Source organism: Castor canadensis, chromosome 7 (assembly GCF_047511655.1).
Source record: "Castor canadensis chromosome 7, mCasCan1.hap1v2, whole genome shotgun sequence".
NCBI lineage: Eukaryota > Metazoa > Chordata > Mammalia > Rodentia > Castoridae > Castor > Castor canadensis.
Window position 1 is genome coordinate 145,732,192 of NC_133392.1, and position 284,537 is coordinate 146,016,728.

A 284,537-nucleotide genomic window follows, 5' to 3' on the forward strand; every position below is an offset into this window, starting at 1 on the left:
ACGCCTGCGCTTGTGGCCCTGGCTCCCAGGCCACAACAGAGCTCTGGCCTCATAGCTGTGATGTCAGAGGCCCTTCCTTCCTCAAGAATATGCTTGAAAAGGTCACCTATTTTAATCTCTTTCTCACCCCACCAACCTTACCCCAAAAGAGGGTGAGTTTTTGTAACATGTCAACAGTTCAGTTTAATATCTGAACAGCTTTCTCTTGGGTGGTCACCAACACCAGCCCCTTATCTTCCAGAAGCCTGAGACCTCAGATGGCCCAGGCTTCAGGCTCCCAGCCTAGCAGCTTTTAACTTAATAAACATTCTGAGTAACTGCTGCATGTTCCCCATTCACCTAGGGCCCTATGACTAGATTCCTGCCTTGGAGCTTACTTTATTTTATTTATTTATTTTGTGCCATCATGGGGATACAAACTCAAGGACTCACGTATGCTAGACAAGCACTGTACCACTGAGCTTCATCCTCAGCCCAGAGTTTACAAATTTTTTTTTTCTCAGTACTGGGGCTTGAACTCAGGGCCTACACCTTGAGCCACTCCACCAGCCCTTTTTCGTGATGGGTATTTTTGAGATAAGGTCTTGCAAACTATTTACCCAGGCTGGTTTCAAACCACTATCCTCCTGATCTCTGCCTCCTGGGTAGCTAGGATTACAGAAGTGAGCCATTGGCGCCTTGCCAGAGCTTACATTTTAACAGAAGTAAATGAGGTGGGGAGGTTGTAGCCTAGTGGTAGAGCATTTGTTTAGCAAGCATGAGGCCCTGGATTCAATCCCAGTGCTGCCAAATAAAAAAGAGACAACAAATACAGTATCAAGGGCAAAATGATTTCTAGTGATGACTCAAAGAATATAAAACAGGGCAGGAAGCTAGTGATTGAGTGCTACATTAGGGCGAGTGGTCAAGGACAACTTTTCCCCGGGGAATGGCAGAGTTAAGGAAGAGAATCCACAGAGAGGGAACAGCAGGAACAGAAGTCTTGAGGTGGGAATGAAAGGATGTGTTAGAGCAGTGGTTCTCCTAGTGTTCATCACTTAGATTTCATGTTATCTGGGGGAAGGAGAGATGCCTTAAAAATTAATTTTTAGGAGGCTCAGGTGTAGCTCAGGAGTAGAGCACTTGCCTAGCATGTATGAGGCCCTGGGTTTGATCCCCTGCACCACAAAACAAATATTTTTTTCTATTAAATTATACAGATAGTCAGAAATGGTGGTGCATGCCTGTAATCCCAGCACTCCAGAGGGTGAGGCATAGGATCAAGAGTTTAGGGCTAGCCTGGGCTGGATGAGGCCTTAAGTTCAATCCCCAATATTGCTAAAACAAAAACAAACAAAAATATGTGAACTTGCATTTATTAGGAAAACATACATAGTGAAAGACCTTTTCTTCTCATCCTTGTCCAACCTCATGCCCCTTTCCAAACACAACCGGTGGTGGTGGTTACATGTCTCTTATAGAAGTGTTAAATTCATTTCAGTTTTCTGGTTCTACATGTAAATGACGTCATATCGGTGAGCATTGTTCCAACACTTGTTCATTTGTGTTGTACTCATTGTCATGTAGGCCATTGGGGCCAGTCCAGGAAGACCTTCGTTACTATTTGTGACCCCTCTTGGTGCTCCAAGGTACAAGTGAGAGTACTGTTGTTTTCTAGTTGTTCTTGAGTGCAGTACTCATGTTTCTATTTTCAGCCTTTCAGGATGTTTTGACATCCTGGGTCCTTGCTAACCCTTGAAGACTGCCTCTCCCAGGACTAGCCAACTTCTAGGGATGTCCTCACATGGGACCAACGTTCCCTGTACCCGCCAATCCCAAGCCCTTTCTCTAACCACTGCCTTTATCTCTCACACCAAGCCAATACATCTGCCCTAAATCACCAGGGACCAGGTACTAGACAACTAGAGATTACCCATACAGCCCAGGCCTGCTTATGTTTTTCAAATTATCCAGTCCTAAACCTTCCTTCCTTCCTTCCTTCCTTCCTTCCTTCCTTCCTGCCTTCCTTCCTTCTTTCTTTTTTTTCTTTTCACAGTACTAGGGATTGAACCCAGGGCCTCTTACTCAACAGGCAAGTGTTCTATCATGTGAACCATACCCCTTAGCCCATCCAGTCCTAGAGTTGTTCAAACTTGCTGCCCTACCTGTCCATTTCCTTCCACAGGGTTCCATCCCCAGTACCACAAAACAAATAGCAACAATAAAACACTGATGGATATTTAGAGATTTTCAGCTTTTCACTGTTACAGGAAGGCTGTGCCAATCATCTTTGTACACAGGTGTGGGTATTTCTCTAGGAAGTAGCTGTCAGGTAGTAATTACTTAATTTCTCATTGATGTCTGTGGGGAGGATGCCCCCACCCAAGCTCAGCCTTTACTCCCCTCATCTTACAAGTTTCACAGCTACTGAACCACAGAGTGGATTGGAGTCATCCACAGCGTGGCTTCTGCCAAGATAAGCACAAAAGAGGCTCCATAGTGCAAAACACCTGCCCTGTCACCCTCAGCCCTGAATTTCCTCCCATGCAAGCCCTGGTCAAGAGACATTTCCCCTGGACAACAGAATGGATCAGAATAGTCAATGGGAGCTCTATCTAGGTGACAGGGTATGTAAAGAACATGGACGTGGGGGTTAGGACTGGCTGTGTGACCTAGACCAGGCGATTTCACTTCTCTCTCTGAGCCTTGGCTTCCTAATCTCCCAGAGCAACTGGAAGAATATAGTAGCTTATATCAATATAAAATGGGTGTTATGTGGTATATAGTAATGTAAAGGTGTTGGGTGTGGTGACTCTCGCCTGTAATCCTAGCTACTCAGGAGGCTGAGATCAGGAAGACAGTGGTTTAAAACCAGCCCTGAGTCTGTGAGACCCTATCTCAAAAATATCCAACATGAAACAGGATTGGAGGAGTGGCTCAAGCAAGTATGAGGCCCTGAATTCAAACTGCATGCCACAAAAAAATGATAATATAAAGATGTATGGAAGGGGGCACTCTCTCTTGGGACCCTCCCCCAACTCTGGGTGCTCTATTCTCCCACTTTATTCTTTTCTATCTCCATAAACTCTCCCGCTTAAGAAAAAAGAAAAGAAAAGAAAAGAAAGATGTATGGAAGATTCCTCACACATGGAAGTGCTCAAAATAAAAGCCAAAGCAAAGCATTTGTCCCTCCTCTCCTCCCCCAGACTGACCTTGACCTCCTTCTTCACTTGGAAAGCACCTGTACTTATCTGGCCTCTGGTTTCCACTTGGGTCTGGCAAAAGATCGGTGTCTCCAGTAAGAGATTTGGAGGGTATGTTGCCTGGTTCCTCCTCCCTGCCAGACTGGAGACCCTGTTATCCTCTACCTATGGCCACAGTCCTCTCTTGAGGTTCCAGCCCTCGCCTCCCCTTCCCTCCATCCTTCACTATGCCAACCCTAATAGAGGTCCCGTCTCCAGTTGTCGCTCTGGGGGAGTGCAAAGAATCTGTTTCCTTATTTCTGTCCAGGTATTATCTCTGCCTGTCCTACCTCACAGCTGGAGAAAGAAGGCCCCTGATCCCAGAATATAAAGCAGTTTTGGGGGCATCTGGAGAGCTGTGGAGTCAAGAGCCCAGCTGGGTGGAGAGGCCAGAAAGAGAAGTCCTTTTCTGGCCCTTTCTGCCAAAAAGTAGAGCTCCCACCCCAGCTGAGCCCAGACCTGTATGAGGCCCAGATAACCTCTTCTTCTCTTGAACTTGCTCCCTGTCTCCAGCGCAAATGTCCAGACGCTGAGACTGACTCACAGGTGTAAGTCCACCTACCACTTACCAACAAGCAAGAAGCCAGCATGCCCACTGATACTGAAAAAGAAAGAGCGAGAAGCTGAGTCGTAGGACTTCTAAGATGAGCTGCTCGGGAGGCTCCTTTCAGAAATCAGCTGTAATAACAACAATAGTGACCAGATCCTGATGACCTGTTATGTATCAGGCACTGTGCAGGCACTGTACTGGGACGCTTTTCCACTCATTCCACAATACTTAGTAGGGTTGGTTATGATTATAGGCCCTGGGATGCAGCAATGAACAGAACAGACAAGGATGCTATCCTCCAGGAGCTGATGCCCCATCCAGAGGCCCCAGAGCTGGGCATCTGTAGTCCTAGTTAGTTCTCTCTCTCTCTCTCTCTCTTTTTTGCACAGGATCTTGATATGTAGCTCAAACTCACAATCTTCCTGCCTCAGCTTTCTAAGAGCTGGGATTACAGGCATAAGCCACCACATCTGGCCCCAGTTGGTCCTTAAATAAGATGTTGAAATCTAGAAACTTGCCATGGGTACCAGCTGGTGAGTGCTGAGCCAGGACTTGAACCCAGACCTCAGCTGGAGCATCACCTCACGAAACTACTGAAGGGTCAGAAGGCAGCTTGGGAAGAGTCAAACCTAGTCCTCAAGAGAAAGCTCCTGTTGCTGGGTGCCAATGGCTCACGTCTATAATCCTGACTACTCAGGAGCAGAGATCAGGAGGATCATGTTTCAAAGCCAGCCCCAGGCAAATAGTTTGTGAGACCCTATCTTGCAAAAAACCCTTCACAAAAAAAGGCTGATGGAGTGACTCAAGGTATAGGCACTGAGTTCAAACCCCAGTACCACAAAAAAAAGAGAGAGAGAGAGAGAGAGGAAGCACCTTAGAGAAGGGTGTCTGGAGCTTTCAAGAAGGCACAAGTTTCCTGTCCGCATTCCAAATGCTTGAAGTGACTAACATAGAGGGTTAGGGGCTCCCATGACACAGCCAGGGAAGAACACCTCGTGAACCAATGTTCCCAGTTATTCCTTATTTGTAAGTTCCTTCTTGATGTAAAACCATGAGTCACAGTCTCAGCACTGGTCTAGATTTCACAACCCACATGGTTGATTGCAGTTGGAGCAGTGTCTCCTGCTAGCACACTTTCAGCAGTCACGGTCCCCTTCCTCCTCTACTATGTGCAGATAGTGGGTTTGGCGAAGTCAGGCCATGACTCTGTACCAGCCAAATTCATTGTCTAGCTCCTCAGCTGTCTGGCTGCATGACCTCAGGCAAGTCAATTCACCTCTCTGAGCTTCAATTCCCTTATTTGTAAAATGGTGTATAATGGTTAAAAAAAAACGTAAAATGGTTAGTGCCTGGTCACTGTGAGGATTAAGTGCGGCAACACATCTAAGTGTTTAGAAAAGGACACAGCACATGATGGGTGTGCAAAAAGCTTTACTGCGATCATCACTTTCAAGTGGAGGCCTGGGGGTGTAGCTCAATGGCAGAGCACTTGTGTAACATGTGTAAGGCACTGGATTCCATTCCCAGTACTTAAAAGTAATAAAAAATAAAAGCACACGTGTCTCACACACATTGCATATGTATACTTGTAATAATAACTCAATTGTAATACAAATGAATATTCATGTTTTGTCCTTCTCATGTCTGTTTAGCAACTGAAGCCCTCACTTAGTATTCATTTTCGAGGTGATCTCAGTTCAAATATTGCCTCTTTCCAGGACATACTCCAACTGCCTATTCTAATCAGAAACATACTATGTCTCATTGCCCCTTTTATTTTCATCATCAGAAACTGTTCTCTGACAAAGCTGGGCATAGTGGTGCACATTTGTAATCCCAGCTACTCTGGACGGGAGGTGAGGATAGTAGATCAAGGTTCAAGGCCAAGGGAGGGGGAAAAGGACAGAGGGAGGGAGTCTGAGATCCTGTCTAAAAAACAAACTAGAAGCAAACAGATGGGGATGTGGCTTACTTAAGTGGTAGAGTGCTTGCTTAGCAAGTATGAGGTCCTGAGTTCAATCCCCAGTACTGCCAAAAAAGTTATTCTGTGATATTTTCTCATAGTTTTACCTATTATTGGCTCCTCCCACAAAAATGTGGGTTTCCATGAAGGCAGAAGGCTGACATTTCAGTCCCCAAAGCTGAACACTTTGCATAACACAGTTCAGACACTTTCAGAAGAACAAGTAAGCTTGACCCTCCCCCTGGCCTCCATAGGTACCAGTCTCTCCCTTTCACAGAGGAAGGGAAATGAGGCTTAGAGAGGCTAGAAGACGGGGATGTGCCTTGGCTTACCTGTCCTAGGCACAGTGTTGGATCCACTTCGCCTCCGAGCCGCACACCACTATGGCAGTGACTGCCCAGAGCATAGAGCAGAGATATCCACCCCCCACCCCGCTCCTGGAACCACATGGTGTGAAAACAGAACTTGGCTAGGCTCCCAATTCTAACACTGATTTGCCGGGTGACCAGCTATGAGCCTCTTCCACTTGGCCTTAGTCTCCTATCTAGAAAAATGAAAGGCATAGGATAGATTGGAGGATTTTTTTTTTTTTAAAGATTGAAAATCACTGATTCTATTTATTTTTAATTGAAATCAGTTATACATGGTTGCTGGATACAGTGTAACAATATTGAATTATTACACCTCCTGTATACAATGTGTAATGATCAACTCAGGGTAATTAGTGTTTCCTTCTCCTTACACAGTTGCCATTTCTTTGCATTAGGAAGTTTAACACTCCTCTCTTCTAGATCTTGAGATGCTGGGGAAGGAACCCAGGGCCTGGAACATGCTAGGCAAGTGTTCTACTACTGCTTCAGCTCCAGCCCCTAGACTTCTCTTTTCTTTTCTTTTTTTTTGTGGTACTGGGGTTTGAACTCAAGGCCTCCACCTTAAGCTACTCCACCAGCCCTTTTTTGTGCTGGCTTTTTTTGAGATAGGGTCTTGTGAACTAGTTGTCTAGGCTGGCTTTGAACCTAGATCCTCCTGATCTCTGCCTCCTGAGTAGGTAGGATTACAGGTGTAAACCACTGGTGCCAGGCATAAATTTTATAATCTGTATTTTTTTTTTTTTTGTAGGACTGGGGTAAATGCTTAAAAAGTAGGTGCCCTACCACTTGAGCCACACCTCTAGTCCCCCGAGACTTTTTTTTAAACTGAGATTTAATTCATATATCATATAAGATCAGAGATCTAGAACTTTCATTTGTCACAAAATGTGTTATTTTTGAATTAAATTTGATATGAAGACCCAACACCTAGATGAGATGAAAGGGGACTGCTCTGAAGAGCAGAGGGAACAGCATCAGAGCTCAGCTGCTTAGAGGATCTGCTGCTGCACCCTCGGCAGCTTCCCTGGCTTGGTGACACATCACAGAACCCCAGAATATAGAGGAACCCAGGTTGAAAACCACTGGGTCCCTCCCAAGGTGCAGGAGCCCCAGGGAGCAGCGCGGGGCCCCTGCTCTCCCAGCTTGCAGAGGAGAGGAGTGTGTTGGTTGAGTCACAGTCCAGCTGCCTGCCGAGGTCATGAGAATGAAGGCGAGGGCAGACCCAGGGCACAGGAAGTGGAGACGGCCAGCTGGGAGGCAGCAGCAGGCGCTGGTACCGCAGCCTCCTGGATGAGCTGGTGACATCACAACCCCAGGAAACAGCTGCCCAAGAGGCCCTCTCTGTCCCTTGTTCCTCCTCTGGGAAAATGAGCCACCAGCTGTTGCAGTCCTTGTCCTCCTCACTTGCTTCCTGGACTGTCCCTTCTTGAGGCATCACCTCCAGCAATAGCAGCTACTTCCTCTCTTTGTAGACCTACTATGTGCAGAGCTGTGCTTCCCTTGTGTGCGTTCTCATATCATTCATCGAATCATCACATCAACATGAAGGTGGAACCCGTACTGTCCCCATTTTCCAGACCATCAGAGGCTCACAGGCCCAAGGCTAATTGAGCTTATCCAACTGGTAGATGCCAGGGTTAGGATTTGAACCTGGTCACTTTGCCTCCAATATCCTTGCTCTTTTCATGAATTACCATTCAATGCAGAGAAAGGCCGGGTGATTTCTTCCTACAAGGCAGTGTGGGTGGACTTGGGGTTGGAAATTACAAACACAGTTTCTTTTTTTTTGCAGTACTGGGTTTGAACTCAGGGCCTCACACTTGCTAGGCAAGCACTCTTATCGCTTAAGCCACTCCACCAGCCCCCTATTTTTCTTATCATCTGATTTCCCCACCTTGTCTCTGTTTTGTGGCTTGAGCCACACCTCCAGTCCTGTTTTGTGTTAGGTATTTTTGAGATAGTGTCTTGTAAACTATTTGCCCGGGCTGGTTTCAAACCACAATCTTCCTGATATCTGCTTTCTGAGTAGCTAGGATTATAGGTTGTGAGCCACCAGTGCCTGGTCCCAGTTTCTTTATTAATGGTATTCCTGGCCAACCATCCAGACTGTCTTAGGATACAGTAAAGGACTTAGCACACTGTCTGTCACTCTAAAAATGGTAGCTACTACTATGACCGTCCCCATTTACAAAGGAGAAAATGGAGGCTCAGGAGAGCAAAGTCAATTAAATTATTCAATGCCATGAAACAGGCAGGTGACAAAGCCAGGTTTGTCATATCCTGAAGCTGAATTTCTCAGCCATGATTCCCCTCTCGCTAGTGCTGTGGTAACAGGACACCACACACCTGGAGGCTTCTTACAACACAGTTCATCAGTCACAGCTCTGGAGGCCAGCAGTCCAAGATCAGGTGTTGGCAGCATGGTTCTCTCTGAAAGCTCTGCAGGACACTGTTGCATGCCTGTCCAAGCTTCTAGTGGCTCCAGCAAGCCCTGAAGTCCTTGGCCTGGGGCTTCATTACTCTTCCGAGCCTCTGTCTCCACTTGCACATCTTCTCCCTGTGTGCTCATTCTTATTCTACTTTCTCTTGTAAGGACACCATCCTTGAATTTAGAGCCCACCCTAAATACACCATGACCTTATTTCAAGGTCCATAATTACTTCTGTAAATAGCCTATTTTCAAATAATATCATATTCAAAAGTACATGGGGGTTAGAACTTGGGCAAATCTTTTTGGGGACATAATTCAACCCACTATATCACTAATGGCACCCTGATTCAGAAGGTCTTTGTTGCATGTGAACAGATGCCAGTTAGGGGCATGACACTTGTATTGCATTGATGCTATCCATGATCTCATGGGAGAGGTAGATAAACATTGAAAATGGTGGGGTTTTTTGTTGTTGTTTTATTTTCAGACTGGGTCTTGCTGTGTAGCTCAGACTGACCATGAACACTTTTTTATTTTTATTTTTTGGCATTGAACTCTTGATTGTTCTTTGCCAACCTCCCAAGTGCTGAAATTACAGGTGTGAGCCACCACACCAAGCTGAGGGGGGTATTTTTCAAACTAACTGTAGAAGTAAAACACACGAACTCACATAGGAGAGTAAGTAACAATGCCTGGAATGGGGGAGAGCAGGGAGCATGGTGTGTGTGACCTGTCAACTAATCAATACCTATTTATTACTTATGGAAAACACTTTAGGAGAAATACATATATATATGTATATATATATATACATATATATATATATATGTATATATATATATATACATACGTATATATATATATATATTGACACCACTGGGGTTTGGGGTTTGAACTCAGGGCCTCATGCTTGCTAGGCAGGGGCTCTACCACTTGAGCCACTCTGTCAGCACTTTTCTTGGGTATTTTTAAGATAGTGTCTCACGAACTATTTACCTCGGCTGGCTTTGAACCGTGATCCTCCTGATCTCTGCCTCCCGAGTAGCTATATGTCTATTTTTTAAAAGCAACACAGTAGAAGAAAAGCCTGAATGTTAGCTTTGGAGCCTGAAAGTCCTCACATACAGGCACATACAGTTTCCTCACCTGTAAAGTGGGACTGTGAATAGCATTTGCCTCACAGAGTTAGGAGTAAGCGAAGTCACCTAAGCACTGATTCAACAACTGTTTGCTGAAACTCTGTGCAGCAGGCATGTAATGTATAGCAAGGGGCTAGCAAGACACCTGATCCTAAAATGTACCAGTTCCCATCCTTCTTCCCCTGATTCATAAATTAGGTAAAAGTTCAGGGCAGATGTACAAGAGAGGTCACAGGCAGGACAGGCTAAATGCCAAGCACGGAGCACAAGATGCTTGTGCTCAAGAACAAAGAGAATGTGGCTAGATGGGTCTGTGAATGCTTCCTGAGGGAAATGGGCTTTGAATCAGACCCTGGAGAATCAATAAGAAGGAGAGGAGACCTGGGCCTACTGGTGCACACCTATAATCCCAGCACCCAGGAGGCTGAGGTAGGAGGGTGCCTAGTTTGAGGCCAGTCTGAGCTAAGTAGCAAGACTATCTGCAAGTAGAAAGAAAGAAAAAGAAAAAAAGAAAGAAAGAAAACCCTTCTAAAACCACAACGAGAGAGAGAGAGAGGAGATGGAGGGAGGGGAAGAGGGAGAAGGAGAGGAGAGGAAGAGGGAAAGAGAGAAACAAGTGATATGAACAAAAGAGAAAGGCAGGGTGGGGAAATCAGATGATAAGAAAAATAGGGAGCTGGCGGAGTGGCTCAAGTTGTTGAGTATATGCCTCGCCAGCATGAGGCCCTGAGTTCAATCCCCAGTGCCACCACAAAAAAAGAAACAAGAAAAAGAAAAGTAGGTTTGGGCCAGATGGTGACCTCTCTGAATGATTCAGGACTTCTGCAGGACAAATGGAGCATTGGTGAAAGTTAGAGTTTTTCTAAATCTAAACAACAACAACAACAACAACAAAAACCCCATAAGGGGGTAGGTACAGATGGGAATGTACTTAACCGTATCACAAATATTTGCATTTCTTTCAGTTTTGCTCCAACTTTGGTACCACCTTTTATGCGGGGAATTTCCTACAGGGAATAGTCCCATCCGTATATTTTTACTATATACAACTGTACTTTTCCTAATCAATGAGGCTCTAGGAAGTGAGGACTGTATCAGATCACCAGCACGTTCCTGGGGCTTAGCCCACAGCTTGGCACCTAGTGAGCACTTGATAAGCATTGCACTGATTGATTAATTTTTTTTTATGGTGCTGGTGATCAAAACGAGGGCCTCTGGCATGCTAGGCAAGAACCCTACCACTGAGCACCCCAGCCCATAAAGTACTTTTTTTTTTTGGCAGTACTAGGATTTGAACTCAGGGCCTACACCTTGAGCCATTCCATCAGCCCTTTTTTGTGATGGGATTTTCCAAGATAGGGTCTCAAGAACTATTTGCCTGGGCTGGCTTTAAACCTCGATCCCCCTGATCTCGCCTCCTGCATAGCTAGGATTATAGACGTGATCTACTGGTACCCGACTCACATATTACTTTTATACTTCTATTCTACATAGGAGCATGAAACCTTGAGGGGTGTGCTCTAATTTTTCTTTCCTGTCTGGGACAAATGTAATATGGGTATGCACGACCAATGCCAGGCAGGTGGGATTGGGTGTAGCTGGAGACAGCGACTAGAGTGACCAGTCCCAGGTCTAGTAGGACAGAGTCATACAGAGGTCTTGCTAGCCTGAATTTACCAGATCTCAGGCTGTGCCATGAACGCATTGGACTGTTGCTTTAAACTTGGGTCAGCCAACCAAAGGTGGATGCAAAAGATTGTAAAGGAGCCAGCAGCTTGAGCTTAACCCAAAACAGAAAGGGAATCCAGGGGTCTCAACCTTGTCTTCTGTTTGGAGCCTTGAGGCCTGAGCACACCAGGAAGGCTAAGTACACTGAGATAAGAAACCGGGTTTCTTGAAGGTTTATTTTGTTTCTGGAGCTGCCAGATCCAGTGGGCGGATCATGTCTTGAAATAGAAGCATCTCAAAAGGCCTGTGAATCATTTCTCAGTGCTGGCCTGCAAAGTTTCATATCCTGTTCTCAGAGTTACCTTGAGTGCTGCGTGTGTGTGTGTGTGTGTGTGTGTGTGTGTGTGTGTGTGTGTGTGTGTGTATTGTTTTCAATCTTAGGATTTGGTTTTGAAACTTTTACTTTCTTTTAATAGCTTTTTTTTTTTTAAACTGGGAGAATTTTTCAAATGTTTTTTGCGAGAAAGTTCAAACCCTGGAATGACTAAGTCTCTGGAAGAATTTGGACTTTGTGAGGGGAATTTCTTTGTATCTGGTATGAATCACCCAGTTGCTGACTTCTGTAGCAAGAACTTTTGGAAAGCTTCTAGATCAACCCCTCATTGAACATAAGGAGAAACCGAGGCTTGGGGAGAGAAAGGGATTCAACCAAGGTCCTGAGGCCTGACGGTGGAAGTGGCAAAACTGGAATCAGGGTTGACTCTCGGAAAAGCTTTGGCTTTACAGGACGTTCTTAAACACTGTGTCTCCATTTGGTGGTGGTGGTGGGGGGGTGCTTTTTCAAAAGTAATAGAGGAACAGGGAGAGTAAGAAGGTTCTGGAAGCATAGGTGTAGAAGGGATGGGGAAGTCAATACATGGGATGTTTTCCATGCATTAGCTCATTTAACCCTCCCCGGGATCCTGTTAGGCAGTGGTTTTCCAAACAGGGGTGATTTGGCCCCCCAGGGACATATGGCAAGATCTGGAGGTATTTTGGTTTTTCACAGCTCAGATGGGGGTTGCTACTGGCACCTCATGGGCAGAAGCAATTGTAAGATTGCCCTACAATGCACAGGGCAATCCCCACACGAAGAATTATCTGGCTTCAAATGCCAGGGCTGAGAAACCCTACACTCTGCATCTCAACTTAGCAGCCAAGAAAACAGTGTACCAACTTGCTAGCCAAGTGACCCAGGCAAATTAATATCTATAAAATGGAGATAATGGCACCTCTGTCATAGCTGTCATGATGATTCATGCCTGGCACATAGTAAGTGCTAAATAAATCTTTAAAAAAAAAAGCAAAACTGGGTATAATGGCTTATGCCTATAATTGCTGGGGTGGAGAGAGGGAAGAAGAGGGGGGAATTCATAATAATCCTATTCTCAACCAATAAATCTGGGTCTGGCGACATGCACCTGTGTTCCCAGTTACACAGGAGACATAAAAAGGAGGATCGAGGTCCTGGCTGGCCTGATCATAAATGAAAGACCCTAAATGAAGAATAGCTACAGCAAAAAGGACTGGGGGTGGGGGTGGTCCTAGAAAGCTCAAGGCCCTGAGTTGATACCCAGTACTGCCAAAAAGTAAAAAATTAAAATTAAAAATTAAAAAACCAAAGTACACAGAATATTTGCCCAGAATACACAGACTATAAGTGGAAAAATTATAACAAGATCCCAGCTTGAAAAAAAAATCTAAAGGCATCTTAAGGGCACAGTGGCTGCAAGACAGAAGACATTCTAAGGGCTTTGGGACCTGCCAGCCCGTGAGACATGGCTACATGGCACCCTGCTGCCCCTGGCCTCAGTCCCTGCCCCCTTAAATACACCTTCCTCTTATAATACTACAATGACAGGCCCTGTTACATGTGAGCCTCCTTGGCAAGTCTAACACAGTAAGCCCTATCTCTCATTAGTAACAACTCAGGATAAATTAGTTTTTCAGCTTTCAACAAACAGGTCAACTGCAGCTTACAATGGGAGTGGATGTGGAGCTCAGGCTGGCCGCTTGGCTGGGGTTCAGAGGCAGGTTTGGGACAGTGTAGACAGGTACATATACAATCTCAGATCATTAGTCATGCCCACGTCAGCCAACACCACCCAGAACAGGCCTCCAGTCTAGATCAACTGCTGTTCACATAGGGCCTGTCTGCATCTGACCCTCCCACAGTCAGCTCTGATGGGCTTTCATCAAACCTTGGCATATTCCCTGCCTTCCCCTTTGGCCCTCTGATGCCATCCTCAACCAGAAGTCAGATTGCTCCACAGGCCACTGAGAGGGGCCAGCTTTCTGAGTGATTGTGTGTACAGCCCTAAGGCCTAATATCTCAGCAAACCTCTCTGGTCAAGCACCTGGGCCTGGTGAAGGAAACAGAGGCTGTCAGGAGAGTGGGGAGGGGGATGAAAACCAAGGCAAGAGCCACCCATGCCTCTGCTGTGCCTGGGACCCACCTCACAAGCTTTCTTTAAAATATTAGATGCCATTTCTGGAGCACAGGGACTAAGTGTATCACAAACTTACAGCAGCTGTCCCAGCTGTGCCCCAGCCCTGGAGACTAAAAGGTCCCAAGTCTACTGTCTAAGTTTTCCCTTACTGCCACGTCAAATGAGCACAAACCCAACTGCTTACAACACAGATTTACTGTAGTACCTCTATGGGGGTTAGAAGTCCAGCTTCATCTCACTGGGCTAAAATCAAGGAGTCAGCAGAGCTGTGTTCTTTTGTGGGGACTCAAGTTAGGAACTATCTTCTGTTTTTCTGGCTTCTAGAGTCTGCCCACCTGCCTTGCTTTGTGGCCCCTTCCTCCATCTTCAAACCCGACAACATGGCAAGCCTCTGACAGTTTTCACTGTCACATCTCTCTCTCTCTCTCTCTCTCTCTCTCTCTGACCCTTCTGCTCCCTTTTCTACTTTTTTTTTTCTTTTTTTTGATGGTTCTGGGGTTTGAACTCAGGGTCAACACCTTGAGCCACTCCACCAGCCCTTTTTTGTGATGGGTTTTTTCAAGATAGGGTCTTGTGAACTGTTTGCCCGGGCTGGCTTCAAACCGCAATCCTCCTGATCTCTGCCTCCTCAGCAGTTGGCATTATATGTGTGAGCCACTGGCACCTGGTGCCTCTTCCACTTTTTAAGGACCTCTGTGATTATGTTGCATCCACTTGGGTAATCCCAGATAAACTTGATATTTTAAGGTAGGATGATTAGCAACCTTACTTCCCACTTGCCTTGCAGCATAACTGAGAGGTAGGTGCAGATACCTGGGGTGCATTATTATTCTGTCTGCTACATTAGCCAGCAGGGAGTGCCACGTCAAATGAGCACAAACCCAACTGCTTACAACACGGATTTACTGTAGTACCTCTATGGGGACCATGCCATCTCAGAGAGCACATGCTCCTTCTCAAAGAGGCAACTGCTCCTTAGCTCTGGCTGGTGTTGTCAAGCATGAATATGCAATCTCGGTGACTGGGTGGGGGTGCCAATATTTCAGGTGACTCTGGAAAATCTGATTTTCAGGTGGGGCTTTCTAATTTTGAAATCACTCTGCAGACAAAAAAAAAAAAAAGACTCACAGTCTAGATTTAGCCTGAAGCCACTCAGGTGTGCTTCTTGGGTCCACTTCTACCCTATCAGTTGAGGCCTGTGACATTCACAGACTCTGCAGGCCTGGAGGTAGGAGGGAATGGGGTACTGTAGGGGATCCCTCAGGGGAAAGTTCAGAGGGAGATGGGACCAACCATCTCCCAGTGGGACTAGCCATCACCTGCGGGGTGCAGCGGTGCATCAAAGGGTACAGGAAATCAGGCTGAGGCCAACCTGAATAAATCAACCAGAGTTAAGGTGGGCTTCATGCCTCGTGGCTTCAGAACAAATCAAGCAAGAGGACCAGGCTCTCCCCTCCCCCAGCCTAGCAACACTGGCTGCTGTGAGGCAGGCCTTGAAGCTGAGGGTAGCAGGGATAGGCATCAGAAGAGGGTTTTCACCTTAGGCCTTTTATGTTTTCTGTTTGAATTTTGAACCAGATGAAAAGTATTACTTATTTAACATGCAACTGAAATCCTTTTATTGACTTAAAAATATTTTAAAATACAATAGTTTACAACATCAGAGGTAAAAAAACACGGATGCAGTTGTCATGGTGACTACTACACTTCCATGAAGACAGTGTGTGTGGGGTCATTGCAGGAAGGTCCAGAAATGGTGAACTGTCCAGACATTTGGCCAGTTACTCTAGACCAGTCATCTGTCATCCAAACCAATGGCTGCTTTTCCTTGTCAGGACGTAGGTAAATCAGGCTCCTGTCTTCTTGAGTTCCATTCTGAGTGGCCCAACTACCACAGTGTGTGATGCTGAACAATATATTGAACCTCTCTGAGCCTCAGTTTCCTCATCTGTATAATGGAAGGGATAACACCCTCTTCATGGATTATGAAGATTAATGAGTTAATGTGCGTAAAGCACTTGACACACACCAAGATCAGTGCCTATGAATTCTGACTCATTATTAACTATGTGCTTTTTTTCTCTTGACCTTGTTTATTTTGAGTGGGAGAATTATTAAAACCCTGACAACCTAAGTCAAGTGTGGTCATGCATCTCTGTAATCCCAGCACTTGAGAGGCTGAGGCAGGAGGATCATGAGTTGGAGCCCAGCCTGGGCTATATAGTGAGACCCTCTCTGAAAAACAAAAACAAACAAGCAAACAAAAAATAAATAAAGTACCCCCAAGCCAGGTACCTCCTGGCTACCCAGGAGGCAGAGATCAGAAGGATCTCAGTTGGAAGTCAGCCAGGGAAAATAGTTCGTGAGACCCTATCTTGAAAAAAAAATTACAAAAAAAGGCTAGCTCAAGTGGTAGAATGCCTGCCTAGCAAGCATGAGGCCCTGAGTTCAAACTCCAGTAACATCCAAAAAAAATAGTCATAAGGTTCAGAGAGGCAGCTGGCTTTTGCTGGTTTGGTTTGGGGTCAGCTGCTCGCCCTTCATGGCCCCAGATCCAGAAGATTCCAGGGTGGGGATCAGGTCAGGGTTCTGGCTTATATTCGGGCCTCAGTTTGGGAGCCAAGTTCCTCCCTCCCTAGGGAGGGAGACAGTGCTAGAGAGGAGGTGTCAGGGCACAGAGTAGTGCTTGCAGCAGATGACTCCAGCCCAGCTGCTGCTGAGCTTTCTCACAAGGAGGCTTTCCCAGCATTCCAAGCTTATCCCAGGCCCTCTACGGCCTCCCCCACCATCTAAGAAATGGTTGATGTGACTTGTAAACATGGCTGGTACCAAACTTGTAGGCTTTTAGTCCCCAGAAAGACAGAGGGCATCGCCTGTAGAATTCCCAGGAAGTGGCAGAACCAGAAGTCAGGAGCACTGGCTTACAGGTATGGAGCAAGTGGCTCCACCTGTCTGAGATGTTCACAACTGTGAAATGGGATAATAATAATATCTGGCATGGGGCTTGGTAGCTCACACCTGTAATCCCAGCTATCAGGAGGATCTCCAGTAGAGGCCAGCCAGTATAAAAAGTTAGCAAGACTCCATCTCAACAAAACAAGATGTGGTGACACACATCTGTGGTCCCAGCTTTTTAGGAAGCCTGAGGTAGGAGGATTAAGGTCTGAGGCCCACACCAGGCAAAAATGGGAGATCCTACCTAAAAAATAACTAAAGCACAAAAGGGCTGGCGGTGTGGCTCAAGTAGTAGAGTGCCTGCCTAATAAAGTTATAGACTCTGAATTCAAACTTCAGTACTGCCAAAAGAGTTAAATAAACAAATAAATAAGTAATAGTACCTGCCAAAAGTAATCCTTGCCTTCTTCCTTTTCCTTTTTTTTCATTTTTTCCAGAGACAGGATCACACTGAGTTACCCAGGCTGGGTATGAACTCATGGGCTAAAGTGATCCTCCTCAGGGACTGTAAGCCCCTGTTATCGTGACTTTCTTTTGTTTTTTTTTAAAGGAGTTTTACTGAGTTATGATTTACATAGTATAAAATTCACCCACTTTAACCATACAATTCAATGATTTTTAGCATATTTTCAGAGTTGTGCAACCATCACCACATCAATTCGAGGGTATTTGCACCGTCCTCCCACAAACCCTTACCCTTTAGCAATACTCCACTTTCCCTCCCTGCCCAAGGCAACTACTAATCCAGTTCTCCTCTCTCTAGATTTGCCTTTTATGGCGATTTCACATAAATGGAGCCATACATTATGTAGTCCTTTGTGTCTTTCCCCTTTCACTTAGCATCATGCTTTGGAGGTTCTCCCAATGCTGCGACATGTCTCAGTAGTCCTTTATTTTTTAATGGCTGAATAGTATTCTGTTGTGTGACTATGCCATATTTTGTTGATTCAGTCATCCATGGATGAATATACAAGACCGTTCCACTTTTTGGCAATTCTGAGCAATGCTGCTATGGTCATTCTTGAACAAGTGTTTGAGTAGATGTGTTTTCATTTCTTTTGGGAGGAAGATTGCTGGGTTATACAGCAAACTGAGTTTTAACTTTTTAAAAACTGCCCAGTTACTTTCCAAAGATTTACATTCCCATTCGTAATGTCTGAGAGCTTGCTGAGAGAATTAAATGAGAAAATTAATATAAACTGCTTAGCATGTTGCTGCTCATAGTTAATCTTCAATAAATGGTGGCTAATTCTAACAGAGGTTTTTGATTTTCTTTTCTTTCTTCTTGAGGTGCTGAATCTACAGATTTCATTAGACTCAGGTACATCCAGAGTACTGCTACTGCCTCCTTCCTTGAATAAAGTGGATCGCCTACATTCTCATCTCTTGGATCATCTTCTCCCACCCCCACCCTAGAAGTGTGTTCACATTCATTATGCTCTTCAGATACCCCACCTCTAGTCCTGGCTATTGTTCATCATCTCCCTGGCTTCTGCCCAATTTCACTGATCAGTGGTTTCCCTCTGCCCTTTCCCTTCTGTCCACCTGCCTTCTTCTCATGTGTCAAAATCCCATCTGGCCTCAAGGTTCAGCCCTGCTCTTTCTAATGTCGACCTTGACTTCTTTTAGCTAACTAGATCAGCACAGTCCAATTAGTAGCCTCTGACCCTGTGTGGCTACTGGTACGTGAAAGGTGGCTGGCTGATCCACACTGGGATGTGCTGAATTTGAAAGGCATACTGATGTTTGATGACTTACTATGAGAAATAATGTAAAGAGTAGTTTTATGTTCTAATTACACATTGGGATAATAGTTTGGATATGTAGAGTTAAATAAAATATATTATTGAGCTGGGTGCCGGTGGCTCACGCCCGTAATCTTAGCAACTCAGGAGGCAGAGATCAGGAGGATCTCAGTTCAAAGCCAGCACAAGCAAATAGTTCACGAGTCCCTGTCTCGAAAAACCCTTCATAAAAATAGGGGGCTGGTGGAGTGGCTCAAGGTATAGGCCCTAAGTTCAAGCCCCAGTGCCACAACTAACCAACCAACCAACCAACCAACCAAATATATATATATATATATATATATATATATATATATATATATATAATTGTTCTTTTTTTTTCTTGTTCCTCTTTGCTGAGCTAGGGCTCAAACCTGGGGCTTTGTGCGTCCTAGGCAAGTGCTCTACCACTGACCTGTATCCCCAGCCCTCACTATCCTACTAGAAAATGATAAGTTCTACATAGCTAACACTTGTGGTGTGCATTAGAGCTCAGTTTATAGCATCAACATCCTAACAGACACACCTGTGTCTCACATTTTAATGTCTGTTGTCTTAGATATTTATATCTGATACAGAGCATACCACAGTCCTGTGGGATGGATATTGTGACTATCTCCTTCTTACAGATAGGAAACTAAAAGACTATCACCTGCCCAAGGACATAGCTGGGCACTAGGAGATTTAGGATTTGCACCCAAGTTCTCTGACTCCAAAGCCTGTGGTCTTCCAAGGGATCTTGCTGTCCAGACTACTAAAACACCAATGGCACTTTGGGGTGCCATTGGCAAGGGTTGGGATGTCTTTGGGGATCTGTCTGCGGTGTCTAGCTCAAGTGTCTTTGTTCTTTGAATGAGACTAGCCCTGCATGGTAACGATTCATGCAAATCGGAAACCCTGACTGAATGCTTGGCTTTCATGAAGACAAAATAAGAAAGCAGATTAATTAATATAAGCAATGCATTTGGACTAAGTTGGATCTTGGCATCTGTGGATGGAATAAAAGGCTGAGATCCATTGATCTAAACAAACATCTCACTTTACAGGTGAGGAAACTGATACCCAGGTAGGAGAAGGGATTTGCACAGGTTGTGCAGATGGCAGCGAATGGCAGAGCCAAGTGCAGAAGCTGGGTTTCCCACCTTTCAGATTGAGCTTCCCCCGAACCTCACTGTCTCTACATGGCCTCAGCCTCCTGGAAACTCTTTGTCTTGAACCAGCCCCCTTCCTCCCCTAAGCCTGTCCCAAGAACTAGAGAGGAGGGGGCCAACCCATTTCCCATCAGGGTCCCAAGGCCACCATCCAGTCCTGGGCCCGGAATTCCTTTCAGAGACTTGAACTGAGCCGAAAATAATTCTGAACCCCTGGAGGTCTCCAAGGGCCCCATTCCATTCTCTCTTGTCTAGCTGGCATGGCCTCTCCTACTGTCTTCCCTGGGGTCGTCCTGGGATCCCCTCGACCTCCCCTACTTGGTTCCCATCTGCTCTCACACATGGTAGAAGGATGTTTAAGCAAACCGCCCACATCCCAGGTTCCCTGTCCTCAGCTCTCTCTTAAACCCTAAGGAAAAAGGGGGACAGGGATCCTGCTAAATCTATCCTCCCTCTGAACGAGCCCAGGAAGCTACAGCTAGAGGCAGAGGAGCCACCAAGAAATAGAGACGCAGAAACAAAGGGGCACAGAGACAGTGAGAGACAAGAGAGAACAAGAGAGAAGAGAGAGAAAAGAGAGAAGAAAGGAGGGAAGAAGGGAGGGAGGAACGGGGGGAAAGACAGAGGAGAAAGAGAGAGAGACAGACAGACACGCATAGACAGAGAGACACAGACTGACAACAGATCCAGAAAAAGACCCCGGAGAGCAACGAAGGGAGCAGAAATGAGAGAAAGAGATGGAGGAGAAAGGGGGGCTGGCAAAAGGAGGAGAACTAGCCGCGATAGTAGGAAGAAGGCGTTGAAATCAGAATTTGAGAGAGCCGGCAGAGCGAGTCCGAGCCGAGGAGAGGGGGACCGAGCGGGGACCGAACGGGGACAGCGCGGGGGGCGCCGGCTTCGGGGTCCCTGGGGGCGGACCCTCCTCGCGGCGCCTGGCCCCGCTTGCGGCCGCCCGAGCAGCCACATTCCTTCGGGTTTCCCACACATTCGCCATCAAAGAGTCCCCAAAGCCCCAGCTTTTCCCGCGCCCCTCCCCCGCCAGTGGCTGGAGAAGCTATTTTTCACCCCCTCCTGGTCTTTAATCTGTTGTGGGAAAAGAAAGCGGCTTTTGTTGAACGAGGGGCTGCGCGGGGGGCGGGGAGGGGGCGCCGGCGATTGTGTGTCCCGCAGCTGCGCGCCGGGGACCGCCGGGGACCGCCGGGGTGGGGGGCGCCGGGCGCGGGCGGGGCGGGCCGGAGGGTCGCGCGGGGCCGAGGTGGGGCAGGCCGGGCTCGGGCAGAGAGGACCGGGCAGTTCGGGCAAGGCCACTGTGGGGGCAGCCAGGGCACGGGGTGCGGGCTGGGAGGGTCGCGGGGGGTTGGGAGTGCAGGAAAAGGCCACCCGGGCGCGCGAGCCCATTGTCCTCTTGGCCCTGTTCTGCACCTGGCCTGGAGACTCATACTGGAGCGGGCACTCGAGAGAAGGTCGCACACTAGGGAAGGGTCTAGGCACAGGCCGGGGTGGGGGGTGCCGTCCTAACCACACCCCTTAAGGACAGGCACACACACCCTCACCTGGGGCCAGACACAACACTAAGAGGGTCCCAGCCAGGCGCCGGTGGCTCACGTCTGTAATTCTGGCTGATCAGGAGGATCGCAGTTTGAAGCCATCCTGGGCAAATGTTTGCCAGCCCCTATCTCGAAAAAATCCCTTCACAAAAAAAGTAGTGGTGGAGTGGCTCAAGATGTAGGCCTTGAGTTCAAGCCTCGGTAAGGCAAAAAAAGAAGGGTACACACACACTGAGGGAGCAATACACACTGCCTGACACCATAAACTTCTGTGGAGCAAAATGAATTTCAATTTAGTTTCTTTCCCCTTCCATCCCCAATTTCTTGTTAAGACAGTTCCTCTTCCTCCCTCTGGTTAGTGGCCTGGCTCATGATTCAAAGTCTAAGCTCTGGTCTTTGGCAGCCCTGTTCTGCCTCCAACAGCTGTGTGACCTTGGACAAGTTACTTCACCTTTCTGAGTCTCAATCAATTTGAAGATTGAGGGAGATAATACATGTCTAAAATGCCTGGCTCATGGTTGGTCCTTATCAAGTTATCCTTCATAAGCCACTTGACACTTGGGCTTCTGTCATGATTACACTCAGTGAGAGAGCTCTGACCGGCAGGAGGCTCCCTGTGAACTATAGCCCCAGCCTCTGCTTCTGGTTGGCTTCTGCATTTCCAACTCACTGCAGAGCTCTGGCCAGGTTGAGGGTGGGAGCCCTTTCCTCTCTGTCAGGGTCAGCCCTGTCCCCAAGCCCATCCCTCCCCTCCCAACCTCCCGCCCCTTGAAGTCTTTGAACTGCTCCTGGGACTCAGGCCAAGGCAAGACAATGTCCAGGCAGGGTGACACACTGCTCTTCAAGGCGTCTGTTTGCCTTCATCTTTTCTTGCCCTGGACCCCAGACCCCATTATCTTTCAATGGCCTTTCCTGAACCCCCATTGGTGGGGGACTAAAACCAACTATCTGCCACAGAGGACATTATGCCTGGGAGTAACAGAATCAGAGCACCATCCAGAACAATTTGCATTTGAATTTTTTATTTTTATTTTGTTTGCAGTGCTGGGGATCAAACCTAGGGCCTTGGACATGCTGGGTAAGAGCTCTACCTCTGAACTACATCCTCAGCCCTGCATTTAAAATTTAAATCCCACGTCTAACTGTTGATCTCCCAAAAGTGATTACTAGGGTGTAACTTAATTCAGGACATCTTTGCTAAATGTTCAGTCTGTACCAGGCATTGCAAGGGACACAGAGACCAGGGAGCCACAGACTAGATCACAAAGCACTGAGCTGTGGGAGGTATTTGGTGACACAGTAAGTGAAAGCGCTTTGGGAGTAGTAAAACTCCTGCAGTGTATTGTTAATTTTCCCCTGTTTTCCTCATAGCCTACTGATGCTCTCCAAAGTCTAGAAGTTTCAAACTTTTCCCTAGCAGAGAAATGAAGCAACAGCTATCCCTGTCTGTACTCAATCTAGAAGTGCTAGGGTAAGGAGCTGGCCCTTTGGGGTCTGTCTTTGACTTTGCCCATATCAGTGTTTGAGCCATAGGCTTGGGTTCAAATCCTGATTGTTGGGGTTTTTCTCCCATGAGCTGTGTAGACAAATTTCTTTGAACTTCAGTGTCTTTTGATTGTTTGTAGAAAACAATGGTAATACTCATCACCTCCCAAACACTCCAGGGCAGATTATCAAGAAAGAATTTATAAAACACCCAGCACATGATAGGTCTTTGGAAAATAACTCACTTCTGGCTTGCCTATGGGTACTCCCCCCGCCAGCTTCAGATTCAAAGCCAACCCTGAGACATCCCATGGTCAGTGACTACCTGATGAACTAAGGGGTTAGTTAGCTTCAAGGTGGTGTGGCTGGACCAAGGTAGGCTGGTTTTGGGCTGGAAGATGAGGAGAAGGAGGGACTCAACTCTCAGTTGACTTCTAAATGCAAAAGTAGTCATTCAGAGCTGGGGGGGAGGGGCAGTATAGTGTCCTTGATTGGATCACCAGCACCAAAAAAAAAAAAAAAAAAAAAAAAAGAGAGAGAGAGAGAGAGAGAGAGAGAGGAGAAAACATCCTCTGAAGCATTGGCAGCTTAAAATTTCCAAGAAATTTCCAGTGCTTTCTGAGTCTCTTTGCACAGAAAACAGTATTTCCCTCTGACGTCCCCAGCAACTCAGTGTCTGTCCTCTAAGGGGTTTGCTTTTCTCTGTCTTGTGGAATAAAACCTTCTGAGGTCCAAGCTGCCTTCTCAGGAGGTCTTTTGGAAGGGCAGAAGGAAAAGCAGGTGCAGTACAGAAACTTTGGTAACACACAGAGCTGGGGAAAAATCTTGAATCTGCCAGTTACTACTTATGTGACCTTGGGCAAGCACATTCACACCTCTTTCTCTCTCTCTCTCTCTCTCTCTCTCTCTCTCTCTCTCACACACACACACACACACACACACACACACACACACACAGTATTGCTTTATAGCTCAGGCTACCCTTGAACTCCCTATGTGGCCTCCCATGGCCTTGAACTTGTAATTGATCAGCCTCCTGAGTGCTGGGAGTGCAGCACTACACCTGGCACATTCACCTCTCTGAGTCTCTCTCTTTTTGTTCATAAACTGTGCCAAAGTGCAAAATGCAGGGCTGGGGGTGGAGCTCAGTGATAGAGCACTTGGCTCGCACACATAAGGCCCTACTTCCATTCCCAGCACTGCAAAAATCATGACAAAGAAACTAGGAAAATCAACATGTGAAAAGGTAAATAGGTCTTGGCAAACAGGATTCAATGAAGAGTGATGATGATAGTTCTGAGTGCCTCTTAGCTGGAGGGTAACCAAGACCCCTAAAATATCCACCCCATAAGGACTTTCTTCTTAGGTCCTGATGCTCCCCAGGTTACCTTTCTCAGTATTGCCCATATTCCTGAGAACAGCCTCAGCAGGGATTGCTAACCAAGCCCGCAACCCATATCCCACCCCATCACATCATAGCACATAAAGAAAACTACTTGGGTAACCACAGCACATTCCATTCCTTGTCCCCTCTGATCCCTCCATCTGTGAGGTAGGTGTGTATTATTTTCCCCCTAATTTTATAGAGGAGACAACTGAGGCAGAGCGAGGGTGGAGGTCATCTGAGTAGATTTCAGCCTAGATTTGATTTGGAATCTTTTGTGCTGTCCTTGTATCACTTGAGTCTCAAGCTGTACTTTGGGGTCCAGACTGAGTGAGAGGAGAAAGAGAAGGGATATGTTTTCAGCTTATGGCTGGGAAGTCCTCAGCATGCCTCTACAGGTACCTATTAGAAAATGCAGCATCTGGGAATGCTGAAAGGCTGCAGACCACCTGAGTGCTAATGAGAGTTAGGGGGCAGAGTGGACAAGAAATCAAAGGAGTTCTGTATCCTGGATGTGGGTCAATCGCTGATATCCCAAGTAATCTTGGGCAAATCTATAAGGCCCCCTCATCCACAATGTAAGTAGGGGGAAAGATAGGTAGACTGAAACCCATTTAGGCAAATAGACATCTGCCATCCTCATCATCATTACTTTAGCTTTGAAATTAACAGCTCAAAGACCCCATTACCACCACGTTTTAAATTTTAAACAAATCAGGGCTGGTGGAGTGGCTCAAATGGTGGAGCGCCTGGCTAGCAAATGCGAGGCCCTGAGTTCAAACCCCAATACCACCAAAAATAAAAATAGAGACAAAACAGTATAACTTAGCTGTTCTACCAATTCCTGAAAAAAAAAAAAAAATCAGACAGCACAATACTGAGTTACTTAATTATTTTTCTATTCTTTCTCTTCTTAATTTTTTTTTTTTTTTTTAATTTTGGCAGAAGAGGATTCAGTTCCTGGAAATGCTTGCAAAATGATTCCTGACACTGGGAGGAGATAGTTAAAAAAAAAAGAAAGGAAGAAAAATTACATCCCTATGTAGATAAATGAAGAGGGGGAAATAAAGGGAGTAAAACAGAAGAATTAAAAGAAAAAGACAAAAAAAAGAAAGAAAAAGAAAAGTCTTTTAGGGCCCAATTCAGGGAACGTTATCAACTCCGCATCTGCAATTCACAAGGCGCTCGCGGGCGGGGCGGCTCAGGCCACGCCCCTTTCTCGGGTGTCGGGCGCTCATTGGTGGGGAAGGCAGTCGCCGGCCGGTGACTGCCCGAGGAAAGGTTGCCTGGGACACGCATCCCTGTGTGAACGCATGACGTCCCACCCTGGCGCCAGGCTGTCTGGGGCTGAGTCTTAGATCAACACAGCTGTGGGACCGGGACCCACAGCTGGGCAAAGGAGCGGATTCCTCAACAAAAAATAGGATTGTGAGAAAAGTTCTGAAACAAAAACAGCGCAGACAAAAGCCTTAATGACATCCTTTCATAAAAATAAAAAATGCAAGAGGGGGGAAAAAGCTGGTAAAAGGAGCAGAACTGGGAACAGAAAGTTCAGAGGCATTTGGAATAAGAGGCTGAGGCCCCGCCACCACTAAACAAGTTGCAGAAGGCCTGAGCTAGCAGGTCCAGTTTGCTGTTGGGGAAAAGAAGTCTTTTGGGTTTAAATTCTATTCAGCATTCTCAACCCGACCGTAGCCTGCTTCTTTCAGCATTAGCATCTTAGATTGGAGAAGACCCTTAAAGGTCATTTACTTCCCCCCATTTCTCCCCCTCTCTGAAAATAAGGCCCAGGAAGAAATCTGTCCGAGAGCATGCATGGGACAGGCTTCTGCCTGCTAACTGCATCCTTCTGCCTTCTGTCACACAGCCCATGACTATTTCAGCCTGGGAAACAATAAATGTGAAGGTGCTTTGCAAACCATAAACTCTTACCCAAGCCTGCGGCATTAGTGTAGTAAGGGGGGGCGGGGTGGGGAGAGAAACTGGGTGGGCTGAGCTTTTACCACACACCTGGCTCCATGCTGGGCCCCCAGGCCTTGGGAGACTTAAGAAAGAAGATGAAGAGGGCATGTTGAGGGCCTTGCAGAGAGGAGACATGTAAGAATTATTTGGTGAATAAATGAGGTTAGTCTGATTAGCCCCATTTTATAAATAGGAAAACTGAGGCAGAGAGGTGACATATTGACGTCCACAAAGTTAGTAAAAAGGAAAATGGAGATTTGAACAGAGATCTGCCTGACCCTGAAAACCATGATTTTTCTAGATCCTCCTGCCTTCACTACTTTACACAAACCAGAGAAGTCTTCGTGATAGAAGAAAGGATCCTCTGTTTGGTCATTCAGGAGTCTCTGTAACCATCGTATTCCCTTCCCGTGACCAAATAGCTGGCACTTGACTTCTGTAGCACATAGAGACTGTCTACTCACGGGTTATTTTCGCTGTTTCTTATACTGAAAAGGCTATCCTTGAAAACAATATTCCAAGAAAACTTTTGAAGCCCTCTTTCTTGGGACATGGAACTCTGTGGCATGATGGAAAAGAATGAGCTGAAAGACTGGCTCTACTATTACTTGTGCTCTCATATTGGGCATATTTTCTATCCCATTTCAGGGCCCTAAGCCATCCCACACCTGCCTGTCTAAATTTCACAAAAACTTTAGACTTCTAGAGTTGGAAAGGATTTAAAATAATCACTTAGCATCATCTCCTTATTTTACTCACAAGACAACTGAAGCTAGGGTACCCGGATTCAATCGAGATCACATGACCAATGCTTGCTTGGCAGAGCTGGTTCGGAATTCCTAGTCCTTTCCACTATAACTTGTCTTGAGACTGCCTCAGCTCTGAGTTCCCATTGTCCTTTTAATCACCGCCACACACTATTGAACTCTTGTCTCCCCAGGTTGTGAGATTCTTGGGAGTAGGAGCCACTGTTTCACGTGAAGCAATTCCATAAACATTTACTAACTGATTGATTAAGAAAGCAATCATTGGGGGAATCCCACTTGGTCATTTCCAAAGTAGAAATCAGTGTCTTGGAACTGCACATTCCCAAAAGTCCTGGGAAGTGACAAGAAGACAAGCAAACAATACTGAGTGCAGTGTCCTGTTGCAATACAGGACTTAGCTTGCCTGCCTGCTGGTTCCTCTCCCCATCTGTCAGATAGAGCTGGAGCTACTTCAGCAGGACTAAGAATAATCAAGTCCAGGTGGCTGCCCGCCCATAGCAGAAAGGGACACACAATAGAACGATGAAATTACCATTGTTTTCTGCACAGAAGTGAGTGGAAGTTGGGGGGGTGAAAATGGGGAAGCAAGAGTTAAAAGAGATTTGCTGACCCAGTGGGGAAGGGACTCCTAAAAAGGTTTATATAGAAATTGTTCCTTTTGGTCCTCCATATTTGAAGTCCTGTCCAAAATTCTAATCAAATTCATTTGCAAAGCACAACTGGGCATAATTTGGTTCCTTATGGAGTTCATGGGGCAAAAGGTCCGAGTTCTTGTCTCTCCCCACGCAGAAAGCATGGATTCAGGCTTTCTTCTTCTTCTTTTTTTCCTTTTCCCCTGTTGCTCAAATAAATAGTGTTCTTTGCTCAAACCCCCTTCCCCTCCTCCCTCTGCAATCTCAGCGCCTAGCCCAAATCTGTTTTCTTCATTGTAACCTCAGCTTCACCGCAATTAATTTTTTTCCCTCTGGTCACAAGATAATTCCTGACGCCAGTGAGTCTGGAGGTCAGACGAACAGCAAATTGGGGAACAAGGCGGCACTAATTCCTTACAAGTTTCCCTTGAAAAATCTTTTGCTTAAAAAAAGAAGAAAAAGAAGCAGAAGACCGAAAAAAAAAAAAGCTGCTTAGCTGTTCAGGGATTTATGACCTCGGAGAAGCTGTGGGTTCGAACCAGTGTTGGGTTAATGGTGGACTGGCAGGGGGTAGGAGAGCTTAAGGATCTGGGGCGCTGCCAGGAAAAGGCAAATTCTCAAAGTTAATGGTTTTAAGTGATTTTTTAAATCCTTGCTGGCAAGGAGGCCCGCCTCTCCCCAATATTAGCGCTTCCTCATTCTTTGAATCCGCGACTCCGCGGTCCTCGGCGTCAGACCAGGCGGAGGAAGCCTGTTAGCAATTTAAACGGGCTGTGCACGCCCAGCGCCAGGAGGCGGGGCTTAGGGCGGGAGGCGGGGCCTGGGCGGGGCGTTTTTGGATAAAGGGGCGTGCCTTGCACGCCAGCTCTATAAGGGCGGGCAGCTGCAGGCGTGCGTGCATTTCAAGCTGCTTTAGCGGGGTTGTGGTTGTCTTTACACTTAGGCACTTCCACCCGCACTTCAACATGAAGGCGCTGAGCCCAGTGCGTGGATGCTACGAGGCGGTGTGCTGTTTGTCGGAACGTAGTCTGGCCATCGCGCGGGGCCGCGGCAAGAGCCCAGCAGCCGAGGAGCCGCTGAGCCTTCTGGACGACATGAACCACTGCTACTCGCGCCTGAGGGAGCTGGTGCCCGGAGTCCCGCGGGGCACTCAGCTTAGCCAGGTGGAAATCCTGCAGCGCGTCATCGACTACATCCTCGACCTGCAGGTGGTCCTGGCGGAACCTGCCCCTGGACCCCCAGACGGACCGCATCTCCCCATTCAGGTGCGCATGGGAGCCTGAGCGGGGCGGGGCTGAGTGCCGAGGCTCAGATGCTATCTGTGTCCCAGAACTCCCTGACTGTCTTTCCTAACTCTTTTCTTATTGTCCTTTCTCAGACCGCTGAGCTTGCTCCGGAGCTTGTGATTTCCAGCGACAAGAGGAGCTTCTGCCACTGACCCGGCTGTCTTGGCACCTCCAGGTGAGTATCTTCCCCTCCCGCGGAGAGGCAAGTCCCGGAGTTGGCAGACCCTTTAGCGGATATTACCAGGGCCTCTCTTTAGGGAAACCGAGGCCAAAAGAGGGCACTTCTAATAAATGGCAGAACCGGCTTCCATCTAATGTGCATTTCGGCCTTAAACGCACGTTGTCCTGGTCCTGCCCCCAGTGGCCAAAGATCAGTCAAGGCGCGGATCAAAGTAAATAAAACAATTTGGATTCTCTCAGTCCCCTTCCAACTAGTGTCACTTCCAAGAGGGAGGGGTAGTCGTAGCTCCGCCTATGGTCCTTTGGCGCCAACTGGGTGGAGGCTGTGCGGCGCGGAGTTATCAGCTGGAGGTGGAGTCCGAGTTTCCTCCCTGGCGCCGGCCAGTCTGCGGACTGCCTCGGCCTGGGCGCGCTCGGCGGAAACTGACGGCTCCCTGGTCTTCTTCCCTCCCCCGCCCAGAACGCAGGTGCTGGCGCCCGTTCCGCCTGGGACCCTCTCCGGCCGGAAGCCCGAGGGCATGGATGAGCCCCAACCTCACCCTGCCCACTTTACTTCCCCAAACCTCTTGCCTCGAGGCTGGACCTGGCGCCCGGGAGCGAAGGACTGTGAACTTGGGTGGCCTGAAGAGCCAGAGCTAGCGCTGGTCACCAGCTGGGCAGCGTCACCCTTCCCCCACCCCCAAGTTTTTTAAAGACTGTCTTTTCAGAAAGAATGGGGGGGCTGGCGGCGGGGGAGTGGCTATTCTGCCATCTCTGCCAAGGCGGCGTTAGAGCTGGTCTTCTGGTCTCCTTGGAGAAAGGCTCTGTTGCCCTGATTTTATGAACTCTATAATAGAGTATATAGCTTTTGTACCTTTTTTACAGGAAGGTGACTTTCTGTAATCATGTGATGTATATTAAACTTTTTATAAAAGTTAACATTTTGCATAATAAACGATTTTTAAACACTTGGTATATGAGTTCATCAGTCGTCATCCCCCCCATGCCTTATGTACTATCGGACTTTCTCACATGGCTGACTTTAGGACCCTCTTGGAGCTTGGGAAGAGCAAACTTGCTTATTCCCTTAAAAGGCTCTGGAGATGAGAAAATTCCCAGCTGAAACTGAGGGAAAGGGTGAGGTTATTGGAAAGGGCTCAGACGGAATCCCTATATTTATAGAGGGTTGGGAGCAGAAAAGTGCATGGTCTGCCCCTAGAAGGCTTACAAGTTTAGCCAGCAAGTTGGAGGATCAGGTCCTTTGAGACCTAGCGTTAGATGTGTTCAGTGTCACTAGTTATTCGTGATGCCTTTCTAGCAGGGGATGTGGTGAGAGTGGAGCCTAGAGTTTGCCTCATCTGGTGCCTAGTCATGGGTGGTGGTTTCAGACCCATTTTAGAGATGAATAAACTGAACACCCGGGACTGGTTTCATTTCCCTCATGTTCTTTGGTCTGGCATCCTCCTGGGCTTCCGAAGTTGGAAAAAGAACAAGTTTTCTTCGAATCCCAGCTGCTCTGACAAAGATTTGCAGGCTAGCTGGGAAGGATGGGTCCTTTTCCATGCAGATTAATTCTGAGGTAGGAATTTGAGGAAGAAGCTCCACAGGCCTTATTCTTCCTGATACCCCTCCAACTTTAGCTACAGTGTCTAGGATTCTGGTGGACAGGCTTAGGGCCTGGTACTGGCCATTTCATGGGGCCAGACAGCAAGACCACAACCCATGCCATCCCTTCCTGCTCCCCACCTGGTGGCTCCCCAGGTGGGCTCCACCAGGCGCCTGGCCTCACTGGATTCCTGTTTATGATATGATCTCATCTGTGTGTTGGCTCCTGGCATATGTTACTTTAGTATTTCATAACAAACAGGTCCGTCATCATCCTCTGCCTTAACCCTGGTGAGCTTTCTGGGGTGAATAGGGGCAGGTCTGTGGGGGCAGTACAACCTCTGTCTTTGCTAATCATTGGTCCTGGTCTCTGATAATCTGATAGAAGGTTCGTTCACACAGCTTTGCAGCTACAGCAGACCTCCGACCTTCTGGAAGTCTTCAGCCTCCATTCGAGAAACCCTTGTCCCAAACAAAGTGCAAGATCCTAGTAAGTCTATCTTGAATTGTATGTTAGGTGTACTATGTTCTCTGGGGACAGCCACACAAAAGTGCAAATTCCTGCTCTGCCACGTACCAGCAGGCTAGAACTCTCTGGAGCCTCAGTTTCCCCATCTGTAAAAGGGAGCTGATCTTGAGGAAGCAGTTCAGAGGTGCACAGCCCCACATTGAGCCATGAAGGGCAACAAAGCCAGGCATCTGAGCACAGCATCCTCCCTTCTGCTGGCTCAGAAGTTGCAAGACTAGGGAAGGATTGAAAAGCCGCATCGCTGATCTGCCATGTGACCTAGCGCAAGCCTTGCTTCGTCCTAGACAGAAGGTAATGGTGGGAAAGTTCTTTGAAATGCATCACACACCTACGAGGTATTATTAAGCTAATTCCAAGGAAATTGCTTGTCAGGACTCCTAGAGCTGAGCTGTTCAGGTGGCCAGGACAAAAGCTAAAGACCCTCGAGCCAATCCAGTAGTCATTAAAATGAAAGCAATTCCTGAAACTCAGGATAGCGTCTTCTGTCATAATCACACTGGGTGACCAGGTGCCAGACTCCATTTTATCTTATTTTTTCCCCCTAATCATCACTACCACCCAGCGAGATAGGTATAGTTACTCCAGTCTTACAGAGAAAATGAACAGAAAGGCTGAATAGCTTGATCCACGTCACAGCAAGGAAGTGGCAGAGTGGAGTTTTAGGAATGCCATCTTCCTCTAGCTTCAAAGCCCATGTTCTCACCTTGATCTCAGACCGGTTCTTTTTCCTGCCATCCCCTGAACTGGGCATGTATTTGGTTACCCAACTGGAGCTTGTTGAAGGAAAGACCTAAGGCCACCCTAGATCTGCTTCTCTGAAAGGCATGGATGATGGATGGTACATCTCGTCCAGGTATGTGATTCATATAAAACACAAAAATTTACCAGGCTCCCTGAACTACAAGACTCACTGTTAACAGTGTATCGCGCTCATTTCGCACGCGATCTTCCATCAGCTCTGAAGCACAGACATTCGGGAGGTCTTTACTTTGTAAATAAACAAACAAAAAAACCAGAAGAAAAGAATAAGCCCAGCGCCGATGGTGGCCTTTAGAGGCTAGCTGTGGATGTGCGGGACATCCTTCAGTTAAAACGATCTTCAGGGCCTCATGGCCTATCCTGACCACCACTCTTCCCCAGGTTGTACCCTAAAAGCTACTATCGTTTTCTGCAGAGCTGCTTCCAGGGGCTCCCCCACACACACACTCGCAAGCCTAGGGGTAAAGAACCGCTCGCCATCCCCGGCGGCACCGCGCCGGTGCAGGGCGGAGCCTCGGCCCACGTGGCCCGGAGCCCGGGTGGGTGGAGCCGACCGGCCCCGCCCCTCGCCCCGCCCCCGGCTCAACGCCCGCGCTCCCCCCACCCCTCCCCGCGGGCCCTGGGGGCCGCTCGCAGGTGTTCGCTGGCGCCCGGATGTCTGAGCTCTGGCTCCGCTCTGGCTCCGGCTCCCTCCGCAGCCCGCGGGCGGGGCTCCCAGCTCATCCGGAGCCTAGCGGCGCCCCCGCCGCTCTGCCAGCAGCTCGGCCTCCCGTTCCCAGCCTCCCGGGCTGGGGCACCCCCACCCGGCGGAGTCGCTGACCCCACTGCTCTCCCGCTGCCCCCAGCTGCGCTCGGGCTGCTGCAGCCTCCGCGCGCCCCCACCCCGCTTCCTGCCCCGGCCCCGCTTTGCCGCGGCCGGGTGGCCGCCTGGATCGCACCCCGTTCCTTCCTTCCTTCATTCTTTCAGGCAGCTCGCATTCCTCGAGCGCCTGCGACGTGCCCCGCACAAGGCCTCTCCGACCTTCTCCGACAGTGGCCTCTGGCCATCAGGCTCCTCCGGGAAGCCTCTACCCTCCGCCCAGTATCTACCCTCCCTCTCATCCCTCTCCCCTTGTTTCTGACGTCCCATGGCACTCAGAATTTAGCATTTAATTGTTCTCCTTTACTTCTCCCGTTGGGGGTCAGTCAGCGGCAAGGTCAAGGGGTCGCTGTGTGACTGAGATCAGGGGTCAGCCGTAAGCAGTGAAGGGTCAAGGTGTGGCCAAAATTGGGGTTCCACCCGTCCTTGCCAGGGTCTGGGAATAAATGTGGGTAGAAGTTGATAGTTTGCGGCCTGGCTTAAATGGACAGGTCGTGAGAGTCAGTCTGGGGGCAGGGACAGGGGACAGTCAGGATCAGGGGAGTGCTCCCGTTGAGTGCTCCCGTTGAAACCAAGATGTGGGGGTCGCCTTTCAGAAGCCAGAGGAGAGCAGATCTCTGTAGCCCTGGAAGCTCATTCACATCCCGCCATGGTGGAGGTTCGCCATAGCCTTCCCAGTTCTCCACCCAAGTTAGGGACACTCTGTCCTCAACGCCACCCTGTCCCTACCAGATGCTGCAGGCAGAAACCCTTGTAGGGCCTGTTGTCAGAGAAAGCTGGCAGTAACTTTGCCTACTGTAGCAAGGGATCCTAACCTAGGGCCACCCATTTTTTGTTTGCAGGCAAGTTGATATTCTTTCCTATGCCTTTTGTCATGTGTTCATAAATGTAAAGTCTGTCAGGTTTTACATTTATGAAATCACACATGTGGCGCAGAGAGGGGCAGGAGCCTGCTTAGGGACACATAGCCAGTCAGTCAAGACAAGACTCTATACTGTGCATGGTGGCTCCTGCCTGTCCTAGCACTTGGGAAGCTGAGGCAGAAGGATCACGATTTGTTCAAGGATACATAGCAAATTTGAGACCAACCTGGGCACATTAAGAAAAGAAAAAAAAGACTCAAACTCAAGCCTCCTGGCTTTCAGGATCCCCTCCCTAACCTGAGTAAAGCTTATTATTCCCACTTTAGGGATGGGGTAACTGAGGCTTTGGGAGGCTACCGGCTTCACCCACAGCTCTCACAGAGGGACTGCCAAGGGCTACAGGCAGCATGGCCCCCTGCCCTGAGGCTGTGAAGAAGGGCAGTCAGGGATGGCACCTCCCCAAAACCTTGTCTCCTTGTTATTCTCCCCCTCCCCAACCAGGAGCAAAGGGGACAAAGGTGGCCAAGTGTGAGTTGAAAGCCTAGAGGGAGTGGAGACAAGAAGTGGTAAGAACTGGGGGGAAAGACTTAGCTGAGTTCTTATAGAAACACATGGAAGTCATTACCCTAAGTCAAGGTGGTCGCTGGCCAGCTGGCAGAGGATGGGTTTGGGGCTAAACATGTGCATTGTATGGCAGTGAGGGTACTGGAAGCCCTGCAGACTCCCCAGAATAGCCCAGCCACTCAGGGATCCTGGTCTTGCTGAACCTTGCTTTGTTTCCTGCCTAGCATCCAAAAAAGGGTTTCAAGACATGCCTGGGTACTGAGCCCCTGCAGACTATGCAGAAAAGGGAGGAGTTGGGGGCCATGAGGACAACACCACATTCTCCCCAACTTGCCTCCCTTCCCCATCAGGGCCCAAGGCTTGGTAGGTCTGTTAGCGTGTCCAGATGTGGGATGTTCGGGATCATGGCTTCCTGCTAGGGCGTATCCAGGTGAGCCCGAGGGACGGGATATGCCTGTTGGTCCCACATCCAGTCTATCCCCTTTCCACTTTCTCTCCATATTATACAAGGAGAGCAGAGAGACAGTGTCCAAAAGAGGCCGTTTACCAGTGTGGCATTTTACCGTCTGCGTGGTAGTGGTAGCAGGGTGGGGGGAACTTCCATTTTACTCTTATCAGGCTCAGAAAGATCACCCTGGAGTCAGTGTCACAGCTAAGGTCTCCAACACAGTGCAGCCTCCGTATCCAGTGCTTTTGCTGACTGCAGCATTTTTATAACTTGGTACAGGTTGGGAGTAGAGCTCAGTGGTAGAACAGTTTGCCTAGCTCGCACCAGATCCTGGGTTCCATCTCCAGCACTGCCAAAGAGAAAGAAAAGAAAAATGTACTTAAAACTTTGTACAAGCTGACACATCTTGCAGACTTGGCCTCTGCCAGTCCCAGCAGCTACCTCAGAACTTCCCCTTTGTTCATCTGTGCATCTGGGAGTCAGAAATCCCAGCATTATCATTCATTAACTGTGCCATCACAGGTAAGTTATTTATCCTCTCTGAGCCTCAGTTGATTGATGTGGTGCTTAAATTAGATGACATATGTAAAGTGCCTGGCACTTAGTTGGACCTGGATGACCACCCCATCAGGGAGTTAGCTGGGCTTGGTGTCCGATTCCTAACACGGTTCCTTCTCCTAGTTCCAGGATGGCAGGGCTATTGGCAGAATGCATCCCAGGGCTGCCTGTCTAGTGTTCAGATACCTCACAACTCTCTTCCCACCAGATGCACTGAGGAATAAACAGCACAGGTGCTAAAAGCAGGGCTGCAGCCCAGCACCTCCACTCTAGAGTTCTGCCACCTCGTGCCTATGGTTTCTCCCTGTAATGCTGGGAGAATCTGGAAACCTGTCCATGGAAGTATGGTGAGGATTCAGTGAGGAACTGAATTGAAAGCACCCAGAAGCCTGCCAGGACATGTAGCTAGTGTTACTATGACCGTTTCACAGATGGAGAAACTGCGTCTCAGAGTGAAGTGACTAAGACCAGGTCGAGTGGAAATACCTTCTAGACCTGGGGATAAAAAGCCAGATCTCCCTGCTTCCAGCCAGTGCCTGGCTACCACTTTCTCATTTGTGGGATCTGCAGTGATTTCCCAGCAGGTGTGATCTCAGCTGGTTGGAGGGACAGAACTTCAGACCCTGTGAGCCCAGCCAAATCGCCTCACTGGTAAAACCACCATCTGACCCTCGTCAAGAGAGCAGGAGTTGGGGAAGGGGACATGTGGCCCAGGGGACAGAGATGCTGGAGGCCAGCCAGAGGCATGTGATCCTGGGTGAGAGCAGCAGCTTTGTGATCAGACAGCCTCTCCCTGACACACACACACACACACACACACACACACACACACACACACACACACACACACACACACACTCACTTCAAAGCCTGCATCAGCTACTAAGCTGGGTGACCAGCTATATCTGAACCACCTCTCTGAGTCTCCCTTTTTCATTGATGGTAACTCTGTCTTGGCCCAGTTAAGCTGCTTGCAATTGACAGCTCTTATCATTTTTTCAGGAGAAAGCCCAGGGGAACCACCTTCTTCTTTCTTGTCACCTTCCTGTGTAAGTCTTACAAACTTTTGATTAGACAGGCAGTGTTCTTGTCTAATCAATACAGATGTACTGATATCTGGGTGTTGAAATGCCCCTGTGTTCCTATGCTCTTCTGCATCCTGGCTGTCTGAATATGGACACAGGGCTGAACTTGTTTTGTCTCAGTGTCTGCATCTGTGAAATGGGAACAACAGTAGTAGTCCCAGACTAATTAACACACAGAACTCTTAGATTACTGCTTGGACAGGAGAACTCCTCCAAAGCTCATCGTCATTCGTCATCTCAGCAGAGCAAGGGAAGTCTGCCTTCTCATGCATTCTGCAGCCATCTGCATCTCCATGTAAAATCCTGATGTCTCTTTTTTATTTATTTAATTAATTTATTTTTTGAGTAAAATTGACATTTCAGGACAATGTACCAGATTTTTATCACATGGCTTTGTGAGACCTGGCAGTAGGCCAACTTCACACAACCCCACATGTGCCTGCATGAGCACACAGGCCCAGGGACACACACGCTCTGAGAAGGCCAGGCCACGCTGTGTTGCTTCCCAAATGGGCTGGAACAAGTCCTCTGCCATGAAGAGCGCCTGGCTGCTCTCAGTCCTACTCAGCACGCTCTGTGGAGTGAGGCGAGGAGGGCGGCAGCCTTGGAGGAGGAGGAGGAGCAGCAGCAGGGATTCCTTGGCAAAACTGGCCTGGGAGGAAGAGGTCTTAGAAGACTGGCTTTGTTTTTTTTTCCTCTAGTACTGGGGTTTGAACTCAGGGTGTCATGCTTACTAGGCAGGTGTTCTGCCACTTGAGTCACTCCACCAGCCCAGTGTTGGTTATGTTTAAGATACAGTCTCCCTGTATGTCCAGGCTGACCTGGACCTTGATCCTCCTTTTTGTGCTTCCCGTGTAGCTGAGATAACAGGCATACACCACTGGGCCCAGCCATTGGTTGAGATGAGATCTCCTGAACTTTTTGCCCCAACTGGCTTTGAACATCCATCCTCCTGCACTCTGCCTCCCAAGTAGCTAGGATTATGGGTGTGAGCCACCACACTTGACCCCTGGCTTGTTTTTAATTCAGTAAAAGTCGTCTGTCATATATTCTTTTAAAAAATGGGCTTTGTTCTATGTGCCTTACATAATTAATACATTTTATTGCTTTTTAGCACCTCTGTTAAGCCAATTGGTGTTTTCTCTTTAACTTATTTTACAATGTCTGGGCAAGTCACTGAAGGTCATGGAACCTCAGTTTCCTTATCTCTAAAATGGGGAGGAAAAAACTTTCCTCCCAAGGTTATTTTGAGGGCTGGCAGAATGGCTCAAGTAGTCAAGCACCTGCCTACCAAGCATGAGGCCTGCCAAAAAAAAAGAATTCAGACTATTTTGAGAACTCTGTGAGGTTGTGTATGTAAAAGTGTTAAACAAAAGAACATTTTTTTCTATCCTTTCCCTGTCACTAGGTTGGATTTCTCGAAAACAGGAGGGAATTTTATTTACTTCTATATCCTTTGCATTGAATATGTAGTAATAAATTTAATGACAGCAGTGATGGTGACAGTGGCTCACACCTGTCACTCCAGCCTGTCATCCTGGCTTGTAATCAGGAGGATCACAGTTTGAGGCCAGCCCAGGCAAATAGTTTATTGACCCCTTCTATATTCGAGGCTCTGTGCTAAGTCAAAACAGAATGAGTAATAAACACTTAAAAGATTTTTTTTCTGCTGATTAATCTTGTTCTACTTTTCCCTTAGGCAAGTTCTATATTTCATACTGCAGAAAAAATAATTTTATTCTTGGGCTTTATGTATTTTAGGGACCAAATCAGTTGGATAATGATAGCAGTCCTGGGTTGGGGGTGCAGCTCAGGAGTAGAGTGCTTGTCTAGTATGCAAGAAGTCCTGCGTTCAGTCTCCGGCCCTGTCCCCCCAATCTCTCTCTCTATAGCAATCCTGATTTCCTTACCTATAAAATGTCACTAATGATCAACCTGCTTCATATAAAGGGGACCCACATGAGGCAGGCTAGTTAGGGATTGTCTGGGACTGCTCCCCTTATTGACTCAAGAGCTCCTCCCCCAGCCCACAGGGGAGAAGACCCAGGTGATGATACTGTCTTCCCACCTCCAAGGTAAAGGTGGTATGAAAATGACCTACCAAAAGACCCCGGAGCTGCTTCTCTTCCCTCACCTGGCAGAGTGGGTGACTCCCCTTTCCTCAGTGAAGCTTTTCTACCTCACCCCATCCACGTGTTCTGCTGGGATTCTTCCACACTGGAACGTAAGAACCAAGGCTTCTGGAAACACCGTTTGCTGATAACACATGAACTGGACATAAAAGACAATAGCTTTCCTACACCTTCCTTTCTTTCCTCCTCACACATCCTTCCTTGGAGAAGAAGCCAGTGACCAGGCAAAATTTTAAACTGGATGACAGAGATCTGAGTCCCTTTGCCCTTCTGGACTTCTGTTTTCCCTCGGCACAGCATGGCAGATCCTTCTGGAATAACTCCCTGATTCTGAGACCCTCCAAGGCTGGCTTAAGGGTCTACGCATACAAACATCATGTGCCCTTGTGATCACATGTTGCATATTCCAACTAAAGTAGGTCCTAGGAAGCAGGGCTGTGTATTAGTGGTCTGTTTTTCCAAGCACTTTCTTCTCATCCCTCATTTCATTCTTTATAAGCCTTTTTAGGTCCCCAAGTCATAGATAGGGCAGCTGAAGCCCAGAGAGCAGAAGGAACAGTAACACAGCAGCCCTATGTCCAAGACATGCCATGAACGCCCTGGACTCAGGTGTGCTCTGAGCATCTCTTGAACTAGACTTTGAGTCTGCAGCCTCTCCACAGCCATTTTATTTATTTATATTTTATTTTTTGGCGGTACTGGGGCTTGAACTAAGGGCCTACACCTTGAGGCACATCACCAGCTGTTTTTCTTGGGATGAAATTTTTTTGAGATAGGGTCTCACAAACTATTTGCCCTGGCTGGCTTTGAACCTTGATCCACCTGATCTCTGCCTCCTGAGTAGCTAGGATTACAAGCCTAAGCCACCAGTGCCTGGCTCCCAAGGCCATTTTATAAAATAGGTGTCCATTTACTAGATGAGGAAACAGACTGAAATAGGAAAAATAACTTGTCCAAATCACACAGCCAGTGAGGGACAGAAGCGTGAATTCATCAATGCTGGCCCACTCCCAAGTGCGTACTCCTTACTTAGTTCCTGGATCAGCAGCTTTGCTATTTGGGAGCCTTGGATTTGCTTTAGTGGGGACCCCAGGTGGCCTCTGAGTCCCTGTAGCACAGTGTGGTACCCCAGAGCAAGGAGTGATTACCAAGGCCGACTCTGTGCCTAACTCTTTCAGCCCCAGCAGCTGGGGTCAGGGGGTTCACAGAGCAGGGCACTCAAGGCCCCTAATGCAACAGTGATCTACTAGAGGTCCCCCCGACCCCCAAAGCCCATTGTCTCCCCAGGAGACAATACAGATAAAGGACCCAGTCTAGTGGGCTGCCTGCATCAATCTGTAACCATGGAAACCCTACGGAGACAATTCCAAAGCCCTCACTGCCACACACACCCCCCATCCTGCAGCTGTGGCAGCTCCGCGAACCCAGCCTCCAGCAGGAGAGGAATTGCTGATAATTGCCACCCCCACCACTACCACCACCAAATGGGACACAGCTGGGCCCCCCTCAACACACACCCCCCACTGCCCACATTGCAGCACTGATAGAGGTAAAGAAGCCTTTGGGTGGGTTTAAGACCTAAGTCTTATGGGTTAGCTCATTGAGGCTCCACTGACGGTGAGAGATATCCTTGATCTCAGGGTCCGACACAGGTTAAAAAGGGACCTGCAGAGTTCCTAACCATGGAAGGGCAACCAGGAGCTGGTGTGTTTAGGTCTTTGTTGTGTGATTGCCCTCTGGTGGCCAATTGCTGCAATTTTCAGCTGTGGTTCTGCAGAGAAAAACATTTTTTTCACATTTTTTTGTTAGAGCATATTAATTGTACATGTGGGGGGTTTTCATTGAGATTCACGATCTTTTGTCTTTCTCAGCTACAGTTGTCCCATCCATTTTCCTTAAAGTAACATGATTTCACTTTTCTTTATGGCTTAATAATACTCCATAGTGTATATACCTTTTTTTTTTTTTAATAGTACTGGGGTTTGAACTCAGGGCTTCACACTTGCTAGGCAGGTGCTCTATCTCTTGAGACACTCTGCCAGCCATTTTTAGTGTTGGGTATTTTCGAGATGGGCTCTCACAAATTTATTTCCCTGGGCTGGCTTTGAACTGTGATCCTCCTCATCTCTGTCTCCTGAGTAGCTAGGATTACAGGCATGAACAGCTGGCTTTGTTTGGGTATTGTGAATCTTAACTCTGCATCAAGCATGGGTGTGCAGGTATCTCTTCTGCATGCTGACTTGCATTCCTTCAGGTATATACCTAGGAGTGGTATAGCAGGATCATATTTGGTAGTTCTAGGTTTAGTTTGGTTTTGGGTTTTTTTTTTTTTTTGCAGTACTGGGGCTTGAACTCAGGGCCTACACTTTGAGCCACTTCATCAGCCCTTTTTTTGTGTTGGGTATTTTGGGGGGGTATTTTTGAAATAGGGGTTTGAGAACTGTTTGTCTGGGCTGCCTTTGAACTGAGGTCTTCTTAATCTTTGCCTCCTGAGTAGCTAGGATTACAGGTGTGAGCCACCAGCATCCAGCCTAGTTTTAGTTTTTTGAGGACCCTCCATACTGATTTCTATAGTGGCTAAAAAGAGAAAAGGATTTCTTCCTTTGTCCTGCAGAGGCCACGCATATTACATCTGTTCCTCCCATTCACCCTGTGAGGTGGGTGTTCTTATCCTCCTTACTGTGCTGCATCCAAGGCTTCCAGAGAACACCCAGAGGAAGGACCGCAGAGTGGCTGAGAGAGCGAGTCCAGACAGTCCGGGCTCAAAGCCTGCCTGTACTATTCCCTGCGGGAGGCTTTGGGCACATCACCCAAACTATCTGTGTCCTGGCTTCTTCATTCATGAAATGGGAGTGGTGACAATCCCTACCTCATAGGATGTCATGAGAATCACCTGCTTGAGGTTTCTGAGCCTTCAGAAAGGTGACCTGAGCATAGCTGTTTGATCTATGAATGGGCCTTGGTTTCTTCACCTGTAAAATAGGGGTAACTGTGGTGTATACATGGGGCTGCTGTGATAGTGAAAGTGGATCTGGGGTGTGAATGCACCTGCTCTGCTGCTACAGGTAGGGCATCCCTTATCCGAAATGCATAGGACTAGATGTGATTTGGATCTTCCTGTCTCAGCCTCCCAAGTCCTGGGATTACAGGCATGAACCACCATGCTCAACTGTGTTTTGGATTTCAGATTTGGGCATATTCGCATATTCATAATGAGCTATCTTGGGACAAAATCCAACTTTAAACACAAAACTCATTTGTGTTTCATACTTTATACACCTAGCCTGAAGGTAAGTTCATACAGTATTTTTAGTGCACCTTTTTGTTGTTGTTGTTCGTGGTGCTGGGGATGGAATCCAGGGCCTTCCATACACCCGGCAAGCACTCTATCCTAAGCTACACCCCCAAGCTCTTGCACCTGTGTTTTGACTGTGACCTGTCACAGGAAGTCAGGTGTGGATTTTTCTACTTGTGGCATTGTGTCAGCACTCAAAAAGTTTAGGATTTTGCCAGTGGTATTGCTTAGAGGCAGAGCATTTGCCCAGTATGCATGAGTCCCTGGGTTCAATCACCAGTACCACCCTACCATCCCCACATCCCCTAAAACGGTTTGGATATTGGAGCATTTTGGGTTTCAGATGCTCAGTGATTTAGCATCATCTCACAGAGGCGGGGAAGTAAAGGTGGGGGGAGGGCCAGAAAGTGAGCAGTTACACTTCTCTCCCGTGGGCTTCGAGGAGTACAGGAGAACTCCTGCCCCTGTGATGACCTCTTTGCCCTCCCAGAGCCCCACTCAGCATATCCCCCCATGCAAAGTCACAGAGACTGACAGTGACCAGAAACAGTCCTGGGAAGGGATCCTGAGTGATCTTTTAACTATTCCAAACTTCTTTCATGGACATTAGTTCCGCAGTCATCTCGGTGTGTCCACTCCCCGATGGCACTGGGCTGGACTGGGGGTATGAACATGAAGACAAGGAACGGCTTCGATCTGATGGGGAGGGCAGAACACAAAACAGCTGTAATGTCCCATGTGAACCGATGGCAGACTGAGCTTCCTCATGGGTCACAGCCAGCTTCCCATCCACCCTGTGGCCAATATCACCTGCATTCCAAAGCCTGGATGTCTTGTTTAGTTCCAAAGAGTTCTGAGTCTTATTTCCCAGTGTTAGCGATTGATCTGGATGTTTGTGTTGGAAAACTGAAGTTAGGGGATCCAAATACTAACAAGTGCTTATGCTAACAATCCTAACCTGGGTTCTTTTTTCTCTTTTCAGTTGTACTGGGGTTTGAACTCAGGGCCTCACACTTGGGAGGCAGGCGCTCTACCACTTGAGCCACTCCGCCAGCCCTTTTTGCTCTGGGTATTTTGGAGATAGGGTCTCAGGCCACTCTGGATCATGAACACTTCCCGCCATAGCTGGGATGACAGGCACGCACTACCACGCCCAGCATTTTTCCATTGAAATGGGATCTCACTAGCTTGGAACCTTGATCCTCCCAATTTCAGCCTCCTGTATGGCTTGGGATGACAGGTGTGCACCACTATGCTCAGCTATTAGTTAAGATGGAGTCTTGTGAACTGGTTGCTCAGGCTGACCTTGAACTATGATCCTCCCCATCTCAGCCTCCCAAACAGGATTTACAGGCATGAGTCACCAGTGCTGGACTTGTCTTAATCTGGATTCTTGATTCTTTATTCTTATCTTTTTTATTATTTATTTATTGATTATTGATTTTTGTCATGGGTTTCAATTGTTAGCCTGAAGAGTTAAAATGCACCCATTTTTATTGAGTGTTGTTTGAGATTGTGTGTGGATTTGGATACAGAACATTCTTAATGACTTGTTTATCTGGTTTTAAGAAAGGAAGAAAGGTTTGTGTCTGGGAGCAGGGCAGGTTTTTTTGGGGAGGAGGTGGACAGACATCTCGAGCACAAACATCATTGGAAAACAGGGAGCAGGGGGTCAGAGATGGACTGGGAAAAGTGTGTGAAGGTGCCGAGGAGTGGAGGAGACGGGAGGTGGAGGTAGCCAGGTCACGGTGGAGAGCTGCTTGATAGACCTTAAATTACAGAGTGACAAGGTCAGGTGTGCACTTTCAAGGTATCCCTCAGGAACAGGAGGGAATTAACTGATAATTCCATGGATTGGGAGGGGCGGGGAGGCTTCTCCAAATTGCTCTGGACACTTCTATTGGGACCTAAACCTGATGGCCTTCCTTTCATGTAGGCCACCTCCACAGGACCCAGCATCTGTGAAAACCATCTCCAAGGTCTGGAAACATCTGGAAAGAATCTGACCAGCAGGGCTGGATCCTTCACAGTCAAGCCACAGGGGGTCACCTTGGTGATGAGAAGAAAGACAGTTGCAGTGGCTTTGGCAGGGCCACCGTTAACCTCTAGAGGGCGGCCTTAACCTTAAACCCTGGCAGCCTCCATCCAAATGCTGGAGAAAAGGGAGAAGGGATTAAGGCAGGTACTGAAGGCTTCTCCTGGGCCAGGCCCGCTGCGGAAGCACATTCACTGAGCTGCACTGCTGCCCTCGGATGTTCATCGTTTTATAGTCAAGAAAAAGAAGGCTCAGAGAGGTGAAGTCACCAGTCCAAAGTCACACAGAGAAATAGGCGGACAGGGGCCGTTGGCTTCTCTGAGCCTCACTTTTCTCTGTGTAAAATGACACTGACCCAACCCTGGCAGCCACAAGTCTACTTCCTGTCCTATAGACTGGACGCTTCTATCTCTATAGACTTTCTGTCTTTATAGACTGCAGAGTCCTAGAATATGTGGTCCCTTGTGTCCAGTTTCTTTCATTTAGCATGCTTTCAAGGTTCATTCATGTTGTAGTACTATCAGTCATTTCCTCTTTTTTTTTTTTTGTGGGATTGGGGTTTGAACTCAAGTCTTTACATTTGCAAGGCAGGCACTCTACCACTTGAGCCAGTCTACAGTCCATTTTACTCTGGTTATTTTGGATATGGGGTCTTGTGAACTATTTGCTTGGGCTAGCCTGGAACCTTGATCTTCCTGATCTCAGCCTCTCAAGTAGCTAGGATTAATGACGTGAATCACCAGCATCCAGTTTAATCCTTTCCTTTTTAATGGCTGAATAGTGTTCCATTGTGTGGATATACTTCATTTTGTTTATTTATTCATTAGTTGTAGGGCATTTGGGTTATCTCTACTTCTGGTTAGTTGAGGATTTGTGTACACATTTTTGTGTGGATGCAACTTTTCAGTTCTCTTGAGTATACACCTAGGAGTGGAATTGCTGGGTCACACAGTGTCTCTGTGACTTTTTGAGAAGAGGACAAACTGTTTTCCAAAGCAGCTGACTGATATCCATCCCTGCCAGCAATGTGGAAGTTCCAATTTCTCTGCATCTTGATCAGCTCTTGTTATGTCTCTTTTATTACAACCATTACAGTGGGTATGAAGTGATAACTTTTTTTTTGTGGTATTTGGATTTGAACTCAGAGCCTCTCCACCAGCCCACCTTAATGTGGCTTTGTTGTTTCCCTAGGGATTAATAATGCAGTGTCCTTTCCTGTGCTTGTTCGCCTCTGTATATTTGCTTGGGAAAAGTGTCCATTCACATGGCCAGCTTTCTCAGTGAATGCTGATGCAATGCCACCCCATATTATATCCCATTCAAGAGCCACTCCAACACAGTGACGATGCACAGTCACAGTGGCCCCATTTCTCAGGTGCAGGAGCTGAGGCGCAGAGTGGTTAACAATACTCCCAAGAGCACACAGTTTAGGGACTGTCAGGACTTGGAGTTTTGTGTATTTAGCATTTATACAGACTTTACTACTTGCCGGCAACTGTTGGAAAGTCCATGACCCTACATTGCAGCAATTTTCCATCAAAAGCGTTATCATCATTATTTTTCCCTGAAGTAGCCCATCCTTTGTTCCTTCCTTCCTTCTTTCCTTCTTTCCTCCTTCCCTCCCTCCCTTCCTTCCTTACTTCAGTCCTTCCTTCCTTCTTTTTCTCTCCTCCTTCTCTTCCCTCCCTTTCTTTCCCTTCCCTTCCCTTTCCTTTCTTGTGCTGGGGCTTGACCCCAGCAAGTGCTCTACCACTGAGCCATCCTCCAGCCCATTCCTTTAAACAACCCCACACACACATGTGGAAACATTTGCCCCTCATTCCTTTGTGGGTGGGATGTGTCTATAGTATGCTACATTAAAAAGGACTTCTTAGGGCTGCCAACCTTTCAGTAGAGATTGAGTTGTAGTCTGTTTCTCCTACAATACAAAAACAAAAACAACACCTTTCCCCTCTCCAGTTATCAAAGTAATACGTGTTTAATGTGGACTAGGAGAAGCTGGGGAAGAGCCTTCCTCCCTTCTTTCCCACTTTGTGATTGGCTTCTCTGTGTTCTGGGGAGCCCAGAATAGGTCTGTGCCATTGGGAAGCCTAGATGAACTATTTTGAGTTCTAGTAAGCAGGGCTTTGGATGGAGGGACCGGAGACACACAGGGCTGAGGCACACCAGGGAAAATGGGAATTTGTGTTGGTTGGGGACTTTTCCAAGTCTCTCTGGGCCTGGCTGGGCTAGGGGCTTCGTGATTGACCAGCTCTGCCAGCTCTGTTGGTCGCTAATGTTGCATACCTCAAACTCCTCATCCAGAAAACAGTCCTGAGCATCCCTTGCTTGTCCAGTTGTGGGGTATATCCACAGTGCTGGCAGTCCTGTGGCCCCTGGCTCATCAGTAGGAAACAGCCTCCTTCCCAAAACATCTCAGTGCCTTGGAAGTCAGACATCTGAGACCAGATCCCGAGTTCATCTTCAACAAGCCTTTGGTCATGACCTTTACATTTCTCAGCTTCACTGTTCTTGTACCAGTGTTATAAGGTGGTTAGAAGTCTTAACAAAATAATGCACATAGTGGGGTGGAGGTGTGGCTCTGTGGTAGAGCACTTACCTAGCTTGCACAAGGCTATCCCCAGCACTAGAAAAAAAAAATGCATGTGAAGGGCACAGTTGGGTGTTTACACCAAGTACCTACTATGCATCTGGCACCCTTGTAAGAACTGGATATGCAACACCTTATTGAGTTCCCACCATGAAAGAAGAGGTCACTTTTGCCATCCTAATTTCGAAGATGAGGGAGCTGAGGCTTAGAGAGGTCCAGCGACCTGACTGAGATCACACTAGGAATGGATGGGGCAAGAATTCAAGCCCAAGGAGACAGGCTTCAGATCTGTGCCCACACCTCTTGCAGGAATTCGTCAGTTCCCAGGCAGTGAAACTCCAGAGCCAGCCCCAGCTGCCCGAAACTCAACCACAGAGAGCTGGCTCTCGGCCCCCTTGCTCTGGCTCCCTTCTTTCCTCTCAGCCCCACCCTGCCACCCCCATTTCCCTCCCTTGGCCTTGGGGCCCTGCTTCTCCTCCAAACCTGCTCTGCCACAATTCCTTCCAGGTTCCCTCATCTGTAAAATGGGGATAATAACAGTGGCAGTGTTAGAGGTGCATTGTGGGGATCAGAATGGAGGTTCAAGGTAAAATGCTTGGAGCTTGGCACATGGTAGGTTCTCAATAAATATTAGCCATCATCATCACCACCATCACCACTAATAATGTCTCTGATGTCCTTGGAAATAGGCCGGCTGATAGCTTTATCTGTGTCAGATGGCTGGAAACTGAGATTAAGTGAGGCAGAGCAAAAGCTGTCCAGGGCTGCTCAGCTAGGAAGTAGAAAGCAGGATTTAATGGAGGCTTCCTGACTTTCTGATTTCAGACAGATCTCATTAACTTCTGCTACTCTTTGCTGGGCAGATAAGTGAACCATAATCCATCAAAGGACAATGTAACCTAGACCTGGAAGGGCCTTACAACCTAAGTTATAATACATGAAAACAAAGCCTTGTTTGATGAGGCAGAACACAAGTGAGCAAGAGGCACTCTGGCTGAGGGGAAGCAGGCAGGGAAGGCTTCTTGGAGGAGGTGAGGTTTAAGCTGGCCTGGGAGGCCCAGGGAGATATGCAGACTAGGGTCTGTGTCCTGGAGATAAGTTCAGAGATGTAGCAACAGCTGCCAATTTGTGAGGCTTCTTAGGAACCAGGTTCCATACAGAAAGCTTTATATGCATTATCTCTTGAGATTTCCCCAGGATCCTATGAGGTAAGTGTTTTAAAGATGAGAAAACCAAGGTTCAGAGAATTAAAAAAAAAACTTGCCTGGGGTCAACAGTAAAGGGCCTGGGCCTGGGTTGGAATCCAGGAATGCTGGTGACCAAGTCTGGGCCACCTCATTCTCAAGGAGTGATGAGGTCTTTAGCTGAGGGCTGACTCCTTAGGGCTCAGACTTCCATAAAAATCACACAGCACCTGCAGGGATCCGCAGACCTGGAACAGATCAACTCCTTAGGGCAGCTCTGACACTCACTACCCAAGGTCACAGCAGTCTAGACTGGAGAGATGGGGAATGTAAATGGAAAATCCACAGTAAGTCTTTTGACTGAGGGAAGCAGGCTTTTGTGACAAAAGGGTTGTTTAGGAGAAACCTGGAGATGTTCACATATTTATTGAGTATTGGGTCCTGGTAATACAGCTGCACATGGCAGAACTCAGCACAGTGGATTTGCCTGCAAAGGGGAGGGCCAAGCTCAGGACCATCCAGGAGGAACCTTGGACTGGAAACAAACAAGGGCTCCAGAGCTGGAGTGTCCCAAAATCTGATTGTCAATTCTCAAATCAGCAAATCTGACCTTGGGCAATTTACCTCGCCTCTGACTCTCCAACTTTATCACGGGGATCATCATCCCATTTCCCAGGATTGTTGAAATAAATTAAACAAAACAACACATGTAATGATCTAATATGGTGCTTGGCATACAGTAGGCACTCAATAGATGTTAGGTTTTTTCCTACAAAGGGGTATAAATGTTAGGCTCTGCCCCTAGCCCACCTTCTAAGTAAAGGAACAGCTTCCTGGCTTTCATTTTAATGGGAAAAGGGATATAAATGCATATAATTTAGTTAAGCAACGCTATAGGCCCTGTGTCCTGGAAAATGCACTGCAGAGTCTAGGCTTGAGTCCCGACTCTGCCCCCAAAATGTCCCCCTCCCCCACCTCCAGGAAATCCGTGTCCATTTGCGTGTTGTGCGCTGCTCTGGCCATCTCTGCACTGCATCCCAGAATTACCCTAGTTCTCAGTTTCGCCGGCTGCTAGCGCTGGCTGACGCTGGGGGGCAGCAGGTGTTGCGGCCCCTTTAAGGCTTGAAGCTCCAGTTGCAATTGCCGTTCCAAGACCGGTTCTTTCCGGGGGTGGAGCCTTACATGTTGCAGCAGCCAATCAAAGCGCTCCATTTTCCGCGGGAGATCTGAATTTCGCGGCACGCAATTTCGCGCTAAAAAAAAAAAAAAAAAGAAGAAAAGAAAAAAGAGACCGAGAGAAGCTCAGGGACCAGAGACCGATCTGAGAGCGATCGGAGCCGTCAGGGTCCCCTCCCCCGTCCGAGCGCATCGCCTCTCTGCCGTTCCCGCAGCCACTCGGGACCCCTCCCCAAGCAGACCAGACCCCAGGCGCCCAGGTTTCCAGGGCGCCGGGCCGTCTGGCCTTGGCTGCCCCCGGGGCGGGACAGACCCTGGCAGTGCCACCCGTGCGGGGCGATCTCCAAGCGGTGATCTCCAAGCGCTGCCCGGCTCGGCCGCGGGCCAGGAGGGGAGGGTCCGGCCTTGCCCCGCAGGCGTCCATTGGCGGCTTTCCCCGGCCTCCGCGCCATGCCGCGGGCGGTGTGAGCCGCTGCAGGCTCCAGAGCCCGCAGGTGCCTTCGGGCGCACCAGGCCCGACTGGGTAGGGGGCGCCGGACTCACCATGCTGCGCGGGCCCCGAGCCCTGGCTCCTGCCACCGCGCAGCCCACAAAGGGGGTGCCCGCTTTGAGCCCCACGGAACTGTGGCCGTCTGACCTCAGCAGCCCCCAGCTCTGCCCGGCCACCACCACCACCTACTACACCTCGCTGTACCCGCAGACGGTGCCTACTGCTGTGGCGCCTGGTACCTGCCTCGACGCCACCCCCCACCGACCAGAGGCCCAGGTTGTGCGCTCCATGCCCCCAGGCCGGCTGCCGGTAATGCTGGGATCCCCCGCCGCTTCCCCTTTGCTTTTCCGGGTGGGGGAAAGGAGTGAGGGGCGCCTGAGGCTCATGAGTGTAGCAGCAGCTCGAGTTTTGGGGAGGAAGATGAGCTTTCAGGTTCCAGAACAATCCATTGCCCCCCGAATCAGATTTCAGATGAAGTAATCTTACTCAGTGGAGTGGAGTGAGCACTGGACTGGGAGTTTGGAGACACAACCCATTGTCCCTAGCGCACTGTGTGACCTTGGGCAAGACCACAAGGCATCTAGCATCACCCAACCTTTCATTTATCCCTTCATTGTTTGGCCCATGAACCAGCATGGCTATTGCCCAGGCACACAGCTTGGCCTGGGGTTATCTTGGGGACTTTAAGACAGGGGATTGTTTTTGTGGGTCTCTTGGGTCCAGTCTGGCTTGGACAGACTCCAAATTGTCCATCTAGCCACTCCTTCCCATGTGTCTGTCCCAGGTCCTCCCCCAAGCACAGTCTTTCCTCCCAGATAGCCAGTAGCAGATGCAAATGCAGGCGGCCCTCCGGGGTTACTGTTCTAATGAGCTGTTCCCTTATGTAGTCCCTGATCTGTTGTCAGGGAGGGCCCTAAGTGTGGTGGCACCAGGCTGCAGCTTAGGGTGTGTTTTGAGGGAGTGGAATTCCTGGAGCCCAGGTGAATGGAAACAATCTTAGGGTGGGGGTGGGGTGGGAAAGGGCCCTGGGGAGTTGGGGGAGTGGGGTGGAGGTTCGTGAGCCTGGTTTCGGGTCCTGACTACCAGGAATTCACTGTGTGTATTTGGATAGGCCTGGGCCTCAGTTTCCCCTTCTTTTGTGCATGGGGTAGCTGTGAATGGGACTAGCTCATCTTGGTCACTTCCAGCTCCAGGGCCTAGGTTTTGGAAGAAGGCTCCAGGAAGGGGAGATGGGGGTGTTATAGATTTGCCTATTTGTAGGTGTGATGAGTAAGTCTAGGAGTAGGGTTATGCACCCTCTACAGCCCCAGAGGCATCTATCAGGCCTGTGCCAGTCAGCAGGCATCCATCCTAGCCATCTGTCTGCAGGCAGAGCCCCAGCTCCTGTCATGAGAACCAGGCTTTGCTTTACCTTCTGGAGCCCCTTCCTGCACATTAATTCCAGCTCGGAGGGCAGCAGGCAGGTCTTGCTACTCCCATTTTATAGGTCAAGCAACTGACGATAACTATCATCTTGTTGTGTCTTGTGCTCAGCATTTTATGGTCTAGAACCTTTTTTGTGGCCTGTGAATTGTGGGTGGAATTAGTAGTTCCGTGTTACAGGGGGAAACTGAAGGTGAGAGGGGATGAGACCTGTCCAAGGTCATACAGGGAGATGGGGTGGAGTGACCTGACATACAAGGTACCCTTCTCTGTGCAGCCTTGACTTAGGAGCTAGGAGCCCTCAAGGAAGGAGGCTCAGTGGGGGCGCAGTCTCCTCTGGCCAGCTGCTTTCAGCCTGGAGTTTCAGTAACAGCTGTGGTTTTGAACTGTTTTGAACCTTTGCTGCAGAGGAAGCAGTGCATCTGTCTGTACCCTCTCCCAGAGGGGTTCCGAGAGTTTAGCAAGAATGGCTTTCCTTCATCAAATGCCTCTCCTGTGCCAGGTGCTGCTTGGCACTCCTCATGCTTGTTATCTTGGTCAAGATGCCTGGGTGAGGCACCTTGCTGATGAGGAAACTGAGCAGAGAAGTGAAGTCACCCACCCAAGTCACAAGCCAAGAAGTGGGGAAGTCTCCTTGGACCAGACCCCTTAAAGGCCTGCCAGCTCCAGAATCCCCCTCCTTTTGGTCCCCAGCTGCTGGGGCTCAGCCCTGTGGGCAGGGCTGCCCCCTGCTTACTCATTTACAAGGGTGTGACCTGGAGCAGCTCCAAACCCAACCCTGGGTGTGGCCACCTGCTTTGTGGCCAGACTGCAAAGTGCAGAGCGAGCAGGATTTATTGAGGGAGCTGTCCTTTAAAGGGATGAAAACCGAGTTGAATGGCAGAATGAAGGCCAAAACCAGGTCCCCTTGCTCCCTGTCCAGTGTTCTTGCCACCACCCTGAATCCCTCTTCTGGCCAGGCACATAGATTATTCTGTGTCAGTCCTAGGGACATTGAGGACACTGGGATTGTACAATGTCCCTTGTCCTTGACTTTTAATTTATCTATATTCCCAAATTTCCTCTGAGTAAAAGAATATTTATTTATTTATTTATGGACAAGGTCTCTATGTTAGCCAGGCTAGCCTTGACTGCCTGGGCTCAAGGGATTTTCCTACCTCAGCCTCCCGAGTAGCTGGGACTACATGTGTGCACCACTGGAGTAGGCTGAAAATGAACATTTTTTGGAACTCCACAAGGCAGATCAGAGGGGGCAGAAGAGGAAATGAAGACTCAGAGGGGCAGGATAGGGAATCCAAGGCTGTCTAGCTACCACAGGGCTAGGCTAGAGGCTGAAGGCTAGGCTTGAGCTCCTTACAGTTTGGCCTGGAGTTGAGTTAGAGACCTGGCTTCACTCTCTGTGTGACCTTGGGCAAGCCACTTCTCTTTCTCTTACGTGGTTTCCTTACCTTGCTGCCTGTAAGGGTTTTTTTTTTTTTTGGTGGTGGTACTAGGGCTTGAACTCAGGGCCTACACCTTGGGCCACTCCACCAGCCCTTTTATGTGATAGGTGTTTTCGAGATAGGGTCTTGCGAACTATTCACCTGGGCTGGCTTTGAACCACAATCCTCCTGATCTCTGCCTCCTGAGTAGCTAGGATTACAGGTGCCCAGTCTGTAAGGGGTTTGTACCTGGGGATCTCTGCTCTTCCGGGAAAGAAGTGCTCTTTTTCCAAGGGGCTAGCCAGGTCAAAGGGGCTGCCTAAGAGGATCCAGGTTACAGCCATGCTGGCCTCTGGGTGTGGGGCAGACCCTTGCTCTTCTGCTGTCTCTTTTCAGCTCATCCTTGAACTTTGCCCTTGCTGGCCACTTGCCAGCCTGGGCAGGATGCTTTGCTGTACTGTCTTTCTAAGTCCTCAACAGAGGTAGAGAGTAATCCCCACCAACTTTACAGTTGACGCAAGGTCACCTGCTTTCCCCACTCACCCAGCTAAGAAGGGGGATGCCTAGCTTCAAATCAGGCTGGTCTGACCCCAAGGCCTGGGCTCAGCCTTTCTTGGGGCTTACCCTCTGTCACCTGTGCTCTGCAGGCTCAGGCCAGCTACACACTGACTTTTCTCTAGGCAGTGCCCAAAGGTATCAGGGAGGTGTCCCTCAGGTGGGAGACACTTTGCTACTTAGGGACCCTGGGAGTACAAGAAAGGGGTGAGGGAGAAGAAAAGTGAGGTGGCCAGTGTGTGTGAAATGATGGGGGTGGTGGTGGGCGGGCATAACCAGGTCTTGGCCTGCATTCCAGCAAATCCTGAGGAATGTGTGTGGGATGAAGTTGAGGTAGCCAGGTACATAGCCTTGGAATTGGGTAGACCTGGGTTCAAACCCTGCCTCTTGTCTGTCTGTGTGACCTTGCCATGACCATGGCACCTTAATCTCAAGTCCACGTGCTTGCCAAGAGAGATTGTCAGTATTGTTGCAAGACATGGGAGCATGTGACAGGCCTGGCACCAGATTCTGGTCAACATCCCTCCCCATGCAGGTAATGAGGTTCTCGTGGGAGAGGTGGGCAGGGGCTGACTATCCCCTCCTCTCTGCCCTCCGTATTCCTTCTGAGGGATGGATGAGGCATCCTAGGGTGGACAGCTTTGATCAAGACTGACAAAGGTCCTGGGGCTCACAGCCTCCATGACTTCAGCTGTAAAATGGGTCCTGGTGGGGATGGGGAGGTTCACTGAGGGGGTGGGTGCTGGGGCTTGGTGCAGAGCATGTGGAAGGTTTCAGTGAGTGACTGGGCCTTTCTCTAGTGACAGGGTGGGGCCAGACCCTTGGAGTGTAGGATTTCGCAGGGGGAGAGATAGATAAGGAATATTCAGGAGAGACTTCAACAGAAATGAGCAAGAGATGTTTAGATTATGTCTGGGTCTGGATAGGGATGGAGGAGAGGAGAGTCATCCAGGCACTTGGAAGCAAGGGAGAGCTCCTCCACTCAGTCCAGGAAGCCTTCCTGGAGGAGGCAGGAGTGGGGAAGGGGGACTGAAACCAGGAGGGGCTGTCACCTTCCTCCACCTGTCAGCCCAGCTGTGCTCAGCAGCAGTTACAAGTCCCAGCCCTGCCGAGCATGACCTCATCACCAAAGTGTTAAAATAGGCCTTTCAGCCAAGGCGGGGGATCTGGGGGACTGGGGCACAGTAGAGGAAGGAAATGGCTTAGTGGCCCCCAGAGGGTGTGTCCAGGAAGATGTCAAGATCTGGTTTGGAGAAGGGACTGTACATTTCCTGAGTCCCCACTGTGCACCAAGCCATAGGCTAAGAACTTTCTAGAAGTTACTCCTGAGTAACCCTGGAGGTTGGGATTTTTCTGCTCCATTTTACAGAGCAGGTAACTGAGGCTCCTAGCTATGGAACATGTTCCCAGGACACACAGTGAGCCTGGGAGGGTACTGGAGAGTCCAGCTGACTCTGTCCCAGTGCTCCAGTGCCCTGGCCTTGCCCTCGCCCCGCCCCTGACCAGCCCTAACTAGCAGAGAGGCCCTTTCCGGGCAGTGCAGCTCTGGCCTCATGGGGCCACTACCAGGTGGTGTCAGTGGTGGCAGGGTGGAGAGGAGCAGATGGGTCTGTGGTTTGGTTTCCTCAGCAGGTGTTTCTCAAGCGTGGCGGGAATGTGGAGGGTGGGGGGGGTGGGAGGGGTAGGATGGGGGGAGGGTCTCAGCTGCTTGTCCTTAAGACACTGGGGAAGGAAGGACTCATTGTCTGTCCCTCATTGAAGAAAGACTGGCAAACAGTCTATTCAGGAGGCCCTGGGCTGGAGCCTGTACATGGGGGGTGGTGATGTTTGTAAGGCCTCCCAATGTGGGTACGTCCCTGGGGCATGGTACCCACACCAAGCCAGGAAGTCCCTTGGGTCTGGGTGGATGCTGAACCCCACCCTGATAAGGGCCAGCTGTGCGGCTGTGATGGGCACCCAGCCTGGCTGGGCCAGCTGCTTCTACGGAAGGGCCCCGTCCCCAGCCTGATGTGGTTTAGGTCACACCCACTTCTCCATGTATGGTTGGGGGGAGGGAGAACTGTGGTTAAGCAACCCTGAACCCTTGGCCACCCTGTGTTTGGTAGGGCTCTAGGGCTTGGGCCCCAGATATGGGAGTTTCATTTGCCCTTCAGAAAACAAGACTTCCCCGCTCTGAGCACTCACTTCTCAGGTCACTGCTATTTCCTTACCAAGTGCTGTCGTGCCTCACCAGGACTAGTGGCAAACAGACACAGGAGGTGGCTGCTGGTAGCCTCCATGCCTTGGCTCAGGTTGGGGAGAGACTAATGAGGGACTGATTCTCAAACTGCCTCTTCTTCTCCCTCTCTCCCAGGCCAAAAGGAAGCTGGACCTGGAGGGCATCGGCAGGCCTGCAGTTCATGAATTCCGGACTCCCAAGGGGAAGTGCATCCGAGTGGATGGCCTGCCCAGCCCCAAAAGTAAGAGCTTCCTATGGCGGAATCTGTGGTGGGGTGGGGCAGGGGCAGAGGGCAGCAGCCCTGCCCAGATAACCAGGACTAATATTTGTATCACACTTTCCTGTTTTCGAGGGTTTCTTGTGTGTTCTTGCTCCTGATCTGCCTAGTAGATAGGATTATGTTCCTTTTACTGAGGAGGCAACTTGAGACTCAGCTCAAGGGACTTGGCCTGGGACCACACAGCTAGTAAGTGGCATCAGGACTGAAACCGATGGATGTTGTACACTGTTTCTTCCACACCATGCACCAGTGTTGATTCAGGAGCCTACTATTTTTTAAGTTTCATATTTAGTTCAATCTGATCTTTTCTAAAAGAGAATTTAGCTCAGAGGGGAGCAGAGGCTAACCGGAGCCTTTCTCCCACATAAAGACAGAGAGCTAGATAATTCAAAGGGAAGAGAAGCTTGGGTTCATCTGGCCTGTACCAGCTCAGAGGTTTTTAGGATCCACAGGCTTCCCGACTAGAGCTTTCTTAAAGCTAAGCTGGAGGAGTTTCTGCCTTTGGATACTTTCAGTTAACATTCTGGTTAAAGTGGGAGTTTAAGGCCAGGCATGGTGGCTCAACCTGTAATCCTAGCTACTCAGGAGGTGGAGATGGGAAGGAGCCTGGTTTGAGGCCAGCCCCTGCAAAACATTCACAGGACTCTATTTCGACCAATGACTGAGCATGGAGGCGTATATCTCTGTCATCCCAGCTATGCAGGAAGTGCAAAGGAGGGTCGAGGTCCAGGCCAGCCCAGGCATAAAGGGAGATCCTATCTCAAAAGTAATCAATGCGAAAAGGGCTGGTACCATGGCTCAAATGGTAAAGGAACTGCTTAGTAAGCTCAAGGTCTTGAGTTCAGTCCCTAGTACTGGGGGAAAAAAAAAAAGGTGAGAGTTTAAGCTGGTGTGTTTGGGGAGAAATGCTAGTTTTCCCAGGTACCTAATGAAGGAAGGTATGACTTAAGACACTGGGGAAAGGAAGGGAATTTGGGGATCCAGGCAGGGCTCTGACCTGACTTGACTGATCTCTTCCCTTTTGTGAACCCCCTTGTCTCATCTGTAAAGTGAGGCATAGGCAGATCAGGAATGATCACCAGTTGATTGGTGGAGGCTGCCCAGAGCACTGTATTGAAGAATTCCAAAGCTTAGCAGACTAGGGGAAAAGAGTGCCCTGATTGATTAGTAATGTCTGCCATGAACACAAAACCTGGTGAAGCAGTCTGTGTGCCAATACCTTGCCATGTATGTGTTAAGGAATTCTGAAGCCCCCTTCCTGAGGAATCTGAGACTCTTCAACTCAGCTTCCAGAACTAGTTTGGCCACTAACTTGCTATGTGACTTGCAAGTCACTTGATTGCAAAAGTCCCCTTGTGATTTAAGATGCTGCAGCTGACATGTGGTCTTGTGACATCGGCCGCATTGAGAAAGGGACATTTTTTGTGAACCTGCCCCGTTTGATGTTATATGACTGTTTCTTCTCAGCTAATTATTGGGCTACATGTGGAAAGAAAAAGCATCTATAAAAACACTCTCAAATCCAGGCTTGTTTTTCCCTACCTACTGTAATTGCAAATTCCTGGCATAACTAGCTGGAGAGGGTAATGGTTAAGAAGGAAGACTGTGGAGTCAAACTACCTGGATTGAAATCTTAGCTTTGCCATACTCTAAGTGAACTAAGCAAGTTACATCACGCTGCTGTACCTCAGTGTTCTCATCTACAGAATAGGGATGTTGTTCACTAACCTTATAGGGTGTTGTAAGGATTAGATTTGTTTGCATATGGAAAGTGTGAAGAACAGTGAGCAGCTGTGACAGCTGTTAATACGGCTGTGCTGAGCTGTGATGGAACCAGGAGTCAGGGCACTTGGTTTCTGGTCCTGACAGTAGCCCCTGGCAAGTCTCTTTCCCCTTAGGTGATCAGGTTCCCTGTCTCTGGGACAGTGCTCTGTAGACTGGGAAGTGGTGGGGAGGGGAGAACTTAATGGATCCAGGTCCATGGAGAGTCCCTAGGTTGGGCCCCTCTGAGCTGTGAGTGTTCCTCTTTCCTCCTCAGCCCCCAAGTCCCCGGGGGAGAAGACTCGGTATGACACATCACTGGGGCTGCTCACCAAGAAGTTCATTTACCTCCTGAGTGAGTCTCAGGATGGGGTCCTGGATCTGAACTGGGCTGCGGAGGTGCTGGATGTGCAGAAGCGACGCATCTACGACATCACCAATGTGCTGGAGGGTATCCAGCTCATCCGCAAGAAGGCCAAGAACAACATCCAGTGGGTGTGAGTGCCGGCCATGCCGCCGTCCAATGGTGCACGCGCTGTGGGTGGGTCTAGGGACAATGGCCAATGGGTGTGAAATGTCAGGGGTGGGGCTGATAGCAACTTTCCAATGGGCACAGGTGCTGGCAGTGGACGGAGAGCAGCCAGTAAGGTTTGAGAGGCTGGGGGCAAGAAACTGAGCCAGGTGCCTGGCAGGTGTAAGTGCTGGAGTAATAACAGCAGGAGAGCTTGAGAAGAGTGGGGCAGAGTGGAGATGGAGATGTAGCGGGTGTAAAGATCTCAGAGGATCCCATATCTTTCCTGCGTGGCAGGGATAGTGAGATCCCCTGTCTTGGCTTGGAAAGCCCCCCGGGAACTGAGTAGGTGTAAACCATATTCCTGTCCCGAAGGCTACAAGGTCTTAAAGACTTTCAGCCCCTGACATGACCCTTAAGAAAACCCACACAGGGAGCCAGGATTGAGGTCCCTCTGCTTTCCTACCATTTGGGGGAGGCTGGGGCATAGAGATGGATAAAAATAGAGTTCACTTGTTTCTTCTCTCTAGCCCACCCCCAAACCTCAAGTTCCAATCCATGGGACTCCCTGGAACTAGGCACCACCCCTGGTTCGCACAACCCAGAGGGCACCATTGCAGACCTTGTGACTAGCCTTGTACTGGAGTTTCCCATGCTTCATCAGGGCAGCTATGGAGTGGGGCTCCTGGATCTGGACTAACTCTGATACTGGGGGCTGCTCTGTTCCAGAGGCAGGGGAATATTTGAAGACCCCACCCGGCCTGCAAAGCAGCAACAGCTGGGGCAGGAGCTGAAGGAGCTGATGAGCACAGAGCAGGCCTTGGACCAGCTCATCCAGAGCTGCACTCTGAACTTCAAGCACCTGACTGAGGATAAAGCCAACAAGAGATATCCTCCATGCATGGGAAGGGGTCAGGGACAAGGGCCTGACAGGAACCCAGAGTTGATTCAATACCTCCCAGCAGGCACTAAGTGCCCTTAAGGTTGAGCACATCTGTTTATCCTTCCTTGGTGGAGTGGCTTTTTGTCTCAAGCCTATTAGTTACTTTTCCATTATTAAAACAAGACAAGTACATTTCTTGTTTTTGTTGTTGTTTTTGTTTCCTGGGGAGGCAGTACTGGGCTTTGAACTCAGGGCCTACATCTTGAGCCACTCCACCAGCCCTTTTTTGTATTGGGTATTTTCAAGATAGGGTCTCTTGATTTTTTCCTGGGTCTGGTTTCAATCCTCCTCCTGATCTGTGCCTCCTGAGTAGCTAGGATTATAAACATGAGCAACTGGTGCCTGACTTTATTTTTTTTTTCCAGTACTAGGGTTTGAACTTAGGAGGCTGCACTTGGTATGCAGGTGCTCTAGCACTTGAGCCACATCCCCAGTCCTTTTTGCTTTGTTTCTTTTTGCAATAACATCCCATGTTCACGCCTGGCTGGCCTGGACTGCTTCCCACTTAGCTGGGATAACAGGACCTTGCCACCCATGCTTTTACTGTTTGAGATGGGTCCCCTAAACTTTTTTGCCTTGAGCATCGATCTTCCTGAACTCTACCTCCTGAGTATCTAAGATTACAGATTTGGGCCACCCTGCCTGGCTTAATTTTTTTCTTTCTTTTTTTTTTTTTAAAGACAGGGTCTAACTATGTAACTCAGGCTAGTCTTTTTTTTTTTTTTGCAGTATTGGAGCTTGAACTCCGCCTTCATCTTGAGCCATTCTACCAGATCTATTTTTGTGAAGGTTTTTTCGAGATAGGGTCTCAAAAACGATTTGCCTGGACTGACTTTGAACAGTGATTATCCTGATCTCTGCCTCCTGAGTAGCTAGGATTACAGACGTGAGCGACAGGCACCTGGCTTCAGGCTGGTTTTACACTATAGATCCTCTTATCTCAGCCTCCCAAGTGCTGGAATTACAGCTGTGTGACACCACTCCCAGTGGTACATTTCAATAAATCTGGAGAATGGAGGGGGAAAAAAGAGTGAGCTGCCACCTCAATTCAGCTATTGTTCCTTGATGACATGTCTGTATGATATTTAAATATAGTTCTGCACATTTCTGTAGACATTTTCTGTACAACATCTGTTTGTTTGACCCTCCTGACTATTGCTGATCTTTGACCACTTTTTTTTTTTTTTTTTTTTTTGGCGGTACTGGGGTTTGAACTCAGGGCCTCATGCTTGCTAGGCAGGTGCTCTTCTCTGCTAGCCCTTTTTTGTGCTGGGTATTTTTGAGATAGGGTCTCATAAACTTTGCCTAAGCTGGCTTTGAATCACTATCCTCCTGATCTGTGCCTCTTGACTGCTGGGATTACAGGTGGAAGCCACTAGGTGCAGCTTCCCATTTTCTTTCTAAAGAGATCTGAGTTAGCTTGAAATATTCAAGACAGTTAAAAGTTTTTGGGTTTTTCTGAGTTGTATAAGGAGTGAGAAAATAATGTTCAAAGTCTTAGGAGAAGTGGCGAAGAACTGCCTGGCAGGCTCGAGGTTTGCATTTTGACCAGGCAGTTACTTTTCTTGACTCTCCTGCCTGTACACTGGCCTATGTGACTTACCAGGACATCCGTGCTGTTGGCAACTTTAAGGAGCAGACAGTGATTGCGGTCAAGGCCCCTCCACAGACAAGACTGGAAGTGCCTGAGAAGCCAGAGGTGAGAGGGGAAGCATTTGATGGAGACCAGAGGTAAGGAGGTCCCAGGTAGCTCTGTAGACTCTGTCCCTGGCACTGCCCAGTCCCAAGCTCCACTGTCCATTCTGGTGCCTGCGGCAGTATTGGTAGCTTCCAAACCTGGGCAGATAGAGCAATGGAGACGGAGCTGGGCCTGAGGAAGTCTCTGTTCCTGCAGAGGGTCTCTGTTCTTTCTGCATCTCACCTGCCTGCTTTCCTGCACATATGCATGTGTGTGCCCATACATAACCATGTTAGTTCTCACAAGTCTTTTCCTGCTGCCTGAGCCCTCTAGGTTCATGGCCAAAATTCTTTTCTTTATGCTTTTTTTTTTTTTTTTTTTGGCAGTACTGGAGTTTGAACTCAGGACCTCACGATTGCTAGGCAAGTGGTCTTAACCTCTTGAGCCACTCTGCCAGCTTGTTTGTGGTTTTTTTTGTGGTGCTGGAACCAAACTCTCAAACTCAGGGCCTCGCACATGCTAAGCAATCACTTTGCCACTGAGCTACATCTCCAGCCCTGGATTTTTGAGATGGTCTTCTATGTGACCCATGTTAGCCTTAAACTCTCTCTCTCTCCTGCCTTTGACTTTTAAGTTCTGGGGTTCCAGGTGTGGGCCACTACGCCTGCCATAAGACCAAATTTCTTAATATTCCCGATGAAGTCTTTGGTGCTTGGCCCATTGATCTCGCCCACACCAACCTGTCTGTAGTCTCCCCGCCATTAGTGCAAGACCTTTACACATGCTGCTCCCTCCAGCTGAGATGCACTTCCCTCTGGTGGTTAACTGCTGTTCATCCTTGAGTTTCAACTCTAACCTGAGTCACTTCCTCAAGGAAGTCTTTCCTGATCACCTGAAGGCTTCACGTGCTTTTGCACCATACTACATCTTCATGGCCCGATTACGTGTTCATATTCTACTTCATCTGTTAAAAGTGTGAGCTTTAGGGCTGGATATGTGGCTCAAGTGGTAGGGCCTGATATGAAGCTCTGAGTTCAAATCCAAGTACTGTAGAAAAAAAAAAAGTATAAGCTTTACAAGAGAATGTTCTGCCTACCTTTTATCCTCAGCCCAGCGTGTGGCACATAAGGGCCCAAGAAATAATTTGTTTGAAGAAAGAACCAGGGCTACAGAGATAAGACCTGCCCCTCAAGACACTGTGGGGAGAAGACCCAGGCAGGTGGCAGTGCTGTCATTTCTAGGCTGAATATGTGCTTTGAGAGCATAAGAACAGAGGAACCATCGCTAGGGTGGGGGTGGGGATTACAGGTAAACTGGGTCTCAAAAACTGTAGGGTTTGGCCAGGTGAATCACTGCATGGAGAGCTGACTGTGTGCCTGAATGTCACATGTGCAGTCACGTGTGTAGTCACTGTGGCTTATGTTATGGGGAAGTGGTAGGAAGGAGGCAGGGATGGGAAGGCCAAGTCTCAGGGCTCTTGGTTACAACTAACAGGAAGCCAAGTCCAACTGGCCTAAGCTGGGGGTAAGGAAGGGGACCAAGTGACAAGTCCAAGGGGAGATTTGGAGCTTAGAGGCAAGGCTGGATGCAGGGGCTCAAACCATGATTTTTTTTTTTTTTTTTTTTTTTTTGTGGTATTGGGGTTTGAACTTAGGGCCTGTATCTTGAGCTACTCTACCAGCCCTTTTTTGTGATGGGTTTTTTTCAAGATAGGGTCTTGTGAACTATTTGCCTGGGTCTGGCTTCAAACCATGATCCTCCTGATCTCTGCCTCCTGAATAGCTAGGATTACAGGTGTGAGCCACCAGCACCTGGCTAAACCATGATCTCTTTTGTGCTCTCTGCCTCCACCTGCCTCTCTGCTGACTTCCCAGGTGGCAGAGATGGTTTGTGTGATGCCAGCTCAGTCACCCTGGTGGGAGGGGAGCTTCTGTTTCTTGCAAGTTCATCCAGAGTTCTGGACTGAATGCTAGTTGGGTCAACTTGGACCATGTGCCACCCTGAACCAATCATATCACTGATTCATCTAGCTTTGTCACAGCTTTGCACTGGGCACTGGGGAAGGGCTCTCCCCGCAAAACTGCATGACCGGAGAGAGGGGAGTGACTTCTCAAAGGAAATCAAAGAGTTCTCCCTGAAAGAAGGGGGCTTAAGCAGAACAGCCTAACAATGATGTGTACCCAGCCAGGTGGGACAGGCTTCAGTGTCCAACTCAGGGGTTGAACTTGCTCACATGGATGGTGGCAGCCACATGTGTCCGTCCATACACCCTGCTCTGTGGATTAGTGTCCAGTGTCCAGGGCCATGAGCTGGCTTCTCTTCCTCCTCCAGGAGAGCCTGCAGATGTATCTGAAGAGCACCCAAGGGCCCATCGAAGTCTACCTGTGCCCAGAAGAGGTGCAGGAACCCGACACTCCTACCAACGAACCCCTCCCGTCCACCTCCGCCTTTAGCCCCAACCCTGACTGTGCCCAGCCCAATGTCAGCACTGACCATGGGATCATGGAGCCCGAAGGATCCTCAGGTAGGCCCTCTGTCCGGAGGGACAGGAGGTGAGGAGAGTGTCTGGCCTTAGTTTCTCCTTCTACATCTGTGTTTATTGGATATTTACCGTCCTCTCATCCTGTCCAGCTAGGGGTACAGTCTGTAGGGGCCCTCTGTGCTTTATGACGCCTGTGTGTACCTGTCTCACTGTGGAGCCGATGCTGCTCCATGGGCAGAGGACTTGAATCCTACCTCAGCCACTTACCAGCTCTGTGTCCTTGGACAAGTTACTTGACTTCTCTTTGCTTCAATGTCTTCAACTGTAATGGGCAGAGTAATTAATAGCTAACTCTGGGGTTATTGTGAGGATCTGAGAGTTTCCATGAGAGCACTTGGCCTGGTGACAGCTGTTGACTATTGTCCTTCCTACTGCTACTAACAGTAGTACCACTATTGCTGTGGGGACTGGTCACAGCTAAGCCCCTGGCAGGTCCTCAGCAAGTGACAGAGAAACAGTTTCCTGAAGAGGGCCTGAAACTCGGGAGATAGAAACTAGGCTTTCTACACCATGACTCTCCCAGATACTCCATCACCACATTTCTCCTCATAGCCCTTCTTGAGGTAGATCTTATTAGAGATAAAGAAGCTGAGGCGGAGAAGTGATGTGACTTGCCCAAGGTCTCACAGCTGCGTCTTTACCTTGGTCTACACTCTCCAGGTGCTCTGTCTGCAACCTCAGAGCAAACAAGGAAGGGCTCCTGTTATGTTTTGTTTTTTCTGGTGGCACTGGAGTTTGAACTCAGGGCCTCACACTTGCTAGGCAGGTGCTTTTACCACTAGCCACTCTTACAGCCCCACTTTTTTTTTTTTTTGTGGCAGCAGAATTCCCTTAAGTAGAGCCCTAGGGTTCAAACACAGGCAGAGCTAGCAATGTTTGGGTGGTGGGGTCTGTAGAACATGGGTTGGATTCCATTTCTCTGACTCAAAGATTGACATGCTCTTGCCTGCTGGCCAAATCTGGACTGTTTTTATATGGCCCATAAACTAAGAATGGTTTTTGCTTTTTGGTTTTGTTTTTATTTAGTGGTGCTGGGGATAAACCCTGCATACACATGAAGTAAGCACTTTTCCACTGACCTATGCTTTTTAGTTTTTCTGTCCTTTCTCCTCTCCCCCCGGCTAGTTTTAGGGATTGAACCCAGAGCCTTGCACTTGCTAGGCAAGCACTCTACTACTTGAGCCATACCCGCAGCCCTTTCTGTTTGTATTTTTTTTTTTTTGGCATTTTTTTTATTGTTGTGTTGTGTGAGGGTACATTGTGGCATTTACGGAAGTTCTTACAACATAGCACAGTTGAATTCACCCTGTCCACCATTCTCCTTTATCCCCGCCTCCCCCCATTCCTGGAATAGTTTCAACATACTGTTTTTCCATTTACATACATGTGTACACAATATTTGCACCGTATTCACCCTCCTTTACCATTTTTCCACCTCCTCCCCCCTCCCACCGGTACCAACCTCCCCAAGCAGGACCTGTTCCACCCTCTTGTTCTCTGACTTTTTTTTTTTTTTTTGCAGTACTGGGGTTTGAACGCAGGGCCTACACTTTGAGCAACTCCACCAGCCCTTTTTTGTGATGGATTTTTTCGAGATAGGGTCTCACGATCCTCCTGATCTCTGCCTCCTGAGTAACTGGGATTACTGGCATGAGCCACCACTGCCTGGCCTGTTCTCCAATTTTGTATAAGAAAAAAAGAAGAAGCTATTTCTTTTGAAATAGGGTCTCACTAACTTTGCCTTGAAGCTGGCCTCAAAGTCGTTGTCCTCTTGCCTCCAACTCCCAAGTAGTTGGAATTACAGGTGCTGCTCATCACACCCGGCTGGCTTTTACGTTTTTAAGGAGTTAGGGAGGAGCAAGTCCCACAAAGCCTTAACTGCTGCCCAGCACTTTATAGAAGTTTGCTGACCTTGATCTAATTCAACCCTTCATTTCACATGTGAATAAAGTAATGCCCAGAGGGGGCAAGTGGCTTCCTTAAGGTCACACAGCCAGTTCATGGCAGAGCTCAGACAAGAGCACAACTTTCCAAGTCTTTTTTTTGGGAGGAGGTGCAAGGGCCTTGCACTTGGTAGGCAAACACTTTACCGCTTGATCTTTGTCCCTAGCCATTTTGTTTTTGTTTTGTTTTTAGACAGAGTCTGAAACAAGGCCTGGCTGGCCTTGAACTCTCGATCCTCCTGTCTTTGCCTCCTGAGTAGCTGAGATTACAGACATGCACCATCATGCCTGGCTTCCAGCTCTTCTCTATTATCTTCTCTGTATTTGTTGGCTTCTTCCAGGGATCAAGGCTCTTCTGTATGCTAGCCATCTGTCCCTCTGGGCACCTCCTTGGTGCCTATCTGCTACTGCAGGCCTGTGCCCCACCCTGTTGTTCCTCCCAATGCTGCTGTTTTTCCTCTCAGCTGTGAACATGTGCACAACTCTCCAAAGTTAGAGCCACCTTCACTTCACTTGTCCTCTGAAATCTCGGGTGGAGGTGATGGACCACATGGTGTAAACAAGAAAAAAGTTTGACCTCAGCTTTGCCGGTCAGGACCTGACCATCACGGGGTTGGAGCATAGCTCAGATGGACACTTACAGAGCATGAACAAGGCCCTGGGTTCCATCCCCAGCACCAAAAACAAAAACCAAAACCCCTGAGGCCCAGAGAGGAGTAGAGGCTCGCAGAACAGTCGTGTTTGCTGCTGTCATGCCACGCCTACCCTCCACCCTGCCAGGAGGAGGGTGTCCTGAAGATACACACACCACACACACACACACACCACACACACACACACACACACACACACACACACACGCGTGCGCGGTTCATATTCTGGCCTGAAGTGGAGTCATTTTGAGGCATGAGCTCCAGAGGCCAGGCTCAATGTGAAGGCCACTGCAGTCTTGGGACCTGGGAATTCACCAGGGGAATTGCTAACCTTTGTAGCCTCAGTTTCCCCATCTGTAATAGAAGGGGTATGATCAAGAGTTGCCTCTAACGCCTCTCCAGGCTCCAACATTCTGAGGAAAACCCAAATGTAGCTGATGTATAGGATTTGAAATTGGGGGCTTGGATTCAAGCCTGTATCTCATCTCTTAGTGACTTCTTGTTGACTGAGGGTGAGTCACTTTAACCGCTCTGAGCCTTGGTTTCTACATCTCTAAAGTGAGGACACTTAAGGTTCACTCGTAGCTGAGCAGGGTAGTGCACACCTGTAGTCCCAGCTGCTCAGGAGGCCAAGGATTGCTTGAGCCCAAGAGTTTGGGGCCAGCCTGAGTAACACAACCAGAACTGGTTTTAAAAAAAAAAAAAAGTCTCATGAGCATTGAACGGGTCATAGAAGCAAAGCCTGAGTGTGGTTTTGAAAACAGTTGATGTGAACTGAGCACCACCATGCAGAGACTGGTGTGGTTTGGGGGATAGAAAAACAGTAAGCCATTCAGAGTGTAGTGGGGACACAGATGTGACAAATGGCAATTCTGCTCTGGCCATGACCAGTGGCAGGAAAGAGGGCAGGGTCTGACCTGTGGTGGAGGTTTCTGCTGTATGACCTCAGTCACTACTTCCAGCAACTCGGGAGGTGGATCCTGCTTTTCTTGAGGAACTGAGGCACAAGCTGGTGAGAGGCAGGGCTGGGGTCTGAGCCTGCGTTCTTCTCGTTCCCAAGCCAGGCTTTTTGATGTAGCACCAGCAACATCGTTCTGGGCAAACATTAGATGTTGCGGTGCTGGGAATCGAACCCAAGGTCTTGTGCATACTAGGCAAATGCTGTCCCACTGAACTGAATGCTGTCCCTCAGCCCAAGACAGGCTCTTTTTGTAACCCAGCTTGGCCTTGAACTCACTATCCTCCTACCTTAGCCTCAAGTACTAGGATTATAGATGCCTTGCAACATTAGATTTTTTAAATTCAGATTTTTTTCTTTTGTGGTGGGACTGGGGTTGAAACTTAGGGCTTTGTGCTTGCAGAGCACGTGCTCACTTGAGCCATACCTCCAGTCCATTTTGTTCTGGTTATTTTGGAGATAGGGTCTCATGAACTATTTGCCCCAGCTGACATTGAACTGTGATCCTCCTGAACTCAGCCTCCCAAGTACCTAGGATTATAGGCAAGCCACCATCGCCTAGCTAAATTTAGATTTAATTGACTTTTTTGGGCCTCATTTCCCTCATCTGTGATTGAGGTGATCATTGCCTCCCTCTTGGCCACCTGAATGTATGAGGAGGCCAGCTGTACCTCGCCTTAGAGCAGAGCTGGCCCCTTAGCCCTAAGCTTAGGAATAAGGACAGCAACAGACCCCCAGCAGGGTTCCTGCAGACACACACTGATCATTCCTTCCTGTCAGCAGCCCTTTGAGGCAGACATCCCCTTCAGGGGTCAGGAAATGAAGGCTCAGAAACTTGAAGCCACTTGCCCATGGTTACCCATGCAGTGAGAGCTAGGCCAGACAGCCTGCCTGCCAGTGCTGTTGTATTTTCAAAGCATGGCTTGGTTGGGGCTTAAGAAATGATGCAACTGGTGGAATTCTGAATCTTAGAATCTTCTGTCAGGCAGTTGCCAGTGCCTTGTTCCTGTGCCTGGGTAGGAAATGACCTTCTTTCCTCTGAGTGGATGTGACCTTGGTGTGCTGAGGGTTATAGTGTGGCTAGAGGGTAGAGTGTGAACTGTGGAGAAAGGCAGGAAGGGGCAGAGAGACAGGCAGGGGCCAGGGCATGCAAGGTCATTGCAACCCTGAGTGGAAACTGGATTTTATTCCAAGCCAGTGGGAAGCCGGAAGGTTCTTAAGTTAGAATGAAGACTGCAAGGGGCAGGAATCAAGCAAGGTGGCGGGGAGAAACTCCTGCTATGACCCAGGTGCGGACAGGCTAGGACCTGCACATCAGCAGTGGCACAGAAGAGTGGCTTCAAGCTTGGAGAGTGCCTTTGACTGTGGAGATGGCCAGTCTTGCTCCTGGAGTGGTTGTCAGGTTGGATGCAGTGAAGTAGAATTCTGGATTAGGTACTGAGGATGGTGGTTCATTCATTTCTTCCCAGGAAAGGGAGGCAGGGGTTCAGGGAAGACTAGGAGTTTGGTTTGATAACAAGTTCTGATACATTGTAGCTGTTTACAAAGAGAGGTTGCAGGACAGTCATGTTGGAGTCTGTCTAGGGCTCAGAGCCAAGGGCCATGCTACAGGTGTCCCATTGGGAGCAGCAGGTCACCTCCAGGGGGATTTAAAGCCACAGGGCCAGCTGAGATCACCTGGGGAGGAGCAACAGAAGGAAAGTAAGAAGACAGAGGCAGGGACTATAGGGGCTGAGAAGAGAGAAGAGGAGGGGAATCTAGCTGTGGAGACCTAGGGGAAGTGGCAAAACAGGAAAGGAAAGCCAGGAGGGTCTGTGTATGTGGAACCAAATAAAGAAGGTGTTTGAGGAGAAAAGGCACAACAGCTGTGTCATGTGATTCTGAGAGGCCAGTGGAGGCCAGAGAGGGTATGGTTCAGTGTAGAGCACTTGCCTAGTGTTCATGAAACCCAGGGTCCATCACCAGCACCCAGGGAAGGCAGGGAGAGATGAGGCTGGAGAACTGACCGATTTAGCCACATGGATTGGCTCAGTGGGAACAGACCCTCAAAGTTTTAGGAAAGTATACAATGAAAATAAGCAGTAAAAACAGGCCAGTAATTAGAGAGGGCCATGAGATCAGGTATAGAGTGTGTGTGTGTGCGTGTGTGTACTAAAGTACACATAACAAAACTTACCATCTTAACTATATTAAGTGTACATTTATTTCAGTGTTACTAGATACATTCATAACTCTGTACAACCATCACCATCATCTCCATAACTCTCTCTCCTGTAAACTGGCTCTATATTCACAGACATAGCTCCCCATTCCTCCCTCCCCCAGCCACTCTTTTTTTTTTTTTTGCAGTACTGGGGTTTCAACTCAGGGTCTATACCTTGAGCTACTGAACCAGCCCTTTTTTGTGAAGGGTTTTTCAAGATAGGGTCTCACAAACTATTTCCCTGGGCTGGCCTCGAGCCTCAATCATCCTGATCTCTGTATCCTGAGTAGCTAGGATTACAGGCATGAGCTACCGGTGCCCAGCTGGCCATTCTTGTTTTATTTTTATTTTTAATTACTGTTATGCTGGGAGTACATTGTGACATTTACCAAAATTCTTACAATATATCATTCATCATTCTCCTTTATGTTCTAATCATTCTACATTTTGTCTTTTTGATTTTTTTTTCCCCCAGTGGTGGGGATCAAATCTAGGGCCTTATTCCTGCTAGACAAGCACTCTATTGCTGAGCTGCCCCCAGCCTGTCTCATGATTTTGGCCATTTCAAGTATTTCATATAAGTGGAATCATACAGTATTTGTCCTTTTCTGATTGACTTATTTCACTCAGTAATGTCCTCAAGATCCATCCATGTTGCTGGGTGCTGGTGGCTCACACCTGTAATCCTAGCTACTTAGGAGGCAGAGATCAGGGGGATCGAGGTTCAAAGCCAGCCCTGGAAAGCAGTTCATGAGATCCTATCTCGAAAAAACTCCATCACAAAAAGGGCTGGTGGAGTGCTCAAGTGGTAAGAGCACCTACCTAGCAAGCATGAGGCATGGAGTTCAAAATCCCAGTAATGCCGAAAAAAAAAAAAAAAGATTCATCCATGTCATATGTCAGAATATCTTTTTTCTAGGTTGAATAATATTCTATTACATTATTTCATATTTTGCTTATTCACTCATCTATCAGTGGTCACTTGTTGCTTCTGTGATGAATATGCTTCTAGGAACACGAATGTACAAATGTCTTCTTGAGACACTGCTTCCAGTTCTTTTGGGTGTACATCCAGAAGTAGAATTGCTGAATTCTACTTTTTTTTGGTGTGGTGTTGGGATCAAACCCAGGGGCTCATGCGTGCTAATCACATGCTCTAGCCTTGAACTATATCCCCAGCCCCTCTGTTTTTAATAGTGGAGGAATGGCCGTACTGTTTTTCACAGTGGCTGCACCATCTTGCATTCCTACCAACAGTGCCCATGGGCTCCAATTTCCGAATGTCGTTGCTGGCACTTGTTGGTTTTTGGTAGTAGCACCCTCATGGGTGTGCAGTGATTTGATTTGTGTTCCCCTAATTAGTGACGTCAAGCATCTTTTTATACGCTTATCAGCCATTCTGTATCTTTGGAGAAATGTCTGTTTAGGTCTGTTGCCCATTTTTGAATCAGGGTTTTTTATTATTGTTTCCGAGTTTGGGCAGTTCTCTATATATTCTGGATATGAATCCCTTATCAGACATATGATTTGTAAATATTTTCTCCGATTCTGTGGGTTGCCTTTTTATTCTGTTGATAATTGTTTTTGTGCCTAATTTTTAAATTTTCATTAAGTCCAGTTTGTCTATTTTTTTCTTGTGCCTTTGGTGTCATATCCAAGAAATCATGGTCAAATCCAATGCATGAACCTTTTTTTTTTTTTTTTCTGTTTTTTGAGATAGAGTCTCACTGTGTAGCCCACGCTGGGCTCAAACTTATGATCCTCCTGCTGAGCCTCCCACGTGCTGGGATTACAGGTGTGCCACCCTTACCTGACATGAAGTCTTTGTTCTGTTTTCCTGTAAGAGCTTCACAGTTTTAAATAGTCTTATATTTAGGTCTATGGTCCATTTTGAGTTAATTTTTGCATATGGTGTTAGATAAGGGTCCAACCCTTGGCATGGACATCTGTCAGAAGGACTGCCGCTTAGGAAACGGTATTTTTTTTTTTATCTCTGATCTTTTGTTTTATTAATATTATTTTATAAAACAATATTAAGAACAGAGAAAACAAGCTGGGCATAGTAGCATGCAGCTGGAATCCCAGCACTTGGGAAATAGAGCCCGGAAAATTGTGAGTTCATCAGTCTAGGCTACATAGTAAGATCAAGGCCATCTTGGGCTACATACCAAGACCCTGTCAGAGAGAGAAAGAGAGAGAGAAGAACGAGGCAATGACACTCATTTTTTCAATGTTTCTTACTTCTCAGCAATGAAAAAGTAAGTTTAAAGACAAAGGGGAAAATAAGGAAAAGCTAAATTCAGATAGCCTTTCCTTTTCTATGGCCTTAGAAGTTGCTTCTTTTTTTTTTAATTTTATTTTATTCATATGTGCATACAATGTTTGAGGAGATTTATTCATATGTGCTTACCATGTTTGAGGAGAGGGTATTTTTGAGAGACACAAGTTATGAGAGTGTCAATGTGCCGATGGCAGTGATCTGTACACTGAAGAAACTGATGACGCAGGAAGAGAGGAGGCAATGTCAGGAGCAAGGACCTTGAAGGTGGATGGGGCAGGCTTCTGTTTGGGAGCAGAACATGTGTCTACTGAAGGGAGAGAGTGGGGGAATGGGGAGGTTGCTGGGGTTGGTGCCAGAAAAGGGATATGTCCCCACCACATAGGGTCAGGCATGACCCTTGTCTGTTTGTCTCCAGTACCAGCGCTGACTCCCCCGCAGATCCCACCGCCACCAGCACCATCTCTTGTCCCCTTGGAGGCCACGGACAGCATGCTGGAGCTGCCACACTCACTTCTGCAGCAGACCGAGGACCAGTTCCTGTCCCCGAGCCTGGCCTGCAGCTCCCCTCTCATCAGCTTCTCCCCACCCTTGGACCAGGAGGACTACCTTTGGGGCCTGGATGGGGGTGAGGGCATCAGTGACCTCTTCGACTCCTATGACCTTGGGGACCTGTTGATTAATTGAGTAGCCCTGTCTACCCCAGCAGCCCCACCCCTGTCTCTACCTCCTCATGGACAGACTGACAGACCCTCTGCCCACACGGGGACATTGGACACAAGGTCCAATGTCTCCTCTCCTTTCCATGTTGGTAGATGTGGGTGAGGAGCATATCAGGGATGGGGTCCTGTTCTTCCACTTTTGGCCTCTGACCTCTTACATGAAGGACCACAGGTGTGCTGGGCACCAGTGGCTCATGCCTGTAATCCTAACTACTCAGGAGGCAGAGATCAGGAGGTTCGAGGTTCGAAGCCAGCCTGGAGAAATAGTTTATGAGACCCTATGTTGAAAAAAATCCTCACAAAAAGGGGGCTGGTGGATTGGCTCAAAGGGTAGGCCTTAAGTTCAAGCCCAGTATTGCAAAAAACAAAAAAAAAGAACCACAAGTGCAGGTGACCAGATTCGGGTTCAGGGACAGGCCCTGTTCCCTCCTTTTGAGGGGTAATTAGGACCCTCAATTTTTCAAGAAGCACTTAATTAACCCGTTGTATTTATTTCAGATTGAGTTTTGTTTATCCTCCCTGAGTTTTAGCAGGGAGATTGTTCTAGTCTCTAGTATGACTTCTCCTCAAGGCAGAAGGGCAGACCTGGCTTCCAGGGGCCAAAGTCAACTCCCCATCTTCCCCATGGCAGTAGGAGTTGGGTCTCTGAGGGGCTTCCAGTTTGCTAGAATGCTAATTGCACTTAGGTCTTATAATTCTAGTAGGTACCAGGCCCTTTGACCTCTCCTCCCACTCTCAGCCTGATGTTCCCTGCTGAGGTGTCAGCCTAGGCTCCTGGTCTCCTTCATCCCGGAGAAGGTTCTATCAGCCATCCTGGGGCAGATGGCAGTTTAGGAGACCCCCTTCCAATGGAGTTCCTTACCTCTCTTGCCTTAGAATGGGCAGTCCTCCAGGGTATCAGCAGAGAAGAGCTTGTGAGGAAGACAGAAATGTGGAGGTAGCTGTCATGGCTGCCGCAGGGACCTTTCCTCAGAGTTTCTGCCTTGTCCTAGTTCCAAGACCTGGGAGGCAGAGACAGAGGTCCTCCACCACAGACAAACTTGAGGTGAAAACATGAAGCACCCCCAGGAGCTGCCTCTGTTTCCCTATTTGCCATGGTTGTTGAAGGGGCTGATTCTTTAAGGACCCCCTGCTACCCCCACACACACACCTCTCATAGACCCCTAAGGACAGAGGTGATTTAAGTTTAGTGACGGATTTGCTTCTTTTGTTACTAGAATGCTGATGGAGTGACAGGTCTAAACTGCAGACCAGACCCTAACAGCTAAGGAGGAGATGAGCTGGTGTTACCTCCTCAGGTATAAGAGCCTGGGAAGTTCCTTTGGTGTTTACCCCATTCCCCCAGAGGCTGACTATCCACAGTGTCCCTGTAGCCCAACTGGGGCAGGAAGTCAGCTCTTTTCTGCCCCACCTGGGGAGTGCTCTGGGCTGAACCAAGGGCATGCCTTCTGGAGAGGGGTACCCCAGGAGGAAGGTCTGAGAGGCCTTCCACCCACCCTCAGGGAGCTAGGGTCCTGAAGGGCTCAACTAGGCAGCACTTTTTTTTTAAGTTTGTAGCATTAAGTTGATTTAAAATATGAAGTAGGCTTGGTTGGTTGAATGACTCCTAAGTTGACTGACTGGCATTTTTGAAGTTTGAGATGTGGGTTTGTTTTGGGATGGGGCCTGATATGAGTTAATGCCCAACTGGGAACCGTCATGTCTTGTCATTGATTCAGCTTCCTGGACCCCCAAGTTAGCGTCCTGCTAGGAGTGGTCAGCAGCTCATAGATATCCCCACTTTAATTTTGTATGCTTTATAGGAATGTCTTTGGTCTCCCTTTCCCAAACACTCTTAAGGGGTCTCATCAAAAGTCCGCCTTGAAGTCCACCATGCCCTTGGCCCTTGGGTGGGTGGGGTGGTGTTACTGTGTGGGATCTGGTTTGGGGCCAGTGGGGCATTGCTGTTTCAGGGTCTCTGCTGGGTTGCTATTTAGCCTAGTACCAACTCTGAGGACAGAGACGCTTGACCTCCATGCCTCGGGCTCTTTCTGGAGATTTTTCCCAGATTTAGATCGGAGAAAAGGGAGAAGTGACCTGCAGGACCCATCTGGAATGAATTTAATGCTAAATCTGGCTGGAATTCAAGCTTTTCCCCACCAGCTGCAGGACAGGACAGGACCTTGCTGAGCAGCTGCCTCTCACCCTTCCTAGCCTGTCCCTCCAAACCTTGCCTGTCTGAGGGGCTAGACCTCCCAGGCTAATGGGAGACAAGCATGTGCCTCTTTCTTGCCAGTGACACTTGAGACCTCCCAGGTTCTGTAGAATGCTTTAAGAACACCATTGTGAGTGGTATTTCCTTTAGGGAACCACATGAACTTTTAAACTAGAGCAGGAGAGAAGCCAGTTTCTTTTGAGGATAAATTATTTCTGCCAGGAAATTTCTCAGCCCCACTAACAGGCACCACCACCGCCGGCAGCCCCCCCCCCCCCCCCCCCCCCCCCCCCCGCGTCACTTATGTCCCTAGGGACATCGTAGGCTTGGGGACTCCAGGAAACTGAGTAACATTAAATTATTAGTAAAGTTGGACATGTCCTTTCTCCACAGCAACACAGTCAACGAGCATGGATGGAGGGATGAGGGAGACAGGGAAACTTGGGCGTTTGCTTTAGGGTGGGTTGACTTTGTTTTCCCTTCCAAGTGTCTCTGCCTTCTTCCTGTAGTGTTTAGCATTGTAGTGAGAGTTTGGGTGCGCCAGCAGTGGGGTGTTGTGTGTCTTAGAACATATGAAGTGAAAGCCTGTGGGATTGACTGGAAACAGCTTTCTGGCTTTTGTCATATTTGGTGGTCCCACCTCATCAGGTACTTTGTTCTTGCGCGAGGCCCTTCAGGTGACTACAAGCCCAGCCAGCCTGCTGGCTCCTGAATGGGATGAAGAAGGCTTGCAGGCTCCTGGTCCCTGTGCTGGGACTTCATGAGGGTCACTTACTTCCATCCTAAGTCCTGCCTGGGTGAGCACCGGCTGAGCCTCCTCGTGTTGTGATGATGGGCATTAAACGATGGCAACTCAGGGAGGCTTGTCCTTGTTGTACCTTCTTTTTTTAGTGTGTGGTGTTGAGGATCAAACCCAGGACCTCAAGCATGCTACACATGTACCCCACTACTGAGCTGCACCCCAGACTTGTGCATTCTGAATGATACTCATGTAATGACTGTAGGTCTGGACCGCCTCTGCCCCGCTCCCCCCAGGAGTAAGGGGCTGGCAGCAGGAATGCCTTGGCCCAGCTGGTTCCCTCCCCTCCCCCTCCTTTTCCCTCATTGGCTTGCTACCACGCCTGAAGGTTAACCATGCCACATTGGAAGGGTGGCCTGCCCTGCTCCACCACCCCTCCCTGATTCCACTCTTCTCCATCTCATCCTCTGCATGAGTGCTTCTCAAAGCGGGGTCCCCAGACCAGCAGTATCGACATCACCTGGGAACTTATGGGAAATGCTGAGTGAGAAACTTGGGGCTGGGATCCAGAATTCTAAGTCCTAGTGATGCTAGGGTAGCTGAAATTCCAGAGCATATGCCTTCCAGAACCTAGATCTTTCTAAAGTTCTGTCTGCCAGATGCCCATCTGTGACTGTCATCAGGACGAAGTTTAACCCCTTTGCTTGGCTGTTTGCAACCTTCAGACTTCTTCCCCGCCACTCATTCCCATTCCCCATAGCCACACAGCTCCTGAACGCACGTTTCGCCTCTTCTGGGCCTGTACGCCTACGATGCCCTGTGCTCCATTTCCACTGAGCAGGTGCCTACTTCTTTAAGGCCTTGTTCAAGAACCTTTTTATGGGTTTTCTTGACACCAATGTGTCCTCAGTGCTTTGCATGTAGATATGGTGACCTGTGGGTTATAGAATACACCTAGTATGTGCTAGGCCCTGAGGAGATGGAGACAAATAAGACCCAGTCCTCATCCTCAGGAGACTCACTAGACAGACAAAATTACTAATCATGTGACAGTTGTAACTGCATCATAGGAGTGAGGGGAGGTCATTGGTGAAGGCTTCCTGGAGGAAGTGATGTCCAAGCTATGTCTTTTTTTTTTTTTTTTGGTGGGACTGAGGTTTGAACTCGGTTTTGTGCTCATAAAGCAGGGGCTCTACTGCTTGAGCCACACCTCCAGTCCATTTTTCTCTGGATATTTTGGAGATGAGGGTCTTGCCAAGTATTTTCCCAGGCTGGTCTTGAACCTCAATCCTCCTGATCTCAGCTTCTGAAGTAGCTAGGATTACAGGCATGAGCCATCAGCTCCCAGCTCTTTAAAATATGACACCAGAAGCAACAAAAGAGATAAATTGGACCTTATAAAAATTTTTTTTAGGGCTGCTGGAGTCGCTCAAGTGGTAGAGCACCTGCCTAGCAAGCGTGAGGCCCTGAGTTCAAACCCTAGTACCCCAAAATAAATAATACTTTTATTAACGTTTTTGTTGCAAAGGACTTCATCAAAAAAGACAACCTACAGAATATAAAATTAACGCATAGAACTCAAAAAGATATGAATAGAGAATCTGAGCAAACTTTTTCCCAAAGAATATCAACAAATGACCAGTAAGCACACCAAAGGATTCTTATTGTCATTAGCCATCAGGGAAATGCAAATCAAAACTACAAAATACCACAATGCACCCTAAAGTAATCAAAAAGACATAGAGAAGGGAGGAGTAGAGAATTGTGAACTACATACACTGCCGGTGGGACTGTAAAACAGTGAGCCACTTTGGGAAGAAGTTTGGTAGTTTCTCAAAAAGCTACAGGTAGAATCACTACACAGCCCAGTCATTCCACTGCTAGGAATTTAACTAGGGGAATTAGAAACACATGAAAACACATACCACACAAACGGTTGTAGCAACATCACTTGACATAGTACAAAAGTAAAACAGCTCAAATATTATTGATTGATGAAAAGGATAAATAAAATACACCCACACAATGCACTATCATTCAGCAATTAAAAGACATACTGATACATACTACAGCATAGATGAATCTGAAACATCAGCTAAGTGAAAGAATCCAGACACAAATTATATAAACTCATTCACATGAAATGTCCAGGATGGGCAAATCTTCAGAGACAGAAAGCAGATTAGTGGTTGTTTAAGTCTGTGGGGAAAGGAGCAAGGGGGTAACTGCAAGTGGGTACAGGGTCTTATGGAGATGATAAACCTATTCTAATATTGCTGATGGTTGCACAACTAGACATATCTTAAAACATTGAATTCTGTACTTTAGGTGTGTAGTACAGCCGTACAATTAGTCAAGGACAATGCAAAAAAAGAAAATTACTAATTAATTATTTTAAGCAGAGAAGCACAAATCCTAAACAAAAATTAACAAACAAAATATAGCCTTACAAACTAAGGGAAAAAAATATGTATGTCTGCCGAAAGCCTATCCAATCAACTACTTTGCTCTTTTGAACAAGGGTCATTTTTTTTTCAAATCAGGCCTTTATTGAGCATATGTCCTGTGTCAGGATGGAGTCATAACCACTGATCCTCATCATGGTTGTACGGGTGTGCACCTGCTTTGAGTTTGCTTCCTCCTCTCATAGGTGACCAAGGCCTGACAGGTATCCCATCTGGAACAGAAATCCCCAGATGCCACAAGCTCTGGGTTTAGAGCAGGGCTAGAAGACCAGGCCTCCCTGGGGCTCTAAATAAGAGTTTCTGCCAGGGCCCAGCAGTGGGACCAAGCTTTTCTGCTATGTGTGTTCCGAACTTCAGTTTGCCTCATAACCCTTCCTTCAATCCTGGGAGTGAGAATACCTATTCTCACTGAATAGGTACATCAAACTGAATCGTGGAACTTTTAAGATATGAGAACCCAGCAAGATCTTCATGCATTTGTTCCACAGTCATTTTTTGAGCACTTACTCTAGCCTGCATTGGCTAGCAGCTAGAAGAACTGTGACTCCTGACTTCATGGAGATTACAGCCAATTCTAATGCAAACCACAGTTTACAGACCTGCATGTTCATTTAAACAAACACCTTTGAGCCTGGAGGGCTCCTTGAAGTACAGGTTGCTGGGCTCCATCCCCAGATTCCTCTTTATTCTATTTCTTCCTCCCTTCCTTCCTTTCTTTTTTTCTTGTGTTGGAGTCCTCTGGCCCTATCTCCTGAGTTTCTGATTCAATAGATCAGGGATAGACCTGAAAATGGGCATTTCTTTTTTGGTGCTTACTGGGGTGTGGACCCGGGGCCTCACATTTTCTAGGCAGGTGCTCTACCACTTGAGCCATGCCTACAGCTCCAAAAATATGCATTTCTAAGGAACTCCAAGCTGATGGCTCAGGGTGCTGGTTAGGAGCACCCCACTTTGAGAGCCACTGCCCTAGACAACCATGCCCCCACTAAGCCTCAGATATTACACCAGGTAAAAAAGAAAGCACCTTGCTCCTGAGGAGCTTAAGCCAGTGGGTTTGGGAGGCGTTTGCTCCTGCCCTCACTCATTTCTTCAACACACCAGGCCTTACATCATGTCATAACTATGACAGCACTAATTTCCAGGAAAACTTTACAAAGCGGGATTTTGTGGATTTGGGTATTGGTCCTATCTTCACCAGGAGGAAAAGACTCAGAAAGGTTAGGGAGTGTGCACAAGGTCACCTGGACTCCACGCTGCAGATCTATAAAGACTTTCTACTCTTTTTTTTTTTTTTGGCAGTACTGGGATTTGAACTCACAGCTTCGTGCTTGTTAGGCAGGTGCTATACTGCTTCAGTCATGTCTCCAGTCCTTTTTCCACTAGTTATTTTGGAGATAAGGTCTCGAGTTTTACCTAGGATGGCCCAAACCACAGTCCTCCTATTTTAGACTTCCCCCCATCACTGGTATGACCTTTTTTTCTGTTGAGATAGGATCTCCCAAACTTTTTTGCCTGGGTTGACCTGGAACCACAGTCCTGATCTCAGCCTCCCAAGTAGTTAGGATTATAGGCGTGAGCCACTGGTGCTGGCTAAGACTCACTATCCTTAACCTCTCGTCAAACCTTATATAGAAGCTGGGTGTGGTGATGCATGGCTGTAGTCCCAGCACTCAGGAGGCCAAGGAAGGAGGATTGTGAATTTGAGGACAGCTCGGGCTACATAGCAAGACTCTGTCTCAAAAAACAAACTCCAATGTAGACTAGCGTGTGCCAGTAAATCTTATTCATTGGTTCCCAGACTTGTGCCTGTCCTCAAGTGACCACAGCAGAGATGACCAGCAGATGTCCAGGCTGTCTGTTGCCCAATGGATATGTAAATGAGTCACATATATGGTTCCTCCATCAAAGATATCCCTGGCAACCCTGCGAGTATCTGCCCAGTCAACTCTTTGTGTGCCCCTGAGGAGGCAGGTTATTCTCCCAGTGTGAACAATACTGTCCTCTGGTGGCCATTCTGCCAAGTACAGAAATTGGGGAAAAAGCTACCCTTTGGGAAGACTTCATTAAGGACCAGGATCTATGTAATCCTTTCAAAAACCTTATAGGATAGGTATTATTATCCTCAGTGAGGCTCAGAGAGGTGAATATACTTGTCTGAAGTCCCACAGCTAGGGGCAGGACCAAGTTAAGTGAGGGAGGCCCCTCATCCCTCACCCTAGTCCTAGACCTGGTGATGGGATGTAGCTGGAATTGGGTCATCTAAACTCAGGGCCCATGCACTGGACCACCATGTGGCCCTGCCTCCTCACAGGTATTACGGGGCACTCCACTCTGATCTCAGACACTTTCTGTGTGTGTGCAATGCTAGATGATGAGGAGCAAGACACCTGCCATTGCCCTCAAGATTGTGACTTCAAACAGAAGTTGTGAGAAGACGTGACTTCAGGAGCAAGGGAAGCATGGTGTGTGTGTGTGTGTGTGTGTGTAGTGAACTCAGGGAACCCTGCAAGTGGTGTCCAAATACACAGGGTTCCCAAGTGATGTGTTCCCCAAAGCCAGTAAGCAATGCCTCCAAACCCCCACCAAGAGCTGTACTCTCAGCCCCTAGGCTGAGCTGATCCCATTATTTCTCTGGTCTTTCAGCACCAGCGCCTTCCCTCAGCTCTGTGGCCCTGGCAGTTAGCAATAGGTGATCTCCTCGGAGAGGCTAGGGAAGTTTTTGTTGGATAAGGAATGTAACTGATCTGCTGTCCCTTGTGATGGACAGAAGGAAAATGCTCACCAGTGTGAAGCTGAGCCACATCCCTCTGACCCAGATGTACCCAGCTTGACTATCTTAGCTCTTCTTATTTCACCAGCATTTTTCTCCAGGGTCCAGGTCAACAGTTTCTCCTAAAGCCAATTCACAAGTGTTTTTTGAGCACCTGCTGGAAGGCAACATTCAGGGAGAGGAGAATTATTGAGGCAGAGCTTCATGCCTTTTACTAAGAGGTTTGCTTCCCTCCCCAAAGATGGGTACATCCTAATCCCCAGAATTTGTGAATATAGTATGTTACATGGCAAGAGAAAATTAAGATTATGACTGGAATTAAGGTTGCTAATCAGTGGACCTTGTCATGTGAAAGAAACAGAAGAATCAGTATCAGAGTCAGAAAAAGAATTGAGCCGGGCATGGTGGTTCACTCCTTTAATCTCAGCACTCAGGAGGCAAAAGCAGGAAGATCATGAGTTTGGAGCCAGCCTGGGTTACATGGGAGACCCTATCTCAGAGAGAGAAGGGGAGAGGAGAGGAGAAGAGAGGGAGGTTTGAAGATGCTATGCTGCTGGCTTTGAACATGGAGGAAGAGGTCATAAGCCAAAAGATGCAGGCAGCTTCTAGAAGCTGGAAAAGGAAAGGAGCGCTTTCCTAGAGCCTTCAGAGGGAGTATCTTGATTTTAGTTCAGTAAGACCCATTTCAGACTTCTGACTTCCAGAACTATGAGATAGGTCTCCAGAAATCTGTAATGATCCGAGCTACTCAGGAGGCTGAGGCAGGAGGACCTCTTAAACCCAGGAGTTTGAAGCCAGTCTGGACAACACAGCAAGACCTTGTTTCAAACAAACAAAACCCCAATCTGTAATGAATTTTCTTTTCTTCACCTGAAGGCAAATAGTAACACAGTCCCCATTCTCCGTGGGCTTACAGTATTGTGTACTTAATGAACACTCTCCTTTCATCCTCATAGCATCCCCCAAGACAGGCATTATTACTTCCACTTTCCAAATGGAGAAACGGAGGCTTGCTCAAGCTAACAAGGAGCATGAATAGGATTGAAGCCCAGGTCCATATTTACAAGACTCAAGAAAAGACTTTAAACTGGGAGAGCCTCCATTTGAGCTTGCCTGGGTGGGCTTCAGACATAGGTCTTTCCTGGCTGTTACAGGGGCAGTGGTTGGTTGACCTCCCTTTCTCTCTAGTGAGGAAGACCTGAGGAAGACAGACTTGTCTGTTCTACCTTGGCTAGTGTCCATTTGAATCGAGGCCCTAGTAGCTCAAAGCACAGACGTCAGGCACTGGTTCACAACCAGCCTGCCTGCATTTGTCTCCTGGTTCCTTGGTTGTTCATTGGTGATCTTGGGCAAGTTTTTGGGCAAGGGCTCTACCATTGAGCTATATCAAGTTCTCTCCTGTTTCCTGGCTTAGTTTCCTAATCTATGAAGCAGATTAGGAATAATAACAATATAATAATAACAGTAGTAACTACCTCTGAGAAGATTCTGTGAGTTATTTATGTAATGAGTTTAGAAAACAAACTACACAGAGTAAGTCTTTGATAACTGTTACCATTTTCATTATTATTTCATGTCTTGGAACACCCACCCCACTTCAAGCCCACTTCTTAGGAACTATAGTACACCCAGGTGTGCAGAATGATTTTCATACCTACTCATTTAACATGGATTTTTTTTTTTTGGGTGGGACTGGACTTTGAACTCAGGGCTTCACACTTGCAAAGCAGGTGCTCTACCCCTAGAGCCACTCCTCCAGTCCATTTTGCTCTGGTTATTGTGGAGATGGGGATCTTGAGAACTTCCTAATCTCAGCCTCCCCAGTAGCTAGGATTATAGGTGTGAGCTGCTGGCATCTGGCTTAACATGGGTATTTTTACATGTTCACCAAATATCTCTTTAGAAGGTTCCAGCCTTTCATGAGTGCACAGACCCACTGGGAATCTGATGACAACTTCAGGCTTTTGTAGTATCTAATCAGTCCACACACTCTTTTGAAAATTGAATTGGGTACACGAGGGTAGGTCTCCATAGCTGTGCTCTGTGGGTGTGGGTGTGAGTGGACCCTCCATAGATCACAGGAGGCATGGCCCATCCTAGTGGACACTCAGGGCTACTTCACCTACCCTTCCAGTTGTGCAGTCTGCGCATTGCCTAACACGAGGGGACTCCATGTATAGACTACAATTCACAGCTCTGAAATTGTGCTTCATGGTGGCCTGTGAGCACTTGATCCAACCTGGGACTATCCAGCTCTCACTGTAGGGAATTTAAGAGCTGAGATTCTAAGACTGGTGGTGGGTTGAACAGAGAATATGCAAACAAAGACCAATGGGCCCTGGAGAGTGGCTGAGTTTAGCTCTTATGGGATTGTTGGGTAGAAAATATTTTGCAGAATTTGAGGCCAGAGGATCATGGAACCCAGGGTCTAGCAGAAGGGTGGGGATGGCAGCCACACGGAGGGAAAGGAAATGTCAGGGAGGCAGCTGGATACAGGAGTCTAGAGTTCAAGGGAGAGGGTCTACACTGGAGTTCTGAGTTTGGGGATAGTATTTAAAGCTGGAATGACCACTTGACTAACGTTCATGAGGCCCTGGGTTTGATCCCCAACACCAAGGAAGAAAAAAAGGAAGGAAGAAAGGACTAGGGGGAGGGGAGGGAAGGGAGTGGAAGGGAGGAAGCCATGGGGCTGAGAGAGGTCATCAGGCTCAAAGAGCGGAACAGAGAGGGCCAGGGACTAAAGTCTTCAGGATTAAGAAATCAGAATGAAGCAGGATGTGGTAGTATGCACCTATAATCCCAGTTACTTGGAAAGTTGAGGCAATATATGGCTTGAGCCCAGGAGTTCAAGGCCAGAGTGGGAAATATAACTAGATCCTGCCTCAAGACAAAACAAAAATAATAAACAAACAAGAAAGACATCAGAAAGAAGAGGAAGAACCAACAAAAAAAGACCAGGAATAAAATAAAAACTGTGGCATCCTGAAGGTCAAGTGAAAGGCATACAGCCTGGAGGAGCATGAGGAAGCAGGAGGAGGACTGAACCCTGACTATGGGGCTCAGCAACATGGAGGTCACTGGTGACCTTGACAGAGTAATTTCACTGGCTAGTGGAACAAGAGCCTGATCGTAAGGAGTTTATGAAAATACCAGAGCGCAAGCATCAGCCTCGACTCCTTGACCACTTCTTTCTAGGCCTCTACCACTACTCCCTTCTGTGGTTCTTCCAGCCTCTCTTGCTTGCTTCCTGCTTATTTCTAGATTATATTGTTACTTTTCTTAAAGCCCCCAATGACTTTGATTTTGCCAAGAACCTCCTGAACTCTTGCCTTATCCCCAGTGGCCACACACAGCACAGGTGCCTCCCCAGGGCCCCTCTGACCTCATTTCTCACCTCCCCACTGCTCCATCCCAGCAATACCCTGGACTGTCCTGACACATGGCAGTTTGCCAATGACCCAAACCAACCACAGGAATCCAATGACACTAGTGGATGATGGTCTAAGCAGTCACTACTGGCTCTGTATTTAGTGATTGCAGAAATGAAGAGGTAGGGACTGGGGGTGTAGCTTGGAGGTAGAACACAAGGCGTGAGGTCCTGGGTTCAATCTCCAGCAGAGAGAAAGGGGAGAAGGGAGAAAGAGAACAAAGTAAGTTTCTCTTTAAAAAGTTTTGACTCGGAGTATTCACATTAGGTACATCAAAACTGGTATTCTAGCCGGGCATGGGTGGCTCCTGCCTGTAATCCTAGTTACTTGGGAGGCTGAGATCTAAAGGATTCAAAGCTAGCCAGGGCAAATAGCTCTTGAGACCCCATCTCGAAAATATAACCAGAGCAAAATGGACTGGAGGTGTGGCTCAAGTGGAAGAGGACCTGCTTTACAAACTCAGAGCCCTGTGTTCAAACCTCAGTCCCACCAAAAATGAAAAAAAAAAAAAAAAAGAAAACCTGGGATGCTTATGTACCTCCCCCTGGGGTCTATTTTGATATCCTGTAGTCTTGGACATGACATGATACTGGCCACCTATAGATCACTTGAAAATCAGAGCAGTTTATTCAACTGCACATCTGGGCAACAACAGAATCAAGCCTAAGATTTCAGTCTGTCTGACTCCAAAGCCAATGTTCTTCACCCCAGGGTCTTCCCTGATTTTTGGAAGAACTTTTTCCAAAGGTCCTCAGGCTCCAGATGTAAACGTAAAGAGGTTTCTGTCCTGAACCTCATCCTTCATCCATCCAAGGGAATGGTAAGGTGGTTGAGGGGTGAAAGGCATCAGTGGAACACAGGAAAAGTGAAGGTGTGGGTGGGAGAGGAGGGCAGAGCAAGGGGAGTGAGTTACAGGGCACCTATGGTGTCCGTGAACATATCAGGTTCTTTTCTGAAGCATCACAACCACGTGGGTTTCAAGCTTCCCATTTTGCAGATGAGAAACAGGTCCGGTAAGAAGTAAACTTTCCACTGGGTGTGGTGATGCACACCTGTAGAATTTCAGCACTCAGGAGTCCGAGACAAGAGGATTGTGAGTTCTAGGCCAGCAGCCTCGTCTTCTACAGAGACCCTGTCTCAAAATGAGAGAGAGGAGAGAGGAAAAAAAGAAAAGAAAGAAAAAAATAGAAAAAGAACAACAAGAAGAAGTAATTTTCCCAAAGTAGCCCGTAGTGCCGAGTCACAGACCCGGAGACGGCCCGCGGTAGCAGGTGGAACTGAGAGCTGGGCGCGTGTAGCCTGGGAGGCGTGGCGACTGAGGCTGGGGGAGGAGATCCGGTGGGAGGGTTTGAGACAGAGGCGCGAGTCTCGGAGCCCTGGACACGAATCAACAGAGGGAGAGACATCCCAGAGACACTGAGGAGGAGCACAGGGGTGGGACAACCAGAGTGGGAGACAGGGAGGCTCACGAGGCTGCGGAACCGGAGGAAAAGTGGAGTGAGCGGCGGCAGCTCCGGGAGGGAGGCAGGCGGAGCTTCCACGGAGGCCGGGGCGGGGCGGCGAGCCAGGGGCGGGGCTGGAGGCCGTACGGCCTTGGGGGCGGGGCCGGGATTTACGTCAGGGGTGGGAGATGGGAAGGAGCCCTCACAGGCTGGGAGGACTTGTGGGCTGAGTCTAAGGGGGTTTCTAAGGGAGGGGTACTTGGGTGGGGCTGTCCGGGGCTTGGAGTCCTTGAGGGCGGGGCCAAAGAGGGAGGTTGGCGAGGGGGTCGGGGGCGGAGCTCTTCGGGGGTTTGGAACTCTTGGGGACGGGGCTTAGGGGGCCCGGCGAGGGAGTCGGGGGGCGGAGCTCTCCGGAGTTTGGCACTCTTGGAGGTGGAGCTTAGGAGGGGGGCCCAGCTAGGAAGTTGGGGGCGGAGCTCTTCGGAGTTTGGCCTTTTGAGGGCGGGGTTTAGGGGGACCTGGAGAGGGAGTCTGGGGCGGAGCTCTCCGGGATTTGGAACTCTTGGGGGCGGGGCTTGGTGGGGGCTTGTCGAGGGAGTCGGGGCGGAGCTCTCCGGAGTTTGGAACTCTTGGGGGCGGGGCTTAGGGGGGCCTGGTGAGGGAGTCTGGGGCTGAGCTCTCCGGGATTTGGAACTCTTGGGGGCGGGGCTTGGTGGGGGCTCGTCAAGGGAGTCGGGGCGGAGCTCTCCGGAGTTTGGAACTCTTGGGGGTGGGGCTTAGGGGGCCTGGTGAGGGAGTCTGGGGCGGAGCTCTCCGGGATTTGGAACTCTTGGGGGTGGGGCTTAGGGGGCCTGGTGAGGGAGTCTGGGGCGGAGCTCTCCGGGATTTGGAACTCTTGGAGGTGGGGCTTAGGAGGGGGCCCTGGAAACAGGGGCCAGGGCTGGTCTCTCCCCGCTAAGGTGCAGCATGAGGCTTAAGGTCGGGGCGGGGCGAGGCGGGCCCGGGGGCGGGGCGTGCGGAGGCCCTGACTGGACCCACTGCGGGTGGTGAGGCCGGCCCAGCGCGTTGCAGCGCAGTGCCCGCAGCGACCCCCGCGCCCCGCTCCTCAAGCCCCGAACCCTAGTCCTGCTCCAGCCATGCCCGAGCAGCTCAGTGTCGCCGAGTTCCTGGCCGTCACCGCGGAGGACCTCAACTCCCCGGCCGGGGCCGCCGCCTTCGCCGCCAAGATGCCTCGGTGCCGGGGCGCGGCGCTGGCCCGGGAGGAGGTGAGGGGACCAAGGCGGGAGGGAGTCCAGGTTTGCATGGGGCCTGGTTTTGACCTTCGCAGGCGCGACGGGAGCTACGATGACCCTTCGTTGCTCCCCAGACATTCGCCCCCTACCTACATCTGTGGGAACCGAGCGCATCTCAAACATCTGCGACTTTACGGTCAAGGCGAGGGAGGGCCCCCAGGCACTATTTGTGGGGGGCCTCGAGGTCACCCCGGTGACAGACTCCACATGTCGGGGCACATCCCCCAAATGCTCTGGGCGACCTGCCCTGTCACATGTGTGTTTGTTCAACGACTTAAAGCTCTGTTTGTGTTTTCGTCTTCGGAACCCCACAAGTGTGCCCCCTCCCTCACGTCACCCCCCTCCTGAGAAGCAGGCTCAGTCGTGAAGTCACTTCTCCCGGGCTGCAGGGAGGCCCCCTCCCCCTTGCCGCTGGTTCTGAGACTTGGCTCGCCTGGTGGAATGAATGCGAATGGGAAGGCGCCAGGAGCCGGGGTTCACCTTGGCCAGGCTGTTGGCAAGTTTATAGGCTCCTCTCCCCTCCCCTCTCCTCTTTGTCTTTCCCGGCAAAGCGTCCCAGGCCTTTTCTTTCGCCCTTGCAGGCTGCCCCACCCCATTCCCATGTTCACTGGCGTTCATTCCTCTTCTCTGAACTCGCTGCGGCTTTCCCCAGCTCCTCTTGCAGGGAATATTCTGGGGCAGACACCCTGTGGCTTTGGGCCAGCAGAGGATGCCCTGAGTTGGGGTGGTGTTTTGAACCTCAGCAGCCTTCTAGCCTTCCGCCCTTCAAAATAAGTGTGTCCAGCACCTACTGTGTGGTAGATACAACGCCCTGTTGTTACAATTCTTGGAGCCAGTGTCTTAGAAAGTTTCTCCCTGGCTCCCCTGCCAGGCAGCCCTCCATCTTTGAGTGGGGAATGGGCTCCCTTTTGTAAGGATGATAGAGAATTTTGAAAAGAGACTGTTGGGGAGGGAGACCTGTGTTCAGAGCCTGGCTCTGCGATTGCCAGCTGGGTGAGCTTAGTCAGGTGACCTGGTATGTCATCTTTAAAATTGGGATGATGTTTATCTCACAGAGTTATGGTATACATGAAGCAATGCGTGTAAAGCATGTGTCTTAATAAACGGAGGGATTGCCATCAGGTTATTTGACAGACCTCGTTAGACAGCGATTGAGTCTCTGGGAGCTTCATTCCTTTTGCACATAGTAGGGATACCTATTTTAGTGAGGCAGGGTTGCTTCCTCGGAAGCAACCCTGAACCCTGCCTCACCATGAATGTGGGTGTTTACTGGGTGGCCTGTGGGGAAACCCTGCTGCATAGCCTCGTCCTCAGGAGACCTTCCTGAGGGTTGTCTTGGTGACCCGGAAGAGTTCAGCGCCATCGGCATCCTTAGAGTTCAGTGCCATCTGCGTCTTTAGGGCCTTTACTGTTCACCCTCCTCTCCAGGCGGTTCGTTAGAACCTTAAATCAGAGCACTGTAAACACTTCATCGTGGGTAGAAAGGTGTGTTTATGGTGTACATGGACCATCATGGCTTTGTGTGTGTAGGCACTTTGTGTTGGGGAGGGCCCTAAGATGGGGGCCCTGCAGGATTCCTGGAAGGCCTCAGGTTTGCCCCAGTTCAGAACAGACAAAACCCAGCCTCCATCACCTTCAGATCTGTGGTTGGGGCACATGCAAGGGTTCATTTTTTGCAACAGAAAGACTTGTGGCATACCTCTTGTCTTTGGCATTTCAGTGCCCCAGAAGTTAAGATGAGATTAGATTTTTTTTACTGAGGTTTCCTGTTCGGTTTTGCATTTGCATTTATATGTTGTTATTATGTTTGATGTTTTGATTTCCCCTAGTTCTGGGCATTGGTAACTCCTTGGTTTTAGTTCCATGTGGCTGAACCAAAATGCAACTGATTCTTAAATCAAGTCTTCTGGTTCAGGCTGCTTTCTTGGAAGTAACTTGGGACCCTGTCTTAGAACTTGCAGCCCCTTTGGCAGCTGTGCTAGGGAGGACCCTGGGCAGATCACAGGAAAATAGACTGGCCAGCCTGAGGGGCCCGTTGAGAGAAAAATCCCATTTAAGATGAGGAAACTGATGTGTCCAGAGAGGGCAAGAGGCTCTTCAAGCTCCCAAAGCTGGGGAAGGGAGGACTACCATTTCTGCCCATGTGCTCTAACCCCTGGTTCTGTTCTCTTTCTCCCGAAGTCCATCTGCCTGTCCTCCATACGTAACTTCTCTAAGCCTCAGTGATTTCATCCTGCTTACCTCACTGGGTCGTTAAAGTGTTCATTTTTAATTATGAATCACTGCAAAGTGAGGGATACTAAGGTAATCATTCCTCATCCACCTTTTTCCTATCCTGGGCCCCTTTACTGCCATCATCCCATGCATATTCCTAATAGCATGGGTGAGAATGGACCCAGGTTGGTTAAGGTAGTTGCCCTGTGTCACATGGCAGGTCTGTCCCACTCCTGTGGTCTGTGCAGTTCTCCATGCCATCTCGGTGCTATGCACCAAGGAAAAAAGTCCTGCTTTGGTTTGCTGATTGGTTGGGAGCGTGCAGCCCACCTTAGGGAGATGGGTAGGAATGTGAGGAGTCTGCCCTGAGCGCCCAGAGAAAGATATAGTCAGTGCCATAAGAAGGTAACAGAGCAGGCAAGATGTGAGTCAGTGAGGACCAGTGCAATCAAGGAGGGCTTCCTGGAGGAGGTAGTGCTTCCAGGTGTGAGGATGGATGAACTTTACTTGGTGGAGAACCCAAGTGAGTGAATTTACAGACTGGTGGGAAAAAAGCATACCAGTAAGTCATTTTTTTGTGTGTGTGGGAGGTTTGAGCATGGAAGTTGAACTCAGGGCCTGCATTTGCAAAGCAGGCACTCTACTGCTTGAGCCACATCTCCAGTTCATTTTGCTCTGGTTATTTTAAAGATGTGGTCTCCTGAACTATTTCTCCAAGCTGGCCTCAAACCTCAGTCCTCCTGATCTGAGCCCCCAAGCAGCTAGAATTACAGATGTGAGCCACACCAGTGCCCAGCTCCAGTAAGCCATTTTGACCTGAATTCTCCCAGAGGTAATTGCTGTGGACAGACACATGCTTGTAACCTGTACGTCCTCTGAGAAGGGGAGGGGCAATGTTTACCTACATCAGTATCATGTCTTTAAAGTTTGATAGAGTTGAGTTTAGCTTTTCCTTTGTGATTTTAGAAAAGATTTCATTCTTCAATTTTAATATTCCTGTGAATTTTACAGTTTGCTTCAGAACATGTTTATATTTGTTTTAGTGGAAAAATTATGCAATCATAGAGATTTTGCAAGAAATTTATACCCTCTCAAGCTTGTTCCATTGAAGGGAAGTTTATTTTGAAGAACTTAGAGTTGCCTTGTAGAATTGAAGTTCAGTGGGTACAGGTTGACCTCACGGGGACTGGAGGGCTGCAGGAGACCAGGAGGTCACTCACTGCTCCCTCGCCTGCCTCTTTCTCTCTCCATGTCTGCTAAGTGCTTTGCTTCTTCATCATTGCACAGGCCCCAAAGCGCAGACTGGGCCCCCATGGTCATGTGACCTACTGGTCCAGTGTCCAAAGGTAACCAAGCCAGTCTCGTGTCCCACTTCCAAGTTCCTGGCAGAGGTTGACAGTCCAGCCCAGCCTCTGGATTGGTTCCAGAAGGCAGGTCTCCACCCCTGGTTTCATCAGCAGAGGTCAGGGAGAAATGGACTCAAGCAGGGTAAACATAGTCACGACCCCTAGCTTATGGAAGGAGGGGCTTCTCACACCTTTCTGTGGGCACAGTCTCAGCTCCAGGGAGCGGCACTGTGCCCACCCATCGTCCACCTCCCTGTTTAGATTGTGTACACATATGTGAGATGTAGGTGAACCCCAGTTTGGAAAGTTCAGGTGGAGATGGGTTGGAATGCTAAGAGGGTGTGACAAGATTTAGAGGGCCTTGAATGCCAGTCTAGCATTTGAACTTTTTTCTGGGCAGTGGAAGCCCACAAAGCCAATCATGTCGCCTAAGCAATGGAAGAGGCAGCCCTGCTGTGGGCACAGAGTCTGTGTGTCAGACTCTCTGGTAGGCACATCGCTCAGTAAAGAGAGGCAGTCCCTGTCCTTGGAGCTTCCAGGCTCTTCTGGAGCCATCAGACAGGAAACAGGTCAAGAAATACAGCAGGAGCAGGAACTGCACATGGAAGCAAGTGGTAAGGCAGGCTCTTTGTCCTCAGCAAGGCCTTCTTGAGGCCTGGCCCTGGGTCCTCATCTCTTCACACACTGACCTGCCTCTCCAGGGGATCTCATCTGTCCCCTCAGTTTTCTCTCTAGGTGACTCACACAGCCCAGCTACTCACTTAGACCATGCTCATGACTCCCCCAGCCCCCCACCCCCCTCCTGGCTAATCTCCAGGTTCCCTTCTCAGCAATGGTCCCTTCCTCCATTCTGTTGCACCAGACAGAGCCTCACACCTCCATGCACACCCTTCCTCTCCAGGGGCCATCAGTTTTACCTCTGGGCATCACTGCAGTCTGCTACTTCTCTAAATCCCCCCTAGTCCACACCCTGTCACCTCTCGGGACAGGGACCTCACGGGAGACCATGGTCTGCCGTGGCCTGTCTACTTTTACTACAGCTTGCTTTCCCCTAAAACACCATCTCTCCCTCCTTTGCAGCACAAATCATAAACTTTATATCTACTTTTATTAAAATACGATTCCTTGATAGGTTTTTACTTCCATGAGACTAGAATCTAATCTCACTGTGGTATCCTGTGTGTGTGTGTTTGTGTATATGGTGTGGCTGGGGATTGAACCCAAGGCCTTGACATGCTAAGTACACACTCTACCTTGAGCCACAGCCCCAGGCCCCTAGTATTTACCATAGCACCATAGTAGCAGTATATTGGTTGAATAACAATTATAAGAAAAAAACTGAAAAGGAGCGTTCCATTCATAGAGAATAATGGTGTGGGAATGCACCAGGTGGAGGGAGCAGCTAATGCAAAGGCCCTGAGGCCCTGAAATATGTGTGGTGCTGAAAGGAGATCAAAGGGGCAGAAGATAGTGATGGGCAAATGGAAGAGTGGCATCAGATGAGTTTGGGGAGGTGGACAGGAATAGGACAGATATAAGCTTTCAGGCCTTGCTCATAAGTTTGGATTTTATTATACAGGCAAGTAACATAATCCAATTTATATTTTAGAAAGGTCATATCAGCCAATGTGTGGAGATTAGATTGGAGGGGACAAGAGAAGACCCATGGAGACTGGCACTTGTTTAGGAGGAGATGATGGTGGTATGGATGGGGATATGGTTGATGGAGGAGAAGTAGCAGATTGCAGAAAGATTTTATAAGTGGTAAATCTTTCTTTGGTGGGGTACATGTGGGGAGTGGTTAAGAGTGTTTCCCAAATGTCTTTCTTTTTCCTTCTTTGGAGCTGGGGATGGAGCCCAGGACGTAGTGCATGCTAGGTGAGCACTCTACCCCAGGACGTAGTGCATGCTAGGTGAGCACTCTACCCCAGGACGTAGTGCATGCTAGGTGAGCACTCTACCACTGGCTACAGCCCCAGCCCAGTACTTATGGAAGGTGCCATGTACTGAGAAGGGAAACTCTGGGAGGTGACAGCCTTGGGGAAGATCAGGGATTCCATTTGTACGTCCATAGGTCCTGAGACAACCAAGTGGACAGGTCAAAAGGCAGCTGGATGCGTGAGTCTGGGTCTCAGAAGAGTGGGCTAGAAGTGCCCAGGTGAGAGTTGCCTGTGCTGAGATGGTTCTGAACGGACATCTGTATGAGAACCACCTGGCCCGCTCCCAGAGAGTGGCACCCGTAGATGTGTTAGTCCCTTACTGAAAGCCCTAGCAACCACCTGGGCTGCTTTAAACAGAAGAACTCACCGAAAGGGAAATTCCTAGATGTTCACAGGAGCTGAAGAACTGGGATTGAGCAACAGGCAGGATCTCAGAAAAGTCATGCCACCAAGCCAGTGTGGCAGGACACTTGCTGCTGCATGCTAATAGTGTCACTGTCCTGGGCACTGGGCACAATCACTGCTGTTGCCACTAGCACTAAAATGGATCTTCTACTGTCTCTGCTTCTGGTTTAGAGTCTGCAGCGAGGGCTTCTGATTGGTTGAGCAAGTAGTCTGGGAAAGCAGGAATTTGGTCTTTTCAGCTTTTACACATGGCATGGTCAGCTAGGACTTGTGCAGCACATAATTCTTCAGACCCAGGAAGGAGGTTCAGACTGAGAGCTTGTTTGGAGATTCTAGCAGGGGAGCGCAGCTACTCATATACCCTTGACTGAAGAATGGTCCTCCTCAATTGGGGGTGGTTGTCCTCTTCGACTGAGCGTGCAGCTTTGGGAGGGACGCACACGGGGCGGTGAGGGAGGAAGGGGACACCCGCCTAGCCAGCCAGATCAGCTGAATCAACCCTGGCAATCAATGGGGTGACATATGTCGTAGCCAGATCGCCCTCACATCTGACAAATGTCCTTGACAGTAGGTTCAACAGCCTGTGGGGTATCTGGGAATCTGTGTTTTATCAGCGTGTGAGGCGGTAAAGGATCTGCAAGTCACATTTGCATCCGTCCCAGCAGTGGAATGGACAAGACCCCTGGGGAGAGGAATGAGGAGGGCCCAAGCTCCAGGGAGCCCCAGTCTGGGCAGTGTTTGGAGGATGGAGTGATACCCATCTGCGGGGCTCCCATGACAAAATGAGAAAATGACAGAGACATGAGCCCAGGCTTTGGCAACAGGGAGGTCGGTGGTGACCTTAAGAACAGACTAGTGCCCTTTTCTCCTGCATGTCAGCCTGGGCTGATTTGAGGAGAGGCAGATGAGTAGCTCTGCGGAGAAGGGATACAGAGGTGTGGGTGGTGACTCAGGGTCTGGTCTCTGTGGAGCCCAACCCTTCCTGTTTCAGCTGCTGCTGCACAGTGCTGGGAGTCTTCTCAGGGTTGTCCCCTTGGCTCCCTTCATCCACAGCTTTCAGTCCTCAGTACTCACTTTCTGCCTGATGGTCACCTATTTCTGGCCACTGTGGTGACACAGGTAAAACTGGTGACAGAATTTTAGGTAGGAGGAAAAAGCTGTCCTCGGAGGCAATTTGATCATATAGTTCTTAGGCAGATGTTGCTAGAAAGACCTTTCCATGGGACAGTGAGGCACAGTGAGGGGCTCCTCGGACTCCAGGGCAGGCCTGGGGAACATTCGGAGTCAGCCTTCCTGCATGGGGTCACTGGTGGCACTTTGGTTTGGGACTTAGCTGGGAACAGCTGTTGAAAGTTTGCTAACTTGGCTGGTTTTAGACCTTGACCAAGCTTTGAAGAATCTCACATGCCTCAGGCTCTACTCTGACCCTACAATGTCAGAATCTCCCAGGAGTGAGGACAGGTGTACTGCTCAGAAATTCCCTAGGTGACTGAGCAGGCAAGGTGAAAGCAAAGTGTGAGTGGTTGCCTGCCCACTGAGGGTTAATCCCAGCTGTAATCCCAGCTACTTGGGAGGTGGAGGTAGGAGGATCATGGTCTGAGGCTGGCCCCGGGCAAAAGCAAGAGACCCTATCTGAAAAACAAACTAAAACAGAAAGGGCCAGACATGACTCAAGTGGTAGAAGACTTGTCTGGCAAGTGTGAGCCCTGAGCTCAAACACTAGTAACTACCCCTAAAAGTGTGTGTGTGTCAGGAGGCACACAGAGAAAAGGGAAGATCACTGCAATAGAGATGAGACAGTTACTGCGAGTGAGGACGCTACAGTGCAATCCTGGCACCAAAGCAGAGTTCTCTGTACTTGGAGGTGTTGGGAATGAGGAGAGGACTGAACGAGGCACGGTCTTCCCTCAGCCTTGCCTCTCCTGTCTACTTGCTTCTTCATCAAATATTTGCTGAGAGCACGTACATTATGATCCTGTGTTACTTTTAGGAAGATTTGTTTTAAAAATCGAGATCAAATTCACCATCTTAAACCATATGAAGTGACCTCTGGTGTATTCACTGTGTTGTGCAGTCATCAGCACTGCCTAATTCCAGAACACATTCATCACCCCAGTCTGGAATGCTATACTCAGTATAGGCTTCCCCTCTTCCCACCCCACCCTGACTTTCTGCCTCTGGATTTGCTTCTTCTGGATATTTTGCATAAATGGATTCCTACTATATGTGGCCTCTGTGTCTGGTTTCTTTCAGTTAGTATAATGTTTTCAAAGTTCATCCATGTTGTCTGGGTTGCTTTAAAAGTGATTACCATGAGAGTAGCAAAACATCAGGCAGTATCAAAAGCATTTTCTATATATTAACTCAAGTGATTCCCATATCAGGAAACTTCTTAGTCATTCACAGATGAAGTAACCTAATAGCAGGGTTGCCATGTAACACATATGGGGTACACTCCCAGTGTCTGGGGCACACTTAACCTAAAAAGTTATTCACTGATTGTCTGAAACTCAAATCTGACTGCATGTTCTCCATTTACTTTTACTAAATCTGGCAACTCTACTAGCAGTAATTGAGAGCTAGAATTTGGATTTGGGTAATTTGCCCCAGAGCCTTGCTTCACTGTTGATGCCTGCCCTCCCCAGGGGCCAACTTCACAGGTCTCAAGTGAGATTTTGGCATCCTTTTTTTAAGTACTCCAGGCGATTTCCCTGAGCAACCTGGGAATACAGAGAAGGCACCTGCTGCCCAGGAATAGCTACAATGGAGTCCTTCCTGTGAGCTGTGCATGGGACAGGCTCTTAAATGACAGATCGAGTTCAGGTCTGTGAGATCAGTGCTGTTATTATGTCATTTAGCAGAGGGGCAAATGGAGGCTCAGAAAAGCTAAGTCACTTGCTTCAGGTCACACCGCTCAAAGTACTGGAACCCGAATGTGGAACTCAGATCAGTGTGACCAGAAAGCTGGAGTTCCTACCCTGCACTGCCTTTCCTGTGTGTGATAGTCACTAATTTATTTAACCACTCGTTTGTTTCACACATTTGTGGACACCTCTGGGCTGAGCCCTAGGCTGGGTGCTGCGGAACCAGGACAAATGAGGCAGTACCTGCCCATCGAGGTCAGATGGGTGTGGCACACAGGGCTACGAACACAGGTCCACGGTAGCATAAAGGCAGGTGGGATTTCTGTGGTGGTGGGGAGGGGGTGACTATAAGCTGAAAGAGGAAGTTCTTATAGACAGAAGGCAGAATGTGAGCACTACGTGAGCACTACATGAGCCGAGGCCTGGCACTGGACAGAACTTGGCATAGTCACAAGATTGCCAAATGCTCTAGTGGCTGGTGTCAAAGGGGTTATCAATGGAGGACAAGCCTAGGAGGTGTGTGTGTTGGGGGGGTGTCTGTCCTGGCCACCAGAGGAGCACAGAGGGCAGGAGGCACCAGACCCTTGGCTGCTCTGTCCAGCAGGCAGGCGGGGCTCTTCCCCAGGGCTGGGTAGGAATTCAGGGCTGGTGGCCAAGGGTCGGGTGGGAATCTTCGGGAATCTTCAGCCATCGGTCCAGTGAAGTTCTTGCTCTCTTAGCTCATCACTGCCGAATAGTCTCCTGAGGAAAATCCCAGCCAGGAAACTTGGGGTTTGCAAGGCCTCTGTGTAGCTGAGGGCGCGGCTGGCTTCCTGCAGCCCCTCTTCCTCTCTGCCTCCCACCACCTTGCAAGAGGCAGTGGTGGGGCTGAGCTGGGGATGCTGGACAGGTGCCCAGGCTGTCTCCAGAGACCCCCCACCAAGGGCACACAGCAGACACGGGCTCCAACAGTGCAGGAAGGAAAACAGCCAGAGGCTGAGGGATCCTGAAATAATAAATGACAAAGCCAGCAGGAGCCTCCTCTGTCTCTGCTGAGCCTCCTCATTCCACACAGAATAGGAGGCCCAGGGAGGGGAGGAGACTAGATGAGGTCATCCCTCCAGGGCCAGGGTAGAGCTGGGCCCCCCATCCTGGCCCCAGTCCTGGCTCCCAGGCCTGACAGTGTGGCCACACCGGAGCTGTGGCAGGCAGACAGGCAGGGCCTCCTCTGCATGGAGAGACAGAGGGCAGGTAGAAGAACCCTGTTCTTTCTAGTGTCCCGCAACTCTCCCCATCTGGCAGCTCAGGTGCTGGACATGGGGGCTTCCCCAGATGAGGGTACCTGTGGACTCCTGTGCCTGCTGCTGGCCAAGGCTGGAGCAACTGCATGGCATCAAAAACCCCCAACTCTGAATCCCAGAGTGTAAGTTGGAGTGGGATGTAGATCTGAAATTGTCCAGATGGGGAAACTGAGGTGCAGAGGGGGCAGGTGCTTTGTCAGATGCACACAGAGGGGGGCCATAGCCAAGACAGGTTGAAATTTCAGCTCCCTACCCACTCCAGCTCCCAGTCTGGGGCTTGTGGTCGCACAACTGGGCACTCAGTGGGCACCATTCATTCCCTCAACAGTCGTTCATCTTCTTGGAAGACTTGCCAGTAGAAAGGTCATCTTCTTTCAGAAAGATGACCCTGGCTTCCAGAGTGGAGCATGGTAGTCAGGGAGGGCTCTGCACTTTCTCCAGCTTCCTCCATGACCTTGAGCGAATTGCCAGCTTGCCCCAGCCTGGCCTTCCTTTCTCCCTGTAAGGTACAGAGGACAGAGGGCTGTTGGGAGGGAGTGCCAGCCCCAAAATGAGTGCTCAGTAAGTGGGGCAATGGGTGGACTCAGGTTAGTAACAGGCGCATTCTGGGAGCTAGCTTAGAATTTGAGTCCTTCCTATTGAGTGATCTGCTCCTGGCCAGGGGCAGGGCCAGCTGTGTTCCTGTCACCCTGTAGTAGTGGCCCCAGGACAAGGCTGTACTCACTATCTCTTGCCTGGATGTGGGGCTACAGCTGAGCCCCAGAATAGTACTAACTTTCTTTCCTTCCTTCCTTCCTTCCTTCCTCCCTCCCTCCCTCCCTCCCTCCCTTCCTTCCTTCCTCCATCCTTCCCTGGCTCCCCCCGCTTCTCTTCTTCCCTTTCTCCCTCTCTCCTCCCTCCCTCCCTTCTTTGCTTTCTTCCCTCTGTCTCTGTCTCTGTCTCTCTTTCTTTTTTGGCAGTACTGGGATTTGTGCTAAGTAGGCAGGCACTCTACCACCTGAGCCATGCTCCCCACACCTTGTCCTTTTTGCTTTACTTATTTTTTCAGTTGGGAGTCTCACACTTTTGCCCAGATCAGTCTTTGACCACAATCTTCTACCTCCACCTCCCCAGTAGCTGGGATTACAGGCACACACCACCACCACACCTCGCTCGTTCTTTGACAGAGGGCCTTGAACCATGATCCTTTCATCTCCACTTTCTGAGTAGCTGAAATTACAGTCATGTTCCACTTCATCTGACTTGCAGAGTGCAATTTTCTGCATAAGAATTTGTCTAGCCACTCCTCTTGTTCAGAACCTCAGAAGCACCATCACTTGTAGGATAGCTAAAGCCTTGAAGTTTGGCTAAAAGTATAGTCCTAGGGCTGGCAGAGTGGCTCAAGCAGTAGAGCAAGAACACCTGCCTAGCGAGTTCAAAGCCCTGAGTTCAAACCCCATTACCAATACACACACACACGCAAATAGGTGTGTGTCCTGGAACAGACTGGGCTAGACTTTAGGTTCTACCACTTACAAGTTGTGTGAGCTTGGCCACATGCCATAACTTCCTGGGCTCCAGTTTCCTCATTTGCAAAACCTCCCAGAGTTGCTGACAGGATCACATGGAAGAATACAAAATGGGTCTGGCACAGTGGTGGGCAGGCACTCCTGTTCACTTTCATTAGCAGTGTGTTCTCCCACTGGGCATCTTGGGTGCTGCCCCTGGGAACCTTGCAGGGTGCCTCTGTTCTGGGGTCATCTTCCCCTTCCCTGCTTGCTCCACCCTGTCCCCTCATCATTTCACCCCATGGGTTGGGTGCTGCCCTCCTGCCCCCAGTTTTCCTCGGCCTCCTCGGCATCAGCCAGGATGTCCTCGTCTGTGTTCCATCTCCACCCCAGGCTGTGGGCATTTGAGGCAGGGGCTGAGCCTGCATGCTCTATCCCCAGCACTTGCATGGAGCCAAGAGGACACCCAGGCATTAGGCATGTGTGCCCCTGCTGTGCCAGGGCCACTGTTACAGACTTTACCCTGTGCCCTTCTCTACCCACAGAGGAGCTAGGGGTTGGTTTGCCGATTTGAGGTTCCCCAGTGGACAGCTCTTCACCGGCCCTTGATCACCTCTTGGTAGTGGAACTGGGATTGCTCCCCAGGGTTTCTGTCTTACCCTTTCCCCTCTTTGCTGGTCACCCAGGAAGGGCCCCAGGGTGTTCCCTGTCTTTCTTGGGATCCGGTGGTTGGGCTGGTGGGTGAGAAGAAGCAGAATTAGAGCATGACATGAACAGGGCAGCTCACATGTGCACAGGCCACACACTCCCAATCTTAATATCATTCTATTTTCAGGGAGTTGGGGTGGGAGGAAGGTATTACTGCCATTCCCACTTCTCAGGTGCCAGCAGGTCACGGTGCTGAGAGGGGCTGAGCCAGGAAAGAACCTGGTCTCCACACTCCACATCCTGGGCTCTTCTTGCATGTTCAGTGGACATGCTATGAGTCCAGTGGACAGATGCTACCTCAGCCCCTTCCTGCCTCCCACTTGGTCCTTGTCCTTGGTCCTGGGCCCCTGGCTCTCTGGCCTCCCTTAGGCCAAATTCTCTCAGACCCCACTTTCTGTCCCATTGCTTAAAAGCTGTGCCTTTCACTTATTGAAAAGGGTTTATTGTACAGCACTAAAGTGGCAAGATGAGTTTCACTTTTGTGAATATAAGAACCTTCATCTTCTTTTATTAATTTGCATTGCAGAAGTTTTCAAGCATTCATAAAAGTGGAATCCCTCAGCTTCAATAATTACCATATTTTGCCAATCTTATTGTTTCACCCACCAGCCCCACTTTTTTCTTCTTATGGAGCATTTGGAAAAATTCAGAGAAGCAACACAGGATGGTGAACCCCATTTATTCCTCATCCAGCCCTGCCTGGTCCACACCCCTCTGCTTCTCCAACTCTCAGTTTGTTTTGAAAAAAATCCCAAAGATCACAGCATTTCGTGCTCCAGTAGGTCAATATGTGTCTCTAAGGGGAAAGCACTGCTTTTGTTTACACATCTGTGATGCCATCATTGTCCCCAAAGCATTCACAATAATCCCTAAATCATCAGTTAGCCAGTTTTCAGATTTCCAGTTGTCTTATATTTGTGCTAACTTCTTTTACAGTTATTTTTTAAAAACCAGGACTCAAGTAAAGTTCACACACTGTCATGTGTTGATGCATCTGTTGAGTTTCCAGGGCTGGGTGGCTCAGTGGCTCAGTGTTGGGGTGCTTATCTTGTACACGTGAGGCCCTGGGTTCATCCTTAGCACTTGCAAAAAAAAAAGAAAGAGAGAGGGAGGGAAGGAAGAAAGGAGGAAGGAAGGAAAGAGGGAAAGAGGGAGGAAGAAATTTACTTGGGCGGCAGATGGGAGGATTGCAGTGAAGGCCAGCCCTGGGTTGGGGGAGGGGGAGAGGTAGGAGGATCTTGGTCCCAGGCCTGGCCACTAGCAAAAGCAAAAGACCTTACCTGAAAAATAGCTAAAGCAAAAAGAGCTGGTGGGTATGGCTCAAGTGGTGAAGCGTCTATGCAGCAAGCGGGGCTCCCTCTATAAAGAAACTGAGTGGCTCCTTGTGTGGTGTCACAATTTGGTTTGTGCTCCATTGTTGCATTCTCCAGGTATGGTTTAACAAGTTTCTCCATCTTCTGTAAATTAATAATTGGGTCTAGAAATGAGAAGCCCCCCTTTTTTCAGTTTATATATCATTTATTTAATGTTTTAAGTGTGACTTGGTTTGCTCATTAAAATACCATGTTTTAATGATCACCTTTAGTATGTAGTACATATAATTTAATCTTCCTGTGCACACCAGTCAAAGATCAAAGGAACCAGGATTTGCCGCCTCACAAAACTCCCTTCCAATGTCAAGTTTTCTCTGACATTCCCACAACAGTCTACTGTTAATATTGATTGAGAAATATGGAGAAGGACACAAAGCTGCCATAAATTCAAGAATGCTTTCAACGCAGTCTGTGTCTTGTTGATCATAACAGCTGCACACATTTTTGGAAGGCGGTCCAATGAATTGGCAAGACATTTTTTTCTTTTTCTTTCTAGATCTTTGCTAGCTGAATGTGAGAACTATTTTGATTGGTCTGTAGTGCTCTTGAATGTGGCTTCCAAGGGCCCTGGTGGGAACTCCATGGACATCCCTGGTATGGGCCCTGGAATGGGCCCACAGGCTGGGTGGGAAGGAACAAAGTTTTGGCCCCAGAAGGCTCACCTTCTGGCTGTGTGAGCTCAGGCAGCTCTCTTCACCTCTCTGAGCCTCACTGACTCATCCATCAGCTTTGTGGGAACAAAATGGCCACCTCATTGTGATGTTGAGTCTTACATGGTCAGGGTCAAACTTCCTTACAAACTGTAAAGCCCTGTGCAGTTTGGGTTGGATCCTTTCCTTAGTTTGCATTTCCAGTGAGACCTGGAACAATAAGTTCACCTGAGCCTTTGTTTTGCAGTCTGCAAAAATCCCTGTCAGAAGGAGATAATGTTGGATTGTTTCTAATATTTTGTAACTTAATCTCCCAAGGAGCGTCATCATGGTCCAAAGCAAAGATAGAAAATGGTTTTATTTTTTCCTTTTATTTTGATGGTACTCGGCCATGTGCTTGCTGAGGCTGGCACTCTACTGCTTGAGCTGTGGCCCCAGCCTTTTTTGCTTTAGTTTATTTTTCAGATAGGGTCTTTCGATTCTGTCTGGGCCAGCTTGGGATAGATATCCTCCCATCTCCCCCTCCCAATTAACTAGGATCATAGGTATGCACCACCATGCCTGGCCCGGAAAACGGCTTTAGTCTGCGATACCCACTCTATTTTACAGCAAGTGTTTACAGGTAGAGGCTACCTGGGGAGCTATTTTAGCAGAATAATGAACCAAATCCAGGGTCAGTGGGAAAAATACTATGATTTTTTTCTTTTTTCTTTTTTTGGCAGTACCGGGGTTTGAATTCAGGGCTTCACACTTGCTAGGCAGGCACTGTACCACTTGAGCCACTCTGTCAACCTTTTTTGGTTGGGTATTTTCTTTTTTTTTCCCCCCCGGCAGCACTGGGGTTTGAACTCAGGACCTCATGCCTCATGCTTGCTAGTCAGGCATTCTACCACTTGAGCCACTTTGCCAGCCCGGTTGGGTAATTTCAAGAGAGGGTTTTGGGAATTATTTGCCCAGGTTGGCTTTGAACTTCAGCAGAGAACTATTGATCTCTGCTTCCTGAGTAGCTAGGATTACAGGCATGAGCCACTGGTGCCCAGCTTAACTTTTTTTTTTTTTGTGGCCCAGCTGGGGTTTGAACTCAGGACCTCACATTTGCTAGGCAGGAGCCACTCCACCAGCCCGTGATTGATTTTTAATGGCTGTAACGGTCATGGGAAATACAAAAGTGGTGCCTATGCCCTACATTGTAATGATCCAAAGAACTGAATATCTCATGGTGAAATTTAATCTGCAGATCCCAGCTTTAGTACCAGTAGCTCTGCCCCCTTGGCTGAGTTGCTATAGCAACTACAGCTGGCTCTAAGAAACCACAGGAATGAAGAATGGGTCCCATTGATGCATCCTGACCCAGGAGGGGGGCAAGCAGAAGGCCCTTCAGGCAGGACAGCTGGGCATGGTTTAGTGCTGCCATCTGTGCTGTTTTGCCCACAGAGAGCACAGACTGGAGAGCCAGGGTGTGTGTGTGTGTGTGTGTGTGTGTGTGTGTGTGTGTTGTTGGGGTGAGGGTGAGTAGCACACAGGGCAGGGCCGCAGCTGGAATTCAGGCTTTGTCTTGGGCCAGCCAAGCTAGGCTGTCAGAAGGACTCCATGGGGTTTCCCAAGTTCAGACATGTCCCATACACACTGTGTTTCACCCATCTTTGCCTAGGGCCTGTGCAGGCTTTGAAGAGCACTGACTCTGAATATTGAAAGAAATCATGGATTGGGGATGTAGTTCAGTGGCAGAGTGCTTGCCTAGCATGTGCAAAGCCCTGGTTCCATCCCCAGCAGGAAGAAAGGAAGGAAAGAAACAAAGAAGGAAGGAAGGAAGGAGAGAGGGAGGCAGGGAGGGAGGAAGGGAAGGAAGGAAGGGATCTAGATGGCCATCAATTCTAATTGAGACTAATGTCTGGGTCACTCTCAGCACCTGAAGTCCTTGAATAGTTCAAGTGGCAGGGTGCTCACTCCCTTCAGTAGTAGTTTTTTCTTCCTTGGGACAGTCCCCTGTTTAAGCTGGTCTGTGTCTGTCTCCCTAACTCCCACCTGTCAGTCCTGGAATCCTGTCCAAGATGTGCCAACTGAACACACCTGTTTTCTTAGTAGGCCAGTCTTCGGAGTGAGGCTCACCACTGCTCCAACCCCATTTTCTTCAATGGGTCATCCTCTGTTCTCCCTCCTGTAAGTTCAAGGGGACAGTGAAAGGATATGGGAGGAGTGGAGCTGGAATTGAGGTTCAGAAGTGGACCTGGTCCAAGCATCAAAGAAGCCACACTCTACCCCTTAGGGGCAGCGCCATGCGGACAGAACACTAGTCCAGTGTCTAAGCTAGGACCCACCACTGCTCATTATTGTGTGACATGAACATCTTCCTTCTTCTGGCAGTTTCCTCTATAAAATGGGCATGGTGATGCCACCTCAAAAGTATGACCAGGTGCATGACAAGCCTGGCATGGAGCAAGCACTTGGGGCCTGTGACATCTATACTCAGTGACTGCTGGGCGACAGAGGTTCCACTGTGGCCCCTCTGTGCCTCGGGTTCCCACATCTTACTGAAGAGGCATACTAAGGCCAGGTGGGGAGTGCGTCTAATTAGTTCAAGAAAGGTTGAGCAATTCCTAACCCAAATTCAGTTTTGAAATAGATGGCATTTTTAGCTTTCAAAAAACAGATAGTTTTCTAAGCACTTTACCACTGTGAATTCATTTAATCTGCCCACCACCCTTACGTGGCAGGTACTGTAGGGAGTCACACAGCAAGTGCCTGATGGGACTGGGATTGCGGCCCAGGCTGTTGGGCATCAGCCCCGCCCCTTTCACAGTGAAGATGCACTGTGGCTCTGTACAGCAGAGTTAGACCAGAGATGTCCTAGCTCAGCAGGCATTACAAAACCCAAGGGGCCCCAGACTTTCAGATTCAGCTGGAAACTACACGGCTGACAAGTTCTCAGGTGATGCTGAGGTGGCTGCTCAGAGAACCTGCTTAGAGAGCCACTGACTGACTGTCTGTTGGGGATAAATGGGTCTGGGGGTTAGAGGCCTGGCCTACCCCGTCTCAGGCATGGGGAATGAGAGCTGCTCTTGCAGGGGCAAGAAGCCAGCCAGTGAGGGTACTACTGTTTTCCAGCGGCCTTGCCAGTCTCTGAGAAGCCTTGCCAGTCTCTGAGAAGTCTCTCGGGGATTCTGTGAGAGAGCAGAGCATGGACACCCCATTATTTTATTCTTAAACCACTTTAAAGAAAGGGAGTTTTGGAAAACTGTCTGGGCCAGTATCACCAAGGGAGATAGTTTTTTTGTGTGTGTGGGAGGGGTCATGGCTAGAATCTCAGCTTCTGATTCCTCCTGCTGTGGGAGCATCACTGCAGAACCTGGAAAACCTGTCTCCCCAAAAATCTTTCCTTCCCCAGATCCGGTCAGAATTTCTCCCTTAAAACTCTTTCTTTAACTTAAATCTTTGAGGGTCACTTACCTGTACCCAAGTGTGAATGGTTTTCCAGAATTTTCTGGAAAAAGAAGTAGATTCCTCCTGTCTTTATTATGCACTTGTACCTTTATGTTTGAGGACCTCCTGAAGGAAGGGGCCATGTCTTAGGTATCCTCAGTGTCTGACACCAGGCCTGGCTGAAATCAGCCCCAGAAAATGCTCATTGGAATGAGTAAGTGCATGAATGAACTGCCCCTTTCCCTCCTGGAGGCCACTTTTGACACCTGTGTCCCCCCACCTGCTCATACTGCAGTAGCTCATCCAGTGCCCTTAGTCAAACTTAGGGAAGGCCTGTTGCTCCCAGGCAAACATAGCTCTACTTCCCTGGGCTCCCAGGGGCCTCACTCAACTTCCGTCATGGCCCTCATCACACTGACCTCTGAGCATCTGGTTACTTGGCTCTTTCTTAGATAGTGACAACCCCTGACCAATGACCTTGTGTCTTTTTATTTTACCCAGGGTGAACACAGAGTAGGCACTCAGAACTAGTTTAATGAATGAACAGCTGTGTGAACTTGGTTGCTAAGAGCAGTAGGGACAGGAACAGTGCCAAGCTGGGAGCCGTCTCCTGATATATCTGACAAGGACATCAAGGACCAGTTTGCAGGTCACTAGGGTGCCTGTACCAGTTAGAGCTAGGTTTAGCCACAAGTAATACAATAGCTGGTGGATATAACAGTGGCTTAAATAAGATAGACATTTATTTCTTTTTCATGTAAAAGAAGTCTTCAATCACCAGAAAAAAACTTGTATTTTGTTGCTCCACCATCCACAACAAATGGCTTCTACTTCATGGTCCAAGATGGCTACTTGAGTTCCAGACATTCCAAATGCATTTGAGTCAGAAGAAAGGGGTGACAGGGTACCTCTCCATCTCTCCATTCTTCTGCTTTTCTTTACTTAAAAAAAACCAAAACAACAATAACAAAAAACCTAAAAAAAATTGAGGTGGGTACATGGCTTCAAGATAGAACTCCTGCCTTGCAAACTAAAAAAAAAAATCTTTATTTTTTAGAGTAGTTTTAGGCTCACAGCAAAATCAAGAAGAAAAAATACAGAGTTCCCATAGCTACCCAGCTCCCCTGCTGCGGACACTCACTTTGCAAACTGTTGTTTACTTAGGTAAGCATCTACTGAGCACCTCCTGCAGGTGAGGCATGTGGGTTCAGATCTCCAACCTGCACTTTCATTTACAGCGAAGCCATGGAGTCTTAAGTTAGTCCCCTTCTAACTTTCCAAATTCAAGGTGGAGATCAAGGGATTTGGCAAACACATTTCCTTGTCTGGGTCTTTGGGACTTCCAGAGAATTATGTTCTTTCTTGTCCATTAAGAAGCATCTAAGTTATTTACTTATTTACTTTTTGTGCTGGGGATGGAACCCAAAGCCTGTGCTTGCTTAACCCACTGAGCCACATCCCCAGCTCAACTCAAATACTGCACCCTTAAGCCAGGTGCTGGTGGCTCATGCCAATTAGAATCCTAGTTGCTTGGGAGGATGAGATCAGGAGGATTGAGGTTAGAGGCTAACCTTAGGCAAATAGTTCTCAAGACTCCATCTCCAAAATAACCAGAGCAAAGTGGACCAGAGGGGTGGCTCATATGGTGCCCTGATCTTGATCCGCCTAATACCTGACTTGGTGTCTCCTCCCCTGGGATGGGCCTCCCTGGCCCCAGTTCTGGAAGTCTCTCAAGTTCACATGCAGGCAGAAGGATGTCAGGCCTCTCTAGCTGCAGCAGGCACTAATGATAACACTCCTAGGTGCTCCCACTGAGGACACAGCTTGTGTCCACCCCCACCCAAGCCCTCATGGAACCATCTTACAGAGTCCTTGTAATGACCAAGAGGTTGGTGTTGTTTCCCCATTGCACAGATGGCTAAGAAGGAGGCCCAGTGAGAACAGACAGCCCACTCACAGCCACACAACATGGCTTCAAAGCCAACCTCCCCTCACCACCGCCTCCCTCCAGAGACCGCCAGGAAGTAACTCTTTTTTGTTGTTGTGTTGCAGTACTAGAGATTGAGCCTAGGGCGTCATGCTTCCTAGGCAAATGCTCTACTTGAGCCACATCACCAGTACTTGTGTTTGCATCTTGTTTTTGAGACAGTCTTACTACCTTTGCCAGGGCTGGCCTTCAACTCTTGATTCTCATGCCTCTGCCTCCCCAGTAGCTGGGATTACAGGTATGTGCCATCATGCCTGACTTGAAGGAACTCTTCTAAAATCAAACTCTGATCCCATTTCAGCCACTGAACAAAACAGCTGGGACTGGGGTCAGTGTGGAGCCATGGTGTGTAGACGGGCACTCTGCCGAGATGCCCTGGAAGCCCAGCTCTACTGCTATTCCACCATGTGACTCTGGGCAAGGCCGTCCCCTCACTTGGCCTCAGTTCCTTATCTGTGGCTCTGTGGGCCTCTTCCAGCTCTTAACATTCTTCACTTTGCAAGTGAACTGTGCAGTTCAAAGGGTTTCATGAGGTCACCAGAGCTGTGCCCACTGAAGGAGAAAGGGAGGAGTCCAAGGAAGCTTCCCATATGGGCTCAGCCCATCTTGGGGCGTGGGTCCTGTCCTTCCCTTCCCCTTCCCTCCACAATGTCCCTGTCTGTGTCTTTTGGGGATACAAAGATGTTCCCTCCTCTAGCTTTTTTCTAAGCATCTTATACATTTTGCAGATAAGGCACTTGAGGCTCAGACAGGCTAACATATCGGTCCAGAGTGAGCCAAGGCCTGGCGTACCCCACTGGGCTGCACAGCTTTGAATGGAGGTGTTTACATGACTTGGGTTGGGATAAAAGTGAAAGAGAGGTCTCCCTGGAGAGGTATCTTTGCCCTGTGGCTTCTCTGTGGTCCAGAGGAAAAGTGTGGTCTGCTTATGTTTGGTGGAGGGCACAGAGAGGCCCCTAGGGAAGAGTCTGGAGGATGGCGAGACTGTGTGTTTGGAGGGTGGGATTGTGGAGTCGGACATCATCCTAGTTTAGCAGGCTGAACCTCTGCCCACGTTTGCTTCCAGATTCTGGAAGGAGACCAGGCCATTCTGCAGAGGATCAAGAAGGCTGTGCGGGTGATCCACAGCTCTGGCCTAGGTGAGTGAGCCTTCTTGATGCCCCGGGGCCCCTTGCCTGCCTAGAGCCAAGCTTGAGTCTCCTTCTCCACCTTCGCAGGCCACGTGGACAATGAGGAGCAGTACCGAGAGGCTGTGGAGTCCTTGGGCAACAGCCACCTGTCCCAGAACAGCCATGAGCTGTCCACAGGCTTCCTGAACTTGGCTGTGTTCACCCGTGAGGTGGCTGCACTCTTCAAGAACCTGGTGAGGCCCCAGCTCCTTCCCTGCCCAGCCCTTAGCCCAGGCTCAGGGTAATCCACCTCTTCTGGTTTGCCTTTGACCTCTAATCCCTCATCTGAGGTCCCTGTCCAGCGCTGACCCACTTTTTGCATTTCTACCCCACCCCCCGACTTCTTCCTCAACTCTTTTCTCTCTCTGTTGTCCTTTCCTCTTTCCCCAGAGCAGAGGGGGTCTTGTGGGTGCGGTGGGGGGGGTGGGGGGAATAGCCCCATGCACTTGGGCAGGCAGGTTCTCTGGAGCAGCTTTGGGGGAGGGAAGGACAGGCTCTGGGGTTCCTGCCCTCATACACCCACCACCACCACCTCTCCTCACACCTCTGTTGCTCTTCCTCTCCTTTCTCAGTTGCATTTGCTTGTGTTCAAATCCAATAACTTTCCCTCAGCTCCACAAGCCCTTCTGCCCCTGCACTGGCCCAGCAGTCCCTGTTCCTTCCTGATGGCCTCCTGAAGGATCCTGATTGGAGGCTTGGGTTGCATGTTTGTGTCTGAGCCAGTCAAGCTAATAGGGTGCCCGGATCAGATGAGACTCCTGTCTGACTACAAGGAAAGAGTTCCCCGCAAGAAAGGTTCTCTTACCATTAGGAGAGATGCAAGCCAGGTGTGGTGGCACAAGCCTGTAATGTCAGCCAAGTCAGGGATAGAGAGGTGACAGTGACTAGGGGATACTCCTGAAGCAGTGAGGCAATGAGGCCGGAGCAGTTAGGGGAGGGCGCTGACTCCAACATCCTCAGATCCCCTTTCTGCCTTCCCATCTCTGTCTCAGTTTCCTGTACCCCATGGCTCTCTTTTGCTTCTTGGTGCTTCGCTGTACCTTGAGCCCCTTGGGGCTGGACAGATGGTCACCCACAGAGGGGGTGGGGGTCTCTGCTTCTTCCAGGTTCAGAACCTGAACAACATTGTCTCTTTCCCCCTGGACAGTCTGATGAAGGCGCAACTGAGAGATGGGCGGCAGGTGAGTTTCTATGTAGGGGAGCTGGTGGATACAGTGAGAGAGGGCTGACCATAGGGAAGGCAGGGCTGGGCCGAGAACCAGGCCGAGTGAGGGGCAGCCCTTAGGCCAACAGCAGGCTCTGATACCCATTGTTTGCCAGGTCCTGATGGGAGTACCCCTGTGTCATTAGGTGGGTTCTTAGGTGCCTCACCCTTGCTTGTAGGCATAGGGGGAGAGGTGAACTGCACATGGTTTACATAGTTAGTCCATGGCAGGGCCAGGGTGGGGACCTGCTCTTCCTGTGCCTGGGTCAAAGCACTGCTCAGGGAAGGTGACAAACTAATTCCCCTGGGCAGTCTGCTCCAGAAGGCCCAGGGGAGAACTCTCCTCGCCCCCCCCAACCCTAGGGGGTTTCCTCCATGCCAGGGCTGCTCACTGCCTGGGACCCACCTAAACCTGACAGGTGGCTTTTCCCTGGGCTGTTCAGAGGGTGTGAGCAGTACAGCTGGATGTGGCCCAGCCCAGAAGAGCCAGGCCAGAGGTTGGCCAGGTCACACTGGCTTGCTGTGTGGCCATGAGGAGACTTTTCAACCTCTCTGTGCATGTGTACCCTTCCTGGAAAGAGAATGATGTCCTACCAGGCAGGAGAAAATGGTGGGATAAAGTTAGGGGAGGAGTTTGTTCTTCATCTCCCCATCCTCATCATCATACCCCATTTCTAGCTTCTGAGCAACAAGATCCAGGGCAGAGACCTCCTGCACCCCAGGCCAGGGCCCACCATACCCAACTGACTCTTGGCAGCTCTGGGAAGAGAAGTTGGGGTGGAAGAAGGGGCAGAGCCCTGGGAAGTGGGGTCGGTTGCTCTGTTTGGGGAGGTGGGGTGGCAGGGGGTGGTTGGAGAACAGCTCTGAGCAGCATGGGGGGAGCAGGGAGGCAGGGTCCCCCAAAGGCAGCAGAGTGTTCTGTTTATGTCAGAGTTCAAGCTTCCCTTTGGGCAAATCATTCTTCTTTTAAACCACAGGATTCCAGAAAGCAACTGGAGAAGGCGTGGAAGGACTATGAAGCCAAAGTGTAAGTGGCAGGGCAGTGGTTTGGCCAGGAGGGTAGTGCCTGAGTTGCCGCAGGAGCAGGTGCTAAGTGTGGCCAGGACATGTCCCACAGAAGAGCACAGCATCTGGCTCTCTGGAGCCACCTACAGGCCTGGCTGGGTTCTGGGGATGGAACTGAGGCACCACGAAAAGAGCTGTTGTTGGACCGGACCTTGGGGTGCTGTCCTCAGTGGCCCTCTGCTCCGGGGTGCCCACATGTGTGGGGTGGAGAGGAGCTGCCAGCCCTGTGACAGAGTTGTTAGTGTCCCAATTACCAGAGGAGGTGTTGGAGGTCCGGAGACAAATGTCACTGGCCAAGGGCCACACAGCTAGTCAGCAGCAGAGCAGGGGTTCCTCCTTCCAGGAGTGTCTGTATCTGTAAATGTATCTGTAAATATTCAGTTAGACACAGGAAAAAGGAAGGTGTGTTCTACCCAGTTTCCTGTGTGCCCCACACCACACTTCAGCTCTCCCACAGGCTACTGGAATGTGAAGAGGACGGAAGGAGCCTCAGGCACTTCCCCAGCAGAGATTCCTTGGCTCTGTGGTTCTGAGGATTCTGGTCAGGGCCCAGTTAGGCCCGTACTTCAGAACATTGTTTATTCTTCTTTCTAAAATGTTGTTTTCTCTTGAATTTTTACCAAAACACTACATGTTTGTTATGTGCAATTTGGAAAACGGAGAAATAAAAGATGCATGCCTGTAGTCCCAATTACTCAGGAGGCCAAGGCAGGAGGATTGCTTGAACCCAGGAGTTGAGACCAGCCTGGGAAACAGAGAGAGACCCTGTACCTCCTTCTAAAAAAAGAAGAAAAAATATTAATCATTTTTGGAAGGAATTATGGTTGTGTGGTGGGTATTTTGAGTATTTTTTGGTGATACTGGGGTTTGAACTCAGGGCTTCACGATTATGAGGCAGGCACTCTACCACTGAGCCACGCCTCCAGCCCTTTTTGCTTTTTCCCCAGGCTGGCCTGGAACTCCATCCTCCTATTTTAAGCTTCCCGCAATTACTAGAATGACAGGCTCATGCCATTCTGCCCATCTTTTTTCCATTGAGAGTGGGTAAAGCAAACTTTTTTGCCCAAGCTGGTCTTGAACCTCAGTCCTCCCAATCTCAGCCTCCCAGGTATCTGGGATTATAGGTGTGAGCCACTGGCACACACAAAAAATGGATAACACTGTAATTTATCATTTAAAAAACAAGGCGAGGTAAGGAGAACCTACCAAAAAATAGAAAAATCCTTAATTTCCAAGCCTAAGATATTATCCTTTTCCATTTATTTTTCTATATACAACAAAATATATTCCTAAAACTGAGATGAAAATGATTATACTGCTTTGTAATCTGCTGTTTTCATTCAAAAATTCATCGTGAAGCTGGATATAGTGGCATATACTAGTAATCCCAGCACTCAGGAGGCTGAGGCAGGAGGATCAAAAGTTCCAGTACATCCTGGGCTACCTAGAAATACCCTGTCTCAAAAAACAAACAACAAAAATATATTGTGGCTACCTTTCAGCATTGTTACATGGGTAATTACATGGGTGCACAGTGTGCCAACATTGTGCATATGTGTAGTGTTTAATCCATCCTTCTCATTGAGGAGATATCCTTGGAACTAAATATTTGCTCCTACCCTTAATAACTTCTGTAGGATCAATTCCAAAAAGTAGATTCTGGAGCTTTGATTGTTCCGTTAGCTCCCAGAGCCATGGGCACCTCCCCAAATCTGAAGGAAGGCCATACCTCCTCTTTCTACCCACCTCCAACCACAGCTGTGGGTGTGATACTGTGATGGATGTCTGCTGGTGGGACATTACTGCCTGTGATGGGGTGTGGCCATCTGCTTTCTTTGGAGGTCCAGGGACAGGTGATAGGGACTCAGACTATCCTTATCTTTATAATTTGCTGTGATCTTGTGGCTCTCCCCTTTCTGAGTTACCTTGACCAAGCCCTTAACCTCTTAGTGCCTCATCTTCCAAATGCATGTTTCATATTATGAAACAGACCTGCCCCAAGCAGGCCTGCTTTTATTAGCTTTCTGTATTGAGCTTTCCTATAAGATTTCATTTAAAGATGGGCTGGTGGAGTGGCTAAAAGAAGACTCCATGATGGGAGAAGGGCTTGGCTATGGTGATTCAGTAAACTATGGACAGGGCCTTGGCCAGGACCCAAGGCTACCTGGCCCCTTGGCTTCTACCATATAACTACATAATTTGAGTGACATACGCTGGCAGAGGTGACTGTCTGTTCCTTTTCACCAGGCATGTAGCCAGATGTTAGTGAGTTGTAGGTGCTAAGTAATTCCACCACATTCTCACCAAGCCAGTCTGTACAGCCACTGACAGGGCCCAAGGCGCTGGCAGCATCCACACGTTCAGCACCTCCCTCTGGCCAGTGAGATAGGAGGAGGAGTGCCTGTCCACCTGGGGCTGCTGAGAAAACTGTCTGGACACTGTACAGGGGCCTGGTTATCTTGACTTGTCTATGTCAGGTGCATTTCCTCGTCTGTGAAGTAGGGCTGGTGATGGCTTGCAGTGTAGAAAGAAATAAGCAGTGTGTATAGAGCTTAGTTCAACAAGCACTCATCTCTCTAGGCTGGAACCAGGGCCCAACAACAGTGAGGGCACAGGAGGCAGAAGCCTGACATCTGCCCCTAGCCTCTCTCAGGACCAACTTGCAATTTTGAGCAAGTCATTTTCCTGACTGTTGGAATTTGTAGAGTGAATCTCTGTGAATTTTCATAGTTGAGGCTGAGGGACAGAGTTATGGTAATTGACAAAGCCATGGAAGGTACTTCACAGCTTATCTTCATCCTGAGCTACTTTTAGCTCCATCTATCACTTCAGGCATGCCTCCAGCCCATAGCTCCATCTTTTAATCTCTACTAGTATAAAAATGAGAGAGAGAGAGAGAGAGAGAGAGAGAGAAATTGGAGGAAGGAAAGAAGGAAGAAAGGAAGAAAAGGAGGGAGGGAAGAGAGTCATATGCTGAAAAACTATGTAAAAGGGGAGTGGAGCTCATCTAGCTTGTGAGAGCCACTGGGCTTCATCCATCCCCAATGGGACACACTCTCACACATACATACACCCCACCCCACACACACAAATTTTAAAAATCACCAGTATAACATCATCACCACCCTTGTTAGCAATGTCATAATCCTGCCATTTATTGAAGACCTGGGATCTACGGGGATCTGTGCTCAGTGTTTTCCACACATTATGTCCAAGGACTAGTTATGTGCCACAGTTTTGTTTGCAAAATGAAGAAGCTGAAGCTTAGAAGATTTATAAAGGTTGAGTGGATGTAGGAGCTACCATTTGCACCCAGAGCCCATATGGCTGACGCTGCTGTGCTGGGCCTTGTTTTCTGCCCTCTTTCTCTGAAATAGATCCTTTCTGAGTCAGGTTATGCAGGTCTTGAACCCCACCCCTTTTGTTTGGTGGTACTGGAGACTGAACTAGGGCCCTATGCTTGGAAGGCAAGCTCTCTACCACTTGAACCACAACCCTCAGTGTTTTTGCCTTTAGTTTGTTTTAGAGTCTCCCACTTTGCCCAGACAGGTCTTAGACCTTGATCTTCCTGTCTCCACCTCCCACTGGGATTACAGGCATGAACCACCATGCCCAGCAATCTTTAGCATTTTTAACAGGTGTTCCCATATATGGACAAACCATGATTTGTCTAACCACTTCTATTGATCAACATCAGGTCATGTTTCCTTTTTCATTATTGAAAGACATAGAAACAGTGTGCACCAGATGGCCCTGCTCCTGGGATGGGAGCACTTTCTGACTCCACTTAAAAAAAAAAGAAGGATGGTGTCCTTTCCTATTGCCTTTGGGCTAAAAGATCAAGAAGCTTTACGTGATCTGCATAGGCCCCTCATTGCTGTGGCCCCAACTGCATTACATCATTTTCTAAAGATCCCCAATGAGGCCAGGTCCTCCATTTAAGTCTCCCGTCACTCTCTGCTGTGGTTTCATTCATGGCTTTTCTTCCCCACATCCTCTGAACTCCCCAAGTCTGTCTGCCTTGGCCTCTGTCATTGTGAGCCCCAGCACCCAGCTGGCACAGGGAAGGGCTTCATCCCCCACATCTGTGTGTCCCTTGCAGGGATGGTGGACAGAAGAAGAGTTGGCCAGCGTTGTTCAGGCCTCTTTTCTTTTGGCCTAGGGGCAGGCTGGAGAAGGAGCGGGATCGAGCCAGGGTGACAGGAGGGATCCCTGGGGAAGTAGCCCAGGACACTCAGCGGGAACGGCGTGTCTTCCAGTTGCACATGTGTGAGGTAAGAGGTGTCACAGGTTTGTCTTCCCGTCTACCTCTCTGAATCCCCAGGGGCCTAGTCACAGCCCACTAGGCTCAGCCAAATAGACTATAGAATATCACCAAGTCTCAACCATGGCCAAGAAGATTAGTCCGGGGTTGGGGATCTCAGCCCTCGTCCCCAGGATCCATTTTCGGCTCACATCACACGTCTTGCCCTGCTCTTCCCCCAGTACTTGCTCAAAGCTGGGGAGAGTCAGATGAAGCAAGGTCCCGACTTCCTTCAGAGCCTCATCAAGTTCTTCCATGCGCAGCACAAGTAGGTGTCTCCCCACCCCCACCACCTACACTCTGGGCAACAGAACAAGGCACCTCTCTGTGGCCTAGCAGACCCCAAAGTCTCTGGACATCTGGCAGTATTTTCACAGCTCCTTGTCATCAAGTGCCCATCAGGATCAGGTGCTAAGAATTTTACACATAGGATCTCAGTCTGTCCCCCAGCCCTCCTGTGAGCAGGTGTAGTTATTATCCCCACTTTACAGAAAACTGAGGCCCATTTAACCAACAGCTAGTAAGTGGGATCTGAACCCAAAGAGTATTGCCTCTTCTTGCCTGCTCTTGACCATCAAGCTATACATCTATGGGCCTTAGAGGACCTTCTCCCATACCTCTGAGTTCACCTTCATTTTATCTATCCCTGGATGCTTTTTTGCCTCTGGTAGCTTTTTCCAAGATGGCTGGAAGGCAGCTCAGAGTCTGTCCCCCTTCATCGAGAAGCTGGCAGCTTCAGTCCATACAGTAAGTGGCCTCACCCTTGGGCATGCTTCCAAGCCCCCTATCCTTTGGGGGCACTGCGGGTGGGATAGCGAGGCACTGCCCTGCTGCTCTGGGTCTGGGCTCTGCCCTGGCACTTCTGCTGGCTGGCCAGGGGGTCTTGTCCTGTGTTCCATAGCTGCGTCAGACGCAGGAGGAGGAGCTACAGAAGTTGACCCAGCTCCGGGACAACCTCCGAAGGATGCTGCAGCTGGAGAGCAGAGAGGTCAGGCCCTGAGTCATCCCCAAAAGAAGTGCTCCCCCCCGAACCACTGTGGGGGGAGGGAGAGAAGGAAGCTCCCATGGGCCCCTTGAGGAGGCTCCCAGAGTGCACCCCACTGCGCAGGGCTCTTCTCTCCCAGATACTTGAAGTCTCCTTTTCATGTCTGAGGGGCAGGAGCACCCCAGCCGAAAGAACTCAGGAGGCGGTTACAGCATCCACCAGCACCAAGGCAACAAGCAGTTTGGGACAGAGAAGGTGGGCTTCCTGTACAAGAAAAGTGACGGGTAAGTAAATTTGGAGAACTCAGGCCACTCCCAAAGACACAGCCGGGAGATGACAGGGCTGAGGAAGCTGCCCGAGGGACTGTTCTTATCATTTCTGCAGACCTTGAGGGTTCCATGTCCTTCCACTCTGGTTGTGCAAAATCTCAAAGGACCCCTGAGCATGTGACCTTCTGCTAAAGGTCACTGGTTGTTCTTTGAAGGTACTGGAGGTAGTCAGTGCCTCACACTTGCTAGGCAGGTGCTCTACCACTTGAGCCACTCCATCAGCCCTTTTTAGTGTTGGGTATTTTCAAGATAGGGTCTCTGGAACTATATGACCATGGCTGGTTTTGAACCATGATCCTCCTGCCTTCTGAGCAGGTAGGATTACAGAGGTGAGCCAACGGCACCTGGCTTACTGGTTGTTCTTAACTTTAAGACTAGCAGCAGCTAAGAGTTACTGAGCACCAACTATACCCTCACCCTTACCCTCTACAGCACACTGAATATGACTAGAAATGAAAGTACTGACTGTGTTCTGCTGTCTGGTGTTTAAAAAAGTTTGAAGTGCAGAGGTTTTTATGGGACACACTCATGTTTGTGCTTACTGATCAGCTTTTATGAGAGAATAGCTTATGTTAAATGAACATGTAACTCTTGCAGAAGTGCTAAGTAGATTTGGATCATGTATTTGCTAACACTACATAATCTAGGAGCCCCCTAAAGTTGCAAGCTGTGTCTCCTCCAGCAGGCTAGAGGCTCTCAGGGGACCAAAGTCACATTGTTCTCTTTATACTAAGGATTCCCAGAAAGGGGGCTGTTGGTGTATCACACTGGGAGCTTCCTGAGGGGAGGACTGTCTCTTCCATTGGCAGGGGACTCCAGAGCGAGGGGTGTCAGATCTGGGGAGGGAAGAGGTGAAGAGATGTGGCTAGCGGTCACAGAGGCAGGGCCAGAACTCTTGTCTGATGCAGTGGAATTAGGCATGAGCAATGAGTCACTGTCTTTCTGTCTTTCTGGGCCTTAGGATCCGAAGAGTCTGGCAGAAAAGGAAATGCGGAGTCAAGTATGGCTTTCTGACTATCTCTCACAGCACGGTGAGTCCTCTCCTGGTGTTTTGAGCAGACAAGCCCTCACTCCATGACAGGGCCCAGACCTGGGTCCAGGGTGCTGGAGACCTCTTGTGGGAGGAAGGATGGGACCAGCATAACTCCAAACCTTGAGGTGCTAGGGAGGGGTGATGTAAACTGCAATGGGGTTTTTATGCCCATTTGATAGACTGGGAAACTGAGGCCTCAAGAATTCAGAGACCCAACCGGGCGCCTGTGGCTCATGCCTGTAATCCTAGCTATTCAGGAGGCAGCGATCAGGATTGCAGTTCAAAGCCAGCAGGACAGATAGTTCACGAGACCCTATCTCAAAAAACCCTATCACAAAAAAATGGGCTGATGGAGTAGCTTAAGGTTAAGGCCCTGAGTTCAAGCCTCAGTACTGCAAAAAAAAAAGAAAAAAAATTCAGAGACTCAGAGAGTAACACGACCTTCTTCTTCCCCCAAATTCCCACAGATAAACCGGCCACCAGTGAAACTGACCCTGCTGACATGCCAAGTAAGGCCAAACCCCGAAGAGAAAAAGTGCTTCGACCTGGTAACCCGTGAGTGGCCCCTGCCCTGTCCTCACACTGTCCAGGGCTTCTCTTAAGAGCCCTATCTACTCCCGGGAGGCTGCAGCCAGGAGTCTGTCCTGTTGCACCCAGAATCGAAGAGCAGGCTCTGGACTCGAGACTTGGCTCCAGTCACACTGAACTCTGTAAGGTAGCACTGCCATGTGCTGACTGCATAAAGCAGGTTTCAATGGCTTTTGAAACTATTTTAAAAAATATTTGCTAGAATAAATTAATTGTACAAAGGGGTTTCATTATGATATTGACATACCTGCATAGAATGTGCTTTGATCTAATTCACCCCTTTTTTTCTTTTTGATTTTTCACTCATCCTGTGGAGTCTTTGTGCCAGGTTTTAGGGGAAGTGTGCTAGGTTTTAGTGCAGGCTGAGAAAGATTTGGACAATCTCATCCTCGGGAAGTCCTCTCCAGCAGGGGTGTGCAAGAGGACCTAGGACTAAAAGATGAGAGGGAGTAGAAAAGAGTGATACTCTGTGGAAGGCCTGCCTGCTGTGGGGAATCAGGAAGGGCTGCTTGGAGGAAAGCATTTGAGATTAGCCTCAGAGGACATCAAGAATGCCTGGAGTGGGGAGCCAGGGTTTCAGGAGGCAGGATTTGCATGGAAGCAGGTGGGTGTCCAGTGTGACCAGAGTGGAGAGTTCATCCAGGAGTAGAGGGAGGCAAGGCTTGGGAATACCTTTTAAGTTTGGACCTCAGTCCTTGCCAATAAGGAGCCATGGCGACCTTGGGGCAAGGGAGTAGTGTGATTAGGTCTTAGGCACAATGGCCTGGGAGCTGGGACAAGCAGGGTGAAGGGAGAGAGGTGGGAAGCAGGGAGCCCATATAGGAGGCTGAGGGATGAGTGCGGACCCCTGAACCAGGGGTGCCTACAAAGGAAGCCCTGTTGGAGTTCTACTTGGGAGGTAACTGCTGAGAAGCCACCTTTGCTATTGGTCCTGTTGTCACCCAGTCTTGGGAGAGCCCGGCCTTTTAGGGACAAAAGCTGCACTTGGACTCAACAGTTTAGGTGGGGACTCCCTGGGCAAGGGAAGCCCTGCAGGACCTGTGGGTCTGATGCCCTCTTCTTTTTTGACAGACAACAGGACATACCACTTCCAAGCAGAGGATGAGCACGAGTGTGAAGCGTGAGTGCCCCCTTGGCCCACTGTGCTGTGCATGGGGCAGAGAGCCTGGACCATGCCTAGCCTGCCATCCCCACCTCCCCGCTCCATCTGCGCAGGTGGGTGTCAGTGCTGCAGAACAGCAAGGATGAGGCCTTGAGCAGCGCCTTCCTCGGGGAGCCCAGCGTTGGCCCAGGGTCCTGGGTTGGTGCTGGGCTGGACGGGGAACCCCAGGACCTCACTAAGCTGCTCATCGCGGAGGTGAAGAGCAGGCCCGGGAATGGCCACTGCTGCGACTGTGGGGCTGCAGGTCAGTAGTGGGGCGGGGCTGTAGGAGAGGCTGGAGGGGAGAGTAACTGATGCCCCCAGGCTCGAGCTGTGCTTCTCCTCCCCCACAGACCCCACATGGCTTAGCACCAACCTGGGTGTGCTCACCTGCATCCAGTGCTCGGGCGTCCACCGTGAGTTGGGCGTGCGCTTCTCTCGAATGCAGTCCCTTACCTTGGACTTGCTCAGCCCCTCCGAGTTGCTGGTGAGGGAGGGCGGAGGGGGAGGCCTGGGCGGGGCCAGAGGGAGGGCTGGGGGTGCGGCGTGATCCAGGGGCGGGGCTTGGGCGACTGGCTCCGCTACAGTTCCTTGGGTCCGGGCCTACGGAGGTGGGCGGGGCCTGGATAGGCCGGGTCCTAACACCTGATTATACCCAAAAAACACTCTTTCCCATGACCCCAGCTGGCCTTAAACATCGGAAACACGAGATTCAATGAGGTCATGGAGGCCCAGCTGCCCTCCCATGGCGGTCCAAAGCCCTCAACTGAGAGTGACATGTAAGGAGATTCTGCCTCCCCAGCATGCAGGCACTCAGAGGGCTCCTGGATCAGAAGTGTGGGGAGAGGAGCATGGGATCCGGTCCTGGGCAGTGGATGGCCCCGCTGAGATCCTGTGGTTGTCTTGGTAGGAATGCCCGCAGGAGCTACATTGTAGTCAAGTATGTGGAACGCAGGTTTGCCCGTCGGTCCACGCCTGAGCCCCACAGACTCTGGACAGCCATCTGCAGTAGGGACCTTTTGTCCGTACTGGAGGCCTTTGCCAGTGGGCAGGACTTTGGACAGTTGCTGCGGGGACCTGATGGGCAGGTGAGAAGCCCCTCCCAGGTCCACCTATAACTCACCTGCACTCTCAGATTCCCCAGGCCTCCTCCAGGGCCAGTTATCACTCTGTGCCCCACCTCTGTTGTGTGTTCAGGTCTCACCCACAAAAGGGACAAATGGGAAGGAGAACAACTTTGGCCAAGTAGACCTGGACCAGAATCCTGGCCATCTTTTCCTAGCTGTGTGATCCAGGACAGTTACCTAATTTCTCTGAGTCCTATTCCTCATCTGTAAAATGGGTTAATAATAGCCTTAGAAATGGGGAAGAGTAGATCCAATTAGAGCCAAGAAAGCCACTGTATTGGTTGTTCCAGTGATAAACACCATGTAAGCAGGAAGAAAGGACAGCAGAGACATTGAAAGGTCCAATGAACATGAATTGGACATTAAAATTTGGATGTCTCAAGTTAGGGGTACGGCTCTGTGGTAGAGCAGTGTGCTTACCGTGTGAGGCCTTGGGTTTGATCCCCAGCACTGAACAAAAAGAAGCAGCTGGCTGTCTTTGAGCTGTGTCTGGAATCTTGGGAGGGCTGCTAGTGCACAGTGTACTTGGATTGACCTGTGTGTGAGGCTGTGGAGGCTACAACTGGGGAGTGGGAACACAGGGGAGCCAGGACCAGAACTAGGTTTGAGATGTCCTTCCAATGATGCGAAGGAACCTTGAAGGAAACAAGGAGTAGTGGGTCCTTCCTTCCTTCTCTTCCCCAGCACGTGGTTCCTTCCATTCTCTCTGGGGCTCTGGCAGCTTTGGATCCAGAGGTGCTAGGGCAGCAAAGAGTCAGGGTGACAGGGTGAGGGGATCTCAGGTGTGGATGTGTTTTCAGGCACCTGGAGAGCTCGCTCTGCACTTGGCTATCAGAGTCGCCAACCAGTCCTCCCTACCCTTGGTAGACTTCATCATCCAGAATGGGTGAGAGCTTGCCTGCCCTCTGTCCCTCTACTGCTATCACCCGCTTCCCTCCTTTTCCCTTCCTTCCTCTCCCTCTTTCCCCCTGACTTTGGCTCTCTCACTTGTCTCTTCCCCTTCCTTGTTCCCTGAATCCCTCACACTAGTGGACACCTGGATGCCAAGGCTGTGGATGGGAATACCGCCCTGCACTATGCCGCACTCCACGCCCAGCCTGATTGCCTCAAGCTGCTGCTGAAAGGGAGAGCTCCGGTCAGCACAGGTGCACCCCAAACACCTGCTCCAGACCCCATTCTGACTGCCCTGAGTGCAACTTCCTGCCTTCTCAGATGAAGAACACCAATAGCAAGTGTGGACTTTTGCTGGCAGACTTGGGTTCTAATCCTAGCTTGCATCTGACCCCCTCTGTGACCTAGGGGATTTATTATTCATTTCTGGAACCTCAGCTTCTTTATCTATAGAATGGCAATAATGCCACAGCTCTAGTAGAACTGCTAAAAGAATAAAATAAGCTCACGCTTCTGAAGGCAAGCAAAGTAAAATATTAACTGAATCTGGACAACAGTGATTGTAATAGTGCTGGCGCTATTTAACATGTGCCTGGTACTGTGCCAAGTGATCTGCACTTGTTAATTAATTTAATCCTCATGACAACCTGGTCAGATAGTTTCAAGTATCATAGTCATTTTATAAATGAGAAAACTGAGGAAAGGCTAAATAACTTGCTCAAGATCTTACTGCCAGGAAGTGACAGAGGCAGAATTCAAACAGACTTTCTGATTCAGGGTCCCACTAAATTTCTAATCTATTATATCTCCTTGACCCTGACCCCTGAATTTACCCCCATAGTGAACGATGCAGGAGAGACAGCTCTGGACATTGCCAGGAAGAAGCAGCACAAGGAGTGTGAGGAGCTGGTGAGTCTGAAGGTAAAGGCTGCCCTTGATCTTCTTCTTCTCTGCTGACCCTCTGAACTGGTAAGCCTTTGTTTTTGGCAGTTGGAGCAGGCACAGGCGGGGACCCTTGCCTTCCCTCTGCATGTGGACTACCTGTGGGGACTTTCCATGGAGCCTGGCTCTGACAGCGAGGAGGACGAGGAAGAGAAGGTGGGGCCCAACCCTTGCCCCTGTAGATGGCAGAAGGAAAGAGCCAGGTTTGGTCTGGTGCGGGGAGGGGCAGGCCAAGCTGGGAAAACTAGACTGTTCTCACCCTATAGCGCTGCCCTCTGAAGCCCTCAGCCCAAGCCTGCAGGGCCACTGGGAGGCTGGACATCAGCAACAAGACCTATGAGCCCATCACCGGCCTAGGACCAGCTGCTCCTCAGAGCCAGAGTGAAGACTGCCCCCCACCCTTGCCGGTCAAAAACTCTTCTAGGACCACAGTTCCAGGGCGTGTGGGACATGCTAGTGGAGGTAGAGTTGACTGCTCAGAAAACTGCTCACTGTGATGATGACTGAGGGCCTACCATGCTGGGCACTGAGCTAACAGTGTACTTCAGTGAGTTCATACCCCATCCTGTCAGTCCCATCAGGAAGGGTTGTCATCCTCTCTTGCAGGTGAAGGCACAGAGAGATTAAGTAACATACTTAAGATGCCACAGCTAATAAGCCTCTGAAGTGGGATTTGTTTTACTCCAAATTCTTAAGCACTTCACTGAAACAAAAAGACAAGAGTTTTTGGAGTATCCACTGTGTCTTGGGTCCTTTGGCAGCTGAAACAAGAATTCAGTTATTATGACCATAAGGCTTGGATTTGACTGTTGGCTGCTGTCTCTCCAGCACCGGGTTCAGAGATCACCTGCACTCAGGAACTATTTGTGGATGAAAGGAACAGGCTTATTCTGAGGGGGACAGGGGAGGGAGAGTCAGGTCCTATTGGAGTTGGGAGAGTGGGTTAGGAGGGCTGCCTAGGGGAGGGATAAACAGGAGGGGGCAGATGGAGAAATGTGAGCCAGTGTGGCACAGCTGTCATGACTGCATACTGCCATTGGAGGAGCATGCTGGAGGGGCAGAGAAGTGGGGGTGGGGGGGTGGAAGAAAACTATGATAGGTCCTAGAGGCCAAAGATGCTTTGACATTGAGCACAGAGGAGAGTGCTCACAGGGGAGTGATGAAAACAGGCTTTATCTTCTGGTTCTAGATCGGTCTGATATCCCCAGCCTGAGTTCGGAGCCTCCCGAGGCCTCTGAGAGGCTGGGCAGTCCAGTCTCCTCCCTTTCCAGCCTTACAAGCCCAGTGGAACCTGGGGGGCCCAGTCAAGCCATGCCCAGCCCTGAAGAAGGCCTTCAGGAGCCCCCAGGCACCTCTAGACCTGGCCTGGCATCTGGGACCACCCCTGCCGAGGTGTATCTCCCCGTCAGGTTCAGGTTGGTGAGGGCCCAGCTGTGCAACCTGGTCAAGTCTCCTGCCCTCTCTTGGGTCTCCATTTGTTTCCTCACCTCCAAACAGTACCTGCCTCAATCTGGGCCATATTCCAGCTCTTGAACCCATGCCACAAGCATGGGGAAGGTGGCTGGACCTCTTCACCCTCCAGCCACCTGTTCCCAAGTCTGGCCAGGAGAGTGGGGAGGAGCCTGGCCCCTGACTGCGGAAGTTGGAGAGAGGAGAAACAGTTTAGTCCCACCTGTGAGGTTTGTTCTAAGGGCTTTCAGTGGGATCTTTACTGCGTCCCCAACTCCAATGCAGGATCCAGCTCTCCCCCTTCCTTGCAAACCCTTTTTGCCTAGATTTGGGAGAATTGGACTTGGGGATATCCCCAGAGCCCTCTGTGGGTCAGTTACAGGCCTCTGGGGCCCATGATGGATCCAGATAAGGGGCTTTGAGAACTCACCTCCCTCTTCCTAAGCCCCTAACCTTGTTCTCTACCTGAGCCCTTTCTCCCCACTCTGAGGGCCTGAGGGCACCAGGGTGACATTGGCTTTTTTCTGCCTTCCAGCTCGGAGAGCACTCGCTCCTACCGGCGGGGAGGCCGGAACCTGGAAGACTATCCCTCTGCCCGGCAGCCTCTGTCCAGAAAGAACATTCCGGTAGGAACTCTAGGACTGTGGTTTGAGGGGTGGTGGCAGGTGCCTGGGGCAGAGTTCATCAAGAGCAGGCGTGGAGGGGTGGGAGACCTTTCCCCACAGCTGAGGCACATATGGGCTCAGGTGACTGCCACTGGGCCAGTTCTTGCCCTGGTACCCCTTCCTACTCCAGCCCAAGGCTGCATAAAGCTAAGAGAGCCTAGGCTTTGAGGGATGGAAGAGGGATCAGGACCAAGCTGTGGCTGCACCCCAGGAGAGGATGAGCAAAACTGTGTCTGCCAGGCCAGTCGCTGAGAGAAGGAGCCACCTCCCTGCAGAAGACCAGGATTAGGTGGCTCTGTACTAGGCCTTCATCAACATCACTCTCCCCTTGTACATAGGGACTTCCAGATCGCAGGCATAGAGGGTGTGACAGGGACCCAGCAAGAATCATCCTCAGTCCTACTTCTCCCTGTTGACTCAGTCTCCAGTAACTACATGTGTTTAGTTGCGCTGTGGGTGGGAACAGATCAGAGCCTGTGAGGAGTGTGGTCTCCTCTGTTCGTTATCTCCCTGGGAATTCTTCAGGGTGCCATTGGTTGTCTGTGCTGGGAGGTAGGGTTGCAGGAGCAGGTTCTTGGTCTCTCTGGGGAGTCATAAGTCTTTCAGAGGGCTAGGTATGTAGAGCTACGTAGTACAGCACTTGCCTAGCATACTCAAGGTCCTGGGGTCCCTCCCTAGCTAGCAAGAAACAAAAGCCAAAAAGCTTCTTGTCTGATCAGCCTATCAGAATTAAGCACCAGACACAAATCTCTGCCCACACCCTGGTTTCACTACTGCCCTAAAGATCAAGATCCATCACTCAGCATTGAGGTGACACCACTTGTGGCACATATGATAGTAAAAGCTCAGACTGTAGAGTAGGGGACCCTGGGCAAGTGGCTTCACTTCTGTAAGCCTCGGTTTCCTCATCTGGAAAGTGGAGTAAGTTAATCTACTCACAATAGGACCATCATGAGACTGAATGAGACACACACCAGGTACGTCATAGGTATTTAGAAAATGTCAGTTTCATCCTTCTCTCCCCAGGTCAGCATCATGGAAGGAGATGGCTCCAAGACTGGGGTTCTCCCTGCAAGTTCTGTGCAACTTTTGCCAGACTAGCTTCTTGGTGACTCCTGTATGGCTCATGGTGGACCCCAATGTTCAGAGCTGGGACTCGAGCCTGCAGAACAGGAGAGCTGAGTCATCTATTCCCTAGTGTCTCATGCCTCTGTGGCTGGCCTTCCTCCTGGAGTGGACCATGCCCCTGCCAAGGACATGGTCTTTCCATGTTGGGGAAGACAGTGGTTCTTTCCCTGTATCCTGTTCCCTCCAGGGCCAGGTGGCCCTGCAGCTGGATCTGAGAACTCCTGAATTGGGTTCAACTGTAGCCTCCTCAGTCCCTCATCAGACAGGACTATGTTTTTCCCTATAAGGGAAGGGCCCCCCTCCATTCGAGGCAGACCAGGGACTGCCTTAAGGGCCATTTATTAGTGTATTGTTCCTTTACTGAGTTCCAACTTTCTGTTCAGACCTGTGCTAGGCACTATGGATGCCATGAATAAGACAAGGGTCCTTGCTGGTCACAAGGACTAGCTTGAGAATGGACAAAGCTAGATTCCAGAGTTGAGTCTGGGCTCGGACAGGACATGCAATCAGCTGCTTTCTCTCTAGTCATTACAGTTGTCTACGGCCCATTTTCATTCTAGTTGGCAAATGTCTTTATGATACTGGCCAGTCAGTGAATGTTCCGAATGCCATTCCTTTTGAGGGACAGCCCAGCCTTCCTGGACCTGTACTGCGTCCCCAGCCAGGAAGTAGAACATAACTCACCCACATTTGCCTAGCTTCTTGATTTAGCAGGAGGGAAGGCATGGTCTGTGTTGGTTGATCCCACTTCTAGCCTCTTTCTGTTGGCCATCTCAATCTGGGGATGTGAGGGACTGAGACAGGAGAGTGGTAGGGCAGAGACTTGAAGGTGTTGCTTCCCAGGGCCGGAAACCCCACCACTGCTCCGTCCCATTTACAAAGCAGATGCTCCAGAGGCATCACCAACCACCAGCCTCTCATGTTTACAGTGAGGGTCACTGGGCCCTGGAGGAATGGGCCTGGCCAAGCAGGGGAGACCAGAAGACACTGGATGCCAGTGCATGGTCTGGCCAGGAGCTGAGCTGTTCACCCTGGAGGCCTGGTTCTCTGAGGTCCCACAGAAACAGGACTGGCTCCTGAGCCCCCCACCTCCCATGTCTGCCTTCGTTCATCTCAGACCTGTCATTTTACTCATCTCTAATAAAGGATTTGGGGAGTAAATTCCATTGGTTTCATTCATGTGATCTAAACAGAAATAAGGAAGGGGAATAAATCTGGGGGCTTGGATTTCTTTCCTTAGTTCTGGTGAGGGAGACAGCCTGGTGTTGTACAGTGGTTACAGTTTTGACCAGGGGACATTGGGCACAACAGAACTTTTTATTGTCCCCAACTAGAGAGTGCTGCTGGCATCTAGTGGACAAAAGTCAGGGATGCTACTAAATACTCTTCAGTACACAGTGTCTTACAGACTGTTTTGTTGCTGAAACAAAATACTGGAGGCTGAGTATCTTTTAAAGCAAAGAGGTTTGTTTGTCTCAAGATTCTAGTGGCTGGAAGTCCAAACCGCATGGTGCCAGCTTCCTGGCAAAGTCTTCCTGGTTGTGCAACAGCATGACCCCAAAATGGAAAGCAGACCAGCCACACATGGCAGGGGCCAAATACATGGGGTAACATGGTATAAAGATACCAAGCCACTCTCACTAGAACTAACTCACTCTGGGATACCAACATTAATCCCTCCCAAGGCTGTGCCTCCATGACCTAACACTAGACCCCACCTCTTAAAGCCTTCAGCACAGGCTAGGGTTGTGGCTCAAGTGGTAGAGCACCTGCTTTGCAAGTGCGAGGCCTTGAGTTCAAACCCAGGTCCCACCAAAAAAAAAAAAAAAAAAAAAAAAATTAAAGGCTTCAGCACTTCTCAATATCACTGCACCAGGGACCAAGCTTCTACACATGAACCTTTAGGGAATGCACTCAGACCACCTCTATAAAGCAACAGGTCACCCCCTACAACGGTAGTTATCTAGTCTAAACTGTTAACGGTGCTGAGACTGAGAAGCACTGTTACAGAGAAATGAGCGCTGGAAGGGGATTCTGAACTTTTCACATGGTTTCTGCCCCAGTTCCTGTTAACTGCCAGGAGACAAGGATTTGGGAACAAGTAGTTTATTTGTGAAGTGATCCCAGGAAGCTTAAGGAGGGAGTAGAGAAGTGAAATGGAAGGTCAACAGCAAGAAAGGGAGCAAGTAATCCCAGCACTTGGGAGGCTTAGATAGGAAGATCTTGAGTTCAAGGCCAGCTGGGACTACTGACTTGAAAAACCAAAACCAACCAAACAAAAAGCAATAGAGGATGTGTCAGTGAGGAGTGACCACTGTGGACAATAAGGGCTTAATCTTGTTGGGAGCCTTTGAGAGATGTTATTGTTTAGAACATGCCTTTAGTTGTTCCATTGAGAGTTAAAGAAACGGGATAAACGGGGTGTTTACCACCAACTCTGGTCCTTCTTGGAGCATCAATTCTGTTTGCCCAAAGCTCATAGAAATATGAGCTTTATCATCTGTGTGTCAAGAATTGTATGCAGGATGACTGTCAGTGGCTCCCACCTGTAATCCTAACTACTTCGGAGGCTGAGATACTTGCAAGGCTGAGATCGGGAGGATTTCAGTTTGAGGCCAGCCCAAGAAAATAGTTCGAGAGACCCCCCCATCTCCAAAATAACCAAAGCAAAATGGACTGGAAGTGTGACTTAAGTGATAGAGCACCTGCTTTGCAAGCATGAAGCTCTGAGTTCAAATCCCAGTATCACAAAAAAATTGTATGGAAGTAACCTCAAGGTGAACAGGTAGGCAGAGAGGATACAGTGGGTACCAACAGTGTGGGATACAGGCCAGAACTGCATCCCTGCGGGGTCACACCCTTTCTAGGGTTTAGTCTTCCCGTGTGTACAATGAAAGGGTTGGATTTGATGTATTCTTGGAGTCCTTTGAGCTCTGATGATGTAGGTGAGGAAAGGGTGGAAATTGGAGGAAAACTGATCCAGGTTCTGTTTTTGTTGTTTTTTTTTAACCATACCAGGGCTTTTGTGCATGCTGGGCAGATATTTTACCCTGAGCCATATCCCAGGCCCCTGGTTGATTTATTTATTTATGTATTTATTTTGCAATACTGGGGATTGAACACAGAGCCTCCTACTTGCCACACCTTCCCTCCCAGTCTTTTTGCTTTTAGTTTTTCATATAGGGTCTGAACCTTTGCTGAATAGCTGGAATTGCTTGCATGCATGCAACCACACCCAGCTTTTTTTTTTTTTTTTCAAAGAGGGCAATCCTAAGTAAATGTCAGCAGCTGTCCCTTCAATCCAGAGGGGCTTCCTAGGGGGTTGACCAAGATGCCTCCAAAAATCTCACATCAAGAAAGTCTAGCCTAAGCAACTGTGTGTCCAGGACCCATCCTCCCCTGGTCCTTCTCTCTACACCTCTGTGCTGGGGCCACCCTAACTTTTCTGTTCCTCCAACACTGTGAGGCCAAACACCTCTCCTCCCTGAGTTTTGCATACTCAAGCTTTGTTCCTCTCAGGATGCCCAGGGCTAGAGCTGCCTGCCTGGTACACAGTACGTGTACAATAAATATCGATGGATGAATGAATGCTGCTTCTTATGTGAACACTCCCTCCTCCAGCTCACATTCCTTCAGAGGAACTGACACCCCAACAGTTGCAGGTCCCCTCAAATTATCTTTAAAGTGCCTTCCATCTCTTCCTAACCCACCCCAGCTGTGATAAATACAGTCCTTGATCATATCCCTGTTCGTTTAAGGTTTCTCTTGCCCAGCTTGCTGAGATGAGGCTCTGTCTTACTCATACTTGGTCATATTGAGATCGGAATATGGTGAACCACTGAAAAAACTCAGCTTGTCCCACCTTGACCCCAATTGCAGCAACAGTTGGAAGACAAGTGTTCCCACCAGGCTGTCTCTGACCTAAACTGGGACATGATTCTCTGAGGTTCTCTTAGAAAGTCTGGAGAGTTCACTGGATACCCCAAGCCAGAGTTCCCCAACCACATACCCTGGGACCTCTTCCATCTCCCCTCCTCACAGGAAGACTTTTCTGTCCACTGAACTTGCTTATTTAGGAAAGAACCAGGTCTACTGGAGGACACTGGAAGGGTTTCCACAGGTAGGCAGGTGTGTACACAGCTGGGGAAAGTGGGCACAGTTGTTCCCTCTCCTTCACCCAAGATTACCCTTCAATCCCAACCCCACTGGGAGGCACCGGCCCGACCCCGAGTAAACACGGGCACCCATGCGCACCTGATAAGTGCTGGGTGCCGGTAAGAACCTCCCAAGCCCCATCTCTGGGCCCTAGAGCCAGCAGCACCCCAGCATCTGGGACCTTGTTACAAACGCAAAACCTCCCTGCAACGAACTAGACGCGAGCAAGCCGTGGGCCCTGGGGTACTGATCCAAACAGCCAGTCCACGCGCATACAGGCCCCGCGCACTAAGTTAGCGCTGAGCTGGGTGTGCACCGGATGGGACTGGAGCGCATCAAGTTGCCCCTTGGGCGCAGGCACCCAGCTGGGTCCTCCCGCTCGGAGCGAGACGATGCAGAGACGCGGGAACCCAGAATCTGCCTCTTGTGGCCCAGGATGGCGAACTCCGCGCTCGCCCAAAAATCCTTCTCCCGAAATCTCCCTCCAGTCCCCTGCACCCCTGGGAGGGCCAGAGGTGAGGGTCTCCCTCTCGCAGCCTCGTTCCTCCGCAGGGACGCGGCGGGCCAGCGCCAGCAATCTTTGCCCCAGCGAGTCCTTGAAGTCTATATTTAGTGCACGCCACCCCTCCCCCCCAGGTTGGGAGGCGGGCGGGGGCGGGGAGCCCCGCTCCCCGCCCAGGCCAGGCGTGTGTGTGTCGTGTGTGTTTGGGGCCCGCGCGAGTTGCGCGCCCTCCGCCTTGGCTCTCGCTGCCCCGAGGTCCGGCTGCCGCCCTGCGCCCCGAGACCCGCTGTGCGTCGCGGGCCAACATGGGCCAGGAAGAGGAGCTGCTGAGGATTGCCAAAAAACTGGAGAAGATGGTGACCAGGAAGAACACGGTGAGGCTGCAGAGTTTGGGCCGCAGCCCCCGTCCTCGGAGGCGCGGCGCTGGCAGCCACGGGCCCTGGGCGCACGCGGCTCGGGTGCCCCATGGGTGCCGCCTGCGGGACAGGGCACCCGAGGGAGACCGGCTGGTACTGGGCCACCCCCTCCCCGGGGACACTTACTGGGCACCTGGGGTGGGCGTGTGCAGGCCCGGGAAGTGCAACTTGTGCACGTCCCTCAGGACGTGCAGGGGTCGGCTCTAGGCAGCCGGTGCGGGGCCCGGGAAGAGGGCGGAGAGAGTTGACTGGGCAACAGTTTTCGGGTTCCCAGGACTCACGACGTGCTCCAAGCTAGGGAGCGTCGGGAACGGCGGGGGCTGGAGGGGCAAATTCTGGGTGGCCCGAGAAGGAGCAGAGAAACTTAGGCTGAGAAGGGGTGTGGAGCGGCGTTTCCGCCCGCTGCGGAGTGAACCTGCTGGAGGAGAGCAAAGGGCCGCGGATACCGCGACCTCACAGTTGGGTGCAAGGAATGATTCTGTTTGCACTTTTCTCTTGGCCGCCGGGAGTGGCACAGGCGGGAGGAGACAGGTGCGGGGCGGGGGAAGTGGCCTTGGAGGCCAGGGCCGCGGGGGTGGAGGAGGCACCCGGCAGGCCGGGGAGATGGGGTTGGACCAGGGCCCAGCGCCCTCCCTGAGGGTCCCTGGCCTTGCAGGTCAGAGGGAAAGTTAATGTTTGATCTTCCCCGTGATCTTTGCCTTAGGCAGGAGCGCTGCGGGTAGCCTGGCCACAGCAAGCTTGGCCATGGATCCTGGAGGCATGGTTTCACCTGGGAGGGAAGAGAAGGAGAGGACCCGGGTGAACATGCCCCTCCACCCTGCCCTGAGCCAGGGTCCTCTTCCTCCCATCACCTGTAGTCACACTGCATCAGGTCCTGCATTCCCAATTCATTCTAGAGCTCTAGAGAAAGACTGGGACCCTAAGAGAGGTTTTAGAGCTAGGAAGAGTGACCAAGGCCAGAGTCACTGAACCATGGGGTGTCTGGGGCCCTGGACAGTAATGAGATCGCCTCCATACAAATATGGGAGCCTCGGTTTCTTCATCCTAAGGAGATAAGAGTCCCTGCCTCTGGGGCTGGGTGGTCCTGCAGGTAGAGGGCAGGGTTGCGGGCAGGAGGTAGGTGTGTGGTAAGAGGTGGTGAATGAGACAGACTTTAGGTCAGCCAGGTGACAGGCAGGAAGGTGCAAGGAAGCTGCAGAGTGCTGGTTTCTCCCCTGTGCTCCCAGCCCCCACTGCCCTGTTCTAGGCTTTCCCAAAGTCTTCAGTAAAGCTGGGCCTTCAGTCACAGGGACCCTTTCTCAGCTGCAGATATCAGAGCCCAGCCAGGTGTCCCCAGCTGAATTCTACTTCAGGTACGTAGATTGTCCCTGTCCAGCCCCTTGCTGGTGCCTGGTTTGGGCCAGGAAAGGATTTCTGAGGAAGAAGAACTGGGAGTGGGGGAAACTCAGGAAGTTTGGGGAAAGGCAGCAGGGGGTCCGATGGCGCTCTGGCCAAGAAGGAAGGCCCTGCTCTGGCCTCTCCTCACTCTTTTCATGGCCCTAGGCAGGCCACTTTACTTTCCTTCTTTGGGCCTTCTTTCCCTCTTCTGTGAAATGGGAAGAAGAAGTAGTGTCCCTTGGGGTTGGGTCCTATTGGAAGTGCCCAGAGCCATCTCCAGGAAGGCTGCAAGTCTGGCTGAAGGGGCCTTGCAGAGCCAGCCCATGGCCACGTCTGCGCCTGGGCTCTGGCAGCCTCTGGGTGGGCACAGAGCTCTGGGCTTCTGGCCCAGAAAGGTGGGGCCTGCTCTGGAGTGAAAGTGGGCCCGCCCAGTGGTGGTTAGGCCAGGAGGACACACTTCCTGTAATAAGACAGATCCTCCACGTTGCAGCTAAGGCCTGGAGTTTATTGCCAATCCTGAAGTCCTAGTGACTTAGGACTTTGTCAGATGCTGTGAGTGTCTACCAATGAAATAGCTCCCAACAGGCAACCAAGCACCAGCAGTCACACTACATAAACACATGATGACACATTGACTTACCCATGTTGATATTCCATGACTGTGAACATCTAGGAAGATCTATGTCCGCCTCTACATGGTTCAGATAGTGGTTAGAGCCTGAAGAAGCCTAAGTTTGATTCCCAGCCACACACATGCAACCACAGCTAAAAAGCAGCTCTGACCCTCGCTGCTCATGAGGCACGGCTCCTGACACTGATATGACGGGCATAATCCACATGACACACTGATCATTAGAGTTATAGAAAGATCCACAGAGATAGCCACACTCATGTGCACATACAACCCAGCTACACCCAGACATGCAAAACAAACAGCACACTTACACATGCAGACATCATCCCACAAAGACAGACACAGTTTGGCTGCATACGCACAGCTCCACACCTGGGCCAGAGGTACTGCTGGCTGCACACCCAGGGAGACACAGCCAGCAACATCGGCACCTGACTTTATGAACCCAGCTTCGACTTAGGCTCATGGTTGTTACTCTCAGCTATGACCCAGTTATTCATGGCTGCCCACCCAGTAGTGGGTTGGAACTGGCTCAACACTGTTGAGTTTTCAGGAATTTCGCAAACTGTTAAAACGCAGCCATTACAAAGCAAATAAATAAATTGTCTGGGACAGGATAGGAGGAGGCGGAGGATTAGGACTGCAAAAAAAATCTGCTTATAATTTAAAATATCTCTTTCAGTTCAGTGACAGCGTGCTGGTTGCTTGAAATTGACCTTGGGAAGAGTATTTACAGCACAGAAATTGGCAAACACTCCAAATCACACTTTTCTGCTTGAGAACTGGCTGACTACACTTACCCATGTTGATATTCCATGACTGTGAACATCTAGGAAGATGTATGTCCGCCTCTACATGGTTCAGATAGTGGTTAGAGCCTGAAGAAGCCTGAGTTTGATTCCCAGTTAGCTCCTTACAAAGTGTGAACTTTGGAGTAAAAATTCTGTAAAAATACGGACGGTAAATAAGCCCTGTTTCCTAGGGTCGTTGTGAGTACGCAGTGAAGGTCAAATACTTCAAGGAGTGCCTAATACACAGTAGCCCTTAATTCCCTATGTGACATGAGGAGTTGTATGCCTGTAAGTTCATACATCCAGGTCACACCTCTGAAACCACACTGAACCCAGGTTCTAAGGGAGGCTAAGGACTGACAGAGGGCAGGCCACGGGATAGGGTCCAGGTCCCCAGGGTTGGCAGCTAGAGCCGTGCAAGGGGCATACAGGAGAACATAGTCAGCTGGCACTCCCTAGGAAACTGATCACAGGACGAGAGGCCAGGGCTGGCTTCTATACACTGCACTTGATCTCAGCTAGAAGGCCGAGAAGCTATAGGACTGACTTTTAGACACTATATTTAATATTAGCCAAAAGACTGAGATGCTATAGGGCTGACTTCTAGGAAGGGGGTGGGAAGAAGGAGAACAGTAGAATGGGCTTGGGGGTGTTCAGGTCTGGCAAATCTGAACTTTCTTCTTTCCCCTCCCAACTCTGCTTTATTTATTCACGCATTCACTTACGCTGGGTAGAACCCTAAGGTCTTAGAGATGAGAACACTTCTCTAGACCCAAGAGGGATGAAAGTATTTGTTCACAGAAAGACTTGAAAGTGTTTAGTCTCAAAGATTGGTGGGGAGAGCAGGGAAGAAAAACTTGAAAGTGAGGGCCAGGTGACACTCTATCTCAAAAAACAAACCAAAAGAAGCCAGGTGTGGCTGATCCTGTCTATAATCCCAGCTCTGTGGGAGGCCATAAGTAGAATGATTACAGTCTGAGGTTGGCCTTGGGGCTAGATTGTAACCCAGAGCTAGAGCGCTTGTCTGGTCTGCACAAGCCCCTGAGTTCCATCCCCAGCAAGAAAAAAAATGAAGCTGACCCTGTCCAAAACCATGAGACCCTATCTGAAAAATAAGGGCAGGGGATGTGGTTCAAGTGGTAGCAAGCACTAGGCATCTCCCAAAAAATTAAAATAAATATGTGGTCAACTGTAGTGCCTGGGGTTGAGAACGGAGGGAGAGATGAATGATAAAGGGTCCCGAGGAAACCTCTGGAGTTGATGGCTGAGTTCTTGCATTCTTATCATGGTTTCATGGGTTTATACGTATGTCAGAACTCATCAAAGTATGCATTCCAGTGTGTGCAGTTTATTGTATGTCTATTATACCTCAATAAAGCTGTTAAGCCCACAAGATCTGGGTGTAGTGGAGCACACCTGTAGTCCTAGCTAGCTATTCAGGAGGTTAAGGCCAGAGGACCTTTTGAGCCCAGGAGCTGGAGGCCAGCCTGGGCACCATAGCAAGAGCCCATCTCAAAAAAAAAAAAAAAAAGCCCTCAGTCCTCACCTTGGGAGGGAGGGAGAGAGAGAAGGAGAGCTGCAGACATACACATAACAACAGTAAGCTGGGAAGTAACTCAGTTCGGAGGGGGGTGCGGGCATGCCTGTAGAAGGCACAGCAGAAGCTAAAGCTGGGAGTCAGGATGAGGAGTTGGGCTGTACCCTAGCTCAACTGCCCTGCATCTGTCCTTCAACTGCATGTCTGTCTGGATTCTCTGCCCCCTCCCAAGCCCGCACAGAAGTCAGAGAGGGGTATGGGGCAGAGTCCATGCCTCAGTGGTCACCTTGTGGCCTCCCACAGGAAGGAGCTCTCCACCTTCTGAAGAAGCTGAACAGCTGTCAGATGTCCATCCAGCTGCTACAGGTGTGTATGTGGGGGCCCCTGAGACAGTGTCCATGCAGGGGGGAAAGGCCCTGGGGGGCTGCAAGCCTGTGTCTAGGGAGGAATTTCTGAGGGGAATCCTGGGGAGGGGCATCTTGAGGTGTAGATAGTTGACGAAGACATGAAGGCATCTGGAGGGGGTAGCATCTGGTCGGGAGTCCTTGAGTCTGGGAAGACCCGGTTTGCTTTCCTTGGGTGCCATCCAATTTCCAAGGCCCCAGGCCTGTAGGATCCAAGAGGCCAGGGAGAGGTTCGTAGCCATATAGTCCCCAAACTTTACAGAAGCTCCTGACCTTGAAAGAGCCAGCACAGACCCATCAAATTGTACACAACACTGGGTGCAGTTTATTGTATGTCAGTTATACCACAAGAACACAGTAGCCAGAGGTGCCTCTAAGTTGAGACTTGAGCTCAAAGATGCTAGAGGTTGGGCACTGGCCTCACACATGGTAGCAGGTTAGGCTTAGTTATAGGACAGCTGTGGGAATGGGGTGATTCCCTTGGCTGAGGGTCAGGGCAAGAGTGTTGGAGGGGTCTAGGTTGGGGGAAGTGGTGGTTGAATCAGGGCAGGACACCAGTCAGTCCTGGTGTCCATTCTCAGACCAACCTGGAACCTTCTGTTTTGTAGACAACCAGGATTGGCGTTGCCGTTAATGGGGTTCGAAAGCACTGCTCAGACAAGGAGGTGGTGTCCTTGGCCAAAGTCCTCATCAAAAACTGGAAGAGGCTGCTGGGTGAGGGGGGCAAGGCTGATGCGGTTTTTCACCAGCGCCTGGCTCATATCAGGTGCTCAGTGTATGTCTGTGAGTGACTTAATTCAGGCAGATGGCTCTGGATCAGGTACTTAGTGTAGGAACTCCAGTGTTGTGTGACAAACACAAGATTTGAAGTCCTGTGAGCTTTCATGCACCTGTGCCACGTATGTGTTTCTGTTCTCATGCGTTTGTATGTGTAGTACATGTCTACACGTACACACTTACGTGACTGCATAAGGGTGTGCATGGTGTGTTGATTTCCCCATTTGAGAATGTATATTTGCACACATGTGAGATGTATGTGGGAGTGAGTGCATGTGACCATTCCTGCCTTTTCTTCCCCCCTCCAAAATCAGGTGGGGTTCTGCTGAGAAGGAGGAGAATGGAGAGACAATGCTGCCCTTTTGTTTTCAGAATCCCCCAGAACCCCCAAAGGAGAAAAAGGAGAAGAAAGAGAAAAAGTGAAAAAGAAGAAGGAAAAAGGGTTTGACTGCTCTGATTGGAAGCCAGAAGCAGGCCTTTCCCCACCAAGGAAGAAACGAGGGGAAGAGCCCAAAAGCAGGTATGCTTTTCTGGCTGGAGAGAAGGGGCTGGTACTTGTTACATTCACTGCCAGCAGCTGCTCTGTCTGTTATTCCACTGGAGCCTCTCAGACTGGGGAGGTGGGTGTCACTGTCTTCTGCAGCGCTCCCACTTGGGGGTCTTTGGCTCCAGCTGACATTCTCACAAGACCCATGTACTGTACACCGAACATATCAGACTTCTTTCTTGTCAGTATTCCCTAAACAATACTGTATAAATAAACTGTACGTGGCTCTAGTAGGAGTTCCAGCAGGGTGACCCCAGACATTGCCTTAGAGAGCCACCAGAGACCCCATAGGCATCCAGGGCTGTTCTCTGGTCCACCCAGGTCACAGCCCAGGTACAGGGAAACAAGACCACAATTGGCAGGAAAATGCTGATTTAGAAACTCCATGTCCCAAATATTGACAGCCTCTAGACACAGCTTCCAGGTCCAGCAAGGGAAATTCCCACTGACGACATCCAGTCCTCTCAAGGCAGCCCGCAAGGTGTGGTAGTCCACTGACAATCTGTAGTTCATTCATGGCCTTTCCTGTCTAGACACTCCTTACCAATCTGGTCACTTGTGCTAGAAGCAATGTTGCCTGGTAACTCAGCCCACATTCCACTTTTGCCAGGCCTGCAGGGCCAGTGGGACTAGGAACTTACTTGTCCATTGAGAAGGAAGAGTGGTTAAGTGTTTACTCAGCATTTCCATTTGACTACTAGGAAGCTGAAGGTCAGGGGAGCAGGGACTTTTCCAGGATCACACAGCTATTTTAAGTGATCAAGTAGGATTCAAATCTTTATCTGTCCAGCCTCCATCCACTTCGGAGAGGGCAGAACATTTTGTTTCAACTCCATGGTTTTTTCCCTTGGCCTGCCCTAGCCAAACTGTGAGTCTTGGATAGAGCTCAAATGCCATATCCATCACAGATTAAAGCCTTCATTGATGTAGAAGTAGAATTTGGGAGGTTGAAGCAGGAATTAGAGGCCAGCCTGGGCAACAAAAAATAAAACAAGCCAGGTATGGTGGCATGCCTGTAATCCCAGCCACTCAAGTGGTGGAGGTAGGAGGATTTGAGGTCCAAGGCCAGCCTGGTCAAAAAAGTTTGTGAGATGCCATCTCAGTCAATAAAAGCTGGGCGTGGTGGTGTACACCTGTTATCCCAGCTGTTCAGGGAGCTTAAGTTGGAGGATCAAGGTCCGGGCATAAATGCAAGACCCTACTCAAAAAATAGCTAAAGCAAAAAGGGCTAGAGGCATGGCTCAAGTGGTAGAGCACTTGCCTAGCAAGCACAAGGCCCTGAGTTCAAATCCCAGTACCACCTCACCCCAAAATGAATCAGATTAAAGCATAAGGATTGCCTTTTCTAGGTGTTACACTTTTTGCTGGTGTTTCTAAAACATTTTGACCTCTGAATCCTGATTGTATGTGTGTGTGTGTGTGTGTGTGTGTGTGTGTCTGTATGTGTGTATGTTGTGGGGGATGTACCCCAGGACTTCAAGCATGCTAGGCAAGTACTCTATCACTGAGCTATACCCCCAACCTCTGTGAACCCATTTTTAATAAGTTTTTTTAATGAGTTATCATTGTATAAAACAAAAATGTTTTGTGCAGAAAGGAAATGAGGCCATGAGGGGACTGCTCACCAGGAGGGTGATACTCCTCAACCACCCCTCCCATTTTGGGGTATAAAAGAAAGAACTGGGAGGCAGTGATGATCCCCTGCATTGCACAGAAGGTCCCCACCTTGAGGAACTACAGTTGACCTCCCTGTCCTTGAGTTTTGCATCCATAGGTGGCATATTTATGAATTTAGTCAACTGCAGGTCAGAAGTTTTTTGGGAAAAAATATGTCCTAAATATGTACAGACTTCCATCTTGTTGATCCTGGAGAGTTGTTCCAGAGTTCGAGTCCTGGCATAGTTGATGATTGAAGACGCTGGACCAGGAGTTAAGAGTTAAAGCAAGCACAGAGCTTATTGGAAGGATAGCAAAGCACCCTGACAGGTGGGACTTAGTGAAAAAGTTAAGCCGAAGTATAGCTGAAGTTTAGGAGTGATACAAGGTACTAATCCGACCACCTGTCCATCCCTCTCCTTACTGAACTGGACGTTCCAGGAGGGGCTGGTCAGCTCAGCCTGGCCTTGGGGCCCACTCCCCACATTGTGCAGCTGCATCTTGTTACTTTGGTGAGAGGCGTGTTATTTCTCTGAGAAGCCTGTTGTTTCCCACGCCTCTTTAGATGTCTGTCTCTAAAGATGCTTCTCTATGTCAGGTAGGAGAAAGACCGCTGTACTTCATTATGTGGGTGAGAAGCCTGAGCTTCTGTCTCCTTGGATGTTTGCTTTTAAGGATGCCTTCCTGTCTCCTTTATCTAAGACAAAGTCACTTCTACCGTCTGTTCCCCTCACATTCCCAGAGCCATTTCCGCCGTTTACTCCCCTCACATTTGTTCCCCGCATTGTCATTATTCCAACAATATAGTATAAAAGCTATTTACACAGCATTTTCATTATATGGAGTTTTATAAGTAATTTAGTGATGATTTAAAGTATACAAGAGGACGTGCCTAGGCTATATGCAAACACAACAGCATTTAAAAAATTATTGTTTTGGCAATACTGGGGTTGCCAAACTCAGGGTCTCAAACTTGCTAGACAGGTGCTCTGCCACTTGAGCAGTCCACCAGCCCTTTTTTGTGTTGGGTATTTTCAAGATAGGGGCTCATGAATTATTTTCTTGGGCTGACCTTGAACTTTGATCTTCCTGATCTCTGCCTCCTGAGTAAGAAGGATTATAGATGTGAGCCACTGGTGCCCTGCTAATAGCTTTTTTTTTTTTTTTTATGAGACTTGAGCACGTACAGAGTTTAGTATCTGCAGGAGTTTCTGGAATCATCCTCCATGAATACTGACTGCATTTATTAAGTCTAAAATGCTGATGAGGCCATCAGGGAGAAATACTGTAGGACTAAGAGTATTTAGTGATGTGGGAAAATGTTTGCCAAGTATTAAAAGAAGTTGTGTATTGTATAGTGTATAGTATGAGCCTATTTTTATAAAAATGGAAGTGAATTTATGAATATGCATAAGGAAGAAGTCTAGGATGGTCTTGTCTAATGTATGCAAGGCCCTGGCTTTGATCCCCAGTACCATGGGGGGTGAGAGGGGTGGAATAAATCTAAAACAGTAATGGAGATCATTTCTGGGTGGTGGCATTGAGATGTTTATTTTTTTGCTTCATTTTGCAAATGTATGTCTATTTTTTCTAAGAAATATATACTACTTTTGAAAAAACAGAAAATGAACTTCTTTAAAACAAAGATTCATCTATATTGTAATTAAGAGGATCTGTATAGTCTATATTATCCAATAAAAATTTAAAATTTGGCTAGGCATGATGGTTCATTCCTGTAATCCTAGCTACTTGGGAGGCTGAGATTGGGAGGATCATGGTTCAAGGTCAGCCTGGGCAAATAGTTTGCTAGACCCCATATTCAAAATAACCTGAGCAAAATGGACTGGAGGAGTGGCTCAAGCAATAGAGCACCTACTTTACAAGCATGAAGCTCTGAGTTCAAACCACAGTCCCACCAAAAAAAAAAAATATATTAGTTATATCATTGTGTAACATAGTCTATGTTCTAGTCCTTTCCTTTTGCTCATTTTGCAGTTGTATCTCACTTGGAGAACTCTAATTGGCACTGGACTTTCCACATGGGTGTGTTGGTTTCTCGAAGAGGTTGAAAGAGCGACTGGTCAGGAGGCCCTGGCCCTCCCCACAGTGCCCAGCACAGAGTGACATGTACTGAGCACTGCTATGTGTGCTAGTGTTGCTAGTTGGGCCAGTGCAGGCCCCCAGGGACCACCTACCACTCACGCTCTGGGTGGTCTAGTCCCATCAGATCACCTGTTTGGTTCTGAGCACTTGTGCAGGTGAAAGACAGTGATGGAGTGGGGTCTTTGTGAGGTGACTTGGAAGAAGAGGAGATCAAGTAGATGGCAGCAGTCAGTGGGGCACATAGGATGTGTACCTATGATTTATACTGTGTCCTTCTAGACTTTTTCCTATGTATCACTACTCATAAAATACTTGTTTTGATAAAGTGGAACTAGATCCGGGAATGTCGCTCGTGCTAGAGCACCTGCCTAGCATATGCAAGATTCTGGGTTCCATCCCCAGCACCTCAAAAAGCAAAACAAGCAACCAAAAACAACAATAAAGCAGGCTTATACTTCTTTATATATTTTGCAACCTTTTCACATTCCTTTCAACAGTAAGTCAAGTTGCATGTAAGTTTATGAAATCAAACATAAGAAGAAAACAGAAGGCTGGGCACTAGTGGCTCGCCCCTATAATCCTAGCTACTCAGGAGGCAGAGATCATGGTTCAAAGCCAGCCCAGGCAAATAGTGAGACCCTATCTCCAAAAAACCTACAAAAAGAGGACTGTTGAAGTGAGTCAAGGTGGAGGCCCTGAGTTCAAATCCCAGTACCGCAAAAAAAAAAAAGTAGAAAACAAATAGTTGTGGCTGGTACGTTGTTCTTGGCTTCCTGGCATTCTAGAACACATTTTGGCCACTCACCTTTCTTAATAAGGTTTGTGGAGCACTGCACGCTCTCCTGCACTGTTGGCTTGTTCTCCGGCTCACTTTTTGTAGTCATGGAGCTCTGAAATGTCATTGAACAGCAGAGACGGGAGGTACCTCCCCATTCTTCTGGGAGAAGCCAGTTGGAAGAATCCCTTTTTTTTTTTTTTTTGCGGTATTGGGGCTTGAACTTAGGGCCTATACCTTGAGCCATTCCAACAGCCCTTTTTGTTTATGGGGTTTTTTTTTTTTTGAGATAACATCTCTTGAACTGTTTGCCCGACCTGGTTTTGAACCGTGATCCTCCTTATCTCTCTGCCTCCTAAGTAGCTAGGATGATAGACGTGAGCCACCACTGCGCCTGAGCTCTTTGGTTTTCTTAATGATAATTGGTTACTGTTATTTATTATACAAACACTGTGGCCACATAGTGAAATTTCAAACAATGAGAAACATGTGCCCACAGTGTACCAACGCAGGCCAGTAAGCTACCTACATACGTAACTACTTCACTCCTACAGGAAGAGTGCAAACTTTTCTCCTTTTTATTAACCTTATTGCTCTCTGAGCGTTTTTTCATGCTTCTGAAGAGCTTCATAATGCGCGTTTGTAGTAACTGCAGAGTAGTTCTGGTTTGTTTTAAAAAGGAAAAATAGTGAGTCAGGGCCAGAAAGTGGTGGGGCTCTGGACTGGAGCCTCAGGCATCCCTCCTCCCTTCCCCAGCAGTGTGCACCTGTTATCCTCAAGTGCACCTGGGAGCAGGGGACCTACAAAGCACTCCCAGGGCCAGGTGAGAGAGCGGGACATGTGAGTGAGCTGTCTTGTCCCATCACCATCTCTTCTGCCTCCCCCTCCCCACGTCATGTTGAAGTGGGGGTCTGAGCCACAGGAGAAGCAGGGTCAGTCATTGAGGCTATTTCATCCTGTCTCCCAGAGCACCTGGAGGATGAGGCGGGAGCTGGAACCCTGCAGACCCTGCTGTCTGGGACAGAACCATGTGGCTGAGCTGCCTAGGATGGTGGAGTTAGACGATCTCTTTGTACCAGGAGCCACTCTAGGGACATAAGGACCTCATGTCTGCTTCCCAGACAGCCCCTAGACCTAAGTTCTTTTCTCCCCATTTAATGGGTAAGGGAACAGATGCTCAGAGAGGGTGATGTGCCCAGGTACAGGGCTGGAATGATAACTCAGGTCCTCCATTTTTAGAATTACGATGCCATATGTAGATGTTTGTAAATATGTAGAAAAAGTTCTGGAAGGCCAGGTGCTGGTGGCTCATGCCTGTAATTCTAGCTACTCAACAGGCAGCAATCAGGAGGCTCATGGTTCGAGGCCAACTTGAGCAAATAGTTTGTGAGACCCTATCTTGTTTTTTTTTTTGTTTTTGGCGGTACTGGGATTTGAACTAAGGGCTTCACGCTTGCTAGGCAGGCGCTCTACCACTTGAGCCACTCCACCAGCCCGTGAGACCCTATCTTGAAAATACCCAACACACACACAAAAACGACTGGTGGAGTGGCTGAAGTGGTGGAACACCCTTAGCAAGTGTGACCCCTGAGTTCAAACCCTAATACCTCCCCCCACAAAAAAAAATTAGAAGGAGAATTGGTGAGATGGGAGAGGAATTGCAGTTTATAACATTAATTTTGTAAGACCAGTGAAAGTAAAGAAGGCAATGTAGCTAAATGCATTTTGGAAAACAGAAACATTTTTCCGCCTCAGATTTCTTCCCACTGACAGCAGGGGTTCCAGGGGTTCTTCCCATCTTTTCTCCTCCCAGGCACTGGTTTCCTTCCAAGGCTTCAGGCACAGTCATGCAGTTTTGTCCCTTGCTTTGTCATGCCATTTCAACTCAGCTCTCCTGACTCCAAAGCTGACCCTATTCTTCTTCCCTCCTCCTCAGGCCTCCTGCAGGGGAGACTGAGGCCCATCTCTCAGTTGCTCTGATTCCAGGTGATTATGGGTGACCCCAGGAATCCAGCCTGCATGGCCTCCATGGCTAAGGCCAGCCTGACAGCAGGGAAGATGGGCCTGCTAAAAATTATGAGTGATCAGATACACATGACGTAACGCGTGCATCTGTGGGTACTGGCTTCCTCCCCTCATGGTGCTTCCTTGGAGGGAGCAGGCACTGGTGACCAGCAACACCGCCTGGACCTCCCTGTCCAGGTAGCTGGGTTCCCTCCTCCTCCACCCAGCAAGCCTTGCTCCAGGCACTTTCTCCCATCCTGGGGGACCCGTTCTGCTACGCCCCACCAGTCTCATCTCCAGTTTCTCTTCTTTCAGGAGAGACTCTGTGGACTCCAAGTCCTCTGCCACCCCCTCTCCAAAAAGGCCATCAATGGAAAGGTAAGGGAAGTCACAGACTTCTCCATCACAAAGGTCCTATCCAGCAAGCACCCTCTCTCTGCCTAATGGTGGCAGCTGGGGGTAAGGGAGAGGGGAAACCTCCAGCAGTATGTTGTGTGACTTCTCCAATGGAACAGCTGACCAGTGGCTTTTGCTGCATCACTGTCTGGGTAACATTTTCAAGTTCAAGTGGAACCCAGTAAGGACAGAGGCTTTGAAAGCCTGTACCTGGAGTAGCATCTCTCGATTTGGGCTGGACTGCTTTGGATATCTACCCAAAGATAGACTAAATCACCAAATCAATTATTCATCAGCCATTTATTGAGAGCCCACTATGTGCCAGGAACTGCTCTAGGTGTCGGGGATATAAAAATGTACAAAAGAGAAAAATCTCTGTGGCCTCTATTCTAGTGAGGGATGGCAGGCAGTGCACGCAGGAAGTAAATTGTACAATGTTTGAGAAGTGGAAAATGCTCTGGAAAGCAGTGCAGGGGAAGAAGGGGGTTGTCAGATGTCATTAGAACAGTGAGAAAGGCCACTTCCAGGGGATGACCTTGCAGCCAAAGCTTGGGAGAGGTGGGAGTCAGCTGAGCAGATGTTGGGGTCTTTTCTAGCCAAGGGTCCTGGGTCCCGGTGAGCCTGGGAGGGTTCAGAAACAGTGAGGCAGTGGGAGCTGACTAGACGGGGCAGTTGGAGGAGTCATTTTGGGGTTATTTAGAAACGGGAGCCACAAGGGCATTGACCTAGGGATCAGATCACTGATTGATCAGACTGACTCTGGCTAGATTGGAGAGCCTGGGTAGAAGCAGCAACACAAACCATGAGGGCTGTTGGGGTAATTCAGGCAATCTGTGTTGGTGGCTGGGATCGGGATAGTGGTGGCAGATGTGGGAAAGAGGTAAGGGGTGACAGGATTTCCTGATGGATCAGATGTGGGGTATGAGAAAACAAAGGGTGTCAAGCATGATCCCAAGATTTCTCATCGAATGTCTGCAACTGGTACGGGGAAGACAGCATGGAAGTCATGTGTGGGGTGGGCTATCAAGAGAGTTCACATGTAGCTGGTCATGGTAGCTCACACCTATAGTCCCAGTTACTTGGGAGGTGGAGATTGGGAGAATCTCAGTTAGCAAGACCCAAGTTCAACAAACAAGTTGGATGTGGTGGTACACTTCTGTAATCCTAACTACTTAGAATGAATAGATAGAAGAATCGAGGTCCTGGTCCAGCCCAGGAGAAAAGTGCAAAATCCTATATGAAAAATAACTAAAGAAAATAATGAGGGTGGGCATGTGGTTCAAGGGGTGGAGCACCTGCCTAGCAAGCTTGAGGTTCTGAGTTCAAACCCCAGTATTGCCAAAAACAAACAAATAAAAGTCCATGTCTGAAGCAGATGTGGTAGAGCACACCTGCAATCTCAACACTTGGGGACCTAAGGCAGTAGGATCTTGGTTTGGAGGCCAACCTGGGATACAAAGGGAGACTCTGTCTCAGAAAAATAAGGGCAAAAAAAAAAAATATTGGCGGGGATGTGGCTCAGTGGAAGAGCACTTGCCTAGCATTGTGCAAGGCCCTGGGTTCAAGCCCCACTACCATTAAAAAAAAAAACCAGAGAGTTCAAGTTCAGGTCTGAACCTGTTGGATTTGAGGGGTGTCTTAACTCATTCAGGTGGAGAAGCTAAATAAACAGTTACATGAGGCTGCAATTCAGGAAGAACGTCTAGGCTAGAAATAGAAATTTCAGCCATTAGGGTATAGCTGGCATTTAAAGCCATAAACCTGGACGAGATCACCCAGGAGAGGTTGTGGATAGAGGAGTACATTGAATTGGGGTCTAGGAGGGAGGTCAGAGGTCAGAGCAGTAGGGGAAGCTTGGCTAAGGAGAACAGGGTAGTCCAAGAAGTGGCTTAGAGGAGGATCAAGGCAAATGGAGGGGACCCAGGGGCCATATTGAATTCTGAGGTGTCCTGGTAGGACACTAAGGATGTTGGCTTCTAGAAGGGTATGTGGGAGAGCAGCAGTTATTTTAAGCTTAATGTGCCAGTACCACTGCCACTGGGAAAAAAGGAAGGGCACCAGGTTAGGTCACCATGAGGCTTTATAAAGATTGAGCAGGACTGGGTTTTGGACACAGCTTCAACATGGCAGGGAGTGCAGGCTCCATTTGGTGAGCGGAGGCTCTCAGAGTGCTCCTTGGAGAAGGGCTTCTCAGGCTAGAGACCAGAAAGCAAAGTTCTGCACAGGGTGAGGCCTGGGAATGGAAGGTGTCTTCCTGTTCCTGCACCACTGGTTCTCAACAGGGCTTCTTGAGACAATTTGTAGAGGCATTTTTGGCTGTCACTAGGACAGGAGCAGGGCTGAAGGCCAAAGGACAGGAGGCACTGAAAAGTGAGCATTGTCCTTCCCCAAAATAAAGCACCGACTATGAATCCAGTTCTGGGTTTCATGCTGGAATAAAACATTCCACACTGACATATGGATTTATATCTCCCCACTCCTCTCCTGACTTTGCTTCCTGGCCTTAAAGCCTCCTGGCCCCCTCTCATGATGCATTTTTTTCCCTGAAGGTCAGTCAGGGATGTATTTGTCCTTCTAGCAGCTGTGCCATTTCCTGTTGGTTCAGTATTAAGAGTGGGCAGCTGCCAGGCGCCCACTGGCTCCCGCCTATAATCCTAGCTACTCAGGAGGCAGAGATCAGGAGGATTGCCATTCAAAGCCAGCCCTGGGCAAACAGTGTGTGAAAACTTGAAAAATCCCATCACAAAAAAAGGGCTGGCAGACTGGCTCAAGTGGTAGAGCACCTGCCTAGAAAATGTGAGGCCCTGAGTTGAAACCCCAGTGCCACCAAAGGGAAAAAAAACTGTGGGTAGCTAAAAGAGACACAATCAGGTCTTGTAAATTCACTTCTCTTCTGCCCTGTTTCCTGAACACTCTGCCTCTGTATTTCATCTTTCTTTTCCATTCATTCTTCAGCAAGCACATCTGTTGAGCATATATCACGCTTCCAGAGGTGTAACATCTTCCAGGGTGACCAGTGGAGACCATAGCAAAGTAGACTCTGTGTCTGTCTGAGGGGGACAGCCACCACCCAGCCCCAGCTGCTCATTGCCTTATGGATGCGGCGCAAGGTGCTGTGTCTTCCAGGATTTGGGTTTTTTTTTTTTTTTCAAACAGGATCTTGATACATTTTCCAGTCTGACCTTGAACTCCTAGGCTCAAGTGATCCTTTTGCCTCGCCTTCCAAGTAGCTGGGATTATAGACACATACCCCCACACCAGGCTGTCTTCTAGTTTAAGGAAAGCTGGACACCTAGGTTTTCATATGAAATTCCCAGTGTTAAATATTGGTGACATATTCATATTTTTCTAAGATGTAGCACGGCATAGAACATATTTGTAGCTCACCCCTTTGTGACCTCTAAGGTCAGGCAAAGACTGAAACTCATAGATCTAACCCTAGTGCAGAGGCACAGGCTTCTAGAAGGGAGTGGATATGCCACACAGTGGGCACACGAGAAGACTGCCTCAACGTGACTTGAGTAGGGACAGGAGACTTCATGGGAGTCTTGTGTATTTGTTCTGGGAATGGAAAAATAAATAGTTTGCCTGGTAGACGTCCAGGAGGAGCCTCTCGAGCAGTGGGGATGGCAGTGCAAAGTGTGACTGTAGTAAATAGTTAGCAGAGGGATTTGGCAACTGTAGTTGGAATACCACAAAGGTCACCAAGGTGACAGGAAAGAGACTTGCAGTTGTGACAATCACCCTTGACCTGGTTGTCCAAATTGTTGGACGGGCGTAGCAATTAGGGCACACTTGGCAGTGCAGTACCTGAAATGCCCTCGAGGTGGCACACGGGAGCAGTGAGTGAGGCCTCCAGGGGCCTCTGCCCAGACTTGGGGCAGGATCTCCTAAGCGCTGATGCTGGCACGTGGAGAGCAGAAGGAAGCTGTTGATAAACCAGCCTCCACCCTACCTTCTCTGCAAACTGGCATGGTTCCCAGTCATGTGCATTGAAAGCAAAATGAGCGTGGCTGCCTGAAATGCCACCCGGATGCAAAATCCAGCCAGCCAGCCAGCTCCTAGCCAAGGAGCATGCTTTGCCAGCAAGGTGGGGGGGAAAATGTTCCAAGCAGCCTCACCTTGCTCAGGCAAGACTCTGGAAAATTCTTTTAGAGACACAGTGAGATGTGTTGAACAGAATTGGGAAGACAGACAGACTTTTTTGGTGCAATTCTATCTATCATTTTTGTAGTTGGATGGATAAGCTGCTCTGAGACTCAGTCTGTTGATCTATAAAATGGAAACGATTATGACTCCCTACCTCTCAAAGTCACTGCAAGGATCAGATGAAGTAACAAAATGCCTAGCCTTGTTCCCAGCCCATAGAAGAACTCAATAAATACATAGCGTGTAGTGATCGTAACCATATGTGATGTGGTTATCTTTGTACGTTGCCTGATAGTTTTTTCTTTTTTTTGGCAGCACTGGGGTTTGAACTCAGGGCCTCACACTTGCTAGGCAGGTGCTCTGAAGTCACTCCACCCACCCCTAATAGTTTTTTGCTGCAATGTTCTTAGGTTCTTCAATCATTTCAACAACCCCAGAAGATGGGTACTATTGATCCCATTTTACATGCGAGAAAACCAAGGCATCTAGAGGTTAAGGAACTCACCCAAGGTTGCATAGCTACAAAGCAGGTGTACCAGGCTTTGAACCTAGACGCTTGGCTGTGGAGCTGAGAGTCTTAGCAAGCATCCCACCTCACTGTATGCCTAGCCATGAAACTTTGTCATTGTTGGTTGCTGTCCTGCCTCCTTCAAAGCATTGTACTGAGGCTCCCCTCGAGGCTTTCCTCTGGTGAGCCTGGACATTCATGATGTGTGCTGGGGCAGTAGGACTTCCTTCCAGCTGTAGGAAAGAGGAAAGTGATATCTGTCTGTCTGTCTGTCTCTCTCTCTCTTTCTCTGGGCAGTGCTGGGGCTTGGACTTAGGGCCTTGAGCTTGGGGAAGTGGTCTACTACTTGAACCACGCCCCCAGTCCTTTTGCTTTTAGTTTGTTTTTCAGATAGGGACTCATGCTTTTGCCCAGCCTGACCTCAGACCTTGATCCTGTCCCTCCTAAGTAGCTGCAATTACAGGCCGAGTCACTATGCCCGGCCCAGAGTGAGCTCTTCCCTTAAGCCCAGGAAGTGGGTCACTGACCTTCCAAGGAGGACCTGCCCCTCACCCCTAATTCAGCTCTACTTGAACCCCCTGGATGTGCCTTTAACTCTTTACAGTCAATGCCCTCGGCTTATCAATCACTCAGCGGAGACTTGCTGAGTGCCACGTGAGCTCTGTTACAGGTCGGGAATACAGCGAAAAACAGTGGGTCACTATGCCCTGGAACCTGCAATCTGGAGATGCAGACAGACAATGTTTATAAACCATAAACAAGTTAATTATAGACTTGGATAGGTGCTATGGAGTCAGCCTTGGCTGAGGTGTCCAGGAAGGGCCTCCTTGAGGATGTGACATTTGAGCTGAGCCCTGACTGGCAGGGAGGCAGCAGTCAGTCAGAGGTGGGAGTCGGCCGGGGGAAGGGGTGGGTCTCAGGGAGTGAGAGAATCAAGGCTGTGCTACTGGGCGTGCTGTGGTGAGCCCGGGCGATTAGATGAGAAAGGGGACAGCACTGAATGAGAGTTGCTGGGGGCCATGGGAGTGGCTCAGCTTCATGCCTTGGTAACTAGAAGGCCTGCAAGGCTCAGAAGCAGCTGTGGAGTTTTGAAAAGTGCTCTGGCTACTGTGTGACAAATGGATTGTAGGGAGGTCAAGAGGACCAGGGAAACCAACGTGGGAGCTGAGCCCAAAGGGTAGGGGTGGGAGAGCCATGCGGTGACGGCAGCACCTACTTGCAGCCTCCACACCATCCCTCTCCCGCTGAAATCCCACTGCTGGTAGAGTTGGTTAGACTCCAGGGAAAGCTAGTCCACAGTAGTAAGTTTTAAAGTGCATTAAAAATGCGCAAATAAGGCTGAGCATGGTGGCATACACCTATTATCCAAGTACTTGGGAGCCAGAGGCAGAAAGATCATGAGTTCAGGACTAGCCAGGGCTACAAAGTGAGTTTAAGGTTAGCCTAGGCTCCGAAGTAAATTTAAGGCTAGCCTGGGCTTCAAAGTGAGACTCTGTTTCAAACAAAACAAAAGGGCTGGTGGAGTGGCTCAAGTGGTAGAGCACCTGCCTAGCAAGCATGAGGCCCTAAGTTCAAACCCCAGTACCGTAAAAAATAAATAATGGAAGCAAGTTAAAAAATAAATAATGGAAACAAGTTAGGGAATCCTTTTGAACAAAATTTTTGAGAATTTACAACATATGCCTTATAAGAGCAGAATCTATGCTCCCACCCACCTCACCAGTGTGGCCACAGAGACACCTTTGGAGAACCTCAGGTCTCCAGAGATCATAAAAATCCCAGTGGTCCAGTGCTGTCAGTGGCGACAGAGGAGATCCAAAACCAGGCCAAACAGCAAGGGCTGGGGGACAAGGAGGCCACTGGCAAAGGCCAGAGCACAAGAGGAGCGCTCTTGGGATGTTGCTGGGATTCTCTTGTAAGTCAGGTTTTAATATTGGGTAGCCACAGCTTCTCCCTCAGCCTCACTCGCAGACCCAACTCCTGGGGCCTGAAGACTTTCTCAGACTCCCAGCATCCCCTTCCTGAGTGGAAGAAGGTCCACAAGCTGAAAGTGATCATGACATGTGCTTGCAGATTCAGACCCCAGGGTTGCTTGGTATGGCTGCCCAGACTGTGCACTGGACAACTACTGGAGATACCCAGCAAATAATGAGTGGCGGTCCTTGAAGTTAGGAAAGCCAGTAGCCTTTGGGGCCCTTCCGCAGGGCCCAGTGTGGATAGACACTGGAGTGGAGGAGGGGACCCTAATTTCTTTGACTCTGATAAGTCAGTTTTTTCTGAGCAGAGATAGAGGAGTGAATTGGCAGAATCTGGTGGGTTACTGAAAGACAAGATGGGAAGGGCGGAGGCATGGAGGCAGTGGAGACTGCTGGTTGCCTGACTCTGGCCCAAGTACAGAAAAGGCCCTGAAATTGAGGGAATTATGCAACTCCCAGCAACTCTCGCTTCTCCAAGCTTCATGCTCTCATTTATAAAATGGGGCCAGTAATTCACGACTCCCAGGTTGCCAGGAAGAATAAATAGCAAACACTTGGTCAATGGCAGCTTTCATTACCTCCTCCATCCTTAACAAGTCCTTTCTCGCTTGCTCCCTCACCCTCCCACTCCAGCCCACAGAGTCACCTCAGCATCGCAAACTTGGGGACCCCATGCTCCCATGAGTTCCTGCCAAGAATGTGTCAGCCTGTCCCATCTCTGAGTGGCCAACTCCTTCCTCTCCATCCCTCGATGATCTTTTGGACCAAATTGCACTGTAGTGTGACTCATTTCCCCTTTCTTATTTTATTATTTTTTGTCGGTACTCGGGCTTGAACTCAGGGCCTCATGCTTGCTAGGCAGGAGCTCTACATTTGAGCCACTCCACCAGCCTTTTTATGTTGGCTATTTTTGAGATAGGGTCTCATGAACTGTTTGCTTAGGCTGGCCTCCAACCTCGATCCTCCTTATCTCTGGCTCTTTTATTGTGTTAAAATATATATAACGGAAGTTACCATTTAACCTTCTTTTTTCAGAATGAGATAGTTTGTCATTTCAAATGGATTAAGACCTACAAAATAACAGTGATTGCTTAGCATGGGCAAGGCCCTGGCCCTGGCTTCAGTCCCCAGCACTGCAAAAAAAAAAAGGAGTAGTTATAAAATCTGAAATCTACAATGATAACTAATTTATAATTTGCTCTAGATACTTGGTAAGTCTCTCTCTCTCTCTCTCTCTCTCTCTCTCTCTCTCTCTCTCTCTCTTTTGTGCTGGAAGTGGAACCCAAGGCCTCACAAATGCAAGGCAAGTGTTCCTCCACTGCACCACACCCCAGTCCAGTGTCCTGGCTGCTCAACTGACTATATGGATTTTTTTTTTATTTTCAAAAACTAGATGAAAATAAAATGGCATTTTTGTCATTTTTTTTAATGTTTTGCACTTTATCATTTCATTTCTTTTTTTTTAAATAAGGCTGGGGTTTGAACTCAGAGTTTCTCATTTGCAAAGTAGACTCTTCCACTATCATTTTTTTTTTTTGATGATACTGGGGTTTGAACTCAGGGCCTTGCACTTGCTAGGCAGGCACTCTACCACTTGAGCCAAACCCTCAGCCCACAAAGTAGACTCTTTACCACTTGAGCCACACCTCAGACTGCACTTTACCATTTTAAGTGTGAAGTTATGTGGCGTTGAGCACATTTACAGTTTGTGCCATTTTTACCACCATCAGTCACCAGAACTGCTTTCATCTTCTCAGTCTGAAACTCCTTCCCCACTCTGTCCAGCCCCAGAAGCCACCTTTCTCCTTCCTGTGTCTGTGAGCCTGAGCACTGCGGACCACTCACATAGATGGACTTATGGTGTTTATCCTTTTGGGACTGGTGTGCTTCACGTACAATGCATTCACAGTTCATCTACATTGTAGCATGTGTCAGAATTCCATTCCTTTTTAATGGCTGAGTAATACTCCCTTGTGCATATGCATCATATTTTGCTTATCCATTCAGATGTCTATGGACACTTGGGTTGCTTCCACATTTTGCTGGCAGCTCTTTGTGAACAGAAGACAGGAAGCCTCTCTGAGCCTCCAGTACAGAGTGACCACTCATAATGGTCAAATTAAAAAGAAAATTGGCTGGGGGTATGACTCAAGTGGTAAAGCACCTGCCTAGTAAGCACAAGACAAACCCTGGTACTGCCAAAAAAAAAAAAAAAAACAGAATCTCTTACAAAAGTAATTCTTTTATTTTTGTGTTTGAGACAGGCTCTGGCTGTGTAGCATAGTCTGACTAACAACTCATGACCCTCCTACCTCTGCTTCTTGAGTGCTGGATTACACGTGTGTACCACCAATCCAGCTTAAAAAGAGATATATTCTTTGAAGAAGATTTAGAAATGTGCAGAAGCAGAAGAAAATGAAAATCTTTTATAGGCTGGATGCCAGTGGCTCACGCCTGTAATCCTGGCTACTCAGGAGGCAGAGATCAAGCAGGTCGTAGTTCGAAGTCAGCCTGGGGAAATAGTTCATGAGACCCTATCTTGAAAATAGCCAACACATAAAAGGGTTGGCAGAATGACTCAAGTGGTAGAGTACCTGCCTAGCAAGTGTGAGGCCTTGAGTTCAAACCACAGTACAGACCCCCCAAAACCCCCCCAAAACACAGCTCTTCTAATCTAATCTCAGAAAGATAATTGCCATTGAACGGTGTTATGAACTGAATGTTTGTAAACCTCCCCCCGTTCATATGTTGAAGCGCCAAATCCCAATGTAACTGTATTTGGAGATGGGACCTTTATGGAGGCCTTCAGGCTATGTGGTGTCATAAGGGTAGAGCCCTCATCCAACAGGATTAGTGTCCTTATAAGAAGCGACACCAGAGAGCTCACTTGCTTTCTGTCCTACATGGAGACAGTGAAGAGAGCCCTCACTAGAAACTAAGTTGTCCAGCACCTTGATCTTGGACTTCCAGCTTTCAGAACTGTAAGAAAATTAATTCTGTTGTTGAAATCATTGTGTGTGTGGCATTTTGTGATGTCACCCTGAGCTGACTAAGTCACATAGTTAGCTTGCCAATTATTTGTGCATACATGCATATGTATTTCTGTTTTTTGAATCCCAAACCTAAATGGAATCATTCGTAGACAGTATATCATGGAGTTAAGAGTGAAGGCATCTGAATCGGGCAGCCCCAGGTTCACATCTCTATAGTGCGTCATTCCAGGCACGTCAGTGGTGAAACTCTCTGGGTTGTTTCCTTGTGTATAAATGGGGATGGCAAGTGCTGACCTCCAGGGGCTGCTCAGAGCATGAAATTAGAAAATGCTCCTAGAGAATCTGGTACAGCTCTGGCACCCTCCTAATCGGTGGTAAGTAGGCACTGCACTAGGTTGTGAGCTCCTGGTGGGAGGAAGGTGTCCTGTTGGCTGCTTTACCCCATGATTGACTGAATGGGTGGTTTATATACTGCTGGAGAAAGAGCCTGGACAATTGTGATGGTGTCTCCTGTTTCAGGATGAGTAGAGCACAGTGAGAGGTTAGGAGCCTAGTTACCCGGGAGCTCATCTTCCTGGGTTCGAGTCCCACTCCTTACCTGGCTCCCAGATGTGTAACCAGAGTCAAGTCCATCTTTAAATGCATCTGTCTGTAAGACACACCTCTGAAATGGGGATGAGAATAGCACTGGCCTCACGGAGTTGTTATGAGGATGAAATGAGATGAATGATCCCTGTTGAGTGCCTAAAATAATCCTGCCTCATGGGGTTTATATGAGGACTAAAAGCATCTATGAAAACCTCTAGAGCAATGCTCAATGTCAAAATGGCTGTTACTGATTGTCATCCTCAGATCAAACAGCAGCAAATCGAAAGTGGAGACCCCCAAAACACCCAGCAGCCCCTTGACTCCCACGTTTGCCCCCTCTGCCTGCCTCCTGGCCTCCTGCTATCTCACAGGGGACTCTGTCCGGGACAAGTGTGTGGAGATGTTGTCAGCAGCCCTGAAGGCAGAAGGTGAGAGGGTTCTGGGCCAGGGATGGGTGGAGGGAAAGCCGCTCCCCAGGTAGGATGGCCTCTTTCCAGAGCTTGGGAGTGGTCAGGACCGCTGTCATCCCTGTGTAAGCAGGCACTGCTGGCAAGGTCACGTCTGGCTGATGTCTGTATTTCCCAATCTCTTTTAGATGATTACAAGGACTGTGGAGTCAACTGTGACAAGTTGGCCTCAGAAATCGAAGATCATATCCTTGAGCTGCACTGGGGCTGTGGGAACCTGGAGTATCTAGTGGGGGTGCGGAAGGGCTCTGGGGACAGTCTTCTGCTCTGCCCTGAGTCAGAGCTCTTGAGATCAGTGAGGCTTTTAAGTTTCACCACAGCCTCTGTTGTGCTGTTACTCACAGTCCCTCGTCAGCCCCACCAGGTAGGTTCCTGGATTCACCTGGTTGAAGGTGAGGCTCAGGGAGGTTAAGCCACTGTCCAAAGCTCACACAGCTGAGAGCAGTTGCAGAGTTGGGATTTGAACCCAGAAAGTGTGACTTCAGAGCATGAGGGTTCCACCACTGTGTGGGATAGGCCATGTCATCCATGCCTCAGTTGGTCAAGCGTTACCCACTGGATCTGGGTAGACAGAGGACAGAGTGCCTCATGCTCAGCCTTCCTGCTCTTCCTTCCTCTGATGGTCTAAGTTCCTGTGTTTGACAGCCTGACCTGTTTCAGGCAGGTGCTATGCTGGGCAACTGAGACTTCCTATCCGTGTTAACGCTCCCAACCACCCCTGTGAGGCAGGACCCGTTGTTCTCATTAGGTAGATGAGGAAACAAGGCTTGAGAAATTTTGGGTGCCAGAGCTGACTGAAAACTTTCGTCTTTGGTTCCATGCCCTGAACTCTTAACATTCTCTCCTCTCCCGCTTCCCATCTGAGAGGGCCAGGTGGAGATGGGGAGGTGACCACCACTGTGATACCGGCCCCCTACTCCAAAAGACCTGGGGAACACAGCCGTCGCCCCATGCCCCACTGACAGATGCATGGAGTTTCTCTTACTGGAGACAATGGTTTGCTTATCAAAGATGGGGGAGAGGGCAGGACCCCCAGCAGAGAGGGAGTCCAAGTGTCACATGGGGGTGTGAGTGACCCTTTGCAGGCCTCCTGGGTTCTAACTGGAGAGCTCAGATGAGTCTCTGGGGAGGCCCAGGGACCAGTCTGCAGACAACAAACTTCTGCTTCCATGTCCTCCCAAGACCAACCCTAACATCCCCCAACATGTTTCCTGGTTTTCCTTCTACCAGTTATTAGCCAGCAATACCTGGACAAGTTTTGAACCCCCAACCTCTCAGCAAATATATTTCTGCCATTTCCTATTAATTCAGCAATGCCAGAGCTGGAGCTTTCAGGACTTCATCTTCATTTTCTCCCAAACAGTCACCCCTCCAAGCAGGTCCCTTCCGCCTCCAAGTCCGGTTGGAAGCAAAAGATGGTCTGGTACCTAATTCCTCTACTGGCCTTTCCTTGTTGGCTTCATCCACTGGATGTCCCTCTTCTAAAGGGAGAAAGTGAAAGCTACAGTAAAGCCCCTTAACTCTTTAACCACAGTTAGGGGGAGGATAAATGTGGGGGCTTGAACGTTCTGTGTCCCAAACAAGGTCTGTTCTCTTTGGAGCCATGGCACATGCGGGGCATGGGTACACCCCCCTGAGGGGTCAGGGACCCTCTGGGCTCCTCTCCACTTCATCCTCCTCTGTAGTCTTGGGAAATGCAGAAGTCAGATGAAAATGTCACCAGCCCCACTGTCTGCACTATCACCAGACTCACGCTTCAGAAATCCTGAATGGCAGAGTTTTAAATGCACATTTCGGCTCTCAGATGCATTGTGGCTTCTTCTTGTCTTTTCATGTTTTTACTGTACAGACAACAGTAACCCAACAACAGAGAAAAGGAGGAATGCCACCTTCCCTCCCAGCACTTCTTGCAAGTCAGCTGTTTCTATTTTGCACATTGCCCACAGTCTCTTTCTTGTATATGGTTTTTCCCAGCAATGGCCTTGTCTTCCTGACTCTGCTTGGCTTGGGAGACCAAGAAAATGAGGCTGTGTTCCCTGAGCCCCTCCCCAGGAGGAAGGGATGGGAGGCCTGTCTGGGGTGTAGGGTTTGGACAGAAACACACTGTGGTCAATGGCCAGGGGTAACTTCCTGCAGGGTGAGTAGAGAGAGCATTGCTGTTGGGGGCGGGGGTGGTCTTGGCTTCTAGCCCTGTCTTTGCCGGGAATCTGCCCTGCGACCTTGAGCGAGGACCTGCCCCCTCAGCTTCCTCATCTGTTTGTGGGAGAAGAAGTAACTGAGCAGCCAGTCTCAAAGTGGGCTCCATGGGATGGTCGTGGGTATGACTAAGGAGAGGGGGAAGAGGACCAATGATCCAATACGTCGGGAATGCTAGACTACCCAATGCTCAGTGACTTCTCTTAGCAGTCACTTCTTAGAGCCCTAAACACATGGCTCTTTACTTTTTTCTCTGATGGCCTGTCGCCCCCAGGACATTTGCAAATTACAGGTTCCCTATTGGCATCATCATAACAGCACGTAAATATGGGACATTTGAGGTTCTAGACACCACACTGGTACCTCATGTGGCTTGGCTCATTGACCCCTGCAGCTCTGTACTTTATAAGTAAAGCAACTGAGGCACAGAGAAGTCACATGCCTCATCTGAGGTCACACAGCCTGTTCCTGGGGTCTCAGACACCATGATGCTTGCTACAAGCTAATCTCCCCTGGGAGGCTGATTCCTGTCTCTGATAGTTGGCTGACCCCAAATGCACAAGTGAGTCCCCCACTGGGCAGTCAGAGGCTACAGAGGTGCCGTAGGACCCCTATAGAAATCCACGGGAGAGGAGGAGATGGCCCCAGGGCTCCCATCCTCTGTGCCCGTCCACACGTGGCTCTCTGGCCCTTGACCCTGTCACATATCTACCAGGAGCTCAAGAGCACTGACATGAAGTACCGGAACCGTGTGCGCAGCCGCATCAGCAACCTGAAGGACCCCAGGAACCCGGGGCTGCGGCGGAACGTGCTCAGCGGGGCCATTTCTGCTGGGCTTATTGCCAGGATGACCGCAGAGGTGAGAGCCGCTGCGCCTCAAGGGGGGCAGGGGGCCAGGCCCCTCAGCTCTGCCCAGCTCTGAGAGGCAGTGGCTGCAACTTAGTGGAGACAGGCAGGGCTTTTACAGCAGAACTGCCTGAGCCTCCCTACAGGGCTTCTGCACCAGCAGGGTGGTGAACGCAGATAGACGTGCTAAGTGCTGGGCCAAGTACTGTAAGCACATAGGTCAATTCTGTATCTTCACAGCGACTGAGCTGGAAATGCTTATTGTCCCCATTTCACAGGTAAAGATGCTGAGGCCCAGAGGAGTAACCTGATTTGCCCTTGCACAGCTAGGAAGTGTTGAAGCCGGGAAGCAGCTGTCTGGCCCTGGGGCATCTGCTCTTCCCTGCTTTCTTATCTGCCTCCCTCTTGTCTTAGACAGATAGGAGTCCCAGGTAAAGAGGCAAACAGGCTTGCAAATAGGGCTACCACAGAGAGGTAAACGCCATTGAGAGCCACCAGGAACTTAACAGGAGGGAAGAAAGGGTTAGGTCAGCTTAGAGGGGTGGATGGGGAAGGACAGGGAACAAACCTATTCACAGGAGCAATATAGAAGTTAGAAGCCTGGGATCTGGGCCAGCCTGCCTGAGATTGAATCACACTTCTGCCACTTAGTCGTGTGATTGTGGACAAGCTACTTACCCTCGCTGGGTCTCCATTTTTCCCTCTGTAAAGTGAGGATTTAATGAGTTCATATATGTGAAGTATTTAGAAGGTGAATACACATAAAGCTGTCCCCAAAATTTCACCAACCATGTCGTGTAACTCTCATGATAAAGCCATAGAAGAGGAAACACGAGGCTGAAAGTATGTCTAGCTCAGTGGGGGAGCACTTGCTTAGCATGAGCAAGGCCTTGCAGTCTATCCTCAGCATGGAAAAGGAAAGGGGAGTGCCCGCATTCTGTGGATAAGAAAACCAAGGCCACACACAACTAGCGAAGCTGAGTCCTTGGGCCGTTTGTGTCAGAGCCCACATGCTGGAAAGACCTGTCTCGTACCCAGTCCTGACGGCTCTTCACTGCCAGTGTTAAGGGACAGCCCCACCAGCGCAGATAGGAGGATGTGGCAGGCAGCTGGGAGCACTTGAAACTGTTGGCAAGGTGTCCTCTGTGACTGGGGTGTGTGGCATGGGTGTGGATGTATTGTGTATGGTGTGGGGAGTATATGCTGTGTGTGTGATATGTGAGTGGGAATGGAGTTTAGGATGTATGTGAGATACATGGCAGATGTGTGTGGAGTATATGATGTGTAAGTGTGTGTTGTGTGTATGATATGTGGGTGTGTGGTCAGTGTGTGCTGTGTAGTTAGCATATGTGTGGTGTATGACTAATGCATGTGTGGCGTGTGATGTGTGGTTAGTGTGTATTTGCTATGTGGAGAGGGTGTATATGCTATGTGTGACTAGTACGTGTGTCATATGTGGTTATCTTGTGTGTTTAGTGTAGGCGTGGTGTGTGGAGGGGTGTGTGTGTAGTGTGACTAGAGTGTAGTGTGTGGTTAGGTGTGGTAGTTAGGTATGGTTAGTGTGTGGTGTGGTTAGTGTGATGGTGAGTGTGTGTGATGTGTGATATGTTTGTATGGTGTGTGGTTAGTGTGGTGTGTGATGAGTGTGTGTGGAGTGGTTATTTTGTGGCATGTGGTTAGTATGTGGTGTGGTTAGGTGTGGTGGTTAGATATGGTTAGTGTGTGGTTAGTGTGTGGTTAGGTGTGGTTAGGTGTGGTTAGTGTGTGGTGTGGTTGGTGTGCAGTGGTGGTTTGTGGTTGGTGTGGTGTGGTTAGTATATGGAGTGGTTAGTGTGTGGTGTGGTTAGTGTGTGGTGTGGTTAGGTGTGGTGGTTAGATATGGTTAGTGTGTGGTTAGTGTGTGGTGTGGTTAGTGTGGCGTGTGGTTAGGTGTGGTTAGTGTGTGGTGATGGTTACTGTAACGTGGTGTGTTTGTGTGTGTGTTACAGTACATGTACACACATTTTCCTGAGGAGAGGGCTCACTGTTTTCCTCAAATTCCCAGAACAACAAAGAGCCCCCCTTTCTGTAAGCTCTGATCTTTTTGGGCAAACAGCAACCTGTGCCAGACATAAACTGCCGTGGGCTTTACGGTGTCTGAGTCAGCCCAGGCTGTCACAAAAACACCGCAGCCAGGTGGCTGATAGCAGCAGACATTTACCCTCACGGTTCTGGAGGCTGATGGTCCAAGATCAAGGTAGCAGTAGAGTCAGCGTCTGGCATAGACAGCCATGTTCTCACGCGCCTCATGTGGCAGAGCAGCGAGGGGTCTCTCGGGCATCTTTTGTAAGGATAGTGATCCCGTTCATGAAACCTCTGTCCTTACAACCTAATAGCCTTCAAAGGCCACCTCGAAACACCCGTGACCTTGGCGATAGGATTTCCACATGCGCACACTAAGGAGACCTTCATCTTGCCGTCGTCTTTTGCCCCAGGCAGGAAGTTTCGGTCAGAAATATGTGACAATTTTGGTTCCAGTAAGAATCATAGTGGCTTCCAGTTGGGCACCCTCTGAGTGGGGACTCAGAAGTCGGGAGCCCCGTGAGGGAGCATGGACAGTGGATGTCCTGGGGTTGTGGGGGGGCGGTATTTCTGCACTGTCCTCACCTCTCTTTGTATGTCTCTCTTTGCTCACCTGACTTCCTCTCTCTTCCTCCTCCTGTCTTTTCCTCCTCACCCAGACATATCAAAGAATGGCACAGGTTCAGCTATGTGTTAGAGCTGTGGAGGGTCACACTGTCCTGTCAGCCCATGAAGAGAGGGTTTTGTCTGTCCACTGTTCACCCAGCATGGGTGCTCAAAAATATTTACTGAATCTGGAAGCCAGGTGTGGTGGTACATGCTTGTAATCTGAGCTCTGGGGAGTCCGAGGCAGGAAAATCATTAGTTCAAGGCCAGCCTTGGCAACATAGTGAGTGAGACCCTTTCTCAAAAAACAAAACAACAAAAAACTATTTGTTCAATTCACATTTGGGGCCCTTTTCTGACAGCACATACCACAAGGGGCCACTGTCATCTACTTTTTCTCCTTTTGACCTTTTCTTCTTCCTCTTCTTTTTTTTTTTTTTTTTTTTTGCCTGGGGCCAGCCTGGACTGAGATTATCCTATTTACAACTCCTGAGTAACTGGGATGACAGGTGTGCACCATGTGCACCATCATGTCCAGTTTATTATCAGTTGAGATTAGGTCTTGCTAACCAAATCTCAATTCTCCCAATCTCATCCTCCAGAGTAGCTGGGTTTATAGGCGTGAGCCATCATGCCTGGCCTGGTCATTAGTGTACTTGCTCTGATTGTCTCTTTTGTGGGGGTGGAGAGGGAGGATTAGCCCAGGACCTTGCCCATGCTAGCCAACTCCTCTACTTACTGAGTCACATCTTCAGTGACTCTGTGCGTCTTTGATACTGCTTCATGCTAAATGAGGTAGGGCAGAGATAGGTGAACAGATTTGTGAGTGGATATATGGAATTTCCCAGTTTTTTCTTTCTTTCTTTTTTTTTTTTTTTTCATTTTCTTTTCTGTGCTGGGGCTTCAACTCAGGTTCTTGCACTAGCTAGGCAGCACTCTACTGCTTGAGCCACTCCATCAGCTCTTTTTCTTTCTTCAGCAGTACTAGGGTGTGAACTCAGGGTCTCGTGATGGCTGGGCAGGTACTCTACCACTTAAGCTGCACCCCCAGCCCTTTCTTGCTTTAGCTGTCTTTTGAGTAGGGTCTCACTTTATGTCTGGGCTGGGCTGGACTTTGGTCCTCCTGTTTACCTTCTGAAGGAGCGGCTGAGATGACAGACACACTCGGCTACACCCAGCTGTTTTATTGATTGAGATGGAATCTTGCTAATTTTTTGCCTGGATTGGCCTTGACCCTCCCTCCTCCCAATCTCTTTCTCCTGAATTGCTAGGATTATAGGCATGAGCCACCACGCCTGACTCCGTTTTCTACTCTTAGGTGGCACTCAACACTCTTCCTTCCACAGACCTGTCTCAAACCACTTCTCTCACACTCCTCAACTTCACCCCACCCCAGACACCCTGCCCCAAATGTGCCATTCTTGTCTGCTGATCTTTTGTGTCTGCTCTTTGTCTGGAATGTGTCACCCTCTTCAGAATGCCTATCTCTGAAGTCTGGCAGAAGTACCCAAGTCTTTTTGGTTTGATTCATTTTGTTATTTTTGAGACAGGGTCTCTCTCTCTCTCTGTCTGTGGCCCATGCTGGCCTGGAACTCTCAATCCTCCTGCCTCAGCCTCCCAAGTTCTGGGATTACAGATGTGCACCACCATGCTCAGCTAAATATCAGGTTCTCTATGACCCAGCCTGACTGGGAAGCAGGTAGCCATCATCCACTGTGCTGCCCTCACCTTGCATACCTTGCTTGGGTACCTCCTTCCCTCTCTTGCAGTCTCATAAAATGCCTGGCTACCCTACCAGATAAGCCATTTGTGGGGACAAGAGCCAAGTCTTGCAGTCTAAAGTCATGGGACCCAGAGGCAGTGGTGTCACTGCCAGCTCAAGAGAGAGGATTAGGTGCAGCTTTTTCCTGCCCTGCATCCAGTTATGTCACCTTAGTAGCTTGAAACTGACTACGGTGGGAATATTTGTGGCACGTAAGCTGACTAATGCTGTATGAATCAGGTCTCCTATAGCACAGCCAGTTTACTGGCACAGCAGTGCAGCTAAAGGCATTCCGTCAACCGGCATACTCCAGATTGAGAAGGCAACACTGCAGTATCCCCCATGAAATCCCCTAAATTAAAGTCAGCTGCTTCTTACTCACATAGCTTTAGGTGGACTTCTTTTTCTGTACACACTGCTATTGGTTAGGCGCCAGCTCCTGTATGTAACACAACAGAATTTAAACATTAGTGTACCCCAGAATTACTTGGGGACATTGGTAAAAATGCACATTCCTGGGCCTGCCAGGATTTCAGATTTGCAGGAATCTGCTTTTTTTTTCCCCCAAGAAGTCTGATGAGTTATAGGACACTAAACTCATTTGGATTTCTGTCGCCTCTGTGCTCCAAGGTTTAAGGAGCCAGGACGGACAGCAGAAATGAAACTGGTTAGCCAGTACCAGGTCCTTGCCTTCACATGGCCCTCAGCCATCCTCCTTCCCCCACACCAACTCTCCATTGGCACTGTGTCCAGTCTAAGTGTCTCCTCTCTGCCCTCCTAGGGCAGAGGCTTCACAGGAGTCCAAGGGACAGATTGGGGGCAGGGAAGGGCCTGGATGGTGCAGACATTGCTACAATGGGAGATGGGAGGCTGGGTTCTGTGGGAATGACCAGAAAAAGCCATCTACAGCGCATAACCACAGGGAGTCCAGGAGCCACAGGGGCCTGTGGTTGGGGGTGGCCAGCAAGTCATGGATACCTAAGTCAAGGTGCCCATGAGGCAGAGCAGGCTGGGCAGTGATCACAACTGGAATAGCCCCTGGGTCAAGTCCAGACTAGAAGGATGGGGATGTATAGAGACCAGATGGGTGGTGGTCACATCAGTTACCATGGGAAGGTTCTGTTCAGGTCAAGGTCCTGGCAGGCAGGGCAAGTGCCAGGTCTGAAGGAATGACACCCCAGTGCTAATCTGGGAGCTCAGCTGTTTGCCTGACTCTCTCCTGAACACACCCAGCTGACCTTGGCCCAACCAGAGTCTCCAGGTTTGACCTTCCAACCAGGGAAGTGGGGACTGTTCGGGTACAACCTTTTCCCAGCTGGGGCCAGACCAAGGCTCCTTCTCCACTCAGCATGTTCCCTCCTTTGTGTAGGTTCTAGACATGGGGCATGGGACTGAGACCCTAGGCTCCCCAGTCCTAAGGGCAAGACTCATTTCTCTCCAGGAAATGGCCAGTGACGAACTGAGGGAGTTGAGGAATGCCATGACCCAGGAGGCCATCCGTGAGCACCAGATGGCCAAGACCAGCGGCACCACCACTGACCTCTTCCAGTGCAGCAAGTGCAAGAAGAAGAACTGTACCTATAACCAGGTAGGGGCAACGCAGAGGGCCTGTGCTGGAGGTGGCTGCAGGGCCACAGAGGCAGAAAGCCAGAGAAGGGATTCGGGAGGAGCCTGAGGAGAAAGGATGAAACTGTTCCAGGCTGCAGAGGGAAGGGCAGGTCTTGGCACACCACCATGGTGTGGTGCCTCTTGGCTTCTAGAAAACGTTCTCAGCATGCAAGCAGCCAGTAGTGTGTTCATGAGGCTGGGCCAGTGTGTCCAGTCTGCCTTGAAGTGAGACTCAGAGCCACACTCAAGGCTGTGCCGCGCTGTGTCCTCCTGAAAGACTGCAAGGCACAGAACCTCTGGGGAATCATAAATGGTTGAAAGGAACTTAGCAATGTGAAGTCCAGCTCCCTCATATATACACAGGGAAACTGAGGCCTAGAGGGGACAGGTGAGCTTTGCTCAAGGTGGCAGAGCAGGCCAGTAGCAGGGAGAGTAATTAAACTCAGATCCTAGCTTTTCTGCTTTAATCCAGCCAGCTTGATAAATGAGGCTGAGGTAGGCTCAGAGACCTAGGGGTGAAGGCTGTGGTGACTCTGGCCGGGGAGCCACCAAAGGGGGAGCCACCAAAGGCTGCAGAGGGCCCTGTTAAAACGAGAGTGGCCTTCTGCTACTCTCTTCCCCTGGAGCACCAATATTCTTGGGTTCTAACTGGTGCCTAGGCATTCTAGACTCTCTTCTTTCCACTGTTTGCTCAGCAAGCAAGATTTATCAAGAGCACTGGCTGGCGGAGTGGCTCAAGTGGTAGAGGGCCTGCCTAGCAAGTGTAAGGTCCTGAGTTCAAACCCCAGTACCACCAAAAAAAAAAAAAAAAAGCACCTTGCCCTCAGTGTCCTTTGGCTATAGTAGAAATGCTGTCATCCTCGCTGTTCTAGAGGAATCTGGATTGAGTTTGTGTGACTCCTGTGCTCTCCCAGGCACACTTCCGTGTGGAGTGATATGCTTTATGAGCGACTCTTCTCTCTCTCAGGTGCAGACACGCAGTGCTGATGAGCCTATGACCACCTTTGTCTTATGTAATGAATGTGGGAATCGCTGGAAGGTCTGTATGTCTCTATCTTTCTCCCTCCCCATCATCCACAGACCCTCTCATAGACACACACATGAGAAGTAATATCCACAGCCTGGAAGGCAGGGCTGGGGGGTTATCACCAGCCTGTACACATTAGGCCTGCAGAGCCAAGTCAGTGTCCGGTGGTTTCTGGGGAGGCGAGGGGAGGGCATCACCTGGGGTGGGGCTGCAGCCGCAGTTTATCACAGGATGGGCAGCGCTGTCAGCTACACACGGATGGAATCGGCTTCCTGAGCTCTAGGGGGGAGGAAAAACAACTGTGTCTTTGGGCCACATCTCTTTGCAAAGTGCTTCTGCAGATGGCATTTCCCTTGAACCTAGCCCTAGCAGGGGTGAGAGACTGAGCCCAGTTGGAAGGGAGTGTCCCCTAATGATATGAGGCACCCTCCCCTCCTCAGGCAGCACTGGAGAAGCCTGCTACCCAAGGCTGCTAGGTAGTTACCCTGGCTCCTGTGGAGGTGGAGGTTTGGTTTTCAGCCATGGGAGCTAAGCAGAGACCCCTCCCAGAATGCCCCTGCCTGCCAGACCATCTTCTGTGTCACATAGTTAATGTAGTACCCAGTGCCATCTGACTTGCACGTGCATAGGTGATGTCTAGGACCAAGCAGACTTCAGGAATGCCACAGTTGTAAGATACTTAGTGAGGAGCCCAAGACTGGGCCTGACACTGGACCCCTGGCTTTGTCTCCCATCCTGTCCTATCGCTGTGCAATCTTGAGCTTGTCACTCACCTCCCTGAACCTCCATGTCTCTCCCTCGGGATCCGTGTGAGGACTGTCTCTATATCTAGCTACAGAGCCATTCTGAGGACTGGAGAAAGTAACACACACAAAGCATTTATGCCTCTGATACCTCTTACCATATCTCCATCAAATTAGAAAAAGGTGTCCCTTCCGCTAGGCAGACATGGCCTTGTCCCAGGGCAGAGCAAGAACAACATAGACTGAGTTTCAGCCTCAGCTTGCTCCTTGGCCCAAAGAAACTTCTCAAATTCTGTTGCCTCTTTGATTTTTAGTTTTGTTGATGGAAGCACGCACCAAGACAGCAATGAACAAGGTGAAGAAGAACAAAGAAGAAGTGCTAAACCACCTGAACTGAAGGAAAAATAAAAGTTAAAATGAAGAAAAATACTGAACTCTGGATGAAGCGGTAGGGAACAGAGAATTCTTTTGCAAATTAGTGATCAATCATTAATTATGACTGGCTTATAGGTGGAGCCTAATTGGGGTGCAGAGCTAACAATCTGTGTTGACAAGCCTTGTAGAATGAGTGCCAGAGCAGAGGTGTCCCATCTTTGACAATTGGGCTGGAAGACCTTTGCTTTGAGTTCTTTCTTTCTCATCGGAATCTCTGTCTTTTCTGGATTGAAAAATACTAGATCAGAGCTGGGGCTGTAGCTCACTGGTAGAGGATGTGCTTAACAGGCACGAGGTCCTGGGTTCCATCCCCAGGACAAAAAAAAAGAAAAGAAAAAGAAGAAGGAAAATACCAAGTCAGGCACAGTGAAAACCACATGGACACAAATCTTCCCTGACCCCCGAGTTGCACTTGCAGAATTGCAGATCCAGGGTTTGGCTTACAAGACTTCCACACCAGGTAGAAATATCTTCTCTCATCTTTTCCCAAGTGCTCTGCTTTTCCCTGTTCATGGCTGGCAGCAGGATCGTTGAGGACTCTGGACTGGGTCCCTCTGGACAGGGAACAGAGCCTCTAGAGCACAGGCCTTTTGCGTGAAGACTACAGCAGTGCCCCTGACTTACTTACTTCCCGTTGGAGGCCCTGCCTGGGTCTGAGCAGCATGTTCCTCACAGCTCCATTTGTACCTGAGCTTAAGAGGAAGTTTGCAAGAGTTCTATCTCCTACACCCTTCCTCAGGGCAGAGCTTCACATGGTGGGCTGAGACAGAAAGTGCTCAGTCCCTAAATGAAAAGAAGAAATTTAGGACTGGAGTTAGGAATGGAGTGAAGGGAAGAAGAAAGAAAAAGGTTATACTAGACATAAAAAAAAAAAAAAAAAAGAGGAAGTTTGCAGAGCACAGGGGCCTTGTCATGTCTCTCCTGTGATGACATCAGCTTCCTTTTCTATGTTAATAAGGACTTTAGGCAAAGCTGGAAGCTTCTGGAAAAGCCTTGGGAACTGGTCTGGTGGGCCTGCTGTGATTCAGTCTGTGATTGTCCCTGGTCTTCCAGCAGCCCCAAGCTCAGCCTCCTGGACTGTTTCCTCCAATGGCTGCAGCTCAGGAGCGTGTGAACTCCTGGAGTTTGGGCAAGTCACTTAATCTCTGTCATCTATAAAAATGGGAGCAGTACTCCCCCTACCTCCTAAAGTAGCTACAGAGGCTGGTGGATTTCCGTCTGCCTTGGTTTACCCTCAGGATGAACTGTTGGGGTAGTGACAGCCCAAGCTGCTGATCTCCCCTGGTTGTGATCCCCTTTGGAATTGTTCATGTCATCATCTTCCTTCCATCCTTCACATACCTCCACCTGAAGCCTGTAAATAGACCAGGTACCAAAATCTGCCTCCACCTTCAGCTTTTAAACAGTTGGCGTTGGAAGGGGTCCCATGGGAAGACTGGAGGTTCTCACAGAAGGTACAATACCTACACTCTTAAAGGCAGTATAGGACCGAGACCCTGGTCTTCTGCTTCCCTTCACTGTGCTGAACACCTACAAAAGGTCCAGAGTTGGACATAAGCTCAGCCCCCACCATCCAGGAGTCCTTGGCCTAGCTGGGAAAGAAACCATAGGCACAGACTTGCACTCCAGAAAGATGTGCCCTGTGCCGCATCTGACATACGAGTATCACCCACACAGGTGCAGAGGGATGCTACTTAGAAACCCAGGTGCTTCTTAGACCCCACTTTGGGTAAACTCTGGGAATCATGCTAAAGTCCAAAAGCTGATTCAGTGGGGCTGGGGGTGAGGCTAAGATTTTTCATTCTCTCTTTTTTTTTAATTAAAAAAATTTTATTAGCTTGTTATTGTACTGGGGATATATTGTGACATTTACAAAAGTTCTTACAATATATTTTAGATTGACCCCCTCCATTATTCTCCTTTACCCCCCCCCACTTAGAATAATTTCAACAGCTCTCATTTTTCTATTTTCATACGTGAGTACTTAATATTTCCACCATATTCACCTCCCACTCTTTCTTACCAACTCCCAGACAGGAGCTGTTTTACCTTCCTGTCCTTCATTTTTGAAAAATAACTATACAGGGAGTTTCATTATGACATTTCCAAGTGTATATGTATTATATTCCAAACTGATTCATCTCCTCCACTTTTCTCCTTTCTGCCTTAGTCCCCTTCTTATGGTGATTTCAGCAAGTTTAAATATTCTATTTTCATTCTTGTATGTAAAGTACATCAACCATATTCACCTCCTTACTTCCATCTTTTACCCTCCCCCTCCCACTAGATTTTTCATTCTTAACAATGCTTCTGGTCCGTGGACCACACTCTGAGAAGGAAGGGCTTAGAGATCTAGATTTTTCTTGGCACTAGCTAATCCTTCAGTCAAGTGTTTAGAAACCAAAGGCAGAGCAAAGTAGTAACTGCTATTGATCTAATTGCGTTAGTAAAGGGTACTGTGGGGTGAGTTTGAAACGTGGCACCCTGGGGCAATTTTCAGTAGTCACCTTCTACATATCCCTTGTGTTTCCACTCTCGTAGGGATTTGGCGCACAGGGGAGAACCGAGCTCCCTCCTCAACCCTGCTGTTTACAAAGGCGATGAGTCAGATGAAACAGCAAAAGGACAAGTTGGCCCAAGTCCAGATGTCTATAGTGCACATCTACATTCACAAAAAGGCACAGAGAAGTGTACATAGGTCACAGGCAGTGTCATCAGTCGGCAGTAACACCCTCCCAATGGGGCTTCCTGTGTCCACCCTAAATCTGCTGCCATTCATGCCCTTCACGGGGAGGGACCGGAATTGCCTTTTCCAACTTGCAAATCTGATGATGTTACAGTCCCCCTCTCTCCCACCCCCACTTAGAAGCTTCCATTTTTCCCACTACTCCCGGCAGGCCTTGGAGGGCCTGCAGGGCTGATCTCTGCCTGACCCCCACACTTGCTGCAGCCACATTGGGCCCTCAGTTCTTCATAGCAGGCTGTGTGCCTCCTTTCCAAATGCTGTTGGCTGGAATATGTGGCCTAACCCCATCGTCTCCGAGATGAACAGGGAGAATGTTACCATTAACTTCTGCCACCAGGAAGGCTTCCTTTGGAGGGAGGTTGTTCCACTGCAGGAGGGAAAGGATAAGCATAGGTAAGGTGAAACAGAGGAGTGACGTGCTTTGGGGAGGAGGAGGGAAGGTCTCACAGGGATGTTCTGGCCAAAAGACCTTGCAAACAAAACTCCATGCAAGATCCCAGGATTAAGAAGGTATTTTCAAAAGGTTCCAGGAACCCAGAATAGTACATAGAAGAATTTTTCTCTTAATAATCCCATCAAGACTACCAGATCTTGACTGTTAGCCATCCTTTTTCTTTGCCTTAAGACTTAGCTTACCAATTGCTTATTTGGATAGAGCATAGGCTTTTGTTTTGTTCGAGGTCTTGCAACATAGCCCAGGCAGGCCTCAGACTCTCAATCCTCCTGCCTCAGCTGGGATCATCACATCTGGCAAGATTAATATTACCTATTCCTTTTTATCTTTTATTTTTGTTTTTGGCAGTGCTGGGGACGGAACCCAGGGCCTTGCACATGCTAGGGAAGTATTCTGCCACTGAGCTACATCCCCAGCCTTTGACTAGAGTCTAGTCTCTCCCTCATCCAGCCCTTCTCACTGCCATCACCATCAATCTGGACTTTCAGGTTTCTTTTTGCTAGGTCTGGTGCAAAGCCCTGCTACTGGGCTCCCACATTTCAAGCATCCCTCCCGGTCCCATCCGCATCCATCCTGCTTGGGTCTGAGCTTCACCACTACCCCCGCCTCCCTGCCCCCAAGTTGTCCTCAGCACATACCTACTAGCTAGCAAATAAAATTCAAACTCCTTGATTTAATTTCAAAGCTGCCCTCTGCCTATGTTTTGCTTTTGAAGGACCCAGAGGCTTTTATTTCTTTGGTACAGGGCTCCCTCACCCTCTGCCTGTCTTTGGTGGCCCATCTGCCACCAGCCTAGGGAGATATTCGCCCTGTTCTTGCATGCAGGATGACCTTCCCACCTATGGCTGTCTGCTCTGCTTTCTCCACCTACTCAGATCTCACCCATTCTTCAAGGCTCATCTCAGATGCACATCTGCCATCAAGTCTCCAATCCGCACACCTCTGTCTCCCATGATTCTAGCTCACCCTCCCATTGCATTGTACCCTCATGATGGGGATTCCGTTAATATTTCTTTATATCTGCTCATCATTGAGCATTTATTAGGTGGGTATTCGGGGCATACTATGTAATTTATCCATGCTTTTGTTTTTTTAATCTAAAACAGTGGTAATACTGACTCCTAACTGAAAGGGCTGTTGTATTAAGTTCATATAAGGAAAGAATGAGAATCTTGCCTCACACACAGATTGATTGGTAATTACTCCTGCGAGGATTTACGGTGATAATCTCAAATAGCCCTGTGGCCCTTGAGCTAAATCTCTTAGATTCTTTTAAAAATTGTAGTAGCTGGGTATGGCAGTGCATGGATGTAGTCCCAGCTATGCAGGAGGCTGAGGCAGAAGGATCATTTGGTCCCAGGAGCAACATAGCAAGACCCCATCTCAAAAAATAAAATTGTAGTAAAATAGACACAATAAACCGTCTTAACCATTTTAAGTGTACAGTTCAGAAGACTTAAGTACCTCTACATTACTGTGCAACCAATCTCCCAAAAGCTTTCAAACTTGCAAAACTGAACCTCTATTAAGCAGTTCCTAGTTTCCCCTTCCCCCCACTCCCAGCAACCACTGTTGTACTTTATGCCTGTATGAGTTGGTATATATAGTTTTTACAGACTGAGGAACCCAGGGTTCAGAGAGTGATACATTCCTGGGAAGACAGAGGCTGGATTTTAACTAAGGTCCCAGTCTTGCTCTGAGCCACTTTGAAATATGGCTTCACTTCACAGAGCATCTGTGACATGTTTTACCTCCCCTATAATAACAATGGCCACCATGTGCCAAGGCCTTCCTCTGTGTCACTGCCACTTTTAATCCTCACAACATCTCTACAGTCAGGGTGAGGGGTGGTGACTGATTTCCCAGCTTAGTGTTTGCTGTATGGTAGGGCTCAATAATATGGACCCATATGATGTCTTTAAATAGGTTAGCCAATACTAAGTAAGTTTGTGGTACATTTTTAATGTGACTGTCTACAATTTTTGAACATATTCTCTTTGGAGAAAATCAGCAGAGTAGCATGAGGTAAGCCTTCCCAGTCCTCTGTCCTCTGCCCTCCTCCTGCAGAGCCCATCTGCTGTGCTCACCCCAGGCCAGCCCTCGGGCCACCTTGCATCTGAGTCTCATGTCAGCTTTACTCATCCACTGCCAAAGGCAGAGACACACAGGCAGGCAAGCCAGGGATGTGAGACACTGTCCCTGCTTTGCTCCCTCCTCATGCTGCCTCCCAGCATCCTCTTCCCTCCAGACACAACCAATCCTGGCCATCTTGGAACAAGCTCTGTCCTTTCATGCCTCTGTGCCTTCGCACATGCTGTTCTTGGACACTGGAATGCTTTGTTTCCCACCTTCTCCACTTCCAAAACACCTCCAGGCTTTGCAAGTCTGCTCAGATGTCACCTCCTCTGGGAAGCCACCTCCTTCCCCCCAGCTAGGAGTCCGCTCCCTCCTGGGTACAAACTAGCTCACCCTCCACTTGGCACTGCAAGTCAGTGTGTCCCCCATGACCTCAACTCATCACAGCTCCTGGAAGGGTCAAGGGAAGCCCAGGTCACTTCATTTGAAACTGGAAGATGACAAAGCAGGATTACAAATGTGGAGGCATATTTTTTAATGTTTAGCAAATGAATGCTTCGCAGACCAAAAAGTTACAACCCAATTGGGCTGCTCCCAAGATAGTGATAAGATTTATGAAAATACAATAATCTACAGTGCTCCACAGGCGTAGTGGTCTGGCCGTAGGGCACAAGTTTAAGGATATATGAGACTCTTAGATCAAATTGTCTGGTGGATCTGACATAATGTAGATAAAGTCAGAAGCCTGAATTAGACATCCTGGCAAATGGCTTTCCTGACCCCTTTCCCCACTGACAGACTATACAGCTGCCTCTGCACACAGTAGGTGCTCATCATTTGCTGATAGGGCTTTCTGAGTTGTTATTACAAAACTACATACAGTAAGTATTCTTGAGAAATGCTGAAGCCCTGAACAATGGGGCAGGAAGCCACCACCTCCCCCAGTGACCCCAACCCTAGGAGTCCAGCTGACAGCTGGACAGGAAGCCCTTTAGCCACTGTCTTTCCTCCCCTTCTCCCCACTCCACCAGGGATCCCAAGTGCAGTCAGCTTTTCATGGCTCATGGCCTCTCTTCTCCACCCTCCCGAGGACCCCAGGTGAAGAGAGAAGAAAGCACACTTACTCACAAGGAGGCCAGCAGCCAAGCTGGCTCCAGTCATCCTGCCCTGTGGTGGGATGAGGAGTGAAAGGTGCCTGGAGCAGACAAACAAGAACTTAAAGCACTGGAGCAAGGGGGAAGATCTAAGAAAAGTTTTCAAAGTAATCTGCTAGGAAAAGCTTGAAAAAGGAGCCCCTGGGCTGAGGGAATGGGCCCTTGTCTCACCTTAGGCCCAGTCAGAAAACTGCAACTACTCGGCCAGTCTTCACCAACCCCCCTCCTCCTTGCTTCTTGGTTTGGTTATTGTCCTCTGACCCAGAGGTTTCCCTGGGTATGAGGCCTCAACTTGCTGCTCTCTGGTGGCAGCTGGCAGCCCCAAATACCTCTGCTCTACTGGGCTCAACACAGTGTTCACTTGAACCCACCAAACTGGCTGAACTTCCAGTTCTGTCTCCAGCAGAAATACAATGTGAGGGGAAGGTCAACACCAGATCCTTGTAGTGACTGAGCCACTCTGATCTCCAGGGCCATTGAATATACTCATGGGCCTTTCTGAAGTGTCCCCTGCTTCCAAAGGCAAGACTCAACAACTGTCACTTGAGTACTTACTCTCCATGGAGTGCTTGAAGTCTCACATAGTCCTAACATCCTGAGGTATGACAGTGCCAGTTTTATGGAGAAGGAAATGGGCCAGGAGCGATTAAATGACTTTCTGAAGGATACAGAGTCTGGATTTCAACCAAGGTCTGCCTGACCTTGATAACCAACTCCTTCCGCTGGGAGACTCCCTCTTGGGGACCCTGCAAAATTCTATCTTATGTGGTGCCCAGATCAATTTTAGATGAGGTCAGATGTCACCTAAAGAATTTCTAGCCCCACCTCTGGGTGTGGGAAGAGAAAAGGGGTGGGAGGAGCTATGTTATGGCTGGGTAGGGTCCTACTAGTTCTTTTTAGCCACTTTAATAATTTAACCATAAATAGCTGGGCACTAGGAACAGAACACTCACTAATAAAAGCATGGCCGGGAGTCATGTTTGGAGGGAAAAAAAATCAAGACTTTCTGTGGGTGGATGTCTCTGCAAAACAAAAGAAAAGCCCCTTTTCTCAGCCCAGGCAGAGAAGTCTCCTGTACAGCTAGAGACAACAGGCTTCCGGGCACATAGCCAAGGTTCTGGGGATATTTATAACTTGAAGAGGGTGGGAGTCCCTAATAAGCTATATTCTTTTTCCATCACTTCCCTCTCCAAGGCTACAGCGAGCTGGGAGCTCTTCCCCACGCAGAATGCTTGCTCTGCCTGGGACTTCCATTGTCTAACTCTCCCAGCCTGGCTGGGGAAGGCGAAGGCTGTAAGTCCTGCCATTCCTGCTGAATGCAGCTTAGCGGCTGTGGCCTCCGGGATCTGTCCACGAGCCTGTGGTTTCTCCGAACTGCCGGCAAGTCTGAGGTCTCTGGAATCTGAGTGTCTGGGATCAGCCTACGATCTCGGTTTTGCCTGCAAGCCCACTGAGTCGAGATTGCCCTGCGGGTCTGAGATCCCCGGGATGTACTGGTGATCTCTACCATCTTTCGGAACGCCAGCGGTCTGACAGTTCTATCTGCTGCTTCGCGGTCTGAGATCGCTGGGATCTTAGAGGCGGTGATCTAGATATTTTTTGCAGGCCAGGAGGTAAGTCTGTTCGTCCCTAATTCGAGTTTTCGGCTTCCTACCTCCAGCCAGACAGGGACTACTAACATCCCCAGGACTCGCCAGGCTTAGGCCCGCAGAGGTCCAGGGTCCCGACGGTGCAGGAGGCCCCCAGGAGCCCTTTTCTGCAGACGGGAGCTCAGGGATGCTACGGACTGCCCGTCTCCACCCTGGGGCCTATCTCTTTACACACCTTCCACCCTCTCCCACTTCTAATTTCCCTCAGGGTTTTCGCTTTTCGGACGGGCGCAACTCAGCCCTCTCCCGGGGCGCTCTCTTTACAAGGACGCAGTCCGACGCTCTTACAGGGTTAACCGAGACTGAACCCGTACACCTTGGGCCGGGCGGCGGACGGTACTCATACGCTGGGAGGGAGGTACAAAACCTTTTGGGAGTTGTAGTCCGGGGCCGGCAGCTGGTGCCGCAGGCACTGCTGGGAGGTGTAGTGCGTGGGCGGGGCCCAAAGTTCCAGTGCGGCCTCCGAGTCTTCCCCTTGGAGAGTGGGTGGCTGCAGTTTTCCTCTCTAGCTTGGGCTGTCAAATGAACACTAATCCGAGCGGAGCTCAGCACGGGCTAACACTAAAGTTGAACATCGCGCATAAGATCTGACTCAAAAGAAGGTTCTAGGGATGTGAGGAAAAGCAGGGCAACCTCTCTAGCTTAATCGGGCTGTGGTCTATCTCCTAGCGAAGAAAGCGGGAGCTACTCCGCCCTGGCTTGGAGGACACGCTTCCTTCTCCACCCTTTTGTTCTTTTCCCTCCTCGGCTCTTGGCCTCAGGCTGGCCTTTGTACGCTAGAGTGGAACTCCAACTCCCGGCTGGCCGCGGGGCGGGCGCAGGCGTGATAGAGGTGCTAAGACACTCTGTAGGAGGCGGGCCAAGTTTGCGGCATCTGATTGGTAGAGTGTTTTGTGGCTTCCTTCGTTGATTGGCTGAAGCAGCTGCCGGAAAGGCCCCAACCCCGAGATGGAAGAGCAGAGGCGTTCTGTGGGCTGGACTGAGAGCCACCTCCCTGAGACAGCGTCTGCCTGACCCCGGGTCCTGGAGAGACCCAGCCAGGGGGCTGTCCTAGAGGATTCTGGCTTTGCCTCCGCCCCGTGGTGTCGGAGACACAGAAGGCGGGTCACGCTTGGGGGCCAGGGAGGAGAGTGACCCAGCCCCAGTCCAGGGCCCTCCCCGCCCGCCTTGCGGCCAGAACTCCAGCCTTGGGGAGTGGGCAGGGCCTGTTCTCCGTGCCTCACGCCCTGCTTTTCGCCTCCTTCAGCGCTGTCTTCTAGCTGCTTCTCCTGCTCTTTCACCTGGGAGGCGAAGCCTTGCGCCCGAGATGGCAGCCACCCTGCTCATGGCTGGGTCCCAGGTAAGCCGGGGGTGGCTTCTCGGACCTTGCCTCTGCTTCCCCACCTCGCTTGGCATTTCTCCACTCTGCAAACCCCTTTGGGAAATGCTCTTGCTTCGATTTCCAAGGGCTTAGTACCAGGCAGCATAACCACAGACAAGCATCTATGGAACACCTGCTGTATGCCTTTAAATAGTGGGGAGAAAAAAGATGGACAAGTCGGACGGTACCCGCCTTTTCACAGTCTGTAGGGAGAAAGATGCATCCGGTTAGCTGAGCTACAACGTGATAAGTGCTCTATCTGCCTTAGCAACCACAGCAAATGCTGTGGGGTGGGAACTAAAAAGTGGGAGTGATTAATTCTATCTGGGACATCAGAAGGAGGAGTGGAGCGGAGCAGAGAGGTGGGGGGCACCAAACAGTTGGCATTCGAGCCGACCCATAAAGAATAGTAGAATTTCACTAGTCTGAGAAAAATATTCCAAGAAAAAAGGAACATTTTTGTGTAAAGGTATGAACAATGTTAGATGTGTTCAGAAAAAGGCATGGCTAGAGCATGCAGTTCCCCGAGTGGGGTAGGGATACCTGGCCATGAGCCCAGGCAGTAAGCTCATAAATTGCTCCCTCCACTCTTTCACTTCTTTTTTTATCACGTCTTTTTTTTTTTTTACTTGTTTATTTCTTCTTTGGACTCTACAGATCAGACTTAATGCCTTTGCCTCCTCAACATTTCTAACCATGTCTCTAATTTCAAGAAGAAAAACTGGTACTAACCTCCTAGATACCAAGTAGTGAAGAAGCATTGTGTGATTTCAGGCACCTGTGACATTTGAAGATATGGCCATGTACCTCACCCGGGAAGAATGGAGACCTCTGGATCCTACACAAAGGGACCTTTACAGGGATGTTATGCAGGAGAATTATGGAAATGTTGTCTCACTGGGTAAGTAAGGAGTCTTTATCCCTGCGTTTTTGAAATTGTGTCAGAATGGCTTGGACTCTTTCAACACAGCCTAGTTGTTTAATTTTTAAAGCACTTAATTGGATATTGGCTTGTGTTGCATGCTCAGGCAAATCTGTGAATGTGGTACCATCCAGGTCATATTGTCTAAAAAAAAAAATATTTCTGCACATTTTGGAAACATTCGGGTTTCTCGTGCTCTGAGTCATTTGCCATTCTCCAGCCTGTTTGTACAGATCACTGACCAAACAGGTCTGACATACTGGTGCTTGCCAAGATATAAATGCCCTATAAATGGTACTTTTTCTCTAGGGCACTAGAAGATGAGGGGTTCTGACCTAGGGTCATGGGAGGGCAGAAGCTACCCTTTTGTGTTTGTTTTGGCTCCAGAGCTCCATCCTTGCCTCAAGTTCTTTATCTGAGTGGGTTCTTGTTGAGAGCTGTTTCAGAGTTGATCATAGATTGCAAGTGTGTTGAATGTTGTTCCAGAAGGATCCTGAAGAAGTGAGATCACAAATTCTAGAGAGGGCAACTCATTTTTTTTTTTTTTCATGGTCTGTAGACTTGTCTTCTTTCCTAGCTATTCTTTGGTCTGGGTATAACTATAATAAATAATGTATTCTTGAGTTGAATAGTCTTTTGACTCACTTTGTCTCCTGTTAGGACTTGACAGAAGTAAGCAAGTGTGTATGGTTCATGGACTGATCCCCATAGCTCTTTCCAAGGTGACTTGAGAGGTTTCCTTCTGAACTTAAGATTTTTTTCTGATGTCTCAACTTTCTTAGATCCTTCCTTTAGGAAAGCAGTTATAAGTACTGTCATCTACTCTGATCTATTATGGTCTGTAATCTAAATGTATCACTCAATTCAACAAAAACAATGAGAATTCTTAAAAAAAAAAAGTACTAATTTGCATTTCTGTTGTCTAGCCCAAGGAGCAATTGTTAAAGGGATAGAAGTATCAAAAAGCTGCTCTCTTGCCCACATAAGTTTGGGAAGGGATTAAGAATGTTTGCAAGTTTTCTTTACCTCAGCACTCCTTGCAACCTTTGTGTGAAGCATTGTGGATTTACTATTATTATTAATTTTGGGGGGTACTGGGGTTTGAACTCAGGCCTCATGCTCACTAGGCAGATGTTCTACCATTTGAGCCATGCCCCCTAGCCCCTTTTGCTTTTGTTATTCTTTGAATAGGGTGTCATGTTTTTGCCAGGCTTGCTTGAACCATGATCCTTCTATTTACACTTCTCACATAACTTGGATGACAGGTGTGTACCACCACTTCTATCTTCATTGGTCAAGATGGGGTCTTGCTAATAACTTTTTTGCCTGGGCTGACCTCGAACAACAATCTTCCCAATCTCTGCCTCTCAAGTAGGTGGTTTTACAGGCCTGAGCCACCATGCCCAGTGGCCCTGTGGGTTTCTAATGAGAGGCTATCATAGGTAGCACTTACCAGACTAATGTATCTATGAGCCCTTTTCTCCAAACACACCTACTTCTCTTTCTGGAGAAGATGCTAAGAAACCCAGTTGAAAAATGCAATGTGCGGTAAAAAGTTCTTTGGAGATAATGGTTGTATATATTGATTTTAATTTGAAAGCTATATATGCAGTATACTTAGTGCAGTGTCAAAAATGGTCTTAGCCAGGGCTGAGGTGTGGCTCAGTGATAGAGTGCATGGTTAGCGTGCATGAGGCCCTCAGTTCATTCCCAAGCACACACACAAAAAAAGAAAATTCACATTCAAGTCAAATACCATTTTTGCCTTCTCTAACTTTCCCTCACCTGTGTCCATTACAAGTCCACTGGAAACTATAGTAAGTGACAGTCAACAATGACCTCTCTATCAACTAAGACATGATGAAAACTTCATTTTCTCCATACCAGCCTGGTATGTTCTTAGTAAATATTATATGGTGGTAACTATGAAGGCTTGACCAATTTAAAAAAAATATACACACATAAAATTTCTAGGCCCTTGACCTTTAGAAATTCTAATTTAAGGTCTTTTCTAGTTTTCCATTTCTAATTCTTTTTTTTTTCTTTCAAAACACCAGGAATATATAGTTTTCATTGAAAAAAACTGTTAACTGTAGTAATACAGAGCTTGAGCTTTTCAGCAGTCAACTTGAGTTTGATGGTTCTATCATTTACTGCTGTGACCTTGGGCAGGTCACTTCACTTGTCTGGTGGACTTCTTGTTCCTAAGTAAATATCATCATAACGCCTGCCTCAAGATGGCTGTGATCGTGGATGAAATAATTCATATAAAAAACTTAGTGTTGGGTTAGGCGCTGGTGACTCATGCCCATAATCCTAACTGCTTGGGGAGGCTAGATCAGGAGGATTGCAGTTTGAAGCCAGGCCAGGCAAATAGTTTGGGAGACCCCATTTCCAAAAATAACCAGAGCAAAATGAACTGGAGTACCACCTGCTTTACAAGAATGAAGCTCTGAGTTTAAAACCCCAGTACCACCAGAAAAAAAAAAAACAACAACTTGGTGTCAAGGCTGAGGATATAGCTCAGTGGTAAAGCATTTGCTCATGTGTGCAAGGCCCTGGGTTTGATCCTCAGCACCACAAAACAAACAAAAACTTAGCATAGTGTCTGGCACACAGTAGATAATATGTGCATTCATCACTCTCATTATTTACCCTTTATTACAGATTTTGAGATAAGGAGTGAGAATGAAGTGAATCCAAAGCAAGAGATTAGTGAAGACGTAGAATTTGGGACCACATCTGAAAGACCTGTTGGGAATGGTGAGGAAAATCCTGAAGGTGAAGAAGCCTTTGAAAGTGGGGACAGGTCAGAAAGACAGTGGGGAGATTTGACAGCAGAAGAGTGGGTAAGCTATCCTCTCCAACAAGTGACTGATCTGCTCGTCCACAAAGAAGTTCACACAGGTATCCGATATCACATATGTTCTCATTGTGGGAAGGCCTTCAGTCAGATCTCAGACCTTAATCGACACCAGAAAACCCACACAGGAGACAGACCCTATAAGTGTTATGAATGTGGAAAGGGCTTCAGTCGTAGCTCCCACCTAATTCAGCATCAGAGAACACACACTGGGGAGAGGCCATATGACTGCAATGAGTGTGGGAAAAGTTTTGGAAGGAGCTCTCACCTCATTCAGCATCAGACAATCCACACTGGTGAGAAGCCTCACAAATGTAACGAATGTGGGAAAAGTTTCTGCCGGCTGTCTCACCTCATCCAGCACCAAAGGACTCACAGCGGGGAGAAACCATATGAGTGTGAGGAGTGTGGGAAAAGCTTCAGCCGGAGCTCTCACCTGGCCCAGCACCAGAGGACCCACACAGGTGAGAAGCCATATGAGTGTAATGAGTGTGGACGAGGCTTCAGTGAGAGATCTGATCTCATCAAACACTATCGAGTTCACACAGGTGAGAGGCCCTACAAGTGTGATGAGTGTGGAAAGAATTTCAGTCAGAACTCTGACCTTGTCAGGCACCGCAGGGCCCACACAGGGGAAAAGCCATATCACTGTAATGAATGTGGGGAGAACTTTAGCCGCATCTCACACTTGGTTCAGCACCAGAGGACCCACACTGGAGAGAAGCCATATGAATGCAATGCTTGTGGGAAAAGCTTCAGCCGGAGCTCTCATCTCATCACACACCAGAAAATTCACACTGGGGAGAAGCCCTACGAGTGTAACGAGTGTTGGCGAAGCTTTGGTGAAAGGTCAGATCTAATTAAGCACCAGAGAACCCATACAGGAGAGAAGCCGTACGAGTGTGTGCAGTGTGGGAAAGGATTTACCCAGAGCTCCAACCTCATCACACATCAAAGAGTTCACACAGGAGAGAAGCCTTATGAATGTACCGAGTGTGAGAAGAGTTTCAGCCGGAGCTCAGCTCTTATTAAACACAAGAGAGTTCATACTGACTAAGTTCTGTATTAGTACTGAGAAATGATTCCTTTGAAGATACAGCTGTGTTTGGTATTAGCGAACTCCCTTAAGGCAGAACTTCTTTTACCTATTGACTTTCCTAGTTGTGGGCCACAATTTAAAACATGAAAGAAGACAGCCCCTTTGAAATTCTGACCTCCAGCTTTAGGAACATTATCCTCTCTTCTAAAATAGTGATTTTTACTCACTCAATATAATGGGTTACTTTATCAAAATCAGCTCCTCAAATAGCTAGAAACCTGAAGACCAGATGCCAAATGCTGGTGAATGCCTGGAGATGGAGTAAATCTTTAAAAGGTTTTTTCTTCCATCTTTGGCCCAAAAAACTCTGTTAAGGAGAAATGTGGGGCTGTAATAGGGTGGTCACAGCTGCTTTGGCAAAAGGCAAGCAGACTTGGCCTGGATTGCCACACCTATTCAAACACTAGTCATGGGGCACACACATTTCCCCTCTAAAGGGCTTTTTCATGAGTTGCTCACACATTTGTATCTTTCTGTCTTCTTTAGAGCAGGATTCTGCATGATGAAGGCAATGATCATAACTTTTCTCCTTACTGTTTCTAATTAACTTGTGTAAAGCTTGCATCTTTGTGAAAGCTAACTGAAGATACAGGGTGAAAGGAAAAATGAGACACAGGCTTGAGGACCAAGTACCTATTGATGGTGGTGACTTTAGCAAAAGATGCCCACTTTTGATATTGCCACTAATCAGGTTTATGAATTTTCTTTGAGAATCCCCGTAGGAAACATTGCAGGGACAATATCTTCAAGGAAAGATAGGACCCTAAATGATGGTGGACTGAAAGAAGCAGGAAGGGAGCACAGAGTCCCTTCCCAAGGAAAGTAGGTCATTTCTGTGTTCTCTCCCTTCGAACCTCTAAGATCAGTTCTCCCTGTACTGCTGAATCTAGGATTTGATAGGGCCACATCCCAGTGTTTATCTTAGCTTATATAAGGGCATGTGTATGTACAGTGAAATGTGTGTTTCTTTGTTTTTTTTAATAGCAGAAACTGAATTCACAAGAATTAGCATGTTCTTGGGTGGTGTGGATCACGTGACAGAACTACAGATATAACTCCAAGTGAGAAATATCCTTTTTTTTTCATTTATTATGGAAAAACTATTTAAACACTAGTGCTTGAGTGTGCACTCTCCTGTAAGGCTTGTCTTTGTACAGAATTTAGCACTTGTTTGTATGTGTCCATCAACTGTGAGAGAGAATAAGCGGATTGTCCTGTTCTCACGTGGAATGATTTCTGGAATGATTTCAACTATGGCAGTGAAGAACTCTGTTCTAATCAGAAGGAATTAACAAACCTAGGTAGGAATGTACTTCCATCCTCCCAGGCTACACATCAAAGTGGTAAAAGTAAGAGCTGAACCAATTTAGCCCAGTGGTATTGGTTCTCCTGATCTCAGCCCAAGAAAGAATTAAGAAATATCCCAAATGTTGATTTTTATCCAAGCCTGTGGGCATGAGAGAAAATTGGTGCCCTGGAGCTGGGACTGGAGTAAGGAATATATCGTCTTTTGGAAGTGCCCCAGTGTATTTCAACTGTGTTTTCTTGTGAATGTTGTAACTTTTAAAAATGTTTTTGCCATAGCTCTTTGTGATTTAGTGTTCAAGGAGCAGTGGTTTCATTATAGTGAGTTATTGTGACCCACAGCTGAGTGGGACTGCATCACTTGCAAATGACACAACCTCAACAGAATGAGAAACCACTCCAAGGGGGTTTCTTTCCATTGCCACCCTATTTACAAACTTGGGGCAGGAAGTATGTTTTTTTGTTCTATACAAAATCTAGGGTATTCATATTTTAATTGTTGGGCGACTTACATGTTCTTGGTAGCTAAACTCAAATATGTCTTCTCCTATATCAGTGTTGCTGACAGTTTTAATGAATTTCAATGTTCCGTTGCTTCTTTGAGCCACTATAAGTGACAGCTTGTAGTGGCCATGGAAGACAGCATCTCTGTGACCTGTTTTTCACCCTGTTTTTCTCCCCTGCTCTTCCTTTGAAGGCATGCTGGTGTTTCTGTTGCTGCTTTTAGCTTCTTAGAGATCAAGGGCTCAACAAGGGGCTCCGAGTGCCTGCTGTCTCTCCATACATGTACACTCCAGCTGGGAAGTTAAAAGGCAAGGGGCACACCAGCTCTGTCTCCTCTCTTTCTGCTAGCGACTGCTCATTTGCTGTGCTGAACTCTGTGTAGAAGTCACACATCAGACACTGTTCACTAATGCTTTTTGCATGCCTTCTGCTCTCAAGTCCCTAGCTGCTTCTGCACACGTCCAGCACTCTGTGCTTGTTTCCTATGGTTGTGGAGAGTGGATGAACAAGTAAGTCTCTAGAGCAGTTTTCCGTATGATGTTGGTCAGTTATCCTAGTATCTGTCTACATCTGTATTATCCTAACTATATTCTATAATTAAAGATATAATTTTAAAATCAATATAGCTGAGAATTATTTTAGTAATCCAGCACTGGTTCATATAGGGCTTTCTGTCAGATGTGGGCACAATCATCTTTATATTGATGTTCTTTGTACAGATGTACAGATATTTTGCAGATGTTCTTGTGGGAATTGGGAAGTACAGAGTCTTGAGCCCTCTGGAGATTGCCATTATCTTGTGAAAGTGCAAAAAACTGAGCAGTTTCCTAGGAAGGTTATGCTAGTGGCAAAAGTAACATGGAAATATTTGGTGTGGGTGACTCAGTAGTTTTGGAGGTAAAAGAAAATAAAACATCCGAAAGGAAAAATGCGAGGTCCTTATTGCTTTAAGGAGATATTTTTGGGTATCCATTAAGAATACTAAAACAGGGCTGGTAAAGCGGCTCAAGTGGTAGAGTGCCTGCCTAGCAAGCATGAGGCCCTGAGTTCAAACTCAAGTACCACCAAAAAAAAAAAAAAGAATATTTAAACAATTTCTACTGAGCTAGGGTAGGGCTCTCAAAACTAAGATGGCCCCTAGAAATAGCTGAAGGCTCTGGACTCATGGCAGAGAAGCACAGTCTGTCTAAGGCAGTGATTATGTGCAGCCAGGGTGTGGGCACAACTTTCAAATTACTTGCAAGTAATTTTCTCTTAGGAAATCTTTTTTTTTTTTTTTAATGAAGGAACAACCCAGGCAGTGGTAGGGGGTAAAAGTGCTATATATCTATGTATTGGGAAAAGTAAAAATATGAAAGAAAAAAGTAACCCTACAGCAAAGACTTAGAAAAGAGATTTTTATCAAAAAAAAATTAAAACTGTATTTTTATGCTGGGTGTGGCCACGTGAGCCTGTAGTCTCAGCTACTTGGGAGGTTGCAGCTGGTGAATCACTTGAACCCAAGAGTTCAAGGCCAGCCTAGGCAACACAGCAATACCGTCTCTATTTTTTTTTTTAAGGAGGGGGCTGGGAGTGGTGCCCAGTGGTAGAGTGTACTAACTTAGCATACGTGAGGCCCTGAGTTCAGTCCTCAGCACTAAAACAATTTATACATGTTCAGCATATCTGATGGCTAGGAAGGAAAATGCTAATTTACCTCAAGAGCTTCCTCTTGCTGGGCATGGTGGCCTAGGTCTATTATCCCAGCTACTTGGGTGGGAGGCAGAGATCAGAAGATCAAGGTTCAAGGCCATCCCTGGCAAAAAGTTTGTACAACTTCATCTCAACCAATGGTTGGGTGAGGTGGCAAAAACCTTTCATCCCAGCTATGAGGGGAAGCACGAATAAGTATGTGGATTGCAATCCTGATGGCCAGGGCATAAAGTGAAACCCTGTCTCAAAAATAATCAACACATATAGCTATCCTTATGTCAACTAGCAAAAACATTTTGTCTTTCTTATTATTGCTTATACTTGCTCTTCAACAAAATTAAGAGATAAAGGCAGAACAGATTCTGCCTGAAAGCGAGGGGGGCTGGGGGAGGAGAGGGCGGTGGGGAAGGAGAGGGAGGGGATGGGGGCGGGGTATGGGGGAGAAATAACCCAAACAATGTATGCACATATGAATAAATGAATAAAAAAAATCAACACAAAAAGGGCTGGTGGAGTGGCTCAAGTGGTAGAGCACCTCCTTAGCAAGCTAGAGGCCCTGAGTTCAACTCCCTATACCACCAAAAAAAAAAAAAAAAACTCCCTTTAAAGAAAGACATTTGATATGTTAATATTGCACCTTCTGTGTCAACCATCCTCTAGGAGGAGAGTGGCAGAGGTAGGTTTGGACTGTGTTTCCAGGCTGTTAGGACCCCAGGGAGTGCCTTGAAATTCTAATTTGCTAAGTGGTTCCCTAGTGGTTCCCTAGTGTTTTAAAGGTTAGTATTGTTCCAGAGGAGAGAGATAGGCAGGGGAAGCATTTGTTAGATACCCGGTTCTACCACAGATAACAGATAGGCCCCGCTTTATCTACAGAAGGCTTCAAGATAGGAAAAGCTAAGTGGGGCACCTGTGGCTCACATCTGTAATCCTAAACTACTTAGGAGGCAAAGATCAGGAGGATCCCAGTTTGAGCCCACCCTAGACAAATAGTTTGCAAAACCCTATCTCGAAAAATACCCAACACTAAAAAGGACTGGTGGGATGGCTCAAGTGGTAGAGCGCCTGCCTAGCAAGGATGAGGCCCTGAGTTCAAAACCCCAGTACCACAAAAAATTGCATCAAAAAAAGAAGAAAAGCCAAGTGCCCATGGCTCATGCCTGTAATCCTAGGTACTCAGGAGGTAGAGATCAGGAGGATCACAGCTTGAAGCTAGTTTGGGCAAATGGTTCAAGAGACCCTATCTCAAAAACCCCAGCATACACACACACACACACACACACACACACACACAAAAAGAAGAAGAGGGAAGAGGAGGAGTTCACAACATTTTTCAGCTCCTTTGAAGGTAGTTTTGCTTGATTTTTTTTTTTTTTCCCTTCTGGCTAAGATTGAGACAGAAGACACATCTCTCTTTGAACTTCACCCTACCCCCGGCATCTGCCTTCTGGACTGCTCCAGATGGGAATTATCAAGACACCTTAAAATCCAACCCCACACCCAACTTGCCCCTGTCACCCACTACTTCCACCAGCTTCTCCTGTATTTCTTAACTCGACTGAGTTAGGTATCCAAGCTAGAAATGTCCGGATGGTCCTTAACTCCTGCTCCTTTTAGCCTCCCTCTCCAAATCAGTAATGAATATCAGTTGCATAATCAGTCATCCAGTCTTGTCCACACCAACTCCTAAATGCTTCACCAACCTGTCTGCCTCCCTTTCTTCACTGCAACTACTAATCACATGACTATGGACACTCACTTGACTTCCTCTGTTCTTAGATTTCTCATCCATGTGTGGACAGTTACGTCTATTATATCTACCTCATCGAGTTGCAAAGAACACATTTGCTTACTGAAACAACTTTTCAATGAGTCTCCTCTGTCTTGATCCCCTTCAGTCTCTTCTCCTTTGCTGTAGCTCTAATGATCTACAAGTCCCTTCCTGCCACTCATCTGTGTAAAACCCTCTCAAGGCCCTAAGTTCGATCCCCAGCACCGCAAAAACAAAATTACAAGTAAGCTGGAGTGTGGTTCATTGGCAAAGCACTTGCCAAGCAATCGTGAGGCTCTGGGTTCAGGTCCCCAGCACCAGAAATATGTAAATAAAAATAAAACAATAAAGTCCTCCCATGCTTCCCATTGCTTGCCTTACTGACGCTCCTCTTATGTAAGAGGTCATCCATGATCTGCTCCCACCTCCAGTTCTCCTCACTTTCCTACCACTTATACTCCAGCTGCAACTCGGTTCACTCTCCTGACCAGCTCCTACTCATTTGTCAGATTCCAACAAATCTTTCCTGATCCCACAAGACTGGATTGAGTATCCCTTTTCTGTTTTTCCTGGGTTTATCTCTGTTTTGTTCTCACCGCTTTACTTTTCTGTTACTTCCATTAAACTTTGAAAACCTTGAGGAAGTCACTATGTCTTTTTTTTGAGACTGGTTTTGCTATGTAGCCCAGGCAGGCCTCAAACTCCTGATCTTTCTGTTTCAGCCTCTTTCTCAGTGCTGGGATTACCACCATGACTTACCCTTGTGTCTGCAGGCCCTAGCTAATGTTTGAGGTAGAGTTGTCAGGCAACAAGTATTTCTTCAATTAATAAAAGGAGAATAAATATGTATATATACTTCATTCCTTTCTGATTCATCACCATAGCTATTCACAAAAGAACTGTAGAAGTTCTGCCCATTGGCACATCTAGTAGGGTCTTACACAAAAGGAAGAAGGCTCCCACAGACAATGTAACCCATGTAAGATCTTCTAGGGAAAGATGGGATAAAGATATATCTACCCCTAGCGGCTCTAGGATTAGTATTAATATGATGGATTATTGCTATCTTTTGAGGGTTAACTAGGAATAGATTCTTTCTATGGCAACTCTGAAAACTGTGGCAAGGCAAACTCTAAGGAGCTTGGGGAGGATTCTAAGCTCCCTGCTCTCAGCCTGGTGTTTGGTCAGTCTTTGAATTCTCCAAGCCAAGAACATAATCCAATGGGTATTATTATTTGGTGTACATCCCAGATTCCTTTATGAATCTACTGAAAGCTTTAGATCATTGTTATTTTTAATTGAGTTTTGAGGGTTCTTTACATATTGTGGATACAAGTCCTTTAACAGTTATATGATTTGCAAAATATTTCTCCCAGTCTTTGGCTAAATAGTGCCTTCCAAAGAGCCAGAGTTCTAAATTTTTGATCAAACCCAGTGTTCTAAGAAGATTTTTTTTTTGAGACAGGGTCTCATTATGTAGACCAGGCTTCTAACTTAAGATCATCCTAACTCAACCTCCTGAGTGCTGGGATTACAGGTGTATACCACTATGCCCAGCTTTGAGAGAATTTTTATCTAATACTTCCATTTCTAAATCTCTACATTGGTAGCTCTTAAGGCAAAAACTTTAATCTTGTGTTTTAAGCAGGGAAGGGAAGAATCATGCTTTCTGGACTTCACTCTATTTTGGATACACTACCTTTCATTGGAGTTTGACTTTATCCCAGGTAGTACTGCCTTTAGACCAGGGCAACAGAGCTGCCTCCTTGGCCCAGCTCTTTAGAAGGCCCTGGTTTGGCTTTCCTGCAGCTGGATTTTTCCCCAGGGCCAAGGGTACCAGCCCATGCATAGCTCACCATCCCCACTCTTTGTAGATCACAAATTCCAAGTGTCTAGGACTTTAGATTTTTTTTTGCTCAAAAAGCCTACTTCCAAGCCTTATCCCCATGTTCATTTTTTAAAAATTAGGATATATGTGTTGTACGGGGTGGGGGGGACATCCATTGTAACAATTCCAAATATGCTTATATTATACATTGGTTAGTCACCTCCAACATCTCTCACCCTTGATCCCCTTCCCACCCCACTTAAAGCAATTGCAAGAGGTTTCTTTGCTCTATTTCATATATGAAGTCCATCAACCATATTCCCTCACTTTAATCCCCTTCATTCAGTTCCCCTTCCCACAAGTACTCCAACACCACACTGTACCTATTTTACAATCCAGTCTTTCGTTATTAATATCTAAGTTGATGTTCAAAGGAGTTTCCTAGTGTATCCCTGCTGTGAATATACTTTGCTTTGGTCTATTGAACCACTTCCATTACTCTCCCTTACCCCTTCCTTCCCACCGGCCATGTTCATTTTTTTGAGGGCAGATCAAGCTATCTCTGTGTACACAGAGGGCTTTGGGGGAGGGTGGACAAAGCTTTGAGCTACAGATTGCCATGTCACACATATGCATGTGAGGGCCCTCCTAGAACAGTGCAGAGCTGAATAGGAAAAGAAGCAGGCAGGTTTACTTCAGTCCTAGTTCCAGGTTTACTACCAAACATTTCCATGAGTGACTTAGGATAAAGAGCAGAAACTATGAAATCCAGATTTCTGAGGTAAGTGATTTGTTGGATAGCTGAGCATGCTGCTAATAGAACCAAAACACACAAAGGAGTGTGGGATGGGGATGAAGACTGTAAGTTAGGGCTGATGGAGTGGCTCAAGCAGTAAGAGTGCCTGCCTAGGAAGGATGAGGCCCTGAGTTCAAACCCCAGTGCCATCTTAAAAAGTTTTTTAAAAGCTGTAAGTTAATTAAGTCACTTAAAAATCTGTTGAACACGAATTTATGTGCCCAGCATAAGACGGAATGAGACAAATGATTCTGTACTTATTGAGCTTTTATTTTGGTTGGAGAAATGGACAATAAAGACATGTATCACATCAGGTGGTAATAAGTGGTGTGAAAAAAATTAAAATAAGGGGCATGAACAGGGGCTGCTTTTACAGAGGATGGTCATGGAAAGCCCCTCTAACAAGGTACTATATATTTGGGCTGGGCTGGGGAGGTAGCTCGATAGTAGAGTGCTTGCATAGCATGCACGAGGCCCTGGGTTCAATCCCCGACACTGAAAGAAAAGGTGCTGTCTGAACAGAGCTCAGCATGAGTGGTCAGGGTATCTGGGGCAAAGTTTTCCAAGTCGCAAATGAAGGGGCTGAGGCAGCCGATGACGCACTCCAGGAATGACCGCCTGGTTGTCGCATGGTGGAGCTCAGTGGGAAAAGGGTCGAGTGGTGGGAGACAAAAATCATCTTTAGGAACTAACTGTTCAGTCTGAGGACCCTGTTACATCTAATCGTAGACTCATAGGCCCTGCAGGCATTTCAAAATATGAGTCCAGACCTCAAGACCAGAGGTGGTGCTGCAAATAAATAATGGGGGGCTGGCAGAGTGGCTCAAGTGGTAGAGCACCTGAGTAGCAAGTGTGAGGTCTCGAATTCAAACCCCAGTACCATTAAAAGAAAGAAAGAAAGAAAGAATGGAATAGTGTAGGTGTGGGAATGGTATTGGTTAGGAAAACCATGCCAGGGAATGAGATGCCTCTGATAGAGTGAGAGGAGTGTGGAAGGATGGAATCCCAAAACACAAAGAGAGAACGCTGGGCAGAGGAGAGGGCCCAGAAGGAAGTACTAACAGCATCCAGAGAAGAACCAAGACAGGAAGGTCACAGGGCAAAGCATGTGCCTCATTTCAAGACGCACAAGTGTGATTCAGCATGTGAAACTCAATGGAAAACTCTATATGGTTGTTATTAATAGTAATTAGAAAGAACAGCCCCCTCCCCTTCTTCCAATGGGTATTTTAACTTAAGGTAACGAGAGAATTTAGTTATGCATACACTCTGCTTATAACCATTTCTTAGTGCTTTATTGAATTTCCAAAACATATGCAAGTTATACTGAATGCTATAACTACTCCAAGGCACCACGCTGATGTGGGGAACAGGACTGTCAATCTGATTTGTGGAAGTGTATACTTAGCTTATATATTTGAATATGGATACTACTACTTAGACCTCTACAAGATTTTCGTTAAAAGCCTATAGTAACACCTCCATAAAAGATTTGTGGCACATGGCTCTTCTGCCTGCCTATAGGGAAGGCTTAAAATAATATGAATCCAAAGGAACTACATAGACAGTCTCCTAGACCATGATTTCTGGAATGTAGACTTCGTCCACTACTGCCGCCTGTGCCTGTAGCTTTAAAGTGACTGTGGAATTCAGTGTCAGTGCGTGGGTGGGCTGACGTCCTGGTGGTGAGTCGCCAGGGAATTCTGCTGCTGCAGAATGAAGAATGCTGTCACATGTTCAGTACTCTGTAATTGTATTCTATAATCATAACTGGACTTAAAAGTTGATTCTTGCTTTCTTGAATTTGGGGAAGTGGAAGGTTGTAAAGGAGGGCTCACTTTGTAATATTTTTCTGCTTTTTCCATTATCCCTGAACAGAACCCCAGAAGAGAACTCATAAAAACAACTGAGGACAAAAAGAATTTTGAAATCAGATTACCAGTATAGGACTGGAAATAGGAAGGTTTCAAAAGGTGAAGGTTTAGACATCCTGGTTTTGATTAATCTCTTCTGGTAGTGTAGCATCATGGTTAAGAGAAGGGAGTTTGGAATTACACCAGAGTTTGAATGTCAGCTTTGACTTCAGCCTTAGATTCCTCCATCTGCAAAAGGAAGAAGACACCTTTTGATACTTGCCTCATGTGTTGTGAGTGTTCAAGTGAGATAACATGACCTGTGCATAATCAACATTAATGAGTATCATCGCGTCCATATAGGTATCATTTGTATAAGACATGTTCTTGGGCTGGGGCATGATTGAAATAGTGGAGCACCTGCCTAATAAGTGCAAGACCCTGAGCTCAAACCCCAGTGCCACTAAAAAAAGAAACATAATCTTAGAGATATAAATGAAAGACAAATAGCCTCTGGTCAGTCTTGGCTGGTACGTCACCATTTTGGAAAGTGCTTTGAAATGATAAAAATTATTAAAGTTAGGTGAAGAAAATAAATAGTTCTCTTTGACAATGGGAAAATTCAAGGTAGAACTGAAGTTTTTAAGTACAGTTGGGTGGTGGACTCTTGGCACCTAAATTTTAGCAAAGGTTGGTATTTCTTAATTTTATATTTCTTCATTTTTCTCTCTCTCTTCTTCATCTCCTTTCTTCCTTACCCTTTCCTGTACCTTTGTGCCTTGTTCGTGGTGCTGGGGGTTAAACCCAGGCCCTTACATGTGCTGTCACTGAGCTGCCTTTGAACTGTGTCTCTGATGGGTTAGCACTGTGAGTGGTGGCAAGTGAAGGCATTTTGGAGGCTAAACTGACATCATCAGTTTGGAGTCTGAGGAATAGACTGAATGTCTCTTTTAGCATCATGAGAGGGACAAGCAAGACAAAGATTAATTTAAGGATCCTGGAGGAAGATTTGATTTTTTTTTTTTTTGGTGTGACTGGGGTTTGAATTTAGGGCTTCATACTTGCAAAGCAGGTGCTCTACCTGGAGGAAGACTTGATAATTTAAAAAATTCTGTTACTTCAGTTTGTAAGTAGTAAGTGTCAAAGTTTCAATTTGAGTGTTGTGGTGCCCTGTAATTGTTCAAAAAACAAAATAATAATATTCACTGATATTCCAAATCAAACCACATATTTGATCTTTGACAGGGAAGAGTTGAGGAAGAGCCTGACTGTACTATTTCTAGTTTTAAAAGAATGGGAATGGACTGGGGGCATGGCTCAAGTCTTAGAGTGCTTACCCAATGCTGGGGCTCCATCTAAGCCATTTTTATGTTTGTACTTGTCCTACTTTGTCAGCTAGAATGTAAGTGCTTAGAGGACCTGGGTTATATTTTATTTACCCTACTCTATATACAATGATTTGTATATAGAGGGCATGCAATGAATATTTAGAGAATATTCATGGATGTCTTTTTTGTTTGTTAGATTTTGCAGACCATACTTTCCACACACAAAAAAAAATCAAGATATATGGTCTGGTCAGTCACTGATGTGTAGCTTCTTGGGAGGCTGAGATTTGGAGGATCAAGATTAGAGGCCAGCCTGGGCAAATAGTTCATGAGACTCCGTCTCCAAAATAATCAGAGCAAAATGAGTCACTGGACATGTGACTCAAGTGGTAGAGTGCCTGCTTTGCATATATGAAGCACTGAGTTCAAACCCTAGTTCCACAAAAAAGAGAGAGAGAGAGAGAGAGAGAGAGAGAGAGAGAGAGAGAGAGAGATGGTCTGAAAGATGGAATATACCTATAAGGACTATATGGTAGATTACTAAGAAATAGTATCTCAGAAAATATTGGGTGATAGCATTGTTTTAATCACAGTATCTAGCACAAGGGTTCTTTAATCCCATGGTCAATTGACTACAAAGAAGTCTGAATGGAATTCAGGGGCCCTTAACTTAGAATGGGAAAAAAAAATAGCATCTTTTTGTCTTTGCCCATCTGATACCTTGTCCAACTCTGCCGCATTGCGAACATAGTCAACAAACTACAGATGATTTAACAATTCCTTTCACTTTCTCTCCAATAGAAACTCAGAATTTTCATACTACATTATAGTCATTATGCAACTCTTGAAGTATCTTCTCATCTTTTTTTTTTTTAAGTGTTGGGGTCCCAATTCAGGGCCTGTTACACCCTAGCAAGTTTCTACCATGAGCTACACCTCCAGTCCTATCACCACTTTAAAATTTTAAGAGTTATTAGACTTGCTGCAAGATCTTGATATTTGATGTGTTAATAAAAAGATTGGACTGGAGGCATGACTCAAGCAATAGAGCATCTGCCTCACAAGTGCAAAGCTGTGAGTTCAAACCTCAGTACTGCCAAAAAAAAAAAAAAAAGATTACATCACAAATGTTTTTCAAATGTATTTCTTAGTTGTATTGCAATATAAACGATTTCTTTTGTAGTGCTATGTATTTCTTTTTGGTGGCACTGGGGTTTGTGCTATGTATTTTATTTAATGTTCTTGAAAACTGAGATCAGAAATTTTTTACCAGAATTTTAAGTTGCACAAAATAGGTCAGGAACCCTTGAGCCAATAAAGTTTAGGCTGCAGGATCCCTCGCTTTTACTATGCCCTTTAGGAAGGGCTCTGTTCCTAAATTTGTATTCATCCTTACATTTCTTTTTCTTTTCTGTACTGGGGACTGAACTCAGGGCCTCATGCATGCTAAGTACATGCTCTAATTGCCAGTATTTCTCTAAGTTTCACACCCCATAATTGAAAACTTGGATCTCCTCAGAGACTTAGTTTGGTACTGAACACTTAGGGGGTGTCAGTTATAGCCTCTTTTGTATTTCTATAATAGAATTATAGAAATTCTATTACTATATAATTATATATTATATGTGTATTATATTATATATTATATATTATTATATTATATAAATTCTATTATACCTGAAACTGGGAATCTATATTCTGGAGGCTGGGAAGTCCAAAACTGAGGGGCAAGAATCTGATAGGGCCTTCTTGTTGTGTTGTCCCATAGTGAAAGGGTAAAGAGCCAGAAAGAGATCAAACTCACGGAGAGCCTCAAGCCCTTCTATAAAAAGCATTGGTCCATTTATGGGGGTGGAGTCCTAGAGACCTAAACATCTCCCATAGGCCCTCCCTCCCAACACTGCTACATTGGAGACAAGCTTTGGGGGAACACACAAACCCATAGCAGCAGGTTAACAATGACTAAATTTTGGTTTATAGCTTGAGAAACTTAATCTTCAAGTGCATCTGGAAATCCTGCAGACCACTTGACCTCCTCCACTCCCTAAGAGGTTGGGGTTAAGAGGGAAGGACAGGGCTAATTCTACAAAAGTGAGTTGGGTTTCTTTGGGATGAGCTAGGTTTGGACTAAGAAGAGGTCAGGGGACAAGTCAATAGGAGTGGAGGGTGAGAAACAGGTTTAGGAATAGCAGGAATTAGTCATTTTGGGGGAATGAATCCGGTTCCCTGCATGGGTCTCTTCGCTTCTTGTGTGCATCTGTGAACCCTATGTACTTCGTAAATATCAATCTGCTCCAAACCTTGTGGGGAAAAGGTCCCTGGGTTTACTTGTGCTGCACATTGCTTTTTGTGACATTCCCAATTTAGCCATTTCCCTCGCAGTCTGAGCTGCCACCCAACGATGTGTGGAAAGGAGCCAGAGAGGGAAAGACGTCGTTTTTCCGATTTTATATACATATAAATTCTCCAGCAAAACGACGAGCCATATCACCTTTAATCGTGTACTAACCAGAGCTAAAAGGATGATCTAGAGAGCGGACCCGCACGCGTGGAGATGGGCGTGTCTTGGGGCAAACGCCGGCCGGGAGAAAAGGAGGTCTGGGTAGAGACGGTCCCGGTTCGGGGGAGCACCATGGCGGAGTCGGGCCGCCGCGGACCCTAGGGGGCGGGGCTCGGGAGGCGGCCACGCGGCGCGAGGTCTGGGTTTTCGTCTTCGCATCCGAGGTAGACGAGGAGGGAGGAGCCTCGGCCACCCAGGGCCTGGTGCCCCGCAGCCTCAACCACTACCAGGTACTCCCACCACGGACCCCTTTGTGTGTCTGCCCCCGCCCCGAAGATGCCCCAGCCAGTAGCGCTGAGTACTCTCATTGGCTCAGCCGATAACTGCACCGATTGGTTCTCCAGTCGACCGAAGTGCGCCGCTTTGCCTCACGACTATTGGTCGTCTGAGCTGCCTGTCAGGTCGCTTCGAGAGGTGATTGCCCGGCGGCTCGGAGTCCCTGGAAGCAGTTCCGGGAAACCCCGCGTGCTGCCGGGATCGCGTCTCTGTCCATGACGGGGGGAGGGGGTGGCGCGCGCGCCATTTCTAGTCGTTTTCAAAGCGCCTCGCGCTGATTCTCACGGGCCCGGCCACCGGCCCCTGCTCTGCCCTGGTGAGTCTCGCGTCGGCCCGTGGGGGGAGGGGCCGGGAGCCCCGATCCGTCCCGACTTAGTCCGACCCAGGCTCGGCACCTTGTCCCCAGTTTGATTTTCGCTCAGAGGCCCGGGGGTGGGGGTGGGGATGGGCTGGGGGCAGCTTTGGCCTCGTCCGGCCGCCTAGCTGTGAGCCTAACCTTGCCGCGGCCCCTCCTTGCCCTCGCCCATCCTCTCCCGCCCCTCCAGTCTCTCCCTCGGTCCCGCCCGCCTGGCGTCCTCCGCGAGGCCTGCCGGGCCGGCAGTGCTTTTCCCGCCTCCTCCCGCCGCTCTTTGCGGCCCGGCCCTGTCCAGCGCGGCCCAGAGCCTGAGACGTCCCCGGACCCTGAGCGTCTCCCCGCCGGGGCTGCCCGGCTCCTGTGTGTTTCGTCCTGGCCGCGACTGGGATGTGTTGATAACGGGGTCGGACCCGAGGGGGTGGGGTGGGCAGAGGGCGGGGTGCACATCCCAGGGTTACCTGAGCCGGGAGGAAACTTTTGTGCGAGCGGAGCCCGAGGAAGGCCGACGTACGTGGGAAGCCTGCCTCACTTCTCCCATGCTGCATGCTTCGGGTCGAGCCTAGATTTGAAGGAAAAAATGACTAAAGAGGCCGTGACACTTAGGCTTCCAGTGGCGCCCGACATAGTTAATTCCGAGACTGTCAGAGGCGCTCCGAATTGGAAACGCGATTCTTTTCTCTTACACGATAGTGACCGTATTGCCAAAAATCAGAAACGGAAGCCCAGGGGGTTCTCGAAGGGCTGAAGCCTTTCACGCCCCCTGTTTGAGATTTTTTGCTATCCTCGAGAGGCTGGAGGATTTATGTCTCATGAGTCAGTCGTAGGATGAGGGCTTGACGCTCCTGAGCCATGAGATAACCGTTAGCTTTCATTTCGTTGGTTCTTTGCAAAGCCCGTCTCTTAATAACGTGAAGAATTTGCACGGAGATGTTCAGAATAAAAGCCAGGGAGGAGCTAGTATCTGCTGACTTCCCCAGTCTCCCAGCGGCCTCTTTAAATCTTATTTAAATGTCTGCTTTTTTTGCAAAAATGTCTTAGGTCAGATTATTTCAGTCACCTTAGTATATTTGCTGCATCCAGAAATATGGTTTGGCTGTGTGGCATTGTGTTGAATTGACATGTTTTAAATGGTCTCATATGACATAAAAATCTTAAATGAACATTTTGTATTCGGCTTGGAGAGAGGTTCCTCCACCCCCACCCCACCCCCTTGATCTGAAGATTTTATTTTCTGGAATCTAATTGTTTTACTTCTTTTTGTAAAAGTTTACGAACTTTTGGAAAAAATTAACCAATTTCAATATCAACTTGCAGAGCCTTTGCAATGAATTGTTAGTTACAAGTATTTCTATCTTGTGCTTAATACACAACTTGTCTTTTTGCTTTACGCATACTTTTAAAAAATCACCTTAACAGATGTTCATTGAACTTTTCTGTTAATTTGCCTGTTTTCACCCTGTAACTAATAGTATCCACAGGTGCAGTGTTGTGAGGGTCTTGCGATACTGAGAACTTAATGAGTTCTGACTGTCTTATAGTATTTGGGGGTGGGAGGGCAAGGGAAAATAGAACTATACGTTCATAAAGACATTTTGAATTATAGGATGCATCTTTATTGAGCCAGGTTGTATTAATCAGTAAATATATTCATCTTATATGATAGTATTTTCTTGATCAAAAGTGTGCTAGTTTCCGATGTTTCCGTTTTCGCTAGTTCATCAGAATTTGAAGCTTGCCTTGAGAAAGATTTATCCAACCAGAATTTAACCAGTCTGCGTCTATATAGACATTAGAGGGCTGTCAAATCTTAATAATGTTTTGTGATCATGAGAAGTCATGCTATATTGTATATCTCATTTTCAGAGTAACACTTTCTACAATTTCCTTGCTTCTTCCTACTCTCTTCACCTCCTTCTCTTGTCTTCTTTCATTAACATCAGCTAAATATCCATGGGCTTTCAAGTGAAAGGTTGTTTTAAGCCAGAAAACTGCACCTAGTGCATTTGCACAGTGTTTGATAAGCAATCTGGAAGTGTGGTTATCTTATGTTGTCTTAGTGCTTTTTAGGTGACTTGTATTTTCTTTATAGCTGACTTGAGTTTCTTCAAGAATAGTAGACATTTTCTTGAGATCCACCTTCATGTCTTATTTCAGTATGTGTTGCAATGTCTTTATTCTGCTATTATCTTCATCACATTATAATTTTACCACAGACATAATGCACTTTAATTCCTTGACTTTTGAGGCAGTATGGAGACTGGCCTTGTATGGTTTTATTGTTTACTCTCCAGGGAATTGGTCCATTTCAGCATTACATACAAGCTGAACATACAAAACAATTTTTGATAGGTTAATCTGAGAAATCTGACTGAGGTTTATCCTAATTAGGTAGTGTTCGTTGAAATTATCAGGAAGAAGTTAGTTGTCCATTCTTCAGTATGATTTTGCATATTTATTTTACTGATATCAAAATTCAATACATACTCATGATTTTTTTTAAAGAAGCAACCTCAACTATAGCTCATTTTTGTGTGGGCTTAAAACAATTGTTTAGCTTTTAAACTTGGTCATTTTTTCTTTTAAATCTGTAAATGGGAAAGCAAATTAATCTTAGAGCAAAAATTAATGTGAAAGTTATGTTTTTTTATTGTTTAAGTGAGGTGGAGAAAAACCCAAGCTGCCAGCAAGAATGTTGAACTAGATACAGCAGGGATTTATTTTATAACTATGTTGTATTTGAAGCAGAGCTAGGAAAATTTCAGAGTTCTTAAAAATTGATTAAGTGATCTGTGGGTGTTCATTCTGTTTTTAAACCAAATTTTAAAAAACTGTATATAAGAATTGAGAGCTGAGGGGCTTTTAGGATTTTGTGGTGATTTGTCTGTTTGTTTGTTTTTTCTGCTCACCAGGCACAACAGCTGCTTTTGTTAATCAGTAATTCTACCTTCAGTAAATTCAAGCCTTTATTTAATTTAGTGTACATGAAGTTCCTTAAAAATCGAATACTTCCATGTACATTTCCCATAGTTTTACAGGGTTTTTATTGCAAATTCAGGTTAGATCCATCACAAAAGGCATAAAGTATATTGGATATTAGCAGCATGTGTACAAATTAGTTTAGATAAATCATGCATTGTCCTACAAACTAGTTATTTCTGGCTTAATGTAATATAGCTCCTGAATTTTTTCCAGCAGCATAATAAAATGGCTAATCAGGTGAATGGTAATGCGGTACAGTTAAAAGAAGAGGAAGAACCAATGGATACTTCCAGTGTAACTCACACAGAACACTACAAGACACTGATAGAGGCAGGCCTCCCACAGAAGGTGGCAGAAAGACTTGATGAAATATTTCAGACAGGTATAATATGCATTTCTTGTTTCTGACTGGTTATGAAAGTGAGGGCAAACCACTTTAAATTTTATAGATTTTTAAGGTTAAATAATGCTTACTGTTTCTGATCTGTGTAGAGCTGAATATTTGTTACTTTCCTTCATTGAGGGCATATTGGGTTTGACTTTGATATTCCTATTTCATTATTGAAGCCTTCTTAGTGTTGAATATGTAGTCTTAGTTGTTTCAGAATGGTACATCAATTCGTCTTAGATTTACTACCAACTAAAATGTATGTTTCAGCATACCAAATTTTGCATTTTTTTCCTTAATCTAAATCAGTCATCATTTTGCTTTTACTTTTCTACTTTTAGCTTCTTAAAAGTGATTGCTAAGTCAGCTTAGGTCTGATTAGGTGGCGTAATAAGAGCACTAGTTAGACTGTATTGTCTGAAATGATAGCATGTCAGACTCCTTGAGAGTTTGTGGCCTGTCCAGTTTCTAATAGAAATCCACATCTCTCCATAATTTGCAAGTGTTTGGTTTGTAACTCCTGCTTTTTTTTTTTTTTTTTGAATCCAGAAGTTCCATGGTTAAGTGCTTAAGCAAATTTGAACATCTTAATATGGTTGGCTGTAAGTGGTTTGAACTTTTAAAGAGGGAGAGAAATATTTACCCTTAGGGAGCGTTGTTCGTAAATAAACCTGTCCTCCTCCTTTGGGACCATAGATGGAAACTTTTCTTCCTCTGTGTTTTGTGTGCCTATCCAGATTCGGAGAGAAAGAGAGAGAGAGAATTGTCTCACTTAGAAATGTGTCTTAAGTACAGTAGACAAGTAGCTGCGTTTTTTTTGTTTTTTTGACCTTAAAAATATTTTAAATCTGGGCAGCTGAGGGTAATTTTAGACACTAAAATGACTTAAAAAAATGACTCCTGGGCGATGGTCCTATTTGAAAATCAGTCCTCAGGAACTTCCTTTGACATTGGCCATGGAGAACTGGCAGTGATCTGCTTAGAGATGCTCTCCTGTAGAGTGTTTTGTTACTGCTAAGAGGCTGATGGTGTGGGGTAGGATTGGATTGGCAGAAAGGATGTTGAGTGTCCTGAGTTGTGGCTTTGGGTGGTGGTGTGGAACATTCAATTAAGGAAACTCCACTTAGGCATGCTCATTTGAGCTTCTAAAATAAATAATGGCAACTTTTTTTTTTTATAAAGTAACTTTGCCAGTGATACTACATTTATTTGGAATTTATTTACTGTATGGAATAAAATCCCTTTTGTCTTTACCAAAATGGAGTCACTTTTGATGTTAGTTCATATGGACTTGGGGGTTTTAATCTGTCAAACATTTCCATTTTACATTGGATCAGTTCTGAAATAGATTCCTTATATATGGAGAGAGAAATACAACATAAGCTTAACAGAATTAAGAAGTTTTATTTTAAGCATAGTAGCTGTTCTGTGTGCAGTTAAATATGCTACATGTGTATTTACATGTGGGATGCAGTGCATATATTTCTTATGTAGTTTCTTTGTAAGTCCATGAATTTCTTACTGCCATTTGAAAAAGATTGTCATTATTGTCAGTGTTGTGAATGTCACAGCTTCTTTAAAATCTAAATTTTCCCTTCAAAAGAACAAAGATGCCTTAAAATATGACTTTCAGAATTGATTAATCAAGCTGCAGTTGTATCTGTAGAAGAGTTTAAAATTACGCCTTTCCACATTCTGATTGCAGCAAAGTAGATGCCCAGATAAATGATTTCAGTCTTATCTTTGGTGCTAAGGAGGGAAAGTCTCTGACACTTTTTGAAGAGTGGAAAGAAGTAAAATTGGTTCTCATATTCTTCCCCACCTCTTACATAGTAAATAACCATAGCAATCCATAATTTGAAGGTTTATCCTTGGGAAATACAATGTGTTTTTACCACTCTTTAACATAAACCAGAATTGTTATGTGAATACTTAATCTGGAGTCCAGTGTGTGTATCAGATTGAACTTTCAAGATTAGTTTGGGGAGTTGGAAGTGAGTTGTAGGATTTTTTTTTTTTTTTGTAGATTGAAATTCATGTTTACAGTTGTTGACAGTTTATCTTATTTTATATTTGTACTCGACCTTTCTATATAGTATCTGTATAGCTGCATGTATGCATATCATTAAATGGAAATATATAGTTTGTTACTGCATATATCAGTTCTTCATATACTTGAATAGGACAGTTTAGCCTACCCTTTTTTATTGCTATAATGTTACCCCTCTTCAATTTAATTTTTAGGATTGGTAGCTTATGTCGATCTTGATGAAAGAGCAATTGATGCTCTCAGGGAATTTAATGAAGAAGGAGCTCTGTCTGTGCTACAACAGTTCAAGGAAAGTGACTTATCACATGTTCAGGTAAGATCATTACTTAAAAATGCCTTTGAACAGTTAGCTATCTGAAATTATTTTACTATCCCAGTATTTTTTCCCCTTGTGGAGAAGTGGTCTTTTTTTGTTTGTATCTCTTTTCTCTTTTTGTAAAGTTAAAGGGATAAGAAATCTTCTGTGGCAGTTTCAGAAGCACAAGTATAAAGCAGTAGTGTGCTCCACACACACTCTGTTTTCTGCAGTACGTTACTTTAAAAATTAAAATCAAAGCCACCGTTTGATGATTGTCATTATTAGATTTTTACATGTTCGAGTTGATTTTTAACATTTTGGGGTTATCTGTTCCTGTTTTGTTATCTCGGAGGGAAATGATGTAGGTGGGAGGAATAGTTTCAACCATCTAGCAAGGGTAGTCCAGATTCAATTCAGTATCAAAAACGGAAGACTGTTTTCCCAATGTAGAGGTAAGCTTCCTGAGGTCTATTCTCTCTTAATACTGTCTACCCCACTCTATGGTGTATAGTGTTCATCTAGCAAATACATGTTGAATGAGTGGATGAAAAAATGATTTTGTTAAAATCTTGGTGTTCTGAAATTTAAACTTAATCATGTATTTAAATTTGACTCTTCAAAGATTCCTGGTGATTCTTTTTATTGAATTACTCATCTATTTTAGAACAAAAGTGCATTTTTATGTGGAGTTATGAAGACCTACAGGCAAAGAGAGAAACAGGGCAGCAAGGTACAAGAGTCAACAAAGGGGCCTGATGAAGCAAAGATCAAGGTAAAACTTGACTTGGATAGTTGAAGTATTTGATGAAAAGCTTTAATTCAGATTCTCTTCTCAATCCTTGTTGATGCCTCTGAGAGTAGCTTCTTGGATAGATACAGTAAGGTCCCTTGGTTTACTTTTTCTTTGTGGGGGAGAGGCAGTTGTGGGGGTTAAACTCAGGGTTTCTGGCTTGGTAGGCAGATGCTCTACCACTTGAGCCACTGAGTCAACTGTTTGTTTTTTACCAAGCACTTTCTTTTCTCTTGGTAAAGAGATGTTGTTATAACTGCTTTTCTCCTTGGCTTATTTATAAAAGGGAAATGGTAGTTGTGCTTACCTCCTAGAGTCCTTAGGATTAAATGAATTAACATATATAAAGCACTTAGAGTAGTGCCTAAAATTAGGGAGAACTATATAACTGAGTCATTAGCATTATTATTACGTAGACAAACTACTCTGAAAGGTAAATGTGTCTTCCTGAAAGACTAGTGAACCTAATTCCTAGTTAAATGGATATTGATGTCTTGTTGCTGTGATGAACCTTTTTTTTTTTTTTTTTCCAGTTCTGGGGATCAAACTCCTCCCACATGCTAGGAAAGTACTTTACCACAGAGTTAGTTCCCACTACAGACTTTTAATTTGAAATGTTCTACAGGTAGTTTTACTGTTTTAGACAGGAACTATAAATTGTATATAACTAACTTATGTAGAACTCCTTTATGCTTTTTTTCCTTATCTGTAAAATGTCATAACCCCAATATGTGAAAATTCTATTTGAGTTAATAGTTTAAAAAAAATAACTTATTAACATTCATTGAATAGGCCTATATTATTTCCCTAAAGCTGGCTGTTTGCTCTTAGTAAGGTGTATATTGTAGATGTAATATGTATCTATTGTATATTTACACATTTATTTGTATTTTAAATATAGAAATATCTGTAAATATAATTCTGTATCTAAAAGCAGAGAGCTTTGAGTCAAAGGTAGAAGAATAAAGAGCCTAAGCCATGTGTCTCTGTGAAATTCCTTGTTCACTCAACTTGATGATATCTGAAATCTGTTGTTGCTTTGACACTGATTACCTAAGGAGTAAATTTCTCCCCCTTTCTAGTTAGATTGCATTTCTTTGCTTGCCATGGTCTTTGTTCTGTAGGCTTTCGTATAAATGTTACCTTAATTGTGACATGAGCTCTTTGAGGGCAAGAGCATTATCATCTTTTCCATTATTTCTCTTAATACATAATGTTATTAGGAAGATTTGTGCTTATTCTCTGAAGCCTCAGTATATTTATTTGTTAGCTGCCAAATTTTGTATCTATACTGTGTGAGAAACTGTCCAGTTCTTATGGAGCTTATGGTATAGTAGGAGTATGAAACAAACAAAAGAATCAAACTAAAGATTAAATTGTGGAACTTGTACTATGGTACATTAGGAAGTAGGAAGGATGGGTGTGTGGTAATAAGTGAAAGAAGCTGCGTGAATGGGACTTAAGGACAAGAGAACATTTTATTTCAAAAGAATTACTGATAGAGATCAGTGTGGTATAAGAATGAGGGAGTCAAATGCTCTAATAGAATTATAGAAGGTGAAAGCTAAGGGATACTAAGTATAAGTATGAATGAGTAGCATGTGGTCAATTTATGTACAATTTTCATTTTTTGCCCCATTTTTCTGTTGCCTTTTTTTGTGATATTGGGGTTTGAACTTATTCTGTTGCCATTTATGACAAAAAAGTGTGTGCTTAGAAACTGAATTTGCTTACTTCATTTTCCATTAAACATGGAGAGGAGCAGTAAAATGAAGCAGGGCCACATGTATGGGGGGCAGGGGTTGCATTTTGATTTTTTTTTAACCCTGACTATAAAATACACATTCTAAGATGTTGGAATACCTTTTGGGAAAGATTAATCCACTCATTTGTGTATGTGTGATTATGTTTTGAAGTGTAAACAGATGTATAATTATCTCTAGGCCTTGCTTGAGAGGACTGGTTATACTCTGGATGTAACCACAGGACAGAGGAAGTATGGTGGTCCTCCACCAGACAGTGTGTACTCTGGTGTTCAACCTGGAATTGGAACAGAGGTAAGTGCGCTTTATGTTGGCCAAGATCGTTCCAGTATATTAACTGTTCTATCTCTTGAACTTGATTCCTTTCCAAGTGTGTTTATTGTTATTCGGAGATATCCATGTATATTTTGCAGCCATCATAAGGAAGGATAGTCTTTGTATAGATAAACTGTCACTTTCTAAAGGAATTGGTTGTTAAAACCATGTACTAATGATAACCATTGTTTGAGGTGAGGTAATAAGGGAGAAGCAATTTTTTTTTTCAGTAGTGGGGTTTGAATTTAGGGCCTGCACCTTGAGCCATTCCGTCAGCTCTTTTTGGTATTGGGTTTTCTCAAGATAGGGTCTCACTTTCATTTTCCCTGGGCTGGCTTCAAACCTTGATCCTCCTGATCTCTGCCTCCTGTGTAGCTAGGATTACAGGCATGTACTCCCATGCCTGGCTCTTTTTTTTTTTTTTTTTTGGAACCCAGGGCCTATACCTTGAGCCACTCCACCAGTCCTTTTTTGTGAAGGGATTTTTTGAGCTAGGGTCTCACGGAACTGTTTTCCCAGGCTGGCTTCAAACCATGATCCTCCTGATCTCTGCTTCCTGAGTTGCTAGGATTACAAGTGTGAGCCACCGGCGCACCCGGCTCTGTTGTTTTTTAATGTCAGCAATTTTGAGCTGTGCTTGTCTTCCCTCTTTATCTTCCCATCACATAAAATGCACTTAGTATTTAATGATACTTTTTTTTGATGGGACTGGGGTTTGAACTCAGGACTTGCAAAGTAGGTGCTCTTGTTTGAGCCACATCTTCAGTCCATTTTGCTCTGGTTATTTTGGAGATGCGGGTCTCGAGAACTATTGCCCAGGCTGGCCTGGAACCACAATTTTCCCAATCTCAGCCTCCTAAGTAGCTAGAATTATAGATGTGAGAAACCTGCACCCAGCTAAAATACTAAGAAATTTAAAATATACTTAGACTTCCATTGAGTAACTTTAAAGAAAGCAGTAATTCCTTATCAAGACTGTTATGCTGGTGGCTCATGCCTGTGATTCTAGCTACTTGGGAGGCAGTGAGTGAGGCTCATAGTTTGATGCCAGCTCAGGCAAAATAGTTACCATGACCCTATCTTGAATAAACCCATCATATAACAGGACTGACAAAGTGGATCATGTGGTTGAGTGCCTGTCTAGCATGAGATCCTGAGTTCACATTCCAGTATGCCCAAAAGAAAAAAAGTAAAAGACAGTTATAAATGATAGGCTCCTAAAAACCTAAAACTTAGGTTTTGGGTAACAGAAAGCAATGATTGCTATTTGTAGTTTATGAGTGGATAAGCAAAGATGATACAATTTAACATAGCTTTTTAGGTCTATGTCAGTACCAGTTCTAGATGTGTTTGCTTTGTATAGAGTTGTTGGTCTTCTTTTAGCTCAGTTTTAATATTATTTCAGTTAGTATTCAAATTTATTTATTTATTTTTGTGGTGTTGGGGTTTGAACTTGGGGCCTCATGTTTGCTAGGAAGATGCTCTGTCACTTGAGCTACTCCACCAGCCCTTTTTCATGTTGGTATTTTTGAGATAAGGTTTCTCAGACTATTTGCCCAGGCTGGCTTTGAACCATGATCCTCCTAATTTCTGCCTCTGAGTAGCTAGGATTACAGGCATGAGCTACTGGCACCCAGCTGTTTTCTTCTCCTTTCTTTTAGTTATTTTTCGTGTAGGGTCTTGAGTGATTTTTTTGTTTTGGTTTGTTTTTTTACCTGGGCCAGCTGGACCATGGTCTTCCTACTTATGGCCTTCTTTATAGCCAGGACCACAGGTACATACCACCACTCCTGGCTATTGTTTGATATGGGGTCTTGCTAACTTTTCTGCTTGACCTCTTTTTTCTTTTCTTTTTTTTTTTCCCAGCACTGGAAATGGAACCCCAGTTTTCACACTTTGCATTCTGCATGCTTGCACTTAGACCATGCTCCTAGTTCTTTTGCTTTTAGTTTGTTTCTAGATGTAGTCTCACTTTTGCCTAGGGTGGCCTTGGAGAATCCTCTTGCTTCTACTTCCTGGATAGCTGGGATTATAGGCCTTGTTCTTGAGATAAGGTTTTGCCAACTTTTGTCTGAACTGGCCTCCAACCTTGATCCTTCTGTTTCTACCCCCTGAGTTGGGATTACAGGCATGTACCACCATGTCTGGCCAGTATTTTATTTTTTAATATTTAATATTTTTAAAAGTAGTTCAAAACTTTTACATTTAATAATACCTGAATTGTTTACATATTGTTATTTTGGTGATTTTAAAAATTGGATTACTTAATGTTTCATGATTATTGATAGAGTTGGAGTTGGGCCTCTCAGCCAATCTAGGTGTCTTGCAGAAGTATATGTCATCAGTGAAACATAGAATGCAAGTGAATAATATTTTGGCCTTATTTCTGCCTTATTTCTCTTTTGTCCTGTCATTAATAGTCTCTTCCACCCTTCATCTCTAATGTTCTGTGTCTACTGTGAATCCTTTGAAGTTGCATTTATGATTTATGTACTTTTTTTGGTAGTGCTGGGGATGGAACTCATCCACCACCTTCTACCACAGAGCCAGTCACATCTCAGCCCTCCCTTATATTTTATAGACATTTAAAGAAACACAGAACTGTGGCTCAGCTTTCTTAAACTCCTACCTCATGTATTTTTTTTCTATTGATTTTACTTATTTATTTATTTTGGTGGAACTGGGGTTTGAACTAAGGGCTTTGTGCTTGCAAAGCAGGTACTCTATGGTTTGAGCCACACCTCCAGTCCGTTTTGCTCTGGTCATTTTGGAGATGGAGTCTTGCACACTATTGCCGGGGCTGGCCTCAAACTGTAAAAACTTCCCAATCTCAGCCTCCCAAATAGCTAGGATTATAGGCATGAGCCACTGGTACCCAGCTCCTACTGACTTTAAATTTTGTTCTTAGCCTTGGGATATTTTTCTTATAACCTCCTCTGATAAAAAGGGGTAGATTAAACAATGAGACTACTCTGCCTTTTCCTTGTTCTTAAGGTGGCCTGAAACTCATCAGAGGAACACAGTTGACAATAGTTATCAGTAGTACCATTCAGCTTGTGATACCCTTGCTAGTATTTCCCAGTTGTTAACATTTCTTAGCTTCATTTCTTCAACTAGTTATAAAATCTTTTAACAATTAAGTCTATGTAATCTTTTTGTTTTTCACAATGTCCAGTACAACCTTGTGTAAAATTAGTTGACTAGGCATAGTGGCATATCTCAGCACTCAGGAGGATAAGGCAGTAGTATTACGAGTTTGAAGTCAGCCTGGGATATATAGTGTGTAGCCTGGGCTACACAGAGAGATAGTGTCTCAAAAAAACAAAACAAAGCAAACACACAAATTAGTTGGTTGTATCCTTTTTCTTTCTTCTTTTAATACAGGGTCTCTGTGAAGCTCGGGTTGGTCTTGAACTTGTGATCTTCCTGTTTCTACGTAGCCTATTTGACTGGTTTCATTAATGAACTCACTAATGGGAGACTTAACTTATGCTTTATGTAGACGTTTGCTAGTATTCTTAAGATTTTACTAGATACATTTGAACTGTTTAATTGGATAAAGTATTTTAAGTAATTAGATACAAATAGTTATGTAAATTGTAAACATTGTATATCTTTTATGTCTGATTACCTCTTTAGGACAAAGATGAATTTTCCTATAAAATGTTATTACAAAATAACAGGATCCCTATATGAGATCATGTAGTGTGCCTAAGCTGCCTACCAAGAAATTTGTTACAGCAAAATCCTGGTGTAAAGTTTTGGATTCTTTTCATGCAGCCAAATTTCATGAGATTTGGCCTATACTTATTGAACTTAAAGTTTTGAAAAATACGAGGTTTTTAATGTATTACTGATAGATTTAACAAACAAATTGATTCTAATTGGTGTCATTTTTAATGCTGTCAGGTTTTTGCATCGTTACAGTTACTAGTAAAAAAATTTTAGATCTTAATTGAGGTTGAAATTAGGGTGGGTGCCTGAGAATGTAGCAGTATTAAAATTAAGTTAGGAAAGGACTATTAGGTCTCCTGTCTGGATAGAATCTACTATAAATTATACCTCTAGGTGAGAACACATTAATAGACGTTGCTAAGCATTATTCTGAGATTTTAAAAATACATGAATGATAGGTGTTAATTTTAATTTTACTCTGCCTGGGTTCTCACATCCAATATGGTTATACTATCTCCTATTTTCTGTAGCTAGTATTGTACATCTGTTCTGGGAAGCAAGTTCTGTTTTGTTTCCATTAATATAAATTTAACGTTTACGGAGGTTATGCTATTTGGTAAATTCTATCTTTTCGTTTTTGTGGTGGAATCTTACTACTATGTTGCCCAGGTTGTCTCTATCTCCTGGGCTCAAGTGGTCCTCCCACTTCAGCCTCCCATGCAGCTGGTATTAAGGAAAAGCCACTATACCTGGCTATGATAAATTCTTATATGTTTGAAGAGCACAGAACTGATACTCTTCTATCGAGGAATTAAAAAGAAATGGTAGGAACCAGGCACTGGTGGCTCATACCTGTAATCCTAGCTACTTGGGAGCAGAGATCAGGAGGATCACAGTTTGAAGCCAGCCAGGGCAAAAAGTTTGTAAGACCCTGTCTCGAAAATACCCAAGACAAAAGGCTGGCAGAGTGGCTCACATGATACAATGCCTGCCTACCAAGTGTGAGGCCTTGAGTTTGAACTGCAGCCTCTCCCCCCACCCAAAAGGAAATGGTAGGTCATTCTTTGTTTTGCTAATGGAGGTTGTTTAGAACCATTATATTTGGGTTTTGTTGTTGTTTTTTGTGGTACTGTGGCTTGAACTCATGGCCTTCACCTTGAGCCAATCCACTAGCTCTGTTTTGTGAAGGGTTTTTCTAGATAGTGTCTTGTGGAACTATTTGCCTGGGCTGACTTCAAACCACGATCCTCCTGATCTCTGCCTCCTGAGTCACTAGGATTATAGGTGTGAGCCACCAGCGTTCAGCTTGATCTTAAAGTATATGACTTTGTAGCACCTGAATTGAATTATGTGTGAGAAGAAAATGTGTTTGCTAATTAGCAAACTTAAATAATAACTGAATAATGGGAGAACCCTAGTCTACACCCAAAAGATGTTGAACTACCTGGTTACTTCTCTTGATTCCTCCCCTTCCCTCTTTAAGAGGGCGTTCTTTGTTACTGCTGAAGTGCTGTATGGATAGACTATAGACACCTACATTCTCCAAGCTTTGATGACTAGCAAGTAAAGAAAGAACTGTTGTTACGGCCTTCACTGGATTCTGTTGGCTCTGGAGGGAGAGGGTTACCTGAACATGGCTGAGTGCTTACTCTGAACAGGTCACATACAGCCAGAAGGGCTCAGACACCAATAGGCTAATAAAAAGAAAATATTTCTCTTTCATCTTAGTTAATTAAAACTTTAAAAGGAGCAATGGTGAAATCATTTTTGAAAAGTTATTTTATTAGCTTTTTGAATTCTTTTTCTCTCCCTTGCAATATTGGAGTCTGAACTCAGGGTCTGCTAGTCAGGTATTCTACCACTTGAGCTATGCCCCAGCCTTTAGACTTACTTTAAATTTTAAGTTAAATTGGTTCTGAAATATGTCTATTTCCTATTTCTCAGATAACCAGATATCTTCTACTGTGAAGTCTAGTAGTTTATAATATTGGGGATTTTATTGACCACAAATTTGGTGTTTCTTTCAAAGTCAAATATTGTTTGTATGGAAAATCTACAAGTTGGATTTTTATTATAAAGAGCTTGTTTTGTGACTCTTTTATGTAAGCCAATCCTTAAATTACTTTTCTTGAAAATAAAGACTTTTCTGGATAGACCAGCTTTTTTTTTTATTTCATTTTATTTTTTGCTGTACTGGGGTTTGAACTCAGGTCCTTACTCTTGCTAGTGCTACTCCTGCTTTCACCTCTCCGCCAGTGAAAATGCAGACTTTTTTATTTTAGTTTAGCTTGATGAAGCAAACTTGTCTGGTTCTAAAAATAAAGGCACAACTGTCCAACACTTAGCTATGTGTTGTATGTATTTTCAGGGCCACTGTGTGTTCTTTTTCTTTGTTTTACATGTATTTGTATTGGATAGAGAGAAAATATGAATGATGAAATATGTACTTACTGAACACCATTGCATTATATGAATAGAAACATGAAGGAAAACTTGGTTCCAAGAACTTTTTTTTCCTCTTTTGTACTGAAGATTGGACAGAGGGCCTCATGCATAATAAGCACATGCTCTACTACTTAGCTACACCTCCAGTCTCTCCCTCCACCCTCAAACAATTTTGAAATGCGTAAGTACAAACTCATAAAAAAATCCTCTAACCAGATAAGGCCAGAGAGCCTTTCAGAATTAATACTAAGCATGCTTGTGTATTTCTTGCTTCAGGATACCTTCTGTCAGTATCATCAGTATCTTTCTTTTAGCTATGAGTGTTCTTTTACATGGTTGATACACTGGACAGTGTAGCTTAATCTGGTGAAAAGTAGTCAGATTCTGGGTATTTTACACTTTTTTTTGTGGGACTAGGACTTGAACTCAGGGCTCTGCACTTGCAAAGCAGGTGCTCTGCTGCTTGAGCCACACCTCCAGTCTGATTCTGGATATTTTAAAGGCAGATCTAACTGGATTTATTGACAGGTTGGGCATATGAGAAAAAATAACCAAGATGACTTCAAGGCTTTTGACCCGAGCAGCTAAAAGGATGGATTTCCCATTTTCTGAAATGAAGAAAACTAGAGAAGAAAAACCAGGGTTAAAAGACCGGTCAGATCTGGACAGTTATGAGTTAGATGTCTGTTACACATCCAAGTGGAGCTTTTAAGTGAACAATTGCTTATATGAGCCTGGAGTATGGGGGAGAAATCTAGCTAGAGATTATAAATGTGGGAATTATAAGCATCTATATAATATTTGAAAACCATGGTTTGGATGTGATCATCAAGGAAGTGTTTCAGCCTTCCAACGTTTAGTTTAGGGAGATGGCGAAGAACCAGGAAAGGAGACAGAAGAAAGATCCAGTGAGGTGATGGAAAAACCAGGAGCATGGGATTCTAGAAATCAACTGAATAAAGTTTTCACAGGAGTACCTGGTCAGATTGAGGACTGAGGATTGACTCTGGGTTGTGGCAATGTGGAGGTTATTAGTGACTTTGACAAGAATTCAGGTAAAAGCCAGATTCAGAGAAGATTCAATAGAGTTGGAGGTGAGGAATTTGAGACAGCAAATACATACAGCTCTGTGGAGGAATTGTGCTACAAAAGGTGGCAGAGATATAGGACAATATCTTGAATGAATTAAAGAGTCAGAATATATTTCTGCTGAAATTGTAACAGAAAAATGGTAAAACATTTGTGTGCTGATGGGAAAGATACAGCAGAACAAGAAAATTGATGATAAATTGTTGCCGGAGCAGATGTTCTCGAAGATGAGAGAAGGAATGGAATCTAGCATGTAAAGTATGAAGGAGATACTTATTCACACTTTTAAAGATGAACAACTGTTGACTGGTGGAGTGGCTCAAGTGGTTGAGTGCCTGCCTAGCAAGCACAGGCCCTGAATTCAAATCCAGCCACCAAAAAAATAATAATTAAAGATGAACAACTATTATGTCCCAGGCACTGTGTTCAGTGCAGGGAATAAAATAAGAAATAAGACGTGGCTCTTTGCTGCCACACATGTTGAAACCTTCTTGCTGGTATTATTTCCATTTGAGGAAATTGAGACTCACTGAGGTAACTAAAACGTAGATTTGAATCTAATATAACTAAAACGTAGATTTGAATCTAATATAACTTAACACCCGTCATTTCCCTCATCCTTACTGACTTCATCGCTATCACCTTGCTAGGTCAGGCCATCAATATATCTTGCCCTGTTAACCTCACTGGTCAGCCTGTTTCTCCATGCAGTTCATTTTCCACCCAGTTGCTCTAATGGCTTCCTAATAACATCTGAAAAACAGCTTAAACTCCTAACCAGGGTTTAACTTAATTTGGTCCCATTCTTCCTCCCTTCCATGGACCTTCCATTCCAGCCTTCAGCCTATTGTTCTGTTCTTCAAATATGACCTGTGTGTTCTATCTTTTGTACTTACTCCTTGATTTAGAGTGTTCTTTCCTCAGATATTACTTCGTTTTCTCTCTTAGATCTCAGCTCACATTTACCTTTCACTGAAAATACAGCATCACTTACCCCTTTTTTGTTGTTCTTTGTTTTATTTTTTTTTCTTAATACCTCTTGAAATGATATTTTTGTTATATTTCTATCTGTAATCTCATGAATGCCCAGACTTTGTATGTAATAGTCACTATATTTCTAGAATCTAGAAAAATAATATGGCACACGAGTCTAAGGTATAAATGATTATTTGTCTCATGAAAGACTTAGACAAGTTCTGCGTAGGGAAGGAGCCGTTTGTCTTTACAGGTGAGGCATTATATCATGGAACCATGTTAAACTGATCTTTAATTAGATGCAGATGGTAATGGGAGGGATTGAAGGTATACGAGTTTACTGTTTATAGAAGTATTCCTCAGTCACCAAGGGTGAGGGTTGGGGGGACTGGTGAAGAGAACAGCAGAAATTAGGGTCTCCTAAAAAGAAATGGAAGCCAGGAATGGCCACTCACTCAGAAGGCTGAGGGAGGATGGTTGGAAATTTGAGGCCAGTGTGGAACTCACTGGACCCTGGTGGCAGGGTGGGGTGGGGGAGTTTGAGTCATTTTGATTTTTGGCAAATAGAAACATTTGTTACAAACATATATTCATTATAGATGTTTAGATGATATAATTAAGGGAAATAAAATTAGAACAGATTTTGCCTTCATTGCTGACCACTGTTAACCATTATTCTGATATATATATTCATGTATGTGTATGCATATATCTGTAATACATACTCAAAAACCAAAAAATTAGTATTGCTACACTTTGGTGGTCAGAGACAAAATGTGGACAACCAAGAGGAATTGTTTAACAGGTAGCTGGAGATGCAGAATTAGCTCTTGGGATAAACATCTGGAAGATGACTATATGATTGTAGGATTTGGTAAAACTGAAGAAAATTCAGTGAAGGAGGAGGCTGTGCATGAGGATTGGAGACATCAAGGAGATAGAAAAATTGGAATAACTGCTGTATGAGAATCATGTAGAGATTCAAAAGACTTCAAGTTTGACCAGATAGTTAAGAAAGTGAGTCTGATTACTTTGGAAAGAATTGTCTCAAGAGAGCATAGCTGTGCTAGAGTCTAAGTTTTATGTCTAGTAATTTCAGTTTTTCCCTGCAGTAGTAGAGACTGAACCCAGAAGGGTTTTGTGCATGCTAGGCAGGTGCCCCGCCTCTGAGCTATATTCCCAGCCCTAGTAGTAATTTTAGCATATTTTAGATTGCTATTACTACTTTGTTAGTTACCATGGTTCGGGCCGTTGTTCAGAATGTGAAATACTGATGTGAGTATTACCAGGAACTGTCTCTCATGTAAATACTAGTTTACTTGTTCAGTTTTGTGTGTGGATTGCAAATGTTTTAACACAAAAAATTAATGTTGATGTTGCAGAAAGTTGAAGAAAATTGGAGTCTGATAATAAATACTGAGTTTTTTACTGTTTAATTTTAATTATTCTATATTATAACTTAACCCTACTTACTATGTAATTTTATAATTAAAGATAAATCACAGATTGTTCAAATGGTTAAAAAAAATTTTCTGTACCTTACATTTTAATATCCTGGGCAAGCATAATGGTGTGTAGCTATAGTCCGAGCTACTTGGGAGGCTAAGGTGGGAGAATCACTTGAGCCCAAGAGTTCAAGGTCAGCCTGGACAACATAACAATACCAAGCTCAAAGAAATTTTTTTATAACAAGGTTGTTTAAATAATAAAGTTTTAGAGTTGGAAAAACGTGATGATGACCATATCAGTGTTTCATTAAGTTACTTTTTTTAATACAGGTGTTATATTTCCATAAAGATACATATCATGCCTTTCGTTTTTATGAGAAAAAAGACAAATAAAAATCTGGAATCTAAAGTTGTTAGTCCACTTTCTACAGTTTTATTAGTGTCCAGTTTTCAGTTAGACTACTATTTGATAACCTTGAGGTTATAAAAATTATGATTGGCTATTAAATCCACTGTAGGATTCAAATTGCCCTCAACCATCTAATGCCGTTACTTCCTAAAAAGAAGGTAGGAAGGCTTTGTGTTTCTAAAATGGAATTCTTACATTGGATTCTAATAAGGAGGTTTTATTTCAGGTCTTTGTAGGTAAAATACCAAGAGATTTATATGAGGATGAATTGGTGCCCCTTTTTGAGAAGGCTGGTCCCATTTGGGATTTACGTCTCATGATGGATCCACTGTCTGGTCAGAACAGAGGGTATGCATTCATCACCTTCTGTGGAAAGGAAGCTGCCCAGGAAGCTGTTAAACTGGTATGTGATAAGCAAATACTTCTGTCCAGCAAGTTACTGCTTCAGAGAATAAATCTCAATTCAAAAATTAATCGCAATTAGCATTGTTTGGTCTTCTTTAGTTACTTACTTGAATGTTTTTGTATTTACTGAGTTGATATATGACCTTTACTTTATATTTTTTCTGACTATAAAATGATGTATAAAGTTTCCGTAATTTTAAGGTAATTAAATTAATCTAGTAGGTTACGATCAAAAGATTCATTAAAGTATTTAGCTTTAGCAGTTTTTTCCTTTGGTTTTAGAAAAAAGCAATGTAAACTTCAATGCAGTTGAACTTTAGGATTGATAAAAATATAATGAAGGCTGAAGTGGTTCTGCAGAACATAACTGGATGATCAGTTTTTAGGACTCAGTATAGGAAATGGTTGTGAATCTGTTTTATTTTTGTTATAACCTGAATGTACAATTTGTTTTATTTTCTAATTCTTTTTGTTTCCAAGCTACTGAGTCCTTTGGTCTTTAATCTTTCTCTCCTTTCCTACAATTTAATAGCCTGCCCTCTGGTAATTTCCTTTCTCCAGAGCTTTTTGCTATTTTGTGCTTATTAGAGCAGCAGTCATAACAGAGTTCGGTAGATTATATCTTTACTCCTGCTGTATTGAAGATAACAACCATCTCAGTGTGTTCAAGTAACAGTGACACTTTTTTTGTGTGCGTATTCTTGCTAACATCTAAGGGCTTATGTAATGTATAACACTTCTTTTCCTTCCAGAACAGTAACCTCATATCAAGACTTTTTGGTTATATAAATACTAGTTTCTATTACGAATTTTCCCTTCAAACTTGTAATAAGAACTTTTCAAAGCCTTATTTTCTCTTTCTCTTTTTTTTTTTTTTTTTTTTTTTCTTGCTGGAGGGGCTGGTATTGGGGTTTGAACTCAGGGGTTTGTGCTTGCTAGCTGCTCTTGAGCCATGCCACCAGCCCTTTTTGCTTTGTTTTTCAAGTAGGGTTTTACTTTCATGCCCAGACCCACTTTGCTACAAACCACCCTGCATGGCTTTTTATCGGTTGAGATTGATCTCGCTAACTTTTAACTTTTTGAATTTCTTTTGCATTGATTAATTATAGTTGTTTCTTTATATATTGTTCTGATTATGGCTTATCTGTATCTGATTTCATCTCCAAGGACCCTGAATAATTAATGAGTTTTCAGATAGATAAAATGTGAAATTAGATTTTTGTTTGTTTGTTTGCCACTGATCCTAGGCTGACAGGTATGCACAACCACACTCAGTTTTTTTCAGTTAAGATGGGGTCTTAACTTTTGCCCATGCTGGTCCAAAATCATGATTCTTCTGATCCCAGCCTCCTGGATAGTTTGGGATGACAGGTGCATACCACCACATTCAATTATTGGTTGAAATGGTTCTCACAAACTTTTTTGCTCAGGCTGGCCTAGAACAACAATTCTTCAGATCTGAGCCTCCCACGTGGTTAGGATTACGGGCATGAGCCCCTGTGCCCAACTTGAAATAAGAGATATGTATTTTTTGACATCACCAAGGTTTGAATTCAGGGTTTCACACTTGCTAGGCAAACGCTCTACCACTTGAGCCATTCTACCAGGCCTGAAATAAGATATTTTAAAATATAAATAACCTTGAGTTCTTTTTATATGGAGAAACGGTAACAGTGAGATTTATATTGTTACTGTGGCAAGTATGAGGGAACACGGTGAGTTAATGAAGCAGGGAGTGCTTGACCTTAAAATGTGGGGTTTTAAAAATTAAGATCAGTTGTCCTCAGTTTGAGGTGGTTTGGGGGGGTCTCTGGTTCTTTTCTTCCTTGCAGTGTGACAGCTATGAAATTCGCCCTGGTAAACACCTTGGAGTGTGCATTTCTGTGGCAAACAACAGACTTTTTGTTGGGTCCATTCCAAAGAATAAGACTAAAGAGAACATCCTGGAAGAATTCAGTAAAGTCACAGGTAAAACAAAAAATGTATTTAGAAGTTAGTTTTGAGAAATCTATTATATTATTTATAAATAAAGTACTAAACAAGGAGCCATGTTTTAAAGTAAGAATGCATGTCTCCTGTGTCTAAATTGTTTCCTTTCTGCTTTATAGTAATTTGGACCAAATAAACTCCCTTATATTCTTGATTTCATGGAATTTCCCCTTCTGTTGTATTATTTGTAAATATAAGTACTAAAAAAGGAGCTATATATCGCTAGATGTGTGGTGGATGCTTTTGGCTTATATATCTGGCTGTTGGTTTAACAGAGGGTTTGGTGGACGTTATTCTCTATCATCAACCTGATGACAAAAAGAAGAATCGGGGGTTCTGCTTCCTCGAATATGAAGATCACAAGTCAGCAGCACAAGCCAGACGCCGGCTGATGAGTGGAAAAGTCAAAGTATGGGGAAATGTAGTGACAGTTGAATGGGCTGACCCTGTGGAAGAACCAGATCCAGAAGTCATGGCTAAGGTAAATGCAGCTGCTTGGAGTGGGGTAGGGTTATCATTTCAATTCTGTATTTAGAAGGAAGCTCAAACTTTCTGATGATACATACAAACTGTAGCTCTTGACTATTACTGCTTAGCTCAGGAGCTGACTTGGCACTGAAGAAATAGTCTGTCTTGGTATCCATGAATGTCCATTAACCATTTCTTTTCTTGCAGGTCACATAAACCAAAGGAACCAAAATTAGATCCTTTCAATTAAGTATTCTGTACACATTGGATATTTGATATTTTTACTACTAGGCACCACAAGGATACAGAGGTTTAAAAAAGACAAGGTCTTCTTGAATAAAGAGAGAAGTAACATTTTGGCGATTTTAAATTACAATCTTCATACTATCTTTTTGAAGACTTGGTTTTGTTATGTAACCAAGACTGTCCTGGAACTCACTGTGTAGCCCAGATTTGCCTCAAACTTGCAATCCTCCTGCCTTAGCCTCCTAGGTGCTGGGATTACAGGGAAGCCTAGCATGTTCTTTTTTTTTTTTTTGTAGTACTGGGGTTTGAACTTGGCCTTCACCTTGAGCTACTCCACCAGCCCTTTCTTGTGAAGGGTTTTTTTGAGATAGGGTCTCGTGTACTATTTGCCCAGGCTGGCTTCAAACCATGATCCTCCTGATCTTTGCCTCCTGATTAGCTATGATTACAGGCATGAGGGCACCCGGCCCTAGCTTGTTTTCTAATTGAGGGAAAAAGTTTATCTATTAGAGTAAAGCTGATGCTTTTTATTCTGTCAGTGTTACAATTCATTGAAAATCCTTTGCCAAGTTGGGTCACTTTTGTAGTCAACCAGAACCTAAGAACCTATGTGTATCTTCCTTAAAGAGACCCTCTTTCCTATTGAACATTTAATTTTTTTCTTTTCTTTTTTTTATAGTGCAACCCAGAGCTTTCCACATGCTAGGCAAATGCTCTTACCGCTGAGCTATATCCCAGACCTCCACTGAATTTTTTGGGGGCAGTACTGGGAATTAACCCCAGGAATTCTAGCAAGTGCACTTTACCACACAAGCCATAACCTTAAATCCCCACCCATGCTTCCCCCCCCCCCCCCCCCCCCGCTCCACATCTGACACACAATTCCAAGAAACTGAAACTAATTTTTTTGGCAATCCTAAAATCAAACCCAGAGCCTCTTGCATGCTACACAAGCACTTCTACCAATGAGCTATGCCCCCAGCACAAGAAGTAATTTTTACATAGTACATTATGGTTTCTTAGTAGAATGATGTATACTGAGTTTTTCTTTTTTTTTTAGGCTTAGGGTGTAGCTCAGTGGTAAAGCATTTGCCTACCATGCTTAAGGCCCTGGGTTTGATCCCTAGTACCACAAAAAATAAAGCATTGTTTTCAAAGGTGAATAAATCGGTGGGGGCCTATCTAAAGTAAAGGCTAGACCTCAATCTGACATTGAGAAAAATAAAACAGAAGGGATAGAAGTGAAATGTGTTTGTTCCCCTCCCCCTTGAATTAATATCTTCTCCCCAAATCCATTTTATTCATATAACCTTTATCTGAGGCAACTATTCGTTCAGTGGGTGCACTAATAGGTAATATATTTCCTTGTTCAAAAATAAAAAAATACATAGAGAAGTATAAACAAAGAAGTCGTACTTCTTCCCCTAATCCCCATATCTGTCATTTCCCCTTGTCTCCTAGAAAGCATCCAGTTGGTACTGTAGGTTATCATTTTAGTATTTCCTTAGATAAGTAAGGCTAATATGATTATATTTATTTTCCTTAATTTTTGCATGAATGGTTGTTGATAGTCTCCTGTATTCACAGATACATGCTTGCTTTCTTCACCATTCTATTTCATTAGTTCTAAGAAAGTACATCATTATTATATATACCACTTAAAATAATAAGATACTACTAATTAAACTGGCAAAGTGATTGCTTATTGTATTGACTGTAAGTTGTATCCTGATTTTGGAGATGTGAAAAATTGGGAGAAAAAGTATGTCTTACCTACCGTGGATTCTGGCAGCTTCTCAGTATCAGCTCATAGAGTTCTTCCTAGTTTTGGGGTTTTTTTAATGGCTATATAACATTCTATTCTGTAGATGTACTTAGTATATTCAATCAACTGGACATTGGGCTGTTTGTAATCTTTGTTATTGCTGTAGTGAATAAGCTTCTGTCATGTCAGTTGATATAAGTGCATATATGTTAGTGGGATAAACTCTTAGAATTGTAGACCAAGGAGTAAATCCATCTGTGAGTATAAAATACTGCCATATTCTCTATAGGAGTTCTTCCTAATTCTTGACAAAATAGCTTGTGATCAAATTTCAGTCTTTTGCCAATCTAATAATAAATGTCTTACATATGTGTGTGAGTGTGTGTGTGTATTTAATATGCTTGAAGGACCATTTGTGTTTCTTTGAATGAACCATGTAGTCATGAATTTCACATATTTTTCTATTCATTTGTTGAGCCTTCTTTTATTTTCTGGTGCTTATTTTAGAGTATCTCTTTGTGATGGAAGTTGCAAATTTTTTTTTCATATTTGTCATTTATTTTTTGATTTTGCTTATGTTTTTTGCTATTTAGAAGCTATTTATTAGTTGAATGTATCACTTCTATATCTGATTTTTATTAGGTTTTAAGTCAGAAGGCCATCCCTACTCCAGTACTATATAACAGAACCATCCTTGTTTTCTTTTGATACTTTCACAGTCTCTCCTTTATTTAATTTTTGATCTGTTTGGAGTGTGTCTTTGTGTACATTGTGAAGTATGGGCCAGATTTCTCACTTACACTACTCTTGTTCAGTGCCTTAGGTATTACAGTGTGTTTATACCTGGTAGGATTATTTTCTAGATTTTAGTACCCACCCCCTAGCAATTTTTGCTTATTTATTATTCATATGGACTTTAGAAAGTTAATTTAGTTCTGGGGTGAAAACAGAAGACCTTGTTTTGGGGGGACTTAGGAACCATGTTAAATTTGTGAATTAACTTAGTAACAATTACGTATTGGTTCCTTAAAGATTTATTCACGTGTATTAGATGGCTTTAATTATGGGTAGGAGACAGCAGGGACCAATAATTTATATAAATTGGTTTTAAAAAAACTAAATAAATTGGTAACTAATGTCAGAATTAATTTCTGGACAGTTTCTTGTACTTATATGGCTTTTACCAGTTAATGCTTTGGAGAAGAAAAATGTGCCATGAAGACAGGAAGAAATGCTTTTAAGACTTAAGCTAAAATTAAGTAGTCAGTGCCAATTTTGTGTATTTATTGTTATCAGGTGAAAGTTTTATTTGTGAGAAACTTGGCTACTACAGTCACAGAAGAAATATTGGAAAAGTCATTTTCTGAATTTGGAAAACTCGAAAGAGTAAAGAAGTTGAAAGATTATGCATTTGTTCATTTTGAAGACAGAGGAGCAGCTGTTAAGGTAGAAATTTTGAAATTTTTCTTCTTGATATTTTAATTTTGTTGTTGAAACTTGGTTAATACATAGGAACTTTTAAAATAGAAATAAAATTGCTTTTTAGCTTTTTAAATTATGGTTCTGGGGATGGAACCCAGGGCCTTATATATGCTAGACAAATGGTCTGCCACTGAGTCACACCCAGAGTTCTGGTTTTTAGCTTGTGCCAAACTCTGGAACTTTTCTTTTTTAAACAGTATAGCAACAGTATTTAACGGGTAAGACTCCAAAGCCAGATTATTACTGAGTTTGTGATCTCAGGTAAGTTATTTTTTAATATGTCTATTGTTTTTGTCAGTCTAATACATCTTGGAAATATTACAAGATATAATAGCTGCTGTACAATACAGGCTACTTCAGTGGTTATTCAAAGTGTGAAAAAAGTATTTTTATATGGCATCTAGACCATGAGATCTGGATATGCTGCTGCTTTCTTTTACTAACAGATTAGCAGCATCTTTAATGGGTGAAATGTCCAGTTTCTTCTTGCCTCTGTCCCATTCCCTGGACAGGAACATAAGACAAAAAACAATCTATTTTATATAATCAATGGATCCAAAATGCTAGTGACTCAAATTTGGCTCTCTTTCTACATGGTCTGTTGGTAGTGTATTACCACTTGTAATTTGAACGTTTTCCCCCCTGACCAGGCTACTGCTTTAAAACAGGCCTCATAAAATATTTTACTAGTGTAGGGTCTTTTGTTTGTTTCTGAGGGGCTGGGGATCAAACCCAAGTCCAGAATACCAGGTGCTCCATGATGGAGCTATCCCACCATCCCGGGTGTATAGTTGACTTGAGTACTTACAGGTTCTAGTGAGGGAGTAGTACACACAAAATTCATAGCTTGTATGTAATCCAGTTTTCTTTTAATGTATGATTTCTGAAATTTCCAATGGTATAAAACACAGGTAACTAATGAGTTTACATAGTGCTTTCTAAATACTCTTTTTGATTCTGTTGGTATTAAAATAATTGAATGACCTAATAGGAAATATTTGCAAGAACTGAAAATATTTATGAGAACTAAAGGATGGTTTGCCAAGGAAATCTAAGAGATTATGAAATTTCTGGTTCTTTTGTTTATAACCAGAAGCTCTGTGTGTGTATATGTGTGTTGCTGGAGATCAACCCTAGGCATGCTAGGCAAGCACTTTATCACTGAGCCCATCCCCAGCCTTATATCAGAAAGCTTTAGTAGACTTCTTTAGCATTATAATTTTTTTTTTTTTGGTAGTATGGGGTTTGAACTCAGGGCTTCATGCTTGCTAGGCAGGCACTCTATCACTTGAGCCACTCCACCAGCCCATAGACTTCTTTAGTTGCTTTAGTTGAAGCAGCCCAAATCTGGGATGGTAAAAGGCAAAAATTGAAATCAAAAAGACTAATTTTCATCTAAATACTTGTAAACCACTGGAACATTCTGTATGATTAAAGCATTTTATAATGTATACTCAGGGGTGGGGGGATGGATAAAAATGTGAAGCGGAAACATTTTATTACTAATGAACTGAAACTATAAGTATGGCAGAAGTTGCGGAGTACAACAGTAGAAGTAAAGGACTAGAACTGAGAATTCAAGGTTCCTGCCTTCTTGGTGATTGTGTGAGTCTTAGCCTTTTCTGAGCTTTACTTATAACTGCTCAGGCAAAGAATATTCCAGGTTAAGTGTTGTGAGTGTCTTGTTGAATTTCACTGATAATGCTCAGTAATCTTGCTTGCAGTTCACATCCTTGAAATTTTTGTGTAGGAACAGTGTAAGACCTGTACGTTGAATATCATGTTTGTGTGAAAACTTGACACCTGAGGAATTTATTTTTGTCTGGTTTGAATGAATGTTGGCTTTTTTTTTTTTCTTGGCAAGGATTTGTTTCTTTAATAGGGCTAAACTTTAAGAAGTTAGGTATTTAGAATTAAGGAGCAGTAATAAGCAGCTCTGTTAGCTTTTAAAATATAATATGAAGATACCAGCTTTATTCTCAATGTAATTTATATATGAAAAGATAAGGGAGGGAAAGGAGTACTTTTTAAAATTTTTTTTCTGGCTATATTAATCTTGCAAATTAATTGTGAAATTATTCACCAAGTATATTAAATAACACATTTATCTTGTTTTATTTCAAGGTACTGTTTCTTATAAAATAAATTTATTTTTCTAATTTCACATAGGCTATGGATGAAATGAATGGAAAAGAAATAGAAGGGGAAGAAATTGAAATAGTTTTAGCTAAGCCACCAGACAAGAAAAGGAAAGAGCGCCAAGCTGCTAGACAGGCTTCCAGAAGCACTGCGTGAGTTTATGTTCTAGTAGACATGTTTTTGAATGAGGAATAACCTGATAACAGAGATCACGTTAATAAACAAAATCAGGAAGGGTCTTGAAGTAAACTAGCTTTTTTTTTTCTTTTCTCCCTCCCTTGCTAGGTATGAAGATTATTACTATCACCCTCCTCCTCGAATGCCACCTCCAATTAGAGGTCGAGGTCGTGGTGGAGGGAGAGGTGGCTATGGCTATCCTCCTGATTACTATGGCTATGAAGATTACTATGATGACTACTATGGTTATGATTATCACGACTATCGTGGAGGCTATGAAGATCCCTACTATGGCTATGATGATGGCTATGCAGTAAGAGGAAGAGGAGGAGGAAGGGGAGGGCGAGGTGCTCCACCACCACCACGGGGGCGGGGAGCACCACCTCCAAGAGGTAGAGCTGGCTATTCACAGAGGGGGGCACCTTTGGGACCACCAAGAGGCTCTAGGGGTGGCAGAGGGGGTCCTGCACAACAGCAGAGAGGCCGTGGTTCCCGTGGAGCTCGGGGCAATCGTGGGGGCAATGTAGGAGGCAAGAGAAAGGCAGATGGGTACAACCAACCTGATTCCAAGCGTCGTCAGACCAACAACCAACAGAACTGGGGCTCCCAACCCATCGCTCAGCAGCCGCTTCAGCAAGGTGGTGACTATTCTGGTAACTATGGTTACAATAATGACAACCAGGAATTTTATCAGGATACTTATGGGCAACAGTGGAAATAGACAAGTGAGGGCTTGAAAATGATACTGGCAAGATACGATTGGCTCTAGATCTACATTCTTCAAAAAAAAAAAAAAAAAAACAATTGGCTTAACTGTTTCATCTTTAAGTAGCAATTTGCTGCCATTTGTATTGAGCTGAAGAAATCACTATCGTGTATATACTCAAGTCTTTTTATTTTTCTTCTTTTCAAAAATGCTCTTGGACATTATTGGGCTTGCAGAGTTCCCTTATTCTGGGGACTACAATGCTTTTATCGTTTCAGGCTTCATTTTAGCTTCAGAACAAGCTGTTAAATCATGATTTTGCAGAACCTTTGGTTTGGACAGTTTCATTTTTTTGGATTTGGGATAGATTACATAGGAGTATGAAGTATGCTGTAAATAAAAATACAAGCTAGTGCTTTGTCTTAGTAGTTTTAAGAAATTAAAGCAAACAAATTTAAGTTTTCTTGTATTGAAAATAACCTATGATTGTATGTTTTGCATTCCTAGAAGTAGGTTAACTGTGTTTTTAAATTGTTATAACTTCACACCTTTTTGAAATCTGCCCTACAAAATTTGTTTGGCTTAAACGTCAAAGCCGTGACAATTTGTTCTTTGATGTGATTGTATTTCCAATTTCTTGTTCATGTAAGATTTCAATAAAACTCAAAAATCTATTCAAAACATTACCTATTTCAAATTCAATTGTGTCCTAAAACATTTATTTTATTCGTAATCCTTGCAAGGAATATTGTTTTCAAAGTATAACTGCCTATGTGAGTGATCAAATTCATGCAAAATTTCTTGTCTATTCCAACATGTATCATGGATGTCAAATTGAAGATTAGTCTAAATTCAAGTATTTATTCCAAATAGCATTTCATTGATTTGGTGTTCTCTCATAATCTCTTCTAATTTTGAAATTTTATCCTTTATTCCAAAAACGTTTTAAAGGTTTTTGAACATTTTTGCAGGCATTGGATAATTTGCTTTAAAACAAAATGGGGCTGGGGAACTAGACTGCAGTTTGACCCACATTATTATTTCTGTCAAGGAATTTGTGGCTGATGACCTTATTTGCTGGATAAGTGAATGTATGTACAGAGCAAAATGTAGTACTGTGGCGTCATTTGCACTGCAGACTAAACTTCACTTTTAGTGTACATGATTGGCACTGCCACTTCAGTTACTGGTTTAATATAATTTCCTCTTGCTATGTAAATTTGCTTTGGGAAACAATCATGCCTTCTGAGAGAGGCTTTTAAATACTTAGCAGTTATACCTCTGACTTTCTGTTAACACCTTGTAGTTTTTCATTTTTACTGTGTCTAATGGCTGTTTTTGTTGGCCAAATGATAACATCTATATTTCCCTATATTTCTTTTAGAAATTCTGATTTATTCTAATGACTTTTTTGCTTGAGTGAGAGGACCAAAGAATATAAATTTATAGTATAGAAAACTTTCACTTTCAAGTTAATTTCAAACTTTCCCTTCCATTTTATTGTTAGGTAGTTGTAAAATATTTTTTGTTTTGGTGCTGGGGATTGAGCCCAGAGCCTTGTGCATGTGTGCTCAGCATGCACTCTACTACTGAGCTTTACCCTTCACCCCTCTAATTATAAAAATACAAGCCATTGGGGAATAAGTAAAGTGGACCTACCATTATTTTATGTTTTGTTCCTGTTTGGTGTCTTTTGTGATAGCAATATTAGATTTCAAAATCGTAAGTCATTTAACTCCTTGTGAACCTGTTGAGATCATGTTTTGGGTTTCATGACTTCTGTTTCGAATAAAAAAAATCAACTTTTGCAAATGAAAGTCAATCTATTACATTTCTTTTTCAAGTTCACTTGTTCATATTATAGTAATTTAACAGGCCTTATTAATATTCCTCTTAGTTTTTGAAAACGAAGGAATTATATGGTCTGTAGTAGTTGCAAGTTAACATGGGTCCTTATATAAGGTTTAGATTTAGTTGTTTTTCTTATGCCCATGTATGCAAATGAAGATACCAAACATTCTTTAATGCTGCTTTTAAATTTGAGGAATGTAATTTGAAGCTGTAAGTCTAAATTAGAACTAAATAAGGCACTGATTTTTCTTGGAGAGAACAATCTATAAATAAAATTTGAGTTGCTTATTTTAAAAAAATTAGATGTTACAAGCTAGAAAGTCATGAAGAAAATTAGGAATGGGAATTGGAGTGGTTCTGAAAATGTAGTTTACTGTGCTTCTGCCACCTACCCTAAAATAACCTAGCAAAACATAACAGTAAAACTTAGGGTCCATGTCAGAATCCTTTTGATTGCCAATTATATCTTTAATTTTAAAGTGGCCACTTCCTCTCTATCCCGTTCACTAATCAAAAAATGTATCTGCAGAGGTTCCCTCTAATACTTGCTGTATAGCTTTTGTGATTTATTTAATGTAAAAGTATAACCCTATGAATACTAAATCTTACTTTAGTGCTTTTCTTTTTGATGTCTTATAAATTATCAATTGTAACAACATTCAGAGAAAATAAATTCAGAGCTCAACTCTTCACAGAAATAAATCCAGCTATATAATATGTAAACCTGGAAAGTGTCCATACAGGGAAGTCTGTCTTCTAGACATTTGCAGTAGGGTTTTTCTGTTTTTGTTTTAAATAGGCGCAAATTATGAGTTCTGAGGAATTTGGCTTACTTGTTCTACCTTTCTATCTTTTCCCCTTCCACCTGATCAATTAAGTTTTGTTTATGAGTCTGTTACACTGAAGCGTGTGTTGGGAAGTAATACCTAGATTGAGGTAGCCCTCTTTGTAGGTATCCTCTTAAGAATGACAAATATACCCCTTCCCATAATGGAATGCTAATTTTTATTTGATCACTCATTTATAGCAGTTGTTTAAATGTATGTATTTACATGAAGGTGTTTTAATTATTTAAAAGCAAAAAAGTTCTAATAAGTTGCCAGATTTCTAATAAATCCAAGTTTACTTGATCAAATTATAAGGAAATTGAGTTATGGTTCTGTAGTTAGCTTTTTTTAAAGAAAAGAGTTCAGCATAATTGTTTTTCATTTTTCTTATTTACTGGTTTTACTGCAAAAGAAAGCCCAATGCTTTCTGCTAGTAGTAGGTATTTTTCTCTTATTAGACTTTGAACTCTGATGTAGGAGGTAAAAACCCTTTTTTTTTATATAAAGATCAGCATGCATCAAAATATATATTTTAAATTACAAAAGCAAAGAGACATAAAATTCCACTCCTAGCATAAAGCCTTGCTCTTAAAACTCATTACATCATTTGCCTTCTGCCCATTTGGATATAATCACACCTATGTTTTATTAATTGTGTATTATTTGTAAAACCAAACCCTTCCAGTAAATACTTGCTATAAGGCTATTACTTGTTCATTATAAAGACATAAATTGGTTCAAATTTGCCATTTTGATTTTCTCAAGAAAATTTTATCACACTAAACTATCTAGTATTCTTAAAGAAAATGAACTATAGTTAATGTTTGTATTGTCCTTTAATATATGGAGTCTCCTAAGTGAGCAGCTAAGAAAAAAAGCCTTATAGAAAGTGCACTGGATTTATAAGTGTTTATGTTTCTCTAAGAATGGGAGCTTCTGTTAACTTAGGGGTAGAGTTGTTCTGAGTAAGCCAGTAGATTGGATTACTGACTGGAGAACCCATAATAAAAGTCTATTAACCAGATATGTTTACTTTTACATTAGAAGTTTGTTGATTAGGTCTTATTTTGAAATGCAAACACCAAGCTTTAAAAAATTACTTATTTAATGTTTTGGTCAGTAATTTAATACAAATATTTACTAATTTGAAATTGTTACTGGTAATGTTTTTATAACTTTTTTCTTTTTAAATACGTATATGTGTATATATATATATATATATTTTTTTTTTTTTTTTAGAGGTTACCAGAAGCTCTGGTTTGGTTTTGGTTTTGGTTTTTAATCATTTTCAGATGTTACCCAGAAATCTGCAAGTGTACTTTTCCTGTTTTAACTCCTTCCTTTTATCACCTGACTATCAGGGAAGCGAGGTTGAGGCTGCCCTGACCTGACATGTCATGATGTCGACTTGCTAGGTGGGGTTCGCTGGGGACGATAACCAGTGGAATTCTTGGTAAGAACTTTTTTTTTCCTATTTTTTTTTTTTTATCAGTAGTGGGGCAATAATTGTGGGAGAATGCCCATATCCTATACATAGACAATTATGTTGACCTTGTAAAAAAATAAGATTTTAATATTAAATCTGTTCTTAATAGAAACATATAATAAGACCTTTGCTCATTCTCAAATTGGTGGCAGATCAACAGAAAAGGCTTGCCAGTTAAATAATGCGATCGATATTCATGGTATAATTTAAGTTGTCAAGATGCCTTATAATCTAAAACACCTGTTGGAGAGACAAAGTTGCTTTATTTTACTATGATTCCAGTCCCTCTAGTCTCATATCTTATATATTTTTATTGGATTGATTAGTATATATTACATGTTAAGAGATAGTCATTATATATTAATTTTAGTGAAAAATGGGAAGATATTGATAGATTTGACAGTTTAAATACTAGAAGGTAATTTATTTTTTTTAATCCTTCAAAATCAACATAAAATTGAACTTGAGGCCAGGCACCGGTGGCTCACATCTATAATCTTTAGCTACTTGGGAGACTGAGATCAGGAGGATCGAAATTCAAAGCCAGCCCTAACAAATAGTTCATGAGACCCCATCTCCAAAATGACCACCGCAAAATGTACTGGAAGTGTGGCTCAAGCAGTAGAGTGTGCTTTGCAAGCATAAAGCCCTGAGTTCACACTCCAATCCCACCAAAATAAATAATGAAATTAAACTTGAAAGTTTTAGCAACTTGACAAAACTGTGGTGTCATACATTGATATAATGAAATCAAAGACCTTGAGCATTAATAGAAAAACTAATGTGGGGCTGATGGTATAACTTAATGGTAGAACTTATGCTTAGCATACTAGAGGCCCTGGGTTCTATCCCAAGTCAAAAAACAAACACAAAGAAGCACAAACCTGTTAAGATTAGTAGATACTGGTAGAATTCAGACTCAAAATTCAGATGATTGCTAAACATTAAAATTTCCCATCTTGTGCCATGTGATAGACACCTACAATCCCAGCAGCAGAGGCAGGAGGATCTTGTTCAAGACCAGCCTGGGCTACATAGTGAGTTCAAGGCTATCCTGAGCTACATAGCTAGACCTTGTTTCAAAAATTAAGAGCTGAAGATGTAGATCAATAGTAGAATGCTTATGCAGCATGTGTAAGGCCCTAGGGTCAAAGCCTACCACCACCAAAGCCCCCCACTCCCTCCCTCAAAACTAAACAAACTCACCTTTTACTCTGCAGAGGATTTTATCGATGGTAAAGTATAAAGTGAGGGGAATAAATTTAAAAACTAGGCATTTCTGACCATACCACATAAAAATAATTGTAATATGATATAACATTGATTGAAAGTAATTATGAAGCCTATTCTTCATGTATTCTTACAGAGCTTTACCTTCTTAATTGGTTAGAAGACTGGTAGTTGTTACACATGTGCTAGTCAGCGTCGTGCATATAAGTGCTTATCTCCATGTTTGCTGTAGACAACCTGTACATTGGTAATGAAATTATACTGGAAGAATTACAGTGATTGCAGTGTTGTATTAAGGTACTTGTTTCTCTTCTGACATAATTTATGCATGTGTCAGTGATTAAAGATTGCACTAAAAAGCATGCTCTTTAGGAACTTCTATGGTAAATGATAGGAACATTCAAATAATTCTGACGAGTTTGTACAAGTTAAGAGAAATGCAAAGCAAATTTGTTGAGTTTGTGCATTTGCAACAAAATACATTTCGTGGGACCAAAAATGGAGGAGGTACCCTGGGGGAAAATTTAAATTGCTCAAATGTCAGTAACTACTCCCATTTTATGTCATAACTTTACCCGTACCCCGTGAACATTGCTCATCTTAATTTCTCACATGAGAGCATTGGGCAGAAGAGATTTCTGTAGCCTATTTAATAACATAGGTAGAGTTGTTCTTTAATGAGTCTTATTCTGATGTTTAGTACTATATTCTAAGGCTGTTTCTATATTAGATTGAAAGCTTCTGCAAGCGTGAAATTGCTGATATGCATACAGTAACATGGGAAATACCCAAATTGAGACATTTACAAGACCTTTTCCATTTAATGATCATTAAAAAAAAAAAAAAAAACATGCTTTTGGTACAGTGTTGATGTACCATAACTGTATTGGAATATTTGTACATTGTTAATATTTTTAATAAAATTGAACATGTTCAAAATGTTGTGTTGGTGATTTTGGGTGGGGTGTGATGGATTCAGTTGCAAAACAGATTCAGTAGTTAATGTAATTCAAATGAATTTCCTATACTCAGATTCAGTACTACTTCCTGTTTAAAGGCAGGTAGTGAAGGAATGGCAAGGTAGAAATAAAAGGACTGAATTCTTGGGGATTGTTACATTGTCAGAGAGTACTTTGCTGGGGTTAGACTTGGTTAGGTGGGAATGTTGGCTTTGGCCTTACAGGTGCCAGTTAAGTTTTTCTGAGGAGATTGTGGCATAACAATATTAGAACTGATCCTAGAGAAACTATAGATGTGGGTAAATGGAAACACTTGTACTGTGCTCTTTATTGCCTTGAGCCCTTAACATGACTTGCCGCAAGAGAAGAGGTGTATTTGAGGAAGGCTCTTTTGGAGGGTTTGGAGGCATGATTGGGAAATACCACCAGTGTATCAGAAGTACCATCTGAAGAGCTCTCTTTATTTCTTACAGTAAACTCAGTTTCTCTTTTCACATTGATCCCATTCTCTTGCAGATTGCTTTAATACACTAGTTTTCTTATGACTTAATTTCCTTGAGGGTATCCTTAGATTCTTACCAGTTTAAAAGATGGAAGTTGTGCAACTCAAAATGGAAGGTCACTTGAAGTAATGTGCCCATTCCTCTGTACATTGTGCCAGCAATAGCAAAAAAGACCTAAGAGATGATAGGGACCTAATGATCTATAAACAAATTAAGTGAATAGTAAGGAGTGGTGGTAATAATTTTACCTTGTCTCTTTTGAATGAAGATTAAAAGCCAAAATATCTCAACTTGGGCTGTCAGAGCCAGAGGTGGGATGGAAATTGGGCATGCTCATTAATTTATGGTTTGTGTTTTCTGAAAATAAAGAGAAGTTTGCTTTTGACACACATTTTAAGCTTAACCTCTGTTGTTCTTTAAACCCTGAATTTATTTAGTTTAGTTTTAGAAATAACACTGGGCATGGTGGCACATACTTGTAACCCCCAGCACTCAGGAAGCTGAGGCAGAAAAATTGTTTGAGGCCATCTTGGGCTACATACATAAATGAGACACTGTCTCAAAAAAATTAAAGGAAAAAAAAAGATTCTTTCTAGGTATTTTCCTGTGGAGTGCATTAAATTTACATAGGGGAATGTTTCCTACAGGCAGAGGTAGCCGAGAGAGACCCTTTTCAAAAATAAAAGGACTGGGAGCATAGGTCAAGTTGTAGAGAGCACTTTCCTAGTATGCACAAGGCTCTGGGTTCAATCCATGGCACTACACACAAAGGCAGGAGGGACTAGAGATAAAGCTCAGTGTTGGACCCTAGCAACACAGGCTCTGGGTGCAATGCGCAGCACTGAAGGAAAAAAGAAAAAGATTAAATCACCTGTAAAATCACACAATTTACTTACACCGGGTGCAGTGGCATGTGCCTGAAGTCTCAGGTCATTGAGAGGCTGAGGCAAGAGAATCACTGAAGCCTCCCTGGCAACATAGGTACTGTCTTAAAAACAAACAAAAAATACAGCTTAGTCCTTTTAAAATAAATACGGAGTTTGGTCCTTTACAGTTCTTTTCCACAGAGTTGAAGGTGAGGATGAATATTAGGAAGTATAGAGCATTGGTAGAGAAGGAGCTCAACCTCAAGTTTTCACAGATGTAAAAGGGAAAATATTTCCTTACATGCTAAAATACTGCATTAGTACAGGTGTCATTAACAATCTGAAACATTTTCATACAAAGGTTCTTCAGAGATTAATTTTGTACTTCAGCTAGGAATGTTTTAAATCTCTGAATTTCAGTTGCCTAGGTTTTTTAAGTAGATAAAGCAGAAGTTAATTTGTTTTTAAAGACCATGATTGTTTTTATCAGGTAAATCACTTTTTAAAATTTTGTGTTTTGTATTGATCAAGTTCAAGTTGATTTGAACTTACTGATTATATTGGTGCTTATTTGGCTTTTATTCAGTTACCTGAATTGGTTTGGTCAGGAGGACTTGGATGCCCTTCTGACAAGTCATAGTATGACTAAATATTTGTGTTGAATGGTATATATTTAGCTTTACCTTGTATTAAAACTTTGTATGCTTTCTGTGAAGAAATAAAATATTGCTGGGTGTAGTGGCACATATCTGATCCCAGCACTGGGGAGGCTGAGGCAGGAGGATCTCAAGCTGGAGGCCAGCCTGGGCTCCATAATAAGACCCTGTCTCCAAACAGAAAAGAGAATCCTGGGCTGGGGAGGATGTAACTTAGTGGTAGAATGCTTTCCTAGCCCTAGAACCATCAAATAAATAAATGGAACCAACAATAAATACTGTTATGGAAACTTGTTTTTACATAATAAGGAATAATGTAGATATGTTCGTGAATGGAAATGGCATTTCTCTTTGACTTCCTAAATAGGAAAGAAAATACATTGTGCACATTAAGATGATTTTGAGGTGATCCTGTTTGTCGTCCCAGCTTCTCAGGAGGTTGAAGCAAGAAGATCACAGTTTCCACGCCAGCGCCTAGATCTAGTTGATCTGAGATTTTAAGCAATGGTAAAGAGCTGGGGGGAGAGAGGAAGGATTAGCTCTGTAGTATAGCACTTACCTAACTTGCACTGGCTTAAGACAATGGCTTAATCCCTAGCATAGGGAACATTTGTTCACTGCAAATGTTAATAGTGCTTAGGATTCCAAGGAAGTGTTAGGGAAGAAAATGAAGTGAATTTAGAAGACGGGTTTTCATGGTTTCAGGGGATTGCTAGAAAATAGCAGTGGAAAGGAGAAGTAAAGTTGAGACTGCTGAGGAAGCATCATTTCATATTTACTTAGGATCAGATCAGAAACAGGTTACAAGAGCACCCAGGGTGAAACTACACTGAAGACTCAGAAAGGGAAGATTGGCAGGTCGGTAAAAATACCAGTGTGGTTGATTATTTAGCTCTTAACTTTGCCTCCAACAGAGCAAAGTGTTGGGTAGTAAAAAAAACAAAACTAAACTAAAGTAGGTGAAGGGAAAAAAATCATTAAAGATGACTTTTTTTTTCTGGTGGTACTGGGGCTTGAACTCAGGGCCTATACCTTGTTCCACTCCACCAGCCCCTTTTTTTTGGTGATGGGTGTTTTTGAGATGGGGTCCCGAGAACTGTTTGCCCAGGCAGGCTTCAAACCACAATCGTCCTGATCTTTGCCTTCTGAGTCGCTAAGATTACAGGCATGAGCCATCAGCATACAGGTAAAGATGACTTTTTAAAAACAACTTTCGGGGATTAACAGCAAAGGTAGGAAATGCTCAAGAAGAATAGAAATGGCAAGTGTATTCATCTTTATACAATGAGAGACTAGATCATTGTGATAAAATACCTGATTCTCCCCACCTTTAGTTTTGAGCTCAGTCTCACAATTGCTAGAAAGTTGAGGTGACACTTGAGCCCCATCTCCATCCCTAAAATACCTGATTTTCCAGTCTGTTTTTATTGAGAAAAATATAGATGAAGGACAGACACACACTCTGCTGTTTCTTTTATTTTTCTGCAAGCATTTTTACGGTATGTTAAACCTATTGTGTGAGTTCTTTGTACCGGTCTTCATGCTAAAGAGGCATTTTACATGTAATGTACAACACTACAAGGTAGGTGTTATAGTTCCTCTTTACATATAAGGAACTCAGAGATTGAGGGTGGGTAACTTGTTCTTTGTTACCAGCCAGGATTCCAACCTTGTCCTACCCGACTCCAAGGTACATTCTAAACTACCAAATTAGAAGCAGGTGTAACTTGAGGTGAATGGTAAATTTTATATGTACTTTAAAACTTTTAGTTTGAGTCTGAAGCCAACCGAATTTGAATTTAAGGTAAAATAGGCAAGGGCCCTGGTTCAGTGGTAGAGCACCTGCCTAGCAAGCACAAGTCAGAGTATTTTTGTTTCCGTTCTGTCTTAGGAACATTTGAGTCCTGTAGATAACAGCATCACTTTTTTTTTGTTTGTTTTGGCACTTTGAATTCAGGGCCTCACGCTTGTGAGGCAGACACTCTTAATAGCCCATTTGAGCCACTCTGATAGCCCTTTTTTGTTTTTTTGTTTTTTTCAAAATAGGGCCTCTGCCTGGGCCGACTTTAAACTGTGATCCTCCTAATCTCTACCACCCAAGTAGCTAAGACTACAGGTGTGAGCCTCCAGCACCCAGTTTCACAGTTTTGTTTTGTTTTTTTTAAAGCCTGTTAATTCATAAGAATAGGATTAGGGAATACCCAGTACTCATTTAGGGCGAAGCTGAAGCCTTATATTATTTACCATGCCTAGGCTGTTTGGTTACTTCTTTGAGTTTAATAACTATTATTGCTAATCTGACCCTAGGAGTAGTGTTCTTAACAAAATTTTCACATAGTTGCCTTTTTTTCCCCCCAGTGCTGAGGATCAAAGCCAGGGCCTTACACATGTTAGGCAAACCCTGTACCACTGAACTATATTCCCAAGTCTTAATTTTCTGAGATGGGGTATTGCTACGTAGCTCAGACTGATCTTGAACGCTCCATCTCCTGCCTCTGCCTCCTGACTGCCGGGATTACAGGTACGCACCACCATGCTGGACTCAAACAAGGCTACTTTTGTTTGGGGGCAGACTTTGTGTCTGCCAGAGGGAGATTATTAATACTATTAATGATGTAAAATATTGCATTAATAAAAAATCTGACCAATATTTTCTGAAAAGTCAGTATTTTCAGTTGTGTTGTTTTGTTTTAAAGATAGGATCTTACGTAGTCCAGGCTGGCCTTGGAACTCAGCCTTCTCAGTGCTGGGATTGCAGGCACGTAGTACCACACCTACCTTTATTATTTTAAAAATAACATTTGTATAGCAATATTGCTTCATATTTTGGTCTGGAAGATCAGTTAAAGCAATGGTAAATGCTTTATAAAACTACCCAAAGATTGTAATCTGGTGTAGTATTTAAATATATATAGCTGTGTAGTGACCTTGAAGGAAGAAATTTGAGTCATTGTTTATCAGCAACTGAATGTGAATTCTCAGTAGAGAGTATATTGAGAATATATTGTGATCTTACCAACATTTTTGAGAAAATGTTTAATAAACAAACCTAAACCCAAATTGAGGCTTTATCCAATCTCCTAATGTTGGGGTTTGAACACAGGGCCTCACGCTTGATAGGCAGGTGCTCTTATCACTTGAGCTATAACCCAGCCCTTTTTGCTTTAGTTATTTTTCAGGTATGGTCTTGGATTTTTAGCCTGGACCACAGTCTTTCACTTTATGTGTTCTTCATAGCTGGGACTACAGGGGTGCACTACCGTGCACAGTTATTGGCCAACTTTCTGCCCAAGCTGACCTCTAACCACCAACCTCCCAATTGCCACCTTCCAAATAGCTGGAATTGCATTCCTAGACCACCATGCCTGACCAATGTTGAAAACTCTTAATTATGGTCTTATTTTCATTAATGTTAGCATACGGTTATGGTGTTTTGTTTTTTAAATTTCTTTTGAGGTACTTGGTTTTGAACTCAGGGCCAGGGCCTTGCCTAGTTGAGCCACACCCCAGCAGTATTTCTCACCTTAAAATAAGAATTGTAAAAACTAAATGACAGTTGCTAGTTCCTTCTCCACAATGAGAAATTTCAGTATGATAGGAGGAATTACCAAAACTTTTTTTTTTCCAGAAAGTATACTAATATCTGGATCAACCTGTTAATGTTTAGGAAAAGGAAATCATTAAGTGGACTGATTTATATATCCTCAACTAAACAGTTACCTAAAAGTTAGCTGTTTATTTAAAAACTATAAATCCAGTTTATACCTAGATTGGTATGTTGTGCTTTAATTGAATGTTTACTGAGTGTTTGTTTTAGGAGTTGGAAGTACAGAAGCAGCAAATTGTTATCATCTTCAAGGAATTTGGATTACAAATAGGAGCGATACCATCACGCCACATCTTCCAGAAACACCATTAGAAGTTTAAAAGGTGTTCTGTGTCTCTGATAAAATATGCAGGTTATAATTGTAGTATATGAATTATGTGAGTGATTTAGATTACTCTAGGAGAGCAGAAGCGTTTATAAAATGTGTGTAGTGTGATCTTTTTAACTAACTAAAATTGACCTTAATATATGTTGGATATTATCAAAGTAACTTGATTTTAAGAATTTTCACCTAATTCTAATTTTGTTTAAAGAAAATATAAAAATATAAAGATGAATGTGTATGAATATGAGCAAACAAATTTGGTTTCCTTATATTTTTGCTTTCCCATTACTAAAATTCTAAGCCTTTACATGAGAAATTACTGGTTAAGGTTGAATTAATGAGCAGTTCCCTGTACCATTTCTTTCTTCCCTGAATGTAAACAAACATAAAGATGTTGCTTGGTTAAAATGGAATAGATTTGGGGCTGGGGATGTAGCTCTGTGGCAGAGCACTTGCCTAGTATGCAAGGCCCTAGGTTCAAGCAATCCTCAGCACTTAAAAAAGAGGAGGAGGGCAGATCGAGAATAGATTTACTCAAAATAACTTTTCTCCTACCCTGTAACCCATCAAATTTCCTATGAAATCAAGCTGTTTTATCCTCTGTGTCTTAGGAAACTGGTTACTGTAGTGTCTGGTACACATTTTTGTCAATAGTCTTAGAGGACACTAATATTTGACAGAAGTGATTTGTTAAAAGATGAACACATAGCTCCTTTTTGTGTAAAAATAAATTTTAAAAAACCTCAGAATGGTATCTCTTTAGAATATGGGTTTCAATCCAGTTACTTTCCAGCCTTTTCAGCTCTTCATTCTCCATTCGTTATTTCTCACCCATAAACACGTTCTTTTAAAAATAGCTCTCAGAGAGTTAGGTGTGGTGACACACATTTGGAATTCCTTCTACTCAGGAGGCTGAGGCAGGAGAATCACAAGTTTTGAGGCCAGCCTCAGCAACTTAGTGATGTCCTCTCTCAAAATAAAAAAGGTCTGGGTGTGTAGCTCAGTGGTATAGTACTTGCCTAGCCTGCATAGGCTCTGGCTTGTGTTTCCAGCCCCATATACAAAAAAAGTTCTAAGCTCTGTAAACTACCATGTAGAAATTTTAGTCAGCCTTGAAAGACTCAGGCCAACACATGAAAATGGGTAGAATTTCAGTCAAAAACAAACCTCACTGAAAAGCCCATACTGAGTGTTTCCAGCATGCTGCCTTTGTCTTAACTTTCTTGTGTTACTGTTTAAACTTTAGACAAGCCCTGAAAAATATAAATGTAGATACTAAGACAAATACTTTCATCCAAGACCTCCCAACTAGAAGAGGTCCATCTGGTACTGAACCCAGGTGTGACACAAGAACTGACATTGTAAGCACCACTTGTTCTGCCTCTGGCTCTCACTCGCTCCATGTAGTACTTTAGGGGAGGGAATGCCATTAGACTTCTTTGAGATCTTGAAAATCTGGGATATTACTAACTAGGTAGTTAGGCTAACAGTTTCTCCAGCTCAGAACTATAGGTGGGGCTGACTGGATTTGATAGAAAGATGAGCATAAGAATTACTTCATGTTGTGATATTAAGATTAATGATAGCCTTCTGGATACTTCAGTCACTTCCCTTTTATAAATAATGTGTTTGCAGTATGGCCTCCATTAATTGAACAGTGGCTTTCTTAAGCTATATTTTTAGTGAAATGGAGCCAGGCCGAGAATTTTACCTGCAACTCTTAAGATTTTACATGGAAATCAATTTTATTGTCTTCACTTTTTCTTTCCAGATTGGAGCTGGTATTGTTTAAAGGTAAAGCCACTTTTTCTGTGAATACTTCTTAGTTCCCCTGTTTTGTATCTTCCTGTTTTCTTTTGTCTTTGAACGGGCTAATAGAAGGTCACGCGGTATGCTGGGTGCATATATAACTGTGTGTGTGTGTGGTGTTGCTTACTTCCTTTTTAATGCTTTCCTTGTTATCCCCAGTTGCTACCTCTCTGTTCATGTGTGTTTTAGACATGGGGCCTCATTCCCTTTTCTCTTAGTAGCTCATCTGATTTGCCAAGGTAGGGCCATGAAATAAAGATAAAGCAGAACCAGAACTTCTTAAGTTTTTCATTTAATTCCTGGAGAAAGCCTATACTGGTCATATAAGCACAGTTAAATGATTTCCTGTTAGCTTGGAAATACCTGGCAGTAACAGCCACTAATACCAGAACTGGGACTTACTTAACAAAGCCAGGCTGTCACTAGTTGGTACCAAGACCACCTAATCAACTTCATAATTCTGAATAGAAACCTGACTAACAAGGTACCCTCAGATGCCTTGGGGTTCCATCTAGCTGTGTTCTACCTAGGAGATTGATAATTACAGATTAGCTGCTATTCCATCAAAGCTGGTGGGCTAATTGCAGTAATCTTCAGGCCATTTCATTTGCTTTTCTTCCCAGCCATTGTTCTTGATTTTTTTTTGTTACTTTTGACACAACTGAGTAAACTTTCAAAACTTAGTTTTTGCTGGCTGTGATCCACACATAGTTCTGTACATCTTGTCCCCTGAAACACTCCTTTCTGTGACTTTTGTCCTGTTAGAAAGTTAATCCACTTTTACGTTTACACTGGATTTTACATCTTTTCAAATCATGCCTCTAACCATATTATTTTTATTCTCATATATGCCTCCAGATGGAATGAGACTCGATAATGTTGAAAAACCGTTACCAGCATTTGTTTGTTTAACAAGCATTTATTGAATACATGTTCGTAGCACTGTGTAGGCCTGGGGACTCTGGGGAGACAGCTAGGGGACAAAACCATATAGAGAGATCTGTGAAAGAATTACATGCTTTTGGACCACCTCTTTTTCATATGTATGGTGCTGGGGATGGAACTTAGAGCCTTGCAGAAGAGACAGACAACCACTCTTAACACTCAGCTCCGCCCCAGTCCCTGGAGCACCCTTCATCCCATAGTTAGCGGTCTTAATACTTCTGTTGGATTTTCATTTAATCAAGTCATGCTGATTCTTCTTGATGATTTCTTTCCCTTATTTTCTCTAGTCATTAGTCCAGTATCCTGAAGTAGTGCGTTTTAACCTCTATTTATAATTTAAAAAAATGACTTGGAACCATTCTAGAAACAAGTATTAGGCCAGTCATAAGAAATAATGGCTGCATTTGAGTATTTGATTAGAATTCCAGCCAGTTGATTAGGAAATTTGCATTAAGATTCTAGGAATTCATCAGTACTTTTTAAGTGAACTATGTTTTTGTTCTAACAGCATTACATCAGATTCTGACCGTTTTTAATTTTAGAGGGCCGCTTTTATGCTGGATATTTTAGGTACTGAAAATACAAGAGAGTAAGACTGTCTCTCCCCTGTGGAGCTAATGTTTTATTAAAGAAGACAAAATTAATTCATTTAGTCTGATTGATGTAACCCAACATGCAAAGCTCTTAGGTAACATGTTTTTGAACACTAAAAGTCAATTCCTATTTTATTGCAAACTTTTTCATCATTATCACTCCTAATCTCTTACTGTGTTTGTCCTACACAATTGTCATCATAATTCTCACACAAACACCAACATTTCCATTATGTCATGGTGTCTAAATACCTGAAGTTTTAGACCATTCATGAAGTTCCCTGGTATCCTTCTTTGTCCTTTTATCCCTTTCCCAATCTTACTGTATTCTTTGTAAGCCTACTGTAGCCTTTGGAAAGTTACACTGACTGCACATGCCCTTGTCCACCTTGCTTAACTCAGTACTTCCTGGCACTTAGGAGATTGTCCCAGTGGAGCCATCAAAGTTGACTTACACAAAATGATCTCTAGCCAATGGCCCTTTTCAAGGAGCATTTGGAATCACTTAAATGACAGTTTGACAACAAATTTGGACTGAACCTTACTGTCTAGATGCTGTGGGTAACAAGATCTGTTAAGTGGAAACTGAATAAGGTACTGGGCATGGTGGTACATGTCTGTAATTCCAGCATTTGGGAGGCTGAGGCAGGAGGATTCAAGGAGAGTTCAGGCCAGTCAGGGCTACATAACCGGACCCTGAGTTAAAAACAAAATGAAAACCCCAGAAGGGTCAGCATTGGTCATCAGAGTTCAAGGTCCAGAATTTTTAAGGCCAAATCTAGTGACTCAAACAGAACTTTGGATTTCTCTGCACTTGACTAGTATAAAGCAGTTCCTGCCTCACAGTTGTCAAAGTCTCACTTCATAGAAGCTCATATACCACTTAGCAAGAGAACAGCTCAATTGGCCAGTCCCTGGCCTACTCCCAAAAATTGTGTAGGTGGGTACATTCGTGCTGTTTTTTTTTCTGAAAGCAAAAGCACTAATGTTATTGTGGTCAGTGTTCATATCGGTATGGTAATCATACTGTTGGTAAAAGTGTTCACAATAGTGTTCTTTCCTTGAATCATGGTGATAAACTCAGCCTGTTAGATGTGCCTCCTATGGCATCTATGGCCTAGCTGTCTGTTCCTGGAAAACGTAAAGTACAGATAAAAAGCTTTTTGGTATTTTGACCTTGAATTTCATATCTAGTCAATTTCCCTCCATTATTCATAAAAACAGCTTCCATAGGAACTCATCGAGTTCCTATTGTGAGCTAGACACTTGAAGCTGGTGCTTTATATTGTCTTGAATACAATAACCTTGAGTTAGGTAGTAGTATCCCTATTTTTACAGCATGGAAACTGAGGCTGAGAAAGGTTAAATGATGATTGTACAGCAAGTTTGTGACAAAGCAAATACTAGAACTAAGAATTTGCCTTCCTCTTCCCCAGTTTATCTTTCTCCAGAAGTACAGCTTTTTGGAGGAAGAAACAACACATTCTTAGGTTTGACTTGGGAGAAACTTGTTTGCTTGGCAGTACTGGGCCTTGCACTTGCTAGGCAGGCACTCTACTGCTTACTTGAGTCATGCCCCAGCCCTCTTTATGCTTTGTTTTTTGGATTAAAGTCTTGCATTTCTGCCCGGGGCCAGCCTTGGACCATGATCCAACTACTTATGCCTCCCAATATTTGAGGTTACAGATGCACATTACCACATAGTCTTATTTGTTGAAAAGGGTCTCACAAACTTTTTGCTAGGCTGGTCTAGACTTAAGTGATAGAATACCTTCATAGCAAGTACAAGGCCCCAAGTTCAAACCCCAGAACTGCCAAACAAAACTGCATGCTCACTTTGGCAGCACAAATGTTAAAACTGAACAATACAGAGAAGATTAGCATGGCTGCTGCACAAGAATGACAGGCAAATTCATGAAGTGTCCCATATTTTAAAAAGAAAAAGAAAAACCCTACATTTGCAAATTCAGGAAGCCTCTCAGGGAGATCCCTGCTTTTTCCCTTGCAAAAATAAAAATAGTCTATAACCTAACGCTTAAATAAAATGTCCTGTATGTTTTATTCTAATAGTTATCATTTGTTATGTGCTTACCAAGTACCAAGAACTGGTCAAAATCTAAGGTGTTCTTTTAATCCTCAGGATTCTACTTTTTTACATGTGAGGGCACTGAGGTACGGGGAGGTTTCATTATTTTCTCACTAAGTTTACACAGGTAGGTAGTGATTGAGCCATGATTCAACCACTAAATAACAGGTCTGTTTTTTTAAAAAATAACCTCAGCATTGGAGAGTAAAGACTTGTTTCATTGGCATGCTCTCTCTTTTCCTTTTTCTCCTTTTCCCTAAGATTCCCTCTCTCCCTATATTTAAGCTTTAACTTTTGCTGTTTTTTTCTTTTATTCCTTTTCAGAGGGTACCATATCCTCCAGAACAGAAAACTGAAAATGTATTCATAAATTTAGTAATTTTATTAGACTTCAGAATAATTATATTTCATTGGCCTATCTCTTTTTAAAGAAATTTTCATTTTGAGTTTGTTATTAAGGGGAGGGATATTAGAGTGTTTCCTCTGTGTATGTATGATAAGTTTTAGATTTCCTCCATTTTTTTCCCTGGGTATGTGTCAGGAGATGGTATAAAGGTATGGTAAGTAATACAGCTTACTTTTTGTATGTCTTAAGGGTTTCTATTCAGTCACATATCTGAGTTTGTTTTATTCTGGCCTTTTTTTTTTTTTAGAGAAAAATCCAGGGCTGGCAGAGTGGCTCAAGTGGTAGAGTGCCTGCCTAGAGAAAAATCCGTGGTAATATTCTGTTTGTAGTGTTAACTGAAAATCCTTTTGCTGATGCTAATTTTGATCTTTTTTTCTACTAGCATGTATCGGAGCACTCAGACTTGAAGAAGGACATAGGTAAAAAGTGTATGGAACATTCTCTAACATTAGGGTCTTGAGAATTTTCCTGTTGTTTAGTTGTGTACTTTTCCATATTCAATCTAAAAATTATTTACAAAACAATTTGTGATATGTGTAACCAAAACAGTTATTTTTGTTCTCTTGTTTTTATAAACAGCATTAATTCTCTTAACCCGAGGTTAAAAGGTTGCCTCATGTTACCTTAGGATATACTTAAGACTTAAATTACTTCCTCTCTGTGACATTTTATGCAGAAGATCTGAATTATTAATTGAAAGTGACTAACAAATATCAATGTAAAACATCTTTTAAAGTGGTTAGAGTCAGCCAGGAGTGTTTTCTTATTTCCCCAGAACACTCATACTCAAACTTGTGTCTTAAGAAAGCTTGGAAATGACTTAACCCTTTATCTTCATAAAGTTGTTTTTAAGTAGCCTTTTACAAAAATATTAAGACATACTGTACAGTTTTAATTTTTAAGGTTAATTTAGTGACAAAAATTTTGACAAATTATTCTGTCAAACAAATGTTCTTTGAAATCTAGGTATCTTCAGTGCTTTTGACTTGGAGTTACTTGACGTTTGCTTAGATTGTGTTAATTTGGAGTAGAATTGTCTAACAAATGAAAGTACTGTAGAGTCTGTGTGAACACAAGCTTCAGTTTATGTGTAATACACATTCTCTTTTTTCCTACTTTGTCTTGATAAACAAATCTTTAAGAACAAGGTTCTGACAGCAGTCTAGGGAAGAGTAAGAATATACCAAAAATAGGCTGGAGGTGTGGCTCAAGTGGTAGAGCGAGTATGAGACCCTGAGTTAAAACCCCAGTACCGCCAAGTATATATAAAAAATATTCCACTTTGTATGTGCTACTTATAATAACCCAAGTTAACAAGATAAAATTGGGAATCTTACCTAGGTATCAAGTAGAATGATTGGTCTATTGAAGAATTTACTTTTAAGAAAAACTTACAAACAGGTTGTGCTGGCCCATGCCTGTAATCCCAGCACTGAGAGAACGAAGGCAGGAGGATCTTAAGTTCCAGGCCAGCCTGGGCTGTGTATTGAGTTCAAGGACAAGGCTACATAGTGAGAGCCTATCTCAAAAAAACAGAAAAGAAAAGTGAACATTCTGGTAGAGGACAATCTGAAAAGTGATAAGCATAATTTTCACAGTAAACATACATAATTTTTAATTTGTCAGTTTCAAAATTAATTAATGGGGTTGACAGTGTAGTTTTGTGGTAGAGCACTTGCCTAGCATGTAGGAGCCTTGGGTTTGTTAACTAGCACTGCAAATAAATAAATGAACATTTTAATTACTTTTTGAAAAAGAAAGATAGGTACCTTTTAAATTAGTCTGTCAGATATTTGTTTAATAGGTTTTTAGGAACTGGCCTGTTTCATAAAGCAAAAAGAAATAGTCTAAATAATATAAGACTAATATAAGACATTTGAAAATGTTATATCCTTTCTTTTGGGGAAAGGGGTACTAGGACTTGAACTCAGGGCCTTGTGCTTGCTCAGCAGGCATTTGTATCAACTTGAGCTATACCTTCAGCCCCTTTTGCCCAGGTTTGCCTCAAACTACAATCCTGCTTTCTGCCTCCCAAATAGCTGGGATTATAGACATGTACCACCATGCCTGTTCATATCCATTTATTTTTGAAGTGACAGTCCAGATTACATGACATAACTGGCAACATTCATTCATAGTCAAATTTTTTAACTTCTTTGCTTTAGCACTTTTAAAATCTTAACTTTTTAAATGTTAACTTGAAAGTTTAGTTTACATTGAAAAATAAGAAGTTGATTGATGGAGCTGGGTTAATGATGGTATTAAGAGTTGCATATATTAATATTTCATGAAAGAAGAGAGCAATAGCCAATGATTAAAAATTTTTAAAAACTGGTGTAGAGTGCCTACCTAGCAAGCACAAAGCCCTGAGTTCAAATCCAGTTCCCCCCACACGCCTAAAAAATATGGTGCTAGTCAACAATTCCAGCTTTTCAAGGCTGAGGCAGGAGGATCTCAAGTTTGAGGCCAGCCTGGGTTGCGTAGCAGCATCCTGTCTCAAAAAATCAAGGGCTGGGACTGTAGCTCAGTGGTGCAGAGCACCTACTAAACATGGGCAAAGTCCTTGGTTCAGTTCCCAGCACTGCAAAAAAGAAGATGATAATCGTGATATTTTCCTTTCAAAGTTAGGTTAGCCTTTGGCCCAGGATCCTGAAGCAGCTCCAGTCACTGCTCCCACATCTCTACTCAAAGGAAAGGTAGAATCACTTTGTCCCTGGCAGTCTGCTGATGACCGTGATTTCTAAGTTTCACTCTTGGGACCAAAAGCAAGAAGAAAGGGAGGAGGTTTGTAAACAGATACTTTACTACAGACCTGTCTCTAGTTACAACACTTAATTTTTTTTTTCTCCTTAATTTCTATGAGTTTTCCTTATATCTTTAAAGAAATTGGGAAAAGCCAGGGTACTGGTGGCTCACGCCTGTAATCCTAGCTACTCAGGAGGCAGAGATCAGGGGGATTGTGGTTTGAAGTCAGCCTGGGCAAATAGTTCCCAAGACCCTATCTTAAAAATACATAACACAAAAAGGGCTGATGGAGTGGCTCAGGGTGTAGGCCCCAAGTTCATACACTAGCACCACACACACACACACACACACACACACACACAAAAGTGGGAAGAATGCCTGCAAATGTTAGAAGAGAATTATACAGGGAAAAACGTTTTCTCAAATTAAAAAAAATGAAGGTAGGCACTTGGGGTGTGGCTCAGTGGTAGAGCACTTATTTAGCATACAAAATGCCCTGGGTTGAGAGAGAGAGAGAGAGCATGTAAACATGAATAGAAAAAGGCTGCAGGGAATGGAGACCATTTGGGAGGGTAGGGGATGTGATACTTATTTATAAGTATTAAGTAATTTGTAGTCTGATTCACTTCCTATGTAGATTGCATACAGCTAACATAAAATGAGTATTTCATTTCTTAGCATGCAGTTGGGGAAGAATGGAAAGCCAGCCAGGAGGCACAAATCTGCAGCAGATGCTCTGTGTCCAGGAAGCAGAAGTGACTCAACAGCGCTGGTGTCTTTTCAATAGTGTCTCCAAAGGAGGAATCTGTAAATCTCAAGTCTCCCCCTCTGCATCGTAGGCGAAGGAGAGGTGCGCATAGGATGAAGATTCATGGGGAGCATTTTGATGGCTTAGGTCATTGGGAAGTGTAAATACTCAAGATTTTTTCCTGGCTCCTTATTCTCATATGTAATATTGCATAGCTAAGATCATCTTATAGACACTTATAGTCTCATAGCATGCATTCATGAGCTGAGACTGCAGAAATTGCCATTTTCCTTTTTTTTTTTTTGCATTTTCAGAGTGTCTACCTCTGAAATTTTTTTTTTTTTGGCAGCACTGGGGTTTGCATTCAGGGCCTCATACTTGCTAGGCAGGCGCTCTTGCCCTTTGAACCACTCCACCAGCCCAGAAATTGCCATTTTCTAGCACACAGTTTACATCTGGTCCTTTGTTTACTAGGTCCAGAGCATCTCCAAATTGGAGAATATTACCTTTTTAAATCAGTAGCCATTTTGCTAGTGTTAACAAGGACTAGCCTAGAGGTTCACTTTTGCTCTTGACTTTGGCCCTGAATTGAGAACTGAACAAAAGTGCTCAGACAAAACCCACAGCTCTACTTAAAATATGTCTGAGTCTAGTATGTTCTTTTCTAAACATAGATTATTGAATCTGCCTCAGAGACCACTGAATATTGTATTAAAAGAATCTTTTTGCTCATGGCTGAAATTAATACTTTAGTCTTAATCTTTTTTCTTTCTTTCTTGCACTATTGAGGTTTGAACTTAAGGCCTCATACTTTCTAAGCAGGTATTCTCCCTCTTTAACTACTCTGCCAGTCATGAAACTAATATTTTAAAGAACCATGCAAACACTTGTGAAGGTAGCAGCTGGATTTGTTGCAGCCAAATGAAAAATACAGCTATTATTTTGAGGACATGATTTATGTGGTTCTTAATTACACCATTAAAGAAGAACATAAATATGAGTGGCTCAGAGTAATTTAATTTTGAAGTGAGAGTTTCTGTATACCATTATATACTCCAAGCTGATATCCTTGGAGTAGGCTGTGAGTAAATGATGTGAAAACTTAGTGCTAGAACCTCTGCTTTTCCTCAGGTCCAGCAGTCAACTTGTTTTAACCAGGCATGAAGAGAAACGGAAAATAACCAGCTTTGCAGCTCATGAGGGTGATTTTCTTCATCTCAGGCCCAGATACAATGGTACATTTCTCAGAGGACACCTCTTCCAACTCTGTTTGAGTCTATAGGGGCATTTCATATGCCATGAATCTGGGACTAAGTGAGTTAGATGTGACAGGATTGAAATGCCAACAGTAGAAATGCTCAGTAGTGTAGACGTTACCACTTCGAAGGTAAAGTTTACCCTAAAAACTCATAGTGCAAGACTGAAGGATGATCTATTTCAGAATAGAACCTTGAAAATTTCCATGGCTGTTACAACAACAAAATTTCACAGACCAGGATATGTAAGAACAAAAGTATATGGTTGACACCTCTCAAGTGTCTTCCTGCAACTAACACTGTTTTAATTTTACTTGATTTTTATGTACTCGTTTTAACACAAGTGCTCTACCCTACTCACTGATAAGCTCTGAGCAGTGTCTTTTTGCATTGAGAGGAAATTTACATGTACATTTTGTCTTCCCTTTGAATATTTCTTCTTAACTGCAGACTAAGAAACTTGAGTTCCGAAGTCACACAGCTTATTCTTAAACTCTATTAACTTAACTTCTCAGTTTTTTTCTGAGGCCATCCTAAATGTGATTCCCTTTCTTTTTAAAAATTGTTTTGCTTTGTTTGTCTTTATAAAATGAGTAGTAGTAAACATGAGTCTCTTTTGATCTTTGCTACAATAATCAGACATCATGAACAGTGGTTGCTATATCTGATTTTCATTTATGGATTTTTCTGGCATGAAAGACCTGAGTCCAGTGTTGACTGTTTAACTGGGCAGTATAAGTAAATTCACTGGCTGTCCTTCCTGTTCAGTGAATACCTAGCTATGATATTTTATAAAATATTCTTTACACCTCTGGAATGCCAACCTGGAAACAAACTGTAGAGAGGAAGAGGGATACTGTGACCATACTGTATAATGCAGACATTTTGAAGGTTTTTGCTTCTTGTAAAATCAAAACTCAGGATCAGATGAGTTCATAGTACTTTTTTCCCCACTGCTTCTAGTCATTACTTTTATTATTAATTAGTGTTCTTTCCTAGTCCCTAAAGGTAGTTTTACATGCTAACTTTTGTTTTACCTTTCTGGCTGCTAAGATAATGTCACTGCCAAGGGCATAGTTTTAAATGACATCCAGTGTGGCTTCTGAGCTGCTGCTGGAATATGTACCTTGAGGAGTGTGTCATTGGAAGCCAGGCATTTGGCAAGGATAAGTAATTGCCTGATCGTATGGTCAGAGTGCCCACATGGCATACCGATGGCTTTCTCCTTCTGTTTTTTTTTTTTATTATTTTTAATTTTTGAGCTAGGATCTCACTGTGTAACTCAGCTCAGTCCAGCCTTGCATATGCAATCCTCTTGCCTCAGTCTTCTGATTGCTGGTATAAAGGCCTGAACCACCACACCCAGCTCATTCAACTGCTTTATTGGGTATAGGAATAAGCATTAAAATGAACATAGTAAAAGAAAAGAAAAAATATTGAAGAACCCATCTGAAATTAACCAGGAAATGTCTTTATATTTACAAATTCATAAACTGAAAACCAAAACACTTTCTACACTTCACAGAGTTTTGGTTTTTTTGTTTGTTTTTTTCCTATAAATCACAGGTTGGCTGTACTGACTCACACAGTTGAACTCCTTCTGGCACCCAAAAGTGATAGAACTAGGTCACTAGTTTGGGATCAGAAATGAAAGAATCGATGGGGGGAGCTCTCAGGCTGAAAAGACTTGCTTTTAGGGGAATGAAAAAGAAAGCCAGCCAGGCGCCAGTGGCTCACACCTGTAATCCTACCTACTTAAGAGGCAGAGATCAGCCAGCCCTGCAAATTAGTTCACGAGCCCCTATCTTGGAAAAAAAAAAAAAAAAAAAACCACCACAAAAAAGGGCTGTTGGAGTGGTGCAAGGTATAGGCCCTGAGTTCAAACCCAGTACTGCAAAATAAATATTACAGCAGCTGAATGGAAATAAGCCTTTTAAGTTTAAATCTTGTGCCAATGATGATCAGATCAATTTCACTTTTTCTGGTTTAAATGGTACATAAAAATTTATTTTAAAATTTATTGGCAAGTTAGAAAAACAGGAAAGTTTGCTAGCATTATTGGTTCTCTTAGAATTGCTTTTCCTTTGTACATTTTTACTGCAAAGTCAACTTACATTTGGTCTTCATGAGAATCACATCTTTTTTTCTCTGAACATTTATTAAAGGAGCACAGAAGCCAGGCATGGTGGCACTTGCCTGTTGTCCTACTCAGGAGATTAAGGCAGAAGCTCGAGCCCAGGAATTCAAGACCAGCTGGGCAACATCGTGAACCCCGCCCCCAAAAAAATAATAAGTTTAAGCCTATAGCAGATCAGTGCCTTTAGCTTGCCTAAGAGCTGATTTTCATTAAGGAATGGAACTTGAAGTTCATTTCCACATACTTTAAGTTATGACTCATTCAGATTAAAGTTGTAAGACCTAAAGAAAACTATGCCCCAATCACTTAATTTTATGTCCTTCCCTGTTTACTGTGTCTGACCTTTAAGATTTCGTGACTGATGCTGAAATGGAAGCCAGCCAATGCAGAAATTTTGGGGAAAAGGACATCTGAAGAATGCAAGGGAAGTAGGAATTCATTTTTAGCATTCCCAAATCTGCTTTGTCTGTCTACACACAGAGGAAAAGAACTGAGTTCACGGAAATTACCAGCTAAGCCTTACTGCTGTCTTTAATGTTTTTAGGAAATGTACTGTAAAGGTAAGTGAACTGTCTGCTTTGAAGAAACTTGTTAGGTATTTTAGAACCAGTTGCTCCATTTTGGTAAAGGTAGGCAGCTCCTTGATTCCAAGTTTTGAAGTATTGCCCCTGTTTGATGTGCTTCTGAGCACTGTGGAGAAAGTGGAGTTACTCAGCCAGTGTAGAGCTTTTCCTCTACTACTCAGCTAAGCTGGAACTTGCATTGAAATATGCAAAGTGTAGATTTTTTTTGTTGTCCTCAAATCCTTTATTAAGAATTATTTTATTTCAGCTGGGTGTGGTGGTTCACACCTTTAATCCCAACACTTGAGAGGCTGAGGCAGCAGGATCCAAGTTCTAGGCCAACTAGGCTATATAGCAAGACCTTGTCTCAAATATTAAAAAAGACAAAAAACAGAACTAAAAATTATTTTATTTCAGTTGAGTTTTAGTTTATCCCTCAATATATACAAAAAAATTTTAATGTTTTAAAGGTCCCACCAGAGCTATATTTACATTAGATATAATCAAATAAAAGTAAAGTTAGAGATTTTTAATGGTTTTTACTAACACCCATCTTTATTGGTTTTGTAAATAACTCAAAAATTACATTTATGAATACCTACACAAATAGGCTTGTACTAGGCCCTGGAATACTAAGATGGACTAGCACACAGAGTCCATGTCCTCAGGGAATTTACTTCCATTGATGCAATACAGATAGAATTTGAAGTCAGGTTTAGCAAATCAGAATCTGAAAAAATGAGACTAATTCCATTTCCCCATCAATAGTTACATTCAAATAACTAGTATGTTAATCTGAATTAGCAAATTCTATATGAAAGCGCTCCTTTTGTGTGATTGTGTAACATTTAAATCTGTGCCAGGTACTGTTCTAAGCTCTTTACATATATGTGTCTTTAATCCTGTATCTATTCTATGAGATTGGTCCTAATTAAAGCCCATTTTCCAAGAAAGGCAGAAAGGCTTACTAATTTGACCTAAATTTGAATAACTGTGATCTAGGACCAATATTTGAACCCAGGCAGGCTGACTACAGAACCTGTAGTCTTAATTTGGGTGTGAAATTTAGATGCAGTTCCTGGCTATGAGTACCCAAAAGACATTCCAAATTCTTAATAAAATTTGCCTTGTTTTAAAAGAGGAAAGTACTGATAGCACAGAAATATTATAAAAGCAGTAGTAACTAGGCTTTTCAGCAAGCCAAAAATTCATCCCTGGCTCTAAAACAGTCAGTTTACATGCTGGCCTTAACACCCTCACCCATACACAAAATTCAAAGACCTGCAACAGAGGAAGGAGAATTCATCTCTCAGTTTCACCCCTCTTTTTGGAATGTGAACCTCTTCTTTTACCTGCTAAATCATGAGAAAATATGACTGCTGAGACTTTTCCTAGGATTCTTAAAAAGATAGATTAGGCTCTGTGCAGAAATGAGGAAAAGCTCTGAGAACACTCCAGGTAGGTAATTACCCATTGTTGTACACAAAGCATCTGCACCTCTGTCTTCTGTTGTGTCATACTTCTGTAAATCTGATTTTACCTTTAATAAACTGTTTTCTCAAGTGAGTGGGTATTTTTGTCTCATTTCCCATTAATTTCTGATATTTGTTCACCATACTTATGTTATTGTTACCTCCTTTAAAACTGGTGTAATTAAAATGAGTGCACTGGTTTATGCCTACTACTGTTGGGGAGGGGGGACCTACAGTGAGCTAAGAAAGCTATAGCTCTGTGAGGTTCTACCCAGTACTGAAATTTAACAAGTTTTTGAGAGAAAAGCCAGAAGTTGTAAAACCAATGTGAACAGTCCTTTGATTATATATCTCAAGCAATTGTGACAAAGAAATCCACTCTATGTACTGGCACACATCTGTAATCTTAGCACTCAAGAGGGGAGGAAAGAGGATCTTGGGTTTGAGGCCAGTTTGGGCTGCATAGTGAGACCCTGTACAAAAACCCCAAAGGCTGGGGATATGACTTAGTGGTGGAGTACCTAATGTAGCATGGGCAAAATTTTAAAAATCTGCCCTAGTGAAATCAAGTTAACTGTTCTCTGAGTAATTAAATTAACTGAAGAACAATTTTGACCATATTTCTTTCAAGTTACTACCTCTTAGACTTCATTGATATGTGAGTCACCTGGGGAGCTTGTTAAAACATAGATTTCAATTCAGTAGGGTTGGGGGTCAGCCTGAAAATTTGAATTTTTCTCTCTTTTTAAAGTTTTGCCTGGAGTGGTAGAGCACATCTGTAATCCCAGCACTTGGAGGCTAAAGCAGGAAGGATGAGAGTTTGAGGCCAGTCAGGTCTACATAATGAGATCCTGTCTCCAAAACAACAAAACATAAGACAGTTATTGAGATACAATTCATATATAATAAAATTCACTTTTTAAAATTATACAATTAACTGGTTTTTAGCATGCAGAGTTATGCAACTGTCATTTCTAATTTCAAGACATTTTCTTCTTCCAAAAAAAAAAAAAAATCTCCTGTACCTGTGTCCCTATTCTATTCTCCCACCCACTCTCCTCTTCTTCCCCAGCCTCTGGAACTCTGCTGTGTCTTCAATTACTTGTGCCAGACATTTTATATATATACATCATACATTATGTCAGCTTCTACAACTGGCTTTTTTCATTTAGTGTATTTTTAGTGTTTATTCATGTAGCATTCATCAATACTTCATTCTTTTTTATGGCTGAATGACATTCCCATGTGTAGGAATTTCACACACTACCTTTTTGATCCATTCATCCGGCAACATCTGGGTTGCTTCTACTGTTCAGCTACTATGAATGATGCAACTGTGGACATTTGTGTACAAGGCTTGTGTGAGCATGTTTTCATTTCTGTTGGGAGTATCCCTAGGAGTAGAATTGTTGGCTCGCATGGTAACTTTAACATTTGGAGGGATTGCAAAATTCTTCTAAAGTAGCTGTACCATTTGAGAATCTGCATTTTTGACACACACCTGAGTGATAAAGTTGAATAGCAGGTTGTAGATTACATGCTGGCATCTGCAAAGAAACAGGAACACGAATTTAGCTGAGTTCAGTGGTGAAATCTGTTGAGCAGCAAGGAAATTGGAATTTTTGTTGTTTGGCTTTCACTCAAATCTAGCATTAGTTTTATTTATCTGGACTTACCGTCTCCACTTTAAACTCTTCTTCTGATATTAAAGAGAAAGAATACTCATTTGTAGTTGAAGAGGCTGTTTTAAGTTGAGGATGTCCATTTTGACAGAGTTTTACTAAAGATCTTTAGGAACCAAGGATGTAGTCCAGTGGTCAATTCCTAGGACCAATAAAATAAGATCTTTGTAGTAGTGTATAAATATTTTGATCCTTTGTAGGTACCTTCAGAGAATGAAAGGTATGCTGACTGAAGCACATACATAATGGTTAATACATCGTAGTGAATGTTGGGATAGATCAGAAGAGGGCATGCTCAAGATTTCCAGGAGACTGGGTCTCCCTAATCCATTCCCTTTTTAAATTAAGCTAACACTCAACTTATTACTGGAGTTTTGGATTCTCTGCTTTGACTTCATGGTTTGATAGGGAAGACTAGGTGGACAAAAGCAAGCAAAATGCCCAAAAGTGAAAGAAGTATTGCTTAAAGATTTGTGGAGGTTCTGATGATGTAGAGATTCCTTCCATTTTGTGTGAGGTGACTGGTGGTAGCAGGTAGAAATTACAGTTTTTAGGAGGTGATACCTGAGACTGGGATTTTAGAAGGGAGATGTCTGAGAAGAATGTATTCTAGGATGATGAAGCAGAAGGTGCTAAAATAATTGAGGTCTTAAGTGGGGGGATGTAAATAATCTACCTTTACCAAACGGCTACCAGGCACTGTGTGAAGCCTCAGGAATATGAAAAGAGACAAGTCCTCTCCCCTCATTATTACCAATCAGGTGAGAGATTTTAACTGTAATGCAGTGTGATCTCTACTTATTTAATATGTGAAGAGGTACAAAAGTAAGGTGTTTTTTTCTTCTGTGGTGCTGGGGATTGAAACTAGGGCCTTGCGTGTGTTAAGCATGATCTGTTCCACTGAGCTGTGCTCCAGCCCCTAAGGAGCCCTAGTTCTCTTGATGCTTTGTTCACTGATGTCTGAAGTGAAAAGAGTAGGAATTTAAAAGATTAGGGTCAGCCAACACGGAAGCCAAGCCCCTCCACCTGCCCCATGCACCCCCCTGCTTGGACAACCCTAGTCCAAGAGCCCCAGGGCTGTCCATAGCCGCCTCTTTCCCTCTCTCTTCCCCTCTAGAGACGGGCAGAGCAGGAGTGAGTGGTCAGAAGATCAGAGGAGGCAGTGTTTCTTCTACCTTTAAGGCAGTGGCTGTAGGACCAGTTTTAGGACTACATTAGGGGACTCTCTGAGTGTAAGTAGTGTGATCTGGGTTACTAAATAAACTTGAATTTGGATTAAAAAAAAGAAAAGAGTAGGAAAACCTGGTTGGCAGAAGTGATGTAAAATCTCATCGTGTGGCTAGTAGAAGAAGCAAAGGAATTTGAGTTAGGAATTCTTTAGTGCCTGTGTGGCTCATTTGTGGTCAGAAATTTAAGTTTCTAGTACACTTGCAGGGTACTTGGTCTGGTCCTCAGTTTTTAAAAATGCGTTATCCAGTATAATCTAAAGCCCAACTGTAACTCATAGTTGAAAATTGTCACCTGTCTTACAAAGATTGATTTATGAGATACTCTCCAAAGTAACTCTCTGTTTTTGTTTTTAAGACAGAATCTCACTATGTAACCAAGGCTAGCCTCAAACATGCTATGTAGGCCAGGCTAGCATGGAACTCCTGATCTTCCTGCCTCAGACTCACCAGTGCTGGGATTATAGGTATAAATCACCACATTTGACTTTCAAAGTAATTTACGGCACATACTTTCAGCCTCTTTTTGGCTACTCATAACCATGAGTCCTTAATTGGTTTCCCCGTCCAGGTAGCTAAAATCACAGTATAAAATTTCTATGATTTATATCAAACAGATTTTTATGTGTTTCAGGAACTCTGTGTGTATTATCTATTACTGCATAACAAATTACTCTCCAAAATTTAGCAGCTTAAAGTGAACATTTAAGACTGGGGACATGGCTCAAATGGTAGAGCACATGCCTAAGAAGTGTAAATTTCTTAGTTCAAACCCCAGTATCACAAAAAAATGAGAAAAAGGAAGGAAGGGGAGAGAGAGAGAGAGAGAGAGAGAGAAGGGAAATCGAGAAAGAGAACATTTATTACCCCACATAGTTAACTCTGGGTCAAGAATCCAAGAATACCTTAGCTGAGTGATTCCAGCTTAGAGTCTCTCAGTAGGATACAGTCATCTGAAGGCTTGACTGGGGTTGGAGGATTTACTTCCAGGGTGGCTACTTACATGCCTGGCACTGAGTGTATGTTGTTGGCAGGAAACCTCAGATCTTAGCCATATAGACCTTTTCATAGACTGAGGGTTCTATGAAGCCAACTTCCCTCTTAAACTGAATAACCTAGCAAGCCTGCATTTCCACAATATCCCACTGACCATTCAGGTCAGCCTTATTCAGGGCAGGGACTCAACAGAATTAGAACACTGGAATGTCAGAATTACTGGGACCATCTTGGAGGCTAGCTGCTGAAACTTTGGATGAATTTGAGTATATTACTGTCCTCTTAATCCAAATTTATAATGCTGGCCCTTGACATGAAAATGTAGTGATCCACATTAGTGATTCCTAGTACGCTTAAGTATTTTATAGTGATTCCTCCAAAGGCATTTTGCCCTAAATGTAAACAAATTTGTTCTGTACGCCTATAGCACTTTGTGGGTGGGGAAAGATGCAGACAGTTTTCCAAGAGGCAGATTAGTATCTGTGCCAAGGTGAATTCTGGTATGTTTCAAGTGTATAAAAATGTGCTCAGTTAAGTATTTGCTCAACTGAGCTGACAAGAAGAATTTTCTTCCTCTTCAGGAAAATTGGGAAACGAGCAATACTAAACTTTGGAAATTTTAAGGAGGGGAATGGTCAATAGTACCATATGCAGCAGAGCATGCAAAAGGCGATTAAGGTGCATCCGTGCGATGGACCTTTGCCAAGCAAGTGCAGAGAAGTATGGGAGAAAATCAAATTGCTAGTGAGTTGAGGAATAAGAGGGAGGTGAGAAGGGGCTGTAATGAAGACTACTCTTAAGCTTGCTAAGAGAGGAAGGGGAGAGGAAATGGATAGTTATGAGGGAATGCTGGGAGAGATTTTTTTTTTTTTAAGTTAGAGTCAGACAAAAATGAGAAAATTAAAGATACAAAATGAGGGATGATAATTGGTAAACCAAAGCTCCAGAGAAGATGGAAAGCCTGATGAAGCATTGACCATGGAGAAGAAAACCAGGTCCTCTGAGACTGGAGGTAAAGATGTGTAAGTTTTCAAGGTGAGAAGGGGGGAGGTGTTGAAAAATTTTGAAGTGTGTTTGCTTCATATATTGAATTTTTAAGGAATTATTTCTTTGAAGTTCACAAGAGGAGGAATGCATTACCAATTGTCATTCAATATCAGGAAGTCCTGTTATAGCTCAGTAGACTGAATTTTTTAAAAACCTTGTTATTATGTAATAGTTATACAGAGGTTTCATTGTGACTTTTCCATATATATATATATATATACATATATATATAGAGAGAGAACTATATGTATACTATATATATATAATATATAGTACTGCAGTTTAGTCCATCTCTTCATTATTCTCCCTCTTCCTCCACTCCCCTTCTTAAAATGACTTTTGACAGGTTTCAGTGTTTAATATTCATATTTATAGAGAAAATATTTCAACCTTATTCACCCTCCTTTACCATCTTCATTTACCCTCCCCCTCCCTATTACCATCACTTTTACATTGCCTGTTTTACATTCCTGTCGTTCAGTGTTTTCACATTCTCAGATTAACTGGTGGTAAGGCCTTGGGCATGCCCCTTGACCTCCCTGGGCCTCTGTGTGCTCATCCCTAACAACAGCACAGTAGGTGCTCTTTGAAGGTCCTTCTAGCTCTTTGTTACTGTGACTTACCCTCTTGATCATATTTCTCCATGAATGTATTCCAGGCATTTGGTTTGGCTCACTGTTATGGCCTTTAAGTGTGCATTGGCAATATCTAAATAATTCTTTAGTACATGGTATGTTCAAATATGCTATATATGCATTTTGCAAAATGCATTTTTTGTTTGTTTTTCCAATACTGGGATTTGAATTCAGGGTTTGCACTTGCTTAGCTTAGTAGATGTTCTACCTCTTAAGCCATGGCTCCAGTCTCAAAATACAGTAATTTCAGTGGAGATAAGTCTCACTAAGCAAAGTATTTAACCTGTCTGAGCATCTGATCTCTCTGTGAATTTGGAAGGACTAAACAGTACATACTGTATTTAGTCGCCACAACAGTCCTGATAGGATGTAAAGCATTTATTCATGGTACTGAAAATACTACAGTAATTCAGTAAATAGGTTCAGAATCCTGTATTTACTATACTTGGGGCCAGATACAGTCAACAACTCAGAAATTTTATACTGTATTTTCATAATAATGCTACAAAGAACAAAGATGAATGGTGTGTTTTGCTGGAGGTTGAACCCAGGGCCTCATGCATGCTAGGGGAAGGCTCTACCACTGAACTGTACCCCTACTCCTAGGTGAGTCTTGTAAGCAGTGTTTGCTAAAGATGCCAGATAAAAATAACAGTACGATTCCACATGGATCACAAAGCTATAAAGATAAGCCAGGAAGTGATTACTATCCAAGTCAGCTAGTGGTTATCCCAAGGTTGGAAGAGACACAGGCGTATGATACGGAAAGACTTCCAGAGCTCCATTTTTGGTCAGCTTGGTGATACCATGAGTATTCACTTTTATAACTCATTAATCTGTATATTTCATGCACTTTTCTATGTTGGTATTGTATTTTATAATTTTTAAAAGTAGATTTAAAAAAAAAAAGCCCTGGGTTTTAGAGTCAACTTTGTAACTTTGTGATCTTCAGCAAAATAATTGACATCTTTGCAGTATTGTGACGGTTACTGAGGCAACTCATCAAGTGCCTGGTGTAGTCATAATAATAGCATATTTCCATACCAGGCATTGTGCTGAGATCTCATTCGTAGAACATCCCTAGAAAATGATACTCTTATTTTTCCATTTTATAGAAAAAGCAAGGTCCAGGGAGGTTGCCTATTTATTTAGTGACCAACTCACCAAACTTACTATTTAACTATAAAACTTATAATATTAAAGCCAACCATTTTGATAGTTTTGACTAGTTGTACTTGACCAGCTTTCATTTGGCCTTTAGTCAGCATGTTCTGCTTGTTTTGGCTTCATCCCTGCTGCCATATCTACTGCTATACCACTGGAGGCAGCTGAGGCAGAGGCCTCTTAGCCAGGGAAGAAGGAAGAGTCAAGCAAGGTCTGGGTTGCGAATCCCATAGATGGATGTGTTATGGAGCACAAACACCTTGTGAAGGAAGGAGCAGATGACATCCAAAAAAAGAGCAGACAAAAGGAATGATTTCCACAAATCACATCATTAAAATGCTTACAGAGATACCAAAAACGAGGGCTTTTCACTACCTCTCTCAATTAGGAGACTGAGAACTGGAATCTTCAGGCTCAAAGAAAGAAAATTTGGTGAGATTTCCCTTAAATGACCAAGATAGCTACAAATATATGAAAGTGGTGCTGAGGTTGGAGATCAGTGATAGAGTGCTTGCCTAGCATGCTTAAGGCCCTGGATTTCATCCCCAGCACTGAAAAAAAAAAAAAATTTTTTTTTTTTTTCATTAAATGTATGAAGGCACAGAATGGAATTTGGTCTCTGGGCTTTTTGGATAATGAGTATTTGTCAGAGACTATGTTCAAAAGTAATACTAGGGGCTGGAGGACTGTCTGCTTAGCAAGCATGAGGCCCTGGGTCCAGTCCTCAGCACCAAAAAATAATAACAACAAAAAAAAAACCCTAGCCCTAATACTTTCAATACACAGGTGGGATGGAGAAGACAAAAGACTATAGTTACTAGTTCTCTTCATTCCAAGTACTTCACTCCTTCTAGTATATCATAGGTTCCTCATAAGTGTTTGTTGAACACTAGAAATGGTGGGGAAAATATAAAGAATTAGTAGATAATGTTACTCAAAAGAGAGAAAAAAAGTTAGTAGCAAAGACTTAAATTAGCATATTCTCTTCTCTGACCACCAGGTGGCTCTGTTTTCATAAGTAATGGGTCTGGTGTTTTAGTATAAAGTTGAAACCACGTTTGTACAGTATGCTTATGAAACTCACTAAATATTTTTATCCCCAAATTTCAAAGAATTTTTTAAAATTCTGTTTTTAACTGACATTCACTCTTTTGAACACTGTGTAAAGGAATGTGCATCAAGTCTGAAATTTCCAACTGTATTTCACTAGTCCTAGGACTTGAGTTATGGGTTATAACATTTAGAGACTGTTGGCTGGAGCTGGAGCTTGGTGGTAAGAGTACTGCCTTACGTGCCCCAGGCCTTGAGTTCCAGTCCCAGTTATGCAAAAAGAGCCAGCAAAACAAAAAAAATGCTTATTTCCGTCAGGGGATATTGGCTTCCTGTCTAAAAGATTTCTTGTTTTAATTCTACCCTGCCCTTTATAGATGCTTATTTTATATAAATATATGACAAGAAAACAATAGCCAATTCCAAAACATCAAGTGACATTAGAAATTTGGTATTCTTTAAAAAATTCTTTTGGGTTCCTTTTGATACCAAGATACATTGAATAATTTCAACCCAATTCAATCAAACTCTGTATTAAACAGCTCTTAAGGACAGAAGCCAGAAAGAAAGGGAAATTGAGGCCAGGTGCTGGTGGTTCACGCCTGTAATCCTAGCTACTCAGGAGGCAGAGATCAAGAGGATCGCCATTTGAAGCCAACCCAGCAAATAGTTCACGAGACCCTATCTAAAAAATACCTAACACAAAAAAAAGGGCTTGTGGAATGGCTCAATGTGTAGGCCCTGAGTTCTAGCCCCAGTATCAAAAAAGAAAAAGGGAAATTGAAGGCATACTTTTACTCTCTGTCTTTTAAAAATCCTTTTCCTCTTTCCCTACCAACTTTTTTCTCTTCCTTGTTCTCTCACAATGTGTCATGCCTTTATTTCAGTGTTTTATTACAAAATCTTCAAACTTAAAAAGGATTTGCAGTGACTTCCCCTATACTATCCAACTGGATTCTACAATTAATATTGTACTATGCTAGTTTTGGTTTGAGTATGTCCATCCCCCCATCAGTGAATTCATTCTGTGATTTGTTTCAAAGTGTGATTATTATAAGAAACTAATTCTTATTATAAGAAACTAATTTTATTATTATAAGAAATGAATTATTACTACCTGGATTCTGGCACAGAACTCTTACAATCATTGGAATTTCCTGAGTGACAGTGTCTTTTGTTACTCATAAGTTTCCCTCTCTTTTTAAAATCACACCTGAGTTTATGCTAATGAGGTGACTTACTAGTGGTTCTCTAGATGGCCTCAGGATGGGGCTGGTCAACAGAAAGTTGTAATATTAGAGGGCTGGAGCTTTTGTCCCCACGGACCAACCTCCAAGAAGGAGCTGGACTGGAGACTTAAGTTCTCTTTAAAAAAAAATAATAATTGATTTCATTTGCCTCCAGGTTGGTGAATGAACTCAGTGCTGGGAGTGTGGTGCCCCTGGAGAGAGCACTGAAGCCCTCACCCCTCACCTGGCCTTCTGCCTCTTCCATCTGGCCATTCTGAGTTATAGCTTCTATAATAAATCAGAAAGACTAAGTAAGGTGCTTTCCTGAATTCTGCGATCCATTCTAGCAAATTACAGAGTATGAAGAGGTTCTTTTGTGAACCCCCTGTTTATAACCAGTCCATCAGAAGAACAAGAGCCAATACTTGCAACTGGCATCTGCAGTGGGACAATGTTGTGGGACTGAGCCCTTAACCTTTGGGGTCTGTGCTTACTCAAGGATAGGAAGTGACAGAATTGAATTGAATTATTGGATGCCCAGTTGATGTCCTGAGAGTTTGGAGAATTGGTTACTGGTGTAGAAAAGTCCCTTACATTTTGTGTCAGAAGTGCTGTGAGTAAAGGAATGTTTTTCTTGTAGAGTAGGGTATAGACAGTATGAATCTGGAGTTTTCATGTCAGATCTGGCCACTTGCCCCTATATGCCAAACACATGACAAACAACAGAGAAAGGAGGTTTATTATATGATACAGGTAGCCATGGGAAGACAGCACTTTAGTTCATCTTCAGCATCTTTGAGGTATAGACATGAGCTTTAGATTCAAGTAAAGGAAGAATTAGCGCAGGAGGAGAAAGGTATGCATAATTAAAGTCCTGATCTAAGTGTGGCCTAATAATTATCTCAGTTCTGGTTCTCTGAAGATTCTGGAGAAGTTATTACTGCTGTCATCACTTGAGGGGAGCAATCTGGTTTCCATGAGATGATTACTCCTGCTCCTGGGTGCAGCCTCATTATTATAGGTAATTGTCCTCTTGGGGAGGGAAGGGAGAATTGTCCTGAAAGGCTCCACTGTTTCTTAGGGATAATTTCCGTTCTTGTCATAAAGACATTAAGTAGCTGGCCACTAGTGGCTCACACCTATAATCCTAGCCACTCAGGAGGCAGAGATCATGAGGATTGCAGTTAGAAGCCAGTCTGGGCAAATAGTTCCCAAGACCCTATCTCAAAAAAACCATCACAAAAAGGGGCTGGTGGAGTGGCTCAAGGTGTAGACCCTGAGTTCAAACCTTAGTACTGCAAAATAAATAAAAGATGTTAAGTGACCATAGAGAGTAGCTTAAAGCAAAGATAGATACAAAATGGAGACAGGGATGCCAAGCTTTTCTCTTGCTTTTTAGTTAATTTGTAGGCCCAAGTAAGGAGTCTGCTTTTCAGCAAAAATAGTTTTAAGTATCTGTTACAATTATGCAACCCCAACTAATTCGATACCTAATCAGTCATTACATTTACCTAGCCACATAAATATTTTCTGTGAAAACACTATCTTTTAGGGGGATTAAACAGATATTTCTTGTACTTGATGGAACTCAGGGTCCTGCCAAGCATCACGACACTTCATGCAGTAGGAAGACTTTCCTGGCAGACTGCCCTCCTTGGGGTCCATCCAGGATGATCACTCAGCAGTGACCAAAGCAGGTTCCATGTCTTTGTCTAGACAAAGTGCTTACAAGTGATAACCTTCCCCACCCTGCACCCTTTTATCGTGGCCTCTCCCACCTGCTGCTGAGTTTCCTAGGAGAAACTCTTGTGCCTTCCCACATGGAATAGGGAACAATGTCAGTTTCTGAAGCAGAGCGTGTTGCTATGGGAACCTAAAATTATTTGGCGTTACAAAAAAAGATGGCAAGTAATCAGTGAACAACCCGAAACACTCCATAATTGTCCCTCAAGAATAACAGAGTAAAATGTTTTATTCTTAGATAAGGGAACTTCTGTGCTTTTGTCCTCTGGGGAGAGTCTGGGAAACAGGGAAGAGTGGGTGAGGAAGCCGGCGGGGGATTGGGAGAAGGCCGCTTCTGGTACCCGAGACAGACTTCTAGTTCTCTTTCCTACTCCTGCTGTGTCCTTTAGACAATTCATTTATTCTTCCTGAGCTGCTCCTTTCCTCTGGAAGATCAGCGTCATGGTAAAGCAAAGGGACCTGAGAGATAATCTGAAGCTGTATGAGTCTCTGAGACAGGTGGTGCCGGAACATTTTGCTGGGAAAACCCTGTAAGTGGGGAGCCAGCAGTGAAGGAGGTCTGTACACACAACTCTGCCTGTGTCTTTATGTGGATCACACATTCACACATTACACTTTCACAGTCCTTAACATTTTAATCCACACGCAGTCCTCAGGCTGGACTAGTGCCATTATGCACAGTAAAACAACTTAACTGCTATAGGGATGGGGTGGTCAGGCAGGAGGGGAGGGGAGAATGGTAGATGGAACTTGAAATTGTTTTTATTTTATTTTATTTTATTTATTTTTGATGCTGGGGAGCAAACCCAGGATGTTATGCTCTACCGCTATACTCCCCCTGCAGTTTTTTTTTTGTTTATTTTTGAGGCGGCCTCCCTATGTTGCCCAAACCCCTGGGCTCAAACAATCCTGTCTCAGCCTCCAAAGTGGCCACGACTAAAGGTACACACCCTGTACCTGGTGATAATGTATTTATTAAAAAGATATTTTGGTCCAGTATAGTTAAAAATGTTTGTGAACTTGAAGGTAATGAGAGTCGGGTCTGTAGGGCTTTGAAAGAATTGGGAAGCCAGTGAAGGTTTTTAAGCAAGATAATTACTTTTTCCTTCCACGGAAGCCACAGTGGCTTCCTTACTGTTCCTTGGAATTCTAGGACACCTGTACACCTGTGCCTCAGAGCCTTTGCACTGGCTGTTCCCTCTGCCTGGATAGTCCTTTACACAGATCCCTAAAAGCTCACTCCCTCCATATACCCTTAAACCTTCACAACAAGGCCTTTCCTGACTCCCATACTTAGGATTCCATCTGGCTTGTCTTCCCCTCTCTTTGCACTTCTGATCTCCCTTTCTATATTCGTTTATTCATATGTGCATACACTGTTTGGGCCATTTCTCCCCCCTACCTCCCTACCCTATCCCTCTCCCCCCCAACCCCCTCGCTTCCAGGCAGAATCTGTTCTGCCCTTATCTCTAATTTTCTTAAAGAGAGAGTATAAGCAATAATAAGGAAGACAAAGTGTTTTTGCTTGTTGAGATAAGGATAGCTATACAGAGAATCCTAGCATTCCTACCATGCACAAATGTGTTACATCCCAAGTTGATTCATCTCTAACTGACCTTTTCTCTAGTTCCTGATCCCTTTCTCATATTGACCTCTCTTTAAAGTTTCTGTATTAGTTCAAGGTGACTCTTTATGTCATCCAATACCCAGAGTGTGTCTGACATAGAAAGAAGGCTCCCACACATAAGCTAAAAGAATGACTTAAAGGAGTAAGTTTTAATTATGTGGAAAATTATTAATTTTTTCATTGATAATTAGTATACAAATGGTCATTGAAGGTTTAGAATCTTGAACTTCTGAATTCTTTCAGAGAGGTTCAGTTATGAATGTGTTCACCAAGAGAATCATTTTAGAAGTATTTTTAGCACTTTGGGGTGAAATAAAAGGTTTGTTGTCAAACTGTTATCATTTATTTTCATATAATTTTAAACTTAGAGAAACTTTGCAAAAATGGTACAAGGAGTTCCTTATACCCTCTCCCCAGATTTACCAAGTGAATTGGTTTTTGTTCTACTTGCTTTATTATTCCCTGTGTATATGAAACAAATTGTAGCTATTGTATCTCTATACCTGTAAATATTTCAAATTGTATCTTTTTATGTGTGTGGTGGTACTGGACTTGAACTCAGGGCCTTCACCTTGAGCCACTCCTCCACCAGCCCAATTTTTTTTATAATAGGATTTTGTCGAGATAGGGTCTCACGAACTATTTGCCTGGGCTGACTTTGAACTGTGATCCTCCTGATCTCTGCCTCCTGAGTAGCCAGGATTACAGATGTGCGCCACCAGCATCCAGCACAAATTGTATCTTTTAAGAGCAATGACAATCTCTTGCATCACCACAGTACAGTTATTGAAATCAGGAAATTGAACATCAATGCAGTCATATCAACTAATCCATAGCCCATTTTCAAATATCATAAACTGCCTCATTAATGTCATTTACAGCTATTTTTTCCCATATGGATTCATGGTGGACTCACACATTACTCTTAGTTGTTAGTCTTTTAGTCTGAAATCATCCTTCAGCCTTTCTTTGTGTTCTTCAGAGCATGAGTAAGTTCTTTTGTAGATTGTCCCTGGATTTGGCAGAGTCCCCATGCTTGGTAGGGATTGGATTGAAGTGATACCTGTGCATTTTTCAGGAATTCCACAGATGTGACTGTAGGTCTTCCGTGTGTCATCTCAAGGCTCATTGGTGATGCCAGCTTTGATCACTTGGTGGAAGTCACATTTCTCCACTAGGAAGCTACTGTGTTTTCATTTGCAATTAATAAGTTAATTGATTTTGAAACTATGTGCCTCATCAGTACCATTCCTTCCATAGTTAGTTGTCAATAGAGCTTTCCCTTCTCCCCATTCACTTATGTCAGTGTGAACTCATGGACTCATGCTTTACTCTTTCGGTTTGTAATCCATTGCTATCCTTAATTATTCAGATGCTCAAATTATCATATAGTCTCCAAGTTGGGCTTTCAAAGAGGTAATGGGTCCAAATTGAAAAGGTAGAATTTACATTTGGAAGGTAGGAATAATTAAGAAAAATTACTTTGGGCAATTTTCAGTAACAAAAATATCCTACTCACTGAAATGTGTTAGGCTAGTAAGAAAAAAAGAATAGCCACTCAGCAGATCTGAGGCATCTTGACATGGAGGTTAAGGATAGGTGTGTCCATAGCAGAAAAAAGGAAAAGTGCTGCTGGAGCTCCCAGCACTCCCAGCCCTGGTGCCAAGGTGGAGGTAGTGCAGAGGGTTGTGGGAGGAAGACGGCTACTCACAAAACCAAATACCAGTGCTGCCAAGAACCTCACAAGCCATCTGTCTCAGCTGTTCTTGGTCTTGTTGAGACCATAGCCTTCTTTGAGAATTTGAGAGAGTTTGAACATTTCTCTTCAGAATATACATAGAACATTAGGTACAAATTCAGGGAGCACAGAAATATATCATGAGGCTGGGAGTGTAGCTCGGTGGAGTGCATCCTTAATGTGTGCAAGGCTCTGGGCGCTATCCCTAGCACCACATAAAAGGAAATTTATCATGGATCCTACTTCAATTTTTCTGTGATATTGCAGTGAAAGTGTGATTTTCACACTCTTAGAACAAGGAGTATAAGCTATTTCACTCTGAGGTACCTGCAGACAGATTATACTTTACTCTAAGGCTTCTCTAATGACTCACAACAATTACCTACCAGCCAAGAGTTTGTCAATAAAGAAAAACCATTTTAGAGCTTCCTTTCCTCATGCCTCAGAGAAGAACTTACTAGATCCTTCAAACTGTTGAACTTGGAAGCATAGATTCTTAGGTTCAGACTTCTGTTGCCAGTGGGTCAAGTTAAGGACTTCCAGAACTCTAGACAAGAAGCAGGAAGCTTCTTGAGATTACTAAATCAAAATCCAGGAGAATAAGAATTAATTACACAGCATTCAATGAACTGATGAGGGATGACTGTAGTTTGAAATATTGATGTTTTTACTGCTCTATTTTCTGGATGTAGGGGAGACTTTTCTCTTTCCTTTTAAGCTGCGTAATCTACAAAAATTTAGTGGGCTCTGATTTTGCAAGCTGAAATGAAACATTTACAAATGGTATCTTGGACTGGAGATACAGCTTAGTGGTAGAATACTTGCCTAGCAAACACAAGCCCCTGCGTTTGACCCTAACATCACCACATCAATCTTATTCTCATTGACCCATCTTTTCCTTTTCCCCCATGTTAGACATAAGACCTCCAAAGACCACCAGGGTCACAATTGAAGACATAGAAACAGAATCAGCTTGGCAATGCAAAATTTACTTCTGCAGAAGGGTGCACAGGCACATGGGCACAACAAGCACATGGAGTACACCATAGGTCTGCATTTTTATCCCTGATGCAGTGGGGCCCTGCCCCCTTTATTCATATTGATTGAATTTGGGTGTACGACCTGCTTGCAATTGGCCAATGCTACACTTGGAATTTGGGGGTGGGATAGGTAGTAATTTCAGTCAATGAACAAGAATCTGGAACTGCTAGCAGCTAAGGTGGCAACACACTTTGGTAGACAAGGCTGTTTTCCTCACAGTTCCCCCCTCTTTACTTTCCATTCTTTTAACTCATTTAACATTATCTGACTCTCTATTTCAGCTGTACTCAACAATAATTGGTGTGATACGGGAGTTTAATTAGGGCAGTTTCTATGAGTCTAAGAATTAGTCCCTGTATACAGGGTATAACACAGCATCCAATTAGAGTCATTGTCCCAAATACAACAAGGAGAGATGTTAAGATTGAGGTCATCACCCCTTCCATTTCCCAACCAATTGTTCTAGCCAATTAGTAAGGGGCTCATTTATCCCTGAGTTCTTAGGCAGTTCATTTGACAGGACTGTCAGGCTTTGGAGAGCCTTGGTATGGTCCCATCTGGAATTGTGTTGTTGGGGATGAATGTACAGCATTTGCCCCCAATCAGGACACATACCCTCTCCCTCCCCACTTTTTCTGCCAGAATCATGTCAAGAGCCATTTGGTTTTCCCATACCATTTTACTGGTGGGGCCTAGTTCTGCAATTCCCCTCATTGCATCCCTAGTATAATTGACCAATCTCTGCTGGTTATAAGAAATATAGCTAATCCAGTACACATTTTTATTAATAGTGCTGATTAGAATCCTGCTGGTTTCTTGATTTGAATTCATCAGGAATTCCTTGTGGGACCTCAATGGTATCTATGTAGACATGGGAATCAAACGACCCTCCAAGGGAAACAAGATCTTGTTTCTGTCTTTCCTTAGTTAGGGAAGGTTTGGGTTTTCGGAATGCCAGGGTGAAAGGAATAGCCAATTGGACTAGAGTGCAAGTCCCACTCCATTTACCAGAACAGTCTCAAGTAAAGATCTACCAATAGATATCTGCCCTGGCGACAGTTATTGCAGATTTATTGCTCATCTTTCAAAGGATCGGCCTTCACTGCACCTGGATGCATTTCCCAGGAACTCTTAATTCCTCCCCCACCCTGAGAGGTAGGAGGTGTAGCTAAGAGTTTTAGGATGGGGGTCTAATCGACCAGGGTGGCTTTTGTCCCCCAGAATCTTTGACCATGGGAAACAGTAGTGACAAGGTCCTACAAGACTCACTGCCCCAGGCCATCCTTTTTTGAAGTGTGTTATTATATATTTCATTTTAGCAGAGTCTGAGGTCGATCCCACAGGGAAAAGGACAACTTGAGGCTGTGACCTTCCTGTTGACACACATAACTTCACTTTTGTTTAAGGTGCAGACAGAATATTTAATCCATTTTAACCAGACATTTAACCAGTTTCCCCATAACCAGTTTTAATAGCAATAGTCTGTTTTTAAATCTTTAACCTTCACTATAGTTACCTTGGCTAGGTCACTGTTAGATTTGAGGGGTGGCATCACAGATAGGGGCCTATTGTCAGGAGATGATGTAATTGTAGTATTTTTAGTTATCTCAAAAGGGATGTACCTATGGGGTCTGTTCTGGAGACATCAGCTCCCAATCCATACTGCCTCAAGATGGAAGGCTCTATGGTCATGGTATGTTGGTCACCTATGACCAACAAAAGGGGGTTACAGTGATAGAGTTGGCAACTGAAGAGAGCTCTACTAATCTGGATCTTACTTTGTCATTGTTTCTACTTTTCCTTCCTGTAGGCTGATGAGGTCCAACCCTTATATTGTGTATAGTCCACCCCACATCTGACCAGCCCCTAGATGGCCCATCTGAGTTTTTATCAAAATCATCATGAAAGTCCTCTCCGGGACCAGGGTATGAGCACATATATATAGTCTTAGCCTGGAGCTGATGTCCCTGGGATCACCACAGGGGAGTACAAGGCATGCATCAAACTTAACAGTCAAAGGAGAAGTTTGGGTGACATCAATGGTAAATACACAGTTTCCCAAGTGAAAAAGGGAAAATAGTCCCACTATAGTCTTTTTAAAGTTACTGTGGTGTTGCCAGGCTCTGAAGACACAGTCCATTGTTCCTCCTTGGGAGCTCGTTTTATTCAGGTGTAGTGGGTCCATCCCTTCTCAGTGGTACTGTACTCAGGTTCTGGTAGTGAGTAACACTTGATAAGGTCCCTCCCAGGATGGCTTGAGAGTTTCTCTCCACTCCAAGCCTGGATCAGGATGTACTCTCCCAGTGCAGATTCACTGCAGATTCCAGTGGTGGAGTTTGGGCCAACAGTCCCTGTTGCCTAAGGGATGGTAGAGCTGAAGAGAGACTGAGCTCATAATTTCAGAGAAACTGATCTATAAGCAAAGGTTATATTCCAAAAAGTTACAGTACTAGCCTCATGATCAAATATAAAGAAATGTCCACCTTTATCGTAAGCAAATGATGTTTCTTGAACTATGGCTCTTTTAAATACTTTTTCTTACAGCTGGGATCAACTTATAGGCTTTTAGGGGGAAGAGGAATGCCTCCACAGCCTTGGGTGCCTTTTACCCTAAAATAAGTTACATTTGCTTCCCCACAGGAAGCAATAGGCTGCATTGCCTTACTAGGGCAGTTAATTTAAATTTTTACCTTTAGGACTGGAGGTGTGACTCAAGCGGTAAAGAATCTGCCTAGCATATGTGAAGTCCTGAGTTCAAACCCCAGTAACCACCAAAAATAAAATAAATAAATAAATTTTTACCTTTAGAGTAAGATTTAGCAAAGCTTGTAGGCCTCTTACAAGCTTAAGGAGACAGTGTCAGTGCCCCCAGATAGTTTTGTTTTTGATTTTTTAATTGATCAAGTGTTGGTCACTTTAAACTTTTATAACCTTAACCCCATAAACTTTTGTACAACATTTAAATGAAATTTAGACATACAGCCCACACATTTTTATCATGATAAATGAATTAAAATCACTGAAAAGACATTTAGTTAGGACTCAGTTTCCTAAAGAATCAAAACCATAATGAGTTCCACAAGCAGTATTTTGACTTTAGGAAATCTCTTCAATAACTCTTAAATTACAGTAGCTTAGTTACATGCATAAACTTTTATAAACTCCATCTATCATACACTTTTAAGACTCACTCGGGACCTTTATACAGCATTCTGAATCTTCTGATGGCTTGTCCTATCTGTCTTTATTTGGAACAATCTTTAGGACAAACCTTTCTTTACAAAATCCTTTGTCATCCAAAAGCACTCTTTTTTCTTTTAACTTTTTTTCAAACACATACTCAATACCTTTTTATATCATTTCTACTTGTTGACTTTGTAACTTGTATTTTAAAATAACTTTTATAAGTAATTTAAATTTAAATAAAATTGTCTTTTCAATTAGCCTTATTTTTACTATATAGACCCATGAATAAAGGCAATTTTAAACTTTTTTTCTATACAAGTAACTTAAAGACACATCCAATTATGAAAGAGTGGAATGTAAGACAGGATGAAACAGATCAAGATTATTGCCCATAAAATAATGCCAGTATTTTAGTTAGACCTGGTTGGAATAGAACCTGGTTTTTCCAAAAAGTAGTAGCAGAAGAGGTGAGGAAGAGAAGAGAACAGAATCAGCAATTCCTTTATATTAACTGTATAATAATCATTTTAAAGTTTTTTAAACATACACATGCAAAAAAAGTTTTAAATTAGGCATGCCATAAATGTCAATTTAAGCATGCATTGATGATCTGGAATTCCAGAACAATCATAAATGCAAGACTAATAGACATACACACAAAGACACATAAAAACAACTAGAGTGAGTGCACTCATAGAAAAACCTTTTAAACCATGTGTAAATTACAATTTTCCTTAGGGTAGCAACAAGATAAGCTCGGGACTTTTAATTTTTATGTAAATCACAATCTGTTGTGATCTCTTTAAACTTCCTGTTTTATATGTACCATCCCTTCCCTGCTAAAGACTAACTGCAGAAACTCAAAATCAGTTTAAAAGTAACACAAATGGCTCAAAATACCAAAGTTTCGATTGGAGTTTTTTTAAGGTCCAATTCTGAGCATTTTATTGCTACATTTCACCATATATTATTTTTTAAAATTCCTTCCTTTTTAAAATTTTACCCATTTAGTAATACCCTCAGTGTAGTAAGCAACGCTCATAAAATCCTAAGGGAGAATCATCAGGACTGTGTTTTCTCCTAGGCTATCTCAATTTGTGCCTGGAGAAGAAAGACAGAAGGAAGAAAAGACAAATGGAGCCGTGCATATCTGCATCTGTTCCCTTTATTCAGAACAATTAATCTATACCCTTAAGGACTGACGTCTCCTTACACCTTAACGAGCATGATTAACTAAACCCGTAATGATTTTTATGGCGGTGTTCCTTTTTAATCATTGCATCCTCCCCAGTCCTTATTGCTAGGTCCTGGACTTCCCCATCCTCTAGGGGGGTCCCCTTACTGGGATATTGAGACACAGGACTAGGATCAAAGAGCAGGATCTTAACTTAAAATGGCCTCTTTTAAGACTTCAGATTTACCCCAGAGGGTGCTTTTTAAATAACGTCTAAAAATAGTTTAACTCATGCTACACCAACTTTGTTAGTAGTCAAACCTTTTAAAGAAAATTTAGGGAGCCTAGTTTAGGGTGGAAAGCTGGCATCCTTTATCCTCCAGAAAAAAAGGATACAGGATGCACAAGTCCAGCCTTTTAATTTACACCAAAAATTAGTTTGTTTTTTTTTAAATCAGAATCTGCATGTCAGGCTAGGAAAAAGGGATTACATCTCCAGTGAAACTGGTGATGTGTGACTATCTCAGTAAGCACAGAAAAGGTATGAATTAGGCTGTCGAGGTAATTTCAGGGAAAGAGTCCCTTATAATCATTAAAAAAAAAACAAAACACCAAATGCCTTATTGAATTCGTAACAGAACCCAAGAAGAGGGCTGTCTTGTTGCCTTTTAGCTAATATAACATGGAATACTAAGGTTCCAATTTTAAACACATGGGCATTTGTAGGAGATAAAGAAAAGCTCAGACAGGAAATTGAAATTCCCTCTCTGGTCCCTCCAGCCTGTGTGCACATGAGGCAGAGGGCATGGGTCCCTAATACTGATGGTGTGGTGTCTTGGCCAGGAAAGGGAATGGGCCAGCCCATTCTTGCTGCTTGCAGTGACCTGGACATGACCTGTTCCCTCTCCTGGTCTTGACATGTGTGTGACGGCCAAAGTGTCCCATCTTAAAAGCAAGACTTCAAGGGGTTAACTGTTAGTAGAGGTTAGACAGACTTAGAGAGGAGAGAAGCAGCTCTAACCCTCAGCTGCATGTCATTTAGATTAGTTTCACCTTCCTTGGAGCTCTTTTTACTTGTGGCGTTTCCCCATCCTGGTCCACCTGGTTGGTGAGAACGCCTGGTAGATGCTCAACCTCCCTAATTTCCTAGAGATGTCTCGCACATTACCCCACGTGCTAAGTCACTCTCCAACCAATTTCCTCGAGGGACAATATTCAGTTGGTGATGCTACTCAGCAATAAGCAGGTCAGTATAAGCCCCAACTAGATCCCTATGGACTGCCATTAAGCCATATGTGGTCACCTGGATATCTAAGAACCAGACTCCACACTCGCCCCTTATCTCAGACACGTTTCATTCACTCTCACACAACCGCTGGGATCCTCCCCATCCACTGTCAGTGGTGTTTCCTACCTTCCTTGATCTGTGCACACAATTGCTTGGTCGCCACAATGCTTACTAGGGCCCTTTCTTCCTGTGTTGCTGGACTGGATTTCCAGTCCAAGAGCGCCAGTCGGCTGATACCTCGGGGCCACCTCGACGAGTCACGAGGCAAAGGGACGCATCTCCCTTGGAGAAAGGGGTTTCTGAGCACCTCTCCTGGATGGAATTAACCCAGATGAGTGCCCAAAGACCACAGGGGTCACAATTGAAGACACAGAAACAAAGAATTGTCTTGGCAAGGTAGAATTTATTTCTGCAGAAGGGCGCACAGGCGCATGGGCACAGCAAACACATGGAGTAGACCATAGGTCTGCGTTTTTTATTCCTGATTCCATGGGCCCTGACCGCCTTTACTCAGATTGATCGAGTTCGGGGGCACAATCCGCTAGCAATTGGCCAATGCTTCACTTAGAATTTGGGGGTGGGGTAAGTAGTAATTTCAGCTGAAAATGCAACTCAGTGAACAGGAACCCAGAACTGCAAGCAGCTAAGATGATGACACACTTTGATAGAAAAGACTGTTTTCCTCACACTCAGAAATTCTTATTGAGTCTTCTTACTTTTCATATATACATGCTTGTTACTAATGTCCTTTTTACCAGACTAATTGTGAAAATTGTTTTGCATTCAAGGCCATGCCTTGTCCTATTTGAGAACAATGCTGATTAAGTCATTAATCAGACCTGACCAATCTTTCTAAGGAATTAACCTTGACTTTCATGGAGCCAGTACTTTCAAATCCAGGAAAACTGACCTGGTACCAGGTTACAGAGTCCCCAATCTTACAGGTGGATAAGGAAGGTCACTTCCAGGAAGGCCCAAGAATCCTAGATATTCAGGGACTCACAAAGAAGGGAATTCACCCAAATCGAGATTCCCTGTGAAAAGTTCCAGCAAAGTTAAAAGATCTGTGTGGTAAATTGACATTCTTGCTGTGCCTATTCATATAATCAGTTTAAACCAAAAGAGCTGCCTTATTTTGTGATCAAGAATAACCTTTCTTTGACATTTTTTTGATCAATAGGGGTGTATTTGTTTCCTATTGCTGTAACAAATTGTCACAACTTGGTGACTTACAACTCAAATTGGGCAGGGGATGTAGCCTAGTAGTAAAGTGCTCAGTGGTAGAGGGTGTGCTTAGTATACTCAAAGCCCTGGGTTTGATTCCCAGCACCACCCAAAATACACACACACACACACACACACACACACACACACACACTCTATCCTATAGCTCTGGAGGTCAGAAGTACAAATTGGGTCTCACTGGGTTGAAATCAAGGTGCTGTCAGGGATGCGTTTCTTCTGGAGGCTCTTGGGAGTGAGCCATTTTCTTGCCTTTCCCAATGTCTAGAGGTTCCCCGCATTTATTGGCTTTTGGCTCCATCTTCAAAACCAGCATGGATGGCCATAATGCCATCTGTTTCTGACTCTTTTGCCTACCACTTTGCTATTTAAGAACCCTTGGGATTATACTGAACCCATCCACTTAACCAGGATAATCCCCATCTAAGGTTATCTGAATAGCAATCTTCATACCCCACAGCCATGTAAGGACATATATTCACAGAGTCCAGGGTTTGGGACATGGGCATCTTTTGAGAGCTGTTTTTCTTTCTCCTGTAGGGGGAGACCAGGGAAAGATTTGTGTTGTGGAGAACTGCTTTGGGTGAGCAGGAATCTACAAACTGCTGCCTACCTGACAGAGCTAGCAGTCACATGTTTTTCTATTTATTCTATAAACATGTTACATTTTTGAAGTGTTAAGAAGTTAAAAGAATAACTATTTTGTAATGTGAAAATTATATAAAATCCAAATTCTTGGAGCATATTTATTCTCATGTGTTTATATATTACCTATCTTTATATTTTAAGGAAAGGAGTGGTTGAAACAAAGGCTAGCTGGACCCAAAAATCCTAAAACATCTACTTTCTAGCCCTGCACAGTAAATGATTGCTGACCTCTGCTCTAGGACACACCCTTACTGGCTATCCAATCTGAGTAAAATGGCTTGTGAGTCATTTTACAAATCTATTTAAATTTTTTTTTTTATTTTTTACAATGCTGGGGATTGAACTCAAGACCTTGTGTACACTAAGCAGGTGCACCCCTACTGTGTGACATCCCCAACCCCAAATCTATAAATTGTAGGAAATAGTTCTTGTTTGTCAAGATGCAAATTCTTCTCGAAGAGATTCCGTTGACTTTCCTCCTGACCATAGAAGAAGCTGGTTTGCTTCCCTTTATGTCAATATTCCTGATCTACAATGGATCTGTTATTTGGATTCTCCTTTAAATTAGTTGTTACATCTTACTAGTGTTCTCAGTAATAGTGAGTTAATTTAAAAAATATTTCACATGTATTTGTTTTATATCTGAATGGGAATCATGATTTCACCCTTTTTTGAAAATGAGCCTTGAACATGGGCTATTGTGTAGTCAGACTTTTTGTCACTGTGACAAATACCTGAAAGAAACTATTTAAAAGATTTATTTGGGCTCCTGATTTTGGAGGACTCAGTCCATGGTTGCTTGGCCCCATGGCTGTGAGGTAAAACATCCTGGCAAAGAAGGTGTAGGGGAGCAGAGTTGCTTACCTCCTGGCAGCCAGGGAGCAGAGAGAATGTGTGCCTATGCTAGCATGTGTCTTTCTCCTCCCCTCTTATTCCATGTGGCCCCCAGACTACTGGTCTTGCTGCCCACATTCAGGGTTAATCTCTGGAAACGCCCTCACAGACACACGGGAGATGCGCTCTCCTAATCTTCTAGGTGTCTCTCAATCCAATCAAGTTGACAATCAAGACGAATCAACTATAACAGCGAGGAATGTGAGGTTAATGAGACCATTCTTGACTCCTCCCAAGCCAGCTGTGCCTGGCATCTGCTTTGGCCCTGAAGTTCCCAGTGTTTCCAGAGACATGGCAGAACTCATTCTGCTGTGGTGATGAGGCCAGCACCAGGACTCAAGTGGCCTGCACAAGAGACTCACACAGAACAGTGAGTGGCTAGAATCTATCCAGAGATGAAGAGCACTGGTCTGGGGACCGCAGTGTATGAAAGATTAGGCAAAGAAGATGGGCTTTAGTCAGCCTATTTCCTGCCGTAGTTCTGCTATCATGTCCTCTTAGACAAGAGACACATTTTCTCAGTGGACATAACAAATTCAGAGCTGTTATGATGACTACATAAAGGAAGCTACATAAGACCTCTCGTGTGGAAACCTTCAGTAAATGTTAGCTGTGGTGGAGGCAAGGTAGCTAGGGCAAGGTGATAGGGAAATTAGAAACCAAAGTAAAAATTAAACTGGGTTCAGGAGCCAGAACCAGGAAGTAAGGCAAAAAATCACGAGAACAGCAAGGAATTGAATCTTCTGTTCAAGAACAAACAGACCCTCATTCTTTCCATCACCCTCCCTTCTCTCCTAGATGTTAAATGAGATAAGTGCCCCTAGATGAGTAATTAGGTCTGAAAATAGAAAGTGCCTGGTTTCTGTGAGTCTGTGACCAGGAAGAATACCTGAAGGAAAAAAAAAAACCCAGCTGGACACTGGTGGCTCACGCCTGTAATCAGGAGGATCATGGTTAGAAGCCAGCCCAGGCAAATAGTTCCACAAGACCCTATCTTGAAAAAACCCACCACAAAACAGGGCTGGTGGAGTGGCTCAAGGTGAAGGCCCTAAGTTCAAACTCCAGTACTGCAAACAAACAAAACAAAAACAGATACCCCCTGTCACAATAAGGCCAGCCCAGACCCTTTGTATAATTGGGAAGTTGCAGGGTAACCATCATCCAGTTGACCAGCTCTGAACTGGAAACCCCCATCCCAGTTAAATACTCCAGCGTTTAAGCTCCTTTGGGAGCTCAAAGGGCCTCAGCTCCCACCTTAGCTTGTCAGAAGGTGCTAGCTTATTCTCCCTCTCTCCTTGCACCCTAATTTGTCTTCCTACATTAAATAAGTCTCTGCTGGCCTGCTACTTTGTGTGCCTCCTTCGTGGATTACTTTGAAATTCTTGTTGTTAGACCCTGGGGGTCTTGGAAAATTCAATAGACAGTCCCCGCCTTCTATAGAGAAATATCCTGCTGACATTATTATTACTATCAGTAGGGGTAGCAAGTAACAAAGGTTGACAAAGCACACAATGCTATTTTCTTTGGTGGTGCTGGAGTTTGAACTCAGGGCCTCCGGCTTGGTAGGCAGGTGCTCTTACCACGTGAGCCACTCCACCAGCCCCCTTTATTCTCTCTTACAGTAGATACAAATTGGAGGAAGGGCATCCCTAGTGCACATGTTCCCGGCACTGTCTACAGTGCCCCCTTTTTCCTAAAACAAATCTTGTCCTTTCTCCCATCACAGGTGTGAGGTTGCAGCCTGAGCTAGGTCACTCATATCTGCATCCCTGGCCACAGCACACCAGTCCCTGTCCCATGGCGTCTCTCTCTCTAGATTCTTTTAAAGGGAAGGTTTGAAAAGAAGTTTTTCCTCTTCCATACCAAAGTAGAAAAGCAGATTAAAACTGCTTGTGGCTGCATCCCTAACACAGGAAGTAGGATAGAAGGTGCAAAAGTCCCCAACAACAACAACCAAAAGGTAATAGGGGATCAGTGGTCAGCCCACAGACCCGTCTTTTCCACAGCTGGAGCGAGTGACCCCAACCCTTTTCAGCTTTTCAGTAACCAAAAGAGCTCTCTCATCAGCGGGCCTACCCTTCATACCAGCTGCGTGAAAAACACATTAACACAGCTGAAGTCTAATTTACATTACAATCACCATCTCTCAAGCTCCTTCCTCCACGTGTTGGCTGTTGCTGGTAATTTCTAACTTTATTTGCCTGATCTGAAAAGTCTAAGAGGAGGATCGAGGATGTTTCCTGGAGAGTAGGGTTGGCCCTGAAGGTAGTGGCCCCACACATACTCAACCCCTGTGATTTGATCACAGTTGTCAGAAACATTTGAACAAATCAGCTGAAGATGTGACCTTACAGGGTCTTAGTCAGAGACAGCCTCTCTAGCAGTGTGGATTGCACAGGCTGCTGAGTGTGGTGATAAAACGGGAGATTTGTGTGGGACCAAAAGCCTCCACTCAACCTTACTGGTTTTTTTGTTTTTCGATACTGGAGTTTGAACTCAAGGCCTACACCTTGAGCCACTCTATCAGCCAATTGCACCCCCAACACACGCACCTTTTTTGTGTGATAGGTTTTTTGAGATAGGAACTCGTGAACTGCTTACCAGGGCTGACTTCAAACCTGGATCCTCCTGATCACTGCCTTCCGAGTAGCTAGGATTACAGGCGTGAGCTAACAGCCCTGCACAACAAAGGGTGAGCACAGAGGTAGAAAAGGTCATTAAAGGAAGGAACAGAAAACTCCCACAGGAAGGGAAGGCTCCTGAGTGGGTTGCCAACAATTCTGCAGTGTCTAGGGGGTTTTGTTTATCAGAGTAAGGTGTTACCCAATTTCACATGCTAACTAGGGATTGAGCTAATGCAGGTTTATTGACTCCTTTTATGGTCATGTCCTGAGTGAACAATGAGGTCAGGAAGGGGTTGGTTCTCAAACTGCTTCTCTTCCTGCCCCTTGCCTCCCCTCTGCTTAGGTGAGCCTTAGGTTCACCCTGCTTTGCTGCCCCATTCCGAAACACTTGCATTATAGTGAAGCAGGAGTGAAAAACATTCTGTGACTAACTTTCTTCCTGTGTTTATTTGTTTTATTGTGTGACTCTCGGGTAGTTGCTGGACCCTTTCCCTTCCTGCCTGGCTTGTTGCTGACTCCTCTCAGGAGAAGCTGACTTGTGGCTGTGGACTGCCACAGCCTCACTAGGAAGTGGTAGGCAGGTACTAAAGTTTATGGAATTGCAGTTTCGGACACTCATTTGCACAGGCTTATGTCAAGGCTCTGTGCCTAATTCTGTATTTGTTTCTCCTTTTTATTTTTAAGTAGAACTGCTTTTTATTAAAGTTAAGTGAAATTAATTTTTAACTGGTACATAAAAATTCTGTATTTGTAACTTTGCATTTTTTTGTTCTTTTATTTTTGAGATAGTCTTACTATGTAGCCCAAACTGGCTTCAAGATCCTCTGACCTCTACCTCCTGAGTGCTAGAATTACAGGCATGTACCATCACACACAGCTGGTACTTTTTATTTAAAGAAGGCCCTCCAAATTCTATGCGTTTCAAGACTCATGGATCTGGACTGGAGGCATGGCTCAAGTGGTAGAGTGCCTGCCTAGCAAACACAAAACCCTGGGTTCAAACCCCAGTCCCACCCAAAAATAAAATTCTCCTGGATCCCTATCCACCTGGGCCCCTTTCTGAGTTTTTGTTTCTAAAAATGTGAAAGATAGGAATTGTTTCAGACAGTCTCGACAGTCTTTTCTGGTTCATTTTATTTTATTTGTGGTACTGGGACTTGAGCTCAGGGCCTGTACCTGGAGCCACTCCACCAGCCCTTTTTTATGATGGGTATTTTGGAGATAGGGTCTCGTGAACTATTTGCCTGGGCTGGCTTCGAACCATGATCCTCCTGATCTCTCCTCCTGAGTAGCTAGGATGACAGGCGTGAGCCAGGCACTGGCTGCGTCTCTTCTGGGTCTTGCAGGCTGACACTATGTTTGCCATCATAGCCATCTACAATAACATTGGAGAAGTCTTTGCACGGTGCACATCACAGAAGGATCTTAACATATTGGTGGTTTCACCATTGCTGCTTAGTTCAAAAGTAAAGATTCTTGTTTAGGCTTATGACGCCCTGCCTGACATGCTTCCCTGCCCCACCCAGCTCCAGCTGGCTCCATCGTCTTCCCGCTTTTTGGATGTCAGCCATGCTGGCCTTCTCTCAAGCTTATGCTCCCCAGACCACAGAGCATTGCAGACGCTGTTCTGTCTGCTGAAATGTTTCACCTCACTCTCCTTAAGGCACTGGTTCTTTACCTATTGAATTCCTTCCTTAAGTCTTTGCTCTTCCCTGACCTCTCTGAGCCCCAGAAGATCAATTCCCCTGTGATCCACTCCCTGTCCTGCCTCGTGTGCCTCTCCTACCCAGCTCTTAGCACCATTATAATTTTCCATTGATCTCTGTGATAGTTCAGTTCCTTTCTGTCTCCCTAACTAGGCTCATGAGAGCAGGGACATGTTTGCTTCTGCACTGTTCCACAGTTTTGACGCCTAGCTCAGTGGTTCACAAGAACCAGTCGTGACTCCATAAGACATTTGGCAGTATCTGCAGACATTAGTTGTCAATGACATGCTACGAACTATCTGATGATGCCACAAAGAATCATCTGTCCAAAATGTGAGTAGTGCATAGGATGAGAAACACAGTATACCTGGCTAACAAAAGGGTCTTGGTGAATGTGTTGGCAATAATGGCGCCGATAGGTTTCAGTTCTTACTGCACCCTTAAGCTTCTGTTTTCCAGGGTCAAGGTCCTGCCTCCCAGGGTCACAGTCCTGCCTCAAGTCTACCTTGAATCCTCCTTCTGCCCCAACCTCCAATCAGCATGAACCATAAGATCCTAACCAATCAGATCATGCCGAGTCCCACTGAGGGGTATTTAAGCCCCTGACCCCCTCTCTCTCCCTCTCTCAGCTCTCTCTGCTCTCCCCCTCTCCCACCTGGCAATAAAGAATCTCTTGGCCAGGTCACTCCTCTCCACGTGGTCACTTTTGGGGCCTGTTTTTCCTTACAGAATGTGTGTTGAATGAGTGAATAAGAGTAAACTATCCAAGTCAGGCATGGTGGGATATGTCCATAGGCCCAGCTACTTGGGAGGCTGAGGTGGGAGGATGATTTCAGCCTGGACAACATAGTAAGACCCCATCTCAAAAAAAAAAAAGCCAGAAACTCACATCCTATCGACTTGGGAGTCTGAGATCTGGACGATTGCAGTTAAGGTTTTTGTGGGCAGTTTTCAAGATCCCATCTGAAGCAATAGCTGGTGGGGTAGCATGTGCCTGCCATCCCCAAACAGTGGGAATTCTAAAAAGTCTAAAATAGGATCACCGTTCAGGCTGGCCTGGGCAAAAATGAGACCCTAGCTCCAAAAAAACCAGAGCAAAAAGGGTTAGAGGTGTGGCTAAAGCTGTAGGGTGAATCCTACCAAGTTCAAAGCCCTGAGTTCAAACCAGGGCTGCCAAAAAAAAGCCCAAATGTCCCGAAATGCAAAATGGGCCTTTAAGAGACATTTATCCAAACCACACCACACACTCTGAAAATCCCAATACTGATAACATAAGAGAAACCACTTCTCACTACCACCTGTGACTAGGTGGAGTCCAGAGCTCTGGTGGAAGGTATGGACGCCAGGGGGAGGAACGGCAAGGAAGGAGATTGTCCCTCACACTCACTTAAGACTGCCTCACCACCAGCCCTCAGGCGCACTTTGACATCGCTCTCTCTTACCTGCCTCCTGCTCAGGTCCTCTCCAAAACGTCTTACATTCCATCTGCTCTTCCCTCACCCACCATCTTTATACCATGCCTGGTCACTGTAAGGCTCCAACTCAAATTAGCCCAGCCTACTCCATTTTGTAAAGGATTCCGTCTTATCTGGCAGGAAGGCTGTTTGACTTTGTTTTTCTGAACTCAAGCAGATCCCTACTTGTATCTTGTTGACAAGGACATGATGTCATAGAAAGGATTGTACAAGCTAACAAACAAACACCTTGACAAAACATTGAGAAACTGACCACCCCAGTCACTTCCCGAAACAGCTAGCTGAACCAAAAAAACAAGACGTCAGCTGTATATTCCTTCTGCATTTATATGCTTATAAATCCCACCTATCCTCATTTTGGGCTGATACTACTAGATATCCAGCTCCTTTCCTTTCTTGGAAAGTGATTAAAACTTTTCTTCTTCCTCAATTCCTGTTTTTCTGTGAAATCTTTCACACTCATGCACTATCCTCACGGACTAGGACCTAACAATCACGTCTTTCCTTTTTTCTTTTTCTTTTCAGCATTGAGGGTTCAACTCTGCCAGCCCTTTACGTGTTGGTTATTTTTAAACAGGGTTTTGCTTTATGCCTGGTCCAGCCTGGACTGCGATTCTATTTGTCCTCCTGCAAAGCTGGGATGACAGGGGCTCACCACCCCACCCAGCCATTGGTTGAGGTAGGATCCCACAAACTTTTTGCCTGGGCTAGCCTTGAATCACAATCCTCCTGATCTCTGCCTCCCAAGTAGCTAGGATTACAGGTGTGAGCCACTGCTCCCAGCTCTAGTCTCCTCTTTCTTATGTCACTGCGATAGCCTGTCTTTGCCTCAGGCCACTCTGTCCTCCTAGCAAACAGTTGCCCAGCATATTCAATCTGGTCATGGTAATTGTTTACATTTGTTCATCAGTCCACTTATAAGGCATGCTCTCACCAATTGCCTCATTTTGATTCTTCAAGGTCCATGTGGCAGATAAAGATACAAATTAAGGACTGGGCAAAGGTGGCTCACGCCTGTAATCCTAGCTACTCAGGAGGCAGAAATCAGGAGGATCATGGTTTGAAGCCAGCTCAGGCAAATAGTTCACAAGCCCCTATCTCAAAACCCATCACAAATAAAGGGCTGGTGGAGTGGCTCCAGGCGTAGGCCTTGAGTTCAAATCCCAGTACTATAAAAAAACAAACAGAGAAGGGGGTGATTCATGTAAGTGATAGAGAAGGGGCTTACATCTAAATTATGATGGCACCTACTGCATGATGGGTGTGTGGGTAGGCAGATGGAATAAAAAATGAACATCTGAGAAAAAATGGTTACCTTTCATCTTTGCTCACTTTGCAGAAGAGAAAGTTGAGGTCTACGAAGGCTATGGTTGCATTACCTTGAGACCAAAATTAGGTCTTGAATTTGGTACTTCTGACTAAAAGTCTGGATGCCCAACTTCTTTCTCTTCCAGTAGGGCTGGGCCACACAAGCTTTTCAAGAAAGATTTCTATCGAAACCAAGTGCAGGTGGCTCACACCTGTAATCCTAGCTACTAGGAAGCTGAGATTGGGAGGATCAAGCAGTAGAGTGCCTGTTTGCAAGCACAAAACCCTGAGTTCAAATCCCATCCCAGCAGAAAGAAAGAAAGATTTCTACTAGAATGGAAATGGTTGAAAAAAAAGAGCTTAAAATCTAGTTTTCTAGATAGTTTCCCATGTGGGAAACTCTAAACACCAATCAAAGAGCGATCCCTGCTACCACCTTCATTGTGACCTTGATGGTTGCATACTAGGTTACTTTGCACCCGTTGGTAAAAGTCTGCGAAGTGTTACCAAATCTTTCCCATGTTCTGCCCTAATTATCTATAAGTTCTCCTCAAGGGACAGGGGACATTCCTCAGCCACCCTACAGAGAGATATCTCTTAGGCCAGGGTATGTTCTTCAACCCTGGCCCAGTGTAGATTTTCCCTACATCAGTCTTGGGGTGCACATTCACTTCATTCTAAGTGAACAAAAGGCTTCATCATGAGTCTGTCTTGTCACACTCAGGAGACAGTGCCAGGCAGGGAACAAGGCAGCCTGAAACCACATCCCTCCACGTGGCAAGGTGACTTGGAAGATCTTCCCTGTCCTCTCCCAGGGGAGGGAAGAAGCTGGTGCAGAGAACCTTTTAATGTCTCCCAGTCTGAGGAAGCTTCCTGATGCAATTCGGGACGGGGAGGGAAAAGCACCTTTGGCTATTTATTATCTCACAGCATATGGAATGAAAACCAGGCTGATGGAAAAATACCGGTTTCTAACTGATAAAAGGTCAGATCTTCCTGGAGGAAATCGGTTCTCATGGTGGAGGGGTGTTTACTTTCTGGTGTTTTCCATGCCAGACCTTCCTTCCCCATATGGGGGACCAGGGCTACTGCTAATGAAGCAGTAGCTAGAGCTCCTTATTGAAACCAGCTCCTTGTAAAGATCTGGGTGAGGTCCAAACAATGTGTTCACAGAGTCAGCATTTTTGTAAAAATTTAAACTGCAATCAATTAAGACCACCATTGCCTCCTTGTAGTCCAATACTTTCATATCAAAGTTTGCATTTTTTTTTCAGTATTGGAGATTGAACTCAGGTCGTCCTAGCAAGGGCTCTACCACTTGAGCCACACTCCCAGCCCTTGACTGCCGTTGTTGGTGGTGGAGCTGGGCTTTAAACTCAGGTCTTTGCTGCTAGGCAGGGACTCTATGCTTGAGCCACCTTCTTGATGACTTCTTGTTGTTGTTTTGTGGTGCTAAGGATTTTAGTGCAGGACCTCATGCATGGCAGACAAGGATTCTACCACTGAGCCAAGCCTCAAACCAGCCCTTTTCTTTTTAAAAGATAGTCTGGGCAGGGACTGTAGCTCAATGATAGAGTTCTTGATTAATATGAATGAGGCACTGGTTTTAACCCTCAGCACCTTTTTAAAAAAAGCTTTGTCCCCAAAGTCCATGTGTTGGAAAACTGGCCTCTGGGGTGTGGTACTAGAAGGTGGTGGAACCTTTACAAGATGGCTTTTGGGAGTTCTTACTAGTGGCTTGTTATAAAAGGAGCCAACCTGGTCCCTCCTTCTCTCTTTCTAGTTCCAGATGTGACCACTTGACCCACCATGATGTGGCACCATCCATCACCCTTACCAGGGGCCAAACGGATGGAGCAGCCTGATTTTTAATTTTGAACCTCCAATATTGTGAACTAATAAACCTCTTTTCTTCACAATAATGAAAAGCTAACTAACCCCCTCACTCCCCAAGTAGCTTAAGCCTCAGCCCCACAAAACCCAGATCTGACTTTGGAATGAGAAAACCCCAGGTTCAAATCTTGTGCAACTTAAGATTTTTAAACCTCAGTTTCTTCATTTGAAAAATAGGCTCAATCATGGCCACTCCCAATATTCCTGTGAAAACTAAGTGAAAATGTACGCGTGAACTCTCAGCCCTCAGCCTAGAACAACCCAACAGTCAATCACAACCCAACAGTCAACCAGCAGTGCTGTTTGCCTATGGTGTCTCTTCCTCCTGTCAGAAATCAAATGTGGGTACTGCTTGAGCTAGAAGGACTACAAGCTTCTGGAAGGCAGGAGACCAAGGTGACACTGAGGGGCTAGAACCATGACCAAGATAAAGGTCTGGCTTAGAAAACGTTGATGGATACTCAAGCTTAAAGTCTGAGCTTCACCATGGGTTTCTCTACAGGAGCAGCCCCTCTGTGACATGGCCTCTAGGGTCCCATGAACAGTTGGCCCCACTGAAGACCCCTGTTTAAATAGCTGCCACATTGAGGGCTTTTCAGGTGGTGGCACTCATTCTCCATCTTCACCCGATGGCAGGATCAGGGGTTTCATTAGCATTCTCTAAAGAACAATTGTACAATTGTACAACTGTATCTACTTCCTTTGTGTGGATGGTGCAATTTGCAATTATTTTAAGCTGGGAAAAAACCCCAAATACATTGGGGCTGGGGTATAACTCAGTGGTAGGGTATATGCTTAGCATGCAGAAGGCCCAGGGTTCAATCCCCAGGGCTCCCTCAAAAATACCCAACAAACAAATGCAGCATGGGTCTCCCTTGTCTCTGCCCTGGGAGACTGTAAACTCTCGGACATCAGTTTCCTCTCATTAAAATGGGCCTCTTCAGGGTCCTTTCTGGTTCTAACAGTGCAAAAGTCTATGGAAGTCTTTGCTAAACCAAGGAAAACATTAAGAACCTGAGTCTGACAACCCGTGTGAACACCTCCGCACTCAACAGCAAAATGTATTTCTGTCTTGACATCTTCAGTGGAAACTTAATTGATGATAAGTGGCTGACAACTGGCAAATGTGCTTCGGAGGATTAGAGGAACTAAATCCGTAATGGGCATCAGAGCTCCTTCAGAGCATGGGGCTTCCAGGGAGGAAAGTGAGGGGCCTACAGGTGGTGGAGGGAAATCAGCCTGACCTGGGCTGGAAGGCCTACCCTCCGCAGCCCCTTGGCAGAGACAACAGAGGCCTTTTGTTGTCCCCAGGTCTTCTGTTGTTTTTGTGGTCATGGATTACTGATGTCTAATGGTGAATCGTATTTATTGAGGACTTCCTTATGGGCCAGGCTCTAAACAAGCTGATGATATAAAACATCTCATTTAGTTCCTGCGATTCTGTGAGGTAGGTACTATTATTGTTGAAGTCGCTGATGATTCTAATCAGAAAATCTTGGTCCTTGTCTCTGACAAGGAAGGATCCAAGCAGAGCATGTGGATGTAGTGAGGAAAATAATGGAGTTTTTTTATAGGAAAGGGAGAAGGGGATTACATGTGGGGTCTCTGCCAGGTGGAACAAAGGTGCCCTGTGCAAGAAAATAAAGGAAGAATTTTTTATTTTAGGTCATTTTTATGTTATCCTTAATTTGGAGGTGGGGAGCAAATCCTCATCACTCCCTGTCTCCGTGGCCTTTGGGCAGGGGGATGATCTGGGCGGACTCCTGCATATACCTGTGCTAATTCTCAGGTACCCTAAATCCATTTGTGAGGAAATTTCCACCCTAATTTAACAAAGGATTTTCAACTGGAATGGCGCTCTCTGGGCTCAGAGGGGATGAGGCAGGGGGGAATGAGCAAGGTGCTCTAAATCCCAAACTTTCCCTAACATCTAGCCTGCCCCATCATCATCCCCAATTACAGACAGAGCAACTGAGGCACAGTTGCTCAAGTCAAACAGTGGTGGAACGGTGTCCCAACTAAGCAGTCAGGCTCCAGAACTTTGGAACTCCACTGTCTTGTAGGATGGTTCTGAAGGACATGCTACTTATTCTTTCTATTTTATAAATAATGGAGACTCAGGGAGATGGAGTGACTTACCCACAGCTGCATAGCATGCATATGCAGAGCCAGGATCCCACTGCAGGTTTACAAGTTATCAAAGCCCATGCTGTTCACCATTGTTCCATACTGCCTTTCTGGGTAAGTTTCCAAACAGCTCCTGGCTCCTGGGTATCCAGCTCTGCGAGGAGCCATTGAAGAGGCAAAACGGAATTTGTACATGTATTAGCAAGCAGGGCACACCTGTCTTTGCCCTAGAGCTGTCACTAATTCACTGTGTGACCTTGGGCAAGCCTCAGTCCCTATTGGAACCCCAAGTCTCCTTTGTAAATAAGAGGGTGTGGAATCTCCCCGACTGGCCAGGTCATGTCCAGTGACACGGGATGAGGAGATGAAAGCTTGGCAAAGAGTAGAAGGGGCTTTAGATGACACATTTGCTTCCAACTCCAAGGGGGACAGAAGTCCTCCAGGGTAGAGATGCCCTGTAGCTTAAATCACAATCCCCTTCCCCCACGTTCATGTCTCCTCATTTCTGCCTGGAGAAGAAAGACCAGGACGAGGCATGATAGGAAAGTGGCTCTATTAGTTTCCTGTAACTGCAGTAACAAACTACCATAGGCAAGGTGGCTTACAACAGCAAAAAATTCTCTTTTCTCACTATTCCAGGGGCCAGAAGCCCCAAATCAAGCAGGAGGCCCTCAGGAGGCTCTGAAGACCAATTGTTATAGCTCCACCCGGTTTCTGGTGGCTGATGGTATTCCTTGACTTGTGGCAGCTTCTCTCTCTGCCCCATCTTCAATCACTGTCTCCTCTCGGTGTCTGTCTAATGTCCCTCTGCTTTTCTGTTTGTCACTGGTGATTGCATTTAGGGGCCAATGAGAAAATCCAGGATGATCTCAACCTGGAAATCCTGCACTCAATTAAATCTGTAAAGATTGTTGTAGGAAATAAGCTGACATTCATAGGCTTAGGGACATGTTTGAGGGACCTTTTTCAGGCCACCCTGGAAGGCGGAAAGAGGGACTAAGAAATAAATGGGGATGAGAGGTGAGTGCTGACCACAAGCCCTCATGGGCTGAGGTGCCCTGTGACTTGCTCCTCAGTGAGTCTGAGCATGACTAGGCGCCACTCCTGGCTGGTGTGTCCCTGCTGGCTCTTCTGAAGTCCCCTTGGGCTGAGCAGCATGTCTGCCACATTTGCTTCCTGGCCTGCTGCTCTGTGAATCCTGTTATGATCCAGGGACTAGACAGGGAGGTAGGAAACGTTGATGGCTGAGAACCGCAGTGTGGTTGTTGATAAGAAATCACATCCTGGAGCGCTTGCGACACACAGCAGGGTCTGCTGACCCACAGCCCCAGCCTGACCATCCAAGGACAAGAACTCCCCCTGGAGTGGGAGGAGTTGATGACACATAGCCCAGTCTCTGGAAGTTAATGACACATTAACCTAGTTTTCCAAGACTGACCACCCCCACGACTACAGACCCCAATAAAATCATGAGGTCTTGGGACCCCCGTGCAGTGCTCCCTCTTGTCTGCCCTCTCTCGTCTGGAGGGGGCACGTCTCTGCTTTGTATTAATAAGCCTGCTTCTGTTTAAGTCTCCTGTGTCCATGAATTCTTTCTCCAACAAAGATCAAAAATTTTTCTGGCCCCATGCCAGGGTTTGGTGGCTCAAACCTGTAATCCTAGCTACTCAGGAAGCAGAGATCAGGAGGATCAAGGTTCAAAGCTAACTTAGGCAAATAGTTTGTGAGACCCTATCTCGAAAAACACCATCATGAAAAAGGGTTGGTGGAGTGGCTCACGTGGTAGTGCGCCCGCCTAGCAAGCTCTGAGTTCAAACCCCAATACCACCAAAAAAAATTTAAAAAACAAAAGAGCATTTTAGGGTATGAAAGGATTTGGTAAGCAAATAAAGTTTTGTCAATTAGAAACAGATAAGGGCAAAACCAGAAAGCTAATAGCACGTCACAGGGACTGTGGAAGTTTAAGCTGAGATACAATGACTAGAATATGGAAGGGCATGAGGAGCGTGAGAAAAATGATCTTTTCTGTCAAAGTATTTGTTACCCTCTTAGATTATTTAAAAATTCCTCAGGTTGCCATCTTAGATGCTTTTTTTTTTTGCAGTATTGGGGTTTGAACTCAGGGCCTCACACTTGCCATTTGCTAGGCAGGTGGTGCTCTACCATTTGAGCCACTGAGCCAGCCCCAGGTTGCCATCTTAGGTGACTGGCATGTTTAAAGTGTCCTTGCTTCTTCTTTCGGATTCCTGTACAACTCCATTGCCCGCCAACTGTATTCCCTAACCCATCCGCCAAGCCTTTTAGCCAATCAGGAAAGACTGTGAACCTTTGACCTGGACAAATCCCAGGTGAGGGGCAGGTACAACTGCGTCAGGGATGCAAGGAGGAGCCACGGTCAGCCTTTTGTGCTTGCGTGTTGCTTAGCCTGAGTGAGCCCATGCTTGCACCCTCTTGATCAAGAGAAGTTGCCTTGTCAAGATTTTCTGTCTCTTGTGTGTCTGTTTTCGGCACCGGAGGGTCTTTAATTCCAACAAGGAGTTATAAGAAAGTTATAAGTTAAGGGGACATTCTCTGGATTAAAAAAAGGTTTTTTACATGGTAAAATAAGATTTTGTCTTAAAGCGGAAATAGGAAGATAAGGATAAAACAAGGAGGGTAAAAACATGTGACAGAAGGATTGTGGGAAAATCTTTGATGAGGTGTAATTGACAAAAAACAAAAACGAAAGACAAAATACCAATGCTGTTGTTGGGTCTGGAGACCTAAGGCAGATGAGGGAGTATCCCATCCCCCATGGAGGGCACTGTGACTCCTGCACCCTGAGGAGGAAGGAGTTGTAAACCTGCATTCCTGCACCCTGAGGAGTTGT

General features: G+C 45.5%; 6 protein-coding genes, 1 long non-coding RNA gene and 2 other non-coding genes across 29 annotated transcripts; 8 read left to right on the forward strand and 1 right to left on the reverse strand.

Annotated features, from left to right (window-relative positions):
* Positions 1-28,418: 28,418 nt before the first annotated feature.
* Id3 (inhibitor of DNA binding 3) lies at positions 28,419-29,912 on the forward strand. Its single transcript, XM_020175367.2, has 3 exons — positions 28,419-28,764; positions 28,878-28,960; positions 29,426-29,912. Exons 1-2 carry the CDS (start codon positions 28,465-28,467, stop codon positions 28,935-28,937), a joined length of 360 nt encoding a protein of 119 aa, XP_020030956.1. The 5' UTR covers positions 28,419-28,464; the 3' UTR covers positions 28,938-28,960; positions 29,426-29,912.
* Positions 29,913-45,469: 15,557 nt separating this feature from the next.
* On the forward strand, positions 45,470-45,602 carry LOC141425409 (small nucleolar RNA U109). Its single transcript, XR_012450454.1, has one exon. It is a non-coding gene; the product is annotated as a small nucleolar RNA U109 (small nucleolar RNA).
* A 3,460-nt stretch (positions 45,603-49,062) lies between these two features.
* On the forward strand, positions 49,063-74,255 carry E2f2 (E2F transcription factor 2). Of its 5 annotated transcripts, none has more exons than XM_020175389.2 (7): positions 49,063-49,425; positions 54,868-54,973; positions 57,051-57,270; positions 58,014-58,172; positions 59,812-59,926; positions 62,237-62,429; positions 70,901-74,255. In XM_020175389.2, exons 1-7 carry the CDS (start codon positions 49,171-49,173, stop codon positions 71,167-71,169), a joined length of 1,317 nt encoding a protein of 438 aa, XP_020030978.1. In that variant the 5' UTR covers positions 49,063-49,170; the 3' UTR covers positions 71,170-74,255. The 5 variants fall into 5 exon arrangements, with proteins under 5 accessions (XP_020030978.1, XP_073937100.1, XP_073937101.1 ...); XM_074080999.1 differs by lacking the exon at positions 49,063-49,425 and adding an exon at positions 52,917-53,049; XM_074081000.1 differs by lacking the exon at positions 49,063-49,425 and adding an exon at positions 54,284-54,362.
* A 10,918-nt stretch (positions 74,256-85,173) lies between these two features.
* Asap3 (ArfGAP with SH3 domain, ankyrin repeat and PH domain 3) lies at positions 85,174-124,388 on the forward strand. Of its 3 annotated transcripts, none has more exons than XM_074081001.1 (25): positions 85,174-85,507; positions 106,275-106,347; positions 106,426-106,571; positions 107,484-107,558; positions 108,559-108,608; positions 112,809-112,920; positions 113,132-113,217; positions 113,621-113,696; positions 113,851-113,937; positions 114,103-114,218; positions 115,225-115,294; positions 115,764-115,851; positions 116,956-117,004; positions 117,100-117,290; positions 117,379-117,512; positions 117,710-117,804; positions 117,936-118,113; positions 118,953-119,038; positions 119,182-119,297; positions 119,885-119,952; positions 120,034-120,141; positions 120,252-120,447; positions 121,175-121,400; positions 121,970-122,060; positions 123,126-124,388. In XM_074081001.1, the coding sequence occupies exons 1-25, from the start codon at positions 85,379-85,381 to the stop codon at positions 123,198-123,200; spliced, it is 2,721 nt and encodes a 906-aa protein (XP_073937102.1). In that variant the 5' UTR covers positions 85,174-85,378; the 3' UTR covers positions 123,201-124,388. The 3 variants fall into 3 exon arrangements, with proteins under 3 accessions (XP_073937102.1, XP_073937104.1, XP_073937105.1); XM_074081003.1 differs by having other exon boundaries at positions 85,175-85,507; positions 114,109-114,218; XM_074081004.1 differs by lacking the exons at positions 85,174-85,507; positions 106,275-106,347 and having other exon boundaries at positions 107,525-107,558.
* A 3,659-nt stretch (positions 124,389-128,047) lies between these two features.
* On the forward strand, positions 128,048-163,654 carry Tcea3 (transcription elongation factor A3). 11 transcript variants are annotated; one of them, XM_074081007.1, is made up of 14 exons: positions 128,117-128,258; positions 129,004-129,652; positions 130,994-131,150; positions 132,872-133,005; positions 133,652-133,757; positions 134,193-134,340; positions 141,221-141,283; positions 149,211-149,237; positions 151,780-151,943; positions 152,111-152,166; positions 154,882-155,037; positions 160,895-161,041; positions 162,029-162,100; positions 163,146-163,654. In XM_074081007.1, the coding sequence occupies exons 3-14, from the start codon at positions 131,114-131,116 to the stop codon at positions 163,152-163,154; spliced, it is 1,119 nt and encodes a 372-aa protein (XP_073937108.1). In that variant the 5' UTR covers positions 128,117-128,258; positions 129,004-129,652; positions 130,994-131,113; the 3' UTR covers positions 163,155-163,654. The 11 variants fall into 11 exon arrangements, with proteins under 11 accessions (XP_073937112.1, XP_073937113.1, XP_073937108.1 ...); XM_074081017.1 differs by having other exon boundaries at positions 132,943-133,005; XM_074081008.1 differs by having other exon boundaries at positions 128,119-128,258; positions 129,603-129,652.
* Positions 163,655-163,765: 111 nt separating this feature from the next.
* On the reverse strand, positions 163,766-170,017 carry LOC141425013 (uncharacterized). Its single transcript, XR_012450069.1, has 3 exons — positions 169,868-170,017; positions 169,667-169,737; positions 163,766-166,379 (listed from the first exon to the last, which is right to left on the reverse strand). It is a non-coding gene; the product is annotated as an uncharacterized lncRNA (long non-coding RNA).
* Positions 170,018-170,176: 159 nt separating this feature from the next.
* Positions 170,177-180,019, forward strand: Znf436 (zinc finger protein 436). Of its 3 annotated transcripts, XM_074081005.1 has the most exons (4): positions 170,178-171,309; positions 172,592-172,684; positions 173,480-173,606; positions 176,295-180,019. In XM_074081005.1, the coding sequence occupies exons 2-4, from the start codon at positions 172,652-172,654 to the stop codon at positions 177,545-177,547; spliced, it is 1,413 nt and encodes a 470-aa protein (XP_073937106.1). In that variant the 5' UTR covers positions 170,178-171,309; positions 172,592-172,651; the 3' UTR covers positions 177,548-180,019. The 3 variants fall into 3 exon arrangements, with proteins under 3 accessions (XP_073937107.1, XP_073937106.1, XP_020012375.1); XM_074081006.1 differs by lacking the exon at positions 172,592-172,684 and having other exon boundaries at positions 170,177-171,309; XM_020156786.2 differs by lacking the exon at positions 170,178-171,309 and having other exon boundaries at positions 171,685-172,684.
* Positions 180,020-191,657: 11,638 nt separating this feature from the next.
* On the forward strand, positions 191,658-220,541 carry Hnrnpr (heterogeneous nuclear ribonucleoprotein R). 3 transcript variants are annotated; one of them, XM_074081020.1, is made up of 11 exons: positions 191,660-191,815; positions 195,050-195,215; positions 197,466-197,584; positions 198,234-198,341; positions 200,303-200,416; positions 210,705-210,881; positions 212,716-212,851; positions 213,148-213,353; positions 216,648-216,797; positions 219,003-219,124; positions 219,258-220,541. In XM_074081020.1, the coding sequence occupies exons 2-11, from the start codon at positions 195,059-195,061 to the stop codon at positions 219,868-219,870; spliced, it is 1,902 nt and encodes a 633-aa protein (XP_073937121.1). In that variant the 5' UTR covers positions 191,660-191,815; positions 195,050-195,058; the 3' UTR covers positions 219,871-220,541. The 3 variants fall into 3 exon arrangements, with proteins under 3 accessions (XP_073937122.1, XP_073937121.1, XP_073937120.1); XM_074081019.1 differs by having other exon boundaries at positions 191,662-191,815; positions 195,047-195,215; XM_074081021.1 differs by lacking the exon at positions 195,050-195,215 and having other exon boundaries at positions 191,658-191,815.
* A 16,799-nt stretch (positions 220,542-237,340) lies between these two features.
* On the forward strand, positions 237,341-237,446 carry LOC141425183 (U6 spliceosomal RNA). Its single transcript, XR_012450273.1, has one exon. It is a non-coding gene; the product is annotated as a U6 spliceosomal RNA (small nuclear RNA).
* Positions 237,447-284,537: the final 47,091 nt, after the last annotated feature.

Excerpts from the sequence above, each read along its gene's own strand:
- Id3 (XM_020175367.2), top strand. The coding sequence starts at position 28,465 with ATGAAGGCGCTGAGCCCAGTGCGTGGATGCTACGAGGCGGTGTGCTGT. Across the intron at positions 28,765-28,877 it reads GACCGCATCTCCCCATTCAG|ACCGCTGAGCTTGCTCCGGA; the intron begins GTGCGCATGGGA and ends GTCCTTTCTCAG.
- E2f2 (XM_020175389.2), top strand. The coding sequence starts at position 49,171 with ATGCTGCGCGGGCCCCGAGCCCTGGCTCCTGCCACCGCGCAGCCCACA. Across the intron at positions 49,426-54,867 it reads TGCCCCCAGGCCGGCTGCCG|GCCAAAAGGAAGCTGGACCT; the intron begins GTAATGCTGGGA and ends CCTCTCTCCCAG. Across the intron at positions 58,173-59,811 it reads GAGGATAAAGCCAACAAGAG|ACTGGCCTATGTGACTTACC; the intron begins ATATCCTCCATG and ends TCCTGCCTGTAC.
- Asap3 (XM_074081001.1), top strand. The coding sequence starts at position 85,379 with ATGCCCGAGCAGCTCAGTGTCGCCGAGTTCCTGGCCGTCACCGCGGAG. Across the intron at positions 106,572-107,483 it reads CTGCACTCTTCAAGAACCTG|GTTCAGAACCTGAACAACAT; the intron begins GTGAGGCCCCAG and ends TGCTTCTTCCAG. Across the intron at positions 122,061-123,125 it reads TGTCCAGAAAGAACATTCCG|GTCAGCATCATGGAAGGAGA; the intron begins GTAGGAACTCTA and ends TTCTCTCCCCAG.
- Tcea3 (XM_074081007.1), top strand. The coding sequence starts at position 131,114 with ATGTTGATATTCCATGACTGTGAACATCTAGGAAGAT. Across the intron at positions 133,006-133,651 it reads TGTCCATCCAGCTGCTACAG|ACAACCAGGATTGGCGTTGC; the intron begins GTGTGTATGTGG and ends TCTGTTTTGTAG. Across the intron at positions 161,042-162,028 it reads AGAACTGTACCTATAACCAG|GTGCAGACACGCAGTGCTGA; the intron begins GTAGGGGCAACG and ends TCTCTCTCTCAG.
- Znf436 (XM_074081005.1), top strand. The coding sequence starts at position 172,652 with ATGGCAGCCACCCTGCTCATGGCTGGGTCCCAG. Across the intron at positions 172,685-173,479 it reads TGCTCATGGCTGGGTCCCAG|GCACCTGTGACATTTGAAGA; the intron begins GTAAGCCGGGGG and ends GTGTGATTTCAG. Across the intron at positions 173,607-176,294 it reads TGGAAATGTTGTCTCACTGG|ATTTTGAGATAAGGAGTGAG; the intron begins GTAAGTAAGGAG and ends CCTTTATTACAG.
- Hnrnpr (XM_074081020.1), top strand. The coding sequence starts at position 195,059 with ATGGCTAATCAGGTGAATGGTAATGCGGTACAGTTAAAAGAAGAGGAA. Across the intron at positions 197,585-198,233 it reads GTGACTTATCACATGTTCAG|AACAAAAGTGCATTTTTATG; the intron begins GTAAGATCATTA and ends CATCTATTTTAG. Across the intron at positions 219,125-219,257 it reads CAGGCTTCCAGAAGCACTGC|GTATGAAGATTATTACTATC; the intron begins GTGAGTTTATGT and ends CTCCCTTGCTAG.